A 288,358-nucleotide genomic window follows, 5' to 3' on the forward strand; every position below is an offset into this window, starting at 1 on the left:
TTCAAGAGCAAATTGTAGTTTGCTGATGGGAAAGAAATGATAAGGAATTTTTTGCCTTAATGGAGAAAAAGAAGGGTAGGGTCACTGTGTACAAGGGGAGGAGAGATGATGTGAGCCTAAGGATCAAGCCAGGCTCATTCATGAAACACCAAACTATGTTTTGTTCTGTTATATCAGACCCACTTCTCTGGGGGATATCTGGATTAACAAACCAGAACATCAGAAACCCTGGTATGGTGAGTTTGCAAAACATCGTTTGGGGTAATGTCTGAACTGACAAGCCATAGTGGCAGCTCCTCCAGACAAGAGTGCTTAGAAGACAGATAAACAAGTCTTAATCATTGTTTTTCTATATATTTAGAAGCTCAAAGCATGAATTGGGTTTTCATCATGTAATAATTCAAACACTATATAACCTATGTTCAGTTTAAGAAGAGCCCAGCTGGATCAGACCAAGGGTCCATCTAGTCCAGCATTCTGTTCACACAGTGGCCAGCCAGCTGTCGGCCAGGAACTCACAAGCAGGGCATGAGTGCAACAGCACCCTCCCACCTATGTTCCCCAACAACTGGTGTACATAGGCTCATTGCCTCTGGTACTGGAGGGAGCACATAGCCATCAAGACTAGTATTGATTGATATCCTTTTCCTCCAGGAATTTGTCCAACCCCCTTTTAAAGCCATCAAAATTGGTGGCCATCCCTACATTCTGTGGTAGCAAATTCCATAGTTTAACTATGTGCTGTGTGAAAAAACTACTTCCTTTTATTTGTCCTGAATCTCCCACCAGTCAGTTTCATGGGATGACCTCGGGTTCTAGTATTTTGAGAGAGGGAGAAAAATGTCTCCCTCGCCACATTCTCCACACCATGCATAATTTTGTAGACCTCTATCATGTCTCCCCAATCCCTCTCCTACTGCTATTTGTTGAAAAGCACTCTGTTTTGAAATGGGAAATCAATGAAGTTTGCCTGTTAAGTATATTAATAAATCATCATTTAAAAATTTCAAGGTTGGGCAATGACTTTTCTGACTTTAAAACAAAAGAAAACAGGTTCACTATTAACTGTAGCCTGTTCTCTAATATTTTTTTAGCCACAGGCAGCATGGCTTAGAACTAATTCAGTGACCACATTCCCTCCTCCCATCCATTGTGATTCTCTCTCCACCCCCTGAACCCTTCATGGGTGGACTGGAAGATCAAGGCAGAGATGCAGTAAGAGTGCTCCATTAGGGGCCCTGTTCCTGCATTAAAAGTGCAACTACAAATGATTCAGAAAGACCAAGGGAAAAATGGACAGAGATCTCCCCCAACTGTCATCTTGATTAGCCTTAAAGCAGTTTAATATATGCTGGAATAGCCCAGGGGTTCTCAAACTTTCTACCCCCAGGGCCCTCTTGAGAGAGCTAAAAATGATTGAGGGCCATCTGTCACAACATGGTGACAGATGGAGGTGGAGTCTGGCATAAGTGATGGCCACCAATTTGGATGGCTTTAAAAAGGGGTTATACAAATTCCTGGAGGAGAAGCCTATCAACAGGTACCTCTCCTGGGGCCTCTATGCTTTCTCCAGTATCAGAGGCAGTAAGCCTATGTACACCAGTTGCAGGGATCATGGGTGGGAGGGTGCTGTTGCTAAAGGACACATCACATGATTGGAAATCATTTTAATATTGTATTTTAAATGTGATTTTAATATTTAATAGTCTAGTTATTAAAAATAAATTTATTTACCTGTTTATTTTCCCAGGCATTTTTTTTTTTTTTTAGCACTTTAGCATTCTAGTTTTTTAGCTCTGCTGTCTTAAATCTGCTATTGCGTTTTAAGAATCTGCATCGCTGCTACGTTTTCCTCTGGTTGTATTTTTATTCTGTAGTTTTAATCTGTTGTATTTTATATTTTCTATTGTATTTTTGTGGTTTTAATTTTGTGAACCATCCAGAGAGCTTTGGCTATTGGGCAGTATGAAAAATAAATTAATAATAAGAATGCCCTGCTTGTGGGTTCCTGGTCGACAGCTGGTTGGCCACTTGTGAACAGAATGCTGGACTTGGTGGACCCTTGGTCTGATCCAGCAGGGCTCTTCTTATGTTCTTATAATCAGCTAGCAATTGCTGATATCATTTTATATTGATATCTAATCCCTCTTTGAAAATTGCTCAATTTTTATGCCACAGCCATTTCCTTGTAGCAGGGAGTTCCATTATTCAGCTTTCTTCAAGTTAAACACAGGCACTGACAATGGAGGTATCACTACTCAGCCTCTCCATTGTCATGCCCCTACTGGAAGTTCCCTCCTAGGAGGAAGAGTTGGAGAACCAGGAATCACCTGCCACCAGCAATGTCCAGGATCTGCCAGTAGACCAGGAAGAGCCTGGGCCATCAGGGACAACTACTATGAGGGTATCAGCTGTGGAGGGGGAGGCAGAGAAATTCCCAAGCCCTTGGGAGAGATGCCAGTTGAAAAGACAGGAACTCCTTCTGAGAGCTAGACTGAACCAGAGACCTCCTTATGTGAAACGGTCTCTCACATGTAGGGGTCTTGCTCACAAGGAGGACCTTTTCAGCTGCTGTCACTATCTGCTTACAGCAGAGGCTGACATGTGGCTCTGACAGCCTCTTCATAAACATAGTAGTTAACCACAGCAACAACAACTCGCCCTGCAGCTTATTGTGAAGTCCAAACCTGGTGCAGGGTGGGTTGTTGCCGTGGTGAACAAACCACCCCCAAACCAAAAACAGCCCATGGGTTGTGGGTGGGTTGTTAACCACGCCAACATCCCACCCTTGCTGGGTTCGAATGTCATGATAAGCTATGGCACCTGCCCACTGCGGCTTGAATATTCATAATGGCTGCCATCATGCCACAACCCACAGTGGGTTAAATAAGCCACAGTGGGCTACAGTGATCATGTGAACTGGCCCTATACGTGATACATTTACGTATAAAAATTTAAAATATACAGTAGCTCTATTCCAGTATTTATTTGCCTGCATCCTCTTTCTAACCACAGCCAGTCTTCATGTGAACAAATGAGAACAGAAATTGGAGGGTTGGACAAAAATATAATGGCAGAGACACAACTGAATTCCTCAGTGTTTGTATTTAGCTGGGCACATTCAATAAATTTCTTCCTCCAGAGTAAATTGTATGGTGCTCATCTCAGCTTTGGATATATAGAAATGTAGGAAATTGCCTTATACCGAGTCCTGTAGCTCAGTATTGCCTACCCTGACTGGCAGCGGCTTTCTAGGGCTTCAGACGGGTTTTCCCCCAGCTCTACCTGGAGATGCCTGGGATTGAACCTGGGACCGTCACCTTCGGCATCCAAAGCATGTGCTCTTCCACTGGGCTATAGCTCAGTATCATCCAGCTAGTGATGGGCAATCTAGCTTTACTCAAGAAGGGCTCGGCTAATACAAATTATTTCCCATTAACATGGAGAATAACATGCATTGTTTCCAAGCCAGTTCAGAAATTTGTGGATCCCCTTGCGCTCACAATGGTGGCATGGGGACTGTGAACACCTTCCCCTAAACGTATTATGGGATTTATTTGCTAAACTTATATCCTGCCTTTCCATGTGAAATGACCAAAGTTCTAACAATAAAATACCTAATGAATAATTAAAACTATAAATATAGCAATAATTAAAAATAATTAAAACAATAAACAGCAGATAATAAATAAACAGCCATTTAAAAACATGTTAACATGTAAATTAAAATGCAGGATAAAATACAGAACAGCAGAGAATTTTTAAAATCAGTTCAATAGCCTGTTTAAGCAAAAGTTGTTTTTTTTTTTTTACCTGGAGAAATGACCCCATTAAGAGGGGGCAAGATGGGTCTCCCTCAGAAGCAGGGGCATTGCTAGGTTCTTAAAAGATCCGGGGCACAGGCCCATAACACAAACCTGCATATATATATATATATATATATATATATAATTAATAGGGGCCGTGGTGGCTTAGTGGTTAAGACACTGAACTGCAGACCGGAAGGTCGGCAGGACAGCAGTTCGAGAGCCGAGTGCTGCGTGACGGAGTGAGCTCCTGTCTTCAGTCCCAGCTCCTGCCAACCTAGCAGTTCGAAAGCAAGAAATTGCAAGTAGATAAATAGGTACCGCCTTGGCGGGAAAGGTAACAGCGTTCCGTGCACCTCGGTGTTCAGTCATGCCGGCCACATGACCACGGAAGCGTCTTCGGACAGCGCTGGCTCTTCGGCTTAGAAATGGGGATGAGCACCACACCCTAGAGTCGGACACGACTGGTTGGGGACACCTGTATATATATATATAATATACGAGTCTAAGCGCACCTCATATATATGTATGTGTGTGTTTGTGTGTGTGTGTTTGTGTGTGTGCGTGGTGTGCATGTGGTGTGCCTGCATGTGTGTAAAGATTACATACATACATAGGAAGTGTGCACTGACAATGCTAGCAGCAGGGGAACATGGGTGGGAAGGTGTGGACTGCTGACTACCATGGGGAATTGGAAAAAAAACTGTTAACTTTTTTCTTTTGGTCAGAACTGGAATGATAATTTCAGGAATAGTAGCCCCCTAGAAGGGGATTATACCTGTCCAATGTCAGAAAAATAGGTTATATTTTTATTTTCTTTTAAAAAGAACTGCCAATAACATTTTTATTACTTGGAAAAATTGGATAAAATGTTCAGGATTCATTGTCCCATCAGAGGAGACCATGTCTGCCAAATTTCAGAATGATAGCCAGAGGGGGTTGCAAAGGTGGCCTTGACATTTTGAGGTCTCCAAAAGAGGACATTCTTTTCTCCTTGTTTTCCTTTTGGACCAGTGTTCTGAAAATTACAGACAGCCTAGAGTTGTTTCTAAGTAAGAAACCAGCAAAGTTTCAGAAGGATAGGTGCAGCAGTTCATGTGGAATGGGCATTGTCCAATTTGGAAGAGGGAATGATTTCTCTTCCCTTCACCCCTTCCCCAATACTTTTTGGGTAAGTTTGTATGAAAATGCACAAGTCATTAGAGGTGTCCCCCATGCAAGAAACCTGCAAAGTTTCTGAAGCATATACATGCATGCAGATTTAGAGTTACTAGAATTTATTTACATTTCACCAGTGTTTGCAGCAGGGGAACATGGGTGGGAAAGTGCTATTGCACTCATGTCCTCCTTGTGGGTTTCTCGTGGGCATCTGGTTGGCCACTGCGTGAACAGAATGCTGGACTAGATGGACCTTGGTCTGATGCAGCACGGTTCGTCTTATGTTCTTAAATATAGAGTGCCTCTGAGCACATGCAAAATGCTTTTCCTTCACCACTGAGTACTTACATTCACCCTCTACCAATTCTATTCCCCTCCCTGCAACCATCCCTCCTCATCCTACCATCCTCCAGCAACTCTTCATAAAAACAGATGTCTTGTTTTGTGCAGTTCTCCTCCTTGTTATGCACAAGCTCTCATGGTATCTTCCTCCTCATAACTTCATTTATGCCAAGATTTCACCGGGATTCAGCCAATGAGTCTGTTTTCAAAACTAGGGTTAAGTTATGGAGAAGCACTAAATGCCTTTACATCACCACTGAAGCTAGAGTTCATGCAAAATTAACACACACACACGACAAAACATATATAGGACTGAGCTGAAAGTCACTGCACTAGACAGAATTGGGTAGGCACTGTATTACGCATGCAGTACCATGCTCACATCTCAGGACTTATTTCTGAGTAAACATTCAGAACATCAGGGTGCAAACCTCCCTACAAAAGTAACTTGTGCTGGAATCCTATGCACGCTTTCCAGAGGGTAAGCCTCATTAAACATAATGGTGCTTCTGAGTAGGCATACATAGTCTTGTATAAATGAGCAGTATTTATCTCCCCTCTACTTAAAAAACAGATCCCAAACTCCTATTTTTCTTAAAGCTTTCTGTTCAGAGGAACATAGGAAGCTGCCTTTACTGAGTCAGAGCCTAGGTCCATCTAGCTCAGTATTGTCAACACTGACTGGCAGCAGTGGGTTTCCAGGGTTTCAGGCCAGATTCTTTTCTAGCCCTACCCGGAGTTGCTGGGGATTGAACCTGGGACCTCCTGCATGCCAAGCATGTGCTCTACCACTGAGCTACAGCCCTTCCTATTGCTGGATAATGGCAGCTGACAAACAAAACAAAACAGCCCCAGATTTGTTTCTCTGCAACCATGTTAACCCATTTTTTTCAAAGACTTGCATGAGATGGAGAAAAACCAAGCATTTTGTCTGTTTGTATAAAGTCAAATTCAGTTCAGAACTTCTCTTGCCCACCGAAGGGAATTCTCTTTAAGAATTTCCCAAGATATGTTCTGGGTGGAATAAAGAAGAGAAAGAAAGAACAGGATAGGGGAAGGAAGAAGAAAAGAAGAATGGTGATTGGAAATGCACGGGGGGGGGGGGGTAGCGGGTAGAGAGAATTCCCGAAGCCAAGAGGCTCCTTTCAGAGAGGTAGTACTTCAGAGGAATTTAGGAGGCTGTGGAGGGTTTATAAGGATTGCACGTACTTAAATGAACTTTATGAGGTGAGGTGGCTGAGGGTTTTTTTCTAGCTTTTTTAAAACTGTAGAACCTATTTAAAAGCCTCAGCAGTTCCAAAATCATGATGGCACATAGTCCTAACCCTCATTTTGGAATAATTTGAGTCCTACAGCTATTTAGGGGAAATTAAAGTGGAGGGGAAGAAAGACGTGTGTGAAGGCTGATTGGATCCATCGTTGTACTGAAGCTACTAAACTTCTGCAGAATCCAAAGGTTCCAGTTTGGGGCAGTAAAATCAGATGCTGTGTGAAATACCAGTATTTCACATGGAGCTCTTTCTTCCCTTCCTTCTCCCTCTTCAAAATTTCATTGCAAGCAAACTCCCAACAGTAGGCACGTAAGAGCAGAAAAGTAGGGGGAGAGAGGTTTTTTGCACCTCAAAAAAGAAACCCCTACACCAGAGATTAGGGATAGTGACCTCTTAATGGTCACCTTCAACACCTTCTGATTAGGATCTCTAATCCCCTGTATGGCTTGACAGTTTTTTACTTTTTGTTTTAGTCTTTGAGAAAAGGAAACTTTATGCATGGCTAGCACAAAGCCACTGGACCTAACCGTCTAAAATTTGGCAGATTCAGTTAGCTCCATAGGGGCTTCCAGGTCCCCAAATTCCATGAATTTATGTGGAAGCACAAAAAAATTATAGCTCTTTACTTTGACAGATTTTCTTGAAAAAAGCAAATTTTACCTGTGGCTAGCACAAAAACCACTGGACCAAACTGTCTGAACGTTGGCAGGCTCAGTCAGCTCTATGGGGGCTACAAGGTCACCTAATTCCATGAAGTTACCGTACGAACGAAAAAAGTTATGGCCATTTTTTTTCCCAGTGCAAGTCAAAGGGGAAATGTAAAAAAAAAAAAGGCAATTAGGACAGCTCGAAAGATCCAGGGCCCATGCCCAGGTGGACCGTGATCTAACGAAGCCCCTGCTCAGAAGGGAGCTCCAGAGCCTGAGCGCAGCCACTGATATGACCCCACTCTGGCAGTGAAGCTTCAGGTGGAGGACCCCTCCCAGGAGGCTGACTGGGAGGCCTCCATTATTCCCTTACGTCTGGAATACTGAAGCAGCAGCACCCAGGTGCCAGGGTCCTCCAGGCATTTATTTTTCCAGGGCTTCTGTCACCCCTCCTAAATAGTCAAGTGTCACTGAAAAGGCACCTGAGACACACTGGAGTTTCATCATTCCAGGTGCCAGGGAATTATGGAGACCTCTTCATTATCACAGCCAACACTAGGTAAGTTTGGGGGAATGGGGTGGCTGGCAAACGCATACTGAAATGAATCTGTTGTTGCCTTTCATCTTTGGGGGTATGGTTCATGCATACATGTGCATGTACTTAGCAGCATATGCCCATGTACCTGTTTCAGTGTGCACATATATTTTGTTCATGGTGGGTTAAAGGAGCAGGTACAGGCCCATCCCTCTGCCCTCTTCTCATCACCACAAACCATCTTACACATCCTCACTTCTTCTCACTTAATATATCTGCAAAGCATTTCATGTAATTAGTTCCATGTACAAGACATTCACTACTAAGACCAGGCAACAGAAAGCAGCACAGCTTATGGTCCTGAACTAAGGGGTACTTCTGAACACCTTTGTCTCTTTCTGGAATTCTCTGTAATGAGTAGATTTACGGATCAAACTCTGAACCAGGGAAAATCCAGCTCAAAAGAGTTTTGCATTATCTGTTCTATTCCATTAGTTTCTCTAGCCCCCTTTGCCGCTATTGCATGTTCATGTTTTTTTAAAATAGAACATTTCTTTGGCTTTGTTTGCAGATATCCCATTCAAATAGATCATGGCCTGGGGACTCTAGAGTGCCGAGTGGAAGGCAACTATATTGGTTAGTGGCAAAGGGAAAATAACGTGCAACTCAGAATTCATTCAGTAAAATAAAAGTCAACAAGACTGATAAAATAGACTTCAGTTGGTGTGTTGCATTCTGTTTGCAAGGAGTGAACTACTTACAAATCGCTTTCCTCCCTTTCATTCTTGTCTTTGTTTCCAGCTGATATTTTTAGCCACTATGATACACCAGCTGTAAGTGGCAGGTGTATCTTAGTGAATGCCCCATGAAAGCTGTAGAGATCAGGAATTCGTGGTCAGAAAAGTCTAGACATTTGTTCTAGGAACAAGATGAACTAGATTGAAAGAAAAATGGCTGCTGCTTGAGTTCCTGTCAGGGCTCTGAAGATAGTTTTGATCCAAAAGAAGTACACATTTGGGGAGCAGGTAAACCGAGAAGGGACAACATTCGTAAACACCGTATATGAACAAATTCAAATTCTTGCATTGAATATGTTTTCTCATCTTACAGGGTCACATAATGTTAGCTTTTCAGTGTTTAACAAGGAAAGTAAAGGATGAGGGTTTCTTTGTGTGGTTAATTTTATAGTTATATTGTGTTTCTGAATGCATTATTTTCTTTCATATAAATGTAAAATACACACATAATTTCTGCTTTTTGTTGAAGGTTTTGTGTTGAAGGTATTGCAGAAATGTAATACCGAAGTTGGTACTAGAGATGCTGGGCTTGGTAATGTTAAGGGCTCAGTAACGTGCCTGAATTCTTGCTAGCTTACCTTCACCCAGCCCCCAAATATCTGGTGGTAGAGAAAGAGCAACCCACCACTGACAGTCACCCTTGGGGAGGAGATGTGAGTAAAACCTTGTCTTAAAAGCATTTTGCTCATTCTAAAAAATAAAATATGTCATATGAGTTTGTCAGTGTTCCCCCAGATTTCAAATATTTGCATTGGAAATGACGGGGGAGGGGAAATCCTCATGAGTGAAAAAATATTTCCCCCTCAATTTTTTCCATTTTTTTCCTGCCAGGCCTGAATTGTTCGACTGTCACCGATAGTGGTCTTTTTCATCCAGAGTTCCAGGAAAATCTATTTAATAAAGTGTTTGAAAGGGGGAGAGGGGAGAACAAATTATTGTTACTACCTATGTAATTGATAGTGTAAGATCGCTGTCTTGAAGCCAATTTACGTTAAAAAACTAATGTGCCAAATATAGCAGATCCCTGTTATGTAAGGTGTGTGCATCTCACTTATAACATTTGTTTTCTCAGCTCTTCATTAGAATATCTTATAATGTCCCTCAAACCAAGAATTCAACCTTACTCTACTCCTAATTAAGAATTTCTTCTTACCTGTCTCTCTTTTCTGTGTTGCAGGTCAATGGTACACAAGGATGCTTGGCTTATGAGTGGTAAACAGGACCTTTTTCTGTACCAATCATTTTCAGCTATTGCTCTTACATTGATGTAATCACTGCAGTGTTTAATTAAGGAGGCTACTGCAATATATCAAAGTGTCACTTTAATCTAGAATTCTTTTGTGTTTATTTGTATGCACAGTGCTGAATCTCTAGCATGAGAGAAGGTGGGGTACAAGCACTGTCTAGGAGTCAGTCATGCTGTCTGACCTAGAAGCCCTTCTACCTAATCCCAGATATGCGACGGGTTAGTTGTAGTTACTCGGGGCCTGTTCAAGTTGCACAGTTGCTGCTGAGAACACAAACTAAATGGACTGCGAACCTCACAGGATGCTGTTTAACTACAGCTAGTGAGCTTTCTTATAGTGAATCAGAAAGTATGATTTGTGCATGCCATCTAGAATCCATTCTCTCTCTCTCTCTCTCGCTCTGTCATTCATTTCATCCATTTCATTTATTATATTTCTATACTGCCCCATAGCCAAAGCTCTCTGGGCAGTTCACAAAAATTAAAAACCATTAAAATACATTACACAAAGTACAAAAAAAAGCATTTGCATAAAAAACACATAGACAGATAACACACACACACAGACAACATATATCTAAAAAAGCTTTTTTAAACAAATAGCCAAAGTCAGTCCAAGACGTAATTAAAACTCATTATCTGCTGTCAAATACCTGGGAGAAGGTATCTCTGTCTCTTTTTCTAAGAAAAAATGGGGTATAAGTATATCTTAACCTTCATCATGGGTTTCCTGTACAGACACTGGGTGGAGGTTCTTATCCTTAATGGCTGTTAAGGACTGGTAGTGTTTACTAGCAGTAATGTCACTTCATGAATGGAGCATTTTCTCCACCAGATCTCTGGATTGGCCAATTTGGGATGTACCTTGGTTAGAATACTTGCTCAGCAACCAGAGACACATTTGCAGGTTCCAGATTTCCCATGCTTTGTGTACCAGTGAGGATTGCTCCTAGCAATTTAATTAGGTTAGAGGTCAGCAAATGTAACCTTCCTCTTTCTTGGCCTGGCTGATCTTAAGCCTCTGATTAACCAGCTGTAAAGGTTCCCCTTATGACCTGGACCCCTGTGCAATTCCTTAAGGATCTCTTGCCTCCTTAAGAGTCCCACCTTCCTGCTTTTAAACTACCCCTTCCCAGTAACATAATGATCTTAATGATACAGGGTGGGATACAAATGTTTTAAATAAATAAATTAAAAAAAAAAGCGATTTAGGCTGTAGACGTGGGGTGACTGACACTCTAGACACAGGGTTTAACTACAACAGTTTACTGGTAAATTTAAAGCTAGCAAATCACAACTAAAGGTATTTACACAATAGAGCCAAGTGATACAAAAGGCCTTAAAAGAGAATAAAAGTTGCAAAACACAAGTTCCTTTACCCTACCTGACCTTAAGCTTTTCTAGGCTGCTTCTTCCGGCTCACTCTTCAGTAGGGATGTACGAAAGTCACTTACCTTTTCGCGGATTCTGTTCATGGTGGGGGGGAGGCGTTCCGTCCCTCCCCTCGGAATCCTCGACGGCGGGGGAGGCGATCCGGTCCTCCCCCCTGGAATCCTCAACAACCAGCTGTGCTCCGCAGCGGCTCCACAGAGCAGCCGGCCAGGCCCAGGCCAGGGCCGTCCGCAGCCGGATTTCCGGCCGCAGAGGGCTCTGGGAACCCCCCCCCCCGAAAACATGTATGCAAATGGCGGCGGCTACGGCCGCTGGCATTTGCGTTGCTTATGTTTTGCCGTCTTAGTCTACGTAAATATTTACGTAGACTAAGACGAAGAAAAGAAAGGGGAACACAAATAGCGTACTGGGCGCTATTTGCGTTCCCCTTTCTTGTCTTCGTCTTAGTCTATGTAAATATTTACGTAGACTAAGACGGCGAAAAATAAGGAACGCAAATGGCGGCGGCCGTAGCCGCTGCCATTTCCATACGCGTTTTTTTTTTTACCCAGACGTGATAGCCTATGTAAGTCTTTATGGAGGGGAAAAAAAGAAAAAAACACAGACTGCCGCCAGAGCCGCCGCCATCCGAAACATCCGCCCCAGGTACGTCTCGTCCCGGGGGCAATCCGCGGGGGGCGGGGGGTGGCAGGCCGTTCCGTGATGGATTTCAGGGGGCTGAATGCTCTGGCATTCGGCATCACCGAGATCCGTTGTGGAATTCTCTGACATCCCTACTCTTCAGACTGCTCTCACTTTAGGCTCTGGCTGTCTCTGGCTCTTGCTGGCTCCCTCGCTCTCTTTGTTGTTATTGTTGTTCAGTCGTTCAGTCGTGTCCGACTCTTTGTGACCCCATGGACCATAGCACGCCAGGCCTTCCTGTCCTGCGCTCTCTCCTGGAGCGTACCCTCAAAACTGAAAGTACTGCTTCAAACCTGAAGAAATGAAACTTCTGTGGAGAAATGAAGATGACACTTAACTGGAGAAATGAAACTACTCCTCTCAGGGTTATCCCCTCCCAACAGAAAACTCTGGGCCTCTAAGCCCGAGCGTTTTCCCCTTTGCCTCTGTAGGGCTCAAACCTTCACACTGACCCTCTGGAACAATATGAAGATGCTAGAGCTGAGGTGTTGTGTGAGGCATATACTTAAAAAACAACAGTGAGCTTCTTGCTAACAGGAAGTTTCTGGTCTCCACCTTGTGGACATGCTAGAGAAGGGGAGGGGGGAGTGCGCAAGCCTAAGACTTGGCTATGCTGAGTCCCATAGTGCTAAACTGTGGTTTAGTGTTAAGTCCAAATCAAGCCAGGGAGAGGGAGAGGGAGAGAGCGAGTGTTTGTTGGGGAATTTAATATCTAGATTGTTTTTAACCTTGTCATTGCTGGCATGTAGCCTAAATCATTACTCTCATTACTCTTTTTCCTGAACATTGGAATTCAGAAAGAATGTATCAAATGTGTGTAATTCATTCTGAGCATGGATTGAGATTTTTTTCATGCAAAGTAGGGTCCAGGTGATATACAACCAGTATGTATTTTATTTTATTTTATTGACCTGTGTATAAATTGGACCCACACTTATTTTCCTCCTTCCACTACAGAAATATTTTCAGTTTCCCCAGCTGCAGGGAGCCTGCATGGCAGAACCCATCTCACCATCATGGGAAACGCTATTTGCGTTTCTTTTTTTTCGCCGTAAAAGCCTACGTAAATATTTACGTAGGATAAAACGGCGAAAGAAAAAAGAACACAAATAGCGCCCACTACGCTATTCGCGGTTCCCTTTTTTTCACCGTAATTGCCTACATAAATATTTACGTAGGCTAGAACGGCGAAAAATAGAGAATGCAAATAGTGGCCGCCGTAGCCACCGCCATTTGCGTACGCTGGGTTTTTTTTTTTAGGGGTTAGCCGTGATAGGGTACGTAAATTCTTACGTAGCCTATCACAGCCTGAAGGACGGCAATGACAGCTGCGGCCGGCCAGGAGACCAGTCACCGCTGCCGCCGCCGGAGCCGCCAGAACCTCCGCCGCCACATCCGCCGCATCCGCCCCAGGTAAGTGCCGTCCCGGGGGATTCCGCGGGGGGGGGCGGGGGGGCAGGAGGCCGTTCTGCCATGGATTCTGGGGCGATTCTTTAGAATCTGGCCTCACTGGAATCCGTGGCGGAATTCTCTGCCATCCCTAAATACAAGGCAGGTGGCCATGGGGGAGAATGGGAAATGCCCCAGCATCATCACCACCCCAAACACAAAAGCCTGGAGGTAAAGCAGTGTAGGCAGATGAGTGAACAGGCTGGAACTTCCATTGCTTTACCCACCCCTAACAAACAAACAGAAGGGCACAGAGGACAAGCACCGCACCTCCCAACACACAAAAGTAAAGGGTTGGAGACCAAGCACCATCCCCCTTTCCCCCCAAAATACAGATAGGAGGGTGAGCAAGCAGGCAGGAAACGCCCTCTCTTTGCCTGTGCTCCCCTTTAAGATGAAAAAGACCCCATCAGTTCCATCCCTGTACTGCCAGTTTGCATTCAAGGGGAACACTTTCCAACACAGCCACCTACCACTCATGCCCACTCCTAGCAGGCACAGAATGGGTGTAAGGACACCAGTTTGTAACCTATTTAGCCAATCAGAGAGCAAGGGTGCGTGTGTCAAAACGGCAAGTTGAGGTACATAGACTTAAAATTATAGAGAAACCAGGTCTATAGACTTAAAAATATAGAGTGACCAGGAATTTAGCAGACATGCCTTTAAAGCCCTTACGCAGGTGGACCTGTGCCCTTTGAAGTCCTGTTGGAGACCCCTGGGTTAACCCCTCCACTCCCCCAATGCCAGAGCCCCGATTCAAATCAGTGCCAATGGAAGCTTCCCTCCTGATACAAATAGCAACTGGGGGATGGGGGAGATGTTCACTGATACCCTGGCAGGAGGGAATGTGTTTAACTCCCCTCCCCTTTGGTCCTAAGGCTGTTCAGGCTCCTCAATGGCGGCTATTTATATTTTTTAAAACATGCAAATGTATTCACACAATTAATGTGACATCTAGTTTGTAGGGATGGCGGGGAATCCCGCCATGGACCCCAATGAGTCCATGGCGGAACGGAGAATCCCGCCACGGACCCCCGGAGTCCGTGGCAGAACGGAGCACTTACCTCCACCTCCCTCTGGAATCCTCAGGAGCCAGATCCTCCTTGCAGCCATAAAGGTCTTCGATTAAGGTAAATACAGCCGTAAATGGCTGCATTTAGCTTAAACTAAGACCTTTATGGCTGCAAATGTGTAAAGGAGACAGTCCCCCTCAGCCAGCAATACAGCAATGGCGGCTGTATTGCTGGCACTTTGGAGCTGGCCGGCGGCTCCGTGGAATCACCGCAGAGCAGAGCCAGCCAGCCAGGATTCCGGGGGGAGGAACTGATTGCCTCCCCCCCGCAGGCAGATTCCCCCTGGAGCAGCAGGTAGGGAATCCGCCCACCCCTACTAGTTTGGCTCTTTGGAAGCTGGGACATGAAGCACTGCCTCCCCTTCATGTCAAAAGAAAGGGAAGGAATATATGGAAGGTATTCTAGAGATATGCAGGGTCCAAGCCTTGAAGGCCTTTCTAGGTAATCACCAGCACTTTGAATTGGCCCTGTGTAAAGGAAGGCAAATAAATAACGTGATTCAAAGCTGAACCACTTCTAACGGAAAGCTGCCACCCCACTCTGCTACTAGCCTGAGACAGGGGAATCCCCAGACCTGCTTAACCTCCTTAATTCTGGTGAATCAGGGACGAAAAGAAACTGGTTCCCTCGAGTCCCCAGAGTCAAGGACAAAATAAAGTTAGTAGCACTAGCCTCAGAGTAACACTGGATTTAGCACTGACCCAAGCTGGAAAGAACACACAGCTTTAAGAGGTAGATAGCTTATTTACAAGAAGGGAAAGGGGTATTGGAAGTCCAAATTGGTACAAAACTGGAAGTTACAAAGCCAACTTGTTGCAAAACACATTAACTCAAGTACAATCAGTTGGAAACCCAAATACAGACTAAAAACAATAAAATACTTACTCTGAACCTGCCTAAGCTATGCCAGACATGACACCTCCTCCTGAGGCAGGATGAGAACAAAAGGCAAGTGGACATGGTGGCCCTCCCCAACTACACGCCCTAGCTATGCTAGTCTCTGGTGCTCCCCTGTCCCCTCCCCTCCCCTCCCCTCCAGAATGGAAGGTCGAAGGGAACGCTGACGCTTTTTCACACAGGCCTAGCTGAAAGCACTCTACTCCCTCCCACAGAGTAAGGCATTTTATGACCTTGAGGCTGGAGACAGCCAGAGCCATTCCTTCCAGATAAGCCAGACCCATCCTCCCTTCAGATGGTCAACTGTCTACATGCCAGCCAGCTCTCCCCTCTGGGCCTTTCTCAGGGCTAATCAACTCTAAAATGCTGCTACAAAAAGAAAGAAAGAAAAAGAAATGAAACCTAGTAAAGAAAATGGAGTCATTCTGGTTCTTTACAGCCTGGAAGCACCTGAGCAGCCAGTAGAGCTCGACAGAAGACTACTAATACAACTACTACTACCACCACTACTACCACCACTACTACTATGTTAAAAGGAGGGCCACAGCATTCTGCTCTAGCTTTCTAGGTTCTGAACTATCAGGTTTCATGAGAAACATGTATGGTCCAAACTTGAATTAAATGATCAATATCTGAGATCTGTGGGATTCTGGGTAATTTGTTTATATGCAAGAACAACAATCTTTCTATGTGGCCTGCATCTGGGGGGCTTCTCCATGACAACGGAAGGAGAAGTGAATGGAGGATTATCCAGATTTTCCTAGGAATCGGCTTTGGTGTGCTTTGGTCTGCACAGGGCTCCACGAGTGAGTGCACTGCACCAGCATAAATCGCTTCACAGAACATACTTATGTGGTGTGTGTGTGTGTGTGTGGAGTGAATGTCATCTGACTGGCAGGGGCTGCTCAACCAGTAAGAGGGGCTCTCCCCCTTTTCCTTTTATAAAATGCTGGGAGGTTTCCTCCTGCCTGTCGACAAAAGCACTCCCCCCCCCATTAATTACTTCCTTACAGCACAAAACATTACAGCAACACAGCTGTAGATCCTTCTTCCTCCATTAAAACTTCCAGTGCTGCAGTCAGGCAAGGCTCTGCTTTAACTACTCCATTACAGCTGGCAAAGCACTTCAGAGCCTTTAGGAGACTTAACCCTGTAAATACTTGAAGCATCCTGGCTCCACCCAGCCCTTTTTCTAATCCCCTTTCTCCTGAAGCTCCCAGCGCTGCAAAGGAGCAAAGCTGTGAATTAATTACTTCCAAAAAGAAAGCAAGTAAATATCAAAGACAAGCTTCACTGAACACAATGGGAGTTACTTTTGAGTACACACACATATGTTTGTGGTGGGAAAGACAGGGACGGGAAAGCAGCCCCCGTCTAACCCGATGCTGCACGTGATCGAAGGTGCGAATTAGTTACTTCTGAATGGCAATAAACCAAACAACAGAGAATCACAGCTTTGAGATAGCGCTTTATAGCCTTTTGGGAATTGGTTCTTTAAAATATGCTATTTCAATTGAGGGGAATCTCTGTAATTCTGAAGTGCACATTCAGGGGAGAAGCCTCATTGACCACAATGGGAATTACTTCTGAGAAGGCACTGGTTTGTGCTGGAAAACATGGGATGGGAAACACAGGAACAGGAAACACCCCTTGACTGGGGTCACGGTGCAAGGCACACCCCTGGGCAGGGCTGGCATAGCTGAGGTAAATGCAGAGGTTGGGACACACTACAACTATACTGGGGAGAACCCAACTTAAGCAAAATAATTGGACTTAGTCTTAGGAAATCCAGTTTTTCCACCAAAAGCTCCAGGGTGGCTGTGGGATGGCCACGACATCATGTGCCCTGAATGACCTTGAAATGGAGCCAGCTCACAGCATATCAACCGTGGAGACACCCCCCTGGTATTTCTTATTTGAGATGTGGAAGCTGCCTTTAAGTGTGATAACAAGATTCTTGTTTTTCAATTTCTCAGGAAACAGAGGGCTTCCTTTTGAGGTCTGGAATGGCTCAGACACCAATTGTACTGAAGCAGCTCCTAGGTACAGCTGGCAGCTTGTTCCTAATGCCAGCTCTCTGTCAGATTGTCTGTCTGGGAGCCAGCAGCTGTTCAGGTAATTAGTGATCTTTAAGGAGTCTCTGGTGAATACTAAAGCTAGTTACATTAATTCTCTGTGGTCCTTTTTTGCACGTTCTTGGGGCATATCTACAGTCCACAAACAAATCTGTTTTGGACTATAGATATGATACAGATATAAAGAATATCAGAATTGTAATTTGAGACTGCTGAGCTGCAGTTCACAGACTTCCTGGTGTCTGTGTGTTGGGGAATGACAATTAAACCTGTTTAAATCTGCAACATATATGCCTTTTATAGTAAAAGAGAGCCAAGAGCTTCGACTACTGGGCGGTATAGAAATGGAATGAATGAATGAATGAATAAAATAGTAAAATATTTCAGGTAAATACAAATCAGTGACTGAGCTGTTGAAAGTCATTCAAATGTGTTGTGTTTTCTGAGCACCTCTATACCTGCTGGCTGAATGATACCTTAAGACCTTAATGATACCTTAAGACCTATTCTTATTGAAGCAGAGTGGTTGCTGCTCCCCATGGCTCTATTATGCTTAAGTCTGGTAACACTGGAATGCGGAAGCTATGTGGGAGGTCCTGGATAATGGGGAAAGAACTGTACCAATGATATTGGTGTGGTTCTTCTCCCTCCCAAGTGGCTCCTTATTCCTACATTATTGGAGTGGCATGGAACGATGGAACCCCAAAGCAGTGACAGTGACCTCAATGGGACTTACTCCCAGGTACGTGTGTATAGGATTGCAGTCTAAATTAATCCACCCCCCACCCACCCCCGATCAGGAGTAGATTTAGCTCCCTGCGGATCTTTCTGTTCTCTATTTACACATGTGGAGCTGACTGTAGAAGCTGTTGGTTTCTGCTAGATCCATCTAGCTTATTTTGTGACACAAGAAAGCAGCTCTAGAAACTCAACTGCAGTTCTGAAAATTATGAGGGAAAGTTGCCTTCGGATAGATTCAGTCATATTCAAGGGGGGAAATACACATAGTCAACCACATTTTCTTCCTTTAAAGACTGTTGTCAAACTTCCATATTATAAGATCATTTCTGATACTTAAGTCAGTCAGGACCAGGAAGCTACATTACGGTTTATGTCATCAAAGCTACTTTCCATGCATAAGATTCTTATGGGGTGTGTCAGGAGCGCCCTAGCTGCCTCTTACAGTCTACTCCAATAGCCAACTCAAGACACAGACAAAAGGATTCTTTTCAAGGCTTTAATCCTTTTACAACTTAATGACTCACTCAGATGCTAATCGCCAGCAACTAAGCCAGGAACAGCACTGGGGAAAGATAGCAGAGTAGCCTAAGCTCCAGGTTAGGCAGTTGGTCCCTGTTTGAAGGAGAATCACAAGACAACCCTGAACTTATGGGCTAGGGAGAGATCCTCCCTCTTTCCCTTGGGTTCTTGGGACGCGACCGTTGCTTGTGCGCCAAATGAGCGCTACGCCTCCTTTCGGCGCCCTCCATCTGTTGTCGCTCCCTGCGTCGGCGCCGAGCGTCCAGCAAGCCCCTCTCCAGCGCTCTCTCGCTGCCAGGGTCACCATCTATCTCAGGAATGCTGGCAGGAGGAATCTCTGCCAGCTGCTGTGCTTGTGAGAGATAAGCGCGCTCCTCTCCCACAGATTGCTATTCCTCCTCAGAATCAGAACTGCTCTGGGGTTCTATTGGCTCAGTTTCCACCCTGACATCATCCCGGCTTCCATGAGGCCCCCCCTCGTGCTCCTCCCCTAGGGCCCCGGGTTTGTGGGGGTATAGCTGGTGGAAGCGCCTCAGCAGCAACGGAGCATGCACATTTTCCACGGTTTCCCAGGATCGCTCATCTGGCCTGTACCCCTTCCAGTCCACTAGATATTGCAGGCGGCCGCGAGAAAGGCAGGAGTCCAGAATCTCCGCGACCTCAAACTCCTCCTCCCCCTCCACCAGCACTGGCAGCGTGGGGGGAGCTGACTGAGCGATGAGGGTTTCCACCAGCTGTACCACCCACAACCCTGGGGCCCCAGAGGAGGAGCACAAGGGGGCGCCTCATGGGAGCGGGGTGATGTCAGGGTGGAAACTGAGCCGATAGAACCCCAGAGCAGTTCTGATTCTGAGGAGGAGACCCTGATGCAGCTGGGAGCTAACCAAGCCCCGCTGCCGCCGGAGGAACTAGAGCGGCGGAGCTCCGATGCTTTCGGTGTGGAAAGCTGGGACATTTTGCAAAACCTGCCGCGCTAAACCTGCAGCCTCCCCCTCCTCTCCTTCCTCCTCCTCCACCTCGTCCCCAGGCCTGACTAGGCTGCCCCCCAAGCCTGTTGGGGGTCTCCAGTGTGGGGGTTGGTTCCCCACCAGGTGGGTGCCTTCCACAACCCCCCCACCTTCCCATCTGCTATTCCATGTTCACCTCCACTCCTCCCAGTGGAGTAGGGTGGAGGCCCTAGCTTTAGTGGACTCTGGGGCTACAACCAGTTTCATGGATGAAACGTTTGCTCACCTCCACAAGATTCCTACCCTGCCTCTTCCTGCCCCCTTGGCAGTGGACACCATCAATGGGTGTCCTCTTTCTTTGGGCGCAGTGACCGAAGTGACTCACTCTGTGTGCCCTCCATCTGTCGTTGCTCTCTGCGCCGGCACCGAGCGTCCAGCAAGCCCCCCTCCAGCGCTCTCTCACTGCCAGGGTCACTATCTATCCCAGGAATGCTGGCAGGAGGAATTTCTGCCAGGTGCTGTGCCTGTGAGAGATGAGTGAGCTCCTCTCCCATGGATTGCTGTTCCTCCTCAGAATCAGAACTGCTCTGGGGTTCTATTGGCTCAGTTTCCATCCTGACAGGCTGCATGTTTGGATACAATACTAAAGAGCTGTGGGTAAATGTTGCAACTTCTATATTGTGCATTGATTTTTTTGGTATTGGTCAACTGTATTTTTCTTCTGATATGCAAATATGTTAAAAAAATCTATTGAGCCACATATTTTCAGAACACTATTTGTGCTTTAAAAAAAGGGCTTACTTTCATAGGTCACTTCTTGGGGCTTCTTCTGTAAGCTTACGTTTTATTCTAGAGCAAGATAGCAGATATGCCTTCATGACTCTGCAAACACTGCCCCTGTTGTCCATCATGACTCTTTAAAAAAGAGGAAGGTATTTTAAAATTCAAGTATGATTGCGTTGTTGTAATGGGAATTCATGTCACTCATCTTTCGTTCAGAAGGAGGAACCCCGTTATTTGTTTTGATGCTTTCATTTAATATTTTCGTTCTGCTACCCAGAGCCTGATTACGTGGGTTTTTTGTTGCACCAGAGAGAGATAATTACACATTATGGATCCAGGCAGATGGAAAGGCTTCTTTGTATCTAAACCTGTCAGAAGATCCAAGAAATAAGGTACTGATATATGGCAAATTACTGCAAGCAAATGTTGAAGTCCTAGGGCTGTGATCCTAATAATTGTCTGCCAGGAAGCCTTGCTAGGCCTGGGCCCATGGGGCTGCAGCCCTGGAACTATTTATCAGGGCCCCAGATCTTTCCCCCAGAGCTCTGAGTGTCCATTGGTGCCAGTGGAATGTTTTTTCGTTGATTTCATTGCCATGCAGGGGGCAATTTTCAAGGGGGATCACAGTTGGGGAGGGAATGGTTAGTGCTGCAACCGCTCTCCAATCTCCCCTGTATGTCAGTTAAGCTTAGAAAAAGCCTTCCACTGATGCCAGTGGAAGCTTTTTTTGTAAGCTTAATTGTGTGTGTGTGTGTGTGTGTGTGTGTGTGTGAAAGGACTCATGAAAAACTTACCAGCCGCTCTTTTTTTGTGCATTTTTTTCCACACTACTTCACAACCATTGCAAATTAATTATAACTGAAGAGAAATCCTACTGATTTAGGATGACCCGGGGTGTGTGCAAATTAATTAAAGGATTTATATTATTGGGTATGATTTGGATGGGAAATTAACTGGCTGGCTTGCCTTTGGTGAAAGCTACATAAACCCTAATAATTATTTCTAACCTTGTATAGACATAAATTAACATATGTAAATTTTCTGCAGATTTGTGTCCTATGGGCCTGGGCCCTAAACCTTTTAATGCCTAACACTGCCCCTGTTGTCCTTTGTGGCACATAACAATATATTAACCTTAAAAAAAAAAAAAAAAGAACACCCCTAACCAACATGTCATTAACCCCACATTTCAAACATAATCTCCATTCTTCACTTACATGTTCTCTTTTCAGTGTTACCAGAGATCAAATTAATTTAAAGTATAACGCGCAATACATGACACATTTGTATTATCTTCCCCAACATCTTTTAAACTTGATTTATTTAAAAAAATGTTTGATATTGTATCAATATCACGATATAAATATAGGACATTCCTTTTTATAGTCAACATATATTTGAACTGGGAAACATTTTTCAAAGAAATAATTACTGAAATTAGAGTGCAATGCTGCCATATTTTGCTTAGATATGTTTTCCATTACAAGGAATTCCCCCACTTTTGTAGTCCATTTGTTTTAATGGCCCCTTCCTTAGGCTTTACAAAAAGCTGCAGTTACCATACTGCATATAATGATTTAGCACTGAGACCTGTATGCTGAGTAGAGTAGAGACACACCCCACGCTGCTTTGTCTCAGTTCCTCTCTCTCTCTCCCCCCCCTCGCCCCCGGAATGTTCCTGTGACAGTCATTATGATCAGGCATTGAAGGGGAGATGCTGGTCCCTTTTGAGTCCCCTTGCTTCTGATCTTGAATATATCAGGATTCCAGGGATTTTTTTGTCCCCCTTTAATTACTTAAAATGTTGCAAGGAATTGGGAACAGATTTGGTGTATTCATGCTCTGGATTGGTTATGGATCCTTCTAAATATAGCCACTTAATTGCCTAACTCCATGGCCTGGTCTGTCATGGCTTAAAATATTTGAGGGATTCAAAATGTGTAAGAGCTGCTATATTTAGGTGTGCAGTTTATCATATGATATCTGCTTTTAAATATGTGGATGCCACAATGTGAGGAGCTCTCAGATACTCTACATGGTTGCATGCATGCACCCTTTGCTAATTTCACAAGTGGTTGCTACATAAATGATCATAAGGTCACAACTCAGTGATTCAAGAAGAGTCCTGAAGTTCAGTGGCAGCTATCTTATCTTGGGAGCATGTGCTCACCCTCCGGCTGTCTTCCTCTTTCCCCATGCTACATATCCTTGTTCTCGTTCTCCACAGGTTTCTCATGTGGAGTGTGATTTTTTTTTTCTGTGTGGGAATGAGTTCCCATGTGAGAGCAGAAATGGTACAGAGCAGACTATATATGAAGACTGTACTATCTCAGTAAAGTATGTTTGAATAGGCTCTAAAGCCTGGTAGGAATAGAAGACAAATTGGAAAGAAGAGGCAAATGTGCCTTAGCATCTTATCTGAGCTTCAAAACAGATTTATGATTTGCATGCAGGCATAAGCCCTATTCAGGCATTCAGCTGCTCACGTCACGTGTAGGGCTAAAGTGTGGAGGGGGATGTGGGCGTGCACATAAACCCCACCCCCAGGAGCCCCATGTGCCCAATACCCAGTTAGATCTTCGTATGTTGAGTGCAAAGGTCTGAAGAGGGCTGTGTAAGTGCATTCAGCTGAAAGCACTTACAGAGTTCCTGTGAACTCTGCTGAATCCCTCCACACTTTAGCCGTACATGTGGGGAGAGTGTAGAGGGAGACATAAACATTAGTATCTACAACTTCTTTTGAAAGGCTTTAATGGAAGGGGAGCAGCAACAACAGGTGACTGCCTGCAGAATAGGTATATCCTTTTTTTGCATGGGGGGCAGGGATGTCTGATTTAGTGGTCATTTTTAGTGGTGATGCTCTTTTGAGGGAGAGGTTTCTCTGCTTAATATGAATTGGGTAGAATGTTACTAATGCTTGATGTTTATATAGTTTTTGGTTTATTTTTTAGTTTTCAAAGTGCATTCATTACCTCAGTAATCCTTAAACAGTTCTCTAGGGCAGGCCAGTGTCATTATTCCCCCTATTGTGGGTGGGGTGGGATGGGTGAGCTGGACCTGAAGGAACGGCAGCTTGCCTAATTTCCATTACTGAGTTGAGATTTAAACCAGGAACCTTCTTGCCTCGCATGCTATAATTACTACACTACATGAAGTGTGGGACTGTCACTTCAGTGGTCAATCCAGCCTTATTAGCCAAATGTTTTTGAATCAGTTGCTGACTACAAAGGTCATAGATGATGAGAACTGATTTTTAAATGGCTTTAGCTTAGTGGGAAAAACAGGTACATTCTAAATAGCTTCTTTGCCACATACAAGAAAACTGCACTTCCTTATTTGTATTTCCTTCTCAAGTGCAACCTCCAATAACTTGTCCCTAAGTGTCCAATGGAATTCCACACGCATGTTTCAAAAGATCCAGCTTTATTAGTATTTTAAGATGTTCCTTTGTGGGGAAAAGGAAACACACCTTGGATGCAACAACCCTTTCTTTACCAAATGATGGTGAATCTCTTCTCCAGTTTCATGATGTTTTCATTTAAGTGACTGGCAATTTGTATTCATCTCTTGTTACCAAGGAAAGACGTTTTCTCTCATAGGGTAGGTTCAGTGAAGTGATGGCTCTTTACTTCCAGCTGATTGTCTTGCCCAGTGAGCATGCAGTGAATCAAATACATTTCTTCAGTCATTGATAAAACTAATTCCATTGGTTCACCAAAATTGCTTCCATTCAGGATTGGTGTGGGTGCAGGTGGTCTCATCAAAGGTAAAGTAGAAAGTCTCTTGGATCTTTAAAGCAGGCCTGTGGGTCATATTCCTCTCCCTTCTCCCCTGTTTTTCCTGAGACCTGCAGGTTGTTTTCCAGAGAAGAGTGAGGGATGTTCCTCTAGCTTAACGGCTTTTGCAAATAGGGGTGGCTGAATGCCTACTACGTTTCTTTGGTGTCACTGTTTGCTGGTTTGATTGGTTATCAGCGGAGAGGTCTTCCTGTGGCTCCATCTCTTTGGTCTTTGTGTTGCCAGGGTTGGTGAAGCGGACAGAGTGTTTCTTTGTCTGCCTTTCCTCCGATGCTGCTTTCGGTATGGAAGTGTTTGCCAAACTGTAGAAAATTTCATCATCGGAAGAACGTGTTTTCCTTTTGGCTTTTTTCTCAACAGAAGTACTGGCACGCTTAGTACGTTTCTTACTAGCCCTCTTCTTTAGTTTGGCTTGCAGAATACGTGAGCGAACACGAGTGTACTCTTTCTTCTTCCTTGGTCTACCTACCCCCGAGGTCTTCCTGTGATAGGCTTTGCTCCTATAGGAGCTCATGGTATGCTTTGCCTTCTGGGATGAAAGCACGTTGTCTTTCATCTGTCTGTCAAAATACCGGGACATGGGCAGGCGCCTCCTTTGATGGCGACTCCTTGCAAATCTTGTTCTGCGTTTTGTTCTCACCTTTCGTCTTCGCCTAGAATGTAACTTACTTCGTCTGCTGAGGATCTTTCGGGATCTCCTCTGCCACCTCCTTCTCCTCTGGAAGTAGGCCTTCCTACCTCTTTGGGCAGCAGCCATGACGTTGCTGTTTTTTTCCTCTCCTGTTCAGTTCAACTGCCCTGCCGCAAATGATAGTGATTTCACTCTGGCTGTGCTCTTATATAGTAGAAAGCATTCAAATGAGGGACTAGCTCTGAGTGCTGTGATTGGCTGTGTGGAACAATAGCCCAGAGAGGTACCTAATAATGCTTGATTGTGAGACATTCACTTCAGTATGAAATGGTGGTGGTAGTGAGGTCCCACCACCTAGTTCAGTGTTGCAAGAGGAAAAAAAACACCCCAAATTACTTGGTTATAACTGAATTAAAAATGAGTTCGTTAATGACTGGAATTCTGGCTATCTTTTAATCAGCCATTCTTTAGGGTCCAAATGCAGTATGTTGTAAAAGTACAGCCTTTGTTGGTGCCATTTTTGATCCCAAAGATGCTGATTGATACTTCGTTTGGTATCTCAGCCAATTTTGCATTTGTTATATCTCTTTGTTGAACTGAGAAAGACATAACTGAGACTGTACAGTCTCTGCTTGTTGTATGAATGAGAAAGTTTATAAAACAACCACTTGCATTTTGTAATGACATTGATCTTTTAGCATATGTGGTATGCAAAAATGTACGGGTAGTACCTACATAAGGAGAGCGCTGTGGGTTCTCTTTATATAGGTCTATCTAGTCCAGCATTCTGTTCCCACAGCGATCAGGAGTAGTAGCCACTGATAGCCTTATGCTCTGAATTTGTTCAATCCCCTTTTAGGGCCATCCAAGTTGGTGGCCATCCCTACATCTTGTGGTAGTGAATTACATAGTTTAACTATGCGCTGTGAAGAAGTACTTCCTGTTATCTGTCCTGAATCTCCTGCTATTTAGCTTCATGGGATGACCGTGAGTGTTAGTATTATGAAGGTGGGGGGGCAGGGCGGGATTGTCCCTATCCACTTTCTCTATACCATGCATAATTTTATACTCTATCATGTCCTTGCCCTCTTACTTGCCTATACTAAAGAGTCCCAAACGTCGCAACCTTTCATCACCAGAAAGTTGCTCAGGCCACTTGATCATTTGGTTGCCCTTTTTTGCTCCTTTTCCAGCTCTACACTATCCTTTTTGAGGTAGCAAAACTACATACAGTATTCCAAGTGTGGTCACACCATAGATTTGTATAAAGGCATTATTTATTACTCAATTTCAATGTATTATATTGCTTGTGATATTTATGACATTCAGCTTATGGTATTTATGATAATGTCGTAACACCAATTATGATTTTATGATATTGGCAGTTTTGTTTTTTATTTCATTCCTAATGATTCCAACATGGACTTCGCCTTTTTTACATCAGCCACACAGTGGGTGTGTTCGCATGACACATCAGCCAACCAAGAGAGCAATCCTATGGCCCGCTAGACAGTGTCTAGAGGGCCACAGGATATGATCTATTCTGGGAACTGACCTCTGAGCCCACACTCCAAGGTCAGTTCCCAGAGAACTGACCTCCCCTCTCATCCGCACTGCCTCCGAGGCAGCATGGAGACACCCCATCCTCTGCGCTCAGAAGACGAATGTGGAGCAACTGAAAAGGGGCGGAGCTGTGGGTGTTCTGGGGCAGGGAGAACAGAGCTGCACGTACGACACATCCTATGTGTCGTAGGGCAGCTTCCTGTCCTGGCTGGCCCCCCTGCCACTAGACAGCTGAAAACGGCTGTCTAGCGAAAAAGAGCAAGGCAGGAGAGGCGCAGAGGGAATGATCCCCATGTGCTTCTCCTGCCTTACTTTGGATAGGCGGTCGTCTCTGAGGTCAGAGGCGGCTGCCTGTCTACTTAGGGTTACGCCCCAAGGGTGATAAGCTACACGCCGTTGGTTGTTTAGTGAACAACCAACAGTGCATAGTTAGTGCGCCAGCCAGATGAGCAGGCACACCACCAACAGTGTTGGTTGTCCCTCCCCCTTGGTCTTCCAGCTGGCTCCACCCGACATCCCAGGGGACTTAGCAGCAGAACCTGTTCTGTCTGCCACCAAGTCCCCTGTCCCTGCTCTGTTCCCAGCTAGAGCCCCCTTTTTTCCCCTAGCCTAATTTCTGTGAAAAAATGGGGCTAGGAAATTTTTTTCACACTTCCCCATGTCCAGGGAATGTGTGCTAATGTCCCCCTTATTTTTCTTCTTCGATGTATTGCTGTCGTGCAGTTGTCCTCCACAAGCCCCAAGACCTCTTTCCTGGGCAAGACGCTACCAGCTCAGACCCCATCAGTGTATATGTTTTGTATATGAAGTTAAGTATTTTTTGTCCCAATGTGCATCACTTTACACTTACATACCTTGAGCTACATTGGCCATTTTAATGCCCATTCACGTAGTTTGGAGAAATAGTGCTAAAATAGCTCTTATTTCTAATCCAGTGTTCCCTGATTTTTGTGCTTACAAGACTGACTCCTGGTCCCTGTTGGACAACAGAATGCTGCTGACCTAAATGGGCCATTACTCTAAGCCAGCATGTGTTACTTCTTATGCTTTGAAAGTTCTTATGGATAATTTGTGCAATTCCTCATAGCTGGAAGCTATGTTGCTTCCTCAGAAACGACATATGGTTAGACTCAATATCCTGCTGGCATAAGTTCACTACTGTGATGGGATTTCTCCCTCTCTCTTCCCCCTGCAGCTCTCACGCCACCTGAAAATCTGCTCTGGAGGGTTTCCCAACCCTCTGAAGCAGCTTTTATGGGTGAGTGGGGGCTGCAGGAATCCCCCACCTCCTAGTCCCACTGATGGAACTGCTCATGTCAGCGGAAAGGCAGCATTGGGGTTTGACCCATAATCTACTTCTGAGTCATTCAGAAGCTGTTGCTATATAAATAGAAGTCTGTATTGTAGCCAAACACACACCTTTCTACTCTAATCATGTTACTACTTTCACTTATTTGAAAACAGATGAAAGTTGCATCTATTCCTGCTGGCGGTTCTGAATGGTTACTGCATTGGGAGGAGAAATGGAATCGCCCGCAGAAGCCAAAATCTGAGGAATTTGAGCTTACTAGTGGTGCAATGGACTATTTGGAAGCAGTACATCATCAGAAGTCCCCAAGCAGCGGAATGAGAATTGGGGTGCAGGTGCCCAATATGTGGCTGAACCCAGATGTGGTGAATACCTATCAGAGAGAGAAGTACCAAATACACACCAGTGTGCTCAGGCTACCAGAGATACAGGTTAGTTTCATAGTTCTCATCAGTGTCTCAAATTCTTAAGAGGTGCTGACTGAGGATGATGGGAATTGTAGTCAGCACATCCGGAGGGCACCAGGTTATGGAAGGCTGTTATAGTAGCTTTCTTTACAACGGTTGTCTAGTAGATGAATGGGAAAGCCCATCAACCAATTAGTGTATTTTCTTCAAATACACCTGCTAGTTCCACTTTTTGCCTACAAAATCAGGCCAAATTGTATTCATTTATTATTTTGTTTATTCCATTTGTATCCCGGCATTCCAACAAGTGGTGCTCAAGGATGCTTACTCCACCCTTGCACCTCCATGCATTTGGCAAAGTAGGTCCTAGGCTACAAAAGTTTCTGCCATAACAAATTTGTTTGTTTTTTAAGGTGCCACAATTAATTATTTCCCTTAAGGCTATATGATGTGTAGCCTAAGGTTGTGCAGAAAGCCCAATATGTTCGCATCCACAACCACATATGAAAGGTGAAGGCTGGCACTTCCCCCCTACTCTGGTATTCTGTTGCCAACTTGCTCTTCTTCTTCCCTCTTTTTTGACATTCTCCTTCTCCTAATTCTAGGATCAAAATGTAGTTTCAGATTACAGGGTGTAGGGTGGAGTTCAAACACAATTCTTGACACTTGGGTTCCCAAACCATGAAATTTTAGCTCCTGGAACCAGAACACCATTTTGGGGGACCAAGATATTGGAATGTATCCATAAATTCTGTCAAAATATAATTTGCGTAGCCTATCGCGTGAAAACAGGGACGCAAATGGTGTAGTGGACGCCATTTGTGTCCGGAGTTAGCACAGCAATACGGCACAGCAGTGGCGGCCGGCCATATCACCAGCGCTGCAGAGCTGGTGGCCGGCTCCGCAGCATCACCACATGGAGGAGCCGGCCTGGATGGATTCCGGGGGGAGGGATGGATCACCTCTCCACCCGTGGACCCCCCCGCGGAACGGGGTAAGTGATCCGCCCATCCCTACCTCTGACAATTCATTGTTGTAACCCAGGCATCTTAGGATAAAAATCTGGGCAACAAAAATGTATAGAATTTGCTTGTCTTTTGAAAAAGCTTGGCTTCCAACCTAATGAGAACTGTAATTTAACATATAGATTAAAATAGGATACTGATTGTCTAGACCCATTTCAGTCTGGGTTCTGGCCCAGTTGTGGAATAGAATCAGCCTTGGTTGCCTGGATGGATAACCTTTATCAGGAGAGGGACAGAGGGAGTGTGGACTCTGTTACTATTACATGATTTCACAGTGGGTTTTGATACCACTGATCATAGTTTTCTCCTGTATCACCTCTGTGGATTGGGGTCACAGTTTTGCTGTGGTTCCTCTCCTATTTGCAGGGCAGGTTCCAGAGAATAGTGTTGGGGGGCTGTATTTTGGCCCCCTAGTGGTCTTGCTGTGGGGTACCTCAAGGTACTGTCTTGTCTCCAGTGCTATTTAAAATCTAAATGACGATGCAGGGTATGGTCATTAGGGGATTTGGGGCAAGGTGCCATCAGCATGCTGATGACACCCAACTCTGTTTCTCCACTACTTCTGAAACAGGAGAGGCTATACACAACTGGATTGGTGCTTGAACTCACTGATGGGCTGGATGAGGACCAATAAGCTGAATCCCAATAAGACTGAGCTGCTGTGGGTGAATGGTTCAGTGCTGCCATGGTTTAAGCATTTATTAAAAATGTATTTGTTTGGTTTGGCTTTTCCCCTGCTATGAGCTGTCTTCATATCAACCACATGACATGAGTGTGTGTTTCTGTGTGTTTTTTGTTTGTTTTGTTTGTTTTTGTTCTTTTGTAAACTGCTTCAGGATATGTTTCAAATGAGAAGCAGTATACAAATATTGCTAATAAATAATAAATAAATAGATTCAAGCATAGCTGCAACCATGAAACAATGATGTATACTCAATACCCAAGAAATGGAAGTTATATGCACAGTTCCTTCTTCCAGTTTCTCCTTTCCTTCTCTTATGGGTATTATTTATTTGTTTGTTTGTTTATTTCATTTCTATACCGCCTAATAGCTGAAGCTCTCTGGGTGGTTCACAAAAATTAAAACCAAATGGCACATGAAAAAACAATTTAAAATATATAGAACATTAAAACCACAATATAACAATACAACCACAATAAAACCTAGCAGCAGTGCAGGAGTTTAAAATACAGATTTAAAACAGCAAAGCTAAAAGTCTAGAAAGCCAAAATGCTAAAATGCCTGGGAAAATAAAAAGGTCTCACCTGGTGCCGAAAGGAATACAATGTAGGCGCCAGGCAAACCTCAGTAGGGAGCTTATTCCACAGCCGGGGTGCCACAGCAGAAAAAGCCCTCCTATTAGTAGCCACCCGCCTCACTTCCTTTGGCAGAGGCTCATGGAGAAGGGCCGCTGAGGAGGATCTTAAGGTCCGGGCAGGCACATATGGGAGGAGGCGATCCTTCAGATAACCTGGCCCCAAGCCATTAAGGGCTTTGAATGTTAATACCAGCACTTTGAATTGGGCCCGGAAATGGACTGGCAGTAGGTGCAGCTGAAAAAGTACTGGTGTAATATGAGCTCGCAGGGCAGTCCCTGTTAACAATCTTGCTGCCCTATTTTGGACCAGCTGAAGGTTCCAGAGCGTTTTCAAAGGCAGCCCCACATATAACGCATTGCAGTAATCTAGATGAGAAGTTATCAGAGCATGGATAATTGTAGCTAGGCTATCTCCGTCCCGATAAGTGCGTAGTTGGTATACCAGCCTAAGCTGATAAAAGGTGCTCTGTGCCACTGAGTTCACCTGTGCCTCAAGTGGCAGTTCTGGATCCAAGAGCACCCCTAAACTATAAACGTGATCCTCTAGGGGGAGTGCAACCCCCTCCAGAACAGGTTGAATATCACCTAACCGGGCAGACGAACCACCCACTGACAGTACCTCCGTCTTGTCTGGATTGAGTTTCAGTTTAGTGGCCCTCCATTACCATGCCCAGGAACTGATTCAGAACAGCCACTGCCTCACCTGGTTTTGATGAGAAAGTGAGGTAGAGCTGGGTGTCATCCGCATATTGATGGCACCTCAGCCCACACCTCTGGATAACCTCCCCCAGCGGTTTCATGTAGATGTTAAACAGCATAGGGGATAAAATAGAGCCCTGTGGGACCCCATGGCACAATTGCCATGGCACAGAGCAATAATCCCCCAGCACCACCTTCTGGAATTGGCCATCCAAGTAGGAGCGGAACCACTGCAGTGCAGTGCCTCCAACTCCCAACCCAGACAGCCTATCCAGAAGGATACCATGGTCGATGGTATCAAAAGCCGCTGAGAGGTCCAGGAGAATCAACAAAGTCGCACTCCCCCTGACCCTCTCCCGGCAGAGGTCATCCCACAGGGCGATCAAGGCAGTTTCCGTTCCAAAACCAGGCCTGAAGCCTGACTGAAATGGATCTAGATAATCCGTTTCATTCAACAGTGCCTGGAGCTGTCCTACCACCACCCGCTCAAGCACCTTGCCCAGGAAGGGGATGTTGGCCACTGGCCTATAATTGTTAACATCCTCTGGGTCCAGGTTAGGCTTTTTCAGGAGTGGTTTAGTTACTGCCTCTTTTAAAGAGGCCAGCACCATTCCCTCTCTCAAGAAGGAATTTACAACCTCTTGGACCCAGGGTAGACTGGGATAATTATCCCTGTAAAGAGAAATAAATGGTAAGGTGCTTAAATATTAGCCTTTTGCTGTGGAATTGGCATTCTTCATTGTCCCTTGATTTTACAGAGAATCCAGATGATATCATTATCAAATTATTGCATTCTAGTGTTATCTCTGTCCTTTTGCGTATTTTTTCCCCTTATCCACCTTGTGGCAACTTTTGTTTTAAGATGCACTTGCAGTTTCAGCCTGTCCAGTGTGCACTGGCAAAGTGTTAGAGGTTTTTAACAGTTATCTAACTCTTTACTCATTTGTCATGGTCCCATTCCAGATTGCTTCCCCACTTGGAGTAGCTATTTTTATTTTGCCTTGCCTCTTGAGGCAGCTGACAACATTTTAAATCAATAAAGAAAACAACTGTCTGTATTGGTTTTAATTGGTCTCTGTTTTTCAAACGGATAAACTAATAAATAAAATAATCAAGAATTGCCTGATTGTGTAATAACTATTTTTTATTTTCTAGGTTGTGGTCAGAGTGAGTGACATTCAAACAAACTGTTCTGGTTCATGTACATTTCAGTATGTCTGGAAACAGACCCCTTTAGTCAGTAATGTTGAGTATTCTACAGGTAATGCTATACTTATTTATTTATTTATTTATTTATTTCATTTCTATACCACCCAATAGCCGAAGCTCTCTGGGCGGTTCACAAAAATTAAATCCAAGCAACACACAATAAAACAATTTAAAATATACAGAACATTAAAACCACAATATAACAATACAACCACAATAAAACCTAGCAGCAGTGCAGGAGTTTAAAATACAGATTTAAAACAGCAAAGCTAAAAATTAGAAAGCTAAAATGCTAAAATGCCTGGGAAAATAAAAAGGTCTTCACCTGGCACCGAAAAGAATACAATGTAGGCGCCAGGCGAACCTCACTAGGGAGCTCATTCCAGAGCCGGGGTGCCACAGCAGAAAAACCCTCCTCCTAGTAGCCACCCGCCTCACTTCCTTTGGCAGAGGCTCACGGAGAAGGGCCGCTGATGATGATCTTAAGGTCCGGGCAGGCACATATGGGAGGAGGCGATCCTTCAGGTAACCTGGCCCCAAGCCGTTAAGGGCTTTGAACGTTAACACCAGCACTTTGAATCGGGCCCGGAAATGGACTGGCAGCCAGTGCAGTTGGAAAAGTACTGGCGTAATATGAGCTCACAGGCCAGTCCCTGTTAACAATCTTGCTGCCCTATTTTGGACCAGCTGAAGTTTCCGGACTGTTTTCAAAGGCAGCCCCATGTAAAACGCATTGCAGTAATCCAGATGAGAAGTTATCAGAGCATGGATAACTGTAGCAAGGCTATCTCTGTCCAGATAAGGGCGTAGTTGGTATACCAGCCTAAGCTGATAAAAGGTGCTCTGTGCCACTGAGTTCACCTGTGCCTCAAGTGACAGTTCTGGATCCAAGAGCACCCCCAAACTACGAACCTGATCCTTTAGGGGGAGTGCAACCCCCTCCAGAACAGGTTGAATATCACTTCTTCAAGTATACTTCTTCAAATACAAATCTTCACGGCCATAAGTGTCTAAAGAATTTTTTCCAGGTTGGTGGACACACACGCACACACACACACACACACACTTCTGGTAGATCCGGTGACTGAATGGCAGCAAGGTAGACCTGGGAGGGGTGAGGAGGATCTTCATGACAACAAAATGAGAAGCCTGTTGGGAGTATTATCCAGATTTTTATGGAATCGGCTTTGGTCTGTCAGGGACACATGAAGCAAGAAAAGCCAAGTGTACCATACCTTAAAAATCCTCTTTTCACGGATCACACAGTCCTTGAAAGCAACATCCTTCTGGGTTGGGTGCAGGGAGTAGAACTGAATGTCATCAACCTGGCAGGGGTTGTTTAACCAATGAGAGAGGCTTGTTTCCCACCCCTGTCCAGGCTCTCCCCCTGCTACTACATTATTATGAATGGAGGGTAACTAATTCACAATTCTGAAGGCTAGAAATAGCACTCAAAAGGCAGGCTATATACTTGCTCTCCATGAGAGGACCCCACCAGCACAAATATAAGCCCCATTCCAGCAAACAGTCGGGGAGTTCTAGCTCCAACCCCCCTTTCTCCTTCCCTGGGTACTTCTTCCTGCTCACAAAGACAGGCTTCTCTGCTCCCATGATCCCGAGACCGCAGTAGATCACTACTGCAATAAAGCCCTTATGCACATTTGTTTAATGCACCCCCCAAGAGGAGAAGAGGGGAAAATGGGGGGATGGGGGGGGAAATGCTCACTTTTCCATGAAGAAGCTAAAATCCCCAATTATCCAGGGCATCATCTGAAGACTCCCCATGAGAGCAACTGACCACCCCAATTTTGCCCCATTCCAGCAAACTGCCATGGAGTTATAGCTTCCAACCCCCCTTTGTCCTTCTCTGGCCACTTCTCCCTGCTCACAATGACAAGCTTCTCTGCTCCCATGATCCCGAGAAGTTGGTAGATCACTACTGTGATAAAGCCCTAATGCACATTTCTCTAATGTTTCCCAACCCATTTTTACTACAAACATCACAGAGAAACTTAAGAAACGCAAACATCAGAGAAGTGCATAATCACGGAGGCTAGTTAGTCCCACTGGCGAAAAGGAATCGAGGTGTGATTCTGAAGGCTCGAAAGACCACTGTAGTGCTTTGATGCGTTGGAAAGGCAGGGTAGTTAATCTAGTTACCTAGGTTACTGAGGTCATGGCCAGGTGAAAGACGCACCCCTAGGAATGCCCCTATCATACCAAATTTAAAGTGGAGGGATGGAAACACAGTAGCTAAACCACAATGGAGCTGAATTAAAGAAAAACAACAGAGTAAAAGTACTCTGCAAAAAATGCGGCTTCCCCACAGGTAAACTCTAGGGTGGCTGTGGACTGGCCACAACGTCATGTGCTGCAAAGGACCTCAAAAGTGTCCCAGTCCACAGTAAATTACCCGTGAAGACAGGCCCTTGGCCTCTGAAAACTGTGTATACCAGTTTTCCTGCTCCATTGTTTTTCAGTGGATAGACCTGCTGTCCATCAATGGGTAGACATTCACACGTTTTTCCACCAGCAGCTTTCCCTGGCTCCCTTCACTCTCACCAGCCCTTAATTAATTGCACCGCTACTACAATCAACTTCACAGCCCACTGTATTTTGCTAAAAACAACAATATGCCATGAGACTGAATAACAACACTAAACTACACTGTAGGGTTGTCATTCAGTACCCTAACATGCCGCTCCCCAAGCAAAATGGATATAACAACAGCGGGCTACCTTGAAGGCTGGCTTTGCAGGCTTTTTCAGCCATGGTGCTCCCTGTTGCTGCCTCCACACAACCCTCCCTCTCTCCCTGCTGGTGCACCAGCAGGGAGAGAGGGAGGGTTGCATGGTTGCGGTGGTGGCAACAGGATGGGAGGGGAGCACCATGGCGCTCATAGCCCACCCTGCCGCTGCCATGCAAAGGCAGAAAATCCTCTCTGTGGACTGAGTCGTGCCAACTGGTGGATGTCAGGCTGGAGTCTGGGGGGCAGAAGCGGTGAAACTTGCCAACCTCTACCCCACAAATGGATTCATCCGACATCCCTACTCCTTCCACATGTCTCTCAAAGTCTTCTTACCGATCTCTGGTTATTTCTACTCCCCTTCTTCTTTCGCACTGAACTTATGCCCTGTCCTCAAGTGCCAGTTTCTTTCATCCCTCCCTTCTGCTGATTTTACATTCACTTCCTCCTATAACAGCTTCAGTTTTTAATCCCCTTCCTCTTTATGCCCAGATGATGATTAATAGTAATAATAAAAACAACAACAACAACACATATTAGCCTTGCTTTCTAACTAACTCCCGCTGCCACACCTGCCTATGCCTTGTGCATGGTGCAGCCATGGCATGGGGGAGTCAAGGAAAGAGGCACTGGGCAGTCTGCAGATTTGAGACCTACCTGAAGGTTGGCAGAGACCCACTGTTTGAGAAACACTGGCATAGAGTATGTACCTCAAGTAGCAAAGGATTTAAATCAGGGGTGCACAGCATGTGATCTTGGTTTGGGGACACAGTTCCGTGCACATACACAAATACACATACACACTCCAGCTAGGCTAGTACAGATTGCTTTTTCCTCACTGCTAGCAGCAACAAGGAAAGAGTGATCTGTGTGAGGATCTCTGGGGGACTTGAGTGGAGAGTACAGTCAGGGGGGAATCATAGAACAGTAGGGTTGGAAGGGGCCTACAAGGCCATCAAGTCCAACCCCCTGCTCAGTGCAGGAATCCAAGTCACAGCATCCCTAACAGATGGCTGTCCAGCCTCGTCTTGAAGGCCTCCAGAGAGCCCACAGTAAAATAAATCAGTGTGAAACTGATTGCATTGCTGCCCAATAAAGGGATAGCTCACTATGTTTCTGTTTTTTCAGAGGACTTAACCTTATTAATTCCAATCAAAAGTTCCAAGCATCTGTTCATCTCCCAGGTTTCCATCATTAGACCCCTCCCTGCTTCTTTTGCCTTCCAGCCTTTGGAACTGGAAGGACAGCAGTTGAGGTAAATATGTGCAAACACCGCCCTTGAAAAGCTTCACCTCTATGTATTTATAGGATGTGCTTATAGAAGTGAGAGTGATTCACCTAACAATCTCTAAAGCAGTAGGTGCAATAGAAGTCAATCTAGGTATAATCCTCAGGAAGATGCCACTTTCTCTACTGGCACTGATTGCAAATCCATAGGGTATCACCAATAATGTAACTCTATACATTCCAACTGGTAACAAATTCATCTGGCAAACAGCACCAGTGCGACTTGAACTCAGGACTTCACAGAGTGTCTGATTCACCTCTATGAGCAATGATTTATTGTCTGCAGCAAGGCCAATTCCTGTGACGTGAATTAGTATGTGAACTCTGTCAACTGAAAGGATAAGTTCCAAGTTAAACCAAGAAAATCTAATATCAACAACATATTACTTGACGGCTCACAGTGGAATGTCTGAAATGTCTCCCACAGAGGTGAAAAGTCAGTTTCTGATGTTTGATTTGAGAGATGCTTCATTTACAAATCCATATAATGATTAAATGGTAAGTATACATGTGTGAATGTACTCTTAGGGCATTTTCAAACCACATACTTTGTACTTTAGAACAATACCAGAGTATAAAATGGAAGCAAGCAATGTCAAAAGTACACACACTATTTTTGGTGCTTGTTTTAACAGGGGACCAGCCCTATCCTAATCACAGAACACATATTTTAAAGAACAAATACTGAAAAAATAAAATACCTGCCTGTGAATGGCAAATATGCTGCAGCATATTTGTATTTCCTAGTTGTGGTATCTTAAAGGTACAAAAATATCTCATTTGGAAGTTGCCTAAGTAACCCTAAATGATCTTATTTAATAGTCGTTTTCAAAAGGCAAGGATTTAAATCAGGGGTGCACAACTAAGCCTATAATGCAGCCCCCATGGGTACACAGACCCCACCACCATCAACAAACTCTGGGGGAAAGCGACCATGTTATACCTGAGTTCTTGGTTCTAAAGGATGCAAAAGCCAAGTGTAACCAAATGCGTACCCTGGATTTTAGGAAAGCCGATTATAATAAACTTGGAACAATGATAAGTAAGTCCCATGGTAAGCGACTCTAATGAGAACAGGAGTCCAAGATGGGTGGGAGTTTTTTTAAAAAGGAAATTCTCAAGGCACAATTACAAACAATTCCAACAAGAAAAAAGGTGGAAGACAAGACAACAGAAGAAGCCAATGTGGCTTCACAACAAGCCACATTGACCTGAAAACAAGCCACAGATGACCTGAAAACAAAACACACACACACACACATATAGGAAGTGGAAGGAAGGACAAGCAACAAAGGAAGAGTACAGGCAGGTAGCACAGAATTGCAGGGATGGCGTGGGGAAGGCTAAAGCTGAGAATGAGCTGAGGTTAGCAAGGGATGCTAAAAGCAACAAAAAAGCTTTCTTCAGATACGTGCATAGTAAAAGACAGAGGAAAGAAATGGTGGTTCAGCTGTTAAATAAGGATGGCAAAATGATAACAGATGACAAAGAAAAGGCAGAAGTGCTCAATTCCTACTTTGGCTCAGTCTTCTCCCAAAAGAGGGTCTATGACCCCCTGGCAAAGGCGAAGTACAGGCTGAAGGAGCAGGATTGCAGCTTAAGATTGATAGGCATATGGTCAAGGAACACCTAATTACTTTGCATGAGTTCAGATCTCCAGGGCCAGATGAACTGCATCCTAGAGTAATAAAGGAACTGGCAGAAGAGCTCTCAGAACCACTGTCTATTATCTTTGACAAATCACAGAGGATGGGCGAAGTGCTAGATGACTGAAGGGCTAATGTTGTCCCTATCTTCAAAAAGGGCAAAAAGGAGGAACCTGGGAACTACAGACCAGTCAGTCCGACATCAATCCCTGGAAAAATTCTGGAACAGATAATAAAGCAATCCATCTGTAAGCACCTTGAAAACAATGCAGTGTTTCCTCGAGTCCAACATGGATTTGTCAAGAACAAATCCTGCCAGACGAATCTGATCTCATTTTTGGATCAGACAACCTCCCTTGTGGACTGTGGGAATGCTGTGGACATAATATACCTTGATTTCAGCAAAGGTTTTGACAAAGTGCCCCATGATATCCTGATGAGCAAACTAGCTCAAAGTGGGCTAGATGAAACAATGATCAGGTGGATCCACAGTTCGCTACGGAATGGGACTCAAAGAGTGCTTATCAATGGGATCTTCTCAAACTGGAGAGAGGTAATGAGTGGGGTACCACAGGGCTCAGTCCTGGGCCCAGGGCTCTTCAACATTTTTATTAATGACTCGGAGGAGGTGGTGCAGGGAATGCTGATCAAATTTGCAGATGACACAAAATTGGGTGGGGTAGCTAATACTTTGGAAGACAGAAACAACATTCAAAGTGATCTTGATAGACTGGAGTGCTGGGCAGAAAACAACAGAATGACATTTAATAGGGATAAATGCCAAGTCCTGCACCTAGGAAAAAGAAACCAAATGCACAGTTACAAGATGGGGGATACGTGGCTCAACCACACTACAAGCAAGAAGGATCTTGGAATTATTGTCGATCACAAGCTGAATATGAGCCAACAATGTGATGTGGCTGTAAAAAAGGCAAATGCTATTTTGGGCTGCATTAATAGAAGCATAGCTTCCAAATCCCGGGAAGTACTAGTTCCCCTCTACTCAGCAATGGTTAGGCCTCATCTGGAGTACTGTGTCCAGTTCTGGGCACTGCACTTTAAGAAGGATGCAGACAAGCTGGAGAGGGTTCAGAGGAGGGCAATGAAGATGATCAGGAAAAAAAGCCCTACGAGGAGAGTCTGAGAGAACTGGGCATGTTTAGCCTTGAGAAGAGAACACTGAGGGGAGATATGATAGCGCTCTTCAAGTACTTGAAAGGTTGTCACAGAGAGGAAGGCCAGGATCGCTTCTTGACCATCCCAGAGTTCAGGACACGGAATAATGGGCTCAAGTAACAGGAAGCCAGATTCTGGCTGAACATCAGGAAAAACCTCCTGACTGTTAGAGCAATACGACAATGGAACCAATGACCTAGGGAGGTGGCCACACCGGAGGCATTCAAGATGAGGCTGGACAGCCATCTGTCAGGGATGCCCTGACTTGGATTCCTGCGTTGAGCAGGGAGTTGGACTCGATGGTCTTGTAGGCCCCTTCCAACCCTACTATTCTATGATTCTATGATTGTGAATTCTAACAGAACTTTAGGAGAAATGAAACAAATGAGGCTGCAGTAAGATTCCTAACAGTGATTTTCTTTTTGATAAGATAAATCTATTGTATATTTTGAAAAATACATGGTTTTAGTGTATTCTAATCAAACCATTATGAAGTGCTTAATACCATGTTTGCAGGGTTATTTTAATCTGCAGGTTTCAAAGCCACCCTTAGTAGATAAAGGTACAAATATTCCCATTTTTAAAATGTGAAAATGACAAGTGCATTGTGGTGAAAACAACTCACTCAGGTTCTTCTCATAGACTAATAAGATAAGCTGAAAGTACAATTTTAGGGCTGTTTCAGACAGCTGTTGGCTGTTGGCGGGTCTTCACCCAAGGGGATCACATAGAGGCACCACATGGAGTCTACACATGCAGTATGGTGAAAAGATTATGCAAAAGCCCAGCATGGAGGCAAATAGAATTTGGTCTAAGCAAGTGCATATGATGATAAATACACAGTTGACGGTATGTCCCCCCCCCCCCCCGAGTGAAACCAGTAATCCAGTATGTCATAGAGATTTTTAAAATGGAACCATGTTGGGGTTCGTTCCTAGGTAAATACCAGCAGTGCATCATACATGTTTATGTAGGACACCCAAGTATCACAGATAGATTTATATGTGTGGCTGTGCTTTGGATTGACAGGAGGGGAATTCTGGAAGATATATTGGACAGATCACATTTGTAATCGCATGAGAGAGATAAGGAAGTCCTATGACCTACAGTTTAATCCAGCCTTTTTCTTTTAGTCTCCCCTGACTCTCCAATCACCCTCCCATTCTAGCTATGTTTAGATTCATATTCTAAAAGGAATAATCTAAACATTCACAACCTTTATAATTTGTGCTGGTTTATTGAACTGAAACCTTCAATTAAAAATGTAAGTTATACTTAGCTGAAGGTATGTTTTGGAATTAATAAGGTTAAGTACGCACGTCCTCTGAAAAAACAGAAACTTAGTGAGCTATCCCTTTATTGGGCAGCAATGCAATCAGTTTCACACTGATTTATTTTACTGTAAATCACTAGCGACATCACTGAAGTTAAATGAATTACTTTGTCATAATTGGCATAGGTAGAAGGTACCTTATTTCCAAGAGGAGAGAGAGGTATAGCAGAGCTTCTTGAAAAATTCACCAGGCATTATTACTAAATAGTACTTGCAGAAAAGATAGCCAATCCCATCTTGAATGTAGCCATATTAATCTGAAAAAGTCTCATCTTTTTCTCTGTAATGGATATTGTGTCAGGTGTATCAAGGAACTGGGACCAATAATAACAAGAATTGTTAATGTACTGTATATATGCAAAATCCATGTTGCTGTAATACCTTTATTAGGTCATCCGAAAGATCACAAAACAATTGTGCAAGCTTTCAAGATCTTAGGATATTACAGCAACATTGACTTCGGATATTTTCTTATGGTCAATGCAGTTTTGTTGTTGTTGTTGTTCAGTCGTGTCCGACTCTTCGTGACCCCATGGACCATAGCACGCCAGGCCTTCCTGTCCTGCGCTCTCTCCTGGAGCGTGCTCAAGTTCATATTCATTGCAGTCAATGCAGTTACCATTGCTTTTTAAAACATAAATGGATGCTAAAAATAACCAAAGCTTCCCTTGTAACAGAGCAGTAAAGTTGCTGCTATTATAATATGCAGGGTCTGCACGGAAAGAAGACCTGTATATTGCAGAAAATCTCTGTGTGAGCTCTGCACATAGAAACAAATTCCCCCACTTCATGGTGTTCCTGCTAGTAGAAACCAGACTGCCCACTTTAACAACATAAGAAGAGCCATGCTGGATCACACTAAAGGCCTACCCAGTCTAGCAGTCCATTTCCAGTAGCCAACCAAATTCTTAGGGGAAGCTCATAGTAGGAAATGAGTGCAATAGCACCCTCCTCCTTGTGTTCCCTAGCAACTAGTATTCAGAGGCATACTGCCTTTGATACTGGAGGTCATAAACAGCCACCAGGACTAATAGCCATTGATACTGATAGCCTTATCCTCTATGAATTTGTCTAATACCATTCTGAAGCCATTCGAACTGGCAGCATTCACTACATTTTGTGGTAGCAAATTCCATAGTCCAGTTACATGCTGTGTGAAGAAATACTTCCTTTTCTCTGTCCAGAATCTCCCACCACTCAGCTTCATTGGATGATGCCATGTTGTAATACTATGAGAGGGGAGAAACTTCTCCCTATCCACTTTCTCTACACCATACATAATTTCATAGCCCTCTGTCACGTTCTTCCTTACTTGCCTTTTTTCTAAGCTAAAAAGCCCCAAAGTTTTTTCTAAACTAAAAACCCTCACAGGAGAGTCGCTCCTGCCCCTTGACCATTTGGTTGTCCTTTTCTGCACCTTTTCCAGCTCAGTGTTCTTTTGTGCTTTGGTGACCAGAACTGTACACAATATTAGAAGTGAGGTTGCACCATAGATTTGCATAAATGCTTTATGAATTGCCAGTTTTATTTTCAGTTTCTTTCCTAATGATCCCCCAAGATGGAATTTGCCTTTTTCACAGCAGTTGCACACTGGGTTGATGTATTTATTTATTTATTTATTAAATGCTTCATAAAATAAATTTCTCTAGGCCCTTTACAAGAATGTAAAACAACCAGAGAGATAGCAGTGTGGGCACCAGGCAAGCTTCTCTTGGGAGAACATTCTAGAGCTGGGGGGGGGGGAGGAGGGAGGATTGCTGAAAAAGCCCTCTCTGTTGTTGCCAATCTTCAAGCCTCCAAATGAGGGGGACACTTGAAGAAGGGCTCCTGTGGATGACCTTAAAGTACGGGATGGTACATATGGGAGGAGGCTTTCCATCAGGTCCCAAGTCATGGTGTTTTCATTGAGCTCTCCACCACAGCCTTGGTCATCTTTCATGACACTCCTGTCAAGTGTACATGTGAAGTAGGATGTTTTTGCTCCAATGTACATCACTTTATATTGAACCATATATGCTATTTTAACTCCCGTTCCTCTGACTTGGGAGATGCGCTTTTGGAGCTCTTCACTGTCCCTTTTTGTTTTAACTACCCTAAATAATTTGGTGTTGTCAGCAAATCTGGCCACCTCACGTTTGGTGTTCTCAGCAGTGAGGTGGCCATGTTTGCTGGCAACACCAAATTATTTAGGATAGTTAAAACAAAAATAAGTACAGATTATTTACTGAACAAGTTAAGAAGCACCAGTCCCAATACAGATCCTTGGGGGACCCTGCTGTTTACAACTTCACAACTTCGAATCTTTGAAGATCATGCCTGAATTAGAAAAAAAAAAAAAATCGCGGAGAAGCCCCGATTCTTCGAGGATAATGCCTTAATTAAAAAAAAACCCATCCGGTGCGGGGGATAGGAGGGATTAAAACTTAGTCTCATTTGAAGGGTTAGAACAACCCCCTGCTCAGTGCAGGAAGCCTGATTCCCAGGCGGTCACCCATCTAACTACTGACCGGGGCCAACCCCACTTAGCTTCCAAGATCAGACAAGCTCATGCACATCCAGCCCTTTGCTTGTTGCTGAGGAAACAGGGGCTGCTGAGGAAGCTATGCGATCAGTAGCCAGAAGAAGACATGGAGCCGTCGAGAGCTGTGATTGGACAGGAGGGAAATACAAACACTGCTGTATATGGACAGGCGGGAGAGGGGACTACGACTGGATACGGTAGCGCAGGCGGAAAATCAGAGCACGTTAAGGGGAAATACCGGGATATTAGGGTATTGAAAGTGGGAGCATGGAAGTGGGAAATTCCGGTTCCAATTCGAGGTGGGTACTGTGCAGTGTGAAAGGCGGGTGGTGAAACCTCATTGGAAGCGAAAAAAGGCGGTAAGTGTAGATCCAGCCCAGATCGCACTTATCCACATGCTTGTTGACACTCTCAAAAAACTCTAAAAGGTTAGTGAGATGGGACTAGTGAGAATTTTATAAATGTAGCGCTTACCTTTTCCTCACATGGTTGCTTTACTCACTTATGTGCTTAACTTCTTATTACCTTGATGCTTTGTCACTGGAGCTGAGATGCTTCATCAGCTGGGGGTCTCCTTTGCACTGGGCTCCCTCATAAGCCTGCCCTATTTTTTTTATAGCTCTGGCTAGTTTCCCTCAGCTGTTGCTGCACCCAATTAGATTAGAAAGCTATATGTAAAAAGCATGGGGCTGTGAGGCTCAACTACTGGGCTGCACTGGACCTCAGTGAGAGTGAAAATCTATGTCAGTTCAGCCCCCTGGGAATGCAGTTTTTTTTGTTTTGTTTTTTAAAATCAGAGGAGTGGACAATGGGTAGGAAATGCAGGAGAAGTTGTACTTAGGCTTTCTTCACATGGAGCTTTCATCCTGCGATTGAGATTGCTCCTTCATGGAAGTTTGCAGGCTCTTTACATGATGCTGTGTCCCTCCAGGGCACCTCCTGCACTAAATGCCCTTTGTTCAGTTTTTAAATAGATTGCAGAGAATGGGCTTCTTCACACAGAGCTTTTATCCTGCTATTGAGATGGCTCTGTCACAGAAAGTTACAGGCTCTTTAGATGATGCTGTTACCCTCCAGGGTGTCTCCCGCCATTTCCCCCAGCCTATCCCGTGTCTTCCCCAAATGCAAAAAGTGTATTTTTTCCAGCCCACGAAACAGGAGCGCCATGACCTCCCCGTGAAATTCTCCAATAGCAGAAGAAACTGGCTGTGGACATTTGTTTTCAGTTGTTGGGGGCGTGGTCAGGATGACGAAGGCATTGAGAATGCGGGGCGTGTTGCACTTGGGAGATCCCGAGCGGGGCTGCACGGAAGGAGACCAAGCAAATTTGACAGACGCAAGGGCTTGTGCTCTCTCCCTTCCTTGCAAAGAGGGGAGGGCGCATGGTTTGAGGGCGGCTCCTGCCTCCACTCAAGTCTTGCTGAGGAAGGAAAGATCTGCGCCCACCCCCTGGCGATTTTCCCCTTTACTTCAAGGTGACCCCCCTGCCCAAATCCTGGCTGCAGCGCGGTGTACCAGCAGGGCTCTTCTTATGTTCTTAAAGGAGATGCAGGGGAATGGCAACCTATTATAGTACCAGTTATATATGATCCCTTTCGTGACAGTCACATTAGGGAGCTTGTATCCCTGTTGAGTTTGTGAGACTCTTTGTTGTTTCTGCTATTTTAATATTTTTCCTGGTGCAGGAAACACACATAGATTGTCTTACAAGAAATAGGTCTTCTTGTTTTACATCACACATCCCAATACTCCACGGTGTACCCTTTGTGGTGAAAACCTACTGTCTTGAAGTAAATGAAGAACGTCTTTTACCTATCTGCTCTTTTAGGAAGCAGCTGAAAGCAAATCCTGACCAATCTGTTCCCTGCAGCAGAGTTCCTGCACATTCTTAGCTTCAGAATCCCATTACTAGCTTCGGTAGCAATGCCCAAACCCCAGTACTTGACCTTCACTATCTTTATCTGTCTTGTTTCCCCCTTTGCACATTTGGAGGTATGCTGTATGGACAGCAAATGGACAGCAAAGCCTATGTATTCACTGTTAAATGAAGGGTATCACAGAACTTCAGTATAGCTCATTAATAGAGATATATTGTAGGAACACCGCTTTGCAGGCACTGCACTAAGAAAACCTCTTTGGATACTAATGGGGTATTTAGTCACTGCCTTGTATTCTGAGGCTGCAGTGAAGCTTTTTGTAACTCATTCAAGAGTTCATCTGCTGCATGATTTAGGGTTGGGGCATGCTGAGAGTTGTAGGACTTTTCTCTTTCTAAACATGCATCTGATTAGGCCCTAAGATTCTAAATTTTAGAGCAATGCTCTCTCAGTGTAAGGCGTTGCTCCTCGTGATTGTGGTCATCTTCTGACGCCTATAGATGCATGGCTTCCCTTGTGGATTTATGAAAGGAGCAAGGACTGCCACTATCATATTATAGACGATCTCCCATGGTTTTCTGCCACACAGTAAATCCATGGTGATTCGGGAAGCTGTGTGCAACAAACTTCTCGATAGACTGGTATTGGTGGGGAGATCTCAGCAGCAAACAATCAGGTATCTCGGTGCAGCTTCTCTGTTCTTTTTCTTTCAGGGCTGCCCAGGTGGAGAAGTGCATATACATGGGGCTGGATTTTCTCCTGGGAATGCCTCAGTTACCATCTGTGGCACTCTTTGTGAAGTGCTGGATAATTTCACCATAACTGCTTTGAGCTGCTTGACTCAGCCCTTGAATGGTCAGTTCATTTGTATGGCTGAAATGTGCCTATGTGGAAAAAAATGGTAGACGAAACATCAAAAGCATCAGATGTCTTTTTGTCCTCACTACTGTGCTACAAGTTCTTGAACTGAAACTCCCCGGTGCTATTTAAAGTAAAATGAACCAAAATAGGGGCTGGTGTTACCACAGCTCCCACAGCCAATTAAGCAGGTGGGAAGAAAAGTGGGAGGTGGTTTGTGGGGTCCTGGGTAAATGAGAGGGATGAAGGAAGGCGACTTCTGAGGAGGGGAAGGAGGGTCTCGCCAGGTATGGTCGGGAGAGGGATTGGACCTTGTCACGCTAATTAGGGCTATGAGGGATTCTGGTTTGACTTTTGATTGGGCTCAGAGTAAACCAAGCTATTTCCCAAATTTGTGTAACTACAAAACTAACTGGGTCTCCCCGTCACTGCATATATTCATACATTTTGAGGATGCCTATTTTAATTTTGTGTGCACATTTAAGTGAATCAGCTTACTCCTTATGCTAAAGAATCCCAAGCAGAAACTTACTATGTGTTGTTTTACTACTATGTGTTTTGAACCCTAGAAAATATCCTTTTTTGTGGTAAATAATTTGAGAAACTAATACTGTATTGAAAAGGAAGACAGAGTTTTCTTTTTCAATTCACAATTTCTTTTTCTTTTCTTTTTTACACCACAAAAGGATAGTTTGGATGTTTCACCTGTTTGGAGGTGAAGGCAGTTACTGGCAATATGAAATTAGCTAAAGTACAACTACTGAAACAAAAATAATGACTAAGTATTGAATGTTTAAAATTGGTTTGTACATAGTTTGCACATCTCTTTACTCCTTGCAATACTTTGAATTACCATTAGATGTCAGCATATGAACATTGGATTTCATCAATCTTTGGCTCTTTAGTCTGGATAGTTGAATTAGATTATGTGTAGAATTAGATGTAGCATGTACAGAGATTTCACCCTCTCTTTTTTTTCCTGAAACTTTGCTAGTCATTTCAAACGAGGGAATTGTTTTCTCTTGCAGCTGGAAAAAAAGACAGCACATGAGAAATACTCTGCATCTAAAAGTATGAACAGAAAGTGCCATCAGTGGCTGAAGTTCTCAGCATAATCACCTTACGTTGCACGATATTGCACGATAGTGCAGCTAAGCTGAGCCACTCCAGAAGGAGGATATGGCAGGAACAGCTAATAACTGTGTTCGAAAGATGGGTATGAACTAAAGGAAGGATAATAGTTAGGGGTGGACAAAGTTCCCCCCGCTCCTCAGCTTCATTTCCCCTCGTTGTCTGATGAAGGTTAGAGTGGGAAATTTGCAGACATTCTTGGGAGGGGGAGAAATTCTTAGGACTTTTGGGTGTGTGGGGGAAGGCACAACTCTTTCCAAAGTGGTCCAAAAGTGTCTTTCTTTTTTTCTTAAAAACAAAACAAAACGTTGCTGCAGGTCAGTTGAATGCCAGCCAGCTACATGGGTGTCACCCACTTTGGAAGTGGGGTTACCTTGGCATTGAACTGAAAAACGTTGGCTTCCCCCTGCAACATGATGATGTTGCATTGAGGGATAGATGGATGAGTCTATTTCTGGCCTGAGTTGCTTTTGAATGTGTTCATTCGAAAGTCTGTACCCTCCCATCATTACTTTGCCCTAGAATGGTTGGTCATGGAACCGACCTGAGGGGAAGTGACCCTGGATTTAATCCTAAATGGTGCCGCCCAGGACCTAGCGCGAGATGTGAGTGTTTTTGAACCAACTGGAAACAGTGACCACAGTGCTATTATATTTAATATATATATTGAAGTGCAAAATTGCTAAGGAAGTTTAATACTTCACTTCCAAAGGGGAAATGCCTCTAAAATGAGGGGACTGGTAAAAAGGAAGTTGAAAATGGGAGTGAAGAGGGTTAAATCCCTTCAAAATGCTTGGAGGTTACTCAAAACCACAATAATAGAAGCTCAGCTAAAATGTATACCACTTGGTAGCACCAAGTCCATGAGTTCACCGGCATGGTTACTGAGCAGTGTCAAGGAAGCTATTACTGAAAGAAAAGGTTCCTTCAGAAAATGGAAGTCTTGCTGAAATGAGAACAAAAGGGAGCACAAACTTGCAAAACATTTTGAGGAGCATTATCGCTAACAACATAGATGCCAACGGTAAAGAATTCCTTAAATATATCAGAACCAGAAAATTAATTTGGGAGGCAGTTGGACTGTTGGATGACAACAGAGTTAAAGGAGTACTCAGAGAGGATAAGGAGAAAACAACAGTATGAAATTTAATAGGGATAAAGGCTAAGTTCTCCACCTAGGAAAAAGAAACCAAATGCACAGTTACAAGAAGGGCGATCTTGGCTCAACAATACTACAAGCAAGAAGGATCTTGGAATTGTTGTAGATCACAAGCTGAATATGAGCCAACAATGTGATGTGGCTGCAAAAAAGGCATATGCTATTTTGGGCAGCATTAATAGAAGTAGAGCTTCCAAATCACGTGAAGTATGAGTTCTTCTCTACTCAGCATTGGTTAGGACTCATCTGGAGTACTGTGTTCAGTTCTGCGCACCTCACTTTAAGAAAGGTGCAGACAAACTGGACAGGGTTCAGAGGAAGGCAACGAAGATGATCAGGGGACTGGAAACAGAGCCCTACAAGGAGAGACTGAAAGAACTGGGCATGTTTAGCCTTGAGAAGAGAACACTGAGGGGAGATATGATAGCGCTCTTCAAGTACTTGAAAGGTTGTCACAGAGAGGAAGGCCAGGATCTCTTCTCCGTCATCCCAGAGTGCAGGACACGGAATAATGGGCTCAAGTAACAGGAAGCCAGATTCTGGCTGAACATCAGGAAAAACTTCCTGACTGTTAGAGCAATAGGACAATGGAACCAATGACCTAGGGAGGTAGTGGGCTCTCCCATACTGGCGGCATTCAAGATGAGGCTGGACAGCCATCTGTCAGGGATGCTTTGACTTAGATTCCAGCATTGAGCAGGAGGTTGGACTCGATGATCTTATAGGACTCTTCCAACCCTACTATTCTATGATTCTATGATTGCAGAGAAGCTGAATGGATTCTTTTCACCTGTCTTTACCACTGAAGATGTAGGACAGATACCTGTACCTGAACTGATGTTTTCAGAAAGGGAGTCTGAGGACTAAGGCAAATAATGGTGACAAAAGATGAAGTTCTCAACCTTATTGACAAACTGAAAGCTAATAAATCACCAGGCCCAGATGGTATCCATTCTAGAGTTCTTAAAGAACTCAAATATGAAACTGCAGATCTTCTAACAAAAATATGTAACAGTCCCTCTCTGTACCAGAGGACTGGAGAATGGCCAATGTAACACCAATTTTCAAAAAGGGATCCAGGGGGATCTGGGAAATTACAGACCAGTTAGCTTAACGTCTGTTCCGGATAAATTGACTGAAAGCATGATTAAAGATAAAATTAGCAAACATATAGAAGGACAAGCCCTTAGGGATGGTGCGGGTGCCCGATTCAGTCTGGGAATCTGGTGGAGCTGCCCCTGCCCGCACCCCCAAGCCCCACTCGCTGAGCCCCTACCTGAGCTCAGTGAATGGTCTGCACTCACCCTGGCGGCCTTCTCAAGCTTCGTGGTCGCTATTTTTTGAGAAATAAAATGGTGACCGTAAAAGTGTGCACATTTGCACATGCCTCCAAATGCACATTCATGTGTGTGAAAATGCGTATTTTGAGAATGTGCATGTTTTCATATGCATAAAATGCACATTTTTGGGAAAGTGCACATTTTGCGCGCGCACAAATATGCGCATTCACAAAAATGCGCACTTTAGCAATGTGAATATGCACCTTCACAAAAATTCACATTTTCATGCATACAAAAACGTACACTTTTGCAATCACCATATAATTTTTCTAAAAAATGGCAACCTCATTGCTCAATGAGGCTGCTGGGGTGAGTGTGGGCAACTTCCACAAAGTGCCTCACCAAAATCTCCTGAGCAAACTTAGCAGTCATGGAACAAGAGGGCAGGTCCTCTGATGGATCATTAACTGGTTAAAGAACAGAAAGCAGAGACTAGGAATAAATGGTCAATTCTCCCAATGGAGGGATGTAAACAGTGGAGTCCCACAGGGATCTGTATTGGGGTCAATGCTTTTCAACTTGTTCATGAATGATCGTGAATTAGGAGTGAGCTGTCAAATTATTTAGGCTAGCTTAAAAATCAAGTGGTGGTGGTGGTGGGGTTTGTGAAGAGCTCCAAAAGGATCTCTCTAAATGGGAGAATAGGCATCAAAATGACAAATATGATTCAATGTGAGTAAGTATAAAGTGTTGCACATTGTGGCAAAAAAATCCCAACTTCACATATAAGCTGAGAGGATCTGAGCTAATAGTAACTGACCAAGAAAGAGATCTTGGGATTGTGGTGGACAACTTGATGAAAATGTCGACCAAGTAGGTAGCTGCTGTGAAAAAGGCAGCTTCCATGTTAGGTATAATTACGAAAGGAATCGAAAATAAAACTGCCAATTTCATATTGCCTTTATACAAATCTATGGTGCGACCACACTTGGACTACTGTGTACAGTTATGGTCACTGCATCTAAAAAAGGGTATTGTAGAGTTGGAAGAGGGCAGAAATGGGCAACCACTTGAAGATTTTTAATATTAAGTGGTATATAAATCTTTAATAAATAAATACAATCAAGGGGCTAGAACAACTCCCCTATGAGGAAAGGTTACAACATCTGGGACTGTTTAGCTTAGAGAAAAGGTGAGTGTGGTAGAAGTGTACAATATTATGCATGGTGTGGAGAAAGTGGATAGGGAGGCATTTTTCTCCCTCTCTCACAATACTAGAGCCCAAGGTGATCCCATGAAACTGATTGGTGGAAAATTCAGGACTGATAAAAGGAAGGACTTCTTCTCACAGCGCATAGTTAAACTATGGAATTCGCTACCACAGGATGTGGTGATGGCCACTAACTCGGATGGCTTTAAAAGGGGGTTGGACAAATTCCTGGAGGATAAGGCCATCAGTGGCTACTAGTCCCGATGGCTAAATGCTACCTCCAGTATCAGAGGCAATATGCTTATGTACACCAGTTGCTGGGGATCATGAGTGGGAGGGTGCTATTGCACTCATGTCCCACTTCTGGTTTTTCCACAGGCAGCTGGTTGCCCACATGTGAACAGAAAGCTGAACTAGATGGACCTTTGGCCTGATCCAGCATGGCCCTTCTTAAGTTCTTATCCAATTTCTGCCTCAATTTGCATTTCTTTTAAAAGCTGCATCATTTTTGAATGTATCTTTTCACAAGATATACCTTTTGATATAAATGTATATGCATTGTTATATACTTTTGATTACAAATACACATTTTAATTATATGCATTGTGGAACATTTTTTCCATTTTATTTAGTATATTTCTATACTGCCCATAGCTGAAGCTCTCTGGGTGGTTCACAAAACTTAGTTTTTGAGCCAAGAACTGTATTGCAAAATTAGGCGAGTGTGAAAATTGAAGGATAACTGTTCCAAACCATGTCTTAAAATGCAGACAAACACAATCTTAAAGCATCCCTAATGGCATCTTCCTGGGGGCATTTGCAGCCCCATTTCCAAAGTGTCAGAGCTTGTATGGATGCTTTTTTTTAATGGGGAATTGCAATAGATTCCTTCACAGTACTACTGTAAGGTTATGGAGGCCTCAAACCAGGGACTTTGGCAGCAAAGCCCAGCCAACCTTGCTCTCTATGTCTCTGGAGCAGTTTGTACACGAAGGGAGCCAGTGGCCTGATCTCTGTTGCTCAGCAGTGCCACCTTGCCGATGGCCAACGGCTGTACCACAAGCTTCAAACCTGCAAGACTGGATCACCCAAAGAGCCATTAAGGTACCACCTGATGCTCCGTAGCAAAAGTGGGGAATGTGTGACCCTCCAGATGTTGTTGGACTGTATTCTCATTAGCACTAGCCATCGTAGCCAATGGTGAGGGATGATGGGAGTTACAGTCCAACAACATCTGGAGGGCCACACATTCCCCATGCCTACTCTATAGAAAGATAAAATATTCCTCAGTCTGAATGTAGCTTGAGGTGCTACAAACTGCCTGGAAGCCCTGCTGGCCCCCACTCCTGGATTACATCAGTGATGAGGGAGAAAATGACCCTTTGACCCCTTAAATCTAGGGCTGCCAACTTTTCAGCTACTCCACTGTAGCTATGCCTTTAACAGCAGGGTGTTATGTAGACGTTATATAATGCATAAAATGTAATGATTCTGTGAAAAGCTTTGCAGGCCAGGCTGGGTTATTTCTGAACAGTTGGCAGCCTACCTTTAAACAAACAAAATGTCAGGTGATGGTGTACACCAGTGTTGGAGGAAGTCAGGGGGAAGTCTACATTGTTTGTCTTTAAAAAGTGTACACCAGTGTTTACACCTCAGCTGTACTATATACCCATCTCAGAAAGTACTAAAAAAGTAAAAAAAATTTGAAATGAACCTTTTATAAATGGTCAAACACGCACAGGTGGTGTATGTGTGTGTGTGTGCGCGCGTGTGTGATGTTATGTCATAGGCCAGAGGTCCCCACCACAGTGTTATATGGGTACTGTGACCTCCAACAGTGCCCACAAAGCTTTCCACTCCCTGTCCCCCTTTAAGAATTTATTTTAAATTAAACTTGAAAAACTTTAGGGTGCCAGGTTCTTCTTTCTGCCCCTGAACTTGCTGCTGATCAAAACTGTTTGGTGGGCAGGAAGAGAAGGAAAGAGTTGCTTCCTGTCCTGCCCAGTTATCTTCCATCTACACAGACCTTTTTCCTTTGTTCTCTCTCCACACCCAGCCTCTAGCCTCTCTATTTCTTCCCCCAACCCCTTTCCTCACTCCTTTCCTCATTCTTTCTCTCCCCTCTACCCCTTTGCCTTGTTATTTCCCAGTCTCTCCCAGCCTTTAGCCTCGCTCTTCTCTCTCCTCTACCCCTTTGCCTTGCTATATCCTGGGCTTTCCCACTCCGTAACCTTGCTCGTCTCTCCCCTCACATCTTTATTGTGCTGTTTCTCCCCACTCCTAGGTCATCTCTACACCCCCAGTTTATTGAACATTCATGACTGGCCACTCACTGAATTGTGCGGGTCCATTATATGACGTTGTCATTGTTCAGTCATTACCCCACCATTTCCACCCACCTATCCCATGTTTTCCTCAAATGGAAAAAATGTGGTATTTTTCCAAATATGCGCAAATGGAGTGCCATGATGTCCACGTGTATTTCTCCCTGAGCACGAATGAACCACTGCGTGTTGGGAGTGTGGTCATGATGGTGAAGGCAGTGACGATGGGCTATGGGTGGTGTCACTTTCCCATCTCACTTTCCCATGCCTGTGCTATTTTGGGTCCTTGACATTTTCAGCCTGCAGCGTTCTGAACAAGGCAGCAGAGTGGCAGGTCACCAGAGCGGCAGGTCGGCAGAGTGGCGTGCTCGCCTTCTAACGGGACACCCCCCTGCTGTGCATTCCCAGTGAGTAAACTGCTGAGTAAATGGCAGAGATTGTCAAAAATTACTGAACGGGGAGGCAGGTGGCCTGGGGAGATCGTGTATGTGTGGGGGGCTGCCCACATGTCAGTTCCCATCCACCAGTAATGTGCAAGGGAAGGGAAAGGGGCAGGAACCAGGGAGGAATTATCGCCACACCTTGAGCGTGTGTAATGCTTCTTTGTGGAAAGGTGGCGATGCCTCTGAATGGCATCACTACCCCCGTGAGAAGGAAAGAAATGGAAAACAACACAATGTGGACAGCCATCTAAAGAGAACGACCCAGTCCTGCAACGATACAGGATGGGAAAGAACCGGTATTGATGTGGAATTCTCTGACCGTGTGATGGAGCCCCTAGCCTTGCTCTTTCTCACCCCGTCACCCTTTTATCTTCCTATTTCTTCCTCCCCCCAGCCCCTAGCCTTGCTCTTTTTCTCTCCCTTCCCAGCCCCTTCTTTTATTCTACACACACACACACACACACACACACGGGGAAATGGAGTGCCTGAGCATGTGGTCAAGGTAAGGAAAACATTTTCTTTTGGGGGCTGGGGAGGATAGGATGAGCAAAACAATCTTGTGTAGATCTACTCAGAAGTAAGTCCCATTGGGTTCCATGTAAGCATGCATAGGATTGCAACCTTAAATGGGGATCTTGTGTTTCTGTTGTGTTTCATATATGTGGATTGGTTTTAGAGTTCAGACCCTTTCTTGTCTTGTACTATGTTTCTTGGGTTAATTGTTTGTCCTTTGCCTAGCCAGGCCTCCACTGCAGCAATTAAGTGAATAGCCACATCCTCTGTGGGAACCATTTTGTGGTAGTGCCCACAGCAATTGCTCAAATTCCTAAATGTGCCCACGGGTCCAAAAGGTTTGGGGACCTATGTCATAGGAAGTATCTGAAAATATCTGTGACAGAGAGAATAGCATTGGTGGTATTCACCAGCAACTTCCAACTTCAGCATGTATACTGGATTCATAGCAGCAGTAATGCAATCTGAAGGGCAGAACTCTGTGCAGCACCCTTTTCAAGTATGTGATATTCTCTGAAAAAACTGAACCTCTCTACAAGCAACCCCTGGACTTTAGAGGCAAAGAGGAAATAGCCAGCTTCCCCTTGTTTCTGCATGGGATAACAATATTTATTTATTTATTTCTGAAATTTAAACCCCATTCGTCAATGGCCAATTGGCATTCCTTGGGCAGCTTACAATAGGGTAAAAAGATGAAAAACATAAATACGACAAAAACATAGAAAATAATAAAACTAACAGCACATTGTGACCTAAAATTCCAGATTAATAAAAAGTCACAGCAAAATAAAAGTGTTAAAAGCTTTAAAAGTTAGGAATGTTTAAAAGTGTGTTTGCCAGGTGCTGAGCGAACAAAGTAGGTGCCAGTGGCAGCAGTGCCCAGGGAAGGGTCTCAGGGGTAGACCTCAGTGCATGGAAGGATTAATGTGGGAGAAGGCAGTCCAGATATGGGGCGCCTTGACACGGGGCTTTTATCCTGCTATGGAGATTGCTTACTCACAGAAGTTTGTGGGTCCTGTACACAATGCAGTCCTCTTCCAGGGAACCTCCCGCTCTTTGTGAGCTCTGTTGAGTTGTTGTCCATGACGACAAAAGTCCGGCATTTTCCCTCCTCCCACCATGGAGTCAGTCAATATAAATGAGGGTATACTGTTTAAAGTCATTTTTATGGTAAATAAAACAACAGCTCCACCTAGTGGCTTTGTAATGACACATGTAGCCCTCATGGAGAAGTTTAGTTTTTTTTAAAAGCCCCGTGGAAAGGACCCAATCGAATCCCACAAAGAGTCTGGAAGCAGAAGCCCCAGTAAATTGCAGGATTCTTAGTCTTGTGTGATGAGGTTCATGCTCACTATGCCCTCATAATGGAGTTCCTAGCTGTCCCTTTAAATGCTTAGAGACAGTGTGAGAGTATTCAGCCACTGCATTTCCTATTTTGTGCCTCCACTTCTCCTCTCACCCACCTGACATGGGGTGAAACAGGGACGAATGAATGAGAGCTTGGGGCAGAAATGGAATAGACCAGCCTTCCCCAACCTGGTGCCCTCCAGATGTGTTGGACTACAACCCAAAGCATTTTGGGAGTCATAGTCCAACACATCAGGAAGGCACCAGGTTGGGGAAGGCAGGAATGGGCAGGTGCAGTAGCTGACTACTCCCCTTAGGTTTCCAGACATTGAAAACAGCAGTCAAGGTCTCCTGACAAGGATGTTGGCAACCCTAAGTATAGGAGAAGATTAAAGGATTTTCGGTGATGAGCAAACAAAAATGGGACCTGAAATAATTTTGGGAACCGACACTGAACTGCAGATAAATTTGCTAAATGTAATAGCGGAGCAGGAGTGTTTATGCAACCAACTTGCTAGGGAAATAGCCAGGGATAAGTAATAGAATGGAATGTGTGAAGTACATACTATATAAGAAAAATGTCCCAGCACTGAGATGTTCTTTTGGCTACCGTTAGAACTTTGGTTACAAACTAGGACTTTTGGGCACAGCTGCAGTGAATTCAAGTAATTATGAAGCCCACAGCAAGCACTTTTCACATGTGTCATTCCAGTGAAATCAAAGGATTGATGATTTATCAGCATTTGTAGGACTAGAGCCTATATGCTAAGTGGAGCGAACATACTGCTAAATACACCAAGTAGAGGAAAGTCTTAACCTGGGCTCTGTTTCCATGACAACAACAGAAGGCGAAGCTAATGGAGGAGTATCGGATTTTTTAAAAAGGAATCAGCTTTGCTGTGAGCAGGGTTCCATGAGCAGGTTCTCCGCACCAGTAAACATTGATTCACAGACCATACTTCCTGGTGGGGGTTGGAGTGAACATCATCTGACTGGCAGGGGCTGCTCAACCAATAAGACAGGCTTCCCCCTCCCCCCCATTTCTGCTTTCCCCTGAAAGTCCAGATGCTCCTGCATTTCAGGAGCAAGCCTCATTGAGCACAATGGGAGTAATTTCCAAGTAGACACACATATGCTTGTGCTGGGAAAGGGGTGGGGAGCACAAAGATGGAAACCAGCCCCCATTTTAACCCACAGGACCTCATTGACCACAATAAGAGTTACTTCTGAGGAGACAGTAATGGGTTTGTTGTGGGAAAGAGACCAGTAAACACAAAGACAGAAACCAGCCCCCATTGTAACCTGCAGGATATCTATAATGAAGCTGTGAAGTAGTTACTTCCTAAGGCAATTAATTGGAGCCTCGAGGGACTGCAGTTGGATGCTTAATTGCACTTAAGGAACTGGGGTTTAAAGTGTGCCATTTCAGTTGAGGGGGAATCTCTGTAAGTTCTCATGTAGGCATTCAAAGGCAAGCCTAATTGACTGCAATGGGAGTTACTTCTGTGGAGACACTAATGGGGTTTTTGTGGGAAAGAGGCCAAAACCAGCCCCCATTTTAATGCACAGGATCTCTATGAGGAAGCTGTGATGTAGTTACTTCCTAAGGCAATGAATCGGAGCCTTGAGATTGCTCTTAAATGCACCTAAGGAATTGGGCTTTCAAATGTGCCATGTCAACTGAGGAGCTTCTCTGTTATTTCTGTGGGCATTCAGAGGGCAAGCCTCATTCAGCACAATGGGAGGAAATACCCCTTGACTGGGGTCATGGTGAAAGGCACACCCCTGGGCACGGCTAGCATACCCAAGGTCAATGCTGGGGTTGGGGCATACAACAACTATACCAGGGAGAACCTGATTTAAGGAAAAGAATCAGACCTTAAGCAGTCTCAGGAAGTCCAGTTTTTCATTGGTAGCTCCGGGGAGGCTGCTGGTTGGCCATGATGTCATGTATCCCTAATGACCTCAACATGCAGCCAGCTCAGAGTAAATCGCTGGTGGAAACACCCGCCCCCCCCGGTGACAACGTTGTCATCTTTCCTGCACCAGGTTAAACCTTTCCTCTACTTGCATTTGATGGCATATGATGGGGCATTTTTGTTGGTTGTTTTATCAGGTCCAGTATCTTATTGTAACTGTGTTTTAGCTGTTTAAATTTGTTTTTAAATTTGTAAGTTGATAAAAACGTAACATAAAATATTTATCTTGCATTTGTGAATTGTAATTTTTGTGAACCACTCAGAGATCTTTGGCTATAGAAAAGGTGATAATCATAATCTTCATGTACTGATGGGATCTCTCCAAACATTCATCCATGCTGTTATGTGATAGTGTTCATTTTCTTTTTATATGAAAATGTGTTTTTGGCTTGGGTCTCTTAGGCTCTTCCATACATTTTTTTTTTTTAGGATCAAATGAAAATTGCAGAGTTGATTTTTCTTGCATTTTTTTTACAGCTGAAGTTGTTAATTTGTTCTAAAAGTATATAATACTAAATTTCGAGGACTTCAGAAATATATAATTTATATATACTTTATATATAAATATGTAATTTCACCCCAAGTTGGGGTGAAATACCAGAAAGCTTATTAGTTATTACTTTTATTTGCTTCCCCACCCCTGACTTTGAAAATAAAATGAGTGGTGACTGCTGTGCAGTCAGTAGCTATTTTCTAAAAAGTGACTTGAGGGAAAGGAAGTAAGAGGAACATATTCCATGTCTAGGGGATGCCACTCCTTAATAATAATAATAATTAAAAAACTTTTTTTTCTTTTTTTTACTCCAGTGTCTATAACAGCTTGGCACACAGGAATTTAATAGGTGAATGTTTTAGTGACATGGGAATTTGTGTTAGGGGAGGGGCTGGAGAGAAAAACTTGATTTATTAAATTTTTGTGTTTGAGGTCACTGGTGTTTAATGCACTGGGGAAATGCAGTAAACAAGGTTGCATCCCCATCAGGTCCAAGCAAGACCTTGGCTCAAATTAAGCCCTGCGTGTAAGTCAAGGAGGCAAAAAAGATAAAAGAGAAGATAACTTTTAAAGCACTTTTGGGTGGTCTATCAAATAGTCAAGAAAGGAGTAGAATCTGCACTTCTGGTTAGACCCTATGGCAGATTGAATTGCTGGTTTGAGATCCTGCAAGGGCTCCTGTAGTTTAAGAATTGTGTACAGGTTGTGATTGCCCCCTTCCCTTCTTTCTTGCATCAATCAATCTCTTTGATATGAAAAACGAAGTTCTTTCTGTTCAACTTGCAATGAAATCCTAGACATATCTACTCAGAAGTAATTCCCATTGAGTTCAATGGTATTTACTCTTAGGTAAGTGACAGCAGTCTTTGGAGCCTTGATATCTTGATCTAGCAGTGCTAGACCATTATATAAAATGACCAAGGTCATACAGGGATTTGTTTGATGTGCTGGAAGCAGGACCTGAACATAGGTTTTATTCCTATAGCAGAACATGACAGATGATAGATTTTGTGCCTAAGTCACAGATAAACCATAGAATGACTGAGATCCTTTGTAGATGGTGGTGAATCCTAAAAAAAAAAATCCCCTTTGCAGCTCTGAACTAAGCATAGATTTTTTTTTACTTTCATCACCCCAGAGACTTATAAAACTTCTTCCTACCCATGCCTGAGGGCAACTTTCACCCTACCTCATATGCACAGTGAAAGTTAATTTGTACTTGAATACAAATACAGTTGATGCAGATAGACAAACTAGGGATGGGAGAGAAATTAGTTTGGTTCGTATTTCAATACGAACGGACTTAATTTGCCCTTCCTGAACTAATGCATGAACTGGAATGCAAATATCCTTTGGGTTTTCCACTTCTCCAAATTTTGTGACACTTCTTCAATCAAAAAATCCATACAGTAGGGAAAATAGCATTCAAAACAGCATATATTGCTTTTTGCTTGCCAGAAAAGTATATATTTTTCCTATTTGCTACTGGGCCAGGTTTAAGGTCACAAATCTGGAACACTCAACAGTGGCCACAAGACTGGAAAAGGTCAGTTTACATTCCAATTCCAAAGAAGGGCAACGCCAAAGAGTGTTCAAACTACCGCACAATTGCGCTCATTTCACATGCCAGCAAGGTGATGCTCAAAATCCTACAAGCTAGGCTTCAGCAGTATGCGAACCGAGAACTACCGGAAGTACAAGCTGGGTTTCGAAGAGGCAGAGGAACTAGAGATCAAATCGCCAACATTCGCTGCATCATGGAGAAAGCAAGAGAATTCCAGAAAAACGTCTATTTCTGCTTCATTGACTACGCTAAAGCCTTTGATTGTGTGGATCACAACAAACTGTGGCAAATTCTTAAAGTGATGGGAGTACCAGACCACCTTACCTGTCTCCTGAGAAACCTGTACGAGGGTCAAGAAGCAACAGTAAGAACCAGAGATGGAACAACCGATTGGTTCAAAATTGGGAAAGGAGTACGACAAGGCTGCATATTGTCACTCATGAGTACATCATGATACATCTCATGATATACTCATCTCATGATATACTCATGAGTACATCTCATGATATACTCATGAGATGATACTCATGATATACTCATGAGATGATATACTCATGATATACTCATGAGTACATCTCATGATATACTCATGAGTACATCATGAGAAATGCTGGGTTGGATGAATCAGAGGTCGGAATTAAGATTGCCGGGAGAATTATCAACAACCTCCGATATGCAGACGATACCACCCTAATGGCAGAAAGCGAAGAGGATCTCAAGAGCCTCTTGTTGAGGGTGAAAGAGGAGAGTGCAAAAGCTGGTTTGAAACTCAACATTAAAAAAACTAAGATCATGTCATCTGGCCCTATCACTTCCTGGCATATAGAAGGGGAAGAAATGGAAGCAGTGACAGATTTTACTTTCTTGGGCTCCAAGATCACCGCAGACGGTGACTGTAGCCATGAAATTAAAAGACGCTTGCTCCTTGGGAGGAAAGCTATGGCACACCTAGACAGCAGAGTAAGAAGCAGAGACATCACCTTGCCGACAAAGATCCGTCTAATCAAAGCTATGGTTTTCCCAGTAGTAATGTATGGCTGTGAGAGCTGGACTATAAGGAAGGCTGAGCGCCGAAGAATTGATGCTTTCGAACTGTGGTGCTGGAGAAGACTCTTACGAGTCCCCTGGACTGCAAGGAGGTCAAATCAGTCCATCCTAAATGAAATCAACCCTGAGTGCTCATTGGAAGGACAGATACTGAAGCTGAAGCTCAAATATTTTGGCCACCTAACGCGAAGAGAAAACTCCCTGGAAAAGACCCTGATGCTGGGAAAGACTGAAGGCAAAAGGAGAAGGGGACGGCAGAGGATGAGATGGCTAGATAGCATCACGGATGCAATGAATATGAACTTGAGCACGCTCCGGGAGAGAGCACAGGACAGGAAGGCCTGGCGTGCTATGGTCCATGGGGTCACGAAGAGTCGGACACGACTGAACGACTGAACAACAACAACAACAACTAGTGTACAAAGCTCTAAACAACTTGGGACTACAATACCTGAGAGAGTGCCTTCTCCCTTAGCATTCTGCCCAGTCACTGAGGTCATCAGAGGGCATGTTTTTGGTGGTTCCACACGGACCTATGGCCCAGTTGGAGTCCACAAGGAAAAGAGTGTTCAGTGTGGTGGCCCCCTTCCTGTGGAATGTCCTGCCTTTGGAGGTCAGGAAGGCCCCAACGTTGTGTTGCTTTCAGCACCTCCTCAAGACATTCTTATTTCGGGAGGCCTTCCTTGAGTGACCAGCCACGGTTTATGAAAACTTGGTTTGTCAGAACTCTGTTCTTTTAAAAAATATTAGTTATTTTAACATGGTGTTTTTATTCTTTTATCCTGTTTGCTCTTCACTACTCCAAGATCTTTGGATGTGGAACGGTATACAAATATTATAAATAAATAAATAATAAATAATAATAAATATTAGGTGAAATTGTGTATGAAAATATTTACAAATTTTCATGTGGATTTCAAAAAAATTCAGAAACCGATGCTGAAACAGGATGGAACAAAACTGCTTGAATTTTTTTTCATATTATAAAGAGTGAAATAGATTTGTCCATCCATACATGTAACTTGTTTTCTGGCAAACATGAAGAGTAGACTTAATTTTGGGACCTCTGATAGTGGGTGGCTGAAAGCTGAATTATATATTGGGCCCGTTTGCACATCATGCTAAACCACTGTATCTTAATTAATCCCTGGGGCTTAGTGGCTTGTCATGTCATGCGAACCCGGCGAGGGTGGATTGGTGGCATGGTTAACAAACCACGCAGAACCCATGGGCTGTTTTAGGGTTGTGGGTGGTTTGTTAACCGTACCAACAACTCACTTTTGCAAGGATTGCACAACACAACAAACAGCTACTGGAGCCTGAATAGGCAACTTGGTGCCCATGGGTGCCATGTCTCACCGTGGCCTAAATAAGGCACAACGAGCTGTGGTGATTGGGCAAACCAGACCATTAGGTAGTTCCATGATTCTCTTTACAGAGAGAGGTTAACCACCCCATGCTAAGCCTTCAATCTGAAGGGGAAGAGAGGCCGCTTAACCCTTTCTGTTTGGCCCATTCACCTTGTAAATATTGTCCCCAGCTATCTTTTTACTCCATGTGGGAAAATATACAAACATCATTTGTGATAAAAGCATGTGATGTGGTGATTTTCAATAGAAAAACAATGCAAGAGAAAGAGGTTAAGAAGTCCATCTTTCCCTGGATCTATCTCCCCCTTTAAATTGCAGCCTCAATGGCTGAATTTTATAAAACAAACAAATCTAAAAAGAACTATGGGACAACATGCAATATATAGGCTGCTTGTATCTAATAGTGATTCAGCCAAAATTGTTCCCAAAGTGGTTTGAATGACAAAATATAACACAACCATCCCACCCTGAGAAAGCTTTAATAATGTTATTTGTTACAAAAATAGGGTGAGGAACTAGCTAACTAATAAGGGTGTTTAGTTAGGGCTGACAACGTTTTTACTAGCCTTGCTCCTTCTGCTTTTAATAGCAGCATGGCTCACCAACATTGGCAAAGCTTTTCCCCATCAGTTTCTGTAAGTCAGGGTGCTGTTAAAGAAACAGGAGCAGGGCCACCATAAAAAGTGGCAACCTCTATATGTATATGTGTGGTTATTGTTTTTTCCTCCTGCCCTCTCTTTTTCAGCATCCATGGCAGTGCTCTGCAGTTTGACGTGGTCTTTGAAAGAGGAGGATGAAGACAGCAAAGTGCCAGAGGCAGCACTGATTCAGTGTGACATCCAAATCGGAGTACATGCTTACACTGCAACAGCAGCCACACCTTACCTACACTTTTGTGATATTTCAACATATTCCTATTTATTACATAACAAGGCCACTGTCAACTCATTCTGCATCCATTTTACTGGCCCTTTTATCAGTTAGACATGATTCTTCTGCATGGCAGTGTCTTGATCCTGTGCAGTGTTTTGTAAGAAGCACTTCAGTTCTGTAGGAACAGGTTTCAAACTGGGCATGTCACAGCACTTTCGTTTGCTGGGCTGGTGATAGCAGAGTGTGTTTTGGCCTGCAGAGAGATCTCCTTGATTGAATGTGAAATCCATTCATTGTGGATATCAAAGTATCTCTTCCCCTGTCTTTCTAAAGTATTATTTGAGACTGAGAGACATCGGAAGATCCATCTAGTAAACAGCCTACTTTGCTCCTGCTTAGATTTTTAAAAACATGTTTATCTTCTGATCCAAAGCAACATCTGGCGAATGCCATTGGGGAAAAAGATTAGGGATTATGAAAAACAGAAGAATTGTTTCTTCCTCTTCACTAGTTTGATTCACAAGCTAAGAAGTCAAAGCAATATCCAGCAAGTCTATGCAGTGTTTGTTCAGTAAGTACTGAAAACCAGTGTTCCTGTTGGTTTAAGGCCCAGTGTCACTGACCCATGTGAATCATTTGGAACCAATGCCTCACTGTGAGAGACTGGTCAGGTGTTTGGTGAACTGGTTACATTATTGAAGGTTATGGGCATTAGAGTGGCTACCTTGCTTTCTTGCACTGCTCCTATATTTAAACAGAAGTCAGGCTTAAGCAGGAGGACCTTTTCTTCACACCTATGTTTTGGATTGCCAGGTTGCAAGGCAGGGATTCTCTTTTTACCTTTATCTACTGCTGATGTGGGCGATTCAAGTAGCTTCTCCTCTCCCTTGCCTACTTTACCACACACCTGGAGTCCTTCTCATTACAGGATAGAAAAAATGGGAAGAAGTCATAACTGCTGAGCTTTCTTACACAGCAATGGATTTTTAAAAGGTGGAGATGGGAATTTCTGGTTTGCAACTTGGAAATCCTATACCTGTTAGATTTTTGTGTTGCCAGGATGCTATTAAAGCCACAGTGGTGCCAGTAAAAACCAAAACAGAATTTAGCAGTCCTAAGCACAAGCACAGTGACTGATTGCTCTCTCCTGCTGCCTCCAAGTATTTAACAGAACAATCAGGATCTCCAGGCAAAGATCTGGCAATCCCCTGTGTTTTCCTTCCTTCCTGCTTTGGAAGAACGACCAGAATAGTTGGGTAGAATAGGAAATGTGGCAGGAGCAGCTTATCATGCAGGGCAAGAAGAATGGCACCTGCCAAATGTTGGTTTTGTATGTAAAGTTACGTGAGGCCTGTCTGCTTTGTATCTGTCACCACATCCACATGGGAATTTTACATACATCTGGTTCTGCTTTGCGTTGAGCTAGGAATATGAGAAGTGCAATAGCGATGTTAGCTTATCTTTCTGTCATGGTTCCTGTTAAGGTGGCTACATATGCATCATCAAAAAAGAGAAAATGCCTCAATAAAAAGATAAAAATTGCATGTGCTCATGTTTGTTTGTTTGTTTATTTTATTTATTACATTTATATCCCACCTTTTTTCCTCTAGCAAGGAACCCAAGGCGGTTTACATTCTCCCCCTCCTCTTCTCCATTTTATCCTCACAACAACAATATCTATAGAAGCACATGGAGGGGGCAATCCTATGGTTGCTAGTCAGCAGCTAGATGGCCATAGGATATGTGGGTTTCTGTGCTTCGAGGTCGGTTCCCAGAGAACCGACCTTTCCCTCCTTCCGCACTACCTCTCAGGCAGTGCAGAATGGCTCCACGCTCAGAAGAGGAGTGAAGATTGGCCAAAGCAGGGTGTTCCAGGGCAGGGAAGGTGGAAATGCTGGCATGACACATTCTATGTGTCGTCTGGCAGCCGCCTCCCCCGCTCTGCCTTCCAGCGGCTAGACAGCCGAAATCGGCTGCCTAGCTGCAAATACAGGGCAGGAGAAGTGTGGAGGGACCAATCCCCTCCGTGCTTCTCCTGCCCTGCATTGGATAGGCGATCGCCTCTGGGTTTAGAGGCGGCCGCCTATCCCCATAGGATTGCGCCCTTAGAAATAATTACTATAACTTAAATAAAAAATACCTGCCATCATAGTGGGAAAGACTGAGACCAGCTTATCTACATGCCTGCTCAGTCTGCTTTACAGGTGCTAACTGTTGCTGGGCCTCAAGGCCTCTGTTGCTCTCTCTTCTTATGGTTCTTTATCTTTAAACTGGACTTGGCTTAAAATAAAAGACTTCAAATAGAGGACTGTCCTCTGTAAAGTAGGACACATGGCCACTCTAGTTCCTGTGCCTTTAATAATTGCATGCCAAGCAACAATTCAGTTAGTCAACCTATTGCCATCTCTGTAGCTGTAAGGAAAAAAGTTAATTTGCACTCAGCAAGAAAGAAATGGACTTTGAAATATAACAAGGCCACAACTTTTAAAATTTTATTTACAGGCACTGTTGAATCAACAAGCACATGGGGGCGGCCAGGCAAGGTGGAGAGAAGGTCATCATTTCTACCACTCTTGTTCATCTGAGGAGCTGTCCTGGCTGTTCATGATGCATTTCATTCCTTCTTGTGTGGTTAGCTCAAGCCTGAGCCTTCTCCCATGGTGAAGCCCTATGTTTGAATTTACATTTGGGCTAAGCGTTGTTCCCATTTTTAGCAGCTGAATAAAAATTTGCTGGATAGTCCCTAGGTGGCCTTTGTGTTCTCTAGTTACCTTCACCTTCTATGGGTCTTAATCTCCAATTTACTTTTTAGCTGCCAAAGTTGTGACTGTTATAGACTGCAAAAAATTTATATACATATACCTAGGTGATAGTCCAGGGAACGCAAAAAAACAAGAAAACAAACATGCCCGTATTTGGCTGATCTGGACAGCATGAAAAAACCCTTCCTAGCCCCTGATTAGACTACCATCTTTGCCTGGGTTAACCCTGAACACTGAGGGTAGATGGGTCATGCTGCCTGAGGCAAAGCTGTATGTGGTGAGGCCATATAGGCCTCGCTGACGTCTCAGCCTCACAAATCTCATAACACTTGGAAATCCTGTGTCTTGTGAAATTTTGGCCTTATACTCTTGCGATGGCTGGGTTTTCCTAGCCATTGTGAAACTTCCATTGTTAGTGCCAGACACTGCTGCCAACAGCAGACAGAGGCTACAGAAGACTGTGTCCCCTCTTCCCAGCTACCCCCTATTTGCAGGTGAGGCAATAGTTTGTAAGGCCATCCTTTGTGTGTATGTGGGAGGGGTGCGTCTGCTTGTCCTACAGATATTTAAGGTACAAGAGGAGTTGGTAACCCTGACTGGGAACTGTGTGTTCCTCTTTCTTCTGTGATGGTACTGAGGAAAAATACAGAACTTTTCAAAACTAACGTATTTCTCTCTCTCTCTCTCACGCACGCACGCGCACATACGCATGCTTGCACACGTAAGGCCAAGTAAATCGGAGGTTTGTTAAAGCAGTTGAAAGGAATGCAAATTGTTGCTCCCGTAGGTGGAAATAGATATTATAATCTTAGACATTCTGAACCCAAGTGAGCAGCTGTCAGCGAGCAGGGCTAATTAAGAGCACCCCTTTGCTTTCTTCATTATTATTACCACCTCCCCCCACCCCCATCTCCCACTTCCCCATATGAGAAGTGATTTCAGGAAAAAGGGGGCCTGTTAAACTAACTGGCACATATATCGAATCTGCTTAGCCTGGGCTGTTAAGTAAGTTTAATTAATTTACTAAGTTAATGTTCCAGTGCTAGCAAGAAAGCATCATCGCTATCAGCTGGGTAGCAGGAATTGGAACCCTAAATGAGCTCATTTTTTCACAGTTGGAATTAGGGTCCAGTTAGCCAGTTGTGTGGTTTTCCAATTTCTGCGCCTGCCCTAAGGGAATTGCAAGTTATTCATTCCCCAGGATTAAGTGTGAGTAAGAGAGGGAAAGGAAACAAGCGCTACCTGGGGTTTGCTTCCATCTTTGACTCAAGCAGTGTCTATTTTCTTTAGTTGTCCCCTCTTGTGTTTGCTCAGTCCTGGAACTGAATGTGTACATATATTTTGAGAGGCAGGCAGAACAGCATCGCTGAGAAATATTTCCGATGTGTGTTTTTGTTGGGGGGGGGGGTTGCAGATAAAGGGGTGGGTGGAGAAAGGCAAAACAAATAAACAATAAAAGAATGGAAACAAAATTACAGAAATTTGCAAAGTTTGACAAATGGTGGCCTGGAGTTGCCACAAGCTAATGGCTTGCGATGATTAATAAGAGTAAAAATAATTGCATTTCATTAAGATTGATGACACCCCATTTAACCTCCCTTCTCGTTTCAGCCCTAAAGTGGAAAGAGATGAAGTTCTCATCTATAATAGCTCCTGTAACATTACCATGGAAACTGAGGCAGAGATGGAGTGTGAGGGACCTAATCAGCCAATTACCGCCAAGATTACTGAGATATGGAAAAACCGGGGCCAGAACACTCAGGTATAATCAAATCTTTTTTATAGACTGATTCAAACAGCTTAAAATTAAATTTGTAATATTGTGTACATTTAAGGGAAAAAAAAAAACAATTTAGGCCAGGCAGAGGCAATATATAATTTTTAATGCTCTCTAACTTTGAATAGCAGTTTTGATGCACAGCAGTGGAACTAATGGTTAACTATGGTTAATCATATAGTTTATCAAATATGAATAAGACCTGCCCTATTTCTTTTAATTGCCCTTATTGTTTGCTGTTATCTCTTTATTTTTCAAGCTCCTTTCTTATAAATGGAAGCACTGTTCTAATTTGCTGCTGCTTCCTGTCTCTGTTGCTGAAATCAGAGATCCTGATCACAGATTTTTTTCTTTTTTAGTCATGGTGGTAACTTTTCATTCTCTCCGCCATAATAGGCTGTTGAAACAGGACCAACTGAAACAGGAAGATGATAAGACTTCTTATTTTGCCATGTAGACTAGCCACTAGAAACTTCTTGCATACTGGGCAGACCTAAAAACCTTCATGTTCTCCCTTGAATTCTTTAGTAAGAATGACAATTACAGTTCTGGAATACTGTATTTTGTCTCTGTCCATCTAGGAGCTTAAGGAAATTTTTGAAAATGTTACTGTTTAAATAATATGGGGCTGGGAAGGCAAATGATGTCTCCTCCTCCTACATTCCATCACAGCCTGTCAGAAGCAGAGGCATCTTATCTTTCTTAGCCTCTCTTGTCCTCCCCAACATCTCCCCCAACGCCCAGGATCTGGGCAGCTAGTTATGGCACTATATGCTGTGTGTGTATGCGTGTGTGTGTAGCATGTAGGTGAGGCATTTTTTTTTCATTAATCTACCTTTGACAGCAATAATTTACGAGTTTTGGTGATATTCGGGCAAATGCAATGCAAAAACCAAAAAGACATTCATAATGATGGGCCTACATATATCTTTCATATTTAAAATCGCAATTGGAATCCATTGCTTGCTATCTGTCAACTGTTTACTAGTGGATAGACTGTGAAAGAAAAGTAAGCGATATTACAGGTTGGCTGACTAAGGCTCTCTTCACACCTGAGTTTTTTTTTAGCAGGATTGTTCTTCTTTAATCACTGCTTTTCGCTGGAGCTTTAGATGATGCGGCTGCTCTCCTGCTGCTATCTCACAACTTTCCTTCCTTCTTCCTGTGTTATCTGAGAAGTGAGAACAGGGAAAACCCAGCATTTTTTTGTGATTGAAACCGTCATTTCCCCCCGTGTATTCCCCTTTAGCACTTTGTCCCCCTTTGTGTGGGCATGTGCTAGGGGGTGTTGCTAGTGGTGTTGAATAACATGGTCATGGAAACAAATTGGTGGTGGTGGGGAGGTCTCTGACCACGCTTCCAGTAACCGTTTCTGCCTCTCTCCCATTCCATTACGGGCTCCGAGATCCCCTTGAACACAGCAGTGCTTACTTTTGAGTAAACTCATTGGCTGTAAGGCTTTCCTTTCCTGGGAGTAAGTGCCATTGAAATCTGTGTGGCTTGCTTCTGAGTAGGCATGCACAGGAGTGCATTGTAAGTCTACTCAGAGTAGCAGTTGTAAGGTCTCCCATCCTCTTCAATGCATTTACTTTGAACCTCCCCCTCCCATTGACTTCACTGACTGCTTCTTCTCCCTTTGGCTGTCCAGATTGATGGGCTTTTTTCCTTTCAGGGTGGGTGGGGGAATCTCCCTTCTCAGCCATGCAGGCGAAAGGCTTGACAAGATTTCATTGGGTATTAAAAGTGACTTTTCTCCTCCCCTGAATAAATTCATCATGCAGAGCTTGAATGGTCATTTTTAATAGTTTCCTTTTGGGGTGTGGAGTTGTTTTAGATAAGGCAGTAGTGCTGAGGTGGTTTTCCATAGTACTCCCTCCCACCTAGCCAGCCACTATCTCTTCTCCTAACCCACCTTGCAGGGTCGTTGGGAAGCTAGAATAAGGGGGAAAGCAACAACAGTGTGTGTGTGTGGGGGGGAAGCAAGCTGGGTCTAATGAAGAAAGTGTCCCCTGTGAAGCGGTCGCCGGGGGGGGGGGGGCTGCTTGGGCTGGCTTGGTGCCACTGTATACAAGTCCATTTCTGGATTTCTTTCTTCTGTAGTTGGGAACCTGGAAATCGGTATACCCTACAAACGCAGTAGTGCAAGCAACATACTGCATTTAATTCCATCACACACTGACATATTTAGCAGAGAAGGACTAGCGGCGCCAGCAACCTCGGGGTAAGACACAGAGAAGACTCTCTCTCCCTCGGAGGAAGGAGGGGACCAGCTCCCATAGCCTGCTATCCAGATCATTTCTGATTTCCCTCCTGCTGTGGAGGGATGCGGCAGAACCATCAGTCATGTTACAGGAACCAATGATCAGGGGAGGGGAGGGGCATGGGGCCAGTACCCCCCTTCTGTCCTGATTGTTCCGTGCAGCTCTGCTCAGCCATGAAAAGGAATACAGTGGAGGGTAGCGCTATGAGAGATCCCTGTATACAGGGCCAGTCTAAATCTCAGAAAGGAACTGGAATCAAAAGGAATGGTTTGTAGTGGAATAAAATGCCACGTGTAAAGAGGGCCTAAGTGGTGGAGTGAAATCAGATTCTATTAAGTCTCTTTTGCCCCAGTTTAGGATTAGCACCTGGACAATTTTAAAATTAGTCCAATTGATTTGCCCTCAGTGCTAATGAATAAGCCATTCTAAACTTGCATATATTTAATCTATCTTAAATAGCAGGCAGGTTCAAATGCAAAATGGCTAAAGCAGAAGAAAATGAGCAATGAGTCTGTAGGGGTGACAATCCCAGTTTATCTCTCTTCTCCTTTGCCATTCTAGTGCTTACATCTAGGTAGTGATAGTTTCTAAAAGAGCATTACTAGGCAGAATCTGTGCACTCTTCCAATCTCCATGAGCTGTTCCACAGGTACGCATTCATCGCTTCTTGACTCCGGCATAAAATGGATGTATGAATGGCCTATCACAGTTTAATGATCACAGACAGAATTTCTGTTTTCCCATGTTGTCTCAGATGCAATAGGTGGTATCCAATTAACTCCTGTCGATTGAACAGCTTCTTCCAGCAGAACGGGGGGGGGGATTCTTTCTCCCCCCTATAGCTCCCACATACCCTCAACATCTACTGTGGAGGGTTGGGAGACTCTCTGGGGCAGATTTGGGGGGTCATGGGTTACAATGGGAGAAGAGGAGGGGAAAGTCCCACTGTGTGAGTGGAAGTCTGTTTGCACAACATTGGATTTTGCCCAATATTTTTTCCTAATGGAAACAGATCAGCTGAAAGTCATCATGTGATTAGATAAAGCAATCAGGTGACACAAATGCATGTGTGAAACTACCCTGTATCATTAAAAAAAAACAATCCTAATGAGATAAGACAGTGGAGTCCTTTAGAAGCTTTTGCACTTTCGCTATAATGCCTCTTGGCTATTATACTTTAATATATTGAAAATAATTTTAAAGTTTAACAAGGATCAAGAAGTTACTGTGAGGTGGGTGGGTGAGAATATTCTAAATTGTAAAGCCATAATATTAGGGATGGATTTGTGAAAGTCAGCATTGTGTGGTATATCGGAACCTGGCCACTATCTGGTGAATGATGGTTTATGTACGGAAAGAGGTTTCTGTGCATGAATTGGCCCATATGCCTGTCTAAAAAGCTGTGGGAAGGCAAACTGCCAACCTGCCCTCTTCCCAGAATGTAATAGGGCTAAGGATGGATGAATATGTCAGTTTCGCTTTATCCCACATTCAGTTTTTAGAAAAAAATCTCAAGTTCTTTCCCAGTTATGAAGACCTCCCGGTTGTCATGAAGTGAGGTCGGCTAGGTCTTGACACAATGATCCAGCAGCTCTTGTGGAAAAGGACGATCCAGAAATCTATTTGCTGTTGTATTTGAGAAGCAACCCTCTGCTCAGGGAAGGGAGTGCAGTCCAGGGATCGTCTTTCCACTCTCACTTATATTTGCCGCCAAGAAGGCTGGGGGAGAATTAGTTGGATAGGGCTGCCCATGTTCAGTACCAATATATCGCTGTTGTGAATGATCTGTGAAATAAATATTAGTTAGACATGAAGTTCATGGTTTTTATTGCTGCCCTCACTACTACAAATGCTAGAAATGAATAGGGATGTCAGAGAATTCCGCCATGGATCTCGTTGAGCCCAAATGCCAGTGTATTCGGCCCCCCGAACTTCGTGGCGGAACGGCCTGCCCCCCCGCCCCCCCGCGGACCCCCCGCCGCCGCCATTTCCAGTCTTGTTAAAAAAAAAAAAAGATGTGATAGGCTACGTAAATCTTTACGTAGCCTATCATGGCTGGGTGGGTTTAAAACAAAACAAAACACCATGTACGCAAATGGCGGTGGCTACGGCCGCCGCCATTTGCGTTCCTTATTTCTGGCCGTCTTAGTCTATGTAAATATTTACGTAGACTATGACGGCAAAAATACAGGGGAATGCAAATAGCGTAGCGGGCGCTATTTGCGTCCCTTTTTGATTAGCTGTTTTAGCCTACGTAAATATTATGTAGTAAATATTTTATAAAAAATATTTAGCCTATGTAAAAACATCAGGGTCTTTTCCAGTGAGTTTTCTCTTCGCATTAGGTGGCCCAAAAATTTGAGCTTCAGCTTCAGTATCTGTCCTTCCAAGGAGCACTCAGGGTTGATTTCCTTTAGGATGGACTGATTTGACCTCCTTGCAGTCCAGGGGACTCGTAAGAGTCTTCTCCAGCACCACAGTTCGAAGGCATCAATTCTTCGGCGCTCAGCCTTCCTTATAGTCCAGCTCTCACAGGTGGCATTAAACACGAGATATCCCTCCCACATCCATTGTACTACCTCATTTTGTTGATAGTGTAGACCAGGCTATGTCTTATTTCTGTGCTGCTGTCATATGTTTTGAGAAGAGAATAGATCCTATACTGCTCACAGGGATAATCTTCATTACGGGATATTCAAGAGCTGCTCTAGTATGAACAGATGTGCATCCAAACATTTGCAGATGGGTTCAGACTTCAGAGTACTAGCGGGCAAGATGATGGGCTGCTGGAGGCATTATTCTCCCACCCAGAGTCCACTATCCAGGCCCACCACTGGTTTGCATTGCATAGAGTAAAAGGCTTATATATATATATTGGGATGTTGCCAATTGCCCAAAGGCCTAGGTGCCCTCAATCAAGACTAAAAGCATGTTCAGTTCTACCTACCTCCTGTATGTATGAGCTTTGCAGATTATTTGCATGCAACGTAAGATAAACCAAGTAGCTTTCACTCATATCTAAAATGTTATAAAATCTCTTTGCAAAATGTTAGATTTCAGCTATCCAGCGCCTCCAGGTGGGCAAGCTCTTAAAGGAGCAATCCTATGCATGCTTAGACAGAAAGAAGTCCTGCAACTCCCAGCATTCCCCAGCCAGGCATGCTGGCTGGGGAATGCTGGGAGTTGTATGACTTTTTTCATAGAATCATAGAATAGTAGGGTTGGAAGGGGCCTATAAGACCATCGAGCCCAACCCCCTGCTCAATGCAGGAAATGCAATTTGCTATCTAAACATGCGCAAGATTCCACTCTAAGTAGCTTTGAATCCTTTGCCACCAAACTTAGCTCAAGATGATTAGATCCAAATTTGTGAAAAAGAAGAATATTTCAAAATTCAGCCTTAAAGCCTGGCAATATAAATTAACTTAAATATATTCACTTCAAATGCATGTACAGTATCAAGGAATGTAAAGATGCAAACATCTGCTTCAATTTTCTTGCCTTTACTTTTAGTATGGGTGAAAGTCATGGGGGTGGGGGACTTCAAGATCTTTGGGATGTTTTTTGGAGATGTCTGTGTTCTGGATGTCCCAAAGTTTTTCAAATGCAGCCTATGAGCACTGGCCACATTAATTTGTATGGAATCCACATCTTTCGCACCATACTTTGAGAAAAGTGCTATTACCCACACTTTGCGGACACAGTAACACAGAAGAAGCTTCCTTATGCTGAGTCACCATTTGGCCCACCTAGCTCAGTATTCTTTACACTGACTAGCAACAGCTTTCTAGGGCTTCAGACAGGAGTCTTCCCCAGCCCCACCTAGAGATGTTATCTGAATCTGGAACCTTTGCATGTAGGGCACTGTAATGGCAGAATATTACAAATCATTTAACCATGGTTAAAATGAGGATTTTGAACCCAGCAGGCAAAGGAACACAAATGTCTTATGTGGCTACTATCTTAGGTTTTAATTCAAAGTATTTTTTTGTGTGGTAATTTTATCACTTGGGCACCCACAGAAATAAAAACAATTTGGTAAATAGCTGAATAGGGTCAACATTGAAAGGTCTTTGTGCTGCTCTTTTAGTAAATTACCACTCTTTTTCTCCCACAGCCAACACAAATCAGATAGTATGTTTTTGAGCAGGGGTGGGCAGAAGAAGGTAGATCTCCAGATGTTTTGGATGTCAACTCCCAGAAGCTTCTGCCAGCATGGTCAATGGTCAGGTATTCTGAGAGTTGGAGTCCAAAACATCTGGAGATCTACCTTCTGCCCACCTCTGCTTTTGAGAATACATTACTTCTTCCTGGTGACTGGCTTGTAGTGAGAGTTGCCATGCTGTCTAAATCACTGTCTGTACTTTAGTATTATGTCTCAAATGATGATCAGCCAGATTGCCCTGAGTCACTCTAATGTAGAGCACGATGGTGCTGTCCATCTTTTCTTGTCTGACTTTACCTTCTCTAAATATGACATTTATATTTTCCTGCTGTTATGGCCAGTAACCTCCATTAGGTAGATTTTTATGAATCTAATCTATTTTTAACACAATTTATGGCTGTCTACTGAGCCTCAACTACTGATTTGGGTTCAATACAAGTATTGGTAACATAACAGGTTTATTAAACAGGGCTACAAATACTTATACTTCATTTGAAAAGCCATAACAGAGGCTTGCATCAAGGTGTCTCCTAGTCCAAGAGAAGGAGGAGTCCAGAGGCTAGATTGTATTAAAGAGAATAGTACACAGTTAATTCACTGTGCCTGAATATAACTCAATAGCCATTGCAAAATTTTAATGTGGCAATGAGTTCCATAGGATACTTGTGTATATTATGAAGAGGTTATGGGTTTTTTTGGCTTACATTTCCTGCCCATCAGCTTCATTGGTCGAGCATAATTTATTTATTCTCAGCACGAGTAAAAATTTTCTCTATTCACTCTTTCCATGCTATCTACAATTTTCTAAATCTCTGCCTTGTTAGACATACATAATTTGGAAACAATTTTGAAGTTCTTACTGCTGTATCATATTATTGTATTACCAATCCATGCAGCAGGTCTGCATGGCATCACAAATGCAATTTTTGGATTGGCCCTCATGGAGATTATTTCCAAAGCATACCCAGTATCTGGCTGCTGTTCACATATACTGCTCTGTGTGGTAAGCTCTTCAGTTATCCTAGAACCTGCTTTTGCCTGAATAGCTGATTCCCTTGCTTCCAGAAGACAAAGCTCAGTGTTCTGTCCATGGTGCTAACTGGTGGCTAGGCCACAAGTGTCTCTTTTGTTCCAAGACTATAGACATACCAAAGTAGGCATATTTGTAGTTTACAGAATCTTGTGTTTTGCTAACTGAAGCCCAAGTAGCATGTATGGGTATGTATGGGGAGGGGGGCAGGTCAGATAAGTGGTTTCAATTTTATTTGACAGCCCCCTGCTAAGATTTATGACACCATGCCGTCTATGCATGCTTCTTTCTAGAGGCTTAAATCATGTCATGCAAACTGGCCTTACCTTTCCACTGGAAATAATGGTACCAGTCAGAGAAATGCATTAATGGCATCGTGTACATAGGGTTACAATAATGGTGCTATTAGCAAGAGGTGCAAAATGTCAGAGAAGTAATGGGACATCATCTTTTCCCCTATACACTGGACTCCAGAGATTTAATGCACTTCTACATGCATTGAGCATGAAGATCTATGTTACCAATTGAGAATTAACCTTGTTGGCTTCAAACTAAATAAATTAATTTATATAAGCTGAGAATTCGATCCATACTTGACAATTCGGGGACGTCCTAGTGTAGAACAAATGTCCTCCCACTATTATTCCCTTCTCCCCTTATAAAAAGCATCTAGAAACTTTTTTGTTCCCAGGGAATGTAGAAATGTAATGTTTAATGTTTTCTTCTCTTCCCCTCTTCAAAAGATGTTTTAGGGTGCAACCCTATTGATTGCGCCCTTGATGATTGGAAGCCCCCGAACTTGGAGGCTTCTGATCATCCAGTGCAGGATTGGAGGAGCAGTGGAGGCAATCTTCGCCTCCCCGTCCTCCCACCTTGCATTTGCCCATCTAGCAATGGCAGCTCAGAGGGGAGGGGAAGGGAAGGAGGCTAGAAGAGGCTCAGGATACCTCGCATCCTGGCCTTTCTGGTCTCCTCCTCTCCCTGCCCACCAGAATGCCCCCTTTCCCCCCTCTCTGAGGTTGCTTTTCTAACCTTGGACGGCAGCCAGCCTAGTTCTTTCTGCGTGGTGGTGGTGGGGCAGATCTCTGACTCCCCCTTCCAAGGTCAGAGCGATGTCTCCGACCTTGGAGAGGGGAATCGTCAGTACCCTATGGCCCCTCAGACACTGTCCTCAGATGTTATTGTTCGTAAAGTACCTGAATTTCTAGCTTTGGAGTGCTGTAGGTATATATGTAGATGTGTGTGAATATATAATATAATATAATATAATATAATATAATATATACCCTATTATTATTATTATTATTATTATAATAATAATCACAAAAATAAGAACTAATTTGTTCTTTTGGATTGGAAGCTGGCTTGCAGCAAAGGTTTAGAGTTGAAGTCCTGCCGTCATGTGGTGCTGAACATTTCATTGCTTTACCAGCATCTGTTTTACTCTCTAACCAAGCAAAATCTATATACATGAAGTGGCATTTTTGACTTATATCTTGGAGGGAGGTTCCTATGTATTTAAGGCTGTGTGTGCATTAGAAGTAATGGACAGATTGGTGACACACTGAATAGCCATTTGACTTGTGTGATCTGCATTGAGATTAGGTATGAGTGCAACAGTTTGATTTGAAACAACAGCAAGAAATTTAGGAATTTGGATTTCTGAAACATTTTCTTCTGATAGAATGACTCCTGGTAGGCATTGTTTCATGAAGAAGGAATTTTATGTAGGGCAGCTAAGAAGGGTTTTTGTCCCAGGTTGTATTATAAATGAAAAAGCAATGTGGTGGAAACTAATTGAGGGATGAATGAGGTTTGGATGGAATGAAATTGGGAGGAGAAGAGATTTGTAAGAGATCTGGAGGCAGGGAAATCTGAAAGATGTGGCAGTAATGATCCAGTTGTGGATTCACAAGCGGTCGGATCAAAGAAGCCCTGTAGATGGTTGCTGGGCTGCTGCTGGCTGTACCAGAAATGGGTGAGGTAACATGAAGGGCTGAAAGACGATGTGAGGGCAGTGCATTTAATTAATTAATTAATTAATTAGTACCTCACCTTTCTACCAAAAAAGGCATGCAAGGTGGCTTATATGCACTAATAAAACTGATTGAAACAATAAAAAATACATTAAAATACAATAAAAACCTTACAATTACAGTATTTTTTATTATTTTTTTAAATTTAAATTTTAAACAGCAACCAACTCAATAGACCCCACGTACAAGCCACAGGCCTTCTTGAATAAAGCAGCCTTTGCCTGCTGGCAGGACAACAAAGAGGGAGCAAAACTAGCCTCCCTTGCAGGCAGTTCCATAGGCTGGGAGCAGCCACTGAAAAGGTCCTCTTTTAGGTTGCCAAATGTGCCTCTAAGGTGGCGGTCTAAAAATAAGGGCCTCCCCAGAAGGTCTTGAGAACTGGGCAGGCTTGTATGGGAGAAGGTAGTCTTTCAGGTAGCCTGGTCCCAAGCTGTATAGGGCTTTATAGGTCATAACCTGCTCATTAAATTCTGCCTGGAAACAGCATTACTAGCTGGACTTCAAATAATAAATATTTTGTGTATGGATAATCTTACTAAAATATTCAAGAGCCAATAGATTGAAGAAGTGAATACAAATTTCAATTTAGTATGATAAAAGGAGGAATATGGCCAGACTACTGTACAGAGGAGTAAATTACAAAAAGAAAGAAGTGCAAAGTTTTAAGGAAGACCCCCCCTTTCCTGAACGTTCATTACTTGGGCTTTTCCAGTTAACTGTATGCAGACTCTTGTGACTCACCCTTGATGAGAGCTGGCTTAATAAGATCAATTTAACATTGATTTTGGCTCAGGGACATCCCTTTCCTGGATCTGACAGATTTCTAAAATCCAACTCTTGATGCAGCAGTATTTTCCTTTCCTCCTAAGTGTTTGTAGAAATATTTTCCCATTGGGTGGCTTGGAAAGTGACCACCTTTTGGGGAAGCAGATGGGGGAGAGATCGCAAGTGAGTAAGTTGCGCTTTTAGGCCTATGTCCTAATAGTGACTGAAGTGGGCATTGCAAATCTTCCTCTGCTGTAAGGTGCACACATTCCACTTTGCAGGTTCAGCTTTGTACATCTTACTGTGAGGGGGATGGGAAGCGGAAGCGCAAGAACTCGGGTTTCCTCATTGTCTCTGCTCCTAGGTTATATGTGAAGCTGTCCTCCAAGTTGCTTCTCTCCTTCTGTATGTAAGGGTTCACTTCTTGCAAGAATCTCTTTCTCTGAGTTTCAAGGAGCTTTTAAATCATCTGAATCATAGTCTCTTCTTCACATACACATTTGAACACCACTTTACCTTTTTACCATTTGGGGGGTAAACCACTTTACCCTTTTTGGGTTGGTGGCAGCTCACATCAAAATAGCTGGAAGCCACCTCCATTTTGAAAGGCTTCCTTCATGAAGTAACTCTATGTTCTCACAAGAACTAGTGCCAAATCCTAGTGACAATGCCAAAAAGGGTCCCATTGTGGTTCCGCTGCTTAAAAATTGTTGAGTGAATTTACCCTTAACTAGCATGCCAGTACAGCTGTGGATCAGGACCCTGGGAAACATATATGTTTCTAAAGAGCAGCATGCTCTAATTGCATTGGTAGTTATATTGGTCCACACTTTTGTAAAATGTTGAAAAGTTTCAAGCTACAGATTACCGAGGCATGGACTTTGTGGGAAAAAGTTTTTATATTAGCTGATAGCTATCTTGCTGAGTCCGTTGCTCTTAGGGATGGCGGAGAATTCCACCACGGATTTCGCCCCCGAAATCTGTGGCGGAATGGCCTGCCACCCCCCCCCACGGATTCCCCCCGGGACGAAGATTACCTGGGGCGGATGTTCCAGACGGCGGCGGCTTCGGCAGTGGCGGCTGGTCTTTCAACCAGCTGCCAGGGCCGCCATTTGCCTCCTGGTCTTTGCCGTGATAGGCCATGTAAGTATTTACATAGCCTATCACGGCAAGCCAAGCAAAAAAAAAAGGCGTACGCAAATGGTGGCGGCTATGGCAGCTGCAATTTGTGTTCCCTATTTTTCGCCGTTTTAGCCTACATAAATATTTACGTAGGCTATTACAGTGAAAAAAAGGGAGACGCAAATAGCATAGTGGGCGCTATTTGCGTTCCTTTTTTTTTTGCCGTTTTAGCCTAATCAAATATTTACGTAAGCTATTACGGCGAAAAAAAAGGAACGCAAATAGCGCCTACTATGCTATTTGCGTTCGCCTTTTTTTTGCCGTAATAGCCTACGTAAATATTTATGTAGGCTAAAACGGCGAAAAATAGGGAACGCAAATGGCGGCCGCCGTAGCCACCGCCATTTGTGTATGCCTTTCCCCCCCCCCCGCCGTGATAGGCTACGTAAATACTTACGTAGCCTGTCATGGCAGCCTGGCTGGATGCATATGGCGGCCGCCATTTGCGTCCGCACCAGCCAGTCTGCGGCTGGAATTCTGGCTGCGGACAGCCCTGGCCGGCTGCTCCACCGAGCTGCCGTGGAGCGGAGCCGGCCGGGCAGGATTCCGGGGGGGGGGACAGAGCACCTCCCCCCCACCGCGAATCAATCCGTGAAAAGGTAAGTGACTTTCGTACATCCCTAGCTTTGCTCTAAGAATAATTTGAAATCAAGGCAGATTATGCATCAGATATAAGTAGATGTTGCCTAGAGACATTGCCAGGAGCTCAGAATTCTTCAAGCATTTTAAGACCCCAGAATGTTAGTATCCAAAAGAACTATTTTATATCCCATTTGCTTGTTTCTTTCCCCTGGGCAAGGCCCAATTAGGTATTCCAATGAAAAAATGGCCCCATCTACATGAGCCATTTACTCTGGGGCTGCTACGATTCGAGGTCCTTCAGAACATATGACGCGGTAGCCACTTCGCAGCCAAACTGTGGTTTTCACCTGGAAAATGCAGATTTCCAAAGAGGTGTTTTGCTGCAATGTTTTTGGTTTGCTGCACGTTTCCTGCAGTTGTGAGCTGTCTGTCCCTTCCCTGAACTGACTTTGTATTTCATGGTGGGTGTCTGGTAGGCGTGCCTAGTGCTTGTGTCACTCTGTGATGCCCCTTCACGCCTCCCTGTTCCTTCATGGCTGCACATTACAGAAGCACGGAGAAGCATGCTCATTTCTTAAACCAAACTTTTTCACACCTTCACAGCTTCATATCTTCGCAATGGCTGCTTTGGAGTCAGTGGCCAAGGGCTGGGGGGTGTCAGGGGAGCAGAAGGTCCAGGACCAACTTCGCTCCAGTCACCATTTTGGAATGATAGATAGGCATGTACCTCTCATGGGCACACGCCTTGGCATGTGCGAACCATCACGAGAGTCTCAGGTTGGAAAACTGCTAAACAGCTGGCATGGTAATGAAGGAGCAGACCACCCACATTTTACTTAACAAGGAATGGACAGACACAAAAGAATCCCTAAAATACAAAACAGCCAATAAAATCCGAAGTGTCGCACCCCCACCCTCACGTGCCTGCGCAGCTGCGCATTTAAATATAATGGTAAAAAAAAGAGCAGTGCGACTGCCTCAGTTTACTTTGCTTCAACAGCTATGTATGTCAGGGGACAGCAGATATTCCCGCTGGAGAAGTCTGCAATAAATTGTGCGTGTACTGCAGCAGAAGTGCATGTACCCCAGAAGCAATGCTGCACGGTTACGACGGAGTGAAGGTTGAAAGTGGTGCCATGTAGATGGCCCCAAGGTCAGCACCGAACACAAGGAAGCGAAACAAAAAACAAAAAAGAGGGAGTGGGGAAGGAGAGATGCGATCAGGCTGCAACCCTATACCTACTTAAGTTGGAGTGAGCCCCATTAAATTCAATGGGACCTACTTCCAAGTAGACATGTAGATGACTGTCCTGTTAATAGGACAAATGTATTCTGAGGTCCTGAGAAGGTTTAAATGAAAAACGTTGGCATTTTAGAAGGACATTTTACTATTTTATTTTCCAGTACCAATTTGAGGCTTTGCCGCCTCCTTTTGCTTCCAACTAGGTAATCCATCTAAAATCTATTCTTTTTCTGAATGCTTGTGCCTAATGAAGAACATATGGTCTGAACACTTTTATTCATTCATTCATTCATTCATTCATTCATTTCATTTCTATACCACCCCATAGCTGAAGCTCTCTGGGCAGTTTACAAAAGCTAAAACATTAAAATACAATATACAACGTTTAAAAGCCATTTACATAAGAGCACACAGTCAATACACACAAACAACATATAACTAAAAACAACTCTTCTGGTTCTGGCCAATATTCTGGGTCACAATGCAGGACAAAAGCAGCGATCATGGTCACGGTTCCTTTTGGGATCTTCACTCCATTAATCTCCACAGGTTTTTTTTCGCAAACCCTTTCAAGCCGTCCTCCTGGAGGGTAGAGCCTGAGGGTTTCATTCACTACCATGTCAAGGTACTCCACCATGTCAAGACACTGGAAGCACTGGTTTTTTAAAAGCCCAACTTAAGCCATAAAACCACTTGGGTTTATCATAGAAGCATGCTATTGACAACTTGGTCTTTGCTTAGCTATCACATTTGTATCCTGCCTTTCCTTCATGAAGCTCAGGTGGAGTTACTCTGTTTCTAATTTATCACAGCCCTGTAAGGTAGGTTTGGCTGAGAGATAAAATCATAGTGACACTTTCAACATGTGGGGAATATGCGTGGGACGTTGCTGTTGCACTCATGTCCTGCTTGTGGGTTTTCTGTGGGCAGCTGGTTGGCCACTATGTGAACAGAATGCTGGACTAGATAGGTGCTTGGTCTGATCCAGCATGGCTTTTCTTATGTTCTTATGATGCTCCTCTTTAAATCCCTACCCTGTCTTTCTGTCTACTTGTGGTTTCAGCTCACATGCGTGGCTCCAGGTCACACTCCTTGTCCTAACTTTCAAAGCTCTCAGTGGCTTTGCCTCCCCACCCCACTTATCTCTCTGCTCTCATATCCTAATATATCATGAGTGGGGAATGTGTGGCCCTCCAGATGTTGTTGGACTGCAAGTCCCATCAGTCTTCACCGTTGCTATGCTTTCTAGGGCTGATGGGAGTTATATTCCAACAACATTTGGAGGGCCATGTGTTCCCTACCCCTGCAATATATCCTGCTGTGACTTCACTCCTCTGACTTCACCACTAAAGGTCTCCAGCCAAAAGTCTCCAGCTTGCTCGACTCTTACTTTCTTCCTTGCTGCTTTGTATGCTTGGAACTATCTCTTAGAACAACTGATGCCACATTTTTGAAGTCCTTAAAATCCCTCCTCAAAACCTAAATTTTCAACAAAGCCTTTACCACATCCCCTTAGTCCCCATGCCCTACTGTAACTGAGTCTAAGTATGTACAACTGAAATAGATGCATATTCTTTCTCTGTTTACACTTGATTCCATTTCCTTCCACTTCCTGTGTTTCTCTTTTTATTTTGAATTTTAGATTATAAGGGCATCTCCACATGGTGCTTTTATCATGTAGAGATTGCTTGTGATTGGTCACTCACGGAAGTTTGTGGGTCCTTTACACGAAGTCGTCAACCTCCAGGGCCTCTCCTGTGTTTTATAACCTTTATCCCATTTTTTTTTTTAAAGATCAGGAAAAGTCCAGCATTTTTTCTAGAAGCACTGCAATAGTTGTGTGTACTTCCGCAATTCCACTATACCACATCGCCATCTAATGGCTGTATACTGAAACATATAGAATGTACAGAGAAAGGAAATCCCCCCCCCCCCAGCACATGTAAACATATGTAAAGGAGCCGTTCTTAATCCTAGAAAGAATCTGGAAGCAGAAGCCCCAGTGAAGGTGCAGGATACAGTCCTGGTGCAGAGAAGCCCTTAGACCCTTGAGGCAGGGACCTGTCTTTGCATGTTTTGTAAAGTGCCATGCACACTGATGGTGATATATAAATAAATAACACTATTACACAGGACCACATAGCATTGTCTGAGGGAGATAGGGAAATGTTTTTAATTGTTGCCTGCCCCCCCTCCCCCCCAATATAGAAGTGCTATAGTTCATGTCCCAGGTCAAAGGGAACCAAAACAATTATTTGGTCTCTCTTGTTTTTGTTTACACTGACGGAATATATTCAAATGCGCTTGCCTCCTACAGGGAAGATTAACTGTTCTGTAGCCACAATTTTGGGTCTGGAATCTAATTGTGAATGTACTAAGATTATGTCGATTATATTTATTTAGGTACGGTATCTTTACCCCACCTTTTAACTTTAAAAGTTCTCAAAATGGCTTCTAAAACAAAAATCACATAACTTGGGTCTGTGTTGCTTTCTTCAACCACCAAAAGGGAGGGGAAGAGCCAAAGGGCAGTTGGTCCCAGCCAAACTGATGAAGGGGGTCCTGCCGGGTGGCCTCTTCCTCTGAGGCAGCCAGGTGAAATAGCTGCAAATGGACACTGTTCTTGCCTTGTTATATAAGGCCTCATGCTAAAACGCTTTAGCATGTGCATACTCTGTTAAGCAAAGAATTTTATTTGGAACTAGCTTTTCATTTTTCACCCATTTCTGCTAACTTGTTTGTAGTACTTACATGCTGGTAAGTGGGACCTGGAACAAAATGTTCAGGTTGCCAGCCAGCTAGCCATGCCTTCTTTCAGGTTATTCCATTACATTACTGCTCCCTCTCCGTTTTCAGTTTGCCCTCTCCCAACAAACCCTCAGTATTCTGCAGCCACTGAGCATGCTCAGTCCTCATTAAGCCCTTTTGTGGGTGTGTTGCCCCCTTAGATTTTTTTCTATTTTTTTCTACTTCTGCAGACCTTGAGTTTGCAGCATCCCCTAAGCATGCTAATATCCCTCTTGTTTCTCAGGAGTCCCATTTGTTTATAATTAATATATATACTGATCATGCATGAGTGAATTAATGTGTGTGTATAAAGGCATGAGCCTCTGTGTATTCCTTTTGGAATCCTTTATATGTGCAACTTACCCTGTGATTAACCTGCAGAATCTATGTTTCTGTACATAATGCTGTTTTGCTTACAAAAAAACAACATGCTGATTGCCTATCCCACAGGACTTAATTAGCTTGTGACTAGATACTCTGCATATAGGAAAGCAGAGAGGAACAACTGGAAATTTTTAGTGCTCAGTTAATATGTGTCCATTTCTACCTCTGGTATCTAATGAAATGTCAACCACTGAGATACTGATAGGTTGTGTAAAACATGCTGATTGTACGAGAGGATGATGCTCTCTGCTGGGCTTATGGGAGGTTTGGACCATATCTCTGAGTCTATTATGCTTAGTGAGCCTTCAAATTATTATTCCAGATCACTAGACCACAGCTAATCATCATGCAAGCATGCTGTTTTAACTATGCTTTCCTTGTATGGATTTTTCTCCTCCCCTTCCCCAATGGGGGGTGTGAATACATGTTTCAGGACAGATGCCATGTACGTGAAGCCAATGGAAGGAAATCCTAACTGGCTGAGTGGTATATCTCTGACACTCCATCACTAGATGGATTTCTGTTAGGCTAGGTATATGATGTTATGTCAAATGTGCTTCCGCCTTTGTTTCCCTTTTAAATGACATTAAATCTTTGATAAAAAAACCACTGAGATAACTGAGCATCAGTGGTGATGGTGCTCAGACTTGTGAGATATAACATCCTCTGCATGTTTAAACAGAAAAAAGTCCTACAACTCCCAGTATTCCCCAGCCAAGCTGGCTGGCTGGGGAATGCTGAGAGTTGTAGGACTATTTTCTGTCTAAACATGCATAGGATTGCGTCCTTAGTCTATCTGCAGTGGATCTAATCACTGTGAATGAAAATAAGGATAATAGATTTTTTTTCAATCTTCTAATTATATTAAAATGAAGTAAAGCCTTACATTTATTTATTTTATGTATTTATTAATAATATTTATATACCACTTAAATCTCTCAGCAGTTCACATATAACTATTAAAAATCGCATTTAAATACACTATTAAAAACAATTTCAACTAAAATCGTCTGTATTTTATTTTCTTGTATTTTATGGTTTTAATTGTTGTGAACTGCCCAGAGAGCTTCAGCTATTGGGCAGTATAAAAATGTAATAAATAATAAATAAATAAACTAACAATACAAAATGATACAAAGAACAGTAAGATGGAGTAGCATATGATTAACTGAAATTAATTACAAGCCAGAGAGAGCCTGGGTGAACACGTACATTTTTAAGAGGCGTTTGAAATACCACATGTTCCGCATTCCAAACTGAAACTCTTCTCAAGTTTAGCCGTGAGAAGAGAAGACTGAGGGGAGATATGACAGTGCTCTTCAAGCACTTGAAAGGCTGTCACAGAGAGGAAGGCCAGGATCTCTTCTTGATCATCCCAGGGTACAGGACATGGAATAATGGGCTCAAGTGACAGGAATCCAGATTCTGGCTGAACATCAGGAAAAACTTCCTGACTGTTAGAGCAATATGACAATGGAACCAATGACCTAGGGAGGTGGTGGGCTCTCCCACACTGGAGGCCTTCAAGATGAGGCTGGACAGCCACCTGTCAGGGATGCTCTGACTTGGATTCCTGCACTGAGCAGGGGGGTTGGACTCGATGGACTTGTAGGCCCCTTCCAACCCTACTATTCTATGATTCTATGAGTGTATTCCAGAGGGTGGGTGCTGCCACCGAGAAGGCCTTCCTTCAAGATATTATGTGGCAATGTTATGTTGGTCACTGGACAACCAGCAAGGCCTCCTCTGAAGATCTTAAATGTCGGCTGGGTATATATTGGGGAAGGTGGTCTACTATGGAACCAAGTCGTTTAGGGCTTTGTTTGTCAACAACATAACTTTGAGTATGGCTTGTTACCTAATAGGCACAGCCAGTGCTATTCTTTAAAATAGGTGTTATGTGAACATAGCTGGGTGTCCCACTGAGCACCCTGGCCGCTGCATTTTGTACTAGCAGCAGCTTCTGAACCAGGTACAAGGGTAGCGCCACATGGACCACATTACATTAGTCTAATTGAGAGGTTACCACTGCTACCATTCTGGCTTTCTTCACATAGAGCTTTTATCCTGTGATTGAGATTGCTCCTTCACGGAAGTTTCTGGGCTCTTTACATGATGCCATGTCCCTCCAGGGCGTCTCCTTCACTAAATGCCCTTTGTTCTGTTTTTAAATAGATTGCAGATAATTGGCTATCAAATTACCCCGTTGTGTTCCCCTTCAGTTTCCTCTGTGAAAAGAGGGAAAGCAGCAAGAAGAGGAGTGAGATCAATGAAAGATAATGGAAGACTCAGATACAGGGAGAAGGAGGTGGGAAGGGAGCGGGTGAAAAAGGGAGTCGTTGTGATCCTGCATTTAAAGCGGAAGCAGAAAGCCCCATTTTAAGTGCAGGATTTTAGGTTGGTGTAGGGTTGCCCTCTGCCAACCACCAACCTTGAAACTATGTTGAGATGCATATTGTGGATTATGGTCACACTTCAAAAGTAACTATATATAGTGACTGGCGTGTTGAAGAAAGAAACAAAGTTGAGGAAGCTAACAGCAGAAAAGTTTTTTTCAGCACCAGCAAAGCTAGTAAGGATATACTGGGCGGTTGCTATGCCCAACTGTCTGTGGAACTTCAAAAGAGCAATGAATAAAAAGAGAGCTTTTAAATTTAAATTTCATTTTGCAAACTGTTAGTCTTCCTGTGCTGCAAGCTGGAAAATTGGATCCAGCTATATCCACAGCCAGGAGATTGCCAGCCCCTCCCCCCCACCTCAAGAAACCTACCGCTATTATGCACTTGACTATAAGAATGTAAGAGCCAGCAGGGATGTCCATCATCATGATTCTTGTTGTCCCATCTCCCCTGCTTCTCCTCCCCTCTGGTTTAAATTGCTCCCTACTTTTACATGCCATCCTCTTGACAGGCAGCTGCAAGAAAATACTAAAATGAAAACTAACTTTCATTTGCTGTCAGTGTCTATTTAGTTTTAGTTAATGCAATATTGGAATCTGAGGCGGGGGTGGGGGAGATCCAGACATATGGCAAATGAGTGTGTTTGGGTGAAGGCTAGGCTGAAATTTGGGTGGCCACATATGCACTGCCAGAAAAAAGGACACAGATGTTATGTAAAATTTACATAAGAAGAACATAAGAAGAACCCTGCTGGATCAGACCAAGGGTCCATCTAGTCCAGCATTCTGTTCACACAGTGGCCAAACAGCTGTTGACCAGGAGCCCACAAGCAGGATATGAGTGCAACAGCACCCTCCTGCCCATGTTCCCCAGCAACTGATGTACATAGGCATACTGCCTCTGATAATGGAAGTAGTGTATAGCCATCAGGACTGGTAGGCACTGATAGCCTTCTCCTCCAGGAATTTGTCTAACCCCCTTTTATTTTAAAGCCATCCAAATTGGTGGTCATCACTATGTCTTGTGGTAGCGAATTCTATAGTTTAACTATGCACTGTGTGAAGCAGTACTTCTTTTTATCTGTGCTGAATCTCCCACCAATCAGCTTCATAGGATGACCCTGGGTTCTAGTATTATGAGAGAGGGAGGAAAATGTCTCCCTGTCCACTTTCTCCACCCCATGCATAATTTTGTAGACCTCTATCATGTCTCCCCTTACCCTCCTTTTTTCCAAGCTAAACAATCCCAGCTGTCGTAACCTTCCCTCATAGGGTAGATGTTCCAGCTCCTTGATCATTTTAGTTGCCCTCCTCTGCACTTTTTCCAGCTCTACAATATTTTTTTTTAGGTGCGGTGACTATCCATAGGTCAAGGCCCTACTCAAGAAATCAATGCTAATTTAACCTCTGCTCCCCACCCCCCCGCCTTCCAGAAAGTGTCCCCGCTTCATATGATCACTCAGTTGTGCAGGCAGTAGCTCCATTGGTTGTTGCTGATCTCTCTCTATAGCCATGTTTTTGGTTACATCAACACTTTTCTAGGGCCCCTCTTTCATAAAGGAAGTTAAACTTTGATGTCCTTTTTGTAACCCTTGTCCCATTTCAACCAATTCAAAATCCATCCTTTGGTACAATTCTGATACCATTCCTTCCTTTTAATGTGTGACATACTTTATGGATGGTACATCATTTAAATCCTTCTGTAGTTAGTTTGTGATTCATGCAAAAAGATGAGACTTTACAAAGGTTATTTGCCTCCATCAGTCCAATATGTCTAATTTAGGGAGGCTGCAACCCTTTGGTCTCCACACATACAATTAATCCGATTTTTGTGTGATTTCTTGAAGACTTCTTTGAATCTATGCTGTCTTATTCCTCTCACCATTTGAGTAATCGGACTTCAAAAAATTATAGCCCGTGTAGTTGGTGTGCAGCAACAACAATGAAAGTCCAAGTTTAAGTGCAGATATTATTATCATTACCAACCAATCCGCCTTCTGCAAGGTTGTTAAACTGCAGAGAGAAAGCAACATGGCTGCCACTGTAACCACAGGCAATGTGAAGAGATAAATGGTTGACCCTGGCCCGTGTCAGGTTAGGATTGATGCCACTATCAGCTCTAGTGCCTTTCCAATGATTTAAAAAAAAAAAATCTCTGATAGAGTGTGTTATCTAGTTACTGCCATGAGGGCAATAGCCTGGGGTGGGGTGGGGGAAGGGAAAAGGGGGGGGGAGAAGAAAGGTCATTCTAAGAGGACAATCTTTGTCAGAATGAATGAGAAAAAGAACCTTGCTTTAAAAAAGGAAGTCAGAAAATAAATAAAAAATGAAAGTCGCTCCTAGGTGTAGGGGAAGGATAAGAAAATTGCTGCTGCTTTTTCTCTTTCTCTCACTGGGATAGGCCCTGGGCAGAAATGGAGAATCCAGCACTATTAGTAGTAGTAATGCATGGTGTGTGAGAGAGAGAATGTTGTATTTGCTTATACTCTGTAACATTCAGATCGTCTTTTAATCTGCCACAAGGTCCAAAATGCCCAGATTCAGAACTGATTTGCCTGCTCTTTTGCTATAATAAAATTATATTTAATATAGGCCTCTCAGCTGACCTTACGTTTGTCCCTTAGCCTGTGATCCTAAATACACTGATCTTAGTTAAATTCTTTGTAATGCATATAAGATCTCATATCAATACAGCTCTGATTTTTTTTTCCTTAATGAAAGACTTCTGAAGAGCAGAAGTAAAGAATTGGAACCAGATTTTGCCATACTTACGACAGACCCATTAAAATCAATGGGACTTATGTTGGTCAGAACTAACTTAAGTCACATTGATTTCAGTGAGTCTTTTCTAAGTATGACTAAGTCTGGATCCAACTCAGAAGGTTTTATGAATATTTAACACTTCTAAAAATGGTGCAATAAATATTCTTCCAGGTAGGGGAAATATTTCTTTGGCGTCAGTTCAGAGCCTTTGCTTCCCATAGGTAAAATGGATGGTATAGTTCAAGAATTGTGAAATGTTTAAATAAAATATGGAGTGGGAACCATGCCACCTCATAGTCTTTCGGTTTGATGGAGCTTCTGCGTTTAGTAGCTGCATAAGCAGCCCACTGGTGGGCTGTGAGGAGCCTTACTGTGATGGGGAGGATGGCAAGCCGTTGCCGCCTCCCCTGCGGAGGCTGCATGTTGTTTTGCTGTAACTATATTATGGGAGGTGGAGAAGGATGAGGAGGATCCAGCAAGAAGCAGTGGGACTGGAAGTGGGGAGGATGCCAGTCAGAGAAGGGGGCATAGAGTGAGCAGCAGAAATTAGTGCTACATGTATAGTGGGAGGGGGAAGAGGATCTGGCAGGTGACATTAAGCAAGAGGCAGCTACAACACAGGGGGTGGGGGAGGGAAGAGTTCATGGGCAAGTGGCCTCCCTGGGCCTCTCCTGTTGCTTCACAAGTTAATGTTCAGAGAGTCAGAAACCAGACAGACTCGTCTTTGAGATCTAGTGTGGTTGGGAAGTGTGTGTGTGTGTGTGTGTGTGTGTGGGGGGGGGTTATAGATGATTTTCTGGAAAAGATCCCTAAATCTCTCTCAGGACTTGGTGCCCTTTTAGTTTTAGATCTATTATCACATCTTAATTTGATATTTAGCATTCTGCTTCTACTACTCATATTTCATAAAGATTCAAAGGGTTCTGATTCTATACATACTTGCATTTATGGCTCCCTGCATGTGCTTAACTTCATTAAAGGAACATTGAAGGCCATTTGTGCAACTATCCTAATTCCCAACTTTGAAACACTGTAAGTCTTCTTCTACTTTTTTAAAGTGACCATACATTCTAATCTGAGTACAGTTATCCTTACTAAGATTCGAGTACATAACATTTATCTCATATTTACTATATCGAGAGTAATTAATCCTCCCAGTCGATATCTATTTTTAAAGGCTGTATTCAGTTCATCCCTCTGTTCCACAAGAGTTTAGAACTTGTAGACCTGTTCATGAGCATAATATTCCATATCTTCATTTTCTGTTGGTCAACTGATGCTGTATGAATTGTTTGCAAAGCTTTTGCCAGCAAGATTCATGCTGAAGTTAACATTATCATCACAGTGTACTCTCTAGGCATCTGATCTTTAATATGTCCCAAAAGTATAGTAGCAGGAGTTAACTGTAATTCGAAATCTGTGATTAATTTTTTTATTACTTACAATTTCATTCCAGTATTGCCTAACTGGACTACGGTACCTCCATATGTGAGCAAAAGTGCCTCTTCTACTCCTACACCTCCAGCTGCTGCTAGTGCTGGAAGCATTCTAGATATTTTAACAGGGATATAATACCACATGTGGATGATTTTTTAAAAAAGTTATTTGGAATTCACATCTAATGCATATCTAAGAGAATTTGTGCACACATTCTTCCATTGTTCATCTGATAATGTTATGTTAAATTATCTGTCCTAGTTTTGACAAACTGCTTTGTATCAGCATGACCTATATAAAAGTATATAAGAGAGCAATCCTATGGCCCACTGTCTATAGGATATGCTCTTTTCTGGGAACTGACCTCGGAGCCTGCGCTCTGAGGTCGGTTCCCGGAAAACTGACTGCCCCCCTCGTCCGTGCTGCCTCTGAGGCAGCGTGGAGAAGCCCCATCCTCCGTGCTCACAAGAGGAGCATGGAGAGACTGAAAAGGGGCGGGGCTGGGGGGATGTTCTGGGGCGGGGAGAGCAGAGCTGTGTGTACGACACATCCAACGTGTTGTATGGCAGCTTCCTCTCCCAGTCGGCCCCCCTGCTGCTAGACAGCCGAAAACGGCTCTCTAGCGAAAAATAGCAAGCAGGAGAGGAGCGGAGGGAACGACCCCCCCGTGCCTCTCCTGCCTTGCTTTGGATAGGCGGTCGCCTCCAAGGTTGGAGGTGGCCGCCTATCTAGTTAGGATTGCTCCCTAAAAGTCCTTTTCTACCCCAGAATGCAGTAATTTTTCAAAGGATGTATAGTTACCTCACTAGATGGAGAGAAATTCTAATCTGCAATTATTGAAAAGATGGAGATCATTATTTTTTTGAACTGATTTGGAATATTCCAAATGAAGCAATAACTCCCTAAGAAATATAGTCCTTGAATTTTACCAAATCACCTTCAAACCATTAAGAACTCGATGGTCTTATAGGCCCCTTCCAACCCTACTGTTCTAAGAATAATTACCTAACTCGTTTGCTCTCTAAAAGCCAATATTATTAATTGCTGGGGCTAGAGGGGAGATTCCAGGTGCCAAAATATGTATATTTTCTCCAGATTTTAACACTGCCTGTATAGCACAGGAGACTGGACTTGGAAGAGCAAGCGTTATTGGATTTGGTCACACTGAATTTCTCAGAAGAAGGACCTACATGTGGTCCAAAAACACGCTGGAACTGTTTATTTTTGTGGAATAAATGCCTCTTTTGCTTATCCCATTGATTTTTGCTTTTTAGCATCTTATGTGGGGTTTTCCATTTTGTTGGATTAGCTTTCTGTAGAATCCGGATGTGATTATCATCAAATTATGCATATCGTATAAAAAGTTTACCCTGAGGTATCGAATGTCTCCTGTTCTACGTTTTGATCCTGTTATAAGTCTAATCCTCAGTTTTTGCTCACCCTCCATATTCAGTTATAGTATTTCACTAAAATGTGTTTCAACTTTTAAGTTGATGCTGGACCAGAAAGGCTTAAAAGCCCCTCCCTCACAAACTGCCATACCTGGGTGAGGGGTAGTGGTTGTGGGGTGGGAGGGGTACCTCTGGTCCTCTGCAACCGTTTAACCACTTTTTACAGCAATCCAGAGCTTGCAAAGCTTCCCTGGCACTGGGGTTGGTACTCCTGGCCAACATGAGAATTCAGCTAGATTAACTCCCTGGAAAAGACCCTGATGCTGGGAAAGACTGAAGGCAAAAGGAGAAGGGGACGGCAGAGGATGAGATGGCTAGATAGCATCACGGATGCAATGAATATGAACTTGAGCACGCTCCGGGAGAGAGCGCAGGACAGGAAGGCCTGGCGTGCTATGGTCCATGGGGTCACGAAGAGTCGGACACGACTGAACGACTGAACAACAACAAAGATCTCAAGAGATGTAGGATTTCCTGCATCTTGCAAGATTTCAGAGAGAGAGTTGGCCAAGGCTGATATAAGGCCTCACCAGACATGGCTCAGCCTCAGCTAGCCAGACCAGGCAGCATAACCCACCCATCCACCTTCTGGGTCGGGGTTAACCTAGATATTAGCTGGTCATCTAACTGGGAGCTGGAAAGGATTTTTTCATCACCTTAAAATTGGCCAAGGTTGGCATGTTTTTCATTTTCCCTGGGATATTACCTTAGTTGCTTGTATATAAATTGTTGTAGTACATACTTGTCACAACTTTGGCAGGTAGAAAAGAGAAAACAAGGGATTAAGCTCCACAGAAGGTGTAGTTAGCATAGGTGTGTGTACAGGCTGTGCCAGGTGTGCCCAGGCGCACCCTAAGGTCTCAAAAAAATGTGGCTTTGTCTTTTAATTTAATCACATGATTCGTTCTTTTAGTTTTAAAATATGGATTGTTGTATTATGCAATAACCGCCGAATTGCATAGTCTAGATGTTGTAGAAATGTATAGGAAGCCTGCCTTCGTTCGCAGCATGTGTCCCCACTACTGCGCTGCCATATTACCAGTGGTCCTCCCCTCCTGCTCTGACTACTTTCCTAGAAAATTCTTTGACCTATATAAGCAGCCACGCCAGGCATGCCCAGCGCAGTGTCTACAGTGTTTGTAGTCTTTGTGCAGGGAGCATATGTAACCCTGCTGAACCTGCTTCCATGTCATCACCTATAGAGTGGGGGGCAAAATATTTCAGTCAGCCCAGCCAGCAGCAGGGGTCAGTTTGGGTTAGCTCATTATCTGGTTAAAGAAAAAGATCATGAAAATTGACTGTATCTTTGTATACTGCTGCTTATCACTACAGCAAAATTTGGTATTTTGTGTCTCATTTTTTAAGTTTGTATTTTTAAAGTAAAGTTTAATTGTTAAGTTTTAAAAATTAAGTTTAGTTAAGTTTTAGCTTCTTTAACTTGTTTGATGAATAAAAATAATGTCCTTTGTGATTCAATAAATGTTTGCCTTTAAAAAATAAAAATAAATAAAATTAGGTGCACACCCTAATGAAATGTGCTATGCCCTCCTATGGTAGTTAGATATGCTTATAATTTGAGGCACAGAGAAAAGAGGTGATCACCCAGCAGGTTTAGGGCAACCGCTGGAAATGGGACCACAATTAGCTCACATGTAACAGCAAACATAAGGGTCAATCATGAGTTGATGGAGCTGACTACCCGAGGAGCTAAAAGTGGCATGAACAGCCAGGCCAAGGAACATCATGGCCTGCTGTCTCCCCCCACATATTTGTCATTTTAATAATGCCTGTAAATAAAGTCATGTCCTTGTTTCAATCCAAGGACAGTGTCTGCCTCTTCCATGCTGACACAATGATGCTTTTCCAGAATCCTTTTCCAGAATCCTTTTCAGTAAGTGGCAGGGTCGAGTTCTGTGCTATCTACATTTTTAGAGCATGCACCCACTCATTCATGGTTCTGGGATTTGAAGTGCTTCAACATCTCTGGAATGCTAGTGCCCCAGATCATAAGGCTTTGCACATGATTGGTAAGCCAGCTATGTCCTTTTGTTTCTAATACCTTAAAACATGTCGAAAGCTACATTAGAACAACAACAATAACGAGTCTTGTGGCACCTTAAAGACTAACACATTTATTCTAGCATAAGCTTTCATGGACTATAACCCACTTCATCAAATGCATCTTTCATGGATTATAGCTCACTTTATCAGATATATCTGATGGATCTGATGAAATGGACTATAGTCCACCAAAGCTTATGCCAGAATAAATATGTTCATTTTTAAGGTGCCACAAGACTTTCTTGTTCTTGCTGCAATACTCAGCTACCCTCTGGATTTTTAAGTGTTTGCTTTTCTTTCAGTGGTGAGAGCTCAGACCTATATACATTTCCAAAATAACAGCAAATATTTGTCTGCTATCTACAGGTGGATTCCTTTCTTTTATCACTTGTAAAAAAAAGAAGACAATTTAAATCTGTATGTTTTCATAGGAATACATTTGTAAAAATACCAGTGTGGTTCCTTGTAAAAGTAACCAGAAATTGTGGCTCTTTTTGTTTTTTGGGAGTACCATGACACGTACATGTGTGTATCTTTTTCTCTCTCACTTTCTCTCTCTTTGTTAGATGCTTTTCTTCCTTATTGTTCATGGATGCCTGTCGTGAAAATGGCTGCATAGACAAGAGCTTTGATTTAAGGGATTGTAAGACAATCAATGAGCTTCACCACACCAGGCTAAAACCCTGCATTGTTACTGGGGCTTCTCCATCTGGATTCTATGCGGGTTTAACACTGGCTCCTTCATACAGGGCAGGCACATGCTTTCTCGGGGAGAGAGGATCAGGAGGGGTGGCGTGGGGCCTCCCCGCCACCAGGAAAGGGGGGCCCACCGCATGGCATGGGGGACGGGTCAGTGCGCCCACCATCGCCCCATGCAGGATGTGGTGCAGCCTGGAGGAATCTCAAGAAGGCAGTACCCCAGAGGCAGGTGGGGGAGGCGTGTTTTTTATATGTTTTATTATACAGCCACTAGTTGGCGCTGCTGATATATCAGATTATCTCCGTGCCTTTTCAAAGTGGGATAAATGAGGAAAAGCACACGAGGCATCCTGGAGGTTGACGTCATTGTCTAAAGGACCCGCAAACTTCCATGGGTTTCCATCATGAGCATGGAATAAATTGCTTGTGTTAAGGAGCTCTAAGTCTTAAAGCAAACAGACCGAGTGGAATAGAGTATGGGCTGAATTCCCCCTAGAACTTCTGAAGAAAAACAGACACAGAAAAATGTGGAGAAGCGGCAGGTAAAGAACATTTTTTCTTTGGAAACTGTGTCTTTTCAATAAACAGACTGTTGGCCTTAACAAAATATTTCTGGTTGACTTCATGGGTGGTGAGGTGCTGGAACTGTTAGCCATGCTCGTTTAAATTTCAAACGTCAGAGCTCATTAATGGTGATTTTAGCCAAAGAAAGTTGGTGTGGAGTCTTAACTTCCTCAAAAAGAACTGAGGAAAGAGAGAGCACTTTTCTTTTTTTTACTTCCACAGTGTCTAACACACACCCATGCGCTCACGCGGACACAGACACACACCTCTTCCTGTGATATCGAATAAGCTTATTTCCAGTTTTACACCATGTTGCAAGTTGATCACACAGCCACCTTCTCTCGCCTCTGCTTGGGCTGGTCTAAGACTTCAGGATTTTTTTTTTAAGGCAGCTTTATTATTTATTATTATTATTATTATTAATAATAATAATAGTATTTCCATCCTACTGTTTTGTTTAAAACAAGCAAAGTGTGGCTTCCAACAAAATAGAACCAATTACAAAGTCAAATACATATTTAAAGGAATTCAAAACAATAAACAGTAGCACTAAAACACTAATGGACAACATGTTTTTTAAATGTGAGATTTTAAAAAGCAGCAGCTTAAAACCACTGTTTCTAAATAACAAATCACTCATTAAAAACCAGTCAACATTAAAACAAATCGGCAATCATTTAAAAATGGAGAGAGAGGGAGCCCAGCAGATTTCCATTGGGAGGGTGTTTTACAGTCTTTGTGCCACCACCAAGGAGGCCCTCTCATGCCTATGTTTGTGTATTAATCAGACACAAACCAAGGCTTCTGATGCTCTTCATTTGGCATTCGGTGAGTTCTGAGGTAAACTAGTCCTAAGCCATTTTTGAAGTTAAATAAGAGCACTTTCAGTAGAGGTTGGAAATGAACAGGCAACCAGTGCAGATGGAATAAGATGGGAGTTACTATTCAAAGATATTTGAGCACTAGATAGTCAGGCAGCTGTATTTTGTACTAGCTGAAGGGTCTGGACTGTTTTCAAAAGCAGTCTCACATAGATAGCATTGCAGTATTCTAGCCTGGAAGTAGTTAAGGTCACAGGTCTGTTTTCTCCAGGACAGGCTACACCTGGGGGACCAGCCAAAAAATTTTTTATAAAAGCTTTCCTGTGCATCTTTGTCAAGAGACTTCTTCACACGGAGCTTTTATCCTGCTATTGAGATGGCTCTCACATGGAAGTCTGTGGGCTCTTTAGATGTGATGAACCTCCAGAGTGTCTCCCACCATTTTCCCCAGCCTATCCCGTGTTTTCCCCAAACACAAAAAATGTATTTTTCCCAGCTCACGGAACAGGAGCACCATGCCCTCCCTGTGGAATTCTCCAATAGCGGAAGAAACTGCTGTGTCTGGGAGGCTGTGGGCATTTGCTTTCGGTTGTTGGGGGCGTGGTCAGGATAGAATCATAGAACAGTAGGGCTGGAAGGGGCCCACAAGGCCATCGAGTCCAACCCCCTGCTCAGTGCAGGAATCCAAGTCAGAGCATCCCTGACAGATGGCTGTCCAGCCTCGTCTTGAAGGCCTCCAGTGTGGGAGAGCCCACCACCTCCCTTGGCAATTGGTTCCATTGTCGTATTGCTCGAACACTCAGGAAGTTTTTCCTGATGTTCAGCCGGAATCTGGCTTCCTGTCACTTGAGTCCATTATTCCATGTCCTGCACTCTGGGATGATCGAGAAGAGATCCTGGCCTTCCTCTCTGTGACAACCTTTCAAGTACGGGAAGAGCGCTATCATATCTCCCCTCAGTCTTCTCTTCTCAAGGCGAAACATGCCCAGTTCTTTCCGTCTCTCTTCATAGGGCTTTGTTTCCAGTCCCCTGATCATCTTTGCCGCCCTCCTCTGAACCCTCTCCAGTTTGTCTGCATCCTTCTTCAAGTGTGGTGCCCAGAACTGGACACAGTACTCCAGATGAGGCCTAACCAGTGCTGAGTAGAGGGGAACTCATACTTCACGTGATTTGGAAGCTTGTTGTTGTTGTTGTTCAGTTGTTAAGTCGTGTCCGAGTCTTCATGACCCCATGGACCATAGCACGCCAGGCCTTTCTGTCCTCCGCTCTCTCCCGGAGTGTGCTCAATATTAATTGCATCGGTGATGCTATCTAGCCATCTCATCCTCTGCCGTCCCCTTCTCCTTTTGCCTTCAGTCTTTCCCAGCATCAGGGTCTTTTCCAGGGAGTTTTCTCTTCGCATTAGGTGGCCAAAATATTGGAGCTTCAGCTTCAGTATCTGTCCTTCCAATGAGCACTCAGGGTTGATTTCCTTTAGGATGGACTGATTTGACTTCCTTGCAGTCCAGGGGACTCGTAAGAGTCTTCTCCAGCACCACAGTTTGAAAGCATCAATTCTTCGGCGCTCAGCCTTCCTTATAGTTCAGCTCTCACACCCATACGTTGCTACTGGGAAAACCATAGCTTTGCTTATACGAATCTTTGTCGGCAAGGTGATGTCTCTGCTTCTTACTATGCTGTCTAGGTTTGCCATAGCTTTCCTCCCAATGAGCAAGCGTCTTTTAATTTCATGGCTACAATCACCGTCTGCGGTGATCTTGGAGCCCAAGAAAGTAAAATCTGTCACTGCTTCCATTTCTTCCCCTTCTATATGCCAGGAAGTGATGGGGCCAAATGCCATGATCTTCGTTTTTTTAATGTTGAGTCAAACCAGCTTTTGCACTCTCCACTTTCACCCTCAACAAGAGGCTCTTTAGATCCTCTTCACTTTCTTCCATTAGGGTAGTATCATCTGTGTATCTGAGGTTGTTGATAATTCTCCCAGCAATCTTAATTCCGACCTGTGATTCAGCCAACCCGGTGTTTCTCATGATGTACTCTGCATATAAGTTAAATAAGCAGGGCGACAATATACAGCCTTGTTGTACTCCTTTCCAAATTTGGAACCAATCGGTTGTTCCATGTGTGGTTCTTACTGTTGCTTCTTGACCCTCGTACAGGTTTCTCAGGAGACAGGTCAGGTGGTCTGGTACTCGCATCTCTTTCAGAATTTGCCACAGTTTGTTGTGATCCACACAATCAAAGGCTTTAGCGTAGTCAATGAAGCAGAAATAGACGTTTTTCTGGAATTCTCTTGCTTTCTCCACGATGCAGCGAATGTTGGCGATTTGATTTCTAGTTCCTTTGGCTCTTCGAAACCCCGCTTGTACTTCCAGTAGTTCTCAGTTCACATACTGCTGAAGGCTAGCTTGTAGAATTTTGAGCATCACCTTGCTGGCATGTGAAATGAGCACAATTTTACAGTAGTTTGAACACTCTTTGGCATTGCCCTTCTTTGGAACTGGAATGTAAACTGACCTTTTCCAGTCTTGTGGCCACTGTTGAGTGTTCCAAATGTGTTGGCATATTGAGTGCAGCACTTTAACAGCATCATCTTTTAGGATTTTAAATAGCTCAGCTGGAATACTGTCATCTCCGCTAGCTTTGTTGTTAAAAATGCTTCCTAAGGCCCACTTGACTTCACTCTCTAGGATGTCCGGCTCAAGTTCAGTGACTGCACTATCATGGCTATCAGGGACATTCTTCTATTAATGCAGCCCCAAATGGCATTGGCCTTTTTTGCAGCCACATCACATTGTTGGCTCATATTCAGCTTGTGATCGACAACAATTCCAAGATCCTTCTCGCTTGTAGTGTTGTTGAGCCACGTATCCCCCATCTTGTAACTGTGCATTTGGTTTCTTTTTCCTAGGTGCAGAACTTGGCATTTATCCCTATTAAATGTCATTCTGTTGTTTTCTGCCCAGCACTCCAGTCTATCAAGATCACTTTGAATGTTGTTTCTGTCTTCCAAAGTATTAGCTATCCCGCCCAGTTTTGTGTCATTTGCAAATCTGATCAGCATTCCCTGCACCTCCTCCTCCATGTAATTAATAAAAACGTTGAAGAGCACTGGGCCCAGGACTGAGCCCTGCCGTACCCCACTCGTTACCTCTCCCCAGTTTGAGAAGGTCCCATTGATAAGCACTCTTTGAATCCCATTCTGTAGCCAACTGTGGATCCACTGGATCGTTGTTTCATCTAGCCCACTTTGAGCTAGTTCGCTCATCAGGAGATCATGGGGCACTTTGTCGAAAGCTTTGCTGAAGTTGAGGTATATGATGTCTACAGCATTCCCATGGTCCACAAGGGAGGTTACTTGATCAAAAAATGAGATCAGGTTCGTCTGGCAGGATTTGTTCTTGACAAATCCATGTTGGCTTCGAGTAATCGCTGCATTGTTTTCAAGGTGCTTCCAGATGCACTCTAGGGTTCATCTGGCCCTGGAGATTTGAACTCATTCAAAGTAAGTAGGTGTTCCTTGACCATATGCCTATCGATCTCAAGCTGCAATCCTGCCCCTTCAGCCTGTACTTCGCCTTTGCCAGGGGGGTCATAGACCCTCTTTTGGGAGAAGACTGAGCCGAAGTAGGAATTGAGCACTTCTGCCTTTTCTTTGTCATCTGTTATTGAATAGCTGAACCACCATTTCTTTCCTCTGTCTTCTACTATGCACGTAGCTGAAGAAAGCCTTTTTGTTGCTTTTAGCGTCCCTCGTTAACCTCAGCTCGTTCTCAGCTTTAGCCTTCCCCACGCCATCCCTGCAATTCTGTGCTACCTGCCTGTACTCTTCCTTCATTGCTTGGCCTTCTTTCCACTTCCTATATGTTTGCTTTTTCATTTTCAGGTAATCTCTAAGCTTTTTATGACGCCACATTGGCTTCTTCTGCTGTCTTCCACCTTTTCTTCTTGTTGGAATTGTTTGTAATTGTGCCTTGAGAATTTCCTTTTTTAAAAGCTCCCACCCATCTTGGACCCCTTTTCTCGTTAGAGTCGCTTGCCATGGGACCTTACTGATCATTGTTCTGAGTTTATTAAAATCAGCTTTCCTAAAATCCAGGGTACGCATTTGACTACACTCGGCTTTTGCTTCCCTTAGAACCAAGAACTCAAGTGCAACATGGTCGCTTTCCCCCAGAGTTCCTGTAACTGCTACTTTATCCACTAAGTCATCTCTGTTGGTTAGGATCAAGTCAAGGATAGCCTATCCTCTAGTTCCTTCCTCTACTTTCTGTAGGAGGAAGTTATCCGCCACACAAGTCAGGAATTTCCTGGAGGGGCCATGTTTTGCAGAATTTGTCTCCCAACAAATATTGGGGAAATTGAAGTCCCCCATTACTACTACGTCATGCTTCCTTGAAACATTGGCTATTTGCTTTTCAAAAGTTTCATCCTCGTCTTCTCCTTGATTGGGTGGCCAGTAGTAGACTCCGACCACCATGTTCCTTTTATTCTTTTCTCCATTTATTTTGATCCAGATGCTCTTGATGGGGCTACCAAGCTCCTCCTCCTGTATTTCTGTGCAGAGATATGTATTTTTCACATATAGTGCAACCCCACCTCCCTTTCTGTTCCTCCTGTTCTTTTTGAACAAGTTATATCCTTCAATTGCTGTATTCCAGTCACGAGAGTCATCCCACCAAGTCTCAGTTATACCTATCAAGTCATAATTTCCCTCCTGTATTAAGAGTTCAAGTTCGTTCTGTTTGTTTCCCGTACTCTGGGCATTAGTATATAGACATCTAAGACCATGTGCTTCATAGTCCTGCTTTCTTTCTACATTTGTCTGAAGACTACATGTTTCTGAAGGATGACGATGGCATTGAGGATGGGCTGTAGGGTGGGGTGCACCCGGGAGATCCTCATTGGGGAACCTCTTGGGAAGGAGGGAAGAACAAGCAGGAGGATTCCTTGCACAGAAGGAGACCGAGCAGATTGGACAGTTGCAAGGGCAGGAATCGCCCACCAACTGCGCTCTGTCTCTTCTTTGCAAGTTGGAGGGCGACTCCTGCCTCCGCTCAAATCTTGCCGGGGATTCAAACCACGTGTCTGCCATGCAATAGCTTATTTCTCAATTGGGGGAGAAGAGGGTAAAATGTCTCCCTGCAACAAAGGGAGACAGATCTGATCCCCCACCCCACCAAGCTTAGAATCAACATCCTCTGTTGATTCAGAGCACCCCATTAAGTTCAATGGGGCTTCCTTCCAAGTAAGTGTGCTGAGGCCGGTTGCAGACTTACAGTGCGATCTTATGTCCACTCAGAAGTAAGTCGTAGCTTTCCTGGGGGATGCGAGGAAATAGTACAGCACAAGTTAAGAGATGAAAACAAGACACACACCCCTGCTCCTTTGCACACATGCCAGGGAGGGAGGGAGGCACTCCTTTGATTCTCTCCACCTTTGAAGTCACTAGAAGGGCTTCTAACTTCCCTCCTGCTGTGGAGGAGTGGAGGGAAAGGCAGAGCCATCAATCATGTTACAGGAACCAATGATCAACCTTCTGTCCTGATTTTTGCATGCAGCCATGAAAAGGTATAGAGTGGAGAGATGTGCTATGAGAGATGCCTGCATACAGGGCCAGTAAATCCCAGAAAGTATCCGGAATCAAAAGGACTGGTTGTAGTGGGATAAAATGCCAGGTGTGAAGAGATCCAAGGAGCACAAAAGGACATGGGGAACTTAAAGAGGCTACAGGGGCAAATGCTGAGGTTGGGGATGTGGAGCTGACAGAATGTGTATGTGTTTGAGTGGTGATACCTTTGGAGAAGGGACAAGGGTGGTAAAAATATGTGGGTGGGAAGCTGGACATACTCCTCTGGCTCACATCAAAATCTGAGCTGGAAGAGAATTTGGGGGCGGATTAAAACTTCCCTTAGTTTTGAGGTCAGCTTTAGTGAATGTCTGAAGTTCAGTCCTGAGCTTGGCTCAGGCAAACTTTGTTAACATCCCTAGTGTCAATTCAGTCAACATGGATGAATCTTTTGCCTGCATATTTAGGTAAAAGTACATACACTCTACATCCCCAGTAGGGGATATTCTGCTAGCATGATATGTAATCACATGCTCTGCCCTATCTTATGGCTGCTCCCATAACCCCAGTGGTGTAGTGGAGGCAGGGCTTGCAGGGATGCAGCCCCGGCACTTTTTCATTAGCAGGGACTCTGATGTCATCTGCCACCTCAGAATTCCCTGTTCCCTCTGAGCTTAGCTGCGATCCTCACTGTAGCTGTGGGGGGAATGAATTTTCCAAGCAACAATATATTGTTCTATGTTGGAATGCAAAGTATTTGGGATGACTTGGTCTGGAATGGGCAATTAAGACCTAGCTTTACCAAAGACGGGCTCCTGGTAGAGATGAAAACTCCTAGAACTGGTTTGTTGATATGGATCGACACAGCTGCCTGAAATTTTTGGACTGCCCTTGGAGACTGTCACAATGAGCTTCTGTATTTCCAAATTGTGTGTGTGTGTGTGTGTGTAGTTCAATCCATCTGGGTGTGTGGACATTTCTGTTGGAGGGGGAGGGGGGGATATAATGAAGGAGCTTAGGGAAGACTAATGGGTAATGTTGGGGCGCTAAGGGAGAGTGCAAGGGGGCTGTTTAAATGAGAAGGGATCTGTCCATGAGGGCTGAGTTGAGAGAGTGAAGCTTCCGTAGGTATCATATTTTGAAAACCAAAAATGTTTGTGAGTGAGTGAGTGAGTGAGTGAAAAAGATTTTAGCACCCCTGCATTTTTTCTCAGATGTCCAGTTGAAATACCCCTGCCTTACTCTCAGCTGCACTGTTTTTGGATCCTGGTTGAAGGCTGTATATCTTACAAGGCTGTATAATCGTAGAAGGGGGAGTGGCTGTGAGGGGGCGTGGCTGTGACTGTCATGAAGGGACTCTGCACTTCTGAATTTGCCACTACACTGCTGCATAACCCCTTTGGGTACCTTATGTGGGGACCTAAGTTTGACAACTTTATGCACACATCAACACTTGTTTGTATGTTTCAAAAGGTGGATCATATAAGTTCTGACCCATGCTGCATATGCCAAATGGTTTCTATTTTGTCTCTTTTAAGCATCTCACAATGGGTGCATGTGTGTGCATATGTGTATGTGTGGTAAGACAAGATAGTCAGTTGGCGGGGTAGGGAGGAGGTGCACATTGCAGGATAAAACTTGAAACGTATAAATGTACTTAGGTCTATTTTTTTAAAGCACACACACATAGTCAACAGGTAGAGCTCTACTCCTATTGTAAGCTCTAAAACTGTAAATGTTTTAGTGGTAGGGGTTGCATTCTATTTCATTTCTGTTCATAAGCGAATGAGTCTGAACAGTGATATGGACCTTCAGGTCCTTGTATCTAAACAAGAATTATATGGAAAGGAGTTCATGCGTTTTGCTTCTAAACAAGCATTCTAGAAAATCTTCTTTGAATTTCTGTGGTAGCCTCAGTTACAGAGCGGTGCTGGCTGTCTCACAGAAAGCTGTTTTCTTGCAGCTCCATTCTTAAATTCCATCTTTACTGCTTTGCTTTGTTGGAGGATAAGACCCTTTTCACAATAAAGATATTGCAAAGCATTTATTTTCCTCCTCCTGGCAATGCTCCTGTGCTTGATCCAGACATTGGAGAGTTTATGCAACTTGCACTGTTAGATGGCACTGGCTCTGTTTCTGGCATTTATTCTACTGGAAGGAATAACATTATGCAATTACGCCTGTTTTAAAACCGAGTATTTTACATGGAATTATGCTCTAACCAGTCCGCTATAGCAGTAATAATTTATACAGATAGGCTAAAGAAAGCATGTTGCTTATGTGTTGTAATATATTAAATATTGAACAACAGGATATTGTAATGGAAACAGAAAGCTCAGTGCTTGCAGATTAGAAACTCCTGTTTTGTTTTTTGTTGTTGATGGAAAAAAAACTGAGAGCTCTTGACAGTCAAGTCTTATATGTAATCACAGAAGAGGAAATGTAGAGTCAAATGCTGTCTTGCTTGATGCTGCTTCATCCATGTGTCCTACTCTGTTTGTGGGTGTGGTATAAGCAGCACTTGTATTGGACCAGTTGCTTGATTAAAGAAACACTGGTTTATTAATTGGCAGAATTGTAGTCAGACAATAGTGCACATAAATTCTGAATTTATAGTGAAATTCTAAATGACACATTCTAAATTCTAAATTTATAAATTCTAAATTATAATGTGTCATTTACAAAAAAATAGGCATAGTTGTCAAGAAAACTAAACAAGGAAACTGTTTAGATATTTACAGCATTAGAACATTAAAGATCTTTATAAAGGCTATTAAAAAAAATCCAGAGGAATAGAGCCTCTGCACATGGGGGGTTCCATCAGATTCCCCCACCCCAAGAATGTAAGAAGTGCCCTGCTCATGAAAGCAAAACCTGAGCCCATTTCCAGAATAGGAACTTCTACTAGTGTCGCTATGCTAGAATATTTCTCTGCCCTCATGTAAAACAAAGGTGCTCTGTAGGGGCAGAGGCATTTCTACCATTATGCCCATGAAAGGAAAAGCCAAGGGCTCTGATGTCTGTACTAGGAGAGGCTAGGGTCAGCAGCAGTTTTCCACGGTAGGCTTCAGTCCTATTGCACATGTATCTGGGATTAAGCCCCTTTGATCACTGTGGCTCCTACTTCTCAGTAAACCTTCACAGGAGTGGGCTCTGAGATTGTGCGGCAGTAGTATTCACCAACAGAAAGTTATCTTGAATTGTCCTAGCATGGAGAGCTGCTAGCAGCCTTAACATGGGATGTATTTTGTTGAGTGGTAAGCTGGTGGTGAGGGCTTTTGGGTAACAGGAGGGCTGGTGGAGATGGGCAGACCATATTTTCAATCCCTTGGATTGATTTGGACACATGCAGCAGTCTCCAGCTTGACACTACCACTAACTAAATTATGTTGTGCTAGCATAAGCAACCTTGATACTGTGTAAAAGCGCCACGTTGAAATAACGCACTGCCTCTACGTCGTGAACCTGAAGTAAGCGCTCCAGTTTCACCAACTACAGCTGCCTGCGGGGAGTGGGGTTATTTACAAGTCAGGTTTGGGGTGGGTGGACATAGAGGAAAAAAAGGTGGGGAGACCAATGGGTGAAGCTTGTTTCCCACCCACCCCTTTCTCCCTTTCTCCTTCCCCCTGCTCACAATGAGAAGTTACTGCGATAAAGTGGTGAAGAGATTTTATAAAACAGAGAGCTCAGAACATCAAAGAAGTGCAACCTCACAATAACGATCTAAAAGAGTATCGGAGAAGTGAAAGAGCGCTTTAGGGCGAGTTACTACATTTGCCCTTTAAGCTTTTCACTGCAGGGGAGTGAGATTTATGTCTTACGTCTGAGTAAACATGCACAGAAGTGGGGGTATGTTAAAGACTGAAAACAGACTACCTAAAGTGACTGAGTGTCCCCACTACTGTGGTAATGTGAGGGGTCGCTGCTCCCTTACTCCTTCCCCCTGTTTGCAAGCTCCCTGATGCTATTACATTATGAATGGAGAGCAACTAATTTTCCTCATATATGCAGATTGACCTGAAGAAACTGAAAACCCCAGTCCTCCAGTGTAGCATCTGAAGGCTCCTGAGAGGCCCCCGCCACCGCAATTTTGCCACATCCCAGCAATCTGCTGCGGAGTTAGTGCTGTCCCGTCCACCCCATTTTTCCCCATGTGTGCACTTTTGCCTACTGCTTCCAACCCCGCCTTTCTCCCTTTCTCCTTCACCTTTGTCCTTTCTCATATCACATTATGTTCCATAAACTGAACCATCAATTGCAGATATGAGGGTGCTAGTAAGGACTTTCTCAGTGCCTATAGCACCCTTGATGGTGGTGGACCCCCTCCCCAAATTTTCATTCTTTTTGCATGAGGAAAGAGGGTCTTGGTGCCTGGATACCTAGGTTCTATAACCCTTGAAAGCTAACAATGTGTTAAAATGCTTGGATTTCAGAATGGAGCATCTTCCATTAGCAGACTATCAGAGGATAGCGAGATGTGCAGAACCAAAGGCAGGCTTTCACTGGAAGAAGAGGAGGCTGACAGCTCTTGCTCATTTCAGTGTGGTTTGCACAAAAGGAGAACTCACCTCATGAGGACCTAATGACACCCCAAATCTGCCCCCTGATAGGTACACCACACCTTGCCTTATGGTAGAGCTGTCTCTATGACCATCACCCCATTCCAATCCCCACCCCAATCTGCCCATCCCATCTGCTTATTTATATATCTGTCAGCCCAATAAATACCTCTGAATTTGGGGGGGGGTACCCACCAACCCCCTCTTAGCAGAGCTTCTGTGCCTTTAACTGTTGCAGGACAGGCATACATTCAGCAAGGGAAGATGGCATTCTCCCTTTCTTTGCTTCAGGTCAGCTCAAGTTGAATGCCTGCCTGTCCTGACAAGAACCAGGAGCACTGCCTGAGCCTTGCCAAAGCGAGTTGGGTACAGCGGTTAGAGCCAAAATGCTGTGTCCTGGTAGTCCCTGGAAGGGAATCGTGCCACTTAATGGTCTATTCGGCAGCTTCTGCGGATCCCAGGAAGGGAAGACGTGAGACATTAGTTGTCTGAGTTCAATTCTCTTTTTTGGCAGAGATGGTGCTATTTCGCTGTCTTAGAGCACGGCAGCAAGGGGGAAACTTTATCACTGTCCCCAAGTCAGACAGAGGAGTGTGTGTGTGTGTGTGTGTGTATTTGGGGCTGGAAGCCAGGACTCCTGAGTCCTTTCCAGCCTTTTGTCTTCTGGAAACCATTTCCCCATTTGGCTCTGCCCCAAGCTAAGAGAGTGAGAGAGCCAGTGTGCAGCATGAGGGTTGGGGGTGTGGGGTACAGGACATCAAGTTCCTTCTCTCCTTCATATTCTGGGGGTGGAGGAAGCCATCTTCTCATTTCACTCCCCTCTAATCCAAACCGTTCGTTTCAACTGCAACACAATTAAGTAATTTTACAATGGACTTCATAATCTTAACTCCCCCCCCCCCGCTTTATATGGCTCCTGAGAGCTTCCCCCCTCCCAATTTTGCCACATCCCAGCAATCTGCTGCAGAGTTGTTGCTCCCACTCCATTTTTCCCCATGTGTGCACTTTTGCCTATTGCTTCCACCACCCCCTTTCTCCTTCCCCCGGCTAGCAATGAGAAGGAAAAATCATTACTGTGATAAAGTGGAGAAGGGACTTTGTTGTTGTTCAGTCGTTAAGTCGTGTCCGACTCTTCGTGACCCCATGGACCATAGCACACCAGGCCTTCCTGTCCTGCGCTGTCTCCCAGAGTGTGCTCAAGTTCATATACATTGCATCGGTGATGCTATCTAGCCATCTCCTCCTCTGCCGTCCCCTTCTCCTTTGGCCTTCAATCTTTCCCAGCATCAGGGTTTTTTCCAGTGACTTTTCTATTTGCATTAGGTGGCCAAAATATTTGAGCTTCAGCTTCAGTATCTGTCCTTCCAATGAGCAGTCAGGGTTGATTTCCTTTAGGATGGACTGATTTGACCTCCTTGCAGTCCAGGGGACTCGTAAGAATCTTCTCCAGCACCACAGTTGGAAAGCATTGATTCTTCGGCGCTCAGCCTTCCTTATAGTCCAGCTCTCACACCCATACGTTGCTACTGGGAAAACCATAGCTTTGATTATACGAACCTTTGTCGGCAAGTTGATGTCTCTGCTTCTTACTATGCTGTCTAGGTTTGCCATAGCTTTCCTCCCAAGGAGCAAGCGTCTTTTAATTTCATGGTTGCAGTCACCGTCTGCAGTGATCATCTTGGAGCCCAAGAAAATAAAATCTGTCACTGCTTCCATTTCTTCCCCTTCTATATGCCAGGAAGTGATGGGGCCAAATGCCATGATCTTCGTTTTTTTAATGTTGAGTTTCAAACCAGCTTTTGCACTGTCCACTTTCACCCTCAACAAGAGGCTCTTTAGATCCTCTTCGCTTTCTGCCATTAGGGTGGTATCGTCTGCGTATCTGAGGTTGTTGATAATTCTCCCGGCAATCTTAATTCCGACCTGTGATTCATCCAACCCGGCGTTTCTCACGATGTACTCTGCATATAAGTCAAATAAGCAGGGCGACAATATACAGCCTTGTTGTACTCCTTTCCCAATTTTGAACCAATCGGTTGTTCCATGTGTGGTTCTTACTGTTGCTTCTTGACCCTCGTACAAGTTTCTCAGGAGACAGGTCAGGTGGTCTGGTACTCCCATCTCTTTAAGAATTTGCCACAATTTGTTGTGATCCACACAATCAAAGGCTTTAGCATAGTCAATGAAGCAGAAATAGACATTTTTCTGGAATTCTCTTGCTTTCTCTATGATGCAGCGAATGTTGGCGATTTGATCTCTAGTTCCTCTGCCTCTTCGAAACCCAGCTTGTACTTCCGGTAGTTCTCGGTTCACATATTGCTGAAGGCTAGCTTGTAGGATTTTGAGCATCACCTTGCTGGCATGTGAAATGAGCGCAATTGTACAGTAGTTTGAACACTCTTTGGCATTGCCCTTCTTTGGAACTGGAATATAAACTGACCTTTTCCAGTCTTGTGGCCACTGTTGAGTGTTCCAAATGTGTTGGCATATTGAGTGCAGCACTTTAACAGCATCATCTTTTAGGATTTTAAATAGCTCAGCTGGAATACTGTCATCTCCGCTAGCTTTGTTGTTAGTAATGCTTCCTAAGGCTCACTTGACTTCACTCTCTAGGATGTCCGGCTCAAGTTCAGTGACCGCACTATCATGGCTATCAGGGACATTCAGATCTTTCCTGTATAGTTCTTCTGTGTATTCTTGCCACCTCTTCTTAATCTCATCTGCTTCTGTTAGGTCCCTGCCTTCTTTGTCCTTTATCATGCCTGTCTTTGCACAAAACGTTCCCTTGAGATCTCTAATTTTCTTGAAAAGATCTCCCAAGAAGACCCAAAAGAGTCTTTCCCATTCTATTGTTTTCCTCAATTTCTTTGCATTGTTCATTTAAGAAGGCCTTCTTGTCCCTCCTTGCTATTCTCTGGAACTCTGCATTCAGATTATATCTTCCCCTTTCTCCCTTGCTTTTCGCTTCCCTTCTTTCCTCAGCTACTTGTAAAGCCTCATCAGACAGCCCCTTTGCTTTCTTGCATTTCTTTTTCTTTGGGATGGATTGAGTTGCTGCCTCCTGAACAATGTTACAGAACTCTGTCCATAGCTCCTCAGGCACTCTATCAGGTCTAATCCCTGAAATCTATTCCTCACCTCCACTGTATATTCATAAGGGATATGAATATGGTCATACCTGAATGATTTAGTGGTTTTCCCTACGTTCTTCAATTTAAGCCGAAATGTTGTGATAAGAAGCTCATGATCTGAGCCACAGTCAGCTCCAGGTCTTGTTTTTACTGACTGTATAGAGCTTCTCCATCTTTGGCTGCAAAGGACATAATCCATCTGATTTCGATATTGACCATCTGGTAATGTCCATGTGTAGAGTCGCCTCTTGTGCTGTTGGAAAAGAGTGTTTGCTATGATCAGCGTGTTCTCTTGGCAAAACTCTATTAGCCTTTGTCCTGCTTCATTTTGTACACCAAGGCCATGCTTGCCTGTTATCCTGGTGATTTCATGACTTCCTACCTTAGCATTCCAATCCCCTATGATGAAAAGGACATCTTTTTTTTTTGGTGTTAGTTCTAGAAGGTGTTGGAGGTCTTCATAGAACCGATCAACCTCAGCTTCTTCAGCCTCAGTGGTTGGGGCATAAACTTGAATTACTGTGATGTTGAATGGTTCGCCTTGGATTCGTACTGAGATCATTCTATCATTTTTGAGATTGTACCCCAGTACTGCTTTTCCCACCCTTTTGTTGACTATGAGTACTACTCCATTTCTTCTAAGGGATTCTTGCCCACAGTAGTAGATATGATGGTCACCTGAATTAAATTCGCCCGTGCTTGTCCATTTTAGTTCGCTGATTCCCAAGCTGTCGATGTTCAATCTTGCCATCTCATGTTTGACCACCTCCAGCTTACCTTGATTCATTGATCTGACATTCCAGGTTCCTAAACAATATTGTTCTTTACAGCATTGGATTTTCTTTTCACCACCAGACACATCCACAGCTGAGTGTCCTTTTGGCTTTGGTCCAGCCGCTTCACTCCTTCTGGCGCTACTTGGAAATACCCTCTGCTCTTCCCCAGTAGTATATTGGACACCTTCCGACCTGAGGGGCTCAACTTCCAGCGTCATATCTTTTAGCCTTGTGATACGTTCCATGGGGTTTTCTTGGCAGGAATACTGGAATGGGTTGCCATTTCCTTCTCCAGTGGATGGACCACATTTTGTCAGAGAACTCTCCGCCATGACCTGTCCGTCTTGGGTGGCCTGCACGGCATAGCTTATGGCGTCACTGAGTTATGCAAGCCCCTTCGCCACAGAATGGGAAAAACTACTTCCACTGGGGAATCAAGGGGGAATGGGCAAAGTCCTCCAGGAAAGAACTACTCCACCTGATGGTTCCAGCACCCCAAGTAAAATGAAATCAATGGCTCTGCACATTTAGTCCTGTCACTATTGTGCTATTGCGGTTTTAGAGGGAAAATAAATTTTAAAAATTTGGTGGGGGAGCGTTAGACATAGGATGGGGAGGGAGGGGGGGCTAACACACACACTGGCCAGAGAAAGCAGAAGGGGCAGAACAAAGTGAGAGTGGGAGGGAGAGAACAGGCTCTCTAAATGATGATGGGGATGAAAGTCCACCCAGTAGCCTCTCAAACAATTCCCAGTAAACTGCTGTGTGACCTGCTGAGAGACCCAGGCTAGCTTTGGGATAATCTGGGCTTTCAAGCCCTGTGTGTCCCTAGATGGAGCAGATTCGACTCCACTAAACCCATTGCCATGGAGATCTCCCCTTGTTTTTAAAAGAGCAAAGGAGCAGGAAGCCTGGGGGAGCAGGGTGGCTGAAGGAAAGCCTACAAAGGAGGCAGGCGGTTGGCTAAGAAGTGGGGAGCTCAAAGAAGGGTGAATGTGCGAGAAGAGTGCCCTACAGAGGAAAATTGGGGGGAAACTCCCACTACGGTAGGGATGGTTGAGTTGTGTGCTGTTGGCAAGAAGGATGTGAGCAACAGACAAGGGAGCTTTAAGAAATGGAAGACCTTGAGCCTAAGAACCTGTAAAAAAAGGCTACTGGAAGTATTTTTCAAATATTTTATGTTTTATGATCTTGGTCCCTGCAATGTGATATTGTATTTTATGCTGTGTTGGTATGTTTATTAGATTTATACTATTGATTTTATTGTGATTTTATTTGTATTTTTATCATTATTGTAAAACACCTAGAGAAATTTAATTTATGAGACATTTAATGAAATAAATAAATAAAGTGGGGCGGGGGGGGGGTAGGTGGGCTGAATTTGAAGAACTGATTTGAACCAACTGGCCAAATCTCTTACTACAAGTCTCCAGTGAATTACCTACTAGATTATTATCAGCCAATTACATCACAGAAATTATTTTAGTCTTTGTATTTTCAGCAGGGCTTTGCTGTCTGTACAAGGGGGAAAGTGGTATTAAAGTGAAAATCTCCTCACTCTCTTCACAGTCTCTTGTCTGTGCACACATAAAACACCATCTTCATCTTCCCCCTTGCCCTCCCTATGAAAGCTCTATTTGATCAAACCAATATTCCATTCCAATCTCTTAATTAATTACCACTGGGGTGAGGAGCCTTACCTTCCGTGTCTGGAAATTGCAGTGATTACTCCCATGCTGAGAGAGAATTCTCCCCCCTTCCTCATCCAGGATTTATGTTTTCCTTTTGCCTCTGTCCATGTGCAAATTAGCCTCTTTAGCCCATGAACTGGCTTATGCTAGGGGTGGTGACCTAAAACCACTGCCCCCACTCCCAGCTCATCAGCAAGTGGAAGTATTTCCAGTTGGCTTTTGAGTCGTCTTGCTGTATTTGTGGCTGCTGTCTGAGTAATTAATGATAGTGCTGTTGTTTATGGGCCTGACTTGCTAACACTCTTGGCTGGAAATGCATTTCTACCTTTGGGGCCTGCTAGTTTCCTGTTTCCAGTCCCACTTCACTGGTCCAGGTCAATATTTTCTGTGTAAATAGATTTATCCAATAATGGCTGGTGGGAGAGTGTGTCATTCATCAGTCCCGTAGCGAACACACCAGACCAACTTCCACTAGAGTCCAGGAGGCTGTACTAGCATAGCTCTGAAGAGAATTTTCCTTCTTCTCTTATTACAGGTACAATCCTGTAGTGTGCTGAGCATCCATAAACTGACGCAATGCAGGTACGGGATTTAACACCTCAACAAAAGTCCCTTAACTTCCTCAGCACATTGGCATACATAAACATACCCAGCACTTGGGTCTAAGCTTGAGTAGACTGAAATGTATAAATTCTCATGAGCTATTGTTTAGCCCAGCCTTCCCCAATATACCCCCCCAGATGTTTTTCTACAAATCCCATCAGTCTCAGCCAGTATGATCAATGGTGAGGGATGAGGGGAGTTGTAGGCCAAAACATCTAAAGGGAACCAGGTTGGGGAAGGTTGGTTTAGCCCATTAACACCAGCACTAGCATTCCTTGCTCCCATCCCCTGGGAGAAGGGAGACATATTCCCTTGGTTTAAGTGGAAATGTGAGCCACACTGGGTATATCAAAGCTGTGTTTGGGTGGCAAATTTTTCTGTAACAATATCACTAAATGGGTAGTGTGGGTGAAGAAAACAGAAGATGTACAAAGTAGCACAGAGTTTGGCACTGTGGTTGATTCTCATCTGCTAGTCAAAAATGATACTCAAGAGGCATCTAAGTATTTTTTTTTCTTAACGTTATCAGGATTAGCTAGGTTTCTATCCCCCCGCCCCCCAGTGATCAGCAATGAACTAAGTCTGATATTTTTCCTCCCACAAGATTTTTCCCCTTAAGGCCTCAAATTGGAAATAGTACTTGGGGCACATCCTTCAAAATTGTCATCCTATGTTGAATGTTTCCTCTGTGTTCCATGCAGATTTAAAAAATAAGAAGAAATAAGGAACATATCGTCTTCACGTGCAAACGGCCACATGAACATTTAAAACCACAGCAATAGTATGAAGTATCTATCTACTGTATATTGGAACATTGTCTTGTGTCAAGTGCATTACACATGCATGCACCCTGTGAGTCTGTGCTAATGCTCTCACAATTTTTTTTGTCAGCTATATTGCTCCCACACATTTTATGTTGAGCACTATTGGCCTAGCCCATTGTATAACATTCTAGAAGCTTAAAACTGGTTATAGGGGAAATGTGTTGTGGGAGCACAGAGAGGGGTTGAGAGCTGCTTTAAAGTAGGCCTTAAAGTTTTGATGCTTCAAGCTCAGACATGACCTAATAGAAGTTCAATCACCTTCCTATTGGAGCTGCCTGCCTTGGACTGTGCAAAACAAGAACGTTCTTGGGCATTCAGCCAAGAACGCCAAGCTGAACACAACACAAGTTGTTCAAGCCAGCTCTTAAACAAATGTTGAGATAGTAATGATAATTGCTATGCTTGTTGCAAACTGCTTGCTACCAATATGTTTGGGTGGATTAAGTATCAGCCTTGCCACCCCTGTATGCATCTTTTTTAGACTAGAGCACTGAAAGATGTAGAAATGTTTTTATCTGTAATGTACCTATCGCTTATATTTTTTTCTTAATAAGCCCATAGGTATACATATGTACTCAGAGTGTGTGTGGGAATGTAATATAGACATTACTTTGTCTTTTAAAATTATGGTTCTATCCACCTTCTTAATTGCGCCTTCACTTGGAAATAGCTTTTAAAAAATTTCCCTAAGAGCAAAAAATAACCTACTTTTGTTTGAATCTGTAAATATTTTTGTGTCCTTAAGGAGATAATTATTTCTATTGTTGCAAGAATATGGTGGCCACTGCTCTAGGAATAATTAGGGCAGATGGCTGTTAATACATTCCTTGAAAAAGGCAACTTGGCAACAAAAATGAACCTGGAATTCCCCCCCCCCCGATCTTTTCTCATCTCTGAAGATGTGATTTTGCTTCCCTTCAGGTGGGTAAGGGGAGGGCTAAGGGAAAGCAAATCTCACTGGTGTATTAATCTGAGAAGCTGTCAAGAGTTCACAGCCTGGAAAGTACGCACCATGTATTCCATCACTGAAATTAAGTGTTCTGAAAGGTGGTGTTGGAGTCCTGGGTCTCTGGCATGGGGAAATATATACACTGTATTCCATCACTTAAAATGTTAACCTTGTCCCTCACTGGTGACTGGAAACAGGAACACTTGCTCCATGCTTGCTAGTTAAATGGCAATCTGTCAGTGCACCGAGGTGTGCGTGCGTGCGTGCAAGGCTGCCTTGTGTTGTCAGTCTCTGTGATTTGGCTTTAATGCTCTGAGTCTCACTTGTTTGCTCTTGCAAAGCTGGTTGGGGGAGTGGTAATACATTACTTAAAGGTTTCCCATTGCCCCAATCACTCTGACCCTCCTGCTGTGGACCACAGCTAATAATAGTAATGTTTTCCTAGCTGCAAAAAAGTCAGGAGAGTGTTTGTCTGATTGTGGGTCTAGCCAAAAATAAAAAGCTACGGTGGCACTTGCTTGAGGAGCTGAAATAGTTTCTGAACTCTTTTACATGCTCTGGCTGCATCACTTTACAAAGTTTCTAGAAGTGCGCCAGATTGCTTATTGTAGACATCATTGGGTAGGCTTTAAACTTTTAAATTTCTGTATAATGGAGATAATGAAATACTCGTTCACCATAAAGCTAAAGAGTGGGAAAGCAAGAGATGATCCTGGGAGAGGGAGCTGAGGTGTGTGAAGATCCTGGGAGAGAAAGTGTGTGGTGGATCCAGTTTGCTCTCTGTGAAATTAGGCTTGCCAGTAAGCAGCATCCTGTTCCCTGAGATTTCAGAGCCAAGACCTGAGGTTCAGGGGGCAGGCCTTTGTGATGTCACAAAGGCAAGCCCTTCAGTAACAATTGCAAAATGGTGTGAAATGGTTGTAGGGTGGGTAAGAAGCCACCCCTGCTGTGCCATGCGCCAGGTTCAGATGATATGGCAACCTGTGACACAGTGCAGGCAATTAGGAAATGCTGGTTATGCAACTGGCATGTGCAGGGAAAACAACCTGTACTGCAATGTTTCCCCAGCTGATTGTCCGAACCCTGTCAGTGAGTTGGTGTTGGAAACTCACAGCCAGCTATAAGTCAAAATTGCAGCTGTCAAAATTGGTTTGTATGCTTCGCCCCTTCTGGGACACAAACCACAGAATTTTACATGAGCTACAGGTTCTAGTTTATTTTCAAAAATAGGATCTCAAAGAGAGAGCATTGCAGACCTCTAAATGGGATGTTTGCGGAGTATGGACAATGTTTGCAAGGTCAGTTTCAGAGTTCCTCAGATTTGTATTCTGCTTTTTGACTAGAGTACCCAAAGCAGTTCGCAACATTCATAAAATCAACAATTCCATTTAAAACATTATTTAAACATTAAACCGTAAAAGAAATGAGTCCATGAAAGAACAGGCTGAAAAATAGAATTTAGAAGTATGAAACTAAGAAACAAAATGCAGTAGCAACAAATTGGTCCCCTGCCTCCAATGGAAAATATTTAGTTACTTTGAACATGAGGAAGGAGAACAGCAGAAGTGCAGAAGGGAAAACTTGGAGCTGTTTTGGGAGAGCAGGTATGTGGTGTATCTTCGTCTTATTCACACTGTTTCTTTTTGTTGTTTCTCAGATGATGGTTAGTTTTTCCTGGCTGCTGTAGTGGGGAGGGGTCACTGCAGCTGTTCCAGGAGTAGACATGTGATAGTGACTTCACTTACAGTTCATACCAATGTATCCTGCCCTGCATCAGAAGAATGTGTGACATTTCTTCATATTCCTCCCCTCCCTCTTTATGCCAGTATTATTTGAAAGACAGGTTGAATACTTCTAGTATCTTGGTCCTAATAGGCATGTCAGATAAAAGTCTCATGATCTCTCCAGCTAAGTGTTTTTTCTCTCCACACTCTCCCCTCCCCGCAAAGTCTGTGTTGCTTAACTTTTCATTTTCTGTTTCATTTTAGAGCATCCTTCTTCTTCGATTTTGTGGACAGTGGTCAAAGAACATGAGCTGGCTTCATGGACACCCACCACAAGATGGCGATAATGTCACAGTAGAAAGAGGCCAGACTTTTTTCTTGGGTAAGCATCCTTAACTGGCTTCATGTCAAAGGTCTGAGCACATTTTTATCTGTCTCTCTTTCTCCCCATCCCTTTTCAGGCTATAGAGTTTCATTGTTAGAGAAGCATGAGAGAGAGCATTAGTGGCTGCTAAATATAGGAAGCATTGGGAAGGAAGAAAATTCCTTGGCTTTATTAATAGGTAGATGCATTACATATGGAATTGTTTGATGCTGCTTGAGGGGCAAGATACTTTCCTGCTACCTTTTGCTATGCATCTACATATGAAGGTATAACAATAGTACTGGTATCGGTAATAAACTTTGCAGTAGTGCAGTGCTGGGTGTGTTACATAAAATTAATTTTGCTGTTGCACAGTTAACAATTACTGCCACTGTAGCCTGTATGTCAAATTGTCAATGGCTCGGATCCTAAGATAAGTCAGCTGAAGTTAATTCATGTAAGAAAAAAGTTTCCCATCTTCTCCTCCTTGCCGCTCCCACCTCCAAAAAGCCTCTCTTGAGAGTCATGAATAATGTGAAATGGACGTCAGGGGCTGCTGGGAGGAGGGAATGGGAAACATTCCTTGTGCAGACTGCCTCAAGTTAACTTATTTAGGATCCAAGCCGTTGTGTTTATAAAATCATAGTGCTGGAGGGGTCTTGTAGGCCATCTAGTCCAACCTTCTGCTTAGTGCAAGAAATCCAGAGCTAGGGTATTCTCAACAGGTCAGCCTCTAGACCTCCAGCGAGAGAGCCCAGAACCTCATAGGTAATTGCTTCCATTGCCTAACTATTCTCAAGAAGGTTCTCCCGTTGTTCAAGCAAAATCTATCCTCCTGTAACTTAAGCCCATCATATCTAGTGTTGTCCTCTGGGGCAGCAAAAAAAAAAGTCTTCACTTTTTCTTCTGTGTGACAGCCCTCCAGGTATTTGTGAAGTACTAACATGTCCCCACTTAGTCCTCTCTTCTGCAGGGTAAACATACCAGTTCCTTCAATATTTAAATGTGCTGGGTTTGAACTAAGAGTACAGAGTTGAAATATGAGATTAGGCCTGAACAGGTTGCTCTTTTTTCACCTGTTGGTGGAACTGTACTTTTACCATGGGCCAAGAATCCAGCTTCTGGGAGTCCCTCTGGGCCGAAACTGTTACAACAAAGAAGGGTTTTCTGCTTCTACCTCCTCACCTCATTAAGAACTTTCAGGTAGGCCCTGCTGGGAATTCCTCCAGCAATGGAAGATAGAACATCTGTGGGAAGGAGCAGGGCCTTTACAGTGATTGCTCCAGGGAAAGGAAATGACTTACTGGAGGAGGTGAGACTTTTCCTTCATACTGAGTTTTAGAGAGAAATATAGAGCACATTTATTCAGGTGGTATAACAATTATAATTAGCATTGTCTAATTATTTGGATGATACTGTGAAACTGGCCTTCTTCCCCTACCCCCATTTTCTGTTGTCTAAACACAATATGGACCAAGAGCCACAATCTGAGTCAGCTCACCAGTTGTCCTATAAAAGGTTATCATCATGCAGTTCAAAATGAGCCTTGCCGGTGGCTGTATTGTGTCAAGAGGCAGGCTGTGCTCAAGTCACAATGCATCCACCCATGCCCCCCACTGAGAGATTTAAGTTTTGGAAAGGTAGGGGAGGGTGTTGAAACCAGCTCCACTGCAGGCATGCATGGACACACAGAAGAAAAACTGGTATTGCTCACTATACAATGCTTGTAGCAACACTCATCTTAGCGGGTCAAAACAGAGAATATAACATAACAACGCCTGAAGAGGAATCTGGTATCCTGTTGCAGGCCTTGAAGTTCCCTGAACCCAGGTTAGGTCAGAATCTAGCAGTAACAAATAAGGCCCTTGGGTCCAAACTCATATTCACATTTCATCTGAGCCCATGACTTGCAAGACAGGTCCGGGCCAGTATCTAGTTTGTTATTTCTGGTTTGTATTATCGTTTGTGTATTTTATCCTGATCGCAAATATCCTTGGGTATGTTGTAAAAAAGGTGGGAAATAAATCTCAATGATAAACAGTTTTTGGCCCCTTGCATAGAAAGTGTTGAGCTGTTTGTAGGCATGGAATGAGGTCATGCTTCTACTGTCGGCCTGGAATACCTAAGAGAGAGGAATAGCACCGGACTGGATGACACATAGGTGTGTCCCTCAGTGCTCACGTCTTTCCATAGCAGAATGAAATGGAGCTTCAGCAGCAGCCATTTAAAGAAAGGCTCAGGGCTTCATTATGTGAAGCTGGAGGTACGGTTCTGTTGGAACTCCACTAATCCCACCCTTCTTGAAGATGGGTATGGAGAAGGGGTAATGGCAACTTGACTGGTTCTGTGCCAAATCCTTATATTACGTTACATTAAGTGTCAGTTTGAAATGGAACGCCTCCACAATAAGAGAACCTTATTGCACCAGAGAACGCCTCTGGTGCAATAAGATTACAGTTTTGTTCCTATTTGTTGGGATACATCCCCCTGCCCCCACACAGACAAGCTTAATGTAGTCATATATGGTGAACAGCATAGATTACGCCTATGGTACTTCTTCACTTTTTCTTATCAGGTGTCCCTTATTTGCTTATTCGAACGATGTAGTTATAACAGCATTTGAAGATAAGCGTTTTCTTGAGACACCTGAATATGAGAAACTATCATCATGTGCCCACCTTTTTATGCTCCTATATCCTGCCAAAATGTATCTTAAAAATGGGGAAAGTCCAGACTGCTGTGTGCCTGTGTGGTTACAGTGTAGGACTAGGGAGAGCCAGCTTCAGATCCCCACTCAGTGGTGAAGCTTGCTGGGTGACCTTGGGACAGTCATTCCCTTTCAGCCTAACCTACCTCACAGGATTGTTGTGAGGATAAAATAGTTGAAGAGAGAACCATGTATGTGTTGGAGGAAGGGTGGGATAAGAATGCAATTGATCGCGTAACCAAACAATGAACCAATAAAATGTTCTATAGAACGAGGACCAAAGCCAGTATTTTTGTGGTGAGGTGGCTTAGGGGTACATTGGGATAGGAGCAAGAATTAATTCAGAACAGCCAGAACCTAAATACAGCTCGATTAACATGTTTAATTGTATTAAATATGAATCATGTCTGTGCTTGTCAGTCATCCCAGGGCTGTTGCATTAATTGGCCAGAAGACTGGAAGGTGGGAGCATGTTTGCTTCTTACAGTGCAATTGGATGGAATACTGCCGCCATGCTTTCTACAAATAAAAGGGAATAGAAATGTAGGATTGTTGTTCTTTAAAGGAAAGCTTAACATTCAGGGAAGGGCCTGGAATATGCCCAAGAGGAATCAGTTAAATCCCAATAATCAATAAGATAAGTGTTCATCTATATCTATGTCATCTAGATCTAGATCTAGACACACACAGACAAAACCAAATACCAAACAATTCTTAAATATAATCCTCCCTCTCTTGGTGCATGGTGGTTCCAATCCAAATTGGGGCTGCATGTATTTCCTCTAGGATAAAAAAGATAAGGCTCAGCTACATACTGTGTAGTTAATGTAACGTGTAGTTTGTCCCTTTTATTACAAAAACAGGAGTGGTAGGAGTGTGCTTGAAGGTAGCATTTTAATTCTTCTGTCTTATAGCTGCAGATTGCTGGCTCTTTTACCTTCCACTGTTCCTGAGCATTTCACAGCATCTTGATCTGAAGACATTAGCTTTTTGAGGCATGAGCTTTCATGCCTCAAAAAACTTCATTTGCTGATGTCTGGAGATCAAACTGCTGTTCAAGGCAGAGCAAGCTTGGCTGTTTCCCCCCACTCCCCTGTTTAGTTGGCAACTCTCTGTAACTAGTTACAGTTTCGAGCTATAGTTCTGCAAATGGGTCAGGTTGATTCTGCCACAATGCTGTTATTAAAAACATCTGTCAAATGTAAAGGTGCTTGGTATGCATTGATGTGGAAACCAGTAATGCTTTTAGGATGCCATCAAAGTGAACAATCAGTATCACTAATATTCTATCTGAACACTACCCTGTATCACTTGGTCTCATCTGTTGCAGAACAGTTTTGTCTAATGGTATTGAACTAGCATCTGTTCATGGCAGCTGATACTGACTAAGGAGTCCATATATACCCTACTGAACAAGCACTGCATTGTGGGTGGCTAGTATTTCATCGGTACAGTGGTCAGTGTGTCACATCCTACCATTAGGTTTACTGGCATGATGCCTAATAGAGTCAACATTCAAGACTGAGGAGGGGTAACCCCCCCCCCCAATCATTGCTACAGGTTAGTGCTCCAGTTCCATAGACCACTGTTTTGGAACTCCCACATTGGAAATGTGCACATGTGTTTCCATTGCACATTCATACAAGTTACACAGCCCTGAGGTATGCATCAGTAAAGTGATCGATACAATTTGGATGTGGTCCATGATGGACATTTCTATAGCCAGTAGCTCAAGAAGTTTTTTTAAAAATCCACTCAATAGATAGACAACCCGCCTTTACATCTTACTTATTTCTAGACTGCATCGATCTAACTGTAGTACCCACTTATCTAATTAATTTTTAATTTTGCTCTGCCCTTTTGGGATATAATTTTGTGTCCATTATAGATGTTACAATTCAAATACTATAACAATGATTCTGCAATGAGCATTTTAAAAATAAGATGTAATTCCCTCCACAAAGAAAACCATGCCTTCTAGTTTCACATGTGTTCATCCCTAGTAATTTCCATCCCATTCCTGCATTTTTTAAAACCACATGATCATTTGCATTATTTTTTAACGTATGTTTTCACAAAATGCACATTTTAACCTAAAATATGTATTTTATACATAATATGGTATAAATATGTTTTTTTGAGTAAAGGACTGTATTGCAAAATTCAGAGGAGTATGAAAGCCAAAAGAGAACCGTGTTCCAATTTGCATATTAACCTGAGAAACATGAATCAGGTCAGTTGGCTTAAAAATGCAGACTGAACTGAACAAAATCCCTAATAATTCCTAGTCTTGAGTACCAGCATCTTGGAAATGTTACCTGTTCTGTAGAAGGTGGAAAGGGATTTGTCCTCCAAATGGGTTTCAATTGACAGGACAAGCAAATCACAGGTGGTGAATTATTAAAGGGTTTCTAAGCTGTATCAGTTGCCTGTTTTTCTGTGCCTTTTCTCCTGTTGTAAATCCTGATTTATGACTCAGTTCAGGTGTGTTTATTTCTAGACCCGCTTAGGGTGAGATCACAGCTTGTATGTTCCTCCTACAGCTCTTATTGGCCAACAAAGCTGATTGTGTGTACCTGTGGCAGTTGCTGACGCTCCTCCAAGGCTTCTCAGGGTTGGCTCCAGTGTATCACTGAAAGTTAATCCCAGCACTGCTAACAAAGGAAATTAATTACATACAGCTGCTGCAGAGCTAGAGCTAGATCCTTGGGCAGTATGGTTCTTCTGCTTGTATGGGGGAATGGCCTGGTCTCAGAATGGCAAGAGGGAGTGCCACAGCAGGACTTCAGCATGAACCTAAGTGTAGCTTACTTGATTTGTCATGGCTTGGTTGCACAGCACAATGATTGGCAATGGAATGTGTGAACTGTGGTTGAGCTGATAAGACAGTTCTCTCTGTGATGTCTCATTTACACATGCAAATTGATGTTGCATCCATCAGATGTGTGGGCCAGTGCCGTTTGTTCCCAGAATGTGGAAGCCCTTGTATCTTCTAAGAAGTCCCAAAACCAATTACATCTCTTTTGTGCAAGCTGTTCTACACACATTCTTGGAGCTAAGCAGGCAAGGCAATTCACACATGAAAGGAGTGAAATAAAAGTTGACTGAATCTATCTGATTCCATACTGTACTGTACTGTACAAATCCCCCACTCTTGCATGTTTTATTTCTTCCCATCAGGCATTTGAGTGAATGCTTGGGGCTTAAACTGGGGAGGGGTGGTGATGGAAGCACACACGCAAGCCCCACCCCAACGTCTCATGCCTGCTAGATCCCCTTCGGACCTCCATGCTGAACTTGTGAAGACCTGAAAAGGGGGCTTCTAATGACATTCAGCTGTGCTTTGTCAGCTTAGAATCCCCCTAAATGTGCAAAGGTCTGAAGTGTAGTTGGCATGTGCAGGGACTTGGGGGGGGGATTCTTACACCCCCATTTTAAGCCCACGGGTGTTTGCTTGAACACCTGAATAGGACTAGTATCTCCCTCCGTCCTCAGATGGTCGGAGAGTCAAGGAAGTTGTCACTTGTGATGGCTCTTGGCATGACTGCTGCTTCCTATCTCTCCATAAGCTATATATAAAGTACTTGTGTAATATAGGGAATTTTTTTAAAAAAAGCTTTACAAAGTGCCTGCTGTCACCAACGCTGTTCTGGGCCATCCACAAATGCCTGCATGCTCTGGTCATAACATTTCTTCTGCTCTGGCATTTGCTTTCTTTGGCACGCATAGCCACAATTGACAAAGTGCACCAAACGTGATGCTGTTTCATTTCTGTTCATGCAGAGCAGTTTTACTCCAGAAGAGATGCTGTATTCAAGCTGCTGATTAAATCACCATTGCTTGGCACTGGTACTGTCAGGAAAGAGTCCAAGCAGCTTGCAAGGGAGCACATGCCATCTGAACAGATGGGCACACATGCAGATGGCCAAGAAACATGGGCATCAGTTTGGGGAGTTGATTTCTGACGGAGAATGCTCAAGCAGCTGCCTGTGTGCAACTCAGAGTGGGAGGGCAGGCTTTGATCCAGAAAAATACTTTCATACACTGCTTGACTTTAAGCACACATTGAGTTCCATTAATTCTAATGGGAACACTTGCATATTAAAAAGCACCTGTTTAAATGCCTTGCTGAACTGGAATCAGAATTAGTATCCCTATTTTGTTGTGAATGTGTAGTTAATGAAAATATTTTCATTTTTAAAGAACAGCTTGACTAAATGTAATGCGAGAATATCTATATACTGTATGTCACAAATCTGTGAAGCTAGTGGGAGATGTGTGGTACCATCATCCCCAAGTTAACAGAAAACTTCTTATCAACATTATTTTTACTTCCCTGTAGTTGGATCATCTAAGCAAGGCCCACTAGAAATGATGCATGGAACACCCCATAGGGATTTCACCAATCCTAGTGAAATCTTATAATTTACACGTTATTTCACTTTTGGTGAAATTCAATGGCAGTGCTGCCTCTAAAGATCCAAAGACTGTATGTGGTCTCAGCAGAATAACTTTTTCTTCCGTTAACAACCCCCCTGCCCCCCCGAGACTGTCCCTTTACATCATACCCTCTTGCAAACTTCAAAGGTTTTACTCTCTTAAACATCTTTCCCCCATTATCATCATCATCATTATGGGATTATTTTTATTATTACCATTCCTTGTTGGCTAAACCTTTAATGTTTATTAATACGCATTAACTGAATGGTAATTTATGGCCAATGGAAATGGATTGTTTGCTTCTATTTCTGTGCTATAAGGCTATTTGGATATTTGGTTTGTTCTTATTGAAGTTTAATATAATTCTGTTTTTTCTTTTTTCTTTCTTTCTCTTCCTTCTTTTGCTATCCTCCCTTTTTTTCTTTTTCTTAGAATACTGTACTGTTGGAAACAGAAGATTCTGATTATATTGTTGGTAGTGTTTATTTCATTTACAAAAATAAAATAAAAAATAGATTAAAAAAAAGCTTTACTCATGCTTATTGACATTTATACTGGATTCTGAAGTTAATTTTAATTTGTAGAACAGAAAGGTATCATTGCTACATGATGGGGCTTTATGTAGGCAGCAGCGGCCAATAGAAATATGCAACTTATCAGTGATGCCACTTCTGCAGAATAAACCCAATCAGAAAGAGTAACAAATGACACAAACCAGAAATGGAACGTAAGATCCTAGAAAATATGGAATGTCTAATTTGCCTATATTACTACCTGTGCCACACCGCGGATGCTTACATGTTCCCTAGTCTGCCTTCATTAATGTTTCACATATTTTTGCAGTGGAGACTAACTCCCACCTCTGACAATCAGGATATTTTAAAACTTGGGGGGAATACTGTTTAGGTATGGAGACTAATGTTTATTTGAGATGACTGGTAGTTTTGATGGTCTCTCAAAGCATTGCCCAGCCTCAAAATGTTTCTTTTAACCTCTTGAAGGGAGATGTGTGTTGGGAAATGTCTCCCTTGTTACTGTACAGAAGTTATTATTGTTGGTATAACTGTATTTATTTTGGTTGGTTAGGAGGCCATCATAACTATAGTTGATTGATATTTTTGCAGAATTACCTTAAGGTCATATGTAAGATATTCCTTGCTTTATTGGGTAGCCATAACAAACAATGGAAGAGCTGGAGCCAAACACTTGATTGAGCAATATTCTTTCTTTTCTGCTCTCAGAAAACAGGTCAAGTGCTATGAAAGCAAGAAAGAGCAGCTTTTTTTTGTTTTTTGTTTTTAAGTCAGGCTTGTAAAGTGGCAGCTGCATATTTATTTTGCACTAATAAAGTAATGGAGAGGTTCAGAGGGCTGGCAGTTAGGCACATTATATGTTATTTACTTGCTGTTTGGATCTAAATGCCTGTAAACTTTGAAAATATTATAATTAGATTAAGTGTCTGGAGTTTAATCCTTTCCAGTCATCTCTATTCTGTTGTCAACTTCTTTAGTGCTTAGGTATTAGCATTCTCTTTATTAATGGCTGGATTTTCAAATTGACTAAATTCTATGTTGATGTCAATGTGCCCACTTCTACAAATTAGGGATTAGGACATATACGTCCCCGAGAACTGTATGTATGGGTGCATTTTATCACATGCATTAACATTGTTTGAGTCAGCTCTACATATTTCTATATAGTTTCGAACAATGTTTAAATCAGAACAAAAATATACTGGGTTTTAGTCACCATGGTATTGTTAGTTTAGGATAGGGATTTCAGATGTTTTTCCCCTAGCCTTTTTATTTCTCCTTACCTGTTGGGATACCTGATGCATTTCTGGTGGCCCCATCTGAAAATATTTCATTCTGGCACTGGCAGAGTTCCCAGAGAGCTTGAGATGGGTGGAGAATAGCTGTTCTCCAAGGAGTTTTGGTTCTTAGGATTACACCTAAAGAGCCACATACTAAATTTGAATTAGTATAGTGCGTATTTTTCACAGTACTGGTTTTGCACATTTTGGCCACTTGTATGTGTGCCATACACTTGTATGTGTATGACAGCACATTTGTCATAAATGGACACATATAGTCTCTGTGGCATGGCATGGTGCGTGTGCCTAAACCGTCCATTTTATGAGGGGTGAAATTTCACAGGGGTAAGGAGGAAGGGGAAGTGTATTCTCCAAACTCCAAAGCACTCTAGGCAGAAAATATTGCCTTCCAAAGCCCTATAATACTGGCTCTATTTTCAGTGCATGTTTCTCAATATAGTTAAAATAACCTAAGTTCTACACCATTAATGCATTCCATGCAATTTACAGTTGCATGTTCTGAGGCTAAAATGGAACATTTGTACCAATGAGCCATTTTTTGAAACTCTTGGGAAAATCAGTACAAGGTATTTAAGAGCAGTTATACTGGAGGGTGGAAATGGTTGTTGCAGTTGTTGTTGAGGTAATACATGTGTTGGTCATTTTATTTATTTAAAAAGCACTTGCTGTTTTTAATGGCACATACACATGGCAACAGCCTTGTTTTATCTGTTAATCTGGGATGTAGTTACACGCAGGATATTGTGTGCAGTTCTGATCACTCTGGCTGGTTCCATAGGCATTTAGTGTGAAATCATCAGGCCTGTTTCACTCACATTGTATGGGGGTTCCTCACAATGTTTTCCATTTGTAAACTTCCCGTGTTTTCCCAAAGCTTTCTCCATCTTTTTTCTTACTTCAGAAGGTCTAACCTTTTGAGAAGTACAGAGGAGTAAACAATCTCCACAAATGTAGCTGTCCTTAGTACTATTCTTCCATCTTTTTTTTAAGGGGCATGTTTTTGATGTATTGGGCAAATGAATATATCACAGCTCAGGACAATTTCACTTTAATTTCAGCAATGGGCACCATTTTTTTTAAAGCATTAAAACACTGTTCTGGTTTTATATTATTACATATTTAAATATTAGCAGAATACTGCTGAAATTAAAGAGTTAACAGCACTATAATACTATAATGCTAATTTTAAAAATAAAGGGGAAAATGCTTTCTGGTCACTGCTATTTTACCAATTTTTTTTCTTTAATTAAACACAGATCTACCCGAGAGAGAGAGAGAGAGAGAGAGAGAGAGAGAGAGATTAAATGGCTGCTCAGGTGAATTGGACTTTCCCCTTCCTGACATACAGCAGCTATGGCACACTCACTGGTGTGGATGGAACAGTCCGATATACAGTAAAGGAGCAATATTTTGGGAAGTCAGTTTCAATTGTGCTTGTAACCTTTAGTGCTAAGTGCCACCCAACTGAAAGCTGCCCCTATCTTAAGAAGGATATCATAGAATTAGAGTAGGTACAGGAAACAGCAACTATAATGACCATTTGGTGGTAATATCTTTCCTTCAAAGAAATACTTAAGGTATTACTAATTTTTAGCTCACAAAATGTTGACTAATGGGGATATACGGGACATGTATAGAACTGTGGAGAGGGTGAGTAGAGAGAAACTATTTTTTAAAGCGCTATAGCTGCAGATCATCCAATATAACCAGCAATAGCTTCAGGGCAAACAAAGGAAGTGTGCGTGTGGTGTTTTAAAGTGAAAATTAGCCAATAAAGAGAGTCCTGCTGTGTGAATCCACAAAATGCCTGCAAAAACTTAAAACAGAACTTTGCAGAAGGCACTGCCTTGGGTTCTTCTAGACTTGGGGAAAAGGTGTTCCAAGGAGGAGGATGGGGTGGGGCAATGCTTCAGTTTGGTGTCCAGAAAATATTCCTTGCAACATCTTGTATATTAGAGCAATAATTTGTAGGCCAGGTGACTACAGTTGTCCCACTGACATAAGAGAAAGAAAGCATTAAATGTGTCAGTCCAAGCCGTTACTCCAGAATCACTAGAGTTTTATTTCAGCCTACTGAAGAAAAAGGCTTGCTGGTAGCCTCTTTTAAGGCCAATGGGGCACATCAGTGAGCTATCACTTTTGAGTAGAAGTCAAAGGCCGTTATTATATTCAGGTAGTGAATTTAATTGGTTTGCCTTCTCTGTTCTAATTTTAAGCAGGCTACAGTATTCTCCCCAGAATAGCAAAAAGCATCTGACCTGTGCAGTCTTTGCCCATGTCTGCTGGCAATTTCTCATATTCATATTGAACACACTTGTAACTCTAACCTGAAATGGCAGCCCTTGCTTTTTTGCACTGCAATAAAGTGGTGACTTGGCTCGGTAATAACCTATGGGATCTGTTATGCTCTTGTTTCAAACTTTGAATCACTGTATACTGTGGGCTCATTAATACCATGGCAGCCCTCATGCAAGAACCTTGGGAGTGTGTGAGGGTTGTTCCTTGTTGGTGAACTAACAGCATTCGCAGAGAGGTGACATTTACCTTGGGGCATGCCATGAGTAGCTTGCACTGAATGGAGGGTTGGGTAATACTATGGTAGATACTTACAGGGGAAGAAACATCCACCTGGTAATGTTAAGTAAGGTTAACGCCCCTTCCCAAATTTAAGAGACATTTCTCCACCCTCTATCTTTCAAGGGGTGGGGTAGGGTGTTTCTGGTTGAAAAAGAATTTTTTGGCCCAGCCTTAGTTCCAACACACACTCTCTCTCTCTGGCTGGCTTGGGAATGCTGGGATTTGTAGAACCTTTTTTGACTAAACATGCATAGGATTGTTCCCTAAATTAAGAATAAGTGGGCTGTATATTTTTCTCAGATTTTCAATGCATATGATTATATGCAGAGTGGTGATTGTAAATTATACTAGTGATTTTAAATACAAAAGCAGAAATATGGCAACTTTTCTAGACTTCCTAATATGACATATAAGCATTATCTTAAACACCCCGGAGGGAGAAATCCTATGGCTGCTAGTCAGTGGCTAGATGGCCATAGGATATGTGGGTTTCTGGGTTTCCAAGGTCGGTTCCCTCTCCACCTCCTGCGTTGCCTTGCAGGCAGCTCGGAATGGCCCTGTACCCCGTGCTTGGAAGAGGAGTGCAGAGCAGCGAAAACAGCACTACAAGTGAGAAAGATCTTGGAATTGTTGTCGATCACAAGCTGAATATGAGCCAACAATGTGATGTGGCTGCCAAAAAGGCAAATGCTATTTCGGGCTGCATTCATAGAAGCATAGCTTCCAAATCCCGGGAAGTACTAGTTCCCCTCTACTCAGCACTGGCTAGGCCTCATCTGGAGTACTGTGTCCAGTTCTGGGCACCACACTTGAAGAAGGATGCAGACAAACTGGAGAGGGTTCAGAGGAGGGCAACGAAGATGATCAGGGGACTGGAAACAAAGCCCTATGAAGAGAGACTGAAAGAACTGGGCATGTTTAGCCATGAGAAGAGAAGACTGAGGGGAGATATGATAGCACTCTTCCCATACTTGAAAGGTTGTCACAGAGAAGAAGGCCAGGATCTCTTCTTGATCATGCCAGAGTGCAGGACATGGAATAATGGGCTCAAGTTACAGGAATCCAGATTCCAGCTGAACATCAGGAAAAACTTCCTGCCTGTTAGAGCAATAGGACAATGGAACCAATGACCTAGGGAAGTGGTGGGCTCTCCCAAACTGGAGGCGTTCAAGACGAGGCTGGACAGCCATCTGTCAGGGATGCTCTGACTTGGATTCCTGCATTGAGCAGGGGTTTGGCCTCGATGGCCTTGTGGGCCCCTTCCAGCCCTACTATTCTATGATTCTATGATTCTATAACAGGGCGTTCCGGGGCGGGGAAGGTGGAAATGCTGGTATGACATATCCTATGTGTCATCTGGAAGCTGCCTCCCCTGTTATGCCTTCCCACAGCTAGACAACCAAAATCGGTAGGGGTGCACGAAAGTCACTTACCTGGTCTCGCAGCTTTTCGCGGTGGGGGGGAGGCGCTTCGCTGCTCCCCCCGCGAAGTTCAGGCCGGGGGGGGGAGGCTTCCCACCTCGCCCGGCCAAAATTCAGGCCGGGGAGGAGGCGCCTCGCCTCGCCCGGCCGCGAAATTAAAAGTTAAAAAAAAAAATATGCCCCCATGATAGGCTACGTGACGATTAACATAGCCTATCACGGCTAGATCTGCAAAGTCAGCTGTGATAGGCTACGTAAATCGTCACGTAGCCTATCACGGGTGACTTAAAAAAAAAAAAGCGCGTACGCAATTGGCGGCCCCCATAGGGAGCCGCCATTCGCGTTCCTTATTTGGTCGCTGTAGTCTACGTAAATCTTTACGTAGACTACAGCGACCAAATAAGGAACGGGAATGGTGGCTCCCTATGGGGGCCGCCATTTGCGTACGCGCTTTTTTAATTTTTTTTTTTTAAGTCACCCGTGATAGGCTACGTGACGATTTACGTAGCCTATCACGGCTGACGTTGCAAATCTAGCCGTGATAGGCTATGTTAATCGTCACGTAGCCTATCACGGGTTTTTTTTTTCTTTTATTGGAATGGCGGCGGCGGTGGCAGCCAGTCGAAAGACCGGCTGCCGCTACCGCCCCGGACGAAGACCCGACGAACCGCCGGCCGGACCCGCCGCCGGGAGGGACATTCGCCAAAGGTAAGTCCTGTCCCGGGGGGGGTGCGGGGGGCGGGGGGGTGCGGAGAATTTCTCCCCGAAACTTGTTCGGGGGGCTGAACACGTTGGCGCTCGGCCCCCCGAAGTTTTGGGGAGAAATTCTCCGCCATCCCTAAAAATCGGCTGTCTAGCCGCAAATGCAGGGAGGCTGAAGTGCAGAGGGGCAATCCCCTCTGTGCTTCTCCTGCCCTGCATTGGATAGGCGGTGGTCTCTGAGTTCGGAGGTGGCCGCCTATTCCCATAGGATTGCACCCTAAGCTCTTTAATGAGCTTCCGTCGTGCATTAAAAACGTGGTTGTTCAGGCAGGCATTTGGGGTGGGTTAGGGTATTTAAAAAAAAATTTATGGTAAAATTTTATTGTTTTAAATTGTTTTATGATGGGTTGTACATCGCCCAGAGTGGCTGGGTGACCAGTCAGATGGGCGATTAATAAATTTAATAAATAAATAAATAAACAAACAAATAAACAAATAAATAAATAAGAAAGAAAGATATTAAAACATGTTGTGTGCGTCTGTTTCTAACATTTTTTTTCTGTAGCGCTTATCTTGCATCATTGAAGGCCACACAAGAAAGTATGAGGTGAAAATCAAGAGAAAAACTGAGATCACCCATAAATCCTAGTCAAATGTTCCTTTGTATTTTCTTTAATGATGGTCCTAACATATTCAAAAATGTATGTTAGAGAGTAGGATAAGGAATAAAAATTATTTTTAAAGACCAAATATCACAACGAATTATACAGTTCCAAGTGGGAGGGAAAGTAGATAGCGTTAGTGCAGCCGGCTCCCTTTTAACCAAGAGTTCTTTAAAACTCCTCCCATAATGACAGAGTGAGAGCAATTCTATGTTCTTTAATTCTGGAAATTGTATCTATCTGCTTTGGTGAAAAATCAGTTATAATGATCTAGATTGCCCTGCTGTATTATTGATGCTACATCTTCCTACTGTTAATCCTTGTTATTACAGTTGCTCTTTTAGGTGGCAAGCTTGTGCTTGTTGTGTTGGATGGAGGAGAACTTCGGGTTGGATCCCCTGGTGACCCATTCTGTGGCATAGCACACATCCATCTCCATGGAAGTTCCTATTTTCCAGTATTCTTTCCATATGGGGCCAAATTTCTGGCTGTGAGGAATGGAACCCTTTCCATGCATGGTGAGCTGTAGACAGGATCATTCTGCCCAATCCATAACCATTTCAGTAATATTTATGTTTGTGGAAGTAAGTTTAATTGGTATGATGGAAGTTATAGTAGTGTTCAGCATCCACAAACAATACTTTCCAGTTTATTAAAATAGCTTGCATTTGAATAGCTTGCACTTCTGTAAAATAGCACCAGAATATTCCAGCAGCCCTGTGCATCCACTCTCCATTATAAAATGGTGTGGCATTATTTCCACCCCCTCATCTTATTTGTAGACATGAATCAGGAGCATGTTTGTAGCTTGGGGGGTTCTCCTTGAGCCATCTTTGTCACTTGAGGCTCAGGTGGCCTCAATGGCATGCAGTGCCTTCTATCAGCTTTGGCCGGTGGCCCTGCTATGCCCCTATCTGGGCAGGGATAACCTGGCTTCAGCTGTTTATGTTCTGGTAACCTGCAGAGATTACCTTTAGATTACTGCAATGCACTCTACATAGGGCTGTCTTTCAAGACGTTTCAGAAGCTGCAGCTTGTGGAAAATGTGGCAGCCAGATTGATAACAGGGACAAGAAAGTCTGAACATATAAAACTTATTCTGGCCCACTTGCATCAGCTGCCTGTATGTTTCTGACCCTGATTAAAGGTACTGGTTTTGACCCATAAAGCCATACATGGCTTGGGACTGCAATACCTAATGGTGCACCTCTCCCGGCATAAACCTACCTGGACACTATGCTCATCATGTAAGGCCCTCCTTAAGGTCCCTTCTCGGAGAGACGCTTGGAAGGTAGCAACAAGGGAGAGTGTCTCTTCGGAGACAGCGCCCCAATTATGGAACAGTCTTCCCAGCAAAGCCTTCCTGGCACCAACATTGTTATTTTTTCGGTGGCAGGTGAAGACTAGGGATGGATGGACCCATCTTTGTCCAGGGCATGGAGGAGCAACTCTTCAAGGCACAAGAGTACCCTTAGGTCTGGAACTGACAACTCTAAAGAGTTGTCGGTAGAGGAAGAAGTAAGAAGGGCAGTAGGGGGGATTGGTCTGCTCAGGCCTCTAATGCAAGGATAGGGAACCTCTTGCCTGTGGGCAGATGCGGCCCCCAGGGCTTCTGCATCCAGCCTACAAAGTTGTTCTGCTGTTATCTCTGATCAGTGATTGTACATACTAGGGTATTTAAAAGCATTTGAGCGGTCCTTTGCAGGCATCAAAGCTGTTGCACTGGGGCTTACTCCTGAGTAGACATGCATAGAATTGAGCTGTGCTTTGCATGCTTAGTGGGAAAATGCCCAAATTGGTAAGAAGCACTTCTGGCCCTGTCCAATTTGCTTTCACCCTCCTTGGCCCTGCCCTGTATCCTTAGCGCCACCCACTAATGGAATGTGGCCCCCAGGCCATAAAAACATTAATCACCCTGCCCTAATAGCTTATAGTAATTATACGGGGGGTAGTGTTGGGGAGGACGTACTTTGAAGTTAAAAAATCTCCCCTTCCTGCACTATACAAGGATGTTTCCAAAGGGAGGAAAGGACATCTTTTTCCTTTTCCACTCACTAGAAACTTGCCTTCTACTATATAGATAAAAATAGGGATGGCGGAGAATTCCGCCACGGATTCCAGTGAGGCCGGATTCTTTAGAATCCGCCCCCCCCGGAATCTGTGGCGGAATGGCCTCCTGCTCCCCCCCGTGGAATCCCCCCGGGACGGCACTTACCTGGGGCGGATTCAGTGGCGGCGGTGGCGGCTGGTCTCCTGGCCGGCCGCGGCAGGGCTGCTGCCACTGCCATTGCCATCCTTGGACCGTGATAGGCTACGTAGGAATTTACGTAGCCTATCACGGCTAACCTGAAAAAACAACGCACACAGCGTACGCAAATGGCGGTGGCTATGGCGGCCGCCATTTGCGTTCCCTATTTTTCCCCGTTTTATCTATGTAAATATTTACGTAAGATAAATCCGCGAAAAATAGGGAACTTTGCGTACGCTGCGTGTTTTTTTTGGTTTTTTTTCAGGTTAGCTGTGATAGGCTACGTAAATTCTTACGTAGCCTATCACTGTTGTCTGGCTGGACGCAAATGGCGGCTCTGCGGAGTGGAGCTGGCCATCGAGGATTCTGGGGGGGAGGACGGGATTGTCTCCCCCACATCGAGGATTCCACGGGGAGGGACGGAGCAAAGGTAAGTGAGTTTTGTACATCCCTAGATATAAAATGCTCAGGTTCAGGGCTGACAGCTAGCCCTAAACCTGAGCCCTCTAGCACTAATATAGCACAGAGGGAGGTCTTAGAAATGGGACAGAAAAAAGGTGGCTTTTTCCTCTTCCTGAAACTCCCCCCACCATGAAGTCTGAACAGCACTGACTGGAGCCATAAACAGAGCATTCTTCTTGTGGTGGGGGGATACATTGCTATATTTTGCTGCAACTCCCACTTGTGTTTCCAATTAATGACCTGCCAGGCCTGTAGAGTGCCAACAGTTACTTTCTGTTTGGATTTTCCCAGTTGGCCCTTTACTTAGAAGAAGAAGCAGTTATGTAGAAGGCAGCAAGACATTGTTTCCAGTGTTTGTAACCAACGTGCCATAGAAAGGCAAAGGAAAATGCACATGAAATACCAATTTCTGTTGATTTCCATGGTTCTATTTCAGGCTAGAGAGTGGAGTGGAAGGCTAGAAAATCAAAACAAGTCAGCTAGGGAGTGGAAGAACAGGGTGGCCTTGACACACTATTGAAAACATACCTTGGTTTCAATTCTTTAGCAATGATGCAAGAAATCTTGGGCTTGCCATGGAGTTGCCTCCAATCTCCTGTCTGAGGCACAGTTCCAGCGCATGGGTACAATTAAGTTTCATTCAAAGCGTGTAATCCACAATTTAGTGTTAAAGCAGTAGAGCCCTCCGCCCCCTGAAATAAGACAGGAAAGAGAACACACTCTTCTGTGCCTTCATGCTACTTACATCAAACACAAACACATTTTGCTGGTTCCAATTTAGCATCAACCTGGCTTATAGCTTAAAACAAATTGGAGTACATGTCAACATTTTTATATTTTTGAAATAAATATATAGCTAGTGCAGATCTAAATCATTAAACAAACAGGCTTTTGAAAAATTTTCAGCTGTCTCTGAGTAGACAGGATTGAGTGTAATTTAATTTCTTATTTTCCTTTCAAATAGAAAATTTTGGAGGAAATGTTGCATAGCTATGGCTGAATCCTGATTGTTTAGTAAGTGCCTGTCAGCGTCTCCCTTTGATATGTTAATATGACTAAGGATTTTCCCAGAATTCTCTCTGAGTGGCAGTCCTGTGCTCTGGTGGTCAGAGCAGATTGGGAAATTTCACTGTTGCCTTTGGCTTTACCCAGTTCCCCTGCCAATCAGAGCACGCCACCCATAAACTGCCTGCCAATCACATGTCAGTTTTAAAGGAGGTCTCAGTCAGCTGGGGTAACTTGAATTTTTGACAATGTAATTACGGTCCTTGTGTCCACAGTAGAAGTCTGAATAGGATGGAGGGATTTATATTGATCGTTCAGAAGGGAAATTTATCAATGTCTCTGGCTCTGTTCTTATGTATTCCCCAAGAAACTCTTCTGACAAGTTTCCAAAGAGAAATCTAGCTCGGTGGCCTTGGCCATATCTTTGTCCTTTCTGTCAAAATTGATCTAGACTGGTTGAGGTCTCTGAGAGAACAAGCAGAATTTCATGGAGTGTGAGTCTTTGTTTAATGGGCAGCATGCTAAAGGAAATACAGTGGCACACTGCATATGAAACAAACCTGTTCCGTTCTGTTATTAGGGTTTGGATGAAATATGTGACCAGTGGCTGGTACCGTATTAGACATGGGAGGTGGGGGTCTGAACTGGGATGAGAACATGGCCTTTAGCAGTCAGGAGGCTGCCTAATGCCTTGCTACTCCTCCTCTGATATTCTATGCATCCTCTGTCTTTTCACCTTTACTCTGCCCTTCTGTTCCCTACACTCCATTCTGTTTTGCTCTCTAATGGGATGTTTCCAAAACCTTTGAGAACCTGAATCTTGGAAGCAGAACAAACTATGCTAAGAAAATGTAGTTCTAAGCCCAGTTTACAAATAACACTGGGAGCTGATGTGTCTTTTTATTTTAGTACTCCTGTGGAAATTTGGATCTATATCATGCCAGAATTTTTTTGGTAGATCAGGGAGTGCTGAAGGAAGACTTATGTATTCCACATTCTAGGGCTGTCTCATAACCATGGAATCATCACTCTTCCTTATTCCACTTTTTTCTCACCGATTCCACTTTATAATGACTGATTTTTAGCTCCTATATGGGCAACAGATCTTAACATTTGGTTGATCGTCTTGCCCTACGTTCATGTTCCTAAAAGCACTGATTCTGTCTGATTTACTAACAGCTCAGGAGATTAACTAGCAATAATCAGAAACGTGAGCAGCTTCTGATGAGTATATGCAGTACTACTTATTAGGCACTTACACATCACTGCACCTTCCTTCCTTTCATAGCCGTACAGTTTAAATGATACATTCATTGCGTTCTAAATTGCATCTTGTCAGGTCAGCACCCTGATGCTTCTATCAGCTGGCAATATGTTTGGAGCATACTGGCAATACTTGTCTAATATCTTAATTCTCCTGCAATATTGTGATGCAAAATTTGGTTCACCCAATTATAAAATCTTAATTTGCCCATGTTGGGACTAAATCCTAATGGAGACTTTTTATTTAATTTTATTTTGCTTTAGGAAAGGGAGGCTTATAAAATAATTTACTAAAAATAAAGCTGCAATGAACAATGAAGTTTTAGTGAGATCTACAAGAAAAACAGCAATGTTTATGAAGAGAGTATCCACCTTCTAGAATATTCATTCATCACCACTTCTGATGTTACCTTAGGAGTGTGTGGGGAAGGCTACAACTTTTCTCCCTCTTGGGCCATTCTAATAACACCAGAATATCTCATAGAATCATAGAATCATAGAATAGTAGGGTTGGAAGGGGCCTATAAGACCATCGAGTCCAACACCCCGCTCAATGCAGGAATCCATCTCCACATGAAAGGAGCCCTCGATGCTGCTCCTTCCCATGCCAATTTTGCCCCATTCCAGTATTATCCTACTTCAGCAAGGGAGGGAGTTGTTTTACGGCCTAGATTTTCTGATGTTACCAAAACAGCAAAGGAGGGAGGCATGCTTTAGGTGCTCTTATGCTACTAAAGTAATGTCAAGAAAAGGCCCTATAGGCTGCAATTCTGTACACAACTAGTTCCTTCATTTTAGATGAACTTACTCCCAAGCAAAGGACTGCAACCAAAACAGCAAAAAAGCCATTTAAAAACCAAGTTTGTATGGAAGTTGAAAGTAGTTTGAGAGAGGTTTAACTTTCCGTAGTGTATACACACATTTATTTTGTCCCATTGTCATGACTGGTAAAACAGACTTGGCAGCTTTATGAAATGATATGGAAACATACAAAACTTGTTTACTAGTGTAAATGGGATAAGTGTATGCTCCATGAACAGTGAATCCGATCCCTCTTTCAAACCGCCTTCAACTGCCTGGAGAAATTGCCATCTGTCTCCAACCAAACCATGGATATCATGTTATTCAACATGTTACGGTCTGTCAGGGTGGACACTGAGCCCATAGAATCCCAGAGTAGTTCTGATGCTGAGGAAGAGCAGTCGCTCCTTCGGGAGAGGAGCACGCTCCTTTTTTCCCAGGACCAACAGCTGACGGAGATTCCTCCCACCCACATTCCTAGTTTAGAAAGCAGTCCAGGGAGTGATGCAGCACAGATAGCAGACTGGGGGGGATGCGCGGCGCAGACGCAGAGAGCGGCGCCAAATGGTTCGCGCTCAAAGAACGTTTGCGCCCAGAGGATCCAAGGAAAAAAGGGAGGGATTCTCCCTAGTCCTTATATTCAGGGGTCTGCCAGTAATTGCCTTTCAAACGGGGACCAACTGTTCCAACTTAGGGCATAGGGATGCTGCTGCTCAGATCTAGTTGCTACCTGTAGAGTTATTAAGTTGTAAAAGAAGAATAAAGCTTTGAAAAGAATCCCTTTGTCTGTGTCTGGACTTGGCTACTGGATTATACTGAGAGAGCCCTCCAAGGAGCCCTTGACACGGTCATTAATACCCGCCCTACCCCTACTATACTGGATGAAGAGTTTACAGAACCAGATCTCTTCAAAGAGCCCTGTATGTGTTAAAATTCACATTGAATTCTGATCTGAGATTACTGCATCACTATTCACTGAAGAAAGGAGAATAATTGTCCTTCCTTTCTTTGGCACATAACTTACAAGTGTCAAATCTTCTTGAAAACTCAAAATGCCACTGTTGACATTTCTGGATTGTGAGCAAGGAACTCTGGGAGAATTTGGGGTATTTCTCTCCCCACTCCACCCCCACCCCGGTATGCCAACCAGAGCCTTATTTTTCTTAGCTAAATCCCTGGCTAGTGGCACACTGGTGAAAAAGCTACCCATTGCTTTTTTTGCCATCCAGAACCCTGTAAATGCGTTGTTAGTTTCAATCTCAACCGCTCCCTAGGTTTTGATCTGCTGGGGCTGGCTGTTTATAAAGGTGCCTGTGGGCAACCCTCAACACGTTTTACAAATATCTTTCTGTAAACAGAGAAAAGTGGTAATCTAAAGGTTCTTGATTGAGAGTAACCATTAAGTCTGGCCACCTGCTGAAGTGATGAGGGTGCAAGTTGCTTGCAAACATTTGCAGATGCAATTAAGGTCACAGTGACCTCAAAGACTGAATTAGTAAGTATTGCACAAAATGATAGCCATGATGGGGAAAAAAAAAGTTTTGGTGGGTCCCAAAGAAAGTTCTCAAAGGAATTGTTTTCAAAATCAGACTTATAAAGAGGTTTTGTAAACCTGTGGGATACTATTGACCCCTAATATCATTTCTAGTGGTATTAAGGAAAGAGTAATAATCTATTATGAAAATAGACAAAATATTTTCATCCTCTATGCTCCTTTTTCACAAGAAATGAAAAGAGCAGATTCTGGCTGGTTCTACACTTACCGCCTTTTTTCGCTTCCAATGAGGTTTCACCGCCTGCCTTTCACATTATGCAGTACCCTCCTCGAATTGGAACCAGAATTTCCCACTTCCGTGCTCCCACTTTCAATACCTTAATATCTCAGTATTTCCCCTTAATGTGCTCTGATTTTCCGCCTGCGCTACCATATCCAGTCGTAGTCCCCTCCCCCGCCTGTCCATATACGACTGGAAGGTCGGCAGGTCAGCAGTTCGAGACCCTGGTGCTGCCTGACGGAGTGAGCTCCCGTCTTCAGTCCCAGCTCCTGCCAACCTAGCAGTTTGAAAGCAAGAAATTGCAAGTAGATAAATAGGTACCGCCTCGGCGGGAAAGGTAACAGCATTCCGTGCACCTCGGTGTTCAGTCATGCCAGCCACATGACCATGGAAGTGTCTTCGGACAGCACTGGCTCTTCGGCTTAGAAACGGGGATGAGCACCGCACCCTAGAGTGCTCTAACCCACCAAGCTCAGAATTAGAAACCCTAACAATTCCCTAACCCACCAAGCTCAGAAGCAACATTCTGTTGATTCAGAGCACCCCATTAAGTTCAATGCAGCTTACTCCCAGTCTCCCACATGAGTGTGCCAGGGGTTGCAGACTTAGAGCACAATCTTACATTTTATGTCTACTCTGAAGAAAGTCAAAGGTTTCCTGGGGGCTGCGAGAAAACAGTACAGCAGAAGTTAAGCTACGAAAACAAGACTCCCTGCCCCTCCTTTGCACACATGCCAGGGAGGGAGGGAGGCGCTCCCTCAGTTCAAATCACATGGCTGCCGTGTAAAGGAGCCCTTCCTAATTCCGCAAAGAAGCTGAAAGCAGGAAGCTTTGGAAAGGATGTGGTTCTTTGCAGGTTTTTTGCTTAATATAGAAACACCCAGAAATGTGGGGGGGAAAATTCCTGGCCCCATTTTTGTGCAAAAAAAGAAAAAATTAAAAAAGGGCTCCAACCACAATCAGGATCATGGCTGGAATGGGGACAGGGGAACTGGAGGCATGAAGACGGTCAATGGCAGCCCCTCAAAAGTGTTGTTTGGGTACCATTGTGGGGTTGTCATGGCATGGGGCACAGGACACTTGCAGCAGCTTGGCCAACCCATTGTGGGTAAAAAAAACCCCCTACAACAGCCCATGGGTTATCAGGGTGGGTTGTTTCCAAAAAACAACCCACCCTGAGGAAAGCTATCCTTCCTGATTAACATGCCATGCTAACCCACCATGGGTTGTTTGAGACAATAATCCATGATGGGTTGGCGTGTCGTGTGACCCCAGTCAAAGTAACCTTTAAAAAAAATCTGAGACCTGTATGGATGACTGTCTGTCTTGCTTTGAAATTTTGCCTATCTCTTCCAATGTGTGAGACATGCATCTCTGAAACTTACGATGAGCATTCGAGAGCTCATAACCTAGGTTTTCATAGCCTACATTGTGAGTTTGTGAGTCCCCTCCCCAACTCCCCACATGTCCATTGCAACCAGGTTGGCATCCTTTGAGTTGAACAAGGAAGCACACACACCTCTTAGCTATTGATACAGTGTGTGCAATTTGTAATTCTGATTACATTCTTAATTAAGTGGTAAGAGGAATGTATTCTTGGAAACTGCTTATGACTCTAAGCCTCGAAATGCTATGATTAATTTAATAATTAGGTTTCTAGGTAGTTTCCCCATTTCCAGGAGATAACTGGAGATTATGTGGTATTGTGAGAAGAAAGAAAAGCAAGTTGACTGTTGGGAGATGATAGTGGATTGCAACTATAGGAAATAAAAGTTTCAAATTCTGCACCACAAAGCAGTGGGAAATCCTACATTCATGGAGTAGGCCTGTTCTTCTTCTGAAGTACTTTCTCTTTGATACTAGGAAGCTTCAGGGGGTTTCACTTAAGGAGCTCTCACTAACTCAGGACACTGAAGGTTCCTTAGTAGCAAATTGTGATGAGGTGAGGAATGGATTCATTCTCCATGTCTGGAGGACTTGTTGTTCAGTCATTAAGTCGTGTCCGACTCTTTGTGACCCCATGGACCATAGCACGCCAGGCTTTCCTGTCCTGTGCTCTCTCCCGGAGTGTGCTCAAGTTCATATTCATTGCATCGGTGATGCTATAGCCATCTCATCCTCTGCCGTCCCCTTCTCCTTTTGCCTTCAATCTTTCCCAGCATCAGGTTTTTTTCCAGTGAGTTTTCTCTTCGCATTAGGTGGCCAAAATATTTGAGATTCAGCTTCAGTTTCTGTCCTTCCAATGAGCAGTCAGGGTTGATTTCCTTTAGGATTGACCGATTTGACCTCCTTGCAGTCCAGGGGACTCGTAAGAGTCTTCTCCAGCATATAGGTGATGGAGAGAAGTCTGCTTTGCATCAGCAAGCTGCCCACACATAGAATTTGACCTGAAGTAGTATATGGGGGTGGATCTGTTTGGGAGAGAATAGCTCCTTATAGAAGCTATGGAGCAGTAAAACCAAAGCTCCTTCATATTTCAGTTATCCTGGTGGCATTTAATTATGTATCCAAAGCTGTGGGTGAAAATGAAGAAAGAGAAAGTCCAGTCTGGTTTTGGACAGCTGCAGTTTGCCCAGGTTAACTTTTCTATAGTAGGTTGACACAACTTTGGAGAAAAATACTAGCCTATTTCTTTGTGGAAGCTTTGCCAACCAGAGCTAGTTCTAGATTAGAAAGAATTGAATCCAGACTATAGCTGGAGGGCCATAGCTTAGTGGTAGAGCATGTGTTTCACATGTGGAAGGTCCCAGATTCAACCCAACACATCTTCAGTTGAGTGGTCAGGTGGCAGGTGAAGCAACAGAAAAATAAGTCCTGGAGATACATTTAAATTTGGGGGGAATGAATTGAAATATATGCAATGCTTTCCCCCCTTTTTTCTTTTTTAATGAGACCTAAACCTTCTTTACTACTTCTATTGTGTAATATTATATATGGCTCCCCAGAAGTAAGCCTCACTGAGTTCAATAAGACTTACTAAGGCTGCAATTCTATGCACACGTACTTGGGAGTAAGCACTATTGAACTAAATGGGACTAATTTCCTAGTAAACATGCATAGGATTGCATTTCAAGAATGCTGATGTAGCATCAGAGACTGGCACCTGAAGAGTAAGCAACGCTTGTTGTATTATATTAAATTTCCCTGAAGAAAGGCCTGCATGTGGTCTGAAACATGTTGGAACCCTTTTCTTTCATTAAGTAAAACATCCTTTTTGTCTACCCTTTTGTTTTTGGCTTTTTGGCATTCCTTGTGGGGTTCCCCTTTTTGTTGGTTCTGGTTCATACAGGAGAAGGTGGTCCATCAAAAAAGCTGTTTAGGGATTTAAAGATCACAACTGGCACCTTGAATTTTGCCCAGAAATTCAGTGGCACCCTGTGGGGTTGGATGCTTCCAATAACAGGCCCCAGCATTCTGGATCTGCTGAAGTTTCCGAGCATTTTTTTAAAGGCAGCCCATGTGGCCCTTACACATTTCTGGTACTCCCAAATAACTAAAACATTGCCATGTGTTTCAAAGGTGTAGGTCATGCCTCCTCACATTGGGTATGAGAACCCCTCAGTTCACATTCTAGACAGGCCCATGGAACTTGAAGTAAACAGCTATACCAATTATTGCTGTAGCTCTGTGTAGTATTCTGTGATTTCTTTTACTGGAAAGTAAAGACTCTACTGAAGTGCTTTTCATTGTCATGATCTCTCTTTCTTACCCGCTGAGAAATAGGCAGAAAAGTTTGGCTTGAAATCAGTGTTATAGATGAGAGGAGGAAACTGCTGTTAAATAAATGATGTGAGGGAACATAACTGCTATTACTGCTCTCCTTCCTACCCAGTCTAAAAGGAAAAAGCTGACACATCAATAGAAGTAGCAATGGGTGGGTCATCTGTGTCTTGCCTTGGATTGGATTGGAAATAAGTCAAGCCATTTCCCTCCAAAATTGGAAAATGGCTTGGCTTATTTCTAAGCCAATCTAAATTCAAAACATCCTGGCCTCATGAAGCATTTTTAACCAGATATCATGGCTTTGCAAGCCCCCACAATCTTTGACTGTCAAAGGGTAGCTTTATGCAGCCATGGGTGTTCTCTCCTGGCCCTTCAAAGCTGGTACTGAAGAGTTGTGCAGGGCTGGCTGGCTTATGCACTTGAGAGTGGGGACCTTTGCTAGACACCCCCACCCCTGTCCTGGGCTTCAAGGGGAAACTAGATCGCTACAGCTCATGGGACTCCAGGTGGCCATGTGGACTTCCTTGACAGCTTTGCATATCCAGCACTCCTGCCTGCATAACATTATCTGTTCAACCAGGGATTATGGGGGCTTGCAAATTTAGGAAAAAAGTCCCCATTCTTCTCCGTTCTGTAGCTGCATGTAGGTGTGAGTATGGGATTACTAGTAAAATCGGGGCTGGTGAGGAAAGTATTAAATCTTCCCTCTCTATGCAAGGGGTCTCAATAAAAATAAGACCTGCTCCAAAATGTAAAAAGAAAAAAAGAAGAAAAAGATGTCACCGCTAGATACTTCTACAATGGAATATGTAGTTGAGCTCTGACTCTCATACATGAGATTCCTTACATAAGTGTACAGCTACCATGAATGAAGACAGTGGGGGGAAGGAGGACAATATGTGCTAGCCTGCTTGGAAAGTGATAGGCTCTCAAGAGGAGAGGCAAAGAAGTACAAGGGGTTGCATCTTCATGGTGTTAATGGATTGGAGGGTGCTGCCTGGGGAGATGTCCCACAGCAGTGCTGTTATAGAAAAGCGGAGATCTTATTCAGAACACATTCAGCACTTGTTTTGTGTGTGTTCTAAATAATAGTGTGCTGCATTGTTGATCCCCTGTAATACATGAAATGCATTTCTATTAATTTTACAGAGTTCATGCTAATGTTTCAGTTCTCACTGATATAAGTGTTGTCTCTAAATCAGCCTGCTTGGCTATGGAAGAGTTGTTTCCCCAACCAATACTTAGTTAATAATTAAAAAATGAATTAAATAATTGAGGAGTTACCCTGAGCCATCCATATTTTAGTACTTGGGAATGCTTCCAGCGGCAGGCGTTTTGGTAAAGAATAATTGTAGTGAATTTAATTTGCTTTGCTTTTTACTATATCTACCATCCTTTTATCAGAAATGGAATTCATAGCTGAACTTTATCACAGGCAGGTTTATTTTCTCCACCCTAAGAATTGCTACCATGCTTGATAACTATTCATGAACAATCTGTTTGTGGGGATGGACTGAACTATCCCCCCCCACACACACATTTATTTTATTGCCTTGCATGGGACATGAAGGGACTGCAGTCTTGAAAACTCTCAGAAGGAACATTCCCCCCTTTCCCCAGGCCTTGATATCCCTAAGTTCTTCCCATATTATAGTCCCTGTTACCAGTGCCAAATTTTGTTTGGGATTTTCTCAAACTCGTTTTTTTTGGAGGAAATCCAACTTGTCATTCCAAAGAGGTAGAACCGAGTAGAGGTTTCTCCAGGGAGATTTAAGGAATAGCTAAAATGTCATGGAAGGCTACATCAATAACTGTTAGTTACTTTTGGTTGGCACAGCTGTTGGAATGTTCAGCTAATGAACTAGTAACTTATGAAAGCTGGGAAAGTTGATGGTATATCATTTCCACTTTGGACTATTTCTACAATTAATAAAGGTTTATCAAGTATCAGATTTCTAGTATATGGTTATAGATGTATTCATTAATACTTGGTCACATATTGTTTATTATACCATGAAGGTTCAGATGCCTGATTTCTAATTTTGAATGGATTGTATTTGATATTGGTAACATTAGTTAATCATTTTGTAGTTTAAGCAGTGCCAATGCAATGCTGAATTTTGGATTGTAAGCTCTCTGTCCTCATATCATGCACAGTGAAAGCTGTCTTGTCTGCCTTCCTATCTGTTGATCTAGTTGGGCTTGGATTTGTATGTTTGCAATGTGTATTTTGTGGATGAATTTATTTGGGTGAATTGATTTCTATTCTCTTAAATAAAAAATACTTCTTTTAAAACACTAGTTGAAATCATCGGCCTCAGAGAAATATCCAAATCTTTATTCTTGGAAGACATTAAGTGAGGATATGTATTCCAATCCACCCTTAATTAAGAGTCTGAAATCTACTGTTATACATTTTTCACATTTTTCTTCTCATGAAGGTGTGCCACAGTAAAAATGGTCATTCTTTTATAAAGAGTGTCTTTTGTATGAACGAGAGGTTTTATAATAACCAGCCCCCCCCAAAGGGAATATGAATAAAGCCATAATAATTCCAATCAGAGGCTAAGGTGGCCAGAATACTCTATGTATTCTGATGCCCCCCATTTACTTCTGTGCCTGAATCTAATCAATCTACCATAGAAATTACAATGTATCCATATAATTTCCTTAATTTTTCCTATAGTTTTGAAAGTCTGATATATATACACAAACATACATACATATATATATATATATATATATATATATATTTCATCTTCTTCTTTGCTCTTGAAGTTATCCATAAATTTCAGATTGCTTGTTTGTTATACCTATACCCTGCTTTTTTCTTTACAAAGGGCTTCTCTGCACCAGGGTTTTATCCTGCAGCTTTACAGGGGCTTCTGCTTCCGGATTCTTTGTGGGATTAAGATCAACTCCTTTACATCGGCTGACACGTGCTGTTTTTCGGTGTGTGTGTGTGTGTGTGTTTGTCTTTAGCTGCAAGTTCTATATGTTTCATTATACAGCCACTAGATGGTGCTATGGTATAACACAATTACAGAAGTTTGTACGCTGTTAAAGCACTTCATTGTGCTTCTAGAGAAAATGCCGCACTTTCCTCAATCTTAAAAAAGCCGGGATAAAGGTAATAAAGCACAGAAGAAGCCCTTGAGGTTGACGACATTGTGTAAAGGACCAGCAAACTTCCATGAATGACCAATCACAAGCACATGGTAAAAGCCTCATGTAGAGAAGCCCAAAGTTCAAAGTTGATTTTGTATGACTCCCAGATGGTCTTCCATTCAAACAGTTTGTAGGATCACTCCCACCCCACATTAGCTTCAGTTGTACAACTGCATCATGCACCTCAGACTATTCTCTAGAGCAGGGGTCCCCAACCTTTTTGGACCCAGGGACACATTTGGGGATTTTGAGACCATGCTGTGGGCACCACCACCAAATTCCTAATCAGTACATTGCTGCTTTGGTGTCTATCTTTTGTGTTAGTGGATCTTAGGCTGTGTTCTTTTCAGCAAAAATGTTTGTTTCATGTCCATTGGACACTGCAACATCTCTTTAATAAGGGATTGTCTAATTTGACTAATTGCTGGTGGTGCAATACAGCTAAAGATTCTTTTAAATATATGTTTTGGCAATGTCCAGTAGTTGCTTCTTTTTGGGAGATGGTTACTACACAGATAAATTTTGTACTGGAACAATATTTAATATCCACTAATGTACCTGCTCTTTTAAATTATTTATCTGCTTCATGGAAATTAACAAATAGCATAAATAGATTCTCTGCACCCTTTCGACAGCTAAAGGACTGATACTACAACACTGGAAGCATAAACACTCACCTCCTATAGTGTGTGCACCTTACAACACTTCCAATATTTGAACAGGTAGCATATAAACTCGACCTTCAAATGGAGACTTATTTGGATATTTAGTCCACTTTTGTTGAAACCCATGTATAATAGCTAGAAAGTTGTATACATTTCATACAAATCCATGTATGTATATTTAAAACATGGGATTTTTTAATGTAAAAAAGGTTTTTGGGGTGCCTACGGGCACCACATTGGGAACCTATTTGTGGGTGCCATTGGAGATACCCACGAGTGCCATGGAACTCTAGAGACCACAGCCATGCTGAAAACCTATACATATCTACTTAGAAGTATGTTCAATTCCGTTCAGTGTGCCTTACTCCCAGGTAAGTAATTATAGGATTGCAGCCTACAATTTTGCCCAGATGTATGAGCCAATCGACAATTTGGCTCAGATGCATGTGGCAAATTGGATCTCTCAAATATTTTATGTATACTTTATAAAATTGAAGGCTTGGTTGAAAAAAGATTTTCAGGCTGAACTTGAACAAGATCTTGGTGTTGCTTACCATTCAATTGTCAACTGAGTATGTGTTAGTCCATGAATCACAGTAACATATACTTACGCTTTCGCGAATGCATACCAATGTTGAAGTGTGCTAAGAGTAAGACAAGTCTGTATAAGACCTGTCAATTTTTCTGCTGCCAGCATTTTTCTTTTACAAGAGTCCTTAAAATTCACGAGGTTCACTGAGTTAAAAAAGAAAGAAAGAAAGAAAGAAAGAAAGAAAGAAAGAAAGAAAGGGGTAAATTAATAATACTGATGGTACTATAAAACAATGGGAATACCGACTATGACAGTGGCTCTTAGCGCACATGGATGGAGTTTTAATATTTGTTTGAATGTTGTCTTCAGTATTGTATCATACTTGTGCAAAATATTACCTAGTAAACATTTTATTGCGCACTGATGCATGTGTTGGGGCTACTTGAAATTGCTGGCATACCCTGTCTCCATATATGTGTGCATGCATCTACATAAACACGTAGACGTATGGCAGTGTCCTATAATGTTGCTGAGTTCCTGCTGATTGTATTGTGCCAGCAGGAGTCACCACTAGCACAACAGGAAGCTAGCGGATCCTTAAGCAATGCCGGAAATGAGTGGTAATGTTCATTCCCTGATTGGGATAGATCAGAGGAGCTCCCTTCTGCAAACTCCGTTTACCTGCTCCATTCTGAAAATGAGAGTTTCCACTTGTTTCCCTTTGTTTAAGGTTTCACTAGTTTGCCGTTGTGCTAATGGTGTCTCTTGCTAGCACTCAGGCAACATAGGATACTGCCCATAATTATGTCCAGTGTTGTAGTGGAGGGGGAATGTGGGGGACTGGAGCTCTGGGACATTTTTCACAGCAGGAGTAGTAATGTTATCTGCCTGAACACCAGAGTAATTGACAGACCTTCCTTGTTCTGATTAGTGAATGAGATGATAATGGGGCTTTCTTCTTTTACTGTTGTTTGTGACAGATTAACATAGAGGAAGTTAGAGAATGAGGAAAATAATCAAGTATAAGCTGGATACATTTTTCTTTTTCTTTGATGAGGTTCACATGACATTAGCAATTTAAATGGTAACACTTCTTTGCAAGATTGTTTGCATTAAAAGCTAAAGGTTGCATTCTACCTGTTGGAGAGAGCAATCCTATGGCTCGCTAGACGCTGTCTAGTGGGCCATAGGAAATGCTCATTTCCAGGAACCGATCTCAGAGCCTGCGCTCTGAGGTTGGTTCCCAGAAAACCAACTGCCCCTCTTGTCCGTGCTGCCTCTGAGGCAGCGTGGAGAAGCCCCATCCTCTGCGCTCACAAGAGGAGCGCGGAGCGACTGGGGAAAGCGGAGCTGCGCGTACGACACATCCAATGTGTCACATCGCAGCTTCCTCTCCCAGTCGGCGCCCCCGCTGCTAGACAGCCAAAAACAGCTGTTTAGCGAAAAATAGCAAGGCAGAAGAGGTGCGGAGGGAATGATCCCCCCCATGCCTCTCCTGCCTTGCTTTGGATAGGTGGTCGCTTCTGAGTTCAGAGGTGGCCGCCTATCTAGTTAGGATTGCGCCCTTAAGTTCTTCTGTTAAAGCTCAATGTGTTTTACAAGTTGAACTCATGTAATCAGAAGTAAGCGGCACCAAGTTCAATGGAATTTGCTCCCAAATCAGTATGCATAGGATTGCAGTCATACTGATCCTTCTCAATTGGGTATTATGCTATGTACTATTGCTCTTTGGTGATAAGTTCCTATTGTGATAAGTTCCTGCACTTCAAAATTTTCCAAAATAGCACTGTTTATGTTGTTGCTTATTCACATTCAGGGTTGTCTGGGGTGGTGTGCAAAAAATGCCTGATCTGTGTATGCTTGAACTTGTACAGATCCCCCTTACCATGGGCAGGGCCCCAAAGTAAAGAACAAAATCAAGCTGGAAAGCTGCAGCTACTGTATGTACCATGGTCATGGGATTCAGCCCTTAGTGTGTAACACTAGAGCAGTTTACTTAGGGGAGTGAAGATCTCTGTTGAAGTAGTAAGAGCTCTGTGTGACAGGAGAGCAATCTCAAATGGGATCTGTACTATGAGGATACTTTCGCTGGATCATGGAGAAAGCAAGAGAATTCCAGAAAAACGTCTATTTCTGCTTCATTGACTACGCTAAAGCCTTTGATTGTGTGGATCACAACAAACTGTGGCAAATTCTTAAAGAGATGGGAGTACCAGACCACCTGACCTGTCTCCTGAGAAACCTGTACGAGGGTCAAGAAGCAACAGTAAGAACTGGACATGGAACAACCGATTGGTTCAAAATTGGGAAAGGAGTACAACAAGGCTGTATATTGTCGTCCTGCTTATTTAACTTATATGCAGAGTACATCATGAGAAACGCCGGGTTGGATGAATCACAGGTGGGAATTAAGATTGCCGGGAGAATTATCAACAACCTCAGGTACGCAGACGATACCACCCTAATGGCAGAAAGCGAAGAGGATCTAAAGAGCCTCTTGTTGAGGGTGAAAGAGGAGAGTGCAAAAGCTGGTTTGAAACTCAGCATTAAAAAAACTAAGATCATGGCATCTGGCCCCATCACTTCCTGGCATATGGGAGGGGAAGAAATGGAAGCAGTGACAGATTTTATTTTCTTGGGCTCCAAGATCACCGCAGACGGTGACTGTAGCCATGAAATTAAAAGACGCTTGCTCCTTGGGAGGAAAGCTATGGCAAGCCTAGACAGCATAGTAAGAAGCAGAGACATCACCTTGCCGACAAAGGTCCGTCTAATCAAAGCTATGGTTTTCCCAGTAGTAACGTATGTGAGAGCTGGACTATAAGGAAGGCTGAGCACCGAAGAATTGATGCTTTCGAACTGTGGTGCTGGAGAAGACTCTTATGAGTCCCCTGGACTGCCAGGAGGTCAAATCAGTCCATCCTAAAGGAAATCAACCCTGAGTGCTCATTGGAAGGACAGATACTGAAGCTGAAGCTCAAATATTTTGGCCACCTAATGCGAAGAGAAAACTCTCTGGAAAAGACCCTGATGCTGGGAAAGACTGAAGGCAAAAGGAGAAGGGGACGGCAGAGGATGAGATGGCTAGATAGCATCACTGATGCAATGAATATGGACTTGAGCATGCTCCAGGAGAGAGCGCAGGACAGGAAGGCCTGGCATGCTATGGTCCATGGGGTTACGAAGAGTCGGACATGACTGAACGACTGAACAACAACAACTATAAGGATAATAATAATAATACATACCATACAAGATTGTGGTAAGGAAAAGAAAATGTATATGAAGTGCTCTGAACCCTCAAAAGTAGCTAAAGCTAAGTAATATGATTTAAAAGATTAACCCAACCATTTTTTTCATTGTGTCTTGTTTATTGTGTGCATATTTGATTCTGTGGCAGCCATCACATAGATTCTGTGGTAGATTCACATAGAGTAGTTTCAGCCAGCCACCTTGGTCTTATTTGAACTGGCCTCTTGAGCATCCTCCTTAGATTATAATGGCAGAATGGGAACAACTGCAGCACAGCTCCTTCCTGTGTGGATCAGGAGAAATTCTAAGACCTGAGCCACATTGGAGGACCTCCTTTCGCCAGGTCCTCCTAGAAACTGTGGTAATGCTGGCATAGGGAAAGGCTGCAGTAAAGATCCCTCCCACGTGGCTTCTGATATTTCTCCCAGGAGCTGAGCTACAGTGACTCCAATACTTCTGGCATAATGTAAGAAAAGTTTCCTCAGACAGTCATGTGACATGCACATAACTTTGCCCTATTTAACTGGTCAAGCTCACAGTCAAAGTCAATAGCCATCACGTGCCTTTAGCAGGCTTTGAAAACTAAACTTGATTTAATTCACATCACCATATGTTTGCATTGTTAGTCCCAAGACGTTTTCCCATGTGCTCTCTTGGGGACTATGCACTGGCTTTATGTGTGAGCGCTAAAATGGATGCCCCTATATTCCAGTATGTGCCATCCCCACCCTGGCCGTGGCCTTTGGCTCTGCAACTCTGCCAACTTCAGACATTTTAAATGATATTCTCCCTTGCTGCCCCTTGTGCTTGGAACTGCCTCCCTGCATGTATCTGTGGTGCCCTATCACTCTTCAAAACTCTCCTTAAGTTTTTGGCATAGCCCATTAATCCTTACGTCCAGCTATAACCAAACCTAAGTACATGGACCTAAATTTTCTCACACAGATTTCTTGCCACCCTCATCTCTTTCCCTCATCTGTTGTCTTCCACATTGGTAACACTGGATTTGTAAACTTCTTGGAGGCAAGGAGTCTTTTTGGTTATGAAACTCTAGAAAGCATCATATGTGCTGATGGCATTGTATAAAAAACAATATGTGGATGAAGCGCTCCCTAAAAATGTATGACCCCAGATACTTTCAACTGGCCCTGACTAGTTACGCAAAACATATTATACCTCCCTCCAAATAGGGAATTTTAGAATCTTTTATTTGCTGCATTACAATTGTATCAAGAATACTGACTACATAGTCCGAATGGATCATTGCTTTCTCTGTTTCCACATCACCCTTCTCTGCTGGCCCCCAAACGCTTAGGGGTTTCTTCTTTGTTTTGTTCTCCATGATCATTTTGGTGTACATGAAAGAAAAATGAGTGTTTCAACTGGCCATTAGTTTAAAACAAAAACAAACAAGGGTGGGATGATGCATATTGATAAATTAGCTTTACCTTTTCTAAAAGGAAAAAGAGAGAGGCAGTTTAAGGAAACTAGCTTTACAATTCCATGTGCCATTTTCCATTTCTGTGGAAATTGTGACAGAATTATAGCATATTCACACTTCAGTTTTTAAACTCTGATACCTGAGTTTAAAGAGCAAGGTACATATATGACACCATGTAAAGACACATGGCTCTTTAATATTAGAATACATTAAACATAGATGAGACAATTGGAAAAGGCTTGGGCATCAGCTTCCATGTTCTCCAGCTTGGATTAAAATCTGGGCCAGAGAAGAACCGGGGGGGGGGGGAATGATGTTCAACCTTGTATTGAAGGTGAGCATTATGAACCAGCCTTCATTGGTTTTCATTAAGCCTACCTCAGGAAAGGCACATATGAAAACCCACAATTTCCAGGCACCTTTATATTACATGTTACTAGCCTATCAGTCATTAGGGTGTGTTGCTCCACAGGGGACAAGCGGCCACTCATTGATTCTGCAGTTCTGGGGGTAAAGTTTGTTGGAAAGTCTAGTGTGACTCACAGCAGAGTTACTTTATACAGAGAAAGTGTGACAATACAGCATTTAGTATTAGAGGCAATAGATGCAGGCTAGAGCTAGTTTAAAAGAAGTTCGAATCAACTTACTTTATTAGTGCTTTTATACACATCAGAGAAGGCTACCTAACACTGTTTAACTATAAGCACCCCCTAAAGCCTGGTGTGTGAGTCTATGTGAGCGAAGGCATGAGATATAGTTACTTTCTCCCTCTCCAGGAGAGACTGCATGGTGCTTGCTTGTTGCTGAGGCAGAGGAAGAAGAAGAAAGAGGAAGGGGAGGGAGCAGGAAATAGGAACTGATCAAGCTACAGGACATTCTCTATCGCCCCCTAGTATCTGGAAGCATGCAGAGTTGTTCCTATTGTCCAACACTGTTGTCTCCTGTAGGTCACAAGTAAGGGAGCTATGAGGGTGCCTGCACCAACTTCATAAAATAGAGATTTCTCAGTCAGCGGAAGAGTGAAGCCAACAGCAAAGGGTTAACTTCTCCAGCTCGAGAAGACAAGGCAATGAAATTTCACTTCCACCCCTTCAGGAGGACCCTCCCTCCCCCCCCCCCAGTCTTGGCTATGCCAACATCCCATAGCAAAAGAAGCACATGCCAGAGGCATGTGGGGAAGGATACCATGTGTAGGTGTTTTTATGCAAGTGCTAGAAGCCTCCGAGTCAAAATGGGAGAGTTGGAGTGCTTGATTTTAAAGGAAAACCTGAATATAGTGGGCATTACAGAAACCTGGTGGAATAGAGAGAATCAGTGGGATACAGTCATCTCTGGATATAAACTGTATAGGAAGGACAGAGAAGGGTGTACTGTGGGAGGTGTTTCCCTGTATGTCAAAGAGGGCATAGTATCGAGCAGACTAGAACACCTAAAAGGGGTAGGCTCTTCCACAGAAGCACTGTGGGTGACAATACCAGTCTCCAAGGTGGTGAAAAGGAAGTTAAAAGAGGGAGCCAAGAGGATTAAATCCCTTCAAAATGCTTGGACATTACTCAAAACCACAATAATAGAAGCCCAGCTAAAATGTATATCACAGGTTAGGAAAGGTAGCCCCAAGTCCAAGAGGTCACCAGTATGGTTAATGAGCAGGGTTAAGGGAGCTATTAGAGAAAACAAAGCTTCCTTCAGAAAATGGAAGTCTTGCCCAAGTGAGGAAAACAAAAGGCAGCACAAGCTTGCAGAAAGGCAATGCAAGGAGACAATAAGAGATGCAAAAAAGCATTTCGAAGAGCATATCACTAATAACATCAAGGCCAACAATAAAGAATTCTTTACAGACAGGGCCAGAAATATTGGAACAAGGATAACTGTTTTGGCAGTTGGCCTCTGTACACCACCACATTGAAGTTGAAAGGAAACACACCCAGATGGGAGCGAAGTCAAGACTTTCAGCTGTAATTCAAGGGGTTTGATAAAAGTGGGGCACTAAACATTCAGGAAGTACAGCCACTGCATACATACACACCCATCGTTGGTGACTCATAAGTAATAGAACGAATGGCTGACAAGCAGCTGCATGGCCAGGTGTGGCCTGTTTCCTGGGTACCCCATGACCAATCAAGCAGATAAAAGGCCTGGAGGTGGTTCTGAGTGTTACATGTGCATTTGGTAGCTGTTCACTGGAACTCCCAACATGAGGTCCAAAGAGGTGTCCATGCGAGTGAAGGAGGCCATCATTAGGCTGAGGAAACAAAATAAACCCATCAGCGAGATAGCAAAAACATTGGGACTGGCCAGCACAACAGTTTGGAACATCCCGAAAAGAAGGAATTAAGTTAACTGGCAAGCTCAGCAACAGCAAAAGGCCTGGAAGACCACGGAAGACAACTAAAGTGGATGACTGCAGAATTCTGCTCATGGTGAAGAGGAACCCTTTCACAACATCTAGCCAGGTCAAGAACACTCTTGTGGAGGTAGGCATGTCATTGTCAACATCTACAGTCAAGAGACGGCTTTATGAATGTAAATACAGAGGCTTCGCAACAAGGTGCAAACCACTGGTAATGCTCAAGAACAGACAGGCCAGATTAGCCTTTGCCAGCAAACACCTAAAAAGGCCTGCCCAGTTCTGGAATAAGATTCTTTGGACTGATGAAACAAAGATTAATTTGTACCAGAATGATGGGAAGGGAAAAGTATGGAGAAGGAAAGGAACAGCTCATGATCCAAAGCATACCACATTATCTGTCAAACATGGTGGAGGCAGTGTTATGGCATGGGCATGTATGGCTGCCAATGGAACCGGGTCACTGGTGTTTATTGATGACCTGACTGCTGATAAAAGCAGCAGGATGAATTCTGAAGTGTATAGGGCTATACTTTCTGCTCAGAATCAGCCGAATGCTGCCAAACTGACAGGACGCCACTTCATATTGCAGATGGATAATGACCCAAAATATACAGCAAAAGCTACCCCAGAGTTTCTCAAGGCAAAGAAGTGGGATGTTCTTCAATGGCCAGGTCAGTCACCTGATCTCAACCCAATAGAGCATGCTTTTCACTTACTGAAGACAAGACTGAAGGCAGAAAGACCCACAAACAAGCAGCAGCTGAAGGCAGCTGTAGTAAAGGCCTGGCAAAGCATCTTGAGGGAGGAAACTCAGCATTTGGTCATGTCCATGGGTTCTAGACTTCAGGCAGCCCTTGAATGCAAAGGATTTTCATCCAGGTATTAAAGGTGATCCTTAAGTTTGAAATGATGTTGGTTTGTTCCATCACTTATGAGCCACCAACGATGGGTGTGTGTGTATGCCACTGGCTGTACTTCCTGAATGGTTAGTGCCCCACTTTTGTAAACCCCTTGAATTACAGCTGAAAGTCCTGACTTCGCTCCCATCTGGGTGTGTTTCCTTTCAACTTCATTGTAGTGGTGTGCCAAAACAGTTATCCTTGCTCCAATATTTCTGGCCCTGACTGTAAATATATCAGAAGCAGAAAGCCAGCTAGGGAGGCAGTTGGACCATTGGATGACAATGGAGTTAAAGGAGGACTGAAGGAGGACAAGGAGATTGCAGAGAAGCTGAATGAATTCTTTTCATCTGTCTTCACTGCAGAAGATATAGGACAGATACCTGTACCTGAACTGATGTTTTCAGGAAGGGAGTCTGAGGAACTGAGGCAAATAGTGGTGACAAAAGATTAAGTTCTCAACCTTATGGATAAATTGAAAGCAAATAAATCACCAGGCCCAGATGGTATCCATCCTAGAGTTCTCAAAGAACTCAAATATGAAATTGCTGATCTTCTAACGAAAATATGCAACATGTCCCTAAGATCAGCCTCTATACCAAAGGATTGGAAGATGGCCAATGTAACACCAATTTTCAAAAAGGGATCCAGGGGGAGAAATTACAGGCCAGTTAGCTTAACATCTGTTCCGGGTAAACTGGTTGAAGGCATTATTAAAGATAAAATTAGTAAACCTATAGAAGGACAAGCCCTACTGAAAAAAAATCAACACAGCTTCAGCAAAGGTAAGTCCTGTCTCACTAAACTTTTAGAGTCCTTTGAGAGTGTCAGTAAACATGTAGATGCGGGTGAACCGGTAGACATTGTTTACTTGGACTTCTAACGGCTTTTGACAAAGTCCCTCACCAGACTCCTGACCAAACTTAGCAGTCATGGAATAAGAGAACAGGTCCTCTTATGGATCAGTAACTGGTTCAAGAACAGAAAGCAGAGAGTAGGGATAAATGGTAAATTCTCCCAATGGAGGGAAGTAAATAGTGGGGTCCCACAGGGCTTAATATTAGGACCAATGCTTTTCAACCTGTTCATAAATGATCTGGAATTAGGAGTGAACAGTGAAGCAGCCAAGTTTGCAGATGACACCAAATTATTTAAGGTGGTTAAAACAACAAGGGGAGAATGGGCATCTAAATGGCAAATGCGGATCAATGAAAGGAAATGTAAAGTGATGCACGTTGGGGCAAAACCCCCCAACTTCAAGTATAGCCTGACGGGATCTGAGCTAGCAGTGACAGACCAGGAAAGAGATCTTGGGGTTGTGGTGGACAGCTCAATGAAGATGCGAACCCGATGTGCGGCCGCTGTAAAAAAGGCAAACTCTATGTTAGGCAGAAGTAGGAAAGGAATTGAGAATAAAACTGCCAATATCATACCGCCCCTGTACAAATCTATGGTGTGACCACACTTGGAATATTGTGTACAGTTCTGGTCACCACACTGAAAAAAGATATTGTAGAGCTGGAAAAGGTGCAGAAAAGGGCAACTAAAATGATCAAGGGGCTGGAGTATCTCCCCTATGAGAGAAGGCTACAACGGTTGGGATTGTTTAGCTTGGAAAAAAGGAGAGTAAGGGGAGACATGATAGAGGTTTACAAAATTAGTCATGGCGTGGAGAATGTGGAGAGGGAGACTTTTTTCTCCCTCTCTCAAAATACTAGAACCCGGGGTCATCCTATGAAGCTGATTGGTGAAAGATGCAGGACAGATAAAAGAAAGTACTTTTTCACACAGCACTAGGGATGTACGAAAGTCACTTACCTTTCCACGGATTATGTTGATGGTGGGGGGGGAGGCGTTCCGTCCCTCCCCCCGGAATCCTCAACGGGGGGGGGAGGCGATCCGTTCCTCCCCCCCAGAATCCTCCACGGCTGGCGGAGGGCTCTGGGAAAACAAAACAAAACAAAACCATGCACGCAAATGGCGGCGGCTATGGCCGCCGCCATTTGCGTTCCTTATTTTTGGCCGTCTTAATCTACGTAAATATTTACGTAGACTATGATGGCAAAAATAAAGGGGAACGCAAATAGCGTAGCAGGCACTATTTGCGTCCCTTTTTGATTCAACATTTTAGCCTACATAAATATTTACGTAGGCTAAAACAGTGAATCAAAAAGGGACGCAAATAGCGCCCGCTACGCTACTTGCGTTCCCCTTTATTTTCGCCGTCATACTCTATGTAAATCTTTACGTATCCTATCACGTTGTTTGTTTGTTTTACAAGACTGCAAGTGGCGGCGGTGGCAGCCGGTCGGAAAACCAGCCGCTGCCGCCGCCGCCGCCGCCGGAGCCGCCGCTGCCCGGAAGATCCGCCCCAGGTAAGTCTTGTCCCGGGGGGTCCATGGGGGGTGGCAGGGGGGTGGCAGGCCGTTCCGCCATGGAGTTTGGGGGGCCGAATGCGCTGGCATTCGGCCTCACCGAGATCCGTGGTGGAAATCTCTGGAATTCTTAGCTACCACAGGATGTAGTCGTGGCCAACAATTTGGATGGCTTTAAAAGGAGTTGGACAAATTCCTGGAGGAAAAGGCTATAAATGGCTACTAGTCCTGATGGCTATACACTACTTCCAGTATCAGAGGCAGTATGCCTATGTACATCAGTTGCTGGGGAACATGGGCAGGAGGGTGCTGTTGCACTCATATCCTGCTTGTGGGCTCCTGGTCAACAGCTGTTTGGCCACCATGTGAACAGAATGCTGGACTAGATGGACCCTTGGTCTGATCCAGCATGGCTCTTCTTATGTTCTTATGGATCTGTTTTTGCAGAGAAGAGTATGGTGTTTTGGGCTGCTCTTTGGCAGCCCAATGGTTTAAAAGATAAAATAATAATTAGGAGCAGAGGAACCTGTTCTGAGGAGGAACAGCAATCCGTGGGAGAGGAGCTCATTCATCTCTCACAAGCACAGCAGCTGGCAGAGATTCCTCCTGCCAGCATTCCTGGGATAGATAGTGACCCTGGCAGCGAGAGAGCACTGGAGAGAGGCTTGCTGGATGCTCGGCACAGATGCAGGGAACGACGACAGATGGAGGATGCAGAAAGGAGGCGTAGTGCTTGTTTGGCGCACAAACAACGGTCGCATCCCGAGGACCCAAGGGAAAGAGGGAGGATCTCTCCTTAGCCCATAAGTTCAGGGTCTTCCCGTGATTCTCCTTCAAACGGGGACCAACTGCCTTACCTGGAGCTTAGGCTACTCTGCTATCTTTCCCCAGTGCTGTTCCTTGCATTGTCGCTAGTGATTAGTATTCTGAAAGAGTCATAAAGTAATAAGGGAATAAAGTTTCAGAAAGAATTCCTCGTCGTCTGTGTCCTGAGTTGGCTATTGGTGGGAACTGCAAAAGGCAGCTAGGGCGCTCCTGACAGCTTGGTCCCCTTTCCTCTTTTTTTTCTCTCTCTGCTCCTACTGCCTCTGGTAGGGATGGGGGAGAATTTCTCCCCGAAACTTTGGGGGGCCGAGCGCCAACGCATTCGGTCCTCCGAAGGTTGTCCGGGGAGAACTTCTCTGCCCCCCGCCCCCCCCCAGGATGGGACTTACCTTTCACGAATGTCCCTCCCGGCGGCGGGTCCCGGCGGCAGTTCGGCAGGTCATCGTCAGGGGCAGGGGCGGCAGCCGGTCTTTCGACCGGCTGCCGCCGCCGCAATTACAAGCAAAGTAAAAAAAAACAAAACGCCCCTGTGATAGGCTACGTAACGATTAACGTAGCCTATCACGGCTAGATTTGCAAAGTCAGCCATGATAGGCTACGTTAATCATCATGTAGCCTATCACGGGTGACTTAAAAAAAAAAAAGCGCGTACGGCTAATGGCGGCCCCCATAGGGAGCCGCCATTCGCGTTCCTTATTTGGTCCCTGTAGTCTACGTAAAGATTTACGTAGACTACAGCGAAAATAAGGACAACGCAAATAGCGTTGCCCTTATTTTCGCCATAGTCTACATAAATCTTTACGTAGACTACAGGGACCAAATAAGGAACGCGAATAGCGGCTCCCTATGGGGGCCGCCATTTGCGTACGTGCTTTTTTTTTTTCCAAAGTCACCCGTGATAGGCTACGTGACGATTAACGTAGCCTATCACGGCTGACTTTGCAGATTTAGCCGTGATAGGCTACGTTAATCGTTACGTAGCCTATCACAGGGGCGTTTTTTTTTTTTCTTTTGAAGTTCGCGGCCGGGGAGACGGGGCACTTCTCCCCGGCCTGAATTTCGGCCGGGCGAGGCGGGAAGCCTCCCCCCCCGGCCTGAACTTTGGGGGGAGCAACGAAGCGCCTCCCCCCCACCGCAAAGCAAGCTGCAAAACCAGGTAAGTGACTTTCGTGCACCCCTAGCCTCTGGAGGCTGCCATGGACTCGGCGGTACAAGCTCTCGCGCAAGAGAACCAAGCTCTTCGTGATCAAGTGGCTCAACTGACGACTGTCATACAGAATCTGCAAGCTGCGGTTCAACCCCCACCACCTCCAAATCCCCCTCACCCCAAGTGCCCAGTGGCTCTGCCAGAGAAGTTTTCTGGTGAGAAAGGACTTTTTCAGATTTTCCAGGCCCAATGAGAGCTGTACATGCGCCTCCGACCTGAGGATTTCCTGACAGAACAGGTTTGTGTGGGCTTCATCATTAACCTATTTTCAGGCATGGCAACTAAATGGGCTTTGGGACTTCTTCTCGCTAATGATCCCCTGCTCGGGGACTATCAAGGTTTCATGACAGCGATGGCCAGTTTTTTCGGTGACCCCCTACGCAGATGGCTTCTTGGGAGATTCGCCACCTCAGGCAGGGCAAGGACTCAGTTTCCAGCTACGCGACAACTTTTTGCTTGCTGATGCAGGATTTACAGTGGAATGATGCTGCGCTGGTGGCTCAGTTTTTGGATGGTTTGAACGACGAGATCTTGGATGAGTTGGCACGCACGCCTAGCCCGCCTACTTTGGAGGACCTCATCCAGACCTGCCTCCAGATAGATAGTTGGCTGGAGGGGTGCCGGCAGACCCGGAGGGGTGCCGGCAGACCCGGCGGGGTGCCGGGGGCTGAGATTTCTCTCCTCCCATTCCCCCACTTTTCATGCCCCCTCCCCCACCCCCCGCCCCTGTGGTGGGGGCGGAGGAGACCCCGATGCAGCCAGGATCTACCCGAGCCCCGCTGCTGCTGGAGGAACTAGAGCAGTGGCGCGTGGAGCGCTGATGCTTTCAGTGTGGAAAGCTGAGACATTTCGCCAAAACCTGCCGCACTAGACCTGCAGCCCCACTGCCTCCCCCTCCTCTCCTTCCTCCTCCTCCTCCTCATCCCCTGGCCTGACTAAGCTGCCCCCCCAGGCCTGTTGGGGGTCTCCAGTGTGTGTGGGTCAGTTCCCCACCAGGTGGGTGCCTTCCGCAACCCCTCCACCCTCCCATCTGCTATTGCATGTTCACCTCCGCTCCTCCCAGTGGGGTGGGGTGGAGGCCCTAGTGGACTCGGGGGCTACGACCAGTTTCATGGATGAAATGTTCGCTCACCTCCACAAGATTCCTACCCTGCCTCTTCCTGCCCCCTTGGCAGTGGAGACTATCGATGGGCGTCCTCTTTCTTCGGGCGCGGTGACCCGGATTACAGCTCCGCTCACTCTGCGCGCCCAGTCCCACATTGAGCAGATTCAGTTTCACTTGGCCAAGGTCCCCCAATACCCAATCGTGCTGGGAGTTTCCTGGCTCTCTAAGCATAATCCTCAGATTTCTTGGGGGCTTCAGCAAGTGGAGTTTGCGTCTCCCTACTGCCAGGAGCATTGCCTCCCGACCGAGGTGCCAGTCCCAGTCCAGGCCTTAACCTTTTCCTCCCCCTCCTCATCTGCTTCTGGCAGTTCTTCAGCTACTGTGATCCTCACAGAGAAGTATGAGGCTTTTCGGGATGTTTTCGACAAGAAGGAGGCCGACCAGCTCCTCCCCCACCCTTTTGACTGTGCCATTAACCTCATTCCTGAATGCGTTGGCATTCAGCCTCCCGGAGATTCGTGGAGAAATTCTCTGACATCCCTACCTGGCGTCATCTTCTGGAGGAGGCACAGCACCTAGTCGAAGTTAGACGTTAGAACCGACCATCGCAACCTGGAATATCTTCAGACAGCCCGTGCCTTAAACCAGCGGCAGATTAGGTGGTCGCTTCCCCCCCCCCCCGGTTTCACCTTAAGATTTGCCATGTGAAGGCCTCCGACAACCTACAAGCAGATGCTCTTTCTCGTAAGCTGGACCTCCAGCCAGCGGGTGAGGGAAATCCCCCCCTGATTCTTCCTCCCCAGAGCCTGGCAGCAGCTGCAGTGGCTCACTCTTGGGAGGAACTTATTCACTCTGAACAGGCTCAGGATGCTTTTGTCCACACAAAAGTGGAGGAATTGGGGCTAGCCTCCCCCACTCTACCCCCTTCTCTTTGCGAGGTGGCCTGCTTTACCATTTCAGCCAGGTCTATGTGCCTTCTAGACCCCTCCACGAGAAGGTCCTCCATCACTGCCATGACTCCCCCACCACTGGGCATTTTGGCTTTGCCAGGACCCTGCACGGAGTGATTCAGGATTTTTGGTGGCCTCGTGTGTGTCGGGACATCAAGACCTATGTCGCCTCCTGCCCAACCTGCCAGCGGGCAAAGGCCCCCTCAGGCAAGCCCACAGGCTTGCTTCACCCCCTGCCTACCCCCTCAGGACCTTGAAGACTGCTCTCTCTTGACTTCATCACTGACTTGCCTCGCTCACACGGTAAGACCACTGTTCTGGTGGTGGTGGATTTGTTTTCTAAGATGGCCCATTTCATCCACTGCTCTGGGTTGCCCACAGCCAGGGAGACGGCGGAGCTTTTTTTGGCACATGTTTTCCGGCTCCACGGATGGCTCGAGGGTCTCATTTCAGATAGGGGGGCCCAATTCACTGCCCATTTCTGGAGGGAGCTACTTGGGCTTCTCCATGTGTCGCTCCATCTTTCCTCCGCCCGCCATCCACAGACGGATGGTCAGACCGAGTGCACCAATGCGACCCTGGAGCAATATTTGCGCTGTTATGTCAATTACCAGCAAGATGACTGGTTTTCCTTGCTGCCTCTCGCAGAATTTGCTTATAACAATGCCTGCCATGCTTCCACCCGCCAAACTCCATTTTTTGCCAATTTTGGTTACCACCCCAGGGCTTTCCCATCCACCCTAGCTCCCTCTTTGGTGCCGGCGGCCCATGACTTTTTAGAGGAGTTGCGAGCGGTACACCACCTCTTACGGGACTCCCTCCAGCAAGCCAAGACAGCCTACAAGGCCTCTGCGGACCGGCGGCACCAGCTGGGTCCATCTCTGCAACTGGGGGACTGGGTTTGGTTGTCCACCCAATACCTCCCCTCTCACTCACCCACAAGGAAGCTTGCGCCTCGCCATATGGGGCCTTTCCAGATTACAGCCCAGATTAACCCTGTTGCTTTTCGCCTGGCTCTCCCCCCCTCCATGAAGATTCATCCTGTTTTTCATCAGTCCTTGCTGTCCCCCCTGGTTTCTGGTGACCCTCATCGCTCGGCCAGCTCCCCCCCGCCACCAGTGCTGGTGGAGGGGGAGGAGGAATTTGAGGCTGCGGAGATTTTGGACTCTTACCTTTCTTGTGGCCGCCTGCAATATCTGGTGGACTGGAAGGGGTATGGGCCAGATGAGCGATCCTGGGAACCCATGGAAAATGTGCATTCTCCGTTGCTGCTGAGGCACTTCCACCAGCTGTACCCCCACAAACCTGGGCCCCCCGGGGAGGAGCACGAGGGGGGGCCTCATGGGAGCGGGGATGATGTCAGGGTGGAAACTGAGCCCATAGAGCCCCAGAGCAGTTCTGATTTGGAGGAGGAACAGCAATCTGTGGGAGAGGAGCTCACTCATCTCTCACAAGCACAGCAGCTGGCAGAGATTCCTCCTGCCAGCATTCCTGGGATAGATAGTGACCCTGGCAGCGAGAGAGCACTGGAGGGGGGGTTGCTGGATGCTCGGCACAGATGCAGGGAGTGATGACAGATGGAGGACGCAGAAAGGAGGCGTAGCGCTTGTTTGACGCGCAAACAACGGTCGCATCCCGAGGACCCAAGGGAAAGAGGGAGGATCTCTCCCTAGCCCATAAGTTCAGGGTCTTCCCATGATTCTCCTTCAAATGGAGACCAACTGCCTTACCTGGAGCTTAGGCTACTCTGCTATCTTTCCCCAGTGCTGTTCCTTGCTTTGTTGCTAGTGATTAGTATTCTGAAAGAGTCATAAAGTAATAAGGGAATAAAGTTTCAGAAAGAATTCCTCGTCGTCTGTGTCCTGAGTTGGCTATTGGTGGGAACTGCAAAAGGCAGCTAGGGCGCTCTTGACAAGAACTGGACATGTTTAGCCGTGAGAAGAGAAGACTGAGGGGAGATATGATAGTGCTTTTCAAGTACTTGAAAGGTTGTCACAGAGAGGAAGGCCAAGATCTCTTCTCGATCTTCCCAGCGTGCAGGACATGGAATAATGGGCTCAAGTTACAGGAAGCCAGATTCCGGCTGAACATCAGGAAAAACCCTCCTGACTGTTAGATCAATACGACAATGGAACCAATTACCTAGGGAGGTGGTGGGCTCTCCCACGCTGGAGGCATTAAAGATGAGGCTGAACAGCCATCTGTCAGGGATGCTGCATTGATTCCTTGGATTGACTTGGATTCCTGCATTGAGCAGGGGGTTGGACTTGATGGCCTTGTAGGCCCCTTCTAACCCATCCAACCCTACTATTCTATGATCATGCTCTACCCAAGGGTATTCCTTTTGCTAAAGTGGAATCTTCTACAGTTATATTTCCAATATGCTTAGAACACTGCAATGGATCAAGAAAGGAATTAGGGTGGGTTCCAGAAAACCAATGTGCTCACATTCTCTGGTTTGACTCTGAAGATGGGGAATGGATAAATTTTAATTAGATGTGGGGTAAAAAAAAGCCACTGTGCTCGAGGCACAGTTCTAGGTTTCCTAAGGCTTTCTCCTTATGAGCTGTGTGATGTGGTCCGAGATTTTCTAAATTTTTCGGACCCTAGTTAGAAAGAGGATGCCTCTCCTTATACTTCCTATATGCAAATAGTGCTGTACAAAAACCAAACTTTAATGCCTCATGGTGTCCAGACATTGAGAATTTAGTAGACCAGTCTGTTACCCAGCAAGTACACACATCTATTTTGTGTGGGTATAAAAAAACACACACAGAGAAAAATTGAGTTACATCTACTAAAAATTAGAAGAGTCCCCAGTTTGCAAGAAGGTGTGATGGTCACTATTACACTTGAGATACTCAAGAAACCAGTAAACATCCAAATGGTGGTAAGTTTTTGGCAAAAGGAAATGCTTTGACACTTATACTGAATAAGAAAGGCCTTTATTTTCAATGTGGGACAAAAGTGTACAAAGCCCTTCCTCCTAATTGGTGGGGAAGGTGTAGCCTTGCTTATGTAATGCCTCATTTTGCAGTACATAAACAACTGACTTCTGAAGGCATTACTAATTTAGGAAGCTTTGCCCATAAGGTCCGAGGTAAGCGAGATACTGCCACGGTAGAAAATTGTCAGTTAAAATGAAAATCAAGGTTTTACACGTTTGCACATATGTTCTTTCCGGCTTGGGGAATATATGATTTAGAACAGGCCTTTCTGAATGTATCCATAGAAATGGAAATGGATGCTATTAGAGAGCTGAAAGTTGAAATAAAATCATTAAGTGATGTGCTCCTACAAAATAGAATAGCTCTAGACATGATGTTGGCTCAGCAAAGAGGAGTATGTGCTGTAATTAACCAATCTTGCTGTTTCTATGTCAATCATAACAGTAAAATAGAAACAGATTTGGCAAAAATAAAAGAGGCTGTACATGTTTTTACACCAAGTAAATACTGACCAAGTAAGAGTATGATTTAATTGGCTAGATGACCTTCTCCCCAATATTAGAATAGCACTGAAACATCTGCTGGCCAAAATCTTAATGAATATACTACGAATTACTCTGTTGATTGTCTTAGCAATCCTAGTGTGGAAAGTATCCTTCTGAATCTGCCGGAAAGCAAGAAAGATGCAGATAACCCCTCAACATGAATACCTCAGTATGGTAGCTATAGAAAAGGAACCTGACTATGCAGAATTACAGGTTAAATATGAAGAAATGCATGTTATTGAAGGGACGGAGGGCGATGGAAGTAATATCTTAATTGAAGAAGCAGCAAATAAGCTAGGCCAGATGAAAGTGTGATGCTTCCTTTACTATAGAAGCATCAAAAGGGTGATTGATAAGAATCATTTTTATTTTGCTAGAGATCATTTTTAGCTTGTCTGTTATAACTAAGAACAAGGGTCAGACGCACCCTAGCAACAGGCCTTAAGAAAAGGGGAACCTAAGAAAAGAAACTTGGAATGCTTCCATAATGTGCCAGACGTTTCCTGGAACATATTCGCTCACTTTGCCAACTGTTGCTTTGTAACTTTGCTAATAGTTGAGTCTGTAAAAGCTTTGCAATAAAGCAGCCCTAATTTAGAACAATCACATGATTAAGAAACTGCTGCGAATAGCAGATATTAGATGGCATGTATGGTGATATACTGTGATTGGTCCTCGGGCCGTTTTTTTCGTCAGGTATATGAATGTGTTGTTCTAGAAGGAGGGTTGTTGTTTCCCCTTTGTTGGCGGCCAACCTTCATGCATGAATAAAGGATTTGTGTTAACTCAACCTTGACCTCCAGCCTCATTCCTTACTGAGCGGAGAACCCGACATGCCAAGTCCAGACCATCTAAGTCTGGTAATGGAGGAAAACAGGGAAAACCTTCCCCATGACACCACATCCTCTCACGTTGGAGGTAATTTACAGCAGTTTTGGCACTCTTGGGCACTCATCACCTCAGACAGCTGAATGCTCAAGACTGTCAAACTGGACTACATCCTCAAGTTCTGCACTGTTTCCAGGGACAGCTTCCTGACGGTTCTGGTCTCCAGAATCGCAGGGAAGCACCAAAGGATTTCTTCAGCCGTCCAGCACCTTCTCAAGAGAGGTGCTGTCGAACCTGTTCCAACCAGGGATGGGGGAGAATTTCTCCCTGAAACTTCGGGGGGCCAAGTGCCAACGTGTTCGGCCCCCCGAAGTAGTTTCGGGGAGAAATTCTCCACACCCCCCGCCCCCCCCCCGGGACGGGACTTACCTTTCATGAATGTCCCTCCCGGCGGCGGGTCCCGGCGGTGGTTCGTCAGGTCTTCGACAGGGGCAGAGGCGGCAGCTGGTCTTTCGACTGGCTGCCGCCGCCGCCATTCCAATAAAAGTAAAAAAAAAAAAAAGCCCCCGTGATACGCTACGTGACGATTAACGTAGCCTATCACGGCTAGATCTGCAAAGTCAGCCATGATAGGCTACGTAAATCGTCACGTAGCCTATCACGGGTGACTTAAAAAAAAAAAAAGCGCGTACGGCTAATGGCGGCCCCCATAGGGAGCCGCCATTCACGTTCCTTATTTGGTCGCTGTAGTCTACGTAAAGATTTACGTAGACTACGGCGAAGATAAGGGCAACGCTATTTGCGTTGCCCTTATTTTCGCCGTAGTCTACGTAAAGATTTACGTAGACTATAGTGACCAAATAAGGAACGCGAATGGCGGCTCCCTATGGGGGCTGCCATTTGCGTACACGCTTTTTTTTTTTTTAAATCACCCGTGATCGGCTACGTGACGATTTACGTAGCCTATCACGGCTGACTTTGCAGATCTAGCCGTGATAGGCTACGTTAATCGTCAGTAGCCTATCATGGGGGCGTTTTTTTTTTTTTTTACTTTTTATTTCGCAGCCGGGTGAGGCGAGGCGCCTCCTCCCCGGCCTGAATTTCGGCCAAGCGAGGCGGGAAGCCTCCCCCCCGGCCTGAATTTTGGCCAGGTGAGGTGGGAAGCCTCCCCCCCCCGGCCTGAACTTCGGGGGGAGCAGCGAAGCGCCTCCCCCCCACCGCGAAGCAAGCTGCAAGACCAGGTAAGTGGCTTTCGTGCACCCCTAGTTCCAACTACAAAGAGATCCTTGGATGTATTCTTAGTGTTCTTCACAGTGCGCAAAAAGAATGGACAGGTGCATGGAATTCTGGACTTGAAATCCATGAATTGGTTTTCTGCATGTTCAAAAGTTTCACAAGGAGATGCTTAGTTCTACGGCAGAGGCAATTCACCCAGGGGATGACCTGGCCTCCATCGACCTGTCAGAGGCATACCTACACACCCCCATTCTTCCCACAGGAGGTTTCTTTGCTTCACCTACTGCAAACAACAGTAGCAATATTGGCCCTGCCTTTTAGTCTCTCCTCAGCTCCCAGGGTCTTCTCAAAGATCCTGACAGCCCTGGTGGGTCATCTGCGCATGAAGGGGGTGCATATTTACCTTTATCTTGATGATTTCCAGATTCCAGCTTTGTCAAGGCAGAGAGCAGTGGCACATGTGTGAGTCACCATCGACTGCTGAAATGCCATGGTTTCATCATCAACAGAAGAAAGTGTTCCCTCTCCCCAGTTCAGAGGCTAGGCTACAACATCTAGGAGTAATCATAGACATGGCCAGGAAGAAACTCTTTCTGTCCATGGAGTAGACAGAAAGACTAGGGCTGTGCACTGCTTCGGCCTGAGGCCCAAACCCGGAGTTGAAGCAGGCTGCTTCAGGTCACTTTGTGCCCCTTCCGAGGTGAAGTGGAGGGGGCACAAAGCGACCCAGAGCAGGTCGGGGGCTCTCCGAAGCACTCAGTGCAGTTCAGAGCTTTGGCCCCCCTGGCCCACCCCCCAGGCACCTCCAGGTCCTTACCTGAGCCACCTTTTCCGCCGCTGCCGCCTTCTCCTCGCTGCTGCTGCCTTCTCTGCTGCTGCCTTTGCTGCCACAGCCTTCTCTGCCACTGCCGCTGCTTTCTCCATCACCGCTGCTGCCACTTAGGGATGTCAGAGAAATCCACTGCAGATTCAAATCCAAAGAATCCAGCCTAAGGAATCTGCAGTGGATCAGGACCACTTACCTCCGCTTCAGGAGGACTGGAGGCGGAACGGCACTTGGCTGCTTCTTGCCAGCCAGAGCCGTTCGCCTCCTCCCTGTCCCTGCCAATCGCCATGTCTTTTCTTTAAAAAAAAAAAAAAAAAAAGCAATTGGGAGGATGTGCCCATAGACTTAGACACAAATACAGTCATGAATCTTGTGTCTAAGTCTATGGGCACATCCTCCCGATCACTTTTTTTTTTTTTTTTAAAGACATGGCAATCGGCAGGGACAGGGAGGAGGTGAACGGCTCTCAGGATGGAAGGTAAGCGGCCCCCAAGCCAGTCCCCCCCCCCGGAATCCTCACAGAGTGGAGCTGCTCTGGAGGATTCTGGGGGGGAGGAACGGATTGCCCCCCCACAGATTCCCCAACGGAAGAGATGAGAGAAAACACTGAACTATAGTGGTTGTGTCTGGAAACATGCAAAGATGAATTCCTACTTTGTTTATTACAGGAAACGAAGCATCAAGATCACATTGAAATGAAATTATTTTCAACTAGACAATGCTGCATTTGATAAATTAGTGGGGGTGGGGGTGTTCAAAGAATTTAAGGTGTATATGTAGGGGATTCCCTGGTCAAATTAATAGTAAAATTATCTGGCCTCAAATAATGGTAATATTGATTATCATTTCACATTGCCTATCATAGAATCATAGAATAGTAGGGTTGGAAGGGGCCCACAAGGCCATCGAGTCCAACCCCCTGCTCAATGCAGGAATCCAAGTCAGAGCATCCCTGACAGGTGGCTGTCCAGCCTCGTCTTGAAGGCCTCCAGTGTGGGAGAGCCCACCACCTCCCCAGGTAATCGGTTCCATTGTCGTATTGCTCTAACAGGCAGGAAGTTTTTCCTGATGTTCAGCCAGAATCTGGCTTCCTGTAACTTGAGCCCATTATTCCGTGTCCTGCACTCTGGCATGGTCGAGAAGAGATCCTGGCCTTCCTGTCTGTGACAACCTTTCAAGTACTCAAAGAGTGCTATCGTATCTCCCCTCAGTCTTCTCAAGGCGAAACATGCCCAGTTCTTTCAGTCTCTCCTCACAGGGCTTCGTTTCCAGTCCCCTGATCATCTTCCTTGCCCTCCTCTGAACCCTCTCCAGCTTGTCAGCCCTTTTTGATTAGAACCCTCCTTCCCCCTCATTTTAGTTTTATTTCCAGAAGTTTTATTTTTCCCTTGAGATGAAAAGCAGACATTTTCAATACAGAAAATATCAGTTAAGTAAAAGCAACAAGAGGATTCCAAGCAGCGAGGGCGGCCAGACGACCCCCACCATAATTAACATGGTCGTTATTTTGGTCCAGGAGCCAGCCCTTATCTTTGTGGACTGTGTACTTCCCTCTTTGCCTCTTTATCTCTTTAGTCTGCTAGCACTTGGGAGCAGTATAAGTCAAAACACTTCTAAATGGCTCTCAGTCTTATTATACTGAATGTGTGTTTTTAATTTCAACAACTGTGTTGTTTAAATGCAGGAGTGGTTGGTAATCAAGAACGTAGTGTCAGGGATTTCAAGCCCTCCTGAGGTGACAGAGACTCGCTGTGCAATCCACAAACACTTTTATTCAGTTAAAAGCACCTCTTCACACCTGAAGCGACTACAAAGGCTGGGAGCTGTCCTCTGGGCCTAATTAGCTAAATAGAGCTTTTGTTAAGAGAGCTACTGAAAGCAGGGCAGTTGCCTTTCAACTAATGGATGGGTTTCCCACCATGCTTGGCAGGCTTTTTTCTGGGCTCCTCCCTTCAAGGAGGATTCTCCCTTCCCAACTTCCAATGGGCAGCCAGTCTGGTGGGATGCCTCCCACCTCCTCTCAGCTCTACCTACTTAACTTGGCAGTGGGCTCTGGCATCTGTCAATTCTGGTGCTTCCTTCCCCTCCAACAGAGGCTGGGTTCCCACAGGGACAGGGGAAGATGGTTTCTGAGCCTGGCCCTCCTGCTCGATAAGTCTGTAGGAAGGTTATTCGCTGACTCCTTCGTTTTGGGGAATTTTCTCCCACGCTCCAATCTCAGCTGGGCTTCTTCTATCTCCGCCTCTGAATCTAAATCAGAATTGGAAACCAAACCAGGGAGCCTCGGCCTAATCCCAACACCTATTTTTCTCTTATGGGGTGGGGTTGTAGGACCTTAAGCAGGGCCTGGGTCTATTGAAGTGTCTACAGCTGTATATAATTAATGCAGCTCTTACTTTAATTCCTACCAAAGCGCCACTGAATTGCCATTTATCTTTGGTTTCCTGAATAGCGAACAACTAATGAACCATACAAGGTGTGTGCCTTGCCACTTTGATAGCTTATTCATTTGCAGCTTTGTTTTTAGGCAATTAGCTGGGCCAAAAGACCAAATTAAGGCACAATATAATTATTGGGCTTTCTGGAACTGATGGGCTTTCCAATATTGAAACCTTATCACCTGCTGGGATCTACATCCAGGATCCTTACAATTTCATAGAAGTAAGGACACTACTGCTGCTGTGTCAAAAAGCAAAAAGACGAGGGACAGTATGGGAATGTTTTCATGAGGTTCTCCCGTCCTATCAGTTGGATTTGTGAATTAATTTAAAGCTCAGTTTGATTGCTTGCTTGCTTGCTTGCAAACCAGATGCCTCTTAGAAGCCCACAAGCGGGGAATAGAGGCAATAGCCGCATTCCATAGCATCTCCCCAGCACCTGGTGTTCAGTGGGATATTGCCACTGAACATGGAGGCTATACATGACCATTATGAAAAAAAAGCCACTGATAGCTTAATCCTCCATAAATCTCTCTACTCCCCCCCCTTTTAAACCATCTAACGTAGTAGTCATCACTATCTCTTGTGGCAGCAAATTCCACAAATCCAGTTATGCTTTGTGTAAAGAAGTACTGTCTGATGATGATGATGACGAACTTCATATCTCAGCTTTTCTCCAAGGAGCTCAAGCAGCATACATGTTTGTCTCCCCCCACCCCCACAATTTAATCCTCACAACAACCCGATGAGGTATGTTAGACTGAGAGATAACGACATGTTCAAAGTCGCCCAGTCAGATTCAAGACTGAACAGGGTTTTGAACCTGGGTCTCTCCACTTCTAGTCTACACTACTCTGGCTCTCATGATTTCCTGCCACCCAGTTTCATTGGATGACCCCTGAGTTCTAGTGTTATGAGAGAGGTAAAAAATATGCCTTTATCCATACCATGCATAATTTTATACACCTCAACCATGTCCCCACTCTTCGCCTCAAACAACTTTGTTTTTCCTCAAGGCACGGCTGGCCTTAGGGATAGGCAAACTGGCCGGTCACCCAGGGTGCCAAGCTGAGGGGAAGGGGCATCAAGCTGGGCTCAGTGGCTGTTTTTTGTTTGTTTGTTTGAATGTACTGTCTGCAGTGAGCGAGGGTGGCAAAAAGCAAGTGTCTGTAACATTTCTTTCAAGTTTCTACAGGTGGTTTGGGTACTAACTACAAAAATTATCTTTCTTCAGTTAGCTGTAAAGTATGTTTCTTTTTCAATTTCCATTTTGATGTCATTTGTAGGGATGAGTGAACTCTCCCCCTTCTGGACTGCACACTGTCTGCTCAAACCTGCTCGCTGCACACAACAAGCCGGCCGCTGGGTGGTCCATGGGTGTCCAGCATGCAGTGTGCGGCATCCTGCTCCTCCGCCAAGCCACCATTCTGCACAAAATGGCGGCCTGGCCTTTTCCGTAAAGGCTGATTTTGCATAAAGAGGCCCATTTATGCAACATTACCGGTGTAAATGGTCTAAATTAGACCACTTATGCCTGTAATGTTGTGTAAATGGGCTTCTTTACAGCTGCCATTTACATAAAATCAGCCTTTACGGAAAAAGCCAAGCTGCCATTTTGCGCAGAATGGTGACTTGGTGGAGCAGCAGGGCCCACCGCGCTTGTCCAACTTGGTGCACTGAGTCTGGCAAGTGCAGCGGTCCACGGACTTTGGTCTGGGGGACCGAGCTGGTGGTAATCTGCCAAGCTCGAGCCTCCAGCCAGGCTCCGCTGTCATTTCTAGTCATTTGTGCTAGGTAGAAATCAGTGGAACACAGCTTTACTTTGACGCAAACTTAGCGAGAACTTAGCACTTCAAATACTGCAAACTCTATAAGCACTATATAAATAATAATAAAAGCCATAAGCTGTAAGAGGTCAGCTGGATAACTTTTTTATTCATAACTTTTATTTATTATTTTTAAAGAAAAAATAATGGATATTCTAAAATAAAGAATGCTTAGCAAAAGATAGGAGCTGCTACAAAACAAAAAAATATTATAGGAAAAACTTGTGATAGTTCTGCTGTGTTGCATAGTGCACTGCCACTGCTCAGAATGTGGCTTTTCAAACTTTGGCTTGTGCAAACTGTAGCATAGTGGTGGAGAGATCAAGTTTTTGAGCAATATCGTTCTCAATGGACATCACACTTGCACAAGCCCTGGAAATCCTCTGGGTGGCCCGGCAAAACTGACTGAGGGGGGCATCAAAGGTAGGGATGTCAGAGAATTCCGCCATGGATCTTGGTGAGGCCGAATGCCAGTGCATTCGGCCCCCCAAAATCTGTGGCAGAACGGCCTGCCCCCCCTGCCCCCCCGTGGATCCCTCCCAGGACGAGACTTACCTGGGGCGGATGTTCCAGGCGGCTGCGGCGGCGGCTTCAGCAGCAGCGGCTGTGGCGGCTGGTCTTCTGACCGGCTGCTGCCGCCGCCATTTGCAGTCTTGTCGTTTTTTGTTTTTTTTCCCCATAGACGTGATAGGCTACGTAAAGACTTATGTAGCCTATCACGGCTGGCTTAAAAAAAAACCCACGCGTACGCAAATGGCGGCGGCTATGGCGAAAAATAAGGAATGCAAATTTGCGTACGCATTTTTTTTTTTTTTTTACCCAGAGCCCTCCACAGCCGGAAATCCAGTTGTAGACGGCTCTGGCCTGGGCCTGGCCGGCTGCTCCATGGAGCCGCCGTGGAGCACAGCCGGCCGTGGAGGATTCCGGGGGGGAGGAATGGATCGCCTCCCCCCCATCGAGGATTCCGGGGGGAGGGGCGGAATGCCTCCCTCCCCACCATCAACATAATTCGCGGAGAGGTAAGTGACTTTCGTACATCCCTAAAAGGCACTCCTCGCCCAGGGCGCAATTTATGCCAGGGCTGGCCCTAATTCAAGGTTCCAACTCCTGCTCCTAAATATTTTGGTTGGCTTTGTTTGCACCTTTTCCAGCTCTATGACATCCTTTTTCAGATGCCCCACCCCCACCCCCACCCCCAAGAACATATATGCTTGATATGGACCCAGCTAATAATTACAGCATGGTGTTCCCTTCTGTTTTGGATGTTGGGGTGGGAGGGGCAACTTGCCTCTTTTCAAGGACTGGTATAAACAATGTCATGCAAGTCTTTAGTTTTTTGAAGAGTTTAATCTCTACAACAACAAGAGAGACTTTGTCTATGAGGTGTTCAAGGCATTTAAGGATTAATTAATTGATAAGTCATAACACATGTCTCAGGGTATGTGCTTGCAAGTACAAATGGAGGATTAATTCTCACAAACACAGATTGTGTGGCTTAATATGATGTGTGGACCATATTACTTCAGCTGACTAAATGCCGCTTCATACACATTCCCCACGTATAGAGCACTAGATGCCAGCATTCTAGATTAACCTTCTGTCTTCTTATATGATAGCTTTATGTGTGTGGAAGCGGTAGAATCCAGACACAGGTTTAGGCCATCATGCATGAGCTGGATTTTCCTGGTTATTTGACCCACACCATCTTCAGTCATCATGGTGCCTAGGATAGTGCCCCCCCCCCCCCCGCATGCTAGGTGATGACTTGGATTGAGTGAACATTGAATAAGGAGTCTGGCTTGGGGCTGGGGTACCTTTCAAGCTTCCTATAACTTTCCATTCAGAAGGAGAAGAGGGAGCAACTAGAGAGGAATCATAGAATAATAGAATAGTAAGGTTGGAAGGGGCCTACAAGACCATAGAGCCCAACCCCCTGCTCAATGCAGGAATCCAAGTCAGAGCATCCCTGACAGATGGCTGTCCAGCCTCCTCTTGAACGCCTCCAGTGTGGGAGAGCCCACCACCTCCCTAGGTAATCGGTTCCATTGTCGTATTGTTCTAACAGTAAGGAAGTTTTTCCTGATGTTCAGCTGGAATCTGGCTTCCTGTAACTTGAGCCCATTGTTCCGTGTCCTGCACTCTGGCATGATCAAGAAGAGATCCTGGCCTTCCTCTCTGACAACCTTTCAAGTACTTGAAGAGCGCTATCATATCTCCCCTCAGTCTTCTCTTCTCAAGGCTAAATATGCCCAGTTTTCAGTCTCTTCTCACAGGGCTTTGTTTCCAGTCCCCTGATTGTCTTTGTTCCCCTCCTCTGAACCCCCTCCAGTTTGTCTGCATCCTTCTTAAAGTGTGGTGCCCAGAACTGGACACAGTACTCCAGATAAGGCCTAACCAGTACTGAGTAGAGGGGAACTAATACTTCCCGGGATTTGGAAGCTATGGTTCTCTTAATGCAGCCCAAAATGGCATTTGCCTTTTTTGCAGCCACATCACATTGTTGGCTCATATTCAGCTTGTGATCTACAACAATTCCAAGATCCTTCTTGCTTGTTGTGTGGTTGAGCCACGTATCCCCCATCTTGTAACTGTGCATTTGGGTTCTTTTTCCTAGGTGCAGAACTTGGCATTTATCCCTATTGAATGTCATTCTGTTGTTTTCTGCCCAGCACTCCAGTCTATCAAGATCACTTGGAATTTTGTTTCTGTCTTCCAAAGTATTAACTATCTCGTCCAATTTTGTGTCATCTTCACATCTGATCAGCACTCCCTCCACCTCCTTGTCCAAGTCATTAATAAAAACGTTGAAGAGCACTGGGCCCAGGACTAAGCCCTGCGGTACCCCGCTCATTACCTCTCCCCAGTTTGAGAAGATCCCATTGATAAGCACTCTTTGAGTCGAATTCTGTAGCCAACTGTGAATCTACCTGATCATTGTTTCATCCAACCCACCTTTAGCTAGTTTGCTCATCAGGATATCATGGGGCACTTTGTTGAAAGCTTTGCTGAAGTTGAGGTATATTATGTCCACAGCATTCCCACGGTCCACAAGGGACGTTACCTGATCCAAAAATGAGATGAGATTAGTCCGGCAGGATTTGTTCTTGACACAAATTGGCTTCGAGGAATCACTGCATTGTTTTCAAGGAGCTTACAGACTGATTGGATTATCATCTGCTCCAGAATTTTCCCAGGGATTGATGTCACACTGACTGGTCTGTAGTTCCCAGGTTCTTCCTTTTTACCGTTTTTGAAGATAGGGACAACATTAGCCCTCCTTCAGTCATCTGGCACTTCACCCGTCCTCCATGATTTCTCAAAGATAATAGACAGTGGTTCTGAGAGCTCTTCTGCCAGTTCCTTTATTACTCTAGGATGCAGTTGATCTGGCCCTGGAGATTTGAACTCATTCAAAGTAATGAGGTGTTCCTTGACCATATGCCTATCGATCTCAAGCTGCAATCCTGCCCCTTCAGCCTGTACTTTGCCTTTGCCAGGGGGGTCATAGACCCTCTTTTGGGAGAAGACTGAGCCAAAGTACGAATTGAGTACTTCTGCCTTTGCTTTGTCATCTGTTATCATTTTGCCATCCTTATTTATTAGCTGAACCACCATTTCTTTCCTCTGTCTTTTACTATGCATGTATCTGAAGAAAGCCTTTTTGTTGCTTTTAGCATCCCTCGCTCACCTCAGCTTGTTCTCAGCTTTAGCCTTCCTGATGCCATCCCTGCAATCCTGTGCTACCTGCCTGTACTCTTCCTTGTAGCTTGGCCTTCCTTCCACTTCCAATATGTGTCCTTTCTAGTTTTCAGGTCATTTCTAAGCTTTTTGTGAAGCTACATTGGCTTCTTCTGTTGTCTTCCACCTTTTCTTCTTGTTGGAATTGTTTGTAATTGTGCCTTGAGAATTTCCTTTTTTAAAAGCTCCCAGCCATCTTGGACTCCTGTTCTCATTAGAGTCGCTTGCCATGGGACCTTACTGATCATCGTTCTGAGTTTATTAAAATCAGCTTTCCTAAAATCCAGGGTGCGCGTTTGGCTACACTCAGCTTTTGCTTCCTTTAGAACCGTTCTCAAGTATAACATGGTTGCTTTCCCCCAGAGTTCCTATAACTGCTACTTTATCCACTAAGTAATCTCTGTTGGTTAGGATCAAGTCAAGGATAGCCAATCCTCTAGTTCCTTCCTCTACTTTCTGTAGGAGGAAGTTATCCGCCATACAAGTCAGGAATTTCCTGGAGGGGCCATGTTTTGCAGAATTTGTCTCCCAACAAATATCGGGGAAATTGAAGTCTCCCCTTACTACTACATCATGCTTCCTTGAAACATTGGCATTTTGCTTTTCAAAAGTTTCATCCTCGTCTTCTCCTTGATTGGGTGGCCGGTAGCAGACTCCAACCACCATGTTCTTTTTATTCTTTGCTCCATTTTTTTTTATCCAGATGCTCTCGATGGGGCTACCTGTTGGGAGGTCGCCCCTGCTGCCTTCTGAAATTTTTAGGTAGCCAGAATTATCATGCAGACAACAGGGCTCTTTTCCAAGGCTTTATTTCCATTCAACCTAATGTGTTGAAACTCTGGCTGTGGCCGGCCCCGGCCAGTGGCTCCACGGAGCTGCTGCGGAATGGAGTTGACCGCGGAGCATTCCGGGGGAGGGACGGAGGGCCTCACCCCCACCGCAGATTGCCCGGCACGGAGCCAGGTAAGACTTTTGTACATCCCTAACTGGGAGGGGCTCTCCCCCTGGCTGTGCCTCTGAACAGCGCGCGGGTTCCTCTCCCATGGTTTCTATCTCTTCCTCAGAATCAGAACTGCTTTGGGGCTGTCTGGGCTCCAACCCAACCCTGACACTACCAAGCTCATCCTCTTGTATTTCTGTGCAGAGATATGTATTTTTCACATATAGTGCAACCCCACCTCCCTTTCTGTTCCTCCTGTTCCCTTGGGTTCCTTGCAAGAGGAAAAAAGGTGGGGTATAAATGCAATAAATAAATAAATAAATAAATAAATAAATAAACAAACAAACAAACAGTCCATCTTCCAGGAAGTATAGCCTGTGGTCCCAGAATCCAAATCTCTCTCGTCAGCACCACTTTCGGAGCCAGTCATTCACCTGGAGTATTTTTCTTTCCCTTTCTATCCCTCTTCTAACTACATTTAAAGTCTGCATTGACAGCGTACATGTATTATCCACAGTGTTGTGTCTGACTATCTTAAAAGGTCATTTGGCTATATTCCATTACTACCAGATGTTCATGTAAAAAGGCACTTCTCTGGGAATTTAGCTGCAGAGAGATCCACAGAGTACAGTGTCCCAAAGAATGGATTTCCACATACAATACCCTGCTTGCCTAAAACCACTTCTGTCAAACTACCAGCTGTCTGCATAGACATGGAGGGCCCCCTCCCTCTAACTAACAAATCATTCATAGAATGCACTTGGAATCCTAGATAAATTTCCACTAAAATAATGTGAGCTGATTCCTGAAGCTCTGAATTAATTGTGCTGTAGGTAGCATGCTCTGAAAAGTTGTATTTCTGTAATTAGGTGCCTAGGCTGTGCTTCAGGCATTACTCTTATCTCTTTGTTTTGTGACCCTTGTGACCAATCTCAGACACCATGACAGTGGGAAAATTGTATAGGTCAGGAGACTGGAAATAGGATATGGAGCCTCTCCTAGGTCACTGATTCTACTTTGACTTGGGTCACAAGTAATGAACAGTCATTACCTTCTTAAAGCTCTTCAGTGAGCTCTGGGAAGTGAGTTGGTGGTCTTGCTTCCAGTCCCTGTGGACTAATATCCACCTAACAAACACTTCAAGTGACACCAGGGACCACCTTAGCCACTACACATCTGGATCAAATTTCTACTATGATTTCATAGTGCTGAAGGTCTGGGCACCATACTCACTCATTCCCACTCTTCCCTTTTAGATTCTCCTGACTCTAATTTTGAATTTCCAGGGCCTAGTTTTAGGTCTTGATTTGGCAGTGAGATAGTTTCTCTCTCTCTCTCTCTCTCTCTCTCTCTCTCTCTCTCTCTCTCTCTCTCTCCCAAATTGTGGGGACATTTTTGTTGGTTATTTTTCTTACTGATTTTTATTATGTTTCTATTGCCATTAATATATGGGGCACTTTACAGAGGTACAAATAAGCAAATAGGCCCATGCCCTATGCACTGTAAATTACCATCTATGTGTGTATGGAGGAGTAGCTGCACTGGTTGTTGCTCACATCTGTACAATCACATTCATCCTTCACCCTTTAATCCAGGTCTGTTAGGCATGCTTTTGTCTCTTTTCTTAGTATCTTGTGTGTTGGCTCCCTAAAACATGGGGGAGCAATAACATTTCCTGCATAGTCCATAGAGGGAAGGGGGTGTTTAGCACGGCTGGATGGATTTCTTCTGTTCTCTCAGCCTTCTGCAGATTGCCTGCCTGTACCTAGAGTTCTGCTCTGCCTGTCTTCTGTTGGTTTATAATGTTTATAATTCATTTAAGAATTGGTGCATACAGTTAGCTCTTTCCACAGCTTTCCATTCCTTCCATTAGATTCACATGAATTAATGTGTCTGCATATATATCATAATGCCCACCTTGGTTCCATTAAAAAAGAATAGTGCTGCGGAAAGACCCTGCCTCACCCCCAAGTTGACACCCCATTTTCAGGTGGTGAATTTGGGAGACCATTTCAGCAATTTGGAAGTGGAAGTTTCATGGGGAGACTTACTATTGGTAGTGGAGGCAGCAAAAGTGCCCCCCTCTTTAAAGTTCTGCTGCCACTGGTGGAGGTGGAGCTTCTCTTGCAGCAAGATCTCAGAAAAAGCATGTCTCATGCACAAGTTCTTGTGACATTTTTACATGAGATGTCAACATTTGTGAATGATTTTTTGTTAAAAAGCAGTGCAATTCTATTCATGTTATTTGGAAGTATGACCCATTGTGTTCAGTGGGACTTATTCCCAGGCAAGTGTGCATAGGTTTGCAGCCTAAACCTTGCATGCAGACAGTTCCAGAAAAAAAAATGGCAGAAAGGAAATACATTGGTGGTGCTCAGCAACTAGTACAAGGTAGAATGGAACCACTAAATCTGGGAAAAGAAATTTATAAGTTGGAAAAGCATCCCTAGTATTTCAGCAGCTGTCTTAAAGCTGGGCAATTCGCAGCCCTTGAAAGCCTTGGTTATGGTCTGTTAAGAGTGCCCCAGCCCCCAAATTTCCCCCTGCAAACCTGATCAGCAGTTTGGCAGGCTGGGCAGAGTGGGATTGTGCTGGGGAGGAGGCTTGCAGGAATGGCCCTACCCATGTGCCATCCCCTCCATGTAAATCACACTCTCTTGAGCTGTTTGTTGGGCTGGCTGAAGCATGGTTGGGATTAGGGATGTCAGAGAATTCCACCACGGACTCCAGTGCGCCCAGATTCTTTAGATTCTTTAGAATCCGGCCTCCTGGAATCCGGGGCAGAATGGCCTCCCCCCCAGCACCCTGTGGAATCCCCCTGGGATGGAGCTTACCTGGCGGTAGCTCCGACAGCTCTGGCAGCAGAGTCAGTTGCGGCGGCAGCAGGAGCAGCTCCGGCTGGTCTCCCGGCCAGCTGCTGCTGGGCTGCTGTGGCCGCAAAAGGCAGCCATTGTAGCGGCCACCATTTGCGTGCTTGCAGTCAGCTGTGATAGGCTACATAAATATTTACATAGCCTATCATGGTAAAGGCAGCCACGCAAATGGCGGCCACTACGCCATTTGTGTGGCTGCCTTTACAGTGATAGGCTACTGTCAGGGTGGACACTGAGCCCATAGAATCCCAGAGTAGTTCTGATTCTGAGGAAGAGCAGTCGCTCCTGGGAGAGGAGCGCGCTCCTCTTTCCCAGGGCCCACAGCTGACGGAGATTCCTCCCACCAGCATTCCTAGTTAGCAGTCCAGGGAGTGACCAAGCACAGATAGCAGACTTGGTGGATGCACAACGCAGACGCAGAGAGCGGCGCCAGATGGAGGGCAAGGAAAGGAGGCGTAGTGCCTGGTTGGCGCGCAAACAAAGGCTGCGTCCAGAGGATCCAAGGGAAAAGGGGAGGGACTCTCCCTAGTCCTTAAGTTCAGGGGTCTGCCAGTAATTCCTTTCAAATGGGGACCAACTGTTTCAACTTAGGGCATAGGTACTCTGCTGCTCAGATCTAGTTGCTACCTGTAGAGTTGTTAAGTTGTAAAAGAAGAATAAAGCTTTGAAAGGAATCCCTTTGTCTGTGTCTAGACTTGGCTACTGGATTAGACTGAGAGAGGCCTCCAAGGAGCCCTTGACAGCTATGTAAATACTTACGTAGCCTATCATGGCTGACTGCAAGGATGCAAATGGCGGCTGCTACGATGGCTGCCATTTACGGCCGCAGCAGCCTGGCCACGGCCGGAACTCCAGCTGCGGCCGGCCCTGGCCAGTGGCTCTGTGGAGCTGCCATAGAGTGAAGCCGGCCGGGGAGGATTCCAAGGGGAGGGACAGAGTGCCTCCCCCCCCACTGCAGATTGCTGGGCACAGAGCCAGGTAAGTCTTTCGTACATCCCTAGTTGGGATGGAACAGAAGGACTGCAGGGATGACTGTCCCCATGTGCCTTGATTAGGGGTGTTGGAGAAATCTGTAACAGAACCAAATGAGTTTGGATTTTTATTAATTTGACCCACCGATTCTGCAGAGGACCAGCTTTTTCCTGTGGGGCGGTTTCTGTGGACTTGCGGACCGATTTTTTTACTTTCCTGAATTTTACGCAAATTTTGCCATAGAAAAATACACAGAAAACCCCTAGCCAAAAATGCACATTTCTTCTATAGGCTAAAGCATGAAAATGCACATTTCGGGAGTATTTGCCCATTTGAGGGGAATTTGCGCATTTTTGCACATGTGAATTTGTGCGAATTTTGAAACAAAAAAACCCCAATTCCATTGATGGGCAGATGATGGAATGAAAGGCACCTGTCAATCCGTCAAACATAGCCAGAACAGATTTTACACAATCCATACATCCCTAGCTATCATCCGCAGCTAAATTGTCCACTCCATTTAAATTGTGTACAGCTCCAGCCAATTGATTCTGGGGAAAGTGCCAATCAGCTGGGCAGCAGGATGGGAGATGAGAACTCAGTGCACAAGAAGATGCTGAGGTGGGGATGGGGGGTAAGGGAGAGGATGCCGGCCCTGCCAATGCTCACTGCTGCATTCGTCCATGCCCACCACTGGCATGCAGCCATCGGGGGCAAAAGGCTTAACCGGCCTTGTCCCAGAGAAAAGATCTGAGATTCCCTAAACACTGTTACTTCCTCTCCACCTCAGCTTTCCAGCAATACCCCTCTTACCTATGCCAGAAGAACTGTTTAGGAAGAGATGGAGGATATAGATACTTGAAGAGATATGGAACATTATTAGCAAATTGATTTGTTCTGATTAAGTACATTCCAAATAATGGGATTCTAGATAGCTAAATGTTTGTTTTTGATTTCCCCTCTGCCATTGGCACTGTTATTATTCCTTCAGGTTATGCCATAGTCAGAGACATGGGTGGTCAGCCGGGCTGTCTTCATGTTGAGACACTCTAACAAACCCTGGCAAGCACTGCAGTGCCTCCAGCTATGTGTAAGTAGACAGAGGCAGATGGGGCTATATACTGAAATGAGCTTCAGAACCCAACCACACACAATCACATATGTAGGTAGGGTGCAAGCTTCCATATAGGGGAAGGAGCATATGCATTTGTCTGACATTGCCCCATGTCTAATATTACATGAGATAAGATATATTTCAGCTTTCATCGAGCTGTCTGAACCTTCATGGATTTCCAAATTACCTCGACATAGATGTTAATATGGGTCTGATGACAAAAAGCCCCGACTTTAAATATTTTTAGACACAAATCTTAGTAGGAATGGGACAAATCGTCTAATACCGTATTCTTTTCTGCAGGCTGACACTGTGTGTGCTGCTGGACGTGGCTATTTTTTTCACCTTGCACCTAAAGGAGCACCAGAAGCAACAGTCCTGTCCTTCAGTAAGAATCTGGAATACTCCTGCACTAGGTATTTCTCCGTTCAACTTGATTAAATAATATATTTCCCTTTCTGTCTCTGTCTTTTTCTTACACAGTCTTTATCATGTGCGCATGCACGCACACACACACACACACACATACACATACACACACTACTAGCTTCAATAGCCAATTAGGAAAAAAAGTGTGTTTAATGCTTTCTCTGATGTTTAATAGGATCTCCCCCAGCAGGATGAAAACATATTGATATGCTATGGTCCATTTCTCATAGACTGTGAAAACAGGGTCCATTTCAATTTCAATTACATATATATTCTTCTTCCCTGGATCTAAACTATTGTGTACTATTCTCATCTATTAAACAGCTGTTGCATTTCATTGCAGAGATGTGGAATCTGCATATACATTTCAGTATTTAGTGCATTGTGGTTCACTTCTTAAAATGTTTGTGGGGTGGTAAAATACATGTTTGAAATTTAGAACTGTGCATGTTCTATCTAAATATAACTGTAAATTTGAAATTATCTGTCTATCTAGCCATCTATCCGGTGCAGATAATTGTGGACAGATATTTTCTTTATCAGCCAGATTCAGGGCTGATCTACATTGTGTCCGCTATTGCAATGAAGTTGGTAGATTGTTGCGTTAAATGCAATCGCATTAAAATGTGATTATTCGCACCCACTTTGTTTCCTCGTTCCAGTACTTCATCGAATGCGCAAGCGTGGTTCACGCTGTAGCTCTGTGCTCTTTTCCTGCTTTTAAAGAAGGCTGCTCCCATTGGAAGGGCAGTAACTCTTGATGTTTCTGCTGATTCCCCACCCACCGTCCCTCTCTTCCTCTATCCCTGTGTGTGTGTGTAGGGATGGTGCAAGCATCCTGTTGGGGCTCAAAGTCTGGCAAGAAGTTGCCGGGTTGGCCCCTCGGACACCAGTTCCCTCAGCAAGAAGAGGGGAAGAAAGCCGCGCCTGTCATCCTCCCCCCATCATTGCTACAGTGGCAGTGGCGCAGGAGAGGCTGGTCATTTTCCGTAAGTTTTCCTGGCCTTACGGAAAACGACCACCTTGTCCCTTGCTGCTGGAGTAGGGATGTTAGAGAATTCCACCATGGATCCCAGGGAGGCAGAATTCCAGTGAATTCGGCCCCCCAGAATCTGTGGCGGAACGGAGCCCCCCACCCCACCATCCTGTGAAAGCCCCACGAAACGGAGCCTACCTGGCTGCGGCTCTGGTTCCAGTGGCGGTGGCAGCAGCGGCTCAGGCCGCTGCCGGGCTGCTGGGGCCGCAAATGGCGGTCGTCGTAGTGGCCGCCATTTGCGTCCCTACGCCAGCCCGTGATAGGCTACGTATATATTTACGTAGTCTATCACGGCTAAAGCAGGGATGCAAATGGCATAGGGGACGCCATTTGTGTCCCTGCTTTAGCCGTGATAGGCTACATAAATATTTACATAGCCTATCATGGGCTTGCGTAGGGACGCAAATGGCGTCCGCTATGCAGGACGCCATTTGCGTCTGCACCAGCCCAGCAGCAGCTGGAGGCACCGCTGCAGATTGGCCTGGCTGGTGGCTCCGCAGCCTGGCAGGATTCTGGGGGGGAGGAACGGATTGCCTCCCCCCCATCGAGGATTCCGGGGGGAGGAACGGATCGCCTCCCCTTACCTGCGGAACCCGGCGGAGCCAGGTAAGCGGGGTTTCATACACCGCTATGCTGGAGCAGGTGGGGGTGGAGGGAAGAAGGAGGCACCTATCCTTTTCTCCCCCCAACCTGCTGGGGGCCAAGGTGAGAGGCTGGGGGGTGCCTGCCAAGGCACTTTTTCCCATGCCAGCCCTTGATAGCTGGCATGAGGAAGAGGGGCAGCAGTGGCACCGCAGTGCTGTCTCCCTGGCCTACTCTAAGGAAGGCCAGAGCAAGAGGCTGGGGGGTGCCTGCCGAGGCGCTTTCCCCCACACTAGCCCTTGACAGCCGGAGTAAGGAAGAGGGGCAGCAGTGGCACCACAGTGCTCTCTCCCTGGCCTACTCTAGGGAATGTGAGAGCAAGAAGCTGGGAGGTGCCTGCCGAGGTGCTTTTCCCTGAGCCAGCCCTTGACAGCCAGCATGAGGAAGAGGGGCGGTGGCAGTGCTTGGGTTCGGGGGGGTCTGCTTGCATCTTCAAAGCTTCAAAGACTGCCCTGCTTTTGTCTGCAGCTTTATTGATGTTAGTCTGTGAATAGTGATGACCGTCTGCCTGGATGTGTGTGTGTGTCTTTCCATTCGGGACAGCGTGCTGCAAGCATGGAGGGGACTGTGAAAAAATGTATGGTTCCCAGGGCTTGCCCAGGCAAGTGTGCAGAGAAATCAGACTGGAAAAGCTACGATTCTTCAAAGATTTGAAGATAATTCCTTAATTAAAAAAAAAAAGCCAAAGCAGGGGATAGAAGGAGGTTAAAGTTAGTGTCATTTGAAGGGATAGAACAACCCCCTGCTCAATGCAGGAAGCCTGATTCCCAGGCGGTCTCCCATCCAAGTACTAACCAGGGCCGACCCTGCTGAGCTTCCGAGATCAGACAAGAGCAGGCCCCTCCAGCCCTTTGCTTGATGGCAATAAAACTTCGAGTGCTGAGGACACTATGCTAGCAGTAGCTGGAAGACCAGATGGGGGCGTTGAGAGCTGTGATTGGACAGGAGGGAAATACAAACACCGCTGTATATAGACAGGCGTGGGAGGAGAATTCCACACCCATGTATGGTAACGAAAGCAGAAAAGCGGAGCACATGAATGAAATCTACTCGGAAATCACGGAATATCAGGGTAATAGATATTATTATTACGTAGGCTACGTAAATATTGACGTAGCCTATCACGAAAAGAGTAGCAACACAAATGGCATAGTGGACACCATTTGCATCCCTGTGCTTTGCCGTGATAGGCTACGTAAATATTTACGTAGCCTATCACAGCTAAAGCAGGGACGCAAATGGCGTCCGCTATGCTAGACGCCATTTGTGGCAGCAGACCGGTGCAGCGGACAGCAGTGGATGGACCAGCCCAGCTGGCGGCAGGTAGGGTCCATCTGGGGAGAATTTTGTGGGGTGGTGGAGGGGAGTGGTCCATTCCGCCACGGACTCCGTGGAGTCCGTGGCGGAATTCTCTGCCGTCCCTACATAGACCATAGTTATCTGAACCAAAGTACTATGATAGGAATTACTATACTTCTGTTGACCTATTTGGTGGGTATTATTTTTGAGGCTTTGTCAGGAAGTTATCGTCCTCCCCCTTCGCAGTCAACACAGAGATTCAAAGCTTCAAACTATTATGACTTTATTGAGCTAAAGGCTAGTCTTTCTACAATGCAGATTCAAGGATGCTCTCAGACTGCCCCAGGCTCGGATCAACTAATCTGAGGTCTCCAATTAGGGAAGACAATCCGGAGGGCAGTGAAGATGCCGACAGTTTGCCCATGAACACCCACAGCCAAATGTGCCTCACAGTGACATGCCCCTCCCTTAGGGTGGCTCCCTTCTATGTTGGCTTCTAAGAGTGGCTATTCTGGAGAAGTGTCTGAGCCCTGTCCCTAACTCGTCTTGTGATACTCCCTAGCTTCTCACAAGTCACACCCCTCTTGCTCTTTCTCCTCGGAAACTTGAGTTCTCACAGTGGAGGGAGGAGGCAGCGACTCAGCCGGAGCCTTCCGTTTGTCAAGGCCTTGGGCAGAATCTCTCCCACACCTTGGGGCTCTGTGGAAAGTTCCTCCCCCGGGCTCTGATCTAGCTGTTCCAACTCTGATTCAGAATCGGAGCTGTCAGACATCTCAAGGGGCTTGGGCTCACCCTGACAGCTTATGTGCTTACTGGTAGAAAGTGTGTTGGAAGTACTTTTGTGCAACAATCCGCAAAAATATATATCACAAAAATGTTTGAATGCCTTGCTGTTTTTGGTCTATTTTTCTATCCAGTTTCTTGACTTTCGGCCGGTTTTTTTGCTTTCTTTCATAAGTGCTTGGTAATTTCTTGTACCATGAACTAGTTCATATTGGGTCAGATACATCTACTGAAGTCGCTGTCCCCCAAATACCTTAGAGCTACCTGACTCTGGCTTGCAGTTATTATTATAGGATCTCTTTCATTGCAACAGCTGACTGTATGATATGATATTGCCTCTGAATACATGCTATGAACTTCAGTGTTTGTCATGGAATCACTGAATCTTTAGATAGTCTCACATTAAAGAACATGGATGCTACAGAACACTGAACATGGCCTAAACGTTTTTCCATCCCATTATTCAGTTATTAGGTCATTATCTTTTGTTTCAATCTAAACAGGTATGGACTCCTGTTATATCCAGAATACCACCCTCAAAGGGCAAATAGTACAGCACCTATTGAATTTCAGACTTTCACAGCCTGGCAATACTAAGGTAGAGTTAAGGGACATAATAAAAAATAATAAACTCTTGCTTCCTTTTGAAACACTACATCAGCCTTCCCCAACCTGGTGCTTTCCAGGTCCAATAAACTGAAACTCAGTCCTGACAAGACGGAGGTACTGTTAGTGGGTGGTTCGTCTGCCCAGCTAGGTGATGTTCAACCTGTTCTGGAGGGGGTTGCACTCCCCCTAACGGTTGAGGTTCATAGTTTGGGGGTACTCTTGGACCCAGAATTGTCACTTGAGGCACAGGTGAACTCAGTGGCACAGAGCACTTTTTATCAGCTTAGGCTGGTATACCAAGTATGCCCTTATCTGGACAGAGATAGCCTAGCTACAGTTATCCATGCTCTGATAACCTCTCCTCTGGATTACTGGAATGCATTATACATGGGGCTGCCTTTGAAAACACTCCAGAAACTTCAGCTAGTCCAAAATAGGGCAGCAAGATTGTTAACAGGGACTGGCCAATGAGATCACATTACACCAGTACTTTTCCAGCTGCATTGGCTGCCAGTCCATTTCCGGGCCCAATTCAAAGTGCTGGTATTAACATTCAAAGCCCTTGATGGCTTGGGGCCAGGTTATCTGAAGGATATCCCATATGTGCCTGCCAGGACCCTAAGGTCATCCTCAGCGGTCCTTCTCTGTAAGCCCCTGCCAAAGGAAGTGAGGCAGGTAGCTACCAGGAAGAGGGCCTTTTCTGCTGTGGCACTCGGGCTGTGGAATGAGCTCCCTAGTGAGGTTTGCCTGGCGCCTACGTTGTACTCCTTCTGGTGCCAGGTGAAGTCCTTTTTATTCTCCAAGTATTTTAGCATTTTAGCTTCCTAGTACTTTAGCTTTGGTGTTTTAAATCTATATTTTAAATCTCTGCATTGCTGCTAGGTTTTCTTCTGGTTGTACTATTATTTTGTGGTTTTAAGCTTTCATATTTTATATTGTATTATGCTGCGCTTTGTGGTTATAATTTTTGTGAACCACCCAGAAAGCGTTGGCTATTGGGTGCTATAGAAATGAAATGAATGAATGAATGAATGAATAAATAAATATTTTGGACTTTGACTCGTATCAAGCCCAGCCGGCATGGCTAATGGTCAGGAATGTTGGGGCTGTACTTCAAAGCATCTGGCGGGTACCAGGTTGGGGAAGACTGCACTACAGCTTAATCTCCACTGGTCCCAGTTAACTTTTTAAATCAATAATTTATTAAGAGTTTCCATTATCTGCAAGATTAACAGTGAATAATGATAGAAATTGTGAACAGTTTTATATTTACAATTAGAACAAAACATCTTGAAAAACAGATATATTGTCCGTTTAGGTGGTACTTAACTATTGGGAAAAAAATAGTCTTCCAATAATTTTTGACTCTCTTATTATAGTCTTCGTCCTGGTGGAACGATTAAAGTTCAATCTTCTGTTTTCAGTCAGTTACATAAGCAGATAAGGAATAAGATGGAAGATACTTGTTGTGGATCAGTTGAGCAAAGAGTCAGATTACCAGGTCTTTAAAATTGCTGTTTTGGGGCAATATTGCTGTATTCAAAGCACTGCATAAAAGTCTCCCATATGCCATTAAATTTGTTTAAAGTATTCCTTCATATACTAATTTTGCATATCTTGGAGCATAGATGTTATAGAACAGAGAACGTAATAATCATTGTCGGATTCTCTTGTATCATAAATTGTGGAACATTAACCCTTAATTCCTGCATGCCACCTGATAATTTGTGGCAGGACTAAAAAAAATACCTTTAAGTTATTTTTAGGTGATTATTAAATTCATTGTTTCTTAAAACCTGTGAGTTCATTAAGACCATCTTACTAGACTTCTGATGTAGTATGGGCACATATTTATTTTCTTTACCTGTTGCACTGTTTTTATAATTATGTATTACTTTAAAATAATTATATCAGTATTAGCAGCAGCAACCTGCAGCTCTGGAACTTCTATATCTGTTATTGCAAAGATTTTGGAATTCACTTTGTGGAAAGTCTTGGAAACACCTCCATTGTCAACAGTTTACTACTTGGTCACTTTCATGAAAAGGAAAGAACTCAAGTTGCCCTCTGCTTTCAGAGGCCAGCAGACTTACAAAGAAACAAAGTTAAGGAACTAAGATTAGGGATGTACAAGAACGTCATTTCTGTTCATTTAACATCAGAACTTGTCCCATTCACACCCCTAACACAAGTGTTTTTTTATATTCAAGGCTCACAAAATCCCACGCTTGCCTTTGGGTTCGCAAAATGCATACTTTAGAAAAATGTGCACTTTAAAAATGCACATTTTGGAAGAAATACTCAGTTTCATGCTTTAGTCAATGAGGGAAAAGTACATGTTGGGGTGCACACTAAAAACAGAATCGGACTCAAAGAGTGCTTATCAATGAGGTCTTCTCAAACCGGGGAGAGGTAACGAGCGGGGTATCACAGGGCTCAGTCCTGGGCCTAGTGCTCTTCAACATTTTTATTAATGACTTGGAGGAGGAGGTGCAGGGAATGCTGATCAGATTTGCAGATGACACAAAACTGGGTGGGATAGCTAATACTTTGGAAGACAGAAACAAAATTCCAAGTGATCTTGATAGGCTCGAGCTCTGGGCAGAAAACAACAGAATGACATTTAATAGGGATAAATGCCAAGTTCTGCACCTAGGAAAAAGAAACCAAATGCACAGCTACAAGATGGGGGATACGTGGCTCAACAACATTACAAGCGAGAAGGATCTTGGAAGTGTTGTAGATCACAAGCTGAATATGAGCCAACAATGTGATGTGGCTGCAAAAAAGGCCAATGCTCTTTTGGGCTGCATTAATAGAAGCATCGCTTCCAAATCCCGGGAAGTACTACTTCCCCTCTACTCAGCACTGGTTAGGCCTCATCTGGGCACTGCACTTTTAAGAAGGATGCAGACAAGCTGGAGAGGGTTCAGAGGAGGGCAACAAAGATGATCAGGGGACTAGAAACAAAGCCCTATGAAGAGAGACTGAAAGAACTGGGCATGTTTAGCCTTGAGAAGAGAAGACTGAAGGGAGATATGATAGCGCTCCTCAAGTATTTGAAAGGCTGTCACAGAGAGGAAGGCCAGGATCTCTTCTTTATCATCCCAGAATGCAGGACACGGAATAATGGGCTCAAGTTACAGGAAGCCAGATTCCAGCTGAACATCAGGAAAAACTTCCTGCCTGTTAGAGCAATAGGACAATGGACCCAATTACCTAAGGAGATAGTGAGCCTCCCACACTGGAGGCACTGAAGACGTCGCTGGACAGCCAGCTGTTGGGGATGCTCTGACTTGGATTCCTGCACTGAGCAGGGGGTTGGACTCGATGGTCTTGTAGGCCCCTTCCAACCCTACTATTCTATGATTTCAAATGTCTCAGTCCTATCAGTGTGTTTCCTTATGTGAATCTAGGTAAGGTTCAGTCTCAAGTTCCAGTTTCTTGTTTTATTCACCTGTGAGTTCTAGATTTTGTAAAAATGTCATTTTAAAAACTTGATTTTGTATAATTTTTGACATGTTAGATTTAGACAGCAATCCTATGCATTGTCACCTGGGTGTAAGTCCCATTGAGTAGAGTGGGACTTACTTTTGAGTAGGCATGTATAGGATTGTGATGTTAGGTATGGTGTATTTCCTGTGTTCAGTGTATTCCAGCTACTGTTGCAGAACTAATAAGCAATGTCCCTACCTGAGAAGACAGATGTACTGATGGAGGTGCTTAGGAGAACCTGCCTGAGTTTTCCTTTGGGTCATAATTTTTTCCCTGCATTCCTTTGGCAATATTTTTTATCTCTTTGCTTTAGTTTTCTAATCTGCAAAACAGAAAATACTTCCCTGTGGCATAGTTAGGGTTTATCCATTCATCTTTATCCACTCCTTTGAAGCTGAGGACAGCTATGTATCTGCTGACTGTTCACTATTTATTTATTGTATCAAATTCCCTCTCCATAGTACTTATAAACAAGTACACCAAAGTAAAAATGACTTTTATCTTTTTCCTGTTAAACTGTGAGTAAGAATAGTTAAGTAAATCCATGGTCGAAATGACTGGATGTGTTTGTGTCTCAAACAAAATATGCTCGGAAGCTGCTGTAAAGGGCTAGCCAACTTTGTACCAATACAGTTGGCTAACAAATTAGATGGCTGTTTCATTTCTAGCCAACATTTCAAGAATGACAGTTGGTGTCAATCTTTGTCAAATATTAAAAAAATAGGAGGGAAGGGTTAACAAGAATCATTTTTGTGTAAATGGGTGTCCATGTAAATGATGCTGCCGTATGCTAAGTCAGACCAGAGGTTCAGAAAGCCCAGTATAGTCATGTTTAGCTGGCATCAGCTTTCCAGTGTTCTAGGCAGCCTTGCTAGGTGAAATCATTTTAACTGGAGACATCAGAGATTGAAACTGGGGATTTTTGCATGCCAAGCTTGTGCTCTACCACTGAGCTATGGGCCCTTCTCAAAGGAGGCACACCACCCACACGAGGAGGGTGGCTAGCAGAGTGGAGATAAGACAGCAGAAGAAAGGAGACTGTAGTTTTCCTTCACGCATCACCCAGTCCTTCTGCATGCTGTCTGCACAGAGGTGATTTGCAAAAGGAAGATGTTATAGCTTGCACTAGTTCCTCTTTGCATGAAAAGCTCCCAAGAAGATGAAGCTGCAGCAGCAGCTGTGGGAGAAACATCCTGCTCCTTCATAGCCCAAGACATCAGCACTCAAAAGGTGATGATCTATGTAGAAGCTGACCATAATCCTAAAGTAGACTTTCAAAGCTTTGGTTAGTGGTCATCTAATGATGCTACTTAATTTGGAGGGTGTATTTGTGGTTCAGAATACGGATTTGTCTAGATCCTAATACTAAGTTATACTCAGAACTGAGCATCACCCCCACTCCAGAATTCATCTCCAGCATGAATCATAATCCAATCTGGAAAGTAACTTGTTTGGTCCTTCATAACCTCTTTTCCAACAGGCCTGGCCTGGGGTAGCCTAGCTTGGCAATGCTGCAGCAAAAACAGCAGAGGAGAGGGAAATCTGGACTCATGAATAGCCTCAATCATATCTGGCATTTGGAACATTTGTGTCCCAGATGCCTGGACATCTTAAGAGATATAGTTTTCTTCATCTCCCAGGCTCCCATGACACTTATGTATCAGGTGCCAGGAAAGACTATGGGAGACCTTTCCGCCCTCCACTGGAGAGCAGGAAATTGGGAAGGGGTTGGCAGGGGCAGTGTTGGGAAGGTTCCTGAGGAGGGGGATTTTGCTGCTAGTGATTTCATTAGGAGTACAGCAGAGTTTGCCCACATCAAATTGGGCTCAGGAAAACTAGGCTGTTTTTCTGATCTTTCAGGAAAATCGCTCAATTTACCAAATCAGTCCTGAATTAAGCTTACATTGGTTGACCCACCACTACTCTCAAAAGAACATAACAACCCCCTTTCATTTCTCAGTCATTCCTTAGTGGAGATGGTTTGTTCTGTACTGTTTTTCAGCAGGGCTGGAAACACTTATTTGCTCTATATGATTACATAGCCTTTTCTGCTGTTTCTGAGAAAAGCTGAGGTTGTTAATAATTTTTATAGATATAAGAAGCTTAAAACTAGTTGCCTTTTGCTTGCATGTCACCTACAGCCATTAGCTAAGCAGCTGTTATATGACAATATGTTTATGAATTTTCTAACTGCTGGGTGGGAAAGATCAGTTATAGAATGTTGACAAACAGTACAGAGGTTCTGAAAGAACTGGAAATGCTTTGGGGAAAATTTTTCATTTTCACAAGCTCTGTGCATGTGTGGGTGTGGCTGGGAAAGTGGAAAAGCCAAATGAGCATTAAGATGTAAGATGGTAGAGAAATAACCTCAGATTAAGACTTTTGTCACCAGCCAGGACACCTAGGGCCCTGGGAGGCTACACCTCCTGCTTCCCAGGAATGACACCAAGCCAAGGGTATCACCAGCCTGGCCCATCCACTGGCCAGCGAAGGAGCAGTTGCAGGGAGCTTGCTTCCCCCTCCCTGCCAGGAAGAACACTGGGCTCCAACTACCAGTTGCCCTGGGGCTGCAGAAGTCGGAGGAAAGGACCCTCTGCCCCCATCATTCAAGCAAGAACCAGCAAGGGAAGATCAGCCTAGAAGTGCATTAAATTGCCCCTGTATATTTCACTGCCTCATTCTGGCCTTGAAGAATTGATCTCCCTCCCCTCCCCTTGTATATCTTGTCATTTGAGTCTGTCAGCCAGATGGAAGGGCCTGTCTCCCTTTTTTACTGATGTGAGCTGCTGTGGGAGACAACAATTGTCTGAAAAGTGGGATAAAAATGCAGGAAATAATAAACAAACAAATAAATAAATAAATGTTACATAAAGGGCAGTGTGTTGTTCACGGTGAGTGTGAGGAACAGAAGCAAGGAAGCTCATGAACCAGGAGAGATGAAAATGTTGGGCTGAAGTGTGGGATATGGCTGATGCTGCCATGAAAATCTTGAGTGGCTAGTTTCTAGTGCATGTATAAAAAACAGGCTTTTCTTTTGCTGTCTCAGGATGCAGAGCCTGTTAGTTTTCCCCATATTTATTAAGAGATTTTGAGGCACTCAGCTGTGCCTTGTTCCTTACAACACCCCAGGGGTATCATTATCTTCGATTATCTCATGATAAAGAGTCTTCTTGTCAGAATTTACATATCAATTTATGTAATTCTATCCTTTAATATTGATGTCTCTTTAACATCAGTTAAAACTTTATGACATTAATTTAACAAGAAAGCTAAACCTTCCACTCTGCCAGTCCTTTTATGTTTAAAAGATGTCTTTAAACCAATTATTACTTCTATCCTTTTATACTCCTGCTCATTGCATTGATTCAGCAGCACCCAATGAGGTGAACAGGGGTGGGGGCTCATGTTGCCTACAGGTGGAATTTAAATGTAAAGTCATGTGTGTACTACTACATAATTGCTACGAGCAACTCAGAAATGTATAGCTCCTTATTTCTATAGTTCTAACGTACACCAAACATAACTTTTAATTCTTGCACACCTTCCATTTTCATGAGGGCCAAAAGATAGGATGGGGCAAGTCCATGGAGAGGTATAAAGATAAGGTGAAAGAATTTGTGCTTGATACTGAAGGGAATGTGAAACCCGGAAAAGGAGCTGAGGAGGGGTGAAGTGAATGATTCTGGCAAAGTTCTGCTTAGAGGTGAGAGGACTCAGGAGTGAGAGAGGAAGGCCAGAGAGGAGAAGGTTGGAGAGGGCCAAGGCATGAACCAGAGTTTTAGCAAAGGAGACAAAGAGGAATGGGGATTTTTGCAATGTTGTACAGGGAGCAACATAACTTGACAATTGAGCATGGGATGCAAAGAAGAGAGAAGAATCACAGATAAAACCAAGGCTCCATGCATGGCCCTTCGGATAAGTGCTGATGTGGATATGGGTATGGAGTCTGGGATGATGGTGGGACATCCAAGTAGCTATACAAGCAGGTAAGTGGGTATGCAGGTCTGGATAGAGGTCTGAGATAGAGAGCTGGGTGTGTCAGTATGCAGTTGGTACAGAAATATGTGGGATTTGATAAGTTGTCACAAGAAAGGGGAGTCTGTGTAGGGAGAACATAAGGGGGGGGGATCTCCACAGTGACACTCTCCACTTTGCTGAGGTTTTTACTGGAGTCGAATCTGTTCCGTCTGGGGATACACGGGGCTTGAAAGCTCGGATTAGAATAATAAAATCATAGAATAGTAGGGTTGGAAGGGGCCTATAAGACCATCGAGTCCAACCCCCTGCTCAATGCAGGAATCCAAGTCAGAGCGTCCCTGACAGGTGGCTGTCCAGCCTCATCTTGAATGCCTCCAGTGTGGGAGAGCCCACCGCCTCCCTAGGTAATTGGTTCCATTGCCGTATCACTCTAACACTAAGGAAGCTTTTCTTGATGTTCAGCCAGAATCTGGCTTCTTGTAACTTGAGCCCATTATTCCATGTCCTGCACTCTGGGATGATTGAGAAGAAATGCTTGTGATAACCTTTCAAGTACTTGAAGAGTGCTATCATATCTCCCCTCCGTTTTCTCTTCTCAAGGCTAAACATGCTCAGTTCTTTCAGTCTCTCCTCATAGGGCTTTGTTTCCAGTCCCCTGATCATCTTTGTTGCCCTCCTCTGAACCCTCTCCAGCTTGTCTGCATCCTTCTTAAAATGTGGTGCCCAGAACTGGACACAGTACTCCAGATGAGGCCTAACCAAAGCCGAGTAGAGGGGAACTAGTACTTCATGTGAATTTGAAGCTATACTTCTATTAATACAGCCCAACATAGCATTTGCCTTTTATGCAGCCACATCACGTTGTTGGCTCATATTCCACTTATGATCTACAACATTTCCAAGATCCTCCTCGCTTGTAGTATTCTTCAGCCAAGTCTTCCCCATCTTGTAACTGTGCATTTAGTTTCTTTTTCCTAGATGCAGAACTTGGCATTTATCCCTATTAAATGTCATTCTTTCGTTTTCTGCCCAGCACTCCAGCCTATCACGATCACTTTGAATTCTGTTTCTGTCTCCCAGGGTATTAGTTCTCCCGCCCAATTTTGCGTCACCTTTAAATTTGATAAGCATTCCTTGCACTTCTTCCTCCAAGTCATTAATAACAATGTTGGAGAACACTGGGCCCAGGACTGAGCACTACGGTACCGTGCTTGTTACCTCTTTCCAGTTTGAGAAGCTCCCACTGATAAGCAGTCTTTGAGTTCCATTCTGTAGCCAACTGTGGATCCACCTGATCGTTGTTTCATCTAGCCTACTTTTAGCAAGTTTGCTCATCAGGATGTCATGGAGCGCTTTGTTGAAAGCTTTGCTGAAGTCGAGGTATATTATGTCCACAGCATTCCCACAATCCACAAGGGAGGTTACTTGATCCGAAAATGAGATCAGATTAGTCTGGCAGGATTTGTTCTTGACAAATCCATCTTGGATTTGAGGAATCACTGCATTGTTTTCAAGGTGCTTACAGATTGATTGCTTTATCATCTGCTCCAGAGTTTTCCCAGGGATTGATGTCAGACTGATTGGTCTGCAGTTCCCAGAATCCTTGTTTTTGCCCATTTTGAAGATAGGGACAACATTAGCCCTCCTCCAGTCATCTGGCACTTCACCTGTCCTCCATGATTTCTCAAAGATAATAGACAGTGGTTCTGAGAGCTCTTCTGCCAGTTCCTTTATTACTCTAGGGTGCAGTTCATCTGGACCTGGAGAACTGAACTCATTCAAAGTAATGAGGTGTTCCTTGACCATATGCCTATTGATCTCAAGCTTCAATCCTGCCCTTTCAGCCTGTACTTTGCCTTTGCCAGGGGGAGTCATAGACCCTCTTTTGGGAGAAGACTGAGCAGAAGTAGGAATTGAGCAGTTCTGCCTTTTCCTTGTCACCTGTTATCATTTTGCCATCCTTATCCATTTTGCCATCATCCTAACCACCATTTCTTTCCTCTGCCTTTTACTATGCATGTATCTGAAGAAAGCCTTTTTGTTGCTTTTGGCATCCCTTGCTCACCTCAGCTCATTCTCAGCTTTAGCCTTCTTGACACCATCTCTGCAATCCTGTGCTACCTGCCTGTACTCTTCCTTTGTAGCTTGGCCTTCCTTCCACTTTGCACATGTGTTGTTTTTTGTTTTCAGGTCATCTCTAAGCTTGTTGTGAAGCCACACTGGCTTCTTCTGTTGTCTTCCACCTTTTTTTCTTGTTGGAAATATTTGTAATTGTGCCTTTAGAATTTCCTTTTTTTAAAACTCCCACTGTCAGGAGTGTTTCTGAGTGCAGGGAGTGGGAGAGTAGTTCAGATTCTGAAGAAGAACCGCCAGACATGGGGGAGGTATGTTCCCAGGCTAGTTCCCATGGTTAGGCAGGCTCCTCAGGTTTCAAATGAACTCCGGGTGCAGACGGCCCTGGCCGGCTGCTCCGTGGAGCTGCTGCGGAGTGGAGCCAGCCGGGCAGGATTCCAGGGGGAAGGACTGGATCGTCTCCCTTCCCATCGAGGATTCTGGGGGGAGGGACGGAGCGGCTCCCCCTCACCGCAAATCACATCCGCGAAAAGGTAAGTGACTTTCGTACATCCCTACTGAAGGCATGTCCTTGTAGACTGAGAGTCACTGAGAATTTCCATCTGTATGACCCTTTGGAGAAATGGATTAAAAGCCATAGATTGAAGCCTCTTGTCTGTGTTTGATTTGGCATTTGAAGTTCAGCGAGGGCAAAAGGAATCCTGAACCCACCCATCTTGGACTCCTTTTTTCGTTAGAGTCGCTTGCCATGGGACCTTACTTATCATTGTTCTGAGTTTGTTAGAATTGGCTTTCCTAAAATCCAGGGTACAGGTTTGGCTACACTCGGCTTTTGCTTCCTTTAGAACCAAGAACTCAAGTACAACATGCTCACTTTCCCCCAGAGTTCCCGTGACTGCTGCTTGATCCACTGAGGCACCTCTGTTTGGGTGGCTGCCGGCAGGAGTCTGATCCACGTCATCACTTAGAGAGACACTTCCCTCTCTCCCACTCTTGCCTTGTTCCGGCCTTTCTGCTTTCTCTGGCCGGTGTGTGTTAGCGCTTGCCTCCCCAATGCCTGATTCCCCCCAATTTCTATTTATTTCCTGCTAAAATCACAGTCCCACTTTAGCAGCTACTCCTGAACAAATACACTATTTCACTACGGTGTTATTTCGCAATAACGCTATAGTGAGATAGGAGGCATAGGTACTGCTGGACAAGTGTGTGATGGTGTTGTAGTGGGATAGGGGATATAGGACAAATGCCCTATTTCACTGTTGCGAGATAGGGATAGCTTTTAAATGTGCAACTGTGGATTCCGCAGTAACTACATCTGGAACTGTGATTTGGCCCAGTAAAGCACTATTTTGCTTTAATCCTTTACTATATAAAAAAAGTTAGAAGCTGCCTGGAGCACACCTATACTTTGTGGGGATGGCCACCAGAGATTAGTGGTTGGCAAGGTGAAGTAAATGCCATGAGGTAGCTCAGAACTCTGATGGCCAGCCGCGAAATGGCAGAAACATCAGGGAAATGCAGGCGGGGAATACACTGGGGAAACACCCCTTGACCAGGTCAGTGAGGTCACAGCCAGGTGAAAGACACACCCCTGGGCAGGGCTATCATGCCAGAGTAAGTGCGGAGGGTTGGTGCACACCACAACAGAAGCACAGAGAAGCCGAATTAAGGAAAACAATCGGACTAAAAGTAGAATCAGAAGAACCAGTTTTTTGGGCGCAAAACTCTGGGGTGGCTGCAGGATGGCCACAACGTCATGTGTCCCAGATGACCTCTGAAAACAGCAACCTTGCAGTAAGTCGCTCATGGGGACACCCCCAAGAAGAGCCCTGAAGCTGGACCAGTGGAAAGCCTACCCCACCCAGTCCAGCATCTTGTTTCCCATGATTACTAATCAGATGAATATGCAGATCCCACAAGCAGAACATGAGGCCAACAGTCCTTACCACTGTTGTTCTTCAGCAACTGTTATTCAGAGGCATGCTGCCGTAGATTCTGGAGGGAACATATAGCCAACATGACTAGAAGCCATTGATTAGACACATGACAGCAGCACAGCTCTGTGTTTGAATAGGAGTCTGTCCTAGGGATGTCAGAGGATTAAGCCACGGATCTCAGTGAGGCCGAATGACAGTGCATTCAGCCCCCTGAAATCTGTGGCAGAACGAAGCCCACCCGCCCCACCACCCCGCGAAAGGCACATGAAACAGAGCACTTACCTGGTGCTGTTCGCTCTGCTTTGCGAATGGCGGCCACATCTGTGGCCGCCATTCGCGTCACCATTTTGCCATGATAGGCTATGTAAATATTTACGTAGCCTATCACAGCTAACGCAGGGACACCATTTGCGTCTGTGCGGAAGCCATGATAGGCTACGTAAATATTTACATAGCCTATCACGGCAAAAAAAGGGAACGCAAATGGTGGCCACCGTAGCTGCCGCCATTTGTACTCCTGTTTTTTTGCCGTGATAGGTTACATAATTATTTACATAGCCTATCACGACGAAAGACAAGGGGTGGATACTCTTTGGAAAAGAGTGGCAGTTAGGAGCACAAGAACTAGCAGCCACTCTGCACCAGTGGAAGCAGTGGAGCTATGGATAGGGATGGCGGAGAATTTCTCCCCGAAACTTCGGGGGGCCGAGCGCCAACGTGTTCGGCCCCCCAAACAAGTTTCGTGGAGAAATTCTCCGCACCTCCCCGCCCCCCGCACCCCCCCGGGACGGGACTTACCTTTGCCGAATGTCCCTCCCGGCGGCGGGTCCAGCCGGCGGTTTGGCGGGTGTTCGTCCGGGGCGGGAGCGGCAGCCGGCCTTTCGACCGGCTGCCGCCCCTGCCATTCCAATAAAAGAAACCCCCCCCCCCGTGATAGGCTACGTGACGATTAACGTAGCTTATCACGGCTAGATCTGCAAAGTCAGCCGTGATAGGCTACGTGACGATTAACGTAGCCTATCACGGCTGACTTTGCAGATCTAGCCGTGATAGGCTACGTTAATCGTCACGTAGCCTATCACGGGGGCGTTTTTTTTTTTTTAACTTTTGAGTTCGCGGCCGGGCGAGGCGGGAAGCCTCCTCCCCAGCCTGAATTTCGGCCGGGTGAGGCGGGAAGCCTCGCCCCCCGGCCTGAATTTCAGCCGGGCGAGGCGGGAAGCCTCCCCCCCGGCCTGAACTTCGCGGGGGGAGCAGCAAAGCGCCTCCCCCCCACCGCGAACAAGCTTCGAGGACAGGTAAGTGACTTTCGTCCACCCCTAGCTATGGAACCGTTTCCAGGTACTTGAGGATGAGACTGGGGGACAGCCTGTAGAGGAAGAATTACAGGGGAACTGGCATGAGAGCGAGCAAGAGGCTGAAGGTCAATCAAGCAGAGGCGATGAAACCAAGGCCTACAACAACAAGAAGAGAAGAGTAGTAGTAGTGGCAGACTCCTTGCTGCGTGGGATCGAAACCCAAGTATGTTGCGAAGGCCCATGGACTTTACAGGTATGCTGTCTCCCGGGAGGATGGATTAGAGACGTGACTGATGGGTTGCCTGCACTCATAAAGCCCACTGACAGGTATCCCTTTCTTCTCATCCATGTGGGAACAAATGATACTGCCAAGTGGAGCTACGAAGAAATCGTGCCAGACGATGAAGCTTTGGGAAGGAAACTCAAGAATTTTGGGGCCCAGATAGTTTTCTCATCCATCCTTTCAGTAATTAGAAGAGGGACAGAAAGGGAAGGGAAAATACTGGTTACGAAGGTGGTGCCGACGAGAGAGATTTGGATTCTGGGACCTTGGGCTATACGTCCTGTAAGATGGACTGTTGGCAAGGGACAGCTTGCACCTCATAAAGGCTGGGAAGAATGTGTTTGGCCACAGCATGAAGAACTTTATCAGGAGGGCTTTAAACTGAATCCTATGGGGGAGGGAGATGTAAAGTTGGGGGTAACAATGGACGAAGGCTCATGCACCGCAACGGAGAGAACAGCTCTAATAGTGCCCAATAATTGTCTTCAGACACATGTAGGAAGAAAGTCAGACTATGAAGCACATGGTCTTCGCTGTCTATATACTAATGGCCAGAGTATGGGAAACAAACAGAACAAACTTGAACTCTTAATACAGGAGGGAAATTATAACTTGATAGGTGTAACTGAGACTTGGTGGGATGACTCTCATGACTGGAATACAGCAATTGAAGGATATAACTTGTTCAAAAAGAACAGGAGGAACAGTAAGGGTTGTGGGGTTGCACTATATTTTAAAAATACATATCTCTGCACAGAAATACAGGAGGATGAGCTTGGTAGACTCATCGAGAGCATCTGGGTTAAAATTATGGATGTCAGAGAATTCTGTAATGGATCTCGGTGAGGCTGAGTGCAAGTGCATTTGGCCCCCTGAAATCCATCGTGGAACAAAGCCCCCACCTCCCCCAACCTACGAAAGTCGGGCGGGACGAAGCACTGCTCCCGTCGGAGCTGACTTGTGAATGGCTGCCGCCCTGAGGCTGCCATTCGCTTCTTCTTTACGGCCGTGATAGGCTACGTAAATACATACGTAGCCTATCACAGCAGGCTTAAAAAAAAAATGCGTACGCAAATGGCGGCAGCTACGGCGGCCGCCATTTGCGTTCTGAATTTTTCGCCGTTTTAGCCTACATAAATATTTACATAGGCTATTATGGCCAAAAAAAGGGGAACACAAATGGCGCCCACTACGTCATTTGTGTTCCCCTTTATTTCGCTGTAATAGCCTACGTAAATATTTACGTAGGCTAAAACGACGAAAAATACAGAACGCAAATGGCGGCCGCCGTAGCCGCCGCCATTTGCGTACGTGTTTTTTTGTTTTAAGCCTGCTGTGATAGGCTATGTAAATACTTACATAGCCTATCATGGCTCACTACAGGGATGCAAGTGGCGGCGGCTATGGCCGCCGCCATTTGCATCCCTGCTGCCCAGCGGCCAGATGTCCGTCCACAGGCGGAGCTGGCCGGCGACTCTGCAGAATCGCCGCAGAGCAGAGCTGGCCGGGCAGGATTCCAGGGAGGTGACCGGAGTGCCTCCCCCCCCCCGGTTGAGGATTCCGGGGGGAGGGACGGAGTGCCTCCCCCCCGACGTGAATGAATCCGCGAAACGGTAAGTGACTTTCGTACATCCCTAGTTAAAATAAATGGAGCAAAGAATAAAAGGAACCTGGTGGTCGGAGTCTACTACCTGCCACCCAATCAAGGAGAAGATGAGGATGAAACTTTTGAAAAGTAAATAGCCAATGTTTCAAGGAAGCATGATGTAGTAGTAATGGGGGACTTCAATTTCCCCGATATTTGTTGGGAGACAAATTCTGCAAAACATGGCCCCTCCAGGAAATTCCTAACCTGTGTGGTGGATAACTTCCTCCTACAGAAAGTAGAGAAAGGAACTAGAGGATTGGCTATCCTTGACTTGATTCTAACCAACAGAGATGCCTTAGTGGATAAAGTAGCAGTTACAGGAACTCTGGGGGAAAACGACCATGTTATACTTGAGTTCTTGGTTCTAAAGGAAGCAAAACCTGAGTGTAGCCAAATGCGTAGAATTTTAGGAAAGCCAATTTCAATAAACTCAGAACAATGATAAGTAAGGCAAGTGACTCTAATGAGAAAAGGAGAATGAAATGTAATAGGGAGAAATGCCAAGTTCTGCACATAGGAAAAAGAATCCAAATGCACAGTTACAAGATGGGCGATACTTGGCTCAACAACATTACAAGTGAGAAGATCTTGGAACTGTTGTAGATCACATACTGAATATGAGCCAACAATGTGATGTGGCTGCAAAAAAGGCAAATGCTCATTTGGGCAGCATTAATAGAAGCATAGTTTCCAAATCCCGGGAAGTACTAGTTCCCCTCTACTCAGCACTGGTGAGGCCTCATCTTGAGTACTGTGTCCAGTTCTGGGCACTGCACTTTAAGAAGGATGTGGATAGGGATGGCGGAGAATTTCTCCCCGAAACTTCGGGGGGCCGAGCGCCAACGTGTTCGGCCCCCCGAACAAGTTTCGGGGAGAAATCCTCCGAACCCCCCCCGCCCCCCGCACCACCCCCGGGACGGGACTTACCTTCACCGAATGTCCCTCCCGGTGGCGGGTCCAGCCGGCGGTTCGGCGGGTGTTCAAGCGGGGTGGGAGCGGCAGCCAGTCTTTCGACCGGCTGCCGCCGCCGCCATTGCAATCAAAGAAAAAAAAAAACGCCCCCTGATAGGCTACGTGACGATTCACGTAGCCTATCACGGCTAGATTTGCAAAGTCAGCCGTGATAGGCTACGTCAATCGTCACGTAGCCTATCACAGGTGACTTAAAAAAAAAAAAATCGCGTACGGATAATGGCGGCCCCCATAGGGAGCCTCCATTCCCGTTCCTTATTTGGTCACTGTAGTCTACGTAAATGTTTACGTAGACTACGGCGAAAATAAGGGCAACGCTATTTGCGTTGCCCTTATTTTCGCCGTAGTCTACGTAAACATTTACGTAGACTACAGCGACTAAATAAGGAACGCGAATGGCGGCTCCCTATGGGGACCGCCATTAGCGTACGCGCTTTTTTTTTTTTTATGAAGCAGTGCATATTTTTTAGGTTAAAACAAACAAGTAACCAATTCCAAGTAATCTATAATACTATTCTTTAGGTATCCCAAGAGAACTACTTTTGGATGAGATGGGGTTTTGTAGCCTGATTTCCTCAGTTTTCCTAACTGTACTGTATTCTCCTTCTCCCTTTTCAGATGGATTTACTGTGAGAAAATAATAAGTATTACTCCTAAATTCTCCAAACTGGGTATCATTCCCATTCCCTCATTGTGCCATTCTCAAAGATCTAGATGGCTCTATCACAGGACAGGAGGGGAGTCACCTCCTTCCTACTGTGGATACACTTCCAGCTTCTTGCATGCCAATGTTCAATGCCAGTCAAGCTGCCGATGGCAGCGTTTGTTATGGAAATGTTACTTTTCACCATATGTCTATTGGCCTGTACATACCCATTTTTTTCTAAAGTTCCTTTTATGGCATAAGAGCTCTGGGACCTCAGACAGGGAGATGCTCTGTGCTAGTGCTTAGGTTATCTGAATCGTCTGCAATGTACATATGCATTGGAACAGCACTGCCTCAAGACTGATGCACCCTGGAATGCTTGCTTAGGCACGCAAATAGCTTTAACATGATTTCCATTTGCACACAAACATGCTCTTTTAGGGGCCACAAAGTGCTAAGGCTGTAGATAGACAATAGTTTTTTCAGAGAGTTGAGGTGGTATGTGAGAGACATCATTGCTCATGTTGCATATACTTCTATCACAATCACCTCTGGTGGACAGATTTTGTAGTATACACAGCATTGTTCTCTCTCATACTACTTTCCTCTCCCTGAAAAAAATATTGTCTGTCTCTGGTCTTAATGTACTCATTAATAGATTAGGTTGAGTTAAGCCTTAACTGAAGTGAGTTGCAAAAGCTCACAATTACGGCTTCAGTCCTGTTCCATTAAAATAATTCAGAATTTTGTTATTTTCCTATATGAGTCGGATTGCACTTTAACCATTTTGCAGGCTTTAGCCTTAGACTACAATTTTATAAGGCATCATACCATGTAACTGTGCTGCATAAAATGTTGTTTTATACTATTTTGTAAGAGCTTTTACCTGCAGATTCTGTACGGAGCGCCACATATATGACTATCTGCCAACTGGAAGCAGACTGTTGGTGCTTAACATTAAAAAGTGGCAGAGCAGCTTTAAAGTGAACCATGGAGGAAAGCTGACAGGAGCTGGGAAAGATCTGGTTTGGATTGAATCATCCCTAGAGGATGAAGATAAAATGTTTCCGATTGCCCAAATGGGATGGGGAGGGAACAGGCCATGAATATACTGCGGAACACGATAACCAGTGTCTAACAAATTGTAGAGTTGGAAAAAGTGCAGAAAAGGACAACCAAAATGATGAAGGGGCTAGAGCATCTCCCCTATGGGGGAAGGTTATAACAACTGAGTTTGTTTAGCATGGAAAAAAGGAGGGTAAGGGGAGACATGATAGAGGTGTACAAAATTATGCACGGTGTGGATAAGGAGACATTTTTCTCCCTCTCTCATAAAGCTAGATCCTGGGGTCACCCCATGAAGCTGAATGGTGGGAGATTGAGGATAGATAAAAGGAAGTACTTCTTCACACAGCACATAGTTAAACTATGGAATTCACTACCATGAGATGTAGCAATGGCCACTAATTTGGGTGACTTTAAAAGGGGATTAGACAAATTCATGGAGGATAGGGCTAGGGATATACGAAAGTCACTTACCTGTTCACAGATTATGTTGATGGTGGGGGGAGGCGTTCTGTCCCTCCCCCCGGAATCCTCGCCGGGGGGGGAGACGCTCCGTTCCTCCCCTCTGGAATCCTCCGCGGCTGGCTGTGCTCCGCGGCAGCTCCACGGAGCAGCCGGCCAGGCCCAGCCAGGCCAGAGCTGTCCACAGCCGGACATACATAAATATTTATGTAGGCTAAAACGGCGAATAAAAAAGGGACGAAAATAGCGCCTGCTACGCTATTTGCGTTAGGGATGGTGGAGAATTTCTCCACGAATCTCCGGGAGGCCGAATGCCAACGCATTCGGCCCCCTGAAATTGGTGGGGAAATTCTCCTACACCCCCCGCCCCCCCCGGATGGGACTTACCTCGTGCGAATGTCCCTCTCGGCGGCGGGTCCCGGCGGTGTTTTGGTGGCGTTTCAGCGGTGGCGGCGGCCGGTCTCCTGACCGGCTGCCGCCGCCGCCATTTCCCCGTAAAAAAAGAAAAAGAAAAAGTGATAGGCTATGTATCGATTTACGTAGCCTATCACGGCTAGATTTTCAAAGTCAGCTGTGATAGGCTATGTAAATCTTTACATAGCCTATCACGGCTGACTTTGGAAAAAAAAAAGCGCGTATGCAAATGGCGGCGCCCGTGGGCGCTGCCATTTGCGTTCCTTATTTGGGCACGGGTAGTCTACATAAAGATTTACATAGACTACGGCAAAAATAAGGGCAATGCAAATAGCGTTGCCCTTATTTTCGCTGCAGTCTAAGGAACGCAAATGGCTACGTAATGGGCCATGGGCGCCGCCATTTGCGTACACACTTCCCCCCCCCAAAGTCAGCCGTGATAGGCTATGTAAAGATTTACGTAGCCTATCACGGCTGACTTTGAAAATCTAGCCGTGATAGGCTACGTAAATTGTTATGTAGCCTATCATGTTTTTTTTTCCAATTTACTTTTTTATTTCGCGGCCAGGGAGACGGGGCGCTCCGCCCCAGCCTGAATTTCGGCTGGGAGGGGCGGGGCGCCTCCCCCCCTGCGAAGAATTTTGGGGGGAGAAACGGAGCACCTCCCCGCCACCGAAAACAGCTGCGGGACCAGGTAAGGGACTTTTGTCCATCCTTAATTTGCGTTCTCCTTTATTTTTGCTGTCATAGTCTACGTAAATATTTACGTAGACTAAGACGGCCAAAAATAAGGAATGCAAATGGTGGCGGCCGTAGCCGCCACCATTTGCGTACGTGGTTTTTGTTTTTGTTTTGTTTTTTTACCCAGAGCCCTCCGCAGCTGGAAATCCAGCTGCAGATGGCTCTGGCCTGGGCCTGGCCGGCTGCTCCTCGGAGCCGCCGCAGAGCACAGCCGGCCATCGAGGATTCCGGGGGGGAGGAACGGAGCGCCTCCCCCCCGTCGAGGAATCCGGGGGGAGGGACGGAACGCCTCCCCCCCCCATAAATGTAATCCGCGGAAAGGTAAGTACATTTCGTTCATCCCTATGGCTGCCTATCTCAATAGGATTGCACCCTCAAGGATTTTAAGGATTTTAAGGAGCATGTCATTTAATCAAAACCTTACCACATCAGGTATTTACGCTGAAAAAGACTGAGAAACAGATCTTAACTCCCTAACTGCTCTCTGGACTAGGGTGGCAGAGAATTCCGCCATGGATTTCAGTGAGGCCGAATGCACTGGCATTCGGCCCCTGAAATCTGTGGTGGAACGGCCTCTCACCCCCCGCCCCCCTGCAGATTCCCTGCAGGACGAAGCGTAACTGGGGTGGATGTTCTGGCAGCGGCGGCGGCTGGTCTTTCGACCAGCTGCCTCGGCTGCCATTTGCATCTGCTGTTTGCCGTGATAGGCTACGTAAATATTTACATAGCCTATAATGGCAAGCAAAAAACCCAAACAAACAGCGTACGCAAATGGCAGTGGCTACAGCGGCTTCCATTTGCATTCCCTATTTTTCGCTGTTTTAGCCTACGTAAATATTTACGTAGCCTATTACAGCGAAAAAAAAGGGGAATGCAAATAGCGTAGCGGACACTATTTGCCTTCCTTTTTTTTCGCCGTAGTAGCTTACATAAATATTTACGTAGACTAAAACGGTGAAAAAAAAAAGGAACGCAAATAGCGCCCACTATGCTATTTGCGTTCTCCTTTTTCTCGCCATAAACAGCTAAAAATAGGGAACGCAAATGGTGGCAGCCGTAGCCGCTGCCATTTGCGTACGCTGTTTTTTTTCCCCCTGCTGTGATAGGCTACGTAAATACTTAAGTAGCCTATCACGGCAGCCTGGCTGGACGCAAATGGCAGCTGCTACGGCGGCTGCCATTTGCATCCGCAGCAGCCAGTCCGCGGCCGGAACTCCGGCTGTGGACAGCCCTGGCCGGCTGCTCCGCGGAGCTGCCGTGGAGCGGAGCCGGCCAGGCAGGATTCCGGGGGGGAAGACTGGATTGCCTCCCCCTCTGTCGAGGATTCTGGGGGGAGGGACGCAGCGCATCCCCCCCAGCGCGAATCAATCCGCGAAAAGGTAAGTGACTTTCGTACATCGCTACTCTGGACACAGACTTAAATTTATACCCTAAACTCTGATAAGTCAGGAAGAATAATGAACTTGAAAGAAATGTTTGAACAGCCGTTTCCAACAATAGATGATTTATTCTTTTTTAATAACCTAAAATTAATATTCCCTATCCTTTTTGGGCCAGTGGGCACATTTGGAATTTGAAACAGCACACTGGGCAGCACAACAGATTAGTTGCTGGGGTGCAATCCCAAAAATGTTTGGAGCTCCCCCCTTCTCTGTGCTTGTAAATGTGCATGTGTGCCCACACAGATATTCTCTCTGTGTGTGTACTCCCTCACTCAGGCTTCTCCAGCTGCCGTTGGCTTCTTCTCCTTCTCCCTTTGGTCCCTCCCTCTCTCTCTCTCCTCCTTTGCAAGTGAATGGAGCGATGTCTCCATTCATTTGCATGGGGAAAGGAGAAGCTGCCCTGCCAGAAATTGGCTGGAGAGGGGGAGGAGTTATCCCCCCAAGGATCCTGTTCTCCCAACACCCCTTGTTTGGGGATGGGCTTTTGCCCCCATTGTCATTTTTCAGAAGGGCACACTTTTTTCCTTTCAACTCAGGTGAATAGAGGGATTCTCCCATTCACTTGAATAGGGAGGAAAAAAGTGTGTCCTACCAAGGATCAGATAGGGAGGGAGAACCCCCCTCCCCCACCAAAAACCTTGTTGCTCCAGGCCCAGGGGTCCTTGGTAGCAGGTGGGCTTCATCCCCCTCCAGCTATTTTTCAACAGGGTGGGCTTATTTCCCACTATACAAGTGAATTGCTCCATTCACTTGCAGAGGTGGAAAAGAACCCGCTTGGTGCCTTAGGCTGGCTTGGTGGATGCAGTGACACCCACATGCACTGTGTTGGGGACCCCAGTATATTTATTTAATTTCTTCTCTCAGTATTTTAAGCAATACCTAATTTTTGTTTATTAATGATTTCAAACTCAACTAAGCTCCATGTTAGGAAAGTATAGTTGTTGGAACATAGGTTTCTAAGAATTCAGTATTGTAAAGTAAATACCAACATTTTCATGACTGCCAAAGTAATTTGTGTGTGTTGTGACCAATGTTCAGAATCCCCTTAGGGAAATGTATAACAAAGCGAATCGAAAGGATACTACTTTCAGGCAATGGAGTTAGCAACCTAAGGCTGATGAATCAGTTCTTCATTGTATCTAGATGGAATCTGGTCTGGAATCTTCTGTTATATAATAGCAACACTTGAACATTTTAACCTTAAGCATTCAGTCCTATCTGTGCAAAATGTGCTGTGCATTAGCAGGACCACATCTGGATCAAGGAGCAGATGACTGGTTGCAGCATATGGCAGAGGCAGACAGTGACCTTCCTGCTGATCTGTACTGGCTTAGAGAAACCACTTTCTGTCCCTGTATGTGCCCAGCAGCATGAGTCCTGCCCTTTAGTTCCATCTGTACTAACAGAACCATCTCCAGGTGGTTTGAGGGCACTGGGCAAAGAGACCCCTTTAACTGTTTTTGAAGGTCAGTGGTGAAGCCCATGACAGTGGAGGGGGAACAGGATGAATAGGAAGCTGCCTTATACCGAGTAAGACCATAGATCCATCTAGCACAGTATTGACTGGCACTGACTGGCAGCAATGGCTCTCCAAGGTTTCAGGTGTTTTTCTAGCCCTTGCTAGAGATACTGAAGATTGCCATACCACTGAGCTGCAGCCCCTTCCCCTTAATTGGAGCAGAGCAAGCTGCCTTACACTAGACCCTAGGGACTGAACCTGAGACCTTCTGCATACAAACTGTGTTCTCTGCCACTGGGCTTCATCCCTTCCCTAAGGGCTAGGCAAACAGAGATTATTTCATGGATGCAGTCTCAGATGGTGTGGAGCCATACCAGGTCAGAGTTTGCTCACTGTGCCTATAACCAGCTGCCTCTACCTGAACTAAATACAACCCAGAACTTCCTATGCCCACTGAAAAGGCCTCTGGGGTGTCTTCTCACTTCACATGAAGCCTGGACAGGTCAGAAGCAGTGTGCACTACATCAGACCTGGCAGAGCCTTATACAAAGTGAGTAGAAAATTGATGGAGAACCTGACTCTTCTGGGACCCAAAACAGATTCAGGTATTGCAAATACCTGACTGTGAAGACTGCTGGCAGCAGCAGCCACATGAAACAGGATCCAGTTTGGGTTCGCATGTGCAAAGTAGCTGTTCCATGTGCACAGTGTCCCTCCCATACAATGCAACCTGATTATTGGAGGTGGATGATGTGCCAAAATATCCAGTTAACTTCCATTTATAAAACTGTAGAGTGCAATATTCATGCTTGTATTAATCAGCCCCATTCCAACTCTGCATTTTTGTTGCTGCTTTACTTTCTTGGGATACATCATTATAGTAGATTATTTTACCGAGGTACCAAACAGAAAGTATTTAGAACTAAACACAGTTCTTGCCTTAATGCACACACAGAGGGAGAGGGAGGGAGGGACCCTTAGGATAAATAAGATAATGGTAAACATAAACGGAAGGCTTAATATTTATTCTACTCAGAGTTGTTGACTGGTTTAGCAAATCCTTTGTGGGCCATTTATGTTCAACAGTTCTTCACACTACACTTGAGCTAAATTACATAACAGTTTCTACAACCATGATGGTAAATGGTAACTTAGACTGTAAAGTTCCATCTACTAGTCATACCAGATTTCTGTAGCAAATTGCTTCTTAATTGAAACTTAAAAGTACAGCAGCATAAGTACAGATATAAAAGTACAACATTGTCAATAAGTCATCCAGGTTTTTCTTTTCTTACATTTTGTTTTTAATAATTTTGAAAGGCTCCTGGCAGTCTGAAGCAAGGGTTAATTTCATATTACAACTGTTGCCTCCTCTTGGTATGTTTTGCGTAAAAGCAAGAACAGATCCTAGAGAGACTCCCTCCTCCCTTGGTAATGAAAGCTCTCTCCTGTTAATGATCCATGCAGACTCCCTCAGCTCCTCCGAATTACAAATACTCATGCCCTACTCTGCTCCATTAAATTAAAGAGAGGTAGATTGGTGGCTATTTAGGGCACAGTGAAAATCACTGGCTATTTAGGGCAAATTAAAATGTTGCTAATTATGGTTGCAGGAATGCTCAATTATGTTAGCAATATAGTAGTTCTATTTTGGTGCTAGCTTGACAGTATATAAAGATAGAGCCATTGTTTGGAAAGCTAATATGATACCAGCTCATGATTGCCCTGCATATTTTAAGGCGGGGGGGAGGGCATATATTTGCCTTTTCAAGGTATACAGCAATATTCTTCCCCTGCTTACCCATAACTCCATTTCCCCCTTCCTCTGTTGTTTCCCTGTGTCTGTTTTAATTTGTAAATTCCTTATGGTAGGGGCATGCCATACCGGTTCTTTGTAAAGTCCCATGTACATAGCTGGTGCCAAATAAATCAATTAACTATTTGGAGATACAGATAAAGAAGCTGCAGTCACTTCATTTTTTTCCTTTATATTTTGGTGAGGGAGAGAAGAATTCTATTGTAAAGGTGTAAGCTTGTCAAATGTCAGGGTTAAAACCAAACAATGTGGGTTTCCCTTACTTTTTTCTCTCATGGTAAAAATTTATCGGCCTAGGTTAGGTTTGGTGTAGATCTAGGCACACCCCACAGATCTGTGATAGAACTTGCAGGATTCTGTCTATTAAAGTATTCCTATGTGACAAAGAGAAGTACTTCTTCACACAATGCATAGCTAAACTATGTGGTGATGACCACCAATTTACATGGCTTTAAAAGGGGATTAGACTAATTTATGAAGGATGAAGCTATCAGTGGTTACTACTGCATCTGAATACCAGTTGGCTGCAAGGGAACAGCAGGAGAGAGCTGCTCTTAGAGAGAGCTGCTCTTCACATATTACGTCAGGCAAATACATAGGCTTGGATCATCACTTTCCTTCTTTGAATGGATCAGAATGGACCTTAACAGAAGCTTTCCCACCTCCTCCTTCCTTCTGCAGCCCCCTGCACATCTGCTCCTGGGGTTTGGTGGACCCTTGGGAATCGTGTAAGCTATGGTGATGTGGTATAATGTGGTTTTCTGATGGAGAGGAAGTTTTGTGGAAATTGCCCCCCTTGAACAGAGGAGCCACTTAGTATCCAAGCCACTATGTTTCCCCCCACATTTAAAACTCCCTGCAAAATAAACCAATATTCCACTGAGGGCTTGGAACATGTTTTTAGCATATAAAATACTTGCTAAAAATGGAAGTATAAAGTGCTCCTCCCAAGTAAAATAGAGAAATACTGTTCTATTACATATTTAAGTTTATAAATTCCCTTAGGCACCTAATAAAAGATGGCAAAGTAGTATAGAAAAACTTTTAATAAAAAAGGCATTCCTACCCTCAAGGATGTGTAAAGTGCTCACATGCTACAGTTTGTTTAATCTAATCTGATTTCTAGCCATGGTGTCTTGCCATAATTGGCAACAGGAATCAGAGGTAGAGGGACCTTGGTTCATAGAAAGTGAGGTAAAGAATCTAACTAGCACATAGAGTGGGGGAGGCTATGAGAAGGAACTGGGCCTGGCATGGGAAAAGGCTCTTCAGGGGAATATATGTACTCCAGTGTAGAGGAATGGATATGGTTTGAAGGACAATGGATGACCTTGTGGAGGTTACCTGCACAGAGCTGCAAATTGCTAAAAGAGAATACTGTTTAGGCACAAGCAGCTTGTTTAAGCCTTGTATATGTTTGCTTGTGCATATACTTTGTCTCATATCAGATTGTCAGTTGGTTCTCAATTGATTCTCTTTCCCAAGCACCAGTTTGTACTCTTCAGAGGCTGCAATACTATATTCCGAGGCTGGGCAACTAAAATCAAATGGGGGGCCAAATGCTGGGTGAGTGTGCAGCCAGCTTCACTTATGCTCGCAGGGGAAGGGGAAGGAAGGACAAACAAAGCCCACTTGTCTGGGGTGCACCCTCATCTGGCATTTGCAGGAGCTCCTGCAAGTGTCAGATGAGTGTGCAGCTGCTGCTCTACCGGGGAAATCCCCTTGTTATCTCTGATCTGTGATCAGAGATAACAAGGGAATTCCTCTTCCTGTCTCCTCCCAAAGTGCCTGTTAGCCTTTAGGCCATGTGGCAGGACTTGGGGAGGGAGCAGGCAGGGCCCATGCAGATAGACCAAGCCCCTGTGTACCGGATTAGAATTAGACCCATGTGCCAAAGGTTAGCCACCCATGCTATACACACTATTTTATTTTATTTAAAAGATTTATAAGCTAGCTTTTGGGAAAAACCTTCTGAACATATGTGGGAGTAAACATTGAACTCAATGAGACTTACTTCTGAGTAGACATGTATAGGTTTGCACTGTGAATCTGCTTTATTTAACATACATACACTTTTCACAAGTAGTCCAAAGAGTAAGACAATTAGGACCATCACATCCCAAAGCAGATACCGTGTAGACTAGGCCTGGGGACCAAATCTGGCCTTCTTGGGGTCCCAATCTGGCCCTCTGGAGTTCCCCAGAAGGTCACACACTCTTTCCCAGGCCCACCGCCTTCCCCCAACTGCTGATTGTTTGGTGGTTTCCCAGATCCTGTGCAGTTTTCCAAGATAAAAAGTATCTTGTTTCCTGTGTGAAGCAATTTGGGGTGCAGTGGTTTTCACTGGGAATCCAGTGCTAGGTTAACAGATTTTCGGCCTGCTGTGGGAGTGTCTGTTTGCTTCTAATATGCTATGTATGTATATTAATAAATGCTGTCTCATCTAGAGGAAGTTAAACAGTTTTAGTTGTACCCCTGGATTTCTGAATGTTCAGAGCATAGGGAGCATGTAACAATATGGAGTGAGTGCCTTAATACATGGAAAATTATGTGTGACAAAATTCCCAGGTGCTTTAGGCTGATTTTAATCACCCCAGTGAAATCCCTTGAAAGAGAAAGCTTTAGGTGGCAGGGTTAAAACAGAACCCAATCACGGGGAAGGCTCTTTATACAAACAGCAAACTGTGTAATAAAACGCGTTGGCAGTTCCCCATTCCAGCAGCAACCACACACTGCTCAAGTAATGTTTTAAGCAGGCTTCAGTTTCTCACCTTCCCACAAAAGAGAATTTTGTAATATCCAGCTGGCAGAGTTTGAACTGGCTCTTTTGACATGAAGGATTTTCTGATGCTTCTGGCAGCCCGATTCTGTTGTAGATGAAGTGGCATTCTGTGAATTGCTGTTTAGGTTTGTCACATTTTCTGTTAACTCTTGCTTGACCACATGCTAATAAAAATCCAGTTCCAAAATTGCATCAATAATTTTACCAGAGGTTCTGAATGGCACTAGGGCCTCATCTATATGGTGCTGCTTTGACCTCTTTCAGTGCACAGAGAAGATGAGAGCCCTGGTGGCTGCTGGTGCACCAGAGAAATTAATATAAATTAGTGAAGAAGCCCTTTATGCACCTATATGCTACAGATATTGTAGACTTTCCTCTCCCAACCGCATGTTAGGACCTAGGGAGAAGTAGGTGGTACCCTTGCAAGGAGTTGCCAGTGGCAATGACCACATGATCTCCAGATTGCCAAACTATTGGACCCTTACAAAAGGTAAATTAGGCTGGGGAAGCAATGGAGGGAGTAGCAAGTACAGAGAAATGGAGGTTATAGAGATGCTGGAAGTATGACAGTGCAGGAAGAAGCAGTGGTGGTAGATGCATGTGGAAAGCTACTGAAGCGAGAGAGAGTTACAGATAAAAATGAAATGTGTATTTTGGGTCTCAGCTTTAAAATACTTTGGCATGTCGATCTTCAGTTTTAGGAACTTTTGCATCCCCAGAAACCTTTTCAGGACTAAGCAATGGCAGCTGTTGTAAAACAAGCAAGCAAGCAACCTCCTCCCCCACTGTCCCTGGAAACGATTTCACCTTAGCTACTTTTTGTGTCTCTTGATGACTGTCAGTAAGACTATGCCAGCATCTGAGCTTTACAGAGATCTCTTAGGGCAGAAAGGACAGAGAAGATTTTATAGACTGTGTCCTCTGGGTGGGCAGCCTTGTAGCATAACCATATTCCTTCTTCTTAATTATCTGAGACTTTACAAAGATAGAGGGCAGTTTGCGTTTTAATCATTCGAATATCCCTTGTTACAATATTAGAAATTGGCTTTATTTTTAAGTTACATTAATGGTCTGATATAATTAGTCAACTAACTAATCCCATTTACAAGCTTTGTAGGATTCTTCCACTGTCACTCACTTCCAAGCCTGAGGCTTCCAGTTTAGTGTCTGCTCTCATGTTCATGTGACTCAGTCTCCATGGCTACAGGCTGCATCTGCTGACACCCCATACACTATTTACTGCTTAATTAAGAATTTCATGCTCAGCCCTTATCTGCTACAAAGAACAAGAACATGCTGTTAAGAAATTCCAAATTTAGGCTACTGCATAAGGAAAGCCTTTATTGTAGGCCTGACTCTGTGGACCTTCTTTAACTATCCTCTTGGCAACTGAGCTGCCACCTTTCAATCAAAAATCATTAAATGGGGCAGAGATAATGAGCATGTAGCATATCAAACGAAGGATGTTTGCTTGGGTTGAAGAGGAAAAGCTGTAAGAGCCTATAAGCAGCCACCACTTCAAAGGAAAAGGAGGTTGCTCCGTCAGCAGGACCGATAAAGCATCATTTGTTCCTGTTTGACTTATGTAAAAGGTCTGGCATGTTAGAGTCCCGTCTTGCAGACGCGGGTCTCCCGCCCTTTCAGTGCTCGTGTGTCAGCAGTTAGGCAGCTGGGCCCAAACCGTATCAGCCAGAGCATATAATCACTTGACTCTGTCTCAACAATGGACACTTGTAGGGGGTTGTCAGGAGGAGGTCTGTTCAACAATAGGAACACAATTATTGCAGCTGCTAGGGAGGGCCGTAATTCTTCTTAGAGAAGCTAAAGGGACGTTGTAGAGGTGGTGGGGAGGGGAACCTGGGTGTATTATTAATAACCAGACTTTTGGAAGTACTTTGCTGTGCCAGTGGGGTTCCAGCAGCTGCTCTTGTCCTGGCCTTCTCTAATAATTGTACATTCTGTCAGGGGTCAACTTACTTTTGACCCTTTTCTTTTGTGCCAGTTAAAAGCCTTTTAGGGTGAATTGTTGGATAGTGGCAGGAGTGCATTAAACCCCAAATTTAATGTCAATAAATACATATCAGATGCCAGATCATTCACAAGCGTGCTCCTAAATTCACACAGTCTGTGCTTTGGCCTGAATGACATAGTTAAAGAAAAGACATTGTTATTCAGAGAAGCAGGGGTTGGTCATGCTTAACTTAGATGCTCTATATTCTTCCACCCTTATTTGGTCTGGGAAGTAGCATACAAGATGAAAACAAAACCAAAGTTGGTACATGGAGCAAGCTGACTAACTTCACTCATAGTGCACTGAATTATTTTGTAAGTCTTACTTAGTCAGACAATTTTAAATAATTTCACTGCAGAGTTATGGATAACCCACATGAACATACTCTGTTGGTTCATATGTAATTACTGGGTTAACTAAGGCACATATTGGTGGGCATTACTCCTCTCAGTTAAATGAATGAAATTCATGTTTTCAAATTGTTGTTTTTCAGTCGTTCAGTTGTGTCCGACTCTTCGTGACTCCGTGGACCATAGCACGCCAGGCCTTCCAGTCCTGTGCTCTCTCCCAGAGCGTGCTCAAGTCCATATTCATTGCATCGGTGATGCCATCTAGCCATCTCATCCTCTACCGTCCCCTTCTCCGTTTGCCTTCAGTCTTTCCCAGCATCAGGGTCTATGTTTTCAAATAACTTTCTTCAAATCTGAGATCTCTCAAATAAGGAAGTGTTCATGAGTAGCTGAGTCCATGCTTCCACCCAAGGCACTGGGATATCAAACGAGACTGAGTGCTGTTGTCCTTAATACTTCTATAGCCATTTTAGTAGTGTCACATATTTTGTGTGTGGCTAACTTGCCTCTAAGCTATTCTAAATTCTAAGAGAAATACTGTCAAGGCACTTTTGTGTGGCCTCATAAGGGCCAAATTACAGTGCCAGCAACAGACCTATGTCTTTCAGTGTCAGTCTGCCCTCAGTCATGTGTACTGTTGTTTGGAAAAGTGGAAAAGAAGGGGTGGGCAGGCAAGGGTTGAAGAACATCTCCCTGCCTGCCACTTTCCCCCTCCCCGCCCTGCAGTCTCAAGTCATTTCCCCCTAAGGCTCTGATAAGTGAGCCTAACAAGGGGAAAAGCAGCATACTGGAGAAAAAGCAGAGTGTGTGCATGTGGGGTGCTGGTGCTGGGGGGTGTTGGAAAAGCTGCAGCCCCCCTCTCATGTGCCTTTTTCACTTTAAACATGGTTGGGGCAGTCCTGCATTTAAAGACATGGGCCTGGCTGCCATCTCATATAATTTGGCTCTGAGATAAAACAGTTGTACAGGAAGATACCTTTGATGCATCATTACATGCTATAATGACAACAGATAAGGCAAATTCAAGTAGTAGCAACTCTGAGGTGTTTTACAGCTAGCAACACTGAATCAATGAACCTATGCAGATGGCCATTTTTATCATATATCCTCCCATACATCTACAGTGACAAATATGTGGTAAAATGAAAGTCCTCCTTAGCAGGATAATACAAATGTCACTCTGGAGTAGTTTGGTTATCTAAATCAGCCTTTTCTCACAACATTACTAAATACATTTCTATATGTTTAATTTTACTTTAATGAGGAATCCCACTAAGGATGTTTCTTCTGTTGTGGTTTCAGCAAACAGGAATCACTTTTGGTGGCTGGTGCCTATATATTTCATATTACCATATATTACTACATAATTTAGTAATATATGACATTCCAACAGAACTCCAGTATTCAAGTACTGCATATTATTAATTCACACAAATACTTTCCCATCTATATGACTGTTGAAAAGCCACCCTTTGACCAAATCTTAATTAGGTTGTGAATATTGTAGTGCAGCATATTAGCTTATGTCCCTACTATTTTATTGAGCTCTAAAATTAATCTATTAATAGATGACTTGGTTAGATTATTCCTAACTCAATTTGTTGGTGTTGAAATTTTGCCATGCGGTATCCTGGCAGCACACTCTCAAAGCCATGCTGGCTGGGGCTGATGAGAGTTCGGCTCCAAATATCTGGAGGGCACCAGGTTGGGGAAGGCTGATTGCCAATTCTTCATAGTTAGTAAAAATTTCTAAAAATTTCTAAAAGTTTTAGATGGCTTTTTGTTTTTGTGTGTGAACCATATTTAGTGCTGAATACAATATCTTGCTTGTCTATTGGGGTCATTTATCCTAGTTTCATCCTTTTCTAATAACCACAGGCAAAGTGTTCTGTGTCATCACATAGTTGATGAAAAACTATGTTGCTTTTCCTTTGTATCAACTGCAAGCTAAAGGAGAGATAAAATTTTGGGAATGTTGAATTCAAGAATGAGCAGTTTTATAATACATCAACCAGGCAGTGGTGGCTGGTTTCCAGTGAGGCGGGTTAGGTGGAGGGCAGGACCACCAGAGGGAGAACAGTCTTTTGAATCCCCAACAGTCATCAATGCATACCGCAGAAAGGGGAAACTGATGTGCAGAGATCTAGTCCATTTTGCACGGGTGCAGTGAGAATCAGGGCAGGGTTCTCCATTTCTCAATGGCATGACCCTTTTGCCTTTGAAATTGGACCTCCATTCTTTTCCAGTCAGTTCCAGGTTTAAACTCACAGAACTACCACCACCACATCTAGTATGGCACTAACATTCTGATGAAAATATTTTATTGGGAACTGATTTTCTGTAGAAATATATTTTTCATACCCTTCATGACCCGCCCCCCAATAGCCTTTGTAATTAGATTTGATGCCATCTAGAGTTAAACCTCTTGTACTTCAATATTTTTTTTCATGAGTGGTTCCTGGGTCTGGGAGAAAGGCTCATTGCTTGTTCTGGATGGGGTTGCACTCCCTCTGAAAGATCAGGTCTGTAGTCTGGGGGTACTCCTAGATCCATCACTGTTGCTGGAGGTCTAAGTGCTGCAGCAGCTCAGAGTGCCTTTTACCAGCATTGGCTGGTTCGCCAGCTACGGCCTCTCTTAGACAGGGATAGCTTGGCCACAGTGGTACAGGCATTAGTAACCTCAAGACTGCGGGCCGACCTACATTGCGCCCATCATCGCAATGAATTCGGTGTCCTGTTGGGTTAAACGCTCTCACATTAAAACGTGATTATCCACACTCACCCATTTTCCCCGTTGCGGTGCTTCATCGAATGCACGAGCTTGGATCACACTTGAGCACTGTGCTGTTTTCCTGCTCTTAAAGACAGAGGCTTTCATTGTAGGATCAGAAACTCTTCCTATTTCTGCTGATTCCAGGCCCACCACGCTCATAGCTCTCGACGGCCCCATGTCATCTTCCAGCTACTGATCGCATAGCTTCCTCAGCACTCAATGTTTCCTCGGCAACAAGCGAAGGGCTGGATGTGCGCATGCTTGTCTGATCTCAGAACCTAAGCAGGGTCGGCCCCGATCAGTAGTTGGATGGGCGACCGCCTGGGAATCAGACTTCCTGCATTGAGCAGGGGGTTTTTCTATCCTTTCAAATGAGACTAAATTTTACCCCCTTCTATCCCCCGCTTCGTCTGTGTGTTTTTTTAATTAAGGCGTTATCTTCAAAGAATTGTGCCTTCTCCGCGATGTTTTTTTTCTAATTCAGGCATGATCTTCAAAGATTAGAAAATTCGAAGATTTAAAGCTTCATTATGGCCATTATGCAGCCTGCAGGCTGTAAGCAGCCTGCCAGGGAAGTTTTGCAGCCCATACTGGTCCCCAGCCCCCATGGCAGAGCTGCGGAACTGCACTGCTGCCATGCTGCCAGCAATTCTACATGCCTGGTTTCCCAACAAAATAACTGGGAATGCAGCCTCATGGCCACTTCTGCTTTGGTGGTGGCTGCAGAAGAGGTGTGTCCCTTGGTGAGTTGGGGGGATCCAATGTGCACCCCCCCAATGTTCTGGGGTGGTGCCCAACCCTCCACAGTTGTCCACCCCTGCTTTAAAGAACACCACCATTGCAGCTTCATTAGGGCCAATAGAGCTGCTCTGATAAGTAGGTGAAATGTTCTCTTTGCTTTTAGTTTTTTAAGGAGTATTTAATTAAAATAAGTGTGGGTACTTATACAACGCACATGTTGGTAGATTAATTAAAATTTGTTGTTGTTCAGTCGTTCAGTCATGTCCAACTCTTCGTGACCCCATGTACCATAGCACGCCAGGCCTTCCTGTCCTGCGGTCTCTCTAGGGATGTACAAAAGTCACTTACCTGGTCCCGCAGCTTGCTTCGCGGTGGGGGGGAGGCACTTCGGTTCTCCCCCCAAAGTTCAGGCCAGGGGGGGAGGCACCCCGCCTTGCCTGGCCGAAATTCAGGCCGGAGGGGAGGTGCCCTGCCTCGCCCGGCCGAAATTCAGGCTGGGAAGAAGCGGCCTCCCCGGCCGTGAAATAAAAAAGTGAATGTAAAAAAAACCACACACACACACACACATTTCCAAAGTCAGCCATGATAGGCTACGTAAATCGTTACGTAGCCTATCACAGGTGACTTTGAAAAAAAAAAAGCGCGTACGCAAATGGCGGCATCCATGGGCGCCGCCATTTGCATTCCTTATTTGGGCCCGGGTAGCCTACGTAAAGATTTACGTAGACTACGGCAAAAATAAGGGCAACGCAAATAGCGCCCATGGGCGCCGCCATTTGCATATGCGCTTTTTTTTTTCAAAGTTACCCGTGATAGGCTATGTAACGATTTACGTAGCCTATCACGGCTGACTTTGGAAATCTAGCCATGATAGGCTACGTAAATCGTTACGTAGCCTATCACATGTGTGTGTTGTTGTTTTTTTACATTCACTTTGTAATGGCGGCGGCGGCAGCCGGTCGGAAGACCGGCCGCCGCCCCCACCCCCACTGAAACGCCGTTGAAGCGCCGCCGGGACCCGCTGCCAAGAGGGACGTTCGAGGGAGGTAAGTCCCATCCCGGGGGGGTGGCGGGGGGGTGGCGAAGAATTTCACCGCCAATTTCGGGGGGCCGAATGCGTTGGCATTCGGCCTCCCCGAGATTCGTGGAGAAATTCTCCGCCATCCCTAGTTCTCTCCCGCAGCGTGCTGAAGTCCATATTCATTGCATCAGTGATGCTATCTAGCCATCTCATCCTCTGCCGTCCCCTTCTCCTTTTGCCTTCAGTCTTTCCCAGCATCAGAGTCTTTTCCAGAGAGTTTTCTCTTCGCATTAGCTGGCCAAAATATTTGAGCTTCAGCTTCAGTATCTGTCCTTCCAATGAGCACTCAGGGTTGATTTCCTTTAGGATGGACTGGTTTGACCTCCTTGCAGTCCAGGGGACTCGTATAGGGATGAAGAATTCATGATTTATTTTAAAATTTGAATTTCTTTCAATAGTTGAAATACTTTGCAAACTTTGCTACCAGCAATTATGATAGAATAACTTTTTAGCCTTTGCTTGAGTGTTCTGTCAATGTTCTAAATTTAGTTATAGGGAGAGGCCCAATTCAAGTGACATTCAAAGCAGAAGATACACTCACTTCACCAGTGCTAGGTATGCAAATTCAGCTAAAAGCTGTGGGATATTTTACTCACTTCAGCCCTCCTAACCTATCTTCAGTGCTCAGGGATTTGGATAAATGTTTATGTTATCTGCATTTTTTTTTTTTTATCTTGCAGGATATTAATCTGGGGCTGGAGTATTTTTTTTTTAACTGTCCTTTCCTCAAACGTGGACCATTTAAAAGATAATGCTTCTGACACAGCAAGGGTGATCTCTGCAGAGAAACAGATTTTTGTACATGAGTCATTCTGCTGAAGATGCTTCTCTCTGTGCAGCATAATTTAGGCAAATGCAAATTCCAGTATCCCCTCACAAGTGTGTGTGAATGCACTCCTATATTGCATGCCTGCCATTGAAGATATATTTGGAATTGTGAACTCCTCCTGTAGTGCCAATAGGTGTTTGAAGAAGGCAGTGACTTCATCTGGTCATCCCTGTTTTTGTCCTCCCCCAATAGCTGATGTGTTCCATTCCATTACAGCTGTTTGGTGCAGGATACAGAAGGCGAACCTTCACATGGCTGGGGCTCGACAGGAATTCAACATTGCAAATGGTGGAGAAAAAACTGTTTTTGCTGAACTGAGACATGTATAAAGATCATTGCATTTAGGAATGCTTTGAACAAAAAGGAATTGCTAGATTTTGTTTCAATGAAAAAATTCTGTTAACAGAAGTATCATTAAAGCCATTTTTTCTGGTTTTCACACAGTTAAACTCTTGATCTTTAAGGCTACATTGGAAAATACAAGTATTTTCCATGCTGTTGAGTGGGATGGAGCATGTGGAAGAGTAGGCATGATCAGGTGCCTGATTTCTTCCTCAAAACCTTTGATTTCGTTGAATGGGGAGAGGTATCGAATAGTTGGTGTGAACATGTGTCTATCAACATAATAAATGTAGGATTAACTCTTTGATTATTGAATTTTTCACACTGTTATAAATAATGGATAGTATCCAGTTAATCCCCCCTATTGATGGAACAGCAGAATGTGGAAGGGAACAATCCCATCTTCCCTCAGCAGGCCCCCACACACTGTTTTTTCAAAATCTGTTTTTGAGGGATGTGGGATGCTATGGAATAGATTTGGGGTATGCGTGCAGGGCACTGCAGTGGGGAGGAGAGATGGGGAAAGTCACACTGAATGAGAAGTACAGTATGTGTAAGTGTAATAGGCTTTGATATTTGAAACCAGTATATACATTTGGCAGTTAGTCTTCAAACTGCTAATTGTCCGTTTTAATGAGGATAAACACCTTTATCCAAACTCCACTGTTTGGAATAATAGGCCCTGTTTTCTAGATCCAATTCCTCCTCCTCCTATTTTGAGATGGTCCCTTTCTGAGTCTTGGAATGGGGTGACAACGGGTTGGGGTGGCTACAATGACAGCATCCCACCATCTGGACAATATGTCATCATTTTGCCAGGTAAGTATATGTTGTTGACGTATAACAGTTCTAACTGGTGTGAGAGTTCGTCTGGCATATGGAGGACACGGACAATGTTGGTTGTACAAATAAATACACAGAGAAACTGGACTTAATGTTGTACAGAGGCATTCTGGATTCTCCTTGCCTTTATACTGCAAGTTAAATGTTCATTTGTCAACATTAATCTCTACATACATTTTCATATCTTCTGACCTCCTATGACAAACGTATGTATGTCGCATGTACATTTAGAAAGAGGTAGTACTTACCTATGTATGTCCATGCTCTCACAGTCAATAATGCCTGTACACACTTATACTGTATAGCCAAATGTAAACAGAACTATTTCCCAAAGCTGCTATTCTTCACAACCTTGTTTCGGCGATGCTTACGATGAATCTACAATTTTGTCTCTTCTTCGAATGGAGAAAATGAGGAAGGGCTTCATATTCAAAAAGGGAACAGGGCTTCTGTTAATCTAAGGAAGGGGGGACATACAGGCCACATATGGCCCCCAGTGCTGGCCCTGCTGCTGTGCTACTGAAATTCATGGTGGCAGCAAAAAAAAAAAAAAAAAAAGTTGGGTGGCTGCTGAAGTTTCTCAGTTCTGGTCTAAGATCTCTAAAATGGAAATTCTCAGTGGGTGCAGTTTTCCCCAAGTTTCTCAAAAGTTTTAAAAGCACAAAGCCCTCTTCCTTTTGGGATACAGCCAGTATAGAAAGAGGGGGACTAATTTCCCTTGTTTGCTCAAGGCTTCAGAACAATTTATTGCCAGAAATCAGATTCAAATCCAGTGGATCTTTACTCTAAAAGCTTGATCTTGACCTCTGCTGAATTAGCCTGTTTTACAAAGCCTGCAAGAAACAACAGGCCTGCTTCACATGTAAAAAATGTAGTGATTTTTTAAATTGTGGGTTGTCGTGAAAGCAGAAATATGCTGGTGCATCCTGCCTAATCGCTCCCACTGCAAGCTGGAGCAACTAAACAACCCAGGGACCTTCTTTTTATTTATTTATTTATTTATTTATTGCATTTATACCCCGCCTTTCTCCCTCTCGCAAGGAACTCAAGGCGGCTTACATTATCCTCCTCCTCACCGTTGTATCCTCACAACAACAACCCTGTGAGGTAGGTTGGGCTGAGAGTCTGTGACTGGCCCAAAGTCACCCAGTGAGCTTCCATGGCCAAGTGGGGACTAGAACCCGGATCTCCCGGCTGTTATGTGTGAACTAGGACCTCTGGATTGTCTTTCCTCTGACAAGCCAGAGAAAGAAACAAGTCAAGGGTGTTAACCCCCCCCCCCTTATCAAATAGTAAAACCAAAGCAAAATAGTTAATAGGCAAATAGGAATAAAAACAAGAAGACTGCTTAAAAATGATGTCATTCGAAGTATAAGACTGTGTTTGTTTATGTGTGTTAGCCCTCTGGTAAAAATATGTATAAGCTTTTCTTGTACTGTGAGTATAAAATTAAGATTTTAAACTCTGGGATTTTAAAACAAAATCTTAATGTGCATCTCTTGCATGATGTTCAAACCATATCCTAGTTGTCCTTCTGGATATATGTTCCCTATTCTATTAGTTCTCAGTTTCAGTCCATCTTCCATCATCCCTCCTAACCTGGGGTGTGTTTCCACGCTATCGGCTTCACTTTGTTTGCAACTTTGTTGCAATGTTTCCCCAATCACATCTTTTCCTTTTCTAGTTTCCACAGTGCTTAAAGACCCGCTGTATCCTAGGGCTCTGTGCTGTTTCCACTGAGCTCTAATTGAATTATTTTCTCGATGGCTGGGTGGAGTCTAAGTGGAGTCTGGGTTGGGTCTGATTACCTCATCAGTGTTTCCACCTCCTCGGCCATGTTTCCAGGACAACAGAAGGAGAAGCTAATGGAGGAGTGCTGGATTTTTTTAAAAAGGAATTGGCTTTGCTGTGAGAGAGGCTTCCCCCCTCTCCCCTCCCCTTTCCCCTTTCCCCTGAAAGTCCAGGTGCACCTGCATTTCAGGAGCAATCCTCATTGAGCACAATGGGAGTTACTTCCAAGTTGATACACATATGCTTGTGCTGGAAAGGGGGGGAGAACACAAAGAGGGAAATCAGCCCCCATTTTAACCCAGAGAACCTCATTGACCACAATGGGAGTTATTTCTGATGAGACAGTAATGGGTTTGCTATGGGAAAGACAGCAGTAAACACAAAGACAGAAACCAGCCCGCACTGTAACCCGCAGGATATCTATAACAAAACTGTGAAGTACTTTCTTCCTAAAGCAATTATTTGGAGCCTTGAGATCCTGCTTGATCACTTAATCACACTTAAGGAATTGGGCTTTAATGTGTGCCATTTCAATTGAGGGGGAAACTCTGTAAGTTCTGATGTGGGCATTCAAAGGCAAGCCTCATAGACCGCAATGGGAATTACTTCTGAGTAGACATTAATGGGTTTGTCGTGGGAAAAAGACCGAAACCAACCCCCATTTTAAAACACAGGATCTGTATATGGAAGCTGTGAAGGAGTTACGTCCTAAGGCAATAGACCGGAGCCTTGAGATCGCACTTAATCGCATTTATTGCGCTTAATCGCATTTACGGAATTGGGCTTTGATATGTGCCTGTCAATTGAGGGGCTTCTCTGTTATTTCTGTAGTCATTGAAAAGGCAAGCCTCTTTCAGCAGAATGGGAGAAAACACCCCTTGACTGGGGTGCTGTGTTCTAGTGCTTATTTTCAATGATGTTTTAAAAGTTGGTCCCTTGGCATCCTGCTCCAAATGGCGATGAAACTTCCAGAAAACAGGGAGGGAAAGGGTTGGGTCACTGAGGTCAGAGCAACACCCCACAAAGGCCAGGCTACATGTCCCATGGGCAGGACTATGATACTGGACCCAGTGAGGTTGTGGAACCAGGTCAGTAATGGAGCCAAAGTAAGCTGGAAAAGTCGGACTATAAGCAGTCTCAGAAGAAGCGGTTTCTCCACATGAAAATGCGGGTCTGGTGCTGAATGGCCATGACGTCATGGAAACACAAACACCTCACCGTGCAGCCAGGTTGGAGTAAATTGCTGGTGGAAACACAGCCTTAGTGTTTTCTTAAGAATCATTTACTTTCCCTTTTCCTGACCTAGCATTTTTGAGCCCCAAGAAGTGTGTTTGCCAGTCTAAGTCAGAAGAATACCCACGGACAATTCTACCATCTGACATTTTGTGATAATTAACTTTTTTATTCCATTTTAAAATTCTTGAATGATATACATTAGTTTCTTCAGATAAGGAATTAGCTCTATATTATGTGTTAATAAGGAAGTAAATAAAAAAATAGGGCTGAATCTACACATAGCAGTTATACCATTTTCATAACTATTGGAACACATGACACCAATGGGCACCAAAAGTTATGATAATGGTATGATTGGTATAACTGTTATGTGTAGATTCAGCCCAGATAAAAGGATAACAGAAGAAAAATGGATTTCAGAGGAGCAAATTTGACAGGGAGGGGCTCTGTAGGGAAAATTAAGTCATTTCAAAATCAGTTTTTATCATATGATTGGCAGAACCCATTTAGATAATGAGGGAAGAATTAAAAAATCAGGATATGAAAGAGACATTCAGATTTTTTTTTACTACCTTTAATGAATCCTGATCTGTAGTGTCTAGTGAACTTCAACCTTGGGTGGTGATGGCAGTAACTGGAAATGTCAGATCCCCAATAGATATATTAATTGAAAGATTTTCCAGCACACTGAAGAAGAACAAATAAAATACCTCTTTTCAGAAAGATTTTAATTTATATCCATGGGGATGTTAGAACAATAATCAATGCATGATGTAAATATGACCTGGGAATGTAATGCAACAAAAATCCTAGATTAAAACTAAGCAAATGAAAGCAAACAAATGTGTGTTGATCATCATATTTAACACATGTGTTAAAACATCATATTCAACACATGTGAGGTAGTAGGACTACTGGTCAACCATCTGAAATATTGGGATCACAGGACACATACGTTGGAGAGGAGGGTCCAGTTTGAAAACATATGACTGTTTGCCTGTGATGCAGACAAGAAGGCTTAAAAGTGAAAGGACTAAAGGGAGCAACTGTTTACCAGAGCTAGTTTATGAAGGTCAGGAAAAAAAGAGGTTCCAATTAGAACAAAGCAGGTAGAGATTGGATATTAGGAAACACTTTCTGGTTGATTGGCCAACCAAACAAGCTTTCCAAGGAAGTTTCAGAATCTCCAGTTCTGGGAAGCTCTTTAGAGGGCAGATACTTACTATAAGTAAGGTAACTAAAAGATGCTTTTATTACATCACTTGAAAAATAGTATAAATGTGATGAAAGCACATCAGGACAAACTCTAGTTTTACAGAGAACTCAGGGTGCTACTGGCACATGTTGAGCTGACATGTGCTGAGAACCTCCCCTATTTTTAACCTGCTTTACATAACATTTAATGAAATGGTTCTTAGTCACTCCATAGTATTTCAGGGGACATCTCTTGTCTTAAATGGGGAAACAACTGTATGGTATTTTGCCGCTAAAAGACTAATAAGTAGAAATGGAAACTTTAGTTCAAATTAATGCTAACATAGAAGGAAAGAAGGAAGGAAGAAGGGTGCCTTAGGGTCAAAGTAGTTGCGACATCAGGAAATCCAGCATCTGGGTGGGGGAAATCAGACTGGGACTGTGGCACTGTAGGAGGGAGTTGAACTCTTTCCCCCAATGCCATTTTCCTGATCTAATTCCCTCCTCGAAACGGCTATTTGTCATGTTGGAGAAAATGTTCAGTTACCCATATAGTACCTGCATGCTTTCTCCTGTGGACTAAATAGCAGCTTGAATAGCAGCTGGGTTTCAGATTTGGAAAATGATACAGGACAAAAGGGTTAAACTTTCCCAATGTGGTGCCCATGGGCACATCACTTGATGCCCCCTGCCCCTCCTATTTTTTTAAAAAGGCGTTCTAAATTAAAAAGCAGAGAGGTTTTTTATTTAAAATGTGTTTAACTGAGAGGCAAGCATGCTGCAAAGAAATGTGCTGGCTTCCAGTGCATTTTTATTTCTATCAATGCCACGTGGGCCCCTGAGGCATTCTTAGAAAATAAAAATGGTGAGTGGTTGCAGCCAGTGCTTCATTCTTATGTCTGTCAAGCAGCCCAGAAAAGAGATGCTGTCTGAGCATCACCATTTTGCCTTTGGTAAAATTTGTATTTCATTGTGCTTTGTTGGCACAAATATGTGATTTGCCTTTTGGGTTGCCTTTTGGGGCTCAGACCCAACCTCTGTGTTGTGCTCCCTTTGCTGGCCAAGTTATTTGTCTTTGAGCCTCATCAGGTTTCCTTCTGTGAATGGGTCTTGGAGCAGAAAACTGTGGGTTCAAAAAAGTGGTTTTGTGTTTTTTGGAGCTCAGATCCCACATCTACCTTGAACAAGTTTTTTGACAAGTTACTTTTATTCTAGCCTCACCAGTTTCCCTTCTGGGAAATGTGTGTCTTGTGGCTGGCATCCCTACCATGGTAGACATTTTGTAAATGGGTAAGCCCTCCCAATGGCAGCCATTTTGACAGCCTCTCAAAATTGTAAATGACCTCACTGGCCCAAAAAAGTTGTGGACCCCTGGGTTAAATTCTCCTTCCCCAGAGCCACAGCCCTGATTTGGTTTTCTCCTTCTATCCCCCCACTGCTTTTACCTTTGGCAAAAATGCAGGTGATCCAATCATAGATCTCCAAATATGTAAAGGTTGGCCTCACTGTGGTTGTTAGCAGCATGAAGTGTGACATTTGAGACTTTTAATGATCATTTTACATGTTAGTGGAGTCCGTATTGCAATCCACAGTAATGACGCAGGGTTGCTAGCCCAGAAGGATTTAACTCACAACATATAATTTTTATTTATATGCTCTAATCTTGATAGTTTGAGTTCATGCCTGCAATGCTAAAGTAACATGCCTTCAGTGGAGACAATGGTATTTTTTTCTGTAACATTGCATTGGTATACAGCACCCTTCCCCAACTGGTGCCTTTCAGATGTTTTGGACTATAACTCCCATCACACCTGATGATTACCCATAATGGCTGGGGATGATGGAGTTGGGAGTCATAACCCCCACTATGTTGGGGAAGGCTGAGTACGTCGCTTGGTATGTCCCATCAAAACAGCTTTTGCTGGCGTAGTAACTCTTAGGGTGGGTTTATGCACTTAACAAATTTAAACTGTGTTTTTGTATCCGTAGTAGAGGAGGGGTAAGGAACCTCAGGCCTGGGAGCCAAATCTGGCCCTCTGGCCCCACCCCTTTTCCCCAACCCACTGATCATTTGGTGTAGGAGCAATTTTGGATACATAGCTGATTGCTTTTGATAACATGCCTCCAAAATGCCCTCAAAAAGTAGCTGCATCTGTCTTTTTGGTAATGTGATATTAATTAGTACTATCAGACGAATGTACTGTCAGATAAGTGTATCTGTGTTTGGTAGGGCAGGACGTTTCTCTCTCGTATAGAGGAGTTTAGGCAAATGGCCTAAACTGCTTGTTAAACTTCAGTCAGCAAGTGGTTTGGACTTACATATGAATCTTCCCTCTGGATCAATATATTGGTTTCATGAGGTTGAAAAATATGAAGGATGATTTTTTTAGAATGCTGAAGGCAGTAGCCTTCAGTCTCACCCCATCCACAGAATGCTCTAACTCTCCTTTCACAGAGTTTCACTTTTTACAGAGTTTAAAAATAGCATACTCCTAACACAGTGTGAGAGTAAGGGTGGAGAGAAGAGCATGTTATAATTTCTGGCAATAGTATGTTGTTTTGAAGGGTATAGATATGATATCATGTAGCTCCTGGCTATTTTTTTAGTGGTGGAATTCACACTGTTGTTAGTTTTTTCTTTTTCTTTCTGATTTTGCTTTGCTTTGAACTTTTTCTGTTTGAAGAGATGAATGCTGAAGCCCTGTATCTCATATAATAATGTGTCTCTTGTTCCTGATTTCTATTTGGTGGTATATTCAAGGCATTTTACAGGGCAATAATATTGATCAAAGGGATTTTGTGTCATTGCTTGAGTCATTAATAAGCTCTGTTTTACACCAGAGCATGAAGATTTTGCTGTTATATTTCTGAACTTTTATCTGGACAAAGAATATGCACACACGAATGGTTGGTACATGCATTTGAGATATGGGAATAGTACTCCCTTTAGATGTGTATTGCCATTTGCTGAATAGGTTGTTCATAGTGAATGGAGGGAACAGATATGAGTTAACCTTAACATTACTTGATGTTTTCTCTGAGGATTTTGTGACCTAAAGTATGTGATGTTTGGTATTTAGTATCTCTGTACACATGATGCCAAATAGGGGTATGCTAAAAGAACTGTATAAAACCCTTCATTTTTTTTTAAAAAAAACTTCAGCAGTGTGAAAAGAGCTTAGCTCTACAATGGAGCCCTCTGCTGTTCCACTGAATATATTCCTCTCTCACACCACCACCATGCAAAACAGAGTGATGTTCCACCCATGGTTATGCCTGAGGGTGAAAGAAGGATGATCACAATCTCTGTAAGCTGTTCAACCTATTTCTAGAGTTTGATTGATTGCCCCTGAAGAAGGAGCTCGCTGGTCCGAAATGTGTTGGGCTGCAATAGATTCGCTTTACTGGCACCCCTGAGAACTGGTTTCTCTTCTTGCATTCTGTCTGGCTTTGGTGCTGCTTTCTGGGTTTTGTATGCCTATGATTGGCACAGCAGAGCTGCATTTGTATGTTCTGAATGTATGATGAACAAATCTGTGTTGCTCATATGCGATCATATTCACAAAGCTGCAATTATACAGCAAGTCAGTACTTGTGTTTCTTTAAGGCCAGTTATTTCTAAGAATGTGCTGCTTGGAAAAAAGGAATAAAAATTGAGAAATAGGTAAAGGATACATTCTAGGCTGAAATACAACATACGTTATGCTTAGGAATGTACTTATTGGCTTGGATCCTAAGTTCTTATTCCATGAATGTAAATCTCTTCCGTTCAGAGAAGAAAAAGTTAGGAACCAAGCCGCTTTCTTATAAAAATGTTCCAATCTATTTCAGGGGCCTCCAGATGTAGGACTGCAACTCCCATCATCCCTCACCATTGGCTATGCTGGTGGGAGTTGCAGTCTAACAACATCTGGAGGACCGCAAGTTGTCTATCATTGGTCTCTTTTCAATGACTGTATTAATAATATTTGTCCAAAAAAATGGTTTTACCACATCCTTTATTAGCGCTTCTACAATCTAGGCTAATCAAACTCCATGTATTTCCTTCCTGTGCTTCTGTTTTCTGTTCTGTTACTACGTTTTTCCTTCTGATTTTGAAGGACAGTTCTGCAAGGTGTCTACTGAATTATATAAATACATGAGGTTCTACCCAGTATTGGGTTAGCGTTAGCATAAAGTGCTTCTGCTCCCCTAAGGTGGGCACCTTATTTTCGCCAACTCCTCCTATCCACTGCAGCCTTCTGTGCCATACCCCATAGAGTCTTCCAAACCTCAGGAACAGCTTTGGGAGTGGGGGGCCTGCAGTGGGTAGGAGGGATCTGTAAAAATTGGGCAACCTGCCTCGCACAAGCAGAAGTGCTTTCTGCCACTGCAAAGCCACGGTTGGATATAACCCATGTAGATCTACAGGAAAGAGAGGATAATTAATGTGGACAACGCTTTCACTTTAAAGGGGCAGTGGCACTAAGTGCTCTAGACAGTTGCCATTGCAATGTGGTTGAATTTGTCTAGTGAGAGGTATTTGTAGCAGCAGTAACTGTCTCTTAGAGAGTTTGGTAGGGTTCTGAGGATGGCCTAGATGTACTTTCCCTCAAATGTACACCAACCTCACTGTTCTGTGTAATCGATAACTTTATCAATAGTTTTTGGACTGAGCGGAAGAGGGTTAATGGAGATTACGTGAGCTGTTATTCAGGAAAGCATGACTGCAATTACTGATTTCTTTATTTATTTTCCATATTTATATCTCTACTCATCATAATATGGGTGGCTTAGGGCGCAATCCTATGGCTGCTAGTCAGCAGAGCCTGTGCTCTGAGGTTGGTTCCCTGAGAACTGACCTTCACCCTCTCCCACGCTGCCCCGCAGGCAGCATGGAATGGCCCTGCGTGCCATGCTCAGAAGAGGAGTGCGGAGTGGTGACGGGTGTGTGCCAGGGCAGGGAACTCAGAAATGCTGGTATGACACATCCAGTGTGTTGTCCAGCCACTACTTCTGCCTTCGGCCACTTCTCTGACTTACTGTGGCTGGACCGCCAAAATCGGCTGTCTAGCTGCAAATGCAAGGCAACTGAAGCACAGAGGGGACAATCCCCTCTGCGCTTTTCCTGCCCTGCATTGGATAGGCAGTCGCCTCCAACTTCGGACGTGGCTGCCTATCCCAGTAGGATTGTTCCCTCTGAGAACTAACAATACCATACAGTACAGTATTTATAATTTAATGCACATAGTAAAAATGCAGCCTTAAAAAAACTTTCCTTTTAACCACCAGAAAAATAAGACCAGCCCTGAAAAGTTTTTTTAAACAGCATCAAGCACAAGTTGTTTAACTGGCCTGGGTAAATAAAAAGCTCTTGACCTGGTGCCAGAAAGATGATGAAAAAGGCACCAAGCAAGCCTCACTGGAGAGGGGATTCCACAGCTGGAGTGCCACTGCTGAGAAGGCTCTCTCCCTAGTAGCCACCCATCTCTCTCCACATGGGAGGGGCACATGGAGCAGGGTCTCTGAAGAGAATCTTAAGGCCTGGGTGGGTATATTCAGAAGAAGTTGGTCTTTCAGGAAGGCTGGTCCCAAGGCATTTACAAGATAAAACTTGGGATGTCAGAGAATTCTGCCACGGATCTCGGTTCCCCCAAACTCTGTGGCGGAACGGCCTGCCTCCCGCCCCCCCGTGGATCCCCCCCCCCGGACGAGACTTACCTGTGGTGGATCTTCCGGGCGGCAGCGGCTCTGGCAGCGGCTTTGGCAGCGGCGGCTGCGGTGGCTGGTCTTCCGACAGGCTGCCGCCGCGGCCGCCATTTCCAGGCTTGTAAAAAAAAAAAAAAGACGTGATAGGCTACATAAAGATTTACGTAGCCTATCATGGCTAGGTTTAAAAAAACAACAACACACACGATGTGATAGCCTATCATGGTTGGGTGGGTTTAAAAAACAACAACAATCGCATACGCAAATGGCGGCGGCTACAGCCGCCGCCATTTGCATTCCTTATTTTTGCTGTCTTAGTCTACGTAAATATTTACGTAGACTATGATGGTGAAAATAAAGGGGAACACAAATAGTGTAGCAGGTGCTATTTGCATCCCTTTTTGATTTGCAGTTTTAGCCTACGTAAAGGTTTACATAGGCTAAAACGGTGAATCAAAAAAGGACGCAAATAGCACCCGCTACGCTATTTGTGTTCCCCTTTATTTTCGCCGTCATAGCCTACGTAAATCTTTACGTAGATTAAGACGGCAAAAATAACGAACGCAAATGGCGGTGGCCATAGCTGCCGCCATTTGTGTATGCGGTTCCCCCCCTCCCAGAGCCCTCCGCGGCCGGAAATCCGGCTGTGGATGGCTCTGGCCTGGCTGGGCCTGGCCGGCTGCTTCACGGAGCTGCCGCGGAGCACAGCCGGCCGTGGAGGATTCTGGGGGAGAGGAATGGAGCGCCTCCCCCCCCAGCGAGGATTCCAGGGGGAGAGACGGAACGCCTCCCCCCCCATCAACATAATCCACAAAAGGTAAGTGACTTTCATACATCCCTAGAACCAGAAGTTTAAATTGGGCCTGGAAATGGCCTGGGAGCCAGTGCAGATAACAAAGCTCCCAGCAGCTGTGTGGGTGGGAAGTTTCAGTCTGTTTCCTGCCTCCTACCTGAGCAGAGCAGAGCAGAGGAAGCTGCTCCAGCTGGTCTAGGGGCTATACAAGCAAGCAAGCTCCCAAAGAGAGAGCAATCAGAGTGAGTGGACAGGGGGAGCAAACAGGAATTCAGCAGGGGAGGCCAAGGAGGAGGCCCCTAACATTTTAAAAAAAATATTTTTCTTGTAACACACACTTCTATACCAGTGGGACTCTGTTGTTAACCTCCAGTGAATAGAGGACAAAACACAGGCTACCTCAGTACAATCAGAAAGCTAGAAACATAAAGGGAATAGAGACGATTGAATGAAAAGACTCTCCAGTGGTGGTGACCTGCAAGGTGTGTGCAATGTTTGTTTTCTTGTTTGAGACCAACATGGCCTACACATGCAACAAGTGCAAGTAGATTACACTGCTGGAAGACAAAGTAAGAGGACTGGAGCGGAGAGTGTTGACCCTCCAGGGAATAAGAGAAGACAAAGAGCTTTGAGAGATTTCCTTGAAAAAAATCAAATTTCACCTGCACCTTGCACAAAAATTAGTGGGCCAAACTGTCTGAGATTTAGCAGGTGGGATGCCCTCCAGGGAGCTGAGGGTTCCCCAACTTTCATGCACTTCTCTCCAACCAGTGAAAAGTTATAGCTCTTTGCTTTGAGAAATTTCCTTGAAAAAATCAAGTTTCACCTGCGCCTTGCGTAAAAACTAGCGGGCCAAACAGTCTGAGAACTGGCAGGTGGGATGCCCTCCAGGGGGCTGAGCGTTCCCCAGATTTCTTGTATTTATCATGAAAACTGAAAAAGTTTTTTCATTTATTGCATTTATATCCCACCTTTTTCCTCCAAGGAACCGAAGGTGGCGTACACAATCCCCCTCCTCTCCATTTTATCCTCACAACAACAACCCTGTGAGGGAGGTTGGGCTGAGAGTCTGTGACTGGCCCAAAGTCACCCAATGAGCTTCCATGGCCGAGTGGGGACTAGAACCTGGATCTCCCGGCTCCCAGTCCAACACTCAAACCACTACACCACACTGGTTCTGAAGTGGCCGTTTGTGTTTTCCCATGCAAGTCAATGGGAAAATGCCCCAAACAAGTGATTCGGACATCCGAATCTCACTTTGAATTTGGATCCAAGTCAAAGCTGATGGGGTCCGAATTGGTCTGAAGTAAAGTGGGGCCACTTCAGATGGTCTGAATCGGCATCCGAAGTGAAGCAGAGGGTCTGTGCACAGCCTTAGTTTCCCCCCTCTTCCCTCCCTCTATTGCTTTCAATGTTGGAGAAGCCAGCTCTGCTAGAAATTGTTTTATCTATGTTGTTACTCTGTATACACTTGTAGGGTAGGGTGGGGTGGGGGGGTGCAGAGGGGTTGGTGGGTTGAAATGTTTGTAAATTTGGGCCTGGGATCCATTTTGTTTTGATATATAATGCATCTGAGTCACATTGTGAACATGTGATTTTAAAAATCATAGAATCATAGAATCATAGGGTTGGAAAGGGCCTATAAGACTGTCGAGTCCAACCCCCTGCTCAATGCAGGAATCTAAGTCAAAGCATCCCTGACAGATAGCTGTTCAGCTTCGTCTTGAATGCCTCCAGTGTGGGCGGGCTCACTACCTCCCTAGGTCATTGGTTCCATTGTCGTGTTGCTCTAACAGTCAGGAGATTTTTCCTGATGTTCAGCCGGAATCTGGCTTCCTGTAACTTGAGCCCATTATTCCATGTCCTGCACTCTGGGATGATCGAGAAGAGATCCTGGCCTTCCTGTCTGTGACAGCCTTTCAAGTACTTGAAGAGCGCTATCCTATCTCCTCTCATTCTTCTCTTCTCAAGGCTAAACATGCCCAGTTCTTTCAGTCTCTCTTCATAGGGCTTTGTTTCCAGTCCCCTGATCATCTTCGTTGCCCTCCTCTGAACCCGCTCTAGCTTGTCTGCATCCTTCTTAAAGTGTGGTGCCCAGAACTGGACAAAGTACTCAAGATGAGGCCTAACCAGTGCTGAGTAGAGGGAAACTAGTACTTCCCGGGATTTGGAAGCTATACTTCTATTAATGAAGCCCCAAATAGCATTTGCCTTTTTTGCAGCCACATGACATTGTTGGCTCATATTCAGCTTGTGATCTACAACAATTCCAAGACCCTTCTCACTTGTAGTATTTTTGAGCCAAGTATTGCACATCTTGTAACTGTGCATTTGGGTTCTTTTTCCTAGGTGTAGAACTTGGCATTTATCCCTATTAAATGTCATTCTGTTGTCTTCTGCCCAGTGCTTCAGCCTATCAAGATCACTTTGACTTTTGTTTCTGTCTTCCAAAGTATTAGCTCTCCCACCCAATTTTGTGCCATCTGCAAATTTGATAAGCATTCCTTGTATCTCCTCCTCCAAGTCATTAACAAAAATGTTGAAGAGCACTGGGCCCAGGACTGAGCCCTGCGGTACCCCACTTGTTACCTCTCCCCAGTTTGAGAAGATCCCATTGATAAGCACTCTGAGTCTGATTCTGTAGCCAACTGTGGATCCACCTGACCGTTGTTTTGACTAGCCCATGTTGAGCTAGTTTGCTCACCAGGATATCATGGGGCACTTTATCGAAAGCTCTGCTGAAGTCGAGGTACATTATGTCCACAGCATTCCCACAGTCCACAAGGGAAGTTACCTGATCCAAAAATGAGATCAGATTAGACTGGCAGGATTTGTTCTTGACAAATCCATGTTGGCTTCGAGGAATCACTGCATTGTTTTCAAGGTGCTTACAGATAGATTGCTTTATCATCTGCTCCAGAATTTTCCCTGGGATTGATGTCAGACTGACTGGTCTGCAGTTCCCAGGTTGCTGCTTTTTGCCCTTTTTGAAGATAGGGGCAACATTAGCCCTCCTCTAGTCATCTGGCACTTCACCCATCCTCCATGATTTCTCAAAGATAATAGATAGTGGTTCTTAGAGCTCTTCTACCAGTTCCTTTATTACTCTAGGATGCAGGTCATCTGGACCTGGAGATCTGAACTCGTTCAAAGTAATTAGGTGTTCCTTGACCATATGCCTATCAATCTCAAGCTGCAATTGTGACCCTTCAGCCTGTACTACGCCTTTGCCAGCGGGCTCATAGACCCTCTTTTGGGAGAAGACCGAGCCAAAGTAGAAATTGAATGCTTCTGCCTTTTCCTTGTCATCTGTTATCATTTTGCCATGCTTATTGAATAGTTGAACCACCATTTCTTTCCTCTGTTTTCTACTATGCACGTAGCTGAAGAAAGCCTTTTTGTTGCTTTTAGCATCCCTCGCTACACTCATCTCATTCTCAGCTTTAGCTTTCCTGATGCCATCCCTGCAATTCTGTGCTACCTGCCTGTACTCTTCCTTTGTCGCTTGGCCTTCCGTCCACTTCCTGTATGTGTGCGTTTTTGTTTTCAGGTCATCTCTAAGCTTTTAGTGAAGCCACATTGGCTTCTTCTGTTGTCTTCCGCCTTTTTTTCTTCTGGAATTATTTGTAATTTTGCCTTGAGAATTTCCTTTTTGAAAAACTCCCACCCATCTTGGACTCTCTCTCTTTTCATAGAATAGTAGGATTGGAAGGGGCCTATAAGACCATCGAGTCCAACCCCCTGCTCAATGCAGGAATCCAAGTCAAAGCATCCCTGACAAGTGGCTGCCCTGCTTCATCTTGAATGCCTCCAGTGTGGGAGAGCCCACTACCTCCCTAGGGAATTGGTTCCATTGTCCTATTGCTCTAACAGTCAGGACGTTTTTCCTGATGTTCAGCCGGAATCTGGCTTCCTGTAACTTGAGCCCATTATTCCATGTTCTGCATTCTGGGATGATCGAGAAGAGATGCTGGCCTTCCTCTCTGTGACAACCTTTCAAGTCCTTGAAAGGACTTGACTCCCTTTCTCATTAAAGTCGCTTGCCATGGGACCTTACTGATCATTGTTTTGAGTTTATTAAAATTGGCTTTCCTAAAATCTAGGGGTGGACGAAAGTCCCTTACCTGTCGTTGAAGGACTTTCACGGTGGGGGGAGGCGCTTCGCTGCTCCCCCCGTGAAGTTCAGGCTGGGGGGGGGAGGCTTCCCGCCTCGCCCCGGCTGAACTTCAGGCCGGGGAGGAGGCTTCCCGCCTCGCCCGGCCGAAATTCAGGCCGGGGAGGAGGCTTCCCGCCTCGCCCGGCCGCGAACGCGAAAGTTAAAAAAACAACAACAAAAAACGCCCCCTGATAGGCTACGTGACGATTCACGTAGCCTATCACGGCTATATCTGCAAAGTCAGCCGTGATAGGCTACGTCAATCGTCATGTAGCCTATCACGGCTGACTTAAAAAAAAAAAAAGCACGTACGCTAATGGCGGCCCCCATAGGGAGCCGCCATTCGCGTTCCTTATTTAGTCACTATAGTCTACATAAATCTTTACGTAGACTACAGCGACCAAATAAGGAACAGGAATGGCGGCTCCCTATGGGGGCCGCCATTATCCGTACGCGCTTTTTTTTTTTTAAAGTCACCCGTGATAGGCTACGTGACGATTGACGTAGCCTATCATGGCTGACTTTGCAAATCTAGCCGTGATAGGCTACGTGAATCGTCACGTAGCCTATCAGGGGGCGTTTTTCTTTTTTTTTTTCTTTTATTGCAATGGCGGCGGCGGCAGCCGGTCGAAAGACCGGCTGCCGCTCCCACCCAGCTCGAACACCCGCCGAACCGCCAGTCAGACCCGCCGCCGGGAGGGACATTCGGCAAAGGTAAGTCCTGTCCCGGGGGGGGCGGGGGGGGTTCGGAGGATTTCTCCCCGAAACTTGTTCGGGGGGCTGAACACGTTGGCGCTTGGCCCCCCGAAGTTTCGGGGAGAAATTCTCCGCCATCCCTACTAAAATCCAGGATACGCCTTTGGCTACACTTGGCTTTTGCTTCCTTTAGAAACAAGAACTCAAGTATAATGTGGTCACTTTCCCCCAGAGTTCCTGTAACTGCTACTTGAACCACCACTACATCATCTCTGTTGGTGAGGATCAAGTCAAGGATAACCGATCCTCTAGTTCCTTCCTCTACTTTCTGTTGGAGGAAGTTATCTGCAACGCAAGTTAGGAATTTCCTGGAGGGGCCATGTTTTGCAGAATTTGTCCCCCAACAAATATCGGGGAAATTGAAGTCCCCCATTACTACTACATCATGCTTCCTTGAAACACTGGCTATTTGCTTTTCAAAAGTTTCATCCTCGTCCTCTCCTCGATTGGGTGGCCGGCAGTAGACTCTGACCACCATGTACCTTTTATTCTTTGCTCCATTTATTTTAACCCAGATGCTCTGATGGCTCACTCTCTGGGAGCTTGCTTCCTTGTATAGCACCTAGACCAGCTGGAGCAGCTTCCTCTGCTCTCCTCTGCTCAGCTGGGAGGCAGGAAACAGTGGGAAAGAAATCCTTTCTTTCCTGCTGGTGGTGCAAGTTAACACATATTGCTGGCTAAAGTTGTCCTGTTTAATGTTTGCTGGGCCAAACTTAAAAAACCAGAAACCTTGTGCTTATGTAACCCAAACTCTTTCACTTACTGTTATTGACTCTCAATTGCCTGCTGCCTCAGTTTGCCTGTGTGTGAAATGGGTTTCTTCCTCTCCCACCGCCCTCCCTTGTTTCAGTAAGTGGGCTCTGCCACAAATTGCTTTCTCATTGTTGTTAATCTGGGGAAATGTCTGGAATGGGGGCTTGGTGGGTTGAATTCTGTAGCAAAAGGCTTGGGTATAGCAAAATAGGTGCCCTTGGGTCCACCTCCAGTGACCCCCTGTGGTATCACCAGGTGCCATTGCTAGGTCTCAGGGTTGGGCCCTGAAATGTTCTGGACCTGGCAACCCTACTGGACATGGATCTTTTAGAATGGATGCCTAACTATATTTATAATACTGGAAATTATTCCTTGAGGTTAGAAGTAGTCTCCATTTAAGACAAAACCCATATTGTTTTTCTGAATACAGCAAATAATCAATTTGCTAAAAAAAAATTAAACACCTTAAGAGGTTTAAAACTTGTTAATAAAGTAACAGTAGATGACACAGATAGAGTTCATACCAATGACCTTGCTGTCATTCAAACTGCATGTATGGATACAGGGCAAATCTGCCTCCATTCATAATCTACTTGACCTCTGCTTCTTTGTTTATTTATAGCACAAGGAGTGAAAAGAGGCCTTCTATTCACTTTGGAGCCATCTGTTTTCTACTGTTTGTTTGACTAGTAACTTGACCTGATGATAATGTAGTGTCTGAATGACAAAAGAAATTGATTTGTTGTGTAAGGTTTTCATCCCCGGAGTTCAGTGTCAGGCAGTGTGGAAGAAACACAGGCAGTTCATCTAAAGCATGAAGATAATTTTCCTTTGTGTTTTTTAAATGAGTTGATTTCATTAGGCACCATTCACAAATAAGGATTTCACTGAATTTTTTTGCTGATTGGGAGATGGCATCAAGGGTGAATTTCCATCTGTTTATACTTTATTTAGAGACAAATTAAGGTGTGTTTTTTTGGTTTTTTTTTTTAGTGGTAGTAGCTAGTAAATGGGAATCTGAATGTTGGATGATATTATGCATCGTTTACTAATTCATACATCTTTGTGTTTGTGACAGGATATTTTCATTTATACTTTCTCTCTAGCAGCTTGACACCAACCTGCCATTATGCTGCCACGGTGAAGTAATTTTAGGTCCAGTTGGCTTCATCATTGAGGGTGCATATATTCTGGATTAAAAATGTAAGCAATCATTTAACATGCAGATGAGAACAATGCTGCTGCTGCGTGAGATAATAAAGGACCTGAGGGGGAAGGTACTGGCTTTTTCTCCTCACCCCATACTAGGACACAAGCGAGATAGAGGTAGTGATCCCTCACTTATACACAGTTGTGGTCACAGCATGTGGTGAGAAGCCTGAGCTAGCACCTTTTCATTCAGTTCCTTTTTTTAACCTGAGCCATTGTTCTATTAAAACCTTTTTCCTTTTCCTTTTTTTTAGTTTTTTAAATATACATACATAAATTTGTATATATATCCATAGCAATGGATACATATGGAATGCATATATATATATATATATATATATATATATAAAACGATGCAACATACTAGCAATTACACATAGGCTTCAATGAAAGCGGACCAGATATCCAAATAAGTATCCATTTGAGGGTGGTGTGTCTATGTCACTCCTTCAAATGTTGAAAGCATTATGAGGTTCTCAATCTATTGCATTATAGGTAGTGAGTGTTTATCCTTCCAATGTTGTAATATCAGTCTTTTAGCTGTCACAAGGGCACGGAGAATCCATTTATGCTGACCATTCGTTAATTTCCATGAAGCAGGTAAATAATTTAAAAGAACGTGTACATCAGCAAATATTAAAGACTTTTCAAGTGCGAAATTTATCTGTATAATAGCCTCCACCCCCAAAGAAGAAACTACTGAACTTTGCCAAAACATACGTTTTTAAAAAAGCATTAGCTACAATGGGCTACTAATTAGCCAAATTAGACAATCCCTTATTAAAGAGACATTGCAGTGCTCAATAGACATGAAACCAACATTTTTGCTGAATAGGATGCAGCCTAAAATCCATAGACACGATAGGTATAGAAGCCAAAGTGGCGATTAGGCAGAATCGGACAATCCAATTCCCTATTCCTTTCCTGCTCAAAACCCTGCACATCATATTTATTCACCAATAACAAGTATTTATAGACATGGATCGTTCTGTTAAAACTTATTTTTTCTCTTCGTTGTTCTGACCCTCATGGCTGTTGTGGCTCATTTAGCAAGATCCCCTTATGAGACTGTAAATATATTTTCCTCTCTTTTCTTGATGGGAGTCACATCTTTGAGACTGGTAGCTATTGTAGGAGACTTGCCAAAAAAGCTAGAGAACTCAGAGGGGGAAAGCTCCAATCCATCCTGTGGAATGAGCAGTTGCTGTGAACTAATACCACCCCCTGGAATGCATGTTCCATTCTGGTTCTGTCAGGTTAGGTGTGGGCAAATCTGTTAGTTTCACTTTTTCCTGCATTCAGAATTTTAAAATCTCCAGTTCTTTCTCTCCCAAATATTAAGAACTTTGTGAAGTTTGGAAAATTCGTATAAAAAATTATCTGACACACATCTGCATCAGCCAAATCCAGTAGGTACAGCTTTTCCCAGCATGGAGAGGGCAATGATGTTCCAGCCTTCATATAGCTGTTAAAGATAAGGAGTCTGTCAGAAAAAAGATGTGGCAACCCTAATTCAGCACTGATATAGTTGAACACACAGGAATCAAAGCCAGTCTTTGAAGGGCAAAGCACTCAAGGCCCTGGGCATGGATGGATGAATCCATCCATTTCAGTTTCTCCCATATTCACTTTTATTTGAATCTCAAATTCTTTTTATCCTGCATATGAAGAAATGTGTGAATCCTGGTAAATTCTTATAAAAAGTTAACTGAAATGAAATTCTCACTCAGCTCTCTCTCCTTTCCATCTAAATCCAAGGAAGCTGTTCTAAATCGGTGTTTGATGTCAGTAATGAGGGCAAACTGAAGGACCCCAAAGGTATTTCACTCAACACTCTTCTCCATTTGATAGAGAAGGTCTTTGTTAGATCTTACAGGGACAAATGTTATTCTTTGGCTACTAGGCTATGAAGACTACTTGGCTGACTTGAACATTGAAACAGCCAACTGCCAGGCCCTCAGGGCCAGATAAATGAACATCTTCATAGCCAGGCCTTCAGAACAACATGGAAAATGGCTTGCTCAGGTGTTACAGCTGGAGGCTTCTAAACTGTTTAAGCACCAATTGAATACATCTTGCTATGTTTTTTATTGTGCTGGTAGTTGCTATTTTGCCTTATCCATTTCTGTTCTCTGCTGTGCTTGGCTCTGTATCTGTGCATTGGCACCAAACATGGGGGTTTGATTCCTGAACTCTTCAGTCTGAGAACCAACAAAGAAGATGAGGGAAAAGAAAATAGTGGACAGAACCCTGAGTCTTTCAGGTTCTTCCCTTTAATTTAAACATTGTCCTTCCTCTCCCCTCTCTTCTACTTCACCTGATTTTTTTGTGCCCAGCTTTCATAGGACTCCTCCTCCAGATATCAACCAGCTCCATACCAGTTGTCCTCTCATTGCTATTGTTCCAAGCCAAACTCAGGCTTCTCTCAGGCCAACAATCTGCCAAATGCAAGTTCTGACTCTGGTTCCCTTTCCTCCATTCCAGCTGGACTCCAATATTGCTTCTCTTTCCTGGGATGCAATTATCACAGAATGTTTTATCTAATTATATAAACAAATTTAGTCATATCGTTAACATGAAGATAAGCATTTGATAATAATCCATATACAATCATACAATTAAATCTAGGGATGTACGAAAGTCACTTACCTTGTCCCGCAGCTTTTTTCGCGGTGGGGGGGAGGCGCTTCGCTTCTCCCCTCCGAAGTTCATGCGAGGGGAGGGTGTCTTCCTGCCTCGCCCGGCCGAAATTCAGGCCGGGGAGAAGCGCCCCGTCTCCCCGGCTGCGAACTTCAAAAGAAAAGTAAAAAAAAGAGAAAAAGCCCCGTGATAGGCTACGTAACGATTTACGCAGCCTATCACAGCTAGATCTGCAAAGTCAGCCGTGATAGGCTACGTTAATCATCACGTAGCCTATCACGGGTGACTTAAAAAAAAAAAAAGCGCGTACGCTAATGGCGGCCCCCATAGGGAGCCGCCATTCGCGTTCCTTATTTGGTCCCTGTAGTCTACATAAAGATTTACGTAGACTACGGCAAAAATAAGGGCAACGCAAATAGCGTTCCCTTTGACTTTGCAAATCTAGCCGTGATAGGCTACGTTAATCGTTACGTAGCCTATCACAGGGGCGTGTTTTTTTTTTTTTTTTTACTTTTCTTGTAATGGCGGTGGCGGCGGCCGGTTGAAAGACCGGCTGCCGCCCCCCCCCCTGACGAAGACCTGCCGAACCGCCGCCGGGACCCGCCGCTAGGAGCGACATTCGTAAAAGGTAAGTCCCATCCCGGAGGGGGCGGGGGGGAGAATTTCTCCCCGAACCTTCGGAGGACCGAATGCGTTAGCACTCGGCCCCCCGAAGTTTCGGGGAGAAATTCTCCCCCATCCCTAATTAAATCCAAAAAAAATCTATCATATCATTAGAAAAGTTCCAAGTATAACCAATCTTAAAAGCAATATTTTTCAAATCAAACAGTACAAAGTTCATAAAAAAATAAAAATCAATTCAGTCCCATAAGAATTATGAAACATATTTTGATTCCTTATTAATGGATAGTATATGACATATAAACATCAGTTCATCATCCTGAATAGATTCATGAGTCATCCATACCTGATCAGCCTCCAATGGTTACAGCAGGGTTGGTATCTCATGCATCATTTTACTAGGGATGTCAGAGAATTCTGCCACGGATCTCAGTGAAGCCAAATGCCAGTGCATTTGGCCCCCCAAAATCCATGGCGGAACAAAGCCCCCTGCCCCACCACCCCGTGAAAGGCACGTGAAACGGAGCACTTACCTGGTGCCATTTGCGCTGCTTTGCGAATGGCGGCCGTGTCTGCGGCCGCCATTCGCTTCCCCATTTAGGCTGTGATAGGCTACGTAAATACTTACATAGCCTATCACAGCTAACGCAGGGATGCCATAGCTGCCATTTGCGTTCCTGTTGTTTCAAAACAGGGATGCAAATGACGTAGTGGACACCATTTGCATCCCTGTTGTTTCACACGATACGCTACATAAATATCTATGTAAGTACAGATGTGTAGCCTATCGCAAGAAGAAACAGGAATGCAAATGGCGTCGCAGATGCCATTTGCATCCGGATCACTTTCTGTTTCTGCTCAGCAGCGATACGGCACGGCGATGACGGCTTTATTGCTTGCGGAACGGACCTGGCCAGCGGCTCCACAGACTCAGTGTGGAGCAGAGCCAGCCAGTGAGAATTCCAAGGGGGAGGAATGGATCACCTCCCCCCTGTGGACCCCCCCGCGGACTCCAGGTAAGGGGATTCGTACATCCCTATGCATCAACATCTGACATACTGGGGCAGCTTCTTGCCTGCACTCCCTGTGAAGAGCACCACCAAGTGGACCCTTCTAGCGGTGCCGATCACCTCTTCAGAACAGCCAGTCAGAGATGTTGGCACTCCTGCGGATCAGGTCCCCACCCTCTGGTGTCGTCACCTGGCAGCACTGGCATGCTTCCTATGGGAGCCAAGCAGCTACTTGGTTCTGGTTGGTACTGGGTGACCACCATTTTAATTTTCCTATAATGTGCTGCTGCGGAGAACCCGATGTAGCATTGCTGCATGGAATACACTGTTCAGTTGCCAACTGGGCTTTCTCCCAGGTAAGTGTGCATAGGACTGCAGCCGTAGCTGCCTTCCCAAGATCTCTGTAAATTTAATTCAAAATAAACACACATTGAATTGCATTGTTAATTTTTGAACATTAATTTCTACACTAAGTGGAATTGTCAAATGCAACCTGCTCTGTCAGCTACACTTTTTGGTACGAGGCTGGCATGTACCTGGGCAAACAAACCCTGGTGGAGGGGAGGGAAACAGAAAAAAATCAGTTGCGGGGGGGGGGGGAGAAAGAACGTGTGTGTGTGTGTGTGTGTGTGTGTGGTTCAATCCAGCTGGCTGTGTGGATGTTTCTGTTGGAGCAGGAGGGGGAGATATAATGAAGGAGCTTAGGGAAGGCTAGTGGGCAATGTTGGGACGCTAAGGGAGAGTGCAAGGGGGCTGTTTAAATGAGAAGGCATCTGTCCATGAGGGCTGAGTTGAGAGGGTGAAGCTTCCGTAGGTAACATATTTTGAAAACCTAACATGTTTGTGAGTGAGTGAACAAGATTTTAGCACCCCTGCATTTTTTCTCAGACGTCCAGTTGAAATACCCCTGCCTTACTCTCAGCTGCACTGTTCTGGGATCCTGGTTGAAGGTTGTGTATCTTACAAGGCTGTACAGTCTTAGAAGGGGCGTGGCTGTGACTGTCATGAAGGGACCCTGCACTTCAGAACTGGCCTCTGCACTCCTGGTGGCACCATGTTGCCCCAGTACTGTTGCTGCTCAAGCTGCACTTCTGCCAAGTGGGTCTAAATCCATGTGCTGCTAATCAGCAGTGGCAGTGCCTAGTGGCACCAATGCATTTCCCATAGGAGTCAAGCAGCTGTTCTGCTCTGACCACCTGGCCTTTTCAGTATTCCATAATGCAATGTTGCAGAGTATTCCATGCAGCAATGGTACATCGGGTTCTCCGCAGCAGCACATTATAGGAAAATTAAAATGGTGGTCACCCAGTACCAACCAGAACCAAGTAGCTGCTTGGCTCCCGTAGGAAGCATGCCAGTGCTGCCAGGTGATGACACCGGAGGGTGGGGACCTGATCCGCAGGAGTGCCAACATCTCTGACTGGCTGTTCTGAAGAGGTGATCGGCACCGCTAGAAGGGTCCACTTGGTGGTGCTCTTCACAGGGAGTACAGGCAAGAAGCTGCCCCAGTATGTCAGATGTTGATGCAAGGCCTAGTGAAGTGATGCATGAGGTACCAACCCTGCTGTAACCATTGGAGGCTGATCAGGTATGGATGACTCACCAATGTATTGCGTAGATGGAATACTTACGGAAAAGAATGAGCAGCCATTTGAGTGGCAAATGGTGCTCGTTGAGGGAGTGGACGCCTGTGTGCTTGCCCAGCTCAGTGTGTGCTGAGCCAGGCAGGTACTGGGATCTGCAGACTGGTGTTTGGGGGCCAAGCTGGCAATTTCTTGCTGGGCTTCAAGCCCCAATTGGGCACCTGTGCCATCCCTAGAAAAGATAAAAACATCACAACCTGATATGGACACGAGATGAACGAGCTTCAAAATGGAATTTGGAGAAGTTCGACAATCTCGAGTTTCACTTATGAGCACATCCCGAACCAAAGCTGATTACAGCTATGAACTGTGGAGAACCAGCATGAAAATATACACTTTGGGAGTCTTTTAGGAAACTTTATAGAAACCCCTCCCCCCCACATCTCTATCTTGAGCTGAAAATGTTCACCACAGCACATTTGCTCAGACCTATGATTTGTCAGTAGAAACTTAACTGAAATGTCATTTGTACTTCCAAGCAAACACAACCTTTTTTGTAGATATGAATCCATATTCTGTGCCTTTTTACTGGAAAAACATAATCGCAAAGCAGTCTTTCCCAAACATCTGAAAATGAATGTGTACCTTTTTTCTGAGTTAAGATTTGAAGCATGTTGTGCTCATCTCCAAAAAGGTTCATTTCTAGAATATGTTGAGAATAACTTACCTGCAGAGGACTCCGCCCCCCACCCTACGTTTCGGAATGTGTCACTGTTTTGAGTATGTCTCCTGACTGGAAGAAGGTTAGCCCAAGGCATCTCATATGGAGATGCAGCAGGCAGCTTCTTCAGAGAGTGGGTAATTCTCTTGGCCTCAAAGTGGGAGTTATGCAATGCTCCAGTTCAGAGGTGGGCAGAATTAACCGCACGTCCCTCTGGCAGCAGTGGGTGCTTGGAAGAAGGAAAATCCAGAGCAATCAATCCTACAGAGATGCAGTGGGTATCTTCCTCTTTGCATGGCTTTGTTAATTAATGTATTGGCACCCTGGTAACTCTGTTGCAGTATATGAATGTGATCAAACAGGAAATATATCCCAACCTAAAACCAAGGCGAAATAAAACAATTGGGATAAGTAAAGTGGTGAAGATGAATAATATCCAAGAAGACTGATACCATTACTTTATCTATACCGGCTACAAACATACAATCATTAAGCAACAGAACAGAGCAAAATCAAATGGTATGATCATATCATTCAGTACCAGAAATAACCAAATGCCTTCCAACTACAGGTCTTCTTCAGTGGTCTAGTGTAGAAAAAATATTTGAAAAGATATATACAAAGACTTTATACACACACATACATATCTCAATCCAAGCTTCTCACACCTATTGACAATATAGAGCATTGCAGTGTCTCCACCTAGGGATGTTAGAGAATTCCACCACGGACTCCAGTGAGGCCGGATTCTTTAGAATTTGGCCCCCTGGAGTCCGTGGCGGAACGGAGCAATCCCCCCTGCCACCCCGCAGAATCCCCCCAGGATGGAGCCTACCTTTGTCAGCCGTCTGCTGCCCTGCGAATGGCTGCCCTGGTCTGCGGCCGCCATTTCCTCCTCTCTACTTTAGCAGTGATAGGCTACGTAAGTATTTACATAGCCTATCACAGCTAACGCAGGGATGCCATTTGAGTGTCCTTTCGGCTTTGGCCCAGCCGCTTCACTCTTTCTGGCGCTACTTGGAAATACCCTCTGCTCTTCCCCAGTAGTATATTGGACACCTTCCGACCTGAGGGGCTCATCTTCCGGCGTCATATCTTTTAGCCTTGTGATACGTTCCATGGGGTTTTCTTGGCAAGAATACTGGAGTGGGTTGCCATTTCCTTCTCCAGTAGACCACATTTTGTCAGAACTCTCTGCCATGACCTGTCCATCTTGGGTGGCCCTGCACGGCGTAGCTTATGGCTTCACTGAGTTATGCAAGCCCCTTCGCCACAAGGCAGTAGGCTACGTAAATATATACGTCATCTATCACGGCTAACGCAGGGACACAAATAGCATAGCAGCCGCCATTTGCATCCCTGCAGTAGCTGTGATAGGCTACGTATATATTCATGTAGCCTATCATGGCAAAAGGCAGGGATTCAAATGGCGTAGTGGCCACCATTTGCATCCCTGCCTTTTGCCGTGATAGGCTATGTAAATATATATATGTAGTCTATCACAGCTACCACAGGGATGCAAATGGCAGCCACTGTGAATATATAATCCTGAAAAAGGCAAGGAACTGTAGCAATCACAGGTGTGGTTAATGGAGTCTTTTTGCAGTTGGTTCCTTAAATGGCACCCACCAGAAAAAAAACAACACCTATTACCAGAAAGTTGTTACAGAAACATCACCAGTTTTCCAAAACGCTACCTAACACATAATGGCCAAGCATCCAAAAAATAAATATATTGAACAATATACATAGCACAATTGTTAAGGGTTTGTTTTAATACATAGCCAACCAGTCCATCTCCTCATTTAAGCTGACTAGAGATTTAGTCTTTAAAGTGTAGATCCAGTAAATTCCTTCTGTAGAAGTTTATGGTGCAGTTATTGTCCTTGAGCTTTAGCCTTTTCCAAACAGCAGAACTTCAAGTCATTCAGATTATGTCCACATTCAAGGAAATGCTGAACAAGGGGGGGGGGCTTACATCCTCTGGTTTCTTATGCAGCTTTTATGTTCACAGCTCCTGACTTTGATAGCTCTTGTCGTCATTCCTACATATATTTTTTTACAAGAGTATATGACACCATATATAACTCCTTTGATGTCAAGAAGGAGCCCAGGATCCCTGTTTTGGTTTCAGATTTTGAGTCAGACTTGGAGGAAGAGCTGAAAGAAGCTCAGTCAAGTCAGAGAGCAGGGGAGGAAATCCCCCAAGACTGTCCAAGAGGCAGGGAGGAATCTTCCCAGGACCTTATCAAAAAGGAGGCCCAGGTTCAGAGACCGTCTTCCCCCTGCCCCGCCTTCGAAACTCGGTCTTTGTCAGAAGGAGAGGGAGCACCGGAACTGACAAATCCCAGAGTCCTCCACAGGGCTAAGCGGGCAGAGTTGAGGGGAGGTGGGAGGCAGTCTGCCAGATGGGCTGCATGTCAGAAGATGGGTCAGAAAGACCCTTCCTGAAGGAGGAGTCCAGCGAAGGGCTGTCCGCCACAGTGGGAAAGCATCCATTTAGTTGATAGGCAATGACCTTGCTTTGTTTAGCTAATTAGGCTTAGAGGACAGCTCTTAGCTTTCACAGATGCTACAGGTGTGAAGAGGTATGTTAGCTGCATAAAGACTTTGTGGATTGCACAGTGAGTCTCCTTGTCTCTCTATTCAGTGGGAGGGCTTGGAATCCTTGACATTACACTTAAAGAAGCCTTGATAGAAATATTGTGCATTATTTATAGGATTAACAAATTCTTGCCTCTATAGCAATTAGTACATACTAGTGATGTACGAATCTGCCTATATCCTAGGGATGTACGAAAGTCACTTACCTTTTCGAAGGGTGACATTCACGGTGGGGGGGAGGCGCTCCGTCCCTCCCCCCGAAATTCTCTCCAGCTGGCTCCTCTCCACGGAGATTCCGCAGAGCCGCTGGCTGGGGCTGCCCACAGCCGGACATCTGGCCTCTGGGCAGCCTGCCGTAGCCGCTGCCATTTGTGTCCCTGTATTTTGCCGATAGGCTACGTAAATATTTACGTAGCCTATCACAGCAAAAAACAAAAAACAGCTAACGCAAATGGTGGCAGCTATGGCGGCCGCCATTTGCGTTCCCTTTTTTTTTTTGCCGTGATAGGTTACGTAAATATTTACATAGCCTATTATGGTGAAAAAAAAAGGTAACGCAAATGGCAGCCACTACGCCATTTGCGCCCCTCTTTCGCTGTAATATCCTACGTAAATATTTACGTAGGCTATCACGGCAAAAAAAAAGGGAACGCAAATGGCGGCTGCTGTAGCCACCACCATTTGCGTTCCCTTTTTTTTTTTTGCCATGATAGGCTACGTAAATACTTACACAGCCTATCATGGCTTCTGCAGGGATGCAAATGGCGTCCCTGCGTTTGCTGTGATAGGCTACGTAAGTATTTACGTAGCCTTTCATGGCTATAGTGATGAAGCGAATGGTGGCCGCGGACGCAGCCACCATTTGTAAGCCAGCGCGAACGGCAGCAGGTAGGTGTCCCGTTTTGCACGCCTTTTGTGGGGCGGGGGGGCTTCATTCCGCCACGGATTTCAGGGGGCCGAATGTACTGGCATTCGGCCTCACCGAGATCCATGGCAGAATTCTCTGACATCCCTACTATATCCAAGGGATGTCCATCATGGGAAAATCTGACCCTCTTGGGCTCGACAGATTTCCCCAGAGCCCCTGGCAAGGCTTGCAGATTTTGGCTTTACTTTTTTTCCCCAAAAACGGCAAGATACACAAATTGTGGCTACAGTTTATTATGGCTACGGCCGTAATTAGTGTAGTTCGTGCACATTGTGGCCTAAAGTGTGTAGTTGTGTTCAAATTGCGGCCACAGTTTATGTATAACTAAGCACTTTACAATTGCAATTTGCACTAATTATGCTAATTACAGCTGTAATTTTCCCAAAATATTTGAGTATCTTGCCGTTTTTAGAAAAAAATAAAGCCAAAATCCACAAGCCGCAGACAACCATCCCTCTCTCCCTGCTGGTGCCAACGCTGGCAGAGAGAACTGGTCTGTTGCAGATCGTGCAGGTCAGATTCTTAGGAATCTGATGTCCTTTCAATCTGTTGAGGATTTCTCCAACATCCCTAGTCCATACACTGCAGTGACCATAGAAAAAGTTGCCTTTTACCTTTCCCCCTAAAAGGGTTATGTCAGCCAGTTTGGGTTTAGGTCTTCAAGCACTGTGCACCAATATATCTCTACGGTTCTATTTTTGTTCATATGCAAACATGGGACCACCCTGACATCCACGTATATCTTTCAAAAGGTACCAATATCTATGAATAGTGTCACAAATTTTACCAGTATGTCCATCACATGTTAAAGGTGCCACTATCCTTTCTGTCTTCTGTTGAGGCCTGGGTAGCAATAACTAATTCCTGTTACTATTCAGTGCCCCATACATGGCTCCTCTTAATAATTTCATTGGGAATCCTCTCCCACTGAATTGGATAGTAAGCATTTTCATCTGTTTATGGAAAACTTATGTGCTACTGCAGTTTCTTCACAGTCTAAGCATATGTGAATAAGGCAGATAGTGTTTCATGTGAACAGGATGATAACAGTCATACTTCAGAAAAGATTTTGCATCTTTATTTTTCCAGTACAAATTGGTAATGAGAGACCCATTCTTAACTGTGTGGCAGATCAAGCAAATTTTTCATATTTGCATGATCTTATCCCTGGCTTCTCGATTAGGAAATTCTATAATCAAATGCCCTCAAGAGAATTCTGGAATTAAAAATGAGATTCCAGTGCCTAATATCACCCAGTATGGTCTTCTCACCCAAGAGTAATTAAGGGCGCAATCCTAAGGCCACTAGACAGCAGCTAGATGACCACAGGATTGGTCAGTTCCTGGAGAACCGCCTCTCCACCCCCTCCCCTGCTGCCTTGTAGGCAGCACGGATCATTCCTCTGCTCTGCTCTCGTAAGAGCAGTGCGGAACAGGGGAAAGGGGGCATTCCTGGGGGTGGGGAGTTTGTAATTGCCGGTACGACATTTCCTATGTGTCGTCCATTCTCCCCATCCCGTGCTCTGATGTCCTGCGGCTAGACAGCTGAAATCGGCCATCTAGCCATGAATGCAGGGCAGCTGGAGTGTGGAGGAGATGGTCCCCTCCGCACACCTCTTGCCATGCATTGGATAGGTGGTCGCCTCTGAGTTCGGAGGCAGATGCCTATCTGCATAGGATTGCTCCGTAAAATGTCTTATTTCTGAGGTTTGCCAGATGAGAGGCAATTGTACCAGACCATTAACAGATCATTAGTACTCTTTTACTGTTTAGAAAGGAATCCAGATAAGGAGGTGTCAATGTTAAATTTAGATTTACAACTTTCACTTAGTAGAATATCATAAAATTATTAGGTCAGATAGGCCATCAGATAAGTGACCAAGAAGCTTCACTGGAGATCATAAATATGTAAGAAAAACAAGCTCACAAGACAGGATGATGTCAACTAAATACGTTTGGGTCAAAAACATACCTGTAACATGTCAAAGAAAGCTAAAATGTTTAGATAAGTATGTTGGTATGCACATCAATCTCGATAAGAAACGTCAAAATTCGATAATCTTATTTAGACATAAGATTTAGAATAGAAAGGTTATCTTTGGAATTCTTGGATAAGAAATATAAACTGTAGGAAAAATAGTTCAGACATATTTTATAGCATCCAAAAAGTATATAAAGGAGACTCAGAACATGCAACAGGGGATGCTATCCTTTAGGATCAGCTTTCCTTAACGTGTTGCCTGTAGAATCAACCTAGTAAGCTTGATATTGATTATAATTGAGAACTAGCAAATATACTTGACACTGCTTAGAAGCCTTGTTTAAGAATGATGTTAGATGTTTCATGTGTTTGAATTTATGCATGCAGAAGTTCTTGTATTTAGTACTGTTATGCTAATACTTTGTAGTAAAAGACAAAAAGACAAATCTTGTATGAGAGAGTGTTTCTTGGATTACCTATATCAGAGTGAAGTATTGAACTGGCTCTAGATGGTATCTGGTTGTAAGAGAAATCTGACTGTATACACAGTGGACTGGTGATCAGTGGTTGCCGACATACTGACAATATAGTTTGAGAGAATCTCTGAACCAAGGCATATGCCACAACTGTGAAACTGTAGGAAATTTAGCCTGGATGTGTTATAATTCATTTCAGATTTGATGGTTGCATGTTTGGTATTTATCTATTGGAGAAACTCATGAAGAAGAGCCTCCTCAGTCCTTCTCCATAGCATAAAGATATCATCCAAGTATCTCTTGTAAAGGATAATATATTGTTTGAAAAGATTACCTTCTTGAACTATGTGGGTCTGTTCAAACCCATCCATATAAATATTAGTCAATTCTGGGGTAAATCTACAGACCATGGCAGTACCTGAAATTTGTCAATCAAATTTATCTTGGAATTGAAAGTTTTTTTTAAATGAGTATAAAAAAGCTGTAGATACATTCTCTCTTTTGTCCAAAGTTGATTCAATTACCTCAATAGCCTCATGTTGTGGGATATTTGTATACAGTGAGATCACATCCATTGTTACCAACCTGGTATCTTGTAACTCCTTGGATACATTATCCAGGGGGCTGTTTTCATGAGCGATTTAGTGCAAAGACAGAGCAGTCTGAATGCCTTCATGTCAGATGACATCATCACCAATCCGCTGCCAACCAACTGCTTCCCTCTTGAAAAGCCACATTTTCTGAAACTCCTTTTACTCTAACTTTTTTTTAGGGGTGTGCGAAACACTTACCCCGTTCCGGCCAGCAGTCCCTCCCCCCCGGAATCCTCCTCAGCCGGCTCTGCTCCATGGCAAGCCGCAGCCAGACTTCCGTAGATACTTCCGTAGCCTATTACGGTGAAGAGCAGGGCTGCCATTTGCATCCCTGCCTTTTGCCATGATAGGCGGCTACGTAGATACTTACATAGCCTATCACGGCTTGGCAGGGACGCAAATGGCAGCCGGCGTAGTGGCTGGAAGATGACCTGGAGCCGCTGCCAGGTAGGTCCATTCCGGGGGGGATTTTGGAGGGTAGTCTGTTCTGCCACGGACTCTGGGGGGCTGGATTCTAAAGAATCCAGCCTCACTGGAGTCTGTGGCGGAATTCTCCAACATCCCTACTTTTTTTACTGAAAGGGGCTTCCTGGCAGTGTGCCATGCCCCCCCATTAAATCCAGGGCATGCCTCTGTGACCTGGCAGTGATGTGGTCAAGTGGGTGGGATGCCCCATTCCCTCTTGTTTCTCTAATGGAAGTCATTTTTCCCATTGAGAAAATCCCCAGGAGCGCAGCGATGACCCCTCACATTACCACAGTAGCGGGGACATTCATTCACCTTAGGTAGCCTGCTTTTAATCTTTAACATATCCCACCTTCCGTGCATATTTACTCAGAAGTAAGAAATAAATCTCACTGCCCTGCAGTGAAAGGGTTAAAGGCTAACTTTAGTAACTCGCCCTAAAGGACTTTTTCACTTCTGTAATGTTCTCTTAAATCTCTATTGCTATGTTGTGTTCCTTTGATGTTCTGTAGTTTCTCTGTTGTTATGTAAAGTCCCTTCTCCATTTTATCACAGTAACAATCTTTCGGGTTTGTGGGAGCTTCTCATTGTGAGCAAGGAGAAGCAGAAATGGAGAAGGGTGGGTTGGATGCAATAACTGTGGCAGAGTGCTGGAATGTGGTGTAATTGTGGTGGGGGAAAGCTGTCATGGGGAGCCATCAGATGCTGCATGCCAGAACCTGGGATTTTGGCTTCTTTGGGAAAATTGCACACATGGGGAAAATTAGTTGCTCTCCATTCATAATAATATAGTAGCAGGGGGGAGCCTGGACAGGGGTGGGAAACAAGCCTCTCTCATTGGTTGAGCAACCCCTGCCAGGTTGGTGACATTCAATTCTAGTCCCCCCATCCAGAAGTATGTTCCTTTTAAGCGCTGCGTGACCCTGAAAACCAGATTTTAAAGGTATGGTACACTCAGCTTATCTTGCTTCATGAATCCCTGATGGACCAAAGCCATTTCCATGAAATCCAGGTAATACTTCAGTGCGCTTCTCATTCTGTTGTCATGAAGATTCCACCCCCACCCCACTCCGCCAGAAGTTCAGAAAATGAAGGGTATCCTTTATTTAGGACTTTCTATATATTAGACCACTGAAGAAGACCGATGGTTGAAATGTGTTTGATTATTTCTGGTACTGAATGATATGATTATACAATTTGATTTTGCTCTCTTCTATTGCTTAATGACTTGTATGTTTGTAGCCTGTATAGATAAAGTAACATCAGACTCTTTGGATGTTATTCATAGAATCATAGAATCGTAGGGTTGGAAGGGGCCTACAAGGCCATTGAGTCCAACCCCCTGCTCAATGCAGGAATCCAAGTCAGAGCATCCCTGACAGATGGCTGTCCAGCCTCATCTTGAATGCCTCCAGTATGGGAGAGCCCACTACCTCCCTAGGTCATTGGTTCCATTGTCCTATTGCTCTAACAGGCAGGAGGTTTTTCCTGATGTTTGGCTGGAATCTGGCTTCCTGTAACTTGAGCCCATTATTCCGTGTCCTGCATTCTGGGATGATAAAGAAGAGATCCTTGCCTTCCTCTCTGTGACAGCCTTTCAAATACTTGAGGAGCGCTATCATATCTCCCCTCAGTCTTCTCTTCTCAAGGCTAAACATGCCCAGTTCTTTCAGTCTCTCTTCATAGGGCTTTGTTTCCAGGGCTTTGTTATTCACCTTCACGAGTTTACTTATCCCAATGGCAGTATACTAATGTCCCCTGGCACACAATTTACTACAAACTGCTGTAAAACCTTAAATTGCATATATTATTCAGCAGTATTAGGTTTGGTAAGTAAACATTTATTGGCCTATATCATTTGCTGGATTTTATACAGCATTAAGACTCTAAGCAATACAAAAGCCATCCTTCAGATCTGTTTATAATATGAACTGCTCAGAACACTTTGTTCAACAGGAGCTGTTAAGCTTATGCAGACATATGCTTGTGGTGGCATTTACATCTTGTCCTTGATTGTGTATGTCATGAGCTCAAGCTTCGATCTAATGGATAAATCTGAATTGCTGACTAGTTACTCTTTTTGCCCAACAGTAAGAGAGATACAGAACAAGTAACATAATAGCTTTTATGAGACCAACTTTAGTGAATGAGTAATCACTTTGAGCAGACTGGGTTACATGACAAGGGGCTGCATTATGCAACCAGACTTCCACTCATGCAATGGGATTTTTCCTCCCCAGCCTCCCACTGCGTATCTTTTGCCTATGAAAAAGATAATACAACATACCACAGGATGGGTAGAATACAGATAACACTGACTGGCTGATCAATGTTTGTGAAGCCATTTGCCATATTCATTAAGACATTAAGTTTAAAAGGACTATTTGTATTTTATTTGGTCTTGAAGCATGTGAGTAACACTCCTGAAGCAATATTATAATGCTACTTCCTAATGCATTTATATCCTAGGTGTCATTGAACCCATTGCATATTAAGGTAGAAAAATAATTATTTAAAATATATACATACTTATTAATAATTTATTAAGTTATAGACTTTAAAACCAGGTTATCCTAGTTACTTATGCAGTTCAGCACCATTCTAAATTGCTGCATTGCTCACTTTTTTGTCCTTTCTCAAATTTGCTTTTTTGTTAACTTTGTAAGGGGGAATCTGAGCAATTGGGTTCTTTCTGAGCCCAGAGGGCTGAATTCCAATATGGGAAGGGTCTCGCGGGCTGCATTCCAGCAGTGGGTGGGGCCAAGAGCACAGGGGTGGGGCAATGACAGAGTGATCAGGGACAAAGCAAAGTGGGTGTGGCCAGGTGTAATTCATACCAATTAGGGCATTTTCCCACCAAGCATACAAAGTACAGCTCAGTTCTCTGCAGGTCTGTTCAGGAGTAAGCCCCAGTGCAACAGCTTTCAGGCATACAAAGAACAATTCAGTTCTATGTATGTCTACTCAGAAGCCCCAGAAATGGAGCACAAAAGGAAGTCATAGACCAGTTTTAAAATACAAGACTCCAGTTTCACACCTTCTCCCAACAGGAGTGGTTTAAATACCTTTAAACTTTAATGATATTTAAAGAGCAGGGTATTTAACATTTAAATACCCGTTAAAGAGCTAGAGTTTAAATGCCTTTGAATCCCCTTTTATCTCCAATCACATTGGAGATAAGAGCGAGGTTCCCCTGTACTGTACTGACGAAATGCTGTCTTCAGTGTTCATTAGGGAAATCCCAGTTCCAACCACCGATTAGTGATGGGTGATAAAACTTGGGAGTCCCTGCACAGGGCTAGAGGGAGACAGGACAGGGCCTGTGGAAGAAGCTCATGGGCCAGAGACTCCCTGTCCCTGTTTTAGATCATGTTTAGATACTTAAATATGAAGAGTCTTTCTGTTTCTGCTTCTGGCTAAGGTGAGGTTACGTGAAAGTTCTTTGGAGTTTGGTGTTGTGTTGGCTAGCTCCAGACCACAGACAGCGTGCAAACCAAAAGTTAAAAATAACAAGAAGAAAACATTCCCCAAATATCTGTAGGGTGAAATACATTTTACCACACGTCGCCGTGAGAACTTAATGATATAGGCAGGATACAAATGTTTTAAATAAATTAAATAAGTAAAAATAAATGCTGAAACCTGAGTGCTAGGATTCCCAATTTCTCTCTCTCTCTCTCTCTCTCTCTCTCTCTCACACACACACACACACCCACCACTCCACTTCCTGGTGCCTTACTTTCAAGGATAAATTTAGATGAGGAGATAATCAGAGTTTAGTGCTTAAAGAGCATGCTCTGCCCTCCCCCCATTTCTCCTGAGGAATAGGTTATTGGCAGAAGAGGAGAAAGGGGTGCCTGCATTGTTTCCTCATCAGCATGTGTTGCACGGCCTGTGCAAGTCTGTTAGATTAGATGTGGGGGCTTCTGCTCTGCAGCAGTTTCTTGTGGTATTCTTGTGGAAATCTATCTCTGTGTGTCATTCATTCCATCCTGGATCAATATCACTTTTGCCTGTATTTGCTCAAAATAATGGCTTCATAGAAGATAATTTCATAGGATACTTTTATTTATATAATTATTTGTTAAGGTTCATGAGAATAATGTTTCTTAAGGATAAATAATACACTTTCTTTTCCCCATCAAATGCATAATTTTTGAATATTAAAAGATCATGACACAATGGTTAATTCTAAACAGGTTTATCTCTTTAATTCTACATCTGCTGCAGTTTTGTGCTGTATAATTGATTTAATCTCTAATTTTAGTGGAATGCTGTACTGGACTCTGCTTACATTTCTCTAGGGCAAAAATTGCCCTACTTTTTCCTCCAAGAACCTGTTTAGTGCTAGGCCATTTTCTTCTGAGACTAATCTACCCTTGGTGAAATAAATAGAATCACAGTTGGAATACAGTTTACTGTTCAGACATCACCACAAGATAAAAGTAACTTCTCTTGTTTGTTTGTCTTCATTTTGTCTTCTGTTACATTTCAGTATATTTTTGTTAGTCTGGAAAATACACTTAGAATTTAGAGGTTTTATCTGTAAAACATATGTGATTGCTGTAGAATGCTGATTACAAGTCTGAAATGGTGAAATTTTAAACCTGTCATGATCAGGTACTTGAAAAATGCCATGGATTTTTTGAGATTTTAGATTAGCTATCTTTTTTTCACCAAACTAGTTCCTCAGTTTGTTCCTCATTTATGCTGTTGAAGAAGTTGTACTACAACAAAGCCATGATGAGTTAAAATAATTAATAATAACAGAAAGCTCTGAGGGAACTCTTAATTCCTGGTCACCTGTGCAGTAAAGCAGGCAATAAAGGGTTATGCCTTCTTCTGGTATGTTGTAATAGAGATTCTGTAGTGTGCTCTGGCTTCCACTAAGAATATAGTGTCATAGGAAATAACTTAAATTAGGACTCAATCCTATGGCCGCTAGTTAGCGGCGAGACAGCCATAGGATAGGCTGGTTCCCGGGAATCGACCCTGGAACCCGCGCTCCGAGGTCGGTTCCCAGAGAACTGACCCCCACCCTCTCCTATGCCACCTCGTAGGCAGTACGGGTCAGCTCAGTACTCTGCGCTCATAATAGCAGTGCAGAGCGGTGAAAATGGGATGTTCTCGGGGCAGGGCGGGGAAGTCAGAAATGCTAGTATGACACATCCTATGTGTCATTTGGTTGTCGCTTCCCATGCTCCGAGATCCCGTGGCTAGACAGCCCAAATCATCTGTGTAGCCTTGAAAGCACAGTGGGGGAGCAAGGAGGAGATCCACTCCTCACCACTCATCCTGCCCTGCACTGGATAGGCGGTCATCCCCAGGGTTGGAGGCGACCATCGATCTCGATAGGATTGCTCCCTTATTTGTTTAAATATAAAACACAATAGACACCTAGAGCCTCTTAACTACCATCAGCCATCTTAGCAGCAACAACCAACAAAAACAACAACAAAGGGTTCTTCTTCCTACATTATCTCTGGGAGACAGATGTTGTTGTTGTTCAGTCATTCAGTCGTGTCCGACTCTTCGTGATCCCATGGACCATAGCACGCCAGGCCTTCCTGTCCTCCGCTCTCTCCCAGAGTGTGCTCAAGTTCTTATTCATTGCATCGGTGATGCTATCTATCCATCTCATCCTCTGCCGTCGCCTTCTCCTTTTGCCTTCAATCCTCCCCAGCATCAGGGCCTTTTGCTTTTCCGGTAACTTTTCTCTTCGCATTTGGTGGCCAAAATATTTGAGCTTCAGCTTCAGTATCTGTCCTTCCAATGAGCAGTCAGGGTTGATTTCCTTTAGGATGGACTGATTTGACCTCCTTGCAGTCCAGGGGACTCGTAAGAGTCTTCTCCAGCACCACAGTTCGAAAGCATCAATTCTTCGGCGCTCAGCCTTCCTTATAGTCCAGCTCTCACAGCCATACGTTAGTACTGGGAAAACCATAGCTTTGATTAGACGGACCTTTGTCGGCAAGGTGATGTCTCTCCTTCTTACTATGCTGTCTAGGTTTGCCATAGCTTTCCTCCCAAGGAGCAAGCGTTTTTTAATTTCATGGCTACAGTCACCATCTGCGGTGATCTTGGAGCCCAAGAAAATAAAATCTGTCACTGCTTCCATTTCTTCCCCTTCTATATGCCAGGAAGTGATGGGGCCAGATGCCATGATCTTCGTTTTTTTAATGTTGAGTTTCAGACCAGCTTTTGCACTCTCCAGTTTCACCCTCAACAAGAGGCTCTTTAGAACCTCTTTGTTTTCTGCCATTAGGGTGGTATTGTCTGCGTACCTGAGGTTGTTGATAACTCTCCCGGCAATCTTAATTCCGACCTGTGATTCAGCCAACCCAGCATTTCTCATGATGTACTCTGCATATAAGTTAAATAAGCAGGGCGACAATAGGCAGCCTTGTCGTACTCCTTTCCCAATTTTGAACCAATTAGGGATGGCGGAGAATTTCTCCCCGAAACTTCGGGGGGCCAAGCGCCAATGTGTTCGGCCCCCCGAACAAGTTTCGGGGAGAAATTCTCCACCCCCCCGCCCCCCACACCCCCCCCGGGACGGGACTTACCTTTGCCGAATGTCCCTCCTGGCGGCGGGTCCGGCTGGCAGTTCGGCGGGTCTTCGTGCGGGGCGGGAGCGGCAGCCGGTCTTTTGACCGGCTGCCGCTGCCGCCATTGCAATGAAAGAAAAAAAAAACAAAAATGCCCCCGTGATAGGCTATGTGACGATTAACGTAGCCTATCACGGCTAGATTTGCAAAGTCAGCCGTGATAGGCTACGTTAATCGTCACGTAGCCTATCACGGGTGACTTAAAAAAAAAAAAAAAGCTATTTGCGTTGCCCTTATTTTCGCTGTAGTCTACGAAAAGATTTACATAGACTACAGCGACCAAATAAGGAACGCGAATGGCGGCTCCCTATGGGGGCCGCCATTAGCATACGCGCTTTTTTTTTTATAGTCACCTGTGATAGGCTACATGACGATTAACGTAGCCTATCATGGCTGACTTTGCAGATCTAGCCGTGATAGGCTACGTTAATCGTCACGTAGCCTATCACGGGGGCTTTTTTTTTTTTTTTTAAACTTTGGAGTTTGCGGCCGGGCGAGGCGAGGCGTCTCCTCCCTGGCATGAATTTCGGCCGGGTGAGGCGGGAAGCCTCCCCCCCGGCCTGAATTTCAGCCAGGCGAGGTGGGAAGCCTCCCCCCCTGGCCTGAACTTCGCGGGGGGAGCAGCGAAGCGCCTCCCCCCCACCGCGAACAAGCTTCGAGGATAGGTAAGTGACTTTCGTCCACCCCTAGAACCAATCAGTTGTTCCATGTGTGGTTCTTACTGTTGCTTCTTGGCCCTCGTACAGGTTTCTCAGGAGACAGGTCAGGTGGTCTGGTACTCCCATCTCTTTAAGAATTTGCCAGAGTTTGTTGTGATCCACACAATCAAAGGCTTTAGCGTAGTCAGTGAAGCAGAAATAGATATTTTTCTCTTCTCTTCTCCATGAAAGCAAGAATTCTCTTGCTTTCTCCATGATCCAGCGAATGTTGGCATTTTGATTAGGGATGTACGAATGACTTACCTGTTCCTATCGGGGCATCCGCTGGGGGGGAGGCACTCCGTCCTCACCCCCCGGAATCCGTTCTGCCACGGATTCCGGCCTCACTGGAATCCGTGGTGGAATTCTCCGCCATCCCTAGATTTGATCTCTAGTTCCTCTGCCTCTTCGAAACCCAGCTTGTAGTTCCGGTAGTTCTCGGTTCACATACTGCTGAAGCCTAGCTTGTAGGATTTTGAGCATAACCTTGCTGGTATGTGAAATGAGCGCAATTGTACGGTAGTTTGAACACTCTTTGGTGTTGCCTTTTTTTGGAATTGGAATGTAAATTGACCTTTTCCAGTCTAATGGCCACTGCTGAGTGTTCCAAATTTGTTGGCATATTGAGTGCAGCACTTTAACAGCATCATCTTTTAGGATTTTAAATAGCTCAGCTGAAATACTGTCATCTCTGCTAGCTTTGTTGTTAGTAATGCTTCCTAAGGCCCACTTGACTTCATTCTCTAGGATGTCCGGCTCAAGTTCAGTGAGCGCACTCTCATGGCTCTCAGGGACATTAAGATCTTTCCTGTATAGTTCTTCTGTGTATTCTTGCCACCGCTTCTTAATCTCATCTGCTTCTGTTAGGTCCCTGCCTTCTTGGTCCTTTATCATGCCCGTCTCTGCACAAAACGTTCCCTTAAGACCTCCAATTTTCTTGAAAAGATCTCTAGTCTTTCCCATTCTATTGGTTTCCTCGATTTCTTGGCATTGTTCATTTAAGAAGGCCTTCTTGTCTCTCCTTGCTATTCTCTGGAACTCTGCATTCAGTTGGATAGATCTTTCCCTTTCTCCCTTGCTTTTCGCTTCCCTTCTTTCCTCAGCTACTTGTAAAGCCTCATCAGACAGCCACTTTGCTTTCTTGCATTTCTTTTTCTTTGGGATGGATTGAGTTGCTGCCTCCTGAACAATATTATGGACCTCCGTCCATAGTTCCTCAGGCACTCTGTCTATCAGGTCTAATCCCTGAAATCTATTCCTCACCTCCACTGTATATTCATAAGGGATATGATTTAGGTCATACGTGAATGGTTTAGTGGCTTTCCCTACATTCTTCAGTTTAAGCCGAAATGTTGCAATAAGAAGCTCATGATTTGACCCACAGTCAGCTTCAGGTCTTGTTTTTACTGACTGTATAGAGCTTCTCCATCTTTGGCTGCAAAGGACATAATCAATCTGATTTTGATATTGACCATCTGGTGATGTCCACGTGTAGAGTCACCTCTTGTGCTGTTGGAAAAGCGTGTTTGCTATGATCAGCGTGTTCTCTTGGCAAAACTCTATTAGCCTTTGTCCTGCTTCATTTGGTACACCAAGGCCATGCTTGCCTATTATCCCGGTGATTTCTTGACTTCCTGCTTTAGCATTCCAATCCCCTATGATGAAGAGGACATCTTTTTTTGGTGTTAGTTCTAGAAGGTGTTGTAGGTCTTCATAGAACCGATCAACCTCAGCTTCTTCGGCTCTTCTAGCCTTATGCTACGTTCCATGGGGTTTTTTTTGGCAAGAATACTGGAGTGGGTTGCCATTTCCTTCTCCAGTGGACCACATTTTGTCAGAACTCTCTGCCATGACCTGTCCATCTTGGGTGGCCCTGCATGGCATAGCTTATGGCTTCACTGAGTTACGCAAGCCCCTTCGCCACAGCAAGGCAGTGATCCATGAAGGGGGGGCGACAGATGGCCCTCCTACAAATGTTAACCTTTTGCTCACCTGAGTCTCTTTCATGCAATTTATCACATGGTAGAAGGCAGGGAGAAAGAAAGAAAAAGTCCTTCCTGGAGAGGAGCACTCGCAGGTATGCTCTGCTTCTGAGAGTAGTTTTTGGCCCTCCAAAGGCTTTTCTGCTTTTCCCCATTTCCAATTTTCCTGCCCTCCCTAAAGCTCTTGGCTAGGGACTTGAGGGAGGCAGTATCTTGCCTCATGAGCACCCAGCAGTGCTTCAGGCACCCATTAGACCTGCACATCACCAAATAGGGTCCCCCCCCCCAATCCACTCACACTGAATACCAAGCAGAAGAGGGAGGCGGCTGCCCAGCACTTCACACCCTTTCAGACTCCAGGGTCCTCCAGTGGCTTTGGCATTTCTTCTTCACTGCATCAGCCAGGAGACAATGAACCTGCCAGCTGGTGCACCAAGCAGAGTGAAGAAAATCTTTGCTGCTGTACCTTCCTGCACCTGCCTCTGGGAAAGGGAGACCAGTGCTATTCACATAACTGTTTCAGTCAGATGGCACAGCCCCTAGGGTTGTTGGCCCCTCGGATGGCGCCAAGATGGAACTTGTTTGCTCAGAGTAGAGTCATGGTGGACATTGGTAGGACATGTCTGAAGCCTGGTGGAATATCTCAAATTGTGCATGCTCCAGGGTATAACCTGTTGGCTTAGGGAGGAGTGTAGCAGAATCTATTCAGTCACAGCTGTAGCAGGGGCGGGGAGTGGGGTCAATAACATTTCTGAAGGGTATTGTTTTGAGATCCTGAAAATTATCTGTCAGGCAGAATGCATTTTTACCGCTTTGAGCAGTAGAGTAATAGCCTGTTTGCAGCCCTAGAACCCAGGGCTTAATAACCCATATCCATCTGCTAGGTTTTAAGAAAAGTCGTTGGTTAAAATTAGATCTACACTTAAGTGGCTTGCTGTACATGAATGGATTTAAGCACACAAGTGCTTGGTTTCAACATTTTTGCTGTTATGAAATTTCTGTCCCCCAATAAATTAACTCCTTTATTATTATAAAAGTCATTAATTATTGGAATGCCCTCTCTGTGGAGTTCTGTTGGGCGCACTCTCCATATTCAGGAAGGCACTAAAAACACATGTGTTTAAGCAGGCCTTTGGTGTCTAGTTGTTGTTTGCAGTATCCTAAAAATGCATACCTGTTCCTTTCACCTGTTTTACTTGGTTTTACTTGTTGGTGGTATGGATTTCGTGATGTACGTGTTGCACTTTTTATTTTAATTGACTTTTAGTTATTGGTATTTATGTTCATGATAGGATTTTAGATACACTGAAACCCAGTTTGGATTCATTTTCATAGAATCATACAATCATAGAGTCATAGAATAGTAGGGTTGGAAGGGGCCTGAAAGACCATCGAGTCCAACCCCCTGCTCAATGCAGGAATCCAAGTCAGACTCAGAGCATCCTTGACAGATGGCTGTCCAGCCTCGTCTTGAATGCCTCCAGTGTGGGAGAGCCCACTACCTCCCTAGGGAATTGGTTCCATTGTCGTGTTGCTCTAACAGTCAGTAAGCTTTTCCTGATGTTCAGCTGGAATCTGGCTTCCTGTCACTTGAGCCCATTATTCCGTGTCCTGCGCTCTGGGATGATCGAGAAGAGATCCTGGCCTTCCTGTCTGTGACAGCCTTTCAAGTACTTGAAGAGCGCTATCCTATCTCCTCTCAGTCTTCTCTTCTCAAGGCTAAACATGCCCAGTTCTTTCAGTCTCTCTTCATAGGGCTTTGTTTCCAGTCCCCTGATCATCTTCGTTGCCCTCCTCTGAACCCTCTCCAGTTTGTCTGTGTCCTTCTTAAAATGTGGTGCCCAGAACTGGACACAGTACTCCAGATGACGCCTAACCAGTGCTGAGTAGAGGGGAACTAGTACTTCCCGGGATTTGGAAGCGATGCTTCTATGAATGCAGCCCAAAATGGCATTTGCCTTTTTTGCAGCCACATCACATTGTTGGCTCATATTTAGCTTGTGATCTACAACAATTCCAAGATCCTTCTCGCTTGTAGTGTTGTTGAGCCAAGTATCGCTCATCTTGTAACTGTGCATTTGGGTTCTTTTTCCTAGGTGCAGAACTTGGCATTTATCCCTGTTAAATGTCATTCTGTTGTTTTCTGCCCAGAGCTCCAGTCTATCAAGATCACTTTGAATTTTGTATCTGTCTTCCAGAGTATTAGCTGTCCTGCCCAATTTTGTGTCACCTGCAAATTTGATCAGCATTCCCTGAACCTCCTCCTCCAAGTTATTAATAAAAATGTTGAAGAGCACTGGGCCCAGGACTGAGCCCTGCGGTACCCTGCTCGTTACTTCTCCCCAGTTTGAGAAGATCCCATTGATAAGCACTCTTTGAGTCCGATTCTGTAGCCAACTGTGGATCCACCGGATCGTTGTTTCATCAAGCCCACTTTGAGCTAGTTTGCTCATCGGATATCATGGGGCACTTTGTCAAAAGCTTTGCTGAAGTCGAGGTATACTATGTCCACAGCATTCCCACAGTCCACAAAGGAGGTTACTTGATCAAAAAATGAGATCAGATTTGTCTGGCAGGATTTGTTCTTGACAAATCCATGTTGGCTTCGAGGAATCACTGCATTGTTTTCAAGGTGCTTATAGATGGATTGCTTTATAATCTGCTCCAGAATTTTCCCAGGCATTGTCAGACTGACTGGTCTGTAGTTCCCAGGTTCCTTCTTTTCACCCTTTTTGAAGATAGGGACAACATTAGCCCTCCTCTAGTCATCTGGCACTTCCCCTGTCCTCCATGATTTCTCAACGATAATAGACAGTTGTTCTTAGAGCTCTTCTACCAGTTCCTTTATTACTCTAGGGTGCAGTTCATCTGGCCCTGGAGATTTGAATGAGGCCCTTATTGAAAGTAATGAGGTGTTCCTTGACCATATGCCTATCAATCTCAAGCTGCAATCCTGCCCCTTCAGCCTGTACTAGAGATCCTGTGTGTTAAAATCGGGACTGGTTTTGGTCACTTTCCCATAAGAAATCAGAAGTAACTCCCATTGTGCTGAATGAGGCTGGCCTCTGAATAATGTCCACATCAGAACTTACAGGTATTCCCCCTCAATTGAAATGGCACATGTTAAAGCCTAATACCTTAAGTGTGATTAAGCGACCAAGTGGGATTACAAGGCTCTGATGAATTGCCTTAGGAAGAAAGTACTTCACAGCTTCAGTATAGAGATTAGGGATGGCAGAGAATTCTGCCACGGATCTCGGTGAGGCCAAATGCCAGTGCATTCAGCCCCCCGAACTCCGTGGCGGAACAGCCTGCCCCCCTGCCCGCCCGCGGATCCCCCCCCGGGACGAGACTTATCTGGGGCGGATCTTCCGGGCGGCAGCTGCGGTGGCTGCGGCGGCTGCGGCGGCTGTGGCGGCTGCGGCGGCTGGTCTTCCGACCAGCTGCTGCCGCCACCATTTTCAGTCTTGTGTAAAAAAACCCACACACGACGTGATAGGCTACGTAAATATTTACGTAGCCTATCATGGCTGTTTTTTTTTTTAAAAAAAAAACACGACGTGATAGGCTACGTAAAGATTTACGTAGCCTATCATGGCTGGGTTTAAAAAAACACACAAAAAACCCGCGTACGCAAATGGTGGTGGCTACGGCCGCCGCCATTTGTGTTCCTTATTTTTGGCCGTCTTAGTCTACGTAAATATTTACGTAGGCTAAAACGGTGAATCAAAAAGGAACACAAACAGTGCTCGCTACGCTATTTGCGTTCCCCTTTATTTTCGCCGTCATAGTCTTCGTAAATATTTATGTAGATTAAGACTGCCAAAAATAAGGAATGCAAATGGCAGCGGCTGTAGCCGCCGCCATTTGCATACGCGGGTTTTGTTTTTTTTCCCCCAGAGCCCTCCGCGGCTGGAAATCCAGCTGTGGACGGCTCTGGCCTGGCTGGGCCTGGCCGGCTGCTCCGCGGAGCTGCCGCGGAGCACAGCCGGCCATTGGAGGATTCCTGGGGGGAGGAACGGATCGCCTCCCCCCCTGTTGAGGATTCCGGGGGGAGGGACTGAACGCCTTCCTCCCCACCATCAACCTAATCCACGGAAAGGTAAGTGACTTTCATACATCCCTAGAGATCCTGTGGGTTACAATGGGGCTGGTTTCTGTCTTTGTGTTTACTGCTCTCTTTCCCCCAACAAGCCCATTACTGTCTCATCAGAAATAACTCCCATTGTGGTCAATGAGGTCCTCTGGGTTAAAATGGGGGCTGGTTTCCCACTTTGAGTCCCCCCCCCTTTTCCCAGCACAAGCATATGTGTGTCTACTTGGAAGTAACTCCCATTGTGCTCAATTAGGCTTGCTCTGGAAATGCAGGTGCATCTGGACTTTCAGGGGAAAGGAGAAAGGGGGGAGAGGGGGGAAGCCTCTCTTTGCAGCAAAGCTGACTCCTTTTTAAAAATCCAGCACTCCTCCATTAGCTTTTCTTCTTTTGTCCTGGGAACATGGCCGAGGAGGTGGGAACATTGATGAGGTAATCAGACCCAACCCAGACTCCACTCAGACTCCACCCAGCCATTGAGAAACTAATTCGATTAGAGCTCAGTGGGAACAGCACAGCTCCCCAGGCTACAGTGATGATAAGCTGGGTCTTTAAGGGCTGTGGAAACTGGAAAAGGAGAAGATGCATTTGGGGAAACATCGCAACAAAGTTGCAGACAAAGTGAAGCCGATAGAGTGGAAACATGCCCCAGGTTAACATCAGGCAAAAGAGCAGCATGATAACCTGTAAAACGAAATACAGCACCATTTATTTGTAGAGGTTATATCTATCTAAATCACTACCATGTAGGGATGTCAAAGAATTCCGCCGTGGACTCAAATGAGGCTGGTTTCTTTGGAATCCATACGGCTGCAATTAGGTTAAACTAGGTGCTTTATAGCCACCAGTGGCATCCACTACGCCATTTTCGGCTGTGTGTCTCCCAGCGATAAAGTAATTGCAGCCACCATTACCATATCACCAGTGGTATGGAGCCGGTGTGCAGCTCCATGGAATCCTCCTGGAGTGGAGCTGCTCTGGAAGATTCTGGGGGGGAGGAACGAATCGCCTCCCCCCCCAGTGGAAAAGAGAACGGAATGGAAGGTAAGTGTTCCATCCATCCATGCTACCAGCTATTTAATTTGCATGTCTGTCAGTAGTTAATTTGAATGACTAGGTCAAGTCATGAATGGTTTTTTCCTAACACTGATATTTATTTATCCCTCCTCCTTTCTCTCTCTCTTTCATTCTTTGTCAAAGAAAATGAATCAAGCATTGACTTGTGTGCTGATATAATCCATGGGAACTCAAGAAAAGCTCTCTTCAAAGATTTGGATGGAAGTGCCCTGGGATTGGATCTACCTGTGTCTGTCTTCCCAAAGCCATACTTTGAACAGAAACAACCATGTTTGCATGCTGGTAGGTTGCATACCACAGCCATGCAGTAATACTGAGAAATCTCATGAGACACCCAGAGATGTACATGCAGTCCAATCCCACTGTGGCCATCTGAAGACAACTACTTCTGAGCATATATTCTGTGACTTTATTCCAGAAAGATGGCAGTATGACAATAAAAGGATTTAGAGCCCTTGTCTCGGGTGTACTATTTCCAGTTGTATGTGCTGGTCCTTGTTTCAGGAAAGTAACTTAATTCAACATAACCTTCATGTGCATTAATGGCAGGGTGGTCCACATTTATTCTTCAACAGAGCAGGATAATTTTATTCACTTTTCACAAGTGCTTTGAGATCCCTTAATGAGAGATGCTTTCTAAACAATTGACCTAATAAGATTTTACTTGAATCCCACAGAGGAGAGAATGTTAGGCCTCCGGCATAAAACCCTGCTCAAACCTTTTAAAGCAAACTGCCTGTTTCAAAAGAGCCATTTTGTTATACAGCCATGTGCTGAAAGTGCATGCAGTGAGGCTCTGTTCTCCTCCTGATTAAGACTCTGTTCTGTGATTCCAAATAAACTCTTTAATTACAATTAGCATCTCTTGAGCATGCTGCTCCTGATGGCGGCCATTTTGCAGAAAAGTTGCATCGTTTATGACTTCTGCAGTTTGGGAGCACGATGTAAAGGACTGTAATTAATCCCATTTTCCATCCTGCCCTAGAAACTGATTAAGCACAAAAAGAACTTTAATCTTTAAACAAAATGTCTAATCTTTAAACAAAATGTCTAATGTCTCACCGAGTAAAAGGCATTTCTCCAAGGATCCCTCTCTCTGGCTACTTAGAGGGCTGATTAATTCACTGTCTTGGCACAGACATGCTCCTTTTTTCCTGCTTTCTTTGACCTGATTATGGATCACAAACCATCCAGTGCTGGTACTGCCGTGCCTATTGTGCAACAAATTGCCCTTTTAAACCAGGTTAATTTTTCTTTGTGTTATGCAACATAACTTGTGACAAGGCTTCTAGATTTGTGACGCATTTAAAGATCATCTAATAGGCACTACTTTACAAATGTCAGGAAACAACACTCTTTGCCACACTAAAAAATTCCCACAGGACTTACCTTATTAGTGACAGCACATGAAAGTGATGGGTGAATGCTCCTTAGCTCAGACTGGAATTGGGTCAATTACTAATGTCATTGGAGAAAGCTTGAACAAAATATTGGATTTAATTTTTCCCCTGAGGGGCAAATGAAAAGTTCTCCTAATCATGTACAGTGGAGCTATGCATGCTGCATTTCTTTACTTCAGTGTAAAGTGCCTGCAGCTCTGATTTGGATTGGGACCGTGGTGTGCCTGGGAGGGGGTGGGTTAAGCTTCCTCCACCTACTTTCATACTGAAATGAAAAAAAAAAGCCTCCATTGACTCCAACTGAGACGTTTTTCTTAAAAAAAACATTGGGGGGGGGAGGGTTGGGGATGAAATGGTGGTGGTGGGAGAAGGTTTAACCTCCTTCCCAGAGCATTGTAGTCCCAATCCAAATGGGGGCCGTGCATGCTTACGTTAGACTAAGGAAACCTATGCATAGTTCCATTTTATGTGATTATAATAATGTTTAATTTGGCCCTCAGAGTTCTTAACAGACTTGTAACATTGGCTGCACCATTTATACTGTCTAATCATTTTCAACTGCCCCTTAAAATTTAATCTAATTTTTTTTCTGTCCCAGTCATGGATACCAATCACAGCTCCTTAACCTTAGAGAGTTATAGCTTACGCAAAGGCCCATTCTTTGCCCTTGGTTAGCTCTTCCCCAAGCCTCTATTTTCTTGAGCTTTTTAATTGTTAAGGTCAAAAACATTCCTCCCTAAAGACTCCATGTAAGATGTTTTGTCCCTTGAATTTTCCCTACCAGGGAGTTCAAAACCTTCTTTTGATTATGATCATGTATCCAGCTCAAATTTGGGGTACTGCTTTTTGTGATGCATACTACCAATTACTGTTCAATTAAATGATCAGAAAATGGAAAATTAATTATGGCACTTTACAAATTAATTTTCTTTCCTGAAAGCCACTCTGGACACTAGTTCATCTTTCTGCCGATTGGGATGTGTTTTCTGGGAGTGAGCAGTGAAGTGGCAAATTTGTGGATAACACCAAATTATTTAGGGTGGTTAAAACAAAAGAGATTGTGAAGAGCCCCCAAAGGATCTCTCCAAACTGGGAGAATGGGCATCTAAATGGCAAATGCAATTCAGTGTAAGCAAGTGTAAAGTGATGCACATTGGTCATTGGGGCAAAAAAATGTAGGGATGTACGAAAGTCACTTACCTTTTTGCAGATGTGATTCGCAGTGGGGGGAGGAGGCGCTCCGTCCCTCCCCCTGGAATCCTCGATGCGGGGGGGAGGTGATCTGGTCCTCCCCCCAGGAATCCTGCCTGGCCAGCTCCGCTCCGCGGCGGCTCTACGGAGCAGTCGGTCAGGGCAGTCCACAGCTGGAGTTCCGGCCGTGGACGGGCTGCTGTGGATGCAAATGGCGGCCGCTGTAGCGGCCGCCATTTGCATCCAGCTAGGCTGCTGTGATAGGCTATGTAAGTTTTTACATAGCCTATCACGGCAGGCAACCCCCCCCCCCACAAAACAGCGTACGCAAATGGCGGCGACTACGGCGGTTGCCATTTGTGTTCTCTATTTTTTGCTGTTTTATCTTACATAAATATTTACGTAGGCTATTACGGCGGGAAAAAAAAGGGGAACGCAAATAGCATAGTGGGTGCTATTTGCATTCCCCTTTTTTGTCCCGCTGTAATAGCCTACGTAAATATTTATGTAGGATAAAACGGCGAAAAATAGGGAACACAAATGGCAGCCGCCGTAACCGCCGCCATTTGCGTGCGCATTGTTTTTGTTTGTTTGTTTGCCGTGATAGTCTACGTAGATACTTATGTAGCCTATCACAGCCTCCACAGGGACGCAGAAGGCATCCCTGCGTTAGCCGTGATAGGCTACGTATTTACGTAGCCCATCACAGCTATGACCAGGAAGTGAATGGTGGCCGCAGGGCGGCCGCCATTTGCAAATCAGCACGGACGGCAGCAGATAAGTGCTCCATTTCGTGCGCCTTTCATGGGTTGGGGGGTGGGGGCTTCGTTCCGCTATGGATTTCGGGGGGCTGAATGCACTGGCATTTGGCCTCACCGAGATCCGTGGTAGAATTCTCCGCCATCCCTATAAAAATCCCAACTTCAAGTATAGCCTGATGGGATCTGAGCTAGTGGTGACTGACCAGGAAAGAGATCTTGGGGTTGTGGTGGACATCTCAATGGAGATGTCAACCCAGTGTGCTGCCGCTGTAAAAAAGGCAAACTCCATGTTAGGCAGAAATAGAAAAGGAATTGAGAATAAAACTGCCAATAGCATACTGCCCCTATACAGATCTATGGTGTGACCACACTTGGAATACTGCATACAGTTCTGGTCACCACACCTCCAGCCCCACACCACAAGAGATATTGTAGAGCTGGAAAAAGTGCAGAAAAGGGCAACTAAAATGATCAAGGGGCTGGAGCATCTCCCCCATGACAGAAGGTTACAACAGCTGAGATTGTTTAGCTTGGAAAAAGGAACGTAAGGAGAGACATGATAGGGGTCTACAAAATTATGCATAGTGTGAAGAATGTGGATAGGGAGACATTTTTCTCCCTCTCTCAAAATACTAGAACCCAGGGTCATCCTATGAACCTGATTGGTGGGAGGTTCAGGGCAGATAAAAGGAAAGGACTTCTTCACACAGCACATAGTTAAACTATGGGATTTGCTGCCACAGGGTGTAGGGATGGCCACCAATTTGGATGCCTTTAAAAGGGGGTTGGATAAATTTCTGGAGGAAAAGGCTATCAATGGCTACTAGTCTTGTAGTCCTCAGTACCTGAGGCAGTGAGCCTATGTACACCAGTTGCTGGGGAAGATGGGTGGGAGGGTGCAGTTGCGCTCATGCCCTGCTTGTGGGTTCCTAGTCTACAGCTGGTTGGCCACTGTGTGAACAGAATGCTGGACTAGATGGACCCTTGGTCTGATCCAGCAGGGTTCTTCTTATGTTTTTATGTTTTGTGCCCCTAGAAAGCAACATGCATTTCTTCTCTCTTCCTTCTGCCATGACCCTAGCCTTGATCCAGCAGTGGTAGCTTAAGAACTGTAAAATATAGTGGAGGAAGGGGAGGGGGAATCTTGCTGCAGGGTAGGGGGGAGATGTCTTTCTTATTTGCCCTTGCATCCCCTAGTACCACAGTAGTCAATTATTAAAACACAGGTGCAGTTAAAGCAGTTTCCATTATCAAATTCCTGCAGGCACATAACTGAATGGAGAAGAGCTTGTGAACTGGTGTACATGCAAAAAGCTACAAGCCATCTCAAAACCATACCTGCATGATCATGGAAATGGCTGCCAACTCCTCAGGTGACCAACCCACCCCAAGGCCTTTTCACACACATTGCATATATTATGTGTACACCTAAAACTGTAATATGCAAATACTTCAAACACATGTTTGGAAACAAACAAATCATAATAGGTATGCTCACCAAGGAGATGGGATGGGTATGGCTTCCTGTTGAGTGTACCCTTGGTGACAAACCTAACTTTGCTGCCACATCATCCATGAAACAGGTTGCAAAAAGACTGGATGTGGTAGAAAGGATTCCTAACAAACTGTGAGGTATGAATGTGAATATAATGTTTTGCAGAAGCAACATCTAAATTTTAATCCTGTGTTTTGACGCAAACTGTGGGTACTTCCAGATGGATGGGTCCTAATGCTATCAATCAAAATACGTTGTGCAGCTATTCTGTCTTTTAACCAATTTTCTGTGGTAAGAAAAAAGAATGAAGATCTGGAGTGAAAACAGGAGAGGGTTACAAATGGGAGACGTCATTGTCTGGATCCCCCATACATTTCTGTGAATGAGGCAGGATGATTGCACCGTAAATGCCTTCTCTGCAAAACCTATATTATTTACAAGGACTTACCTGAGATGCATAGTCCGGTTTTGTATACTGTGACAAATGGAATTTGGGGTGACCTAAGAGTTTAGCTGGCATTGTTGTATTTGGCTGGTGTTTTCAAAACTGTTGCCAAAGGAATATTTTCTGAAAATATGTGTTTATAAGTTGAGAGATGGCCTACAGGAAAGTTATGCTTTATGATCCACAGTTGAAAATCAAGTAAGCTACAGCATGGGACTTCTCAAGGATTAATAGACATTACCCTAGTGCATTGAAGAAGGATCCTGTGTCCTTGCTGACATGTAGGATTAAAGAATAATTGTATTTCCCTAAATTTCCCAGGCATATCCACAGCCCAAGCAAACTGCTGAGTGTTTGTGTGCAGTGCTTTACATAGAAGAAGTGCTGTGTTTTGCAACAATTAATTTTGCAGAGGAAGCAGCCTGTTTAAAGATGCCTGAAGCTCTTGCTAAAATGTGTGTTGTTTTTCAAGGCCACCAGACACGCAGTTGGCTAGGTTGGCTATAATAAACAAAACAACAATGCAAAACCCTTAGCCTCATGGGGTTTGCTTGAGAAGGGGGATGAAAGGTAAAATGAATAATGTTTACCTGCCAGGGGTGGGTGAAGACAGTAATTGTTTAGCCTGGAGGAGATCTCTGCAAGGGTTAAAAATGACAGTGATATTAGCTGAAGAGTGCTAAGATTGTTTGGTTTCAAGCTTTCAGCAATACACAGACTGTTATTTACCGGACTTGGTCGATTTACTTCTTAATGCAATAATGACCTGTGAAATGAAACGTGAGGTAGACAATTGTTCCTCATTGTTTCCAGTAAAACATTCTTTCATACTCCATTAAACCACCATTAATTCCATATGAAAGAGAGGCAAGCAGAAACCCACAGATCTTGGTTTTTCTTTTTTTCTTTCTTTGTCACGAGAGTCCTTTTCTTTGCTCTGTTCCGCTAAGGCTGTCATGTTTATGCTAGGAAAAATGACATGTTTATAATATATAAGGTTAAAATAATCTATGTTAAAGCCATATTAACATTGAAGTGAGATTATTGCAGTTTTAACCCACTTGAACCAGTGGGTTAAAACATCAAATGAATATTTGATGTATTCATGCTACACACTACAGCATAGTCATAGTTTTTGACCACCCAAACATATATTAGGAGGAAACCAGTGATAAGATTACAACAATAATTTGTGGTAATTACCCATAACCCTAGCTAGTGATTGGGGATGGACAAATCTGTCAATTTCAGTTCCTCTTAGTTTCTCATTTTTCCATTGTTAAGTCCAATCTGTCCTATTTCTGAGTCAGTTTGCCATTTTTTAAAAAAAGTTCCATATGAACATTCATAAGTGTTTGTATACACATTTCCCTGAATATACACATTTTATGCATTTTTGTTTAATATATGCATTTTTCCAAGCAGTGTTCTCTAATATAATGCATTTTCTCAATTTTTCCCCACTTCTCTGCATTTTTGTTCCCACTTTTCCCGAATACGTGCATTTTAATACATATCTTGTAGGAGTGTACGAAACCCCGCTTACTTGACTCCGCTGAGTTCCGCTGGGGGGGGGGAGGCACTTCGTCACTCCCCCTGGAATCCTCGCCGGGGGGGAGGAGCTCCGTGCCTCCCCCTGGAATCCTGGCCAGCTGGCTCCGCTCTGCGGCCAAGCCACAGAGCCGCTGGCCAGCTCCAGCCGCCTGCAGCCAGACATCTGGCTGCTGGGCAACCCTGCAGGGATGCAAATGGCGGCTGTCGTAGCCGCCGTCATTTGTGTCCCTTTCTTTCGCTGTGATAGGCTACGTAAATACTTACTTAGCCTATCACGGCAGGGGAAAAAAACCCCAGCGTATGCAAATGGTGGCATCTACCGCCATTTGCGTACGCTCGGGTTTCCCCCCCCCACCGTGATAGGCTACGTAAGTATTTACGTAGCCTATCATGGCTGAAGAGGAACAAGCGAATGGTGGCTGCAGGATGGCTGCCATTTGTACAGCAGTGCGGACGGGAGCAGGTAAGTGCTCCATTTTGCGTGCCTTTCGTGAGGTGGGGGCGGCAGGCACTTCATCCCGCGCGCCTTCCATGGGTTGGGGGGGTGGGGGCTTCGTTCCATGATGGGTTTTGGGGGGCCGAATGCACTGGCATTCGGCCTCACCGAGATCCATCACGGAATTCTCTGACATCCCTAACATCTTGATTGGAGAACTGCATTGTAAAATTCAGAGAAGTGCACATACCAAAGATAACTGTGTTTTAGTACATGTATTGGTTCAGGAAGTGTGAACTGGGGTAGGTTCATATTAAAATGTGAACCGAATGAATTTCCCCTCTATGCTTACTAGTTTCCCCATGCCTGCAATTTTTATTGCCAAACTATTAAATCTATTAAAGCATATTAAACCAAATCAGGCCAGTTAAACAGTTTCAGTACTCAAACCAGGCCTGAAACCAGACTGAAAAGGATCTAGATAATCAGCCTTATCCAAGAATGTGTAATAGTTGTACAGCCCCCACTCACTCAGGCATCTTGTCCAAGAAGGGAAGATTGGTGACCAACCAACAGAATAGCCTTCAGGATCAAAAGAAGGTTTCTTTTGTGGCATTCTTTTTCATCGTGGCTAGGACAACATCCCTAGATGCAGCCTCTCTTGCAAAACTGTTAGCCAAGAGCAGCAACAGTTGAGCAAAAGTGGCCATTCATAGTTCACAAATACACGTCTCTTATCCTTGCCCACCTGCACTACTCTCAGGATCTGTGGTAAATCCTGACTAGGGCTGGTGGAGAATTCCGCCACGGATTCCAGTGAGGGATTCCCCCGGAATCTGTGGCGGAACGGCCTCCTGCCCCCACGCCACCTCGTGGAATCCCCTGGGATGGAACTTACCTGGGGTGGATGCGGCAGATTCGGCGGCGGTGGCAGTGGTTCCAGTGGCTCTGGCAGCAGCGGCGGCGGAGGCTGGTCTCCTGGCCAGCCGAGGCCGGGCTGCTGCAGCTGCCATTGCTGTCCTTGCAGCTGTGATAGGCTACATAAGAATTTATGTATTCTATCACGGCTCCCCCCCGCAAACCCAGCGTATGCAAATGGTGGCGGCTATGGCAGCCGCCATTTGCGTTCCCTATTTTTCGCCGTTCTAGCCTACGTAAATATTTATGTAGGCAATTACAGCGAAAAAAAGGGAACCACAAATAGCACCCACTACGCTATTTGCGGTTCCCTTTTTTTTCGCTGTAATTGCCTGCATAAATATTTACATAGGCTAGAACGGCGAAAAATAGGGAATGCAAATGATGGCCACCATAGCCATCGCCATTTGCGTAAGCCATTTTTTTGCGGGGGGGGGCATGCTGTGATGGGCTACATAAATTCTTACGTAGCCTGTCACAGCAGCCTGGAAGGATGCAAATGGCGGCCGCAGCAGCCCATCCGCGGCCGGAAGTCCGGCTGCGGACGGCCCTGGCCGGCTGCTCCGCGGAGCCACTGTGGAGCAGAGCCGGCTGGGCAGGATTCCGGGGGGCAAGACCGGATCGCCTCCCCCCTGTCGAGGATTCCGGGGGGAGGGACTGAGCGCCTCCCGCCCCCAGTGGATGCCCCAACCGGAACCAGATAAGGGATTTGTACATCCCTAATCCTGACAAGACTGGATCAGTGGGTTGTTATGTTCTAAGGCAGTTTCCTTTACTCCTTCAACTCCACATACTGTGTTAATCTTCTTTCTTCCCCCATCTACACTATTTCGAAGATTAAACTTCCTCTCTCTGTGAAGTGGTACCCTAGACAATTACCTGACATTGACTAATGGAAACACTGGCCCTAGTCACACGCACATATTTCTGGGACCCAATTGAAGATGTAATGTGGGAGTGAGGCTTTCTTTTGCCTTCACAAAGGGACCTTTGTCACTACAAAGGTCAAGTCATTCACATTTCTTGTCCTATGGCATCATGTGCACTGCCTGTCTCCTTGGGATGTGACCTTCTCATTTATGAGAATTTGCCTGTCAATCATTACATTGGGTAAACTTCCTGAAACCTTTTTTGGTTATACAGGTGTTTCCAAAACGAATCCAGAGATATCAATTAAGCCTGGAATAATACAGTTGGGATGGAATCAACAGTTTATGACTGGGGCTTTATTCTCTGTCTCTGCTAATCAGTACTGGCCACAATGAACTGGAGGCTAGAAAATAAAGTGCAAAGGTAAAGAATGGGAAAACAGTTTTGTTGTTCTTGTTGTGATATTTTAAAGAAACATGGCATGGAAAAAAATGTCAGCAAAAATCATGACCCAAATCTCTTTATAAAAGAAATGAGTTCATAAAAGGTACAAAGAACTTGGAACTGCCTGCAGGCTGTTATATGTAGAGGGAGAGTTTCCTAGTAATTAAAATGCACATAAGCCCAGTAGTATAGTTGAAGCCTGGGAAATGGCTGTGCAATGAGCAGTTTATTTTCAAGGGTGTTACTTTTTCTAAGTAGCTTGTCTGATCCATGACACCATGAAAGTGTTGCTTAGAATAAAAGTTATGTGTTTATATCATTCAATAATAATTCAGTTTTTTTACTCCTTAACTTCATGATAATATTAATATCAAAATCACCAGAAATGTGCAGTAGGTTTATTGTTTTTTGTTAATTGAGCAAGTCTGCATTTGGCTGGTGTTTATGGTTAAAATGCCCAGTGCTCTTTTCTGAAGCCCAAACCTGGAATCAATCCTCACACTTAGTCATTTTCAGTGAGGTTTTGTTTGCACAACACTTAAATATTTTGTGAAAATGGTAAGTCAGAGCAAGGTTAAGGTTTTCCTCTTTCACTACCATAACAAAGTGCCAACCAGACTTTGATGAGCGATCTGAGAACATGGATGGAACCTTGTAAAGGCCACTGTTGAGATTCAATATAAATGCTGTTTCCTCCTGTCTCCTAGCTAGGCATGGCAGAGAATTCCGCCATGGATCTCGGTGATAGCTCCCGAAATCCATGGCAGAATGAAGCTCCCCTCCCCCCCACCCCATGAAATGGGCCTGGAATGTAGCCTACCTTGGTCGGCCGTTCCGGTGCTCTTCGAATGGCAGCCACATCTGCAGCCTCCATTCGCGTGTCTTTTGAATGGCCATGATAGGCTATGTAAATACTTACGTAGCCTATCACGGCTAATGCAGGGACGCCATTTGCATCCCTGCGGAGGCTGTGATAGGCTACATAAATATTTACGTAGCCTATCACAACTAAAGCAGGGATGCAAATGGCGTCCCCTACGCCATTTGCGTTCCCGCTTTAGCCGTGATAGCCTACGTAAATATTTACATAGCCGATCACAGCTAAAAAAGGGAACGCAAATGGAGGCTGCTGTAGCTGCCACCATTTGCGTTCCCTTTTTTTTTGCCATGATAGGCTACGTAAATATTTACGTAGGCTATCATGACTAAAGCGGGAACACAAATGGCATAGGGGACGCCATTTGAGTCCCTGCTTTAGCCGTGATAGGCTACTTAAATATTTACGTAGCCTATCACGGGCCGGCGTAGGGACGCAAATGGTGTCCCCTACACAGGACGCCATTTGTGTCTGCACCAGCCCGGCAGCGGCTGGAGGCCCCACTGCGGTTCAGCCCAGCTGGCGGCTCCGTGGCCTGGCCATGGAGCGGAGCCAGCCGGGCAGGATTCCGGGAAGGAGGAACAGATCGCCTCCCTCCCATCGAGGATTCCGGGGGGAGGAATGGATCACCTCCCCCCACCTGTGGAACCCAGCGGAGCCAGGTAAGCGGGGTTTCGTACACCCCTACTCCTAGCTGAGCAGAGCAGAGGAAGCTGGTCTAGGGGCTGTACAAAGAAGCAAGCTCCCAGAGAGTGAGTGATCAGAGCAAGCAAACAGGAGAGCAAACAGGAGTTTGGCAGGGGAGTTGCTGTGGAAGAGGAGACAAAGGCAAAGCTGTGAGTGAGCTGGAGTAAGCCCAGGGACTATCCATTCTGAGTCACTGTGTTCTAACCATGGGCTCCTGAGAGCTCCAATTGAATTGAAGGGGTGTGGCCTGAGTACTTTCAGCAGCTGTATGGGCGGGGAGTTTGAGTCTGTTTCCTGTCTCCTGGCTCAGCAGAGCAGAGCAGAGCAGAGGAAGCTCCTCCACATGGTCTAGGGGCTATACAAGCAAGCAGGATCCCAGAGAGCGAGTGATCAGAGCGAGAGAACAGGGAGATCAAACAGGAGTTTGGCAGGGGAGGTCAAGGGGGAGGCCCCTAACAAATTTTGTTTTCAATTACTTTTTCTTGGAACACACACTTCCACATCAGTGGGACTCTGTTGTTAACCCCCAGTGAATAGAGGACAAAGCACAGGCTATCCCAGTACGATCAGAAAGCTAGAAACATAAAGGGAATAGAGACTATGGAAGGATATGACTGTCCAGTGGTGGTGACCTGTAAGGTCTATGCAATGTTTGTTTTCTTGCCTGAGATCAACATAGCCTACACGTGCAACAAGTGCACGTTGATTACACTGTTGGAAGAAAAAGTAAGAGGACTGGAGCGGAGAGTGTCAACCGTCCAGGGAATAAGAGAACACAAAGAGTTCTTGGACAGAACGCTGGAACTACAGCAGCAAAGTGAAGACCAGAAGCTTGAAGAGCAACAGCAAGCTGAGGAAGAAAGGGAAAATGCTGAAGTGGGGAAAAAAGAAATAGAGGATACTCCTTGGAAAAGGGTGGCAGTTAGGAGCAGAAGAACTAGAAGCCACTCTGCACCAGTGGAAGCAGTGGAGCTATGGAACCATTCCCAGGTACTTGAGGATGAGACTGGAGAACAGCCTGCAGAGGAAGAATTGCAGGGCAACCTGGATGACAGCAAGCAAGAGGCTGAAGGTCAGTCAAGCAGAGGTGATGAAGCCAAGGCCTACAACAAGAAGAAGGGAAGAGTAGTAATTGTGAGAGACTCCTTGCTGCATGGGATCGAAGCCCAATATGTTGTGAATACCCATGGACTTGCCAGGTATGCTGTCTCCCAGGAGGATGAATTAGAGATGTGACTGAAGGGTTGCCTACACTCATAAAACCCACTGACAGGTATCCCTTTCTTCTCATCCATGTGGGAACAAATGATACTGCCAAGCAGAGCTACGAAGAAATCATGTCAGACTTTGAAGCTTTGGGAAGCAAACTCAAGAACCTTGGGGCCCAGATAGTTTTCTCATCCATCCTTCCAGTAGTTAGAAGAGGGATAGAAAGGGAAAGAAAAATACACGGAACAGCTAATTACTCTGAATGAGTTCAGTTCTCCAGGTCCAGATGGACTGCATCCAAGAGTAATAAAGGAACCTGCAGAAGAACTCCCAGAACCACTGTCTATTATCTTTGAGGAATCATGGAGGACGGGGGAAGTGCCAGATGACTGGAGGAGGGCCAATGTTGTCCCTATCTTCAAAAAGGGCAAAAACAAGGAGCCTGGGAACTGCAGACCACTCAGTCTGACATCAATCCCTGGGAAAATTCTGGAGCAGATTATAAAGCAATCAGTCTGTAAGCACCTTGAAAACAATGCAGTGATTACTCAAAGCCAACATGGGTTTGTCAAGAACAAATCCTGCCAGACTAATCTGATCTCATTTTTGGATCAGGTAACCTCCCTTGTAGACTGTGAGAATGCTGTGGACATAATATACCTCGACTTCAGCAAAGCTTTCAACAAAGTGCCCCATGACATCCTGAGGAGCAAACTCGCTAAAAGTGGGCTAGATGAAACAACAATCAGATGGATCCACAGTTGACTACAGAATTGGACTCAAAGAGTGCTTATCAATGGGATCTTCTCAAAATGGGGAGAGGTAACAAGCAGGGTACCACAAGGCTCAGTCCTGGGCCCAGTGCTCTTCAACATTTTTATTAAGAACTTGGAGGAGGAGGTGCAGGGAATGCTGATCAAATTTGCAGATGACACAAAATTGGGTGGGATAGTTAATACCCTGGAAGACAGAAACAGAATTCAAAGTGATCTTGATAGGCTGGAGCATTGGGCAGAAAACAACAGAATGAAATTTAATAGGGATAAATCATAAATGCCAAGTTCTGCACCTAGGAAAAAGAACCCAAATGCACTGTTACAAGATGGGCGATACTTGTATCAACCCAACCCCAGATGGGCTGAACAATATTACAAGCGAGAAGGATCTTAGAATTGTTGTCGATCACAAGCTGAATATGAGCCAACAATGTGATGTGGCTGCCAAAAAAGCAAATGCTGTTTTGGGCTGCATTAATAGAAGCATAGCTTCCAAATCCCAGGAAGTACTAGTTCCCCTCTACTCAGCCCTAGTTAGGCCTCATCTTGAGTACTGTGTCCAGTTCTGGCTGCCACACTTTAAGAAGGATGCAGACAAACTGGAGAAGGTTCAGAGGAGGGCCACGAAGATGATCAGGGGACTGGAAACAATGCCCTGTGAAGAGAGACTGAAAGAACAGGGCATGTTTAGCCTTGAGAAGAGAAGACTGAGGGGAGATATGATAGCGCTCTTCAAGTACTTGAAAGGTTGTCACAGAGAGGTAGGCCAGGATCTCTTCTTGGTCACCCCAGAGCGCAGGACAGGGAATAATGGGCTCAAGTGACAGGAAGCCAGATTCCAGCTGAACATCAGGGAAAACCTCCTGACTGTTAGAGCAACACGACAATGGAACCAATGACCTAGGGAGGTGGTGGGCTCTCCCACACTGGAGGCATTCAAGATCAAGCTGGACAGCCATCTGTCAGGGATGCTTTGACTTAAATTCCTGCATTGAGCAGGGGGTTGGACTCGATGGTCTTATAGGCCCCTTCCAACCCTACTGTTCTATGATTCTATGATTCTATGATTCTATGATTCTATGATTCTACGATTCTATGATTCTATGTAAATTGATGCATATTGGGAGAAAAAATTGTATCTGTATATAATGTATATTTTTAATTCTCTCTCTCTCTCTCTCTCTCTCTCTCTCTGACACACAGTCTCACTCACTGATGGAGTCTTCTAATTTGACTGTGAGAACCTAGGAAGGAGTTCTTGAGGTCATAGTGGAAAGTTCACTGAAAAGTCTGATCAGTTTGCTATATCAAAGAAAATGCTAAGTACATCTAATGAAGTGGACTCTAGTCCATGAAAGCTTATGCCATAATAAATTTGTTAGTCTTTAAAGTGCCACATTGTTTTAGTTAAAATATCATTATATTAATCAGTGGTCCTCTTTACAGTATCTATCAGATGGTATTTTATTGTTGGAGAAGATACAGGACAGGAACCTAGAATGAAAGAAGGTGCTGGTGAATCTTTCCTAGAAGGATAGTCTAAGGAGAGAGAGCTTTTTCTTCTGTTTTTAAGTTCAGAAAAAGTTGACTAAAGGGATACAAGACAGAGATGTGTATAGTGAGAGTGATAAAGAATAAAGAAATATTTTTCTTTCACAGTCCTAGAATTCAGGAACACTTAATGAAGCTGGTTGCCTGGAGGTTCAGGACAGACAAAAGGCAGCACCTCTTTTAGACAGTGCATAATTAATGTTAGGGATGTGCACCCCCTCGTTATGAAGCCCAAATAACGAGATGAAGCAGGCTTATTTGGAGCAAAATCCTTGTGATACGAAGTGGGTCAGTGCAGTACCGAGGTGCCCCAGGGTGAAGCACCCCCACCACAATGTGCCTCCACTGCCTCATATATTTGGAGCTCTATTTAATGCCTGAGCAGTCCAGACAGGCTGTCTCCAAAATGTATCAACTTCTGAATGCTCAGGTGGAGGGGCATGACGAGGAGGAGGAGGGAGGGAGGTGGAAAGTGAGCGGATGCAGGAAGGTGGGAAAGCAAGCACAAGAGGAAGAGGGAGTGTGCTTTGGCGAATAGGAACTCTCAGCCAGAACCACAGTCTCCAATCAGAGAGAGTGGTGGAGGAAAGGGGTATATATACTTTGGTGAAAGGCTGCGTTCGGTTTACTGCACTAGCTGTGTCTTTGGGAGAGGGCTCGTGTGGGTAGAAGATTGTGTGTGCATGCATTCCTAGGAGTTGTTCCTTCAATTTATTCAATTTTGATTGCCATTAGGCTTTCTTCAAAATTTAAATGAAAAGGAAACAGCTTGGTTGTAGTGGGATTGTTCCCTCGCTCCATGATCGTCTGTCGCCTTTGGGATGGTGTCTTTTGTAGCACCTCTTCCAGCCATCTTCTTCTCATGTTGAGTTGGGAGTGGATCCCAGCACTGCCATGTGCCACCATTGCAAGGCATCTCTGAGCAGGAGGAAACAGCCAGGGCACTACAGCACCAGCAGCCTGCTCCTGCACTTAAGGAGTCAGCACCAATCAGTCTTGCTTGGGGAAGAGGCCCCCACATCCTAGCAGGCTGGCAGCAGGGGCAAGCAGAAGGCTGGTAGTGGCTCCAGAACTCCTGAAAGCTCTCCATCTCTCACTCCTAAGAGGTGTAGGCAGACCACCATGGAAGAGATGGGGTGGGAGAAGTATGGGTCCACCAGGTGGAGGTTTCCAGCCCCCGACCATATCACCAACTGCATCGGTGAGATGGTGGTATTGGACGACCAGCCATTCTGTCTTGTCAAAAATGTGGGGTTCAACAGGTTGATGGCCCTGGTGATGCCCTACTAAAAGCTGCTGTGATGCACCACCATTAACAGGCAGGTGGTGCCCTCCCTGTACCGGGCATGCCGGGAGAAAGTGGTGGACTGTCTGCACCAGGCAGAGATGCAGATGGTGCACTTTACCTCAGACATTTGGTCCAGTGAGGGCAGAGTGCATGCTTCCTTGTCCCTGATGGCTCACTGGTGGGCAGCCCCAGGGACGGTAGCAGCCAGCACTTCCGGGACTGATGTGAAGGATGGGTATAGCTGGGCCCTCCTTCACATGCAAGTTATGGACCCGTCCCACATGGCAGCAGAGATTATGGAGGCCATGAACCACATGGCATCTGGTGCATCGCACATATCTTCAACCTGACCATGAGGGATGCCCTTGGAATGGGCAACATGAAGGCGTATCCCACCCCCATGTCCGGCTTCTGTAACCTGTGGGAGAACTGCAGGAAGGTGGCTGGGCACTTCTATCACAGTGTCAAGGGCAGTAGGCTGCTGCAGAAGAAGCAGGCAGAGTTGGGGCTCCTGCAGCAGTGGCTGGTGCAGGATGTGGCAACATACTGGAACTCCTACCTCATGCTGGAGTGTATGTTGGAGCAACAGTGTGCTGTGTAGGGTTGGGGACATTGGCATCCAGGTGTCTAGGGTCGGGGACATTGGCATCCAGGCAGCCCTGGGCAGGCAGCAGTGGAATGCCATGTCCCAGCTCATGGTAGTCCTTAAGCCATTCCTCAAGGCCACCAAGACCCTGAGCACCAGCACCACCCTCCTTAGCCAGGTGATCCCTGTGGCCCAGCATCTCCAGAAGCAGATGGGTGAGTTCCTGGAGACTAGGGTTCCTGTCACAGGCAGGCACTTCCTGCCAGATGTGCGGGAAGTGGTGACAAGGCTGAGGGATGGCCTAGTATGGCAGGTAGAACCCCTGTACCAGGAGAGGACATACATGTTGGCCACCATGTGCGATCTGTGCCTGAAAGGTAGCCTTTGCAGGGACAACTCCCAGATGCTGTGGCTGGAAAACCTGGTGGGGCAAGTGAGGGGGAACGGGTGAAGAGGCTGGGGCAGGTGCAGGAGGAGGAGAAGGAGGGGAGACTGTTCTCCATCCCTTCCAGTGGCATCAGTCCCAGCAGGACCAGAGGCCAGGAGTTATGGGCCAGGGCAGCGCAGTCAGCGGTTGCAGGGAGAGGCACCCAACCCATCTGCCATGATGCCGCATGCAATGTCTGTGCAGTGTTACCTGGCAGAACCTCTGGAGTATTGGACCATGGACCTCATGGCCTGCTGGTCATCCTGCAGCCTAGTTTGGCTGGACTTGGCTTGTGTGGCCAGGGAAAGACTCAGCTGCCTACCCACCAGCGTCCCAAGCAAGAGGGTGTTCTCTATGGCAGGTGACGCTGTGACACCCCACCGCTCCTGTTTGCACGCCGACTTAGTGGAGCAGCTGGTCTTCCTCAAAGTCAACCTGCCCCTGCTGGGCTACTCCCACCCTGAATCCTTCGGGTGACTGAGCTGCACACACAATCACCCTAACTGCGCTATTTTTTCTTCTCTGGGCTGCCTTCCTTTGTCTTTACTTGAGCCAGGTGTGGCATTCCAGTTATTCAATTGTGATAAGTAAGACTTATTCAAACTATTTTTCCTATTATTATTTTGCTGAGCTTCAGTACACCAACCCAACTATGGTTTTACCCAAGGGGATGATACTACCATGTTTGTAAAGGTCCTCCACTCAGAGCTTTATGTCCTCCTCCTCCTCCATACTTAATTATGTCAGTCTCTGTGCTCAGTGACGGAACCTAGCTCTGAATGTAAGGGGATGCCATAGCATCTGTCTCCTTCCAATTCCACTGAGATGGCATGCGTCTGCTATGTGGATCTGCCTGCCTCCACCTGCCCGCCTATGCCTGGCTCCGAGCCACTGGCTCAGTGGAGCCCAGTTGTCCAAACATTTCTTCTTCTCCAGAAAGGATTTGCCTTATGGCTTTTACTCATGCTCATCCAGTCATTCCTCCAGGTTTTAAATCTGCTTGGGGGTGGTGGGGCTGTCCTATAAGCAGAAATCTCCAAGACGATGATGGGGGCCCTTCCCTATACTCTTTCCCGCACCTAGTTTTGGTGGAGAAAATCAAACTGTAGCTTTGCCTGTAGCAAAGTCTGGCATGTCCACGTCCCCCCCGGGCACCAGAGTTGCCCTCCTGTCACCGTGGAGCCTCATTAAAGGATTTGCAGTGTAGTCATCCCACATAGGGGCTAGGTACTGTATATTAATCTCCTCAACCCATTCCATCCCCTGTGGCCTCCGCCAGCCTGCCTGCCCCAGGCTCTGCCAGCCTGCCTGCCTCTTCCAGGCTCCACCAGCCTGCCTGCCTCTGCCAGGTTCCTCCTTTCTGGCCACAGGCCACTCGTCCCTAAGAGAATGCCCTGCTGTTGTCTGGTTTGCAGCCCTAGGCCACTCTTCCCTACACAATATGACCCAGTGGGCAAGGCATTGCACTTTGGTTCGTTCGTCCTTTCTTCCTTTCTTCCTTTCTTCCTTCCTTCCTTCCTTCCTTCCTTCCTTCCTTCCTTCCTTCTTTATTTTGTACATCCTTCATTTTGAACACCAATCACCAATGTAACAAATTCCCACAGTCCATGTCTGCTCTCCTGGCAGATCTTCCCAACAGAAGCACTCATTGGCATGTACGAGCAGTAGAACCACCACTGGTCCTGACTGGCAGAGTTGCTCTGTTTTCCTACCTCTGTCAGAAGACCACCGAGAGCCTGAGGTTAGCAGAGATGACCAACTGCATAACTTGGATAATAATTAATATGCACATGCAGCATCTCTGTTCCTTCTGGCCTGAGAATCAGGTTTTACATTAAAACCTGTTTGAGTTTGGGCAGAAGTAGTCTAGCCAAGAAAAGAAAACCCCAAACATAGAAATATCAATACTCATTCTGTATGTGCTAGAATAAACAACAGCAGATAGAAGTTTCTTCCAGCGTGCCTGCCAGGCAAAGTGTATATGCAGCCATAGAGAGGCTGAGCCGGTGATTCTTCAGAATAAACTTGTTTTGCACTTGCACAGAGAAACCTGCAGCAGAGGTTAGGCATGGTGACCCCTGCTTCAGCACACTATCACTTCGGAGTTTGCTTTGACTTTCAGGTAAAACTCAGATTTCACGGGCACCTAGCACACAAGCCAGTGGGCCAAGCTGCCTGGGCTTCGGGGGTGCGATACCCTCGAGGGGGGCTGGGAGGGGCCAAGGTGTCACGTGAGTGCGTGGAAACAGGGAGAAGTTAAAGCTCTTGGCTTTGGGAGTTTCTGTGGAAAACATAAGATTTTAACCCTGCCTAGCACAAAACCCACTGGGCCAAACTGTCTGAAATTTTACAGGTGGCTTCCCCTCGAGGGGAGTGGACAGATTCCCAAATGTCATGTCTGTATCATAAGAACTGAAAATGTTATGACCATTTGTGTTTTCCTATGCAGGTCAATGGGAAAATGCAAAAAATGGGTGATCTGGATATCATAGAATCATAGAATAGTTGGGTTGGAAGGGGCCTACAAGGCCACTGAATCTAGGGATGGCAGAGAATTCCGCCACAGATCTCAGTGAGGCTGAATGCCAGTGCATTCGGCCCCCTGAACTCCATGGTGGGACGGCCTGCCCCCCCCGCGGATCCCCCCCAGGACGAGACTCACCTGGTGTTAGGGATGTACGAAAGGCACTTACCTGGTCCCGCAGCTTGCTTCGCGGTGGGGGGGAGGTGCTTCGGTTCTCTCCCCGAAGTTCAGGCTGGGGGGGGGAGGCGCCCCACCTCACCCGGCCGAAATTCAGGCTGGGGGGGAGGCGCCCCACCTCGCCCGGCCGAAATTCAGGCCTGGAGGGGAGGCGCCCCACCTCGCCCGGCCAAAATTCAGGCCGGGGAGAAGCGCCCTGTCTCCCCGGCCGCGAAATACAAAAGTGAAAAAAAAACCCACACACCCGTGATAGGCTACGTAACGATTTACGTAGCCTATCACGGCTAGATTTCCAAAGTCAGCCGTGATAGGCTACGTAAATCGTTACGTAACCTATCATGGGTGATTTTGGGGGGGGGAAGCGCGTACGCAAATGGGCGCCGCCATTTGCCTACTCGCTTCTTTTTCCCCCCAAAATCAGCCGTGATAGGCTACGTAACGATTTACGTAGCCTATCACGGCTGACTTTGGAAATCTAGCCATGATAGGCTACGTTAATCGTTACGTAGCCTATCACGTTTTCTTTTTAAACTTTATTTTGTAATGGCGGTGGCGGCGGCCGGTCGGAAGACTGGCTGCCTCCCCCGCCCCCACTGAACCGCTGCCGAACCGCCGCCGAGACCTGCCACTGAGAGGGACATTCGCAGGAGGTAAGTCCCATCCCGGGGAGGGGGCGGGGGGGTGGCGGAGAATTTCACCGCCAATTTCAGGGGGCCGAATGCATTGGCATTCGGCCTCCCCGAGATTCATGGAGAAATTCTCCGACATCCCTACCTGGGGTGGATCTTCCGGGCAGTGGCGGCTGCAGTGGTGGCTGCGGCGGCGGCGGCTGCAGCGGCTGGTCTTCCGACCGGCTGCCGCCGCCGCCTTTTCCACTCTTGTTCTTGTAAAAAAAAAAAAAGATGTGATAGGCTATGTAAAGATTTACGTAGCCTATTATGGCTAGGTTTTTTTTAAAAAAAACACAAGGTGACAGGCGACGTAAATCTTTACGTCGCCTATCACGGCTGGGTGGGTTAAAAAAAATACCCCAAAAAATGCGTACGCAAATGTCGCCGTCGCCATTTGCATTCCTTATTTTTGCCCGTCTTAGTCTACGTAAATATTTGCATAGGCTATGGCTGTGAAAATCAAGGGGAATGCAAATAACGTAGTGGGCGCTATTTGCGTCCCTTTTTGATCCCCCATTTTAGCCTATGTAAATATTTACGTAGGCTAAAACGGGGAATCAAAAAGGGACGCAATTAGCGCCCGCTACGCTATTTGCGTTCCCCTTGATTTTTGCCGTCATAGTCTACATAAATATTTACGTAGATTAAGAGGACAAAAATAAGGAACACAAATGGCGGTGGCCGTAGCCGCCGCCATTTGCATACACGGTTTTTTGTTTTTACCCAGAGCCCTCCGTGGCCAGAAATCCGGCTGCAGACGGCTCTGGCCTGGCCGGGGCGGGCCAGCTGCTCCGCAGAGGTGCCGCGGAGCACAACCGGCCGCGGAGGATTCCGGGGGGGGGAGGAACAGAGCGCCTCCCCCCCCATCCAGGATTCTGGGGGGAGGGATGGAACGCCTCCCCCCCCATAAACATAATCCGCAAACAGGTAAGTGACTTTCGTACATCCCTAATGGAATCTCACTTCAGATTTGGATCCGAGTCGAAGTAGAGGGGGTTTAAAGTGGATTGGGGTCAGTTTGAAGGATCCAAAGCAGCATCTGAAGTGGATCAGGGGATCCGTGCACAGCCCTAATTAATGTATGTATTTATTACAGTGAGATGCAGTGATGGCCACTTGCTCAGAAGATTTAGAAAAGGATTAGATACATGGTTGGTAGAGGGGCAATAAGCCACAGTAGCTAAACCAAAGCTCCATGTTAAAATGCTGTATAATCTGACTGCCAGATGTTGGGAGCAAATAAAGCGTGGTTATTTTCATCTTATCCTGCTGCTTGTGAATTTCTTGGAAGCATCTGATTGGGCATTTTTGAAAATCAAATCTTGGATTAACTGACCAATGTCTAATCCAGCAGCACAATACATATATTTTCATGAGCTTCTGCTTTTCTATTCCTGTAGCACCTGTGTAGCAAGCAGAAATCAATATGGTCTGCTTTCTACCTCACTGCATTCCATGCTGAGGGAAAATACACTTTTAGGATAGATAGCTCTCCCAAGGCAGTTTACAATTGTAAATAAAACATAAGATCATACAAAAACAACATTAAAATATTAAAACATAATAAGATCACAAGAAAAACAGCACATAATTCAGAAGATCAGATAAAACAAT

The 288,358-nt window shown here is 44.6% G+C and overlaps 1 protein-coding gene across 1 annotated transcript; it reads left to right on the top strand.

Moving 5' to 3' along the window:
* Window positions 1-20,675: 20,675 nt before the first annotated feature.
* On the top strand, window positions 20,676-181,592 carry PKHD1 (PKHD1 ciliary IPT domain containing fibrocystin/polyductin). The gene is made up of 6 exons (XM_084830328.1): window positions 20,676-20,751; window positions 27,815-28,090; window positions 32,265-32,370; window positions 66,869-67,019; window positions 115,754-115,871; window positions 180,830-181,592. The coding sequence occupies exons 2-5, from the start codon at window positions 27,815-27,817 to the stop codon at window positions 115,797-115,799; spliced, it is 579 nt and encodes a 192-aa protein (XP_084686454.1). The 5' UTR covers window positions 20,676-20,751; the 3' UTR covers window positions 115,800-115,871; window positions 180,830-181,592.
* Window positions 181,593-288,358: the final 106,766 nt, after the last annotated feature.

This window comes from Heloderma suspectum, chromosome 1 (assembly GCF_057233095.1).
Source record: "Heloderma suspectum isolate Gila_16-S chromosome 1, 16-S_ref, whole genome shotgun sequence".
NCBI classification, from domain to species: domain Eukaryota; kingdom Metazoa; phylum Chordata; class Lepidosauria; order Squamata; family Helodermatidae; genus Heloderma; species Heloderma suspectum.

Bases quoted from the DNA above. Each gene is read 5' to 3' on its own strand.
- PKHD1 (XM_084830328.1), top strand. From the start codon at position 27,815: ATGAAAGTTGCATCTATTCCTGCTGGCGGTTCTGAATGGTTACTGCAT. The intron at 32,371-66,868 runs GTAATGCTATAC...TTCTCGTTTCAG, and splicing joins TAATGTTGAGTATTCTACAG to CCCTAAAGTGGAAAGAGATG. The intron at 67,020-115,753 runs GTATAATCAAAT...GTTTCATTTTAG, and splicing joins ACCGGGGCCAGAACACTCAG to AGCATCCTTCTTCTTCGATT.